Source organism: Sander vitreus, chromosome 5, assembly GCF_031162955.1.
Source record: "Sander vitreus isolate 19-12246 chromosome 5, sanVit1, whole genome shotgun sequence".
NCBI lineage: Eukaryota > Metazoa > Chordata > Actinopteri > Perciformes > Percidae > Sander > Sander vitreus.
The window spans coordinates 27,629,966-27,918,323 of record NC_135859.1 but is presented as its reverse complement, the minus strand read 5'-3'; the positions used below and the strand labels follow the sequence as shown (position 1 = coordinate 27,918,323).

The 288,358-nt window shown below is 40.1% G+C and overlaps 7 protein-coding genes across 11 annotated transcripts; 4 read left to right on the top strand and 3 right to left on the bottom strand.

Moving 5' to 3' along the window:
• Window positions 1–50,349: 50,349 nt before the first annotated feature.
• On the bottom strand, window positions 50,350–60,568 carry suds3 (SDS3 homolog, SIN3A corepressor complex component). Of its 4 annotated transcripts, none has more exons than XM_078251345.1 (12): window positions 60,360–60,568; window positions 58,674–58,743; window positions 58,505–58,560; window positions 56,565–56,636; window positions 54,577–54,596; window positions 54,294–54,450; window positions 53,915–54,010; window positions 53,611–53,672; window positions 53,489–53,510; window positions 53,065–53,170; window positions 52,080–52,164; window positions 50,350–51,316 (listed from the first exon to the last, which is right to left on the bottom strand). In XM_078251345.1, exons 1-12 carry the CDS (start codon window positions 60,469–60,471, stop codon window positions 51,218–51,220), a joined length of 957 nt encoding a protein of 318 aa, XP_078107471.1. In that variant the 5' UTR covers window positions 60,472–60,568; the 3' UTR covers window positions 50,350–51,217. The 4 variants fall into 4 exon arrangements, with proteins under 4 accessions (XP_078107471.1, XP_078107475.1, XP_078107472.1 ...); XM_078251349.1 differs by lacking the exon at window positions 60,360–60,568 and adding an exon at window positions 59,551–59,661; XM_078251346.1 differs by lacking the exon at window positions 60,360–60,568 and adding an exon at window positions 59,334–59,511.
• A 4,198-nt stretch (window positions 60,569–64,766) lies between these two features.
• On the top strand, window positions 64,767–138,594 carry taok3a (TAO kinase 3a). Its single transcript, XM_078251340.1, has 21 exons — window positions 64,767–64,925; window positions 95,226–95,347; window positions 104,441–104,680; window positions 108,923–108,994; window positions 109,706–109,807; window positions 110,125–110,170; window positions 111,381–111,477; window positions 111,999–112,112; window positions 113,042–113,133; window positions 113,300–113,393; window positions 115,932–116,013; window positions 119,638–119,805; window positions 121,368–121,565; window positions 123,576–123,713; window positions 128,707–128,943; window positions 129,943–130,071; window positions 131,325–131,528; window positions 132,188–132,427; window positions 133,187–133,399; window positions 133,938–134,120; window positions 137,506–138,594. The coding sequence occupies exons 3-21, from the start codon at window positions 104,549–104,551 to the stop codon at window positions 137,665–137,667; spliced, it is 2,703 nt and encodes a 900-aa protein (XP_078107466.1). The 5' UTR covers window positions 64,767–64,925; window positions 95,226–95,347; window positions 104,441–104,548; the 3' UTR covers window positions 137,668–138,594.
• An 84-nt stretch (window positions 138,595–138,678) lies between these two features.
• Window positions 138,679–144,476, bottom strand: pebp1 (phosphatidylethanolamine binding protein 1). The gene is made up of 6 exons (XM_078251344.1): window positions 144,371–144,476; window positions 143,441–143,515; window positions 141,593–141,777; window positions 140,976–141,085; window positions 140,467–140,567; window positions 138,679–139,969 (listed from the first exon to the last, which is right to left on the bottom strand). Exons 3-6 carry the CDS (start codon window positions 141,725–141,727, stop codon window positions 139,752–139,754), a joined length of 564 nt encoding a protein of 187 aa, XP_078107470.1. The 5' UTR covers window positions 141,728–141,777; window positions 143,441–143,515; window positions 144,371–144,476; the 3' UTR covers window positions 138,679–139,751.
• On the top strand, window positions 143,986–158,937 carry vsig10 (V-set and immunoglobulin domain containing 10). Its single transcript, XM_078251341.1, has 9 exons — window positions 143,986–144,283; window positions 144,406–144,717; window positions 147,034–147,339; window positions 152,596–152,886; window positions 154,681–154,965; window positions 155,263–155,376; window positions 155,578–155,590; window positions 157,344–157,483; window positions 157,579–158,937. The coding sequence occupies exons 1-9, from the start codon at window positions 144,232–144,234 to the stop codon at window positions 157,671–157,673; spliced, it is 1,608 nt and encodes a 535-aa protein (XP_078107467.1). The 5' UTR covers window positions 143,986–144,231; the 3' UTR covers window positions 157,674–158,937.
• A 284-nt stretch (window positions 158,938–159,221) lies between these two features.
• wsb2 (WD repeat and SOCS box containing 2) lies at window positions 159,222–167,895 on the top strand. The gene is made up of 9 exons (XM_078251342.1): window positions 159,222–159,439; window positions 159,628–159,796; window positions 160,628–160,830; window positions 160,933–161,064; window positions 163,387–163,487; window positions 165,316–165,512; window positions 165,974–166,063; window positions 166,171–166,308; window positions 167,243–167,895. Exons 1-9 carry the CDS (start codon window positions 159,400–159,402, stop codon window positions 167,454–167,456), a joined length of 1,284 nt encoding a protein of 427 aa, XP_078107468.1. The 5' UTR covers window positions 159,222–159,399; the 3' UTR covers window positions 167,457–167,895.
• Window positions 167,896–168,418: 523 nt separating this feature from the next.
• rfc5 (replication factor C (activator 1) 5) lies at window positions 168,419–175,929 on the bottom strand. Its single transcript, XM_078251343.1, has 11 exons — window positions 175,767–175,929; window positions 175,002–175,066; window positions 174,503–174,639; window positions 174,299–174,378; window positions 174,094–174,167; window positions 173,377–173,536; window positions 172,799–172,880; window positions 170,578–170,707; window positions 169,625–169,702; window positions 169,062–169,116; window positions 168,419–168,931 (listed from the first exon to the last, which is right to left on the bottom strand). Exons 1-11 carry the CDS (start codon window positions 175,811–175,813, stop codon window positions 168,832–168,834), a joined length of 1,008 nt encoding a protein of 335 aa, XP_078107469.1. The 5' UTR covers window positions 175,814–175,929; the 3' UTR covers window positions 168,419–168,831.
• A 1,769-nt stretch (window positions 175,930–177,698) lies between these two features.
• Window positions 177,699–284,599, top strand: ksr2 (kinase suppressor of ras 2). Of its 2 annotated transcripts, XM_078251338.1 has the most exons (21): window positions 177,699–177,983; window positions 192,198–192,338; window positions 193,502–193,652; window positions 209,018–209,058; window positions 209,971–210,461; window positions 235,903–236,075; window positions 251,623–251,692; window positions 253,765–253,848; window positions 254,124–254,209; window positions 255,107–255,127; window positions 255,413–255,522; window positions 257,141–257,309; window positions 258,330–258,371; window positions 260,350–260,419; window positions 265,809–265,857; window positions 267,431–267,789; window positions 270,437–270,533; window positions 270,621–270,754; window positions 271,499–271,633; window positions 279,775–279,904; window positions 281,611–284,599. In XM_078251338.1, exons 1-21 carry the CDS (start codon window positions 177,810–177,812, stop codon window positions 281,755–281,757), a joined length of 2,874 nt encoding a protein of 957 aa, XP_078107464.1. In that variant the 5' UTR covers window positions 177,699–177,809; the 3' UTR covers window positions 281,758–284,599. The 2 variants fall into 2 exon arrangements, with proteins under 2 accessions (XP_078107464.1, XP_078107465.1); XM_078251339.1 differs by lacking the exons at window positions 209,018–209,058; window positions 255,107–255,127 and having other exon boundaries at window positions 193,502–193,658; window positions 209,960–210,461; window positions 255,416–255,522.
• The last annotated feature ends 3,759 nt before the right edge of the window (window positions 284,600–288,358 follow it).

The following is a 288,358-nucleotide window of genomic DNA, read 5'->3' as shown; positions in this document are numbered from 1 at the left end:
TGCTGTAGAAAGCAATAATGTTTTACAGGATAAAGTTGGCATTGGATGTATTTTGCAGAACCGTCTAATATTGGTGTCATTGTCTGGCGATACAGTGGGTAAACAAGACGTCAAGCTGCTGTTCAGGGAGTAAAACACACTTGGCCAGCCACAAACATTTTGCTATTTGGCCTTTTGATTGATCTTTGTAATAAAAGAGCTAAGAGTCCTGCTCACTGTTCACCCAATATTGATGTGAACACCCTCAACACATTACTGTAAAACTGTAAAGTCAGCACTTTAACCTGCAGTTATTACTTCATTTTAAATCCAATGTGCTGGTGTGAGGAGTCAAATCAATATGTAAAGCTGAGTGCTTCGTCTTAACCAGTGGTCTAGCATGGCTGATGGCTACTATACTTTAATTTAGAAACCGTCCGTTGCTCACACAGTGAATCGCTTTAGAGGCTTTTAGATTATTATCATGGTAAAAGCTCATATACTTCACTGTTTGACCAGCCATGGCAGGCATTGTGTGTATACTGTTTGGTGTTAAGACATATTGGTATGAGAAAAATTGCAAAGCACAGAGCTCAGCCTTCAGTGTTCCACAGCAACTGAAGATGTAATGAATAAAAACAGGCTATGGCTAGGTGCTGCTATAAAAGAAGATGTCACAGGGAAAGCATCAGACTGGCAATGTTGAGAGCAAACATTCAGATCTCTTTTACTTCACCATGTAATTTGTGGTGTAATGTAGATTTGTTAAATAGTACATTTGGCAATTCATTCACACAGTTAAAGGTTTAAGTTCACGTTGAATTTCTCTGCTGTTCAGGCCTTTTATCCTGCTGTACACCGCCTCGACTAGGAAACAATTTTAAGATATTTTTTATCAGTTGAAATATCAGGGAGGCTGCAGTACTATGATATACATACTTTTCAGCTCTAGTAATGCAGCTTGCATTTTTAAATCCTGCGGCCATTTAGACCCATCCTACAAACTTGCTTCGTGTAGCTTTAATAGGCAGAATGGTAGTGATTAGTAACAGTAATACATTTCATGGATGGCTCTATTAAAAGAATTGCTTGGAAAGAACAAGGAGACTATTTCCCCAAAGTGGACACCTGTAAATTCCTATTGACAGATTATGGCTTAATAAGGACAATACCAGTCGTATGTCATGTGTTGGTAAGGAGTATCAAACTGAACGAAAACCTGTAGAATTGTTACTACGATAATTTAATCATTGCTGCTCTCAGCAAATATCTTAATTACAATTTTGCTTTGATTTAAGAGATACTAATTTGTACATTTTTGTGTGTTTTTGTGTGTGGTTCTGCCAAGAAATTAAAAACACACATATATAAATTATTGGTTTAAAGTGAGACAGATGAAGAAAGTGACAAACACTCCATTAAAGCGCCCATATTATGCTAATTTTCAGGTTCATAATTGTATTTTAAGGTTGTACCAGAATAGGTTTACATGATTTAAGTTTCAAAAAACACCATATTTTTGTTGTACTGCACAGCATCCTCTTTTCACCTGGTCTTCTTCTTCTGTATGTGTGAGTTCTATCTTTGATTGCACTCACACATGCGCAGTAGCTCAGATGTAGATCATGTCAGCTAGCTAGCTCCACAGACAGTAAAAGAAAGGCTGTTTCTCCAACTTCGGTCAGTTACAAGGCAGGATTAGCTGGGAGACTTTTTAAATGAGGGCGCACATGTAAGTAGTTCTTTTGTAGATTATGGTGAACTTGTGTGTGTTGTAGCAGTACTTTGCTATTGAGAACGAGGTAGCATGCTAGCGTTAGCATTAGCGTTAGCATGCTAACGCTACGAGCTAACGGTTGCGGTCGTGCTGATTTTGAACAGCTTGCCCGGAGACTGAAGGCAGGACACATTCAGAAACCGTATCTCACTCAAAACAGCATGGATGGATTTTTTTCAAAGTTTGTATGCGTGTGGAAGCACCAGAGACAGAAAAGAACTCCTCAAATCCCAGAAAAAGTGATTTTTTCATAATATGGGCACTTTAAACTAAATGTCAGACCCATCTGTCATGAATCAATTCATAAAAAAATGAAGTCAATAGATTCCATCCAAGCCATAAAACTCCTTAACGTGGTCTCCATCAAGGACGAGAGGATGGTTACAGTACGATCTCTCTGCCCCTTCACGTCCTCCTCCACCACCTCGTCTCCTTGCAGAAGATCATTAATTTGAGCGTGTGCGCTTTTGACTGAGCTGCAAATAGGCCCTAACTGCCTCCCTGCAGTTCCTGCCACAGATGATTATCATTGCGACAATTAAAGCACTGAGTAATGCATCCCTCAGGGGACGCTACTGCCCGTCTCCTCCATCACTGCCACTGACCCTTTTACTAGCCCAATCCTGCCCAGTAGACAGAGCAAAAAGAAGTGCTGCCGGTGCTCTCCTTGCCAAGAGGTGGTTGTGACTTGTGTGAAGTAAGTGAGTGTATTAAAAAGCTTTGTGGATTTGTTTCATCTTTGTCAGAGTCCAGTTTCACTTAATGTTTTTGATTTTTTTATTTGATTTGATTTATTTATTTTATTCATTTATCTGGTGTAATCCTGCTTGATTTGAATTTTTTTTTCTCTCCATATCTTAAGCCTCAGGATCCCATTTCTTGCTTTCTCACCCGCTGACTAACTTCTCAAACCGTCTAATTAACAGGATACTTGAGATTTTTTTTTATCATTACTCAGCAGCACGCTTAATAATTTTTTCTTCCCAATCTGTGAGTGTGTTTTTTGGAGTGTGAAATCGCTCAAATGAATTGACTCTCATTTTTTATTTCTGCAACGTAATCGCCGGATAATGGGCTCAGAGCTGAAGGCGTGGATGCTAATTTCACATCAATTAATGCTATTCAGGGAGAACCCAATAATTGATTGCTGCTACACTAACACAGCCAACCATATTGCTTTCATTTTCAGTGTAATTAAGGGTTTGTGATTGTAGTTGTCATCATGAATCTTAATCATGAATCCTTGCATTTATAAATGGAAAATGAACTCCTGGTTGTATATATAAACTGCTTCCAAACTACGTCTTGGAAATAGGGAATGACAGCGGAGTGGAGCTCAATAGGAAAAATGGATGGAACTGCACTCTGTCGAACTTCATGTTAAAGTCTTTTATGATGAAGAATTGAGGAAAACAAATGTGACACCCATATGACTGTATGGTTTAAAATACTATATATCAGACCTTCATGAATACATTTTTGTGACCATGCTTTTGTTAAATTATTAATTCTTTGGAGAATGGACAAGCATGGGAACATTAAATGTGCCACAACTCACCCAGTGTTGCTAACTGCGAATTGCTCGCTCAATTTGGTGACTTTTTGTATTTAAATATATGACTAGTGACCTTCAGCGACTTCTCCCCCTTAGTTACTGTTGCTACCCTAAGCTTGCCATCCCAGGATTTTACATAACAGTGGCAGATTTACTCACCCAAAATTCGTAGTAGTTTTTAAAGGGGTCCTCGATTTTAAACAGAGGTAGACAAAAGCAATTATGATGCATTACTTTAGATATAGATTCTACTGCTTGTTTTAAAGCCGTCCATGGTTTGGCTCCTTCCTACTTATGTGATCTGCTAATTCCCTATGAGCCTGATCGCTGCTTGAGATCCTCTGGCAGGGCCCTACTAATACTTCCAAGATCTCGACTTGTGAACAAAGGTGACCATGCTTTTGTTGTCCGGGTCCCTCAGCTGCGGAACTCCCGGCAAACTCAGTATCTTCCTTTAAATCTCTTCCAGAGACTCACTTATAGCTTATGGCTTTTTCTTAACTGATGGTATTTGTATTTATTTCTATTATTGTATATTGTTATATTCTAAGTTCTGGATCCTATCTACCTCTATCTTTTATTGTAAAGCACTTTGTAAGTTTGTTTTTGAAAGTGCATGCTATATAAATAAAGGTATTATTATTAGTATAGGTTGAGATAAGACTTTATTGAGCTCTGCAGCATCCAGCACTATCAGTACAAAAAATAATAAAAATGTGCCCAACCTTTACCAGCTGGAACATGAAAGTGATTTACACATCAATCATCATATATCAGTATATAATATGCAATTATTATCAGAAAAAATTGGTTACATTTTCCAGACCAAATGTCTCGGACGCACTGCCGAATGAAAGCGTGTTGAGCTTGGAAGAGTCAGGTTGAATTGAACATGTGGACGAGATGACGGTTTCATTCATCACCAAATGTCTAAGTTTGAAATACTTCAAAGAACCTTGGCTTTTTCTCTGCATTCATGAGTCAATTTGTTAAAAGGCAAAACTATTGAGTGTCCTGCCAATGCTCTCCACTATGTCTGTTTAATATTCCCTAAGCTGAGAGAAAAATCTGACAATATAATTTCTTTGTTGTCCAAAGTTTGATGGATGGAGAAATAGAATTTATGACGAATAGTCTACCTGTAATGATTCCTGCCTGGACGGCCTGCACCTGCATCATTTGTCGTATTCACCCCTCACTGACGGCACACTTTTCTCACCGCGATGTGAGTTTCCTTTTCAGTTTGTTTCATTGATGACATACTTTTGTAATTTAATGCAGCTCTCTCACATGTTTCCCATATGACAGGGAGTAACTAAGTGAAGCGTCAATGTAAGAAGCTTTAGCCTTGCCTTTTTTCTCAATCCCTTTGTTGATTTACAACAGCAATAAGCTCAATCTACCACCATGTCTCAGATCGATACCCAGCATTGACCCTGAATGCAGTGTTTGGTCAACACAAATTGGCATCATAATAAATGCACACACTCGAAAAGTGCTGGCTGGTTGCAAATCCTGTAAACTAAAAAGGGAAAACATCTGTAATACTTAGTTATAAAAGAAAATTAACACTGTCTATTATTCCTGCTTGTTGCAAGCTTTTTATCAGGACTGATCAATTGTGACGCCAGAACTGTGTTGGATATAATAAAGGCACACACACGGTGGCGGGTAGATTTGTTGAGGAAACCTTGTTCAGCAGACTGTTTCAAAGTCATGGGCAGAGACCCTGAAGGACAGATTAAACACCTAGGAAGAAGAATGGGCATCTCTGGCGCATTCACTAACTGGGTGATGAATGAATTACAGCTCCTAAATTTAGCCGGGCAGTCTACCTTGAAATCAGGCTAGACTTCCATCTTAGAAGCGCAGACAGGCTGCATATTACGTCACAAGCCGCGACCTCTATTTCTGCATTAAGGAAGAAGAAAGATTGATGTCAGACCAAACATTTTATGGTTGCCAGAATAATGTGTTGGGGGATGGGCTGTTGCTGGCACATTTTTCTGACTGGTCAGGGTGTCCTGGCTGCATCATTTTGTCTGAGAGGAGATCAAGCATCAGATGCCAATATTGTGTGCAAATAGAGTTTTAGGCACACAAACATTTCTCACAGGCTGTGCTGCTCTGGTAATAATTGTGTAACTGGATCGATGGAAGGCTAACACGCCCGATGTCCGCTGTTTTTAAACCTACTTCGCTACCGGAAACAATAGCCTTCGAGCTAGCAAGCTGAAAATGCAAGTTTTGAAGAAAATTTAGCAACAAGGCAGGCCTGCTTAGTTCTTTCGGGGAATGATTGTAAAGATTTACAAGGAATATGTTTACTGCATTTACTCTCTACCTGGGATGTTTTGGGAGCGATTGGAGAGGATTGCTGTGGACGAAGTACACACGTCGATACTCTGGTAAAAATGACATTTAACCATGTATCCAGCTCATTTTAATAGCTCTCGTTACTGTACTGTGTGGACTGTTAACTTTATTTAATATCGTATGTGGCGTTTTCTTTTGTGGGATGCAAATATTTCACCAAAGCAAGTTCCCTCCCGAGACCATTTTGCTGACCCACTGTCATTGCATCCAGAACCTAGGCGATTGTGATTGGTCTAAAGAAATGCAAGCAACCCAAAGCGGGTTTTTTTTCTCCTATCCTGAAATGTAACTGTGGTGTAGCTAGACACAGCTCTGTGGAGTAACGTCTAGCCATGCAAGACTATCACGTTTGTAACTAGCTAGAGACTTGTATGGATGGTTTGAAGACAGCAAGTCCTCTTACCTGAACAACAAAAAGTTCTTGTTTTTTTGTCCCAGACTTTTTGCTGCACCAGTAACGTGTTGCAGTTTGTATTGCAGTTATATTAACTTTATAATTGATTTTCAGTATTCATTTAGTCCCAGGTCCACCATTGCTTGAAATGTTTGTCATGCAGACTAACCATAAGCATGTTTATTATTATTTCTGTTGAATACTTGGTTTGGTGTGGCATTCGTAGAGATAATGATTCATGTCTGTGCTTGCAACATTTTATTTTAATCAACGCTACAGTGACTTTCCAGTGCTTACTTTTTCAGTTTACACATGTAAACAACCTGATGTTCATTTTTACTGCCTCAACCAGCATAATTTACCGGAGAACCTTCCCTCATTGATACCTACTTACCTATTTACTTTCTCAAATCTGTCCCATTCGACTGAAAATCCCCTGTGAAAAACAATTTGGATGATTGACAGTAGGGAAGCAGCGCTGATGGGTCATCTTTTGAAGTATAAGGGAGAATTTGATTATTCTGCAAAAACTACAGTAGCGAGAGAACCTGAGGATGATCCATTGCTCATACTTAGAGGGGGCTTGGAACAAAATGTAATTTTCAATGCTCATTGGCACTTCACAGAGAGGGGTGTGTGGCAAGCTGTGTGCAATTAAGGACAAGCACATACACACAAAAAGGAAAATTTATTTCACATGGATTGACTGCCACACCCAACATGCTAGAGAGGAGACTTTACCCAAAAACTTTTATTCGCTGCTAGCTTTTCAAAAAAGGTCCCTTAATTCATGAATGGCCTTCCTGCTAATTTAAATTCAAACATGAAAAGTAACTGTTGCATGTGTAATACGGTTTCGTCTTATCTCAATGTGGGATCTGCTTTGCATTACGCTTTAGTTTTTTTTTTCTTCTCACTTAACATGCTGTGCATACTCAGAATAATCAGCAAACACTGAATAATACAGACATGATACGACAGTGTTATCATGTTTCCACTTTTTTTTACATTTATAAACCCCCCCCCACCCCACCCCCCCCGACTGTCTGGCATCTGTTTTACTGAGCTGGAGCTCTACATTCAAATGCAAATAAATTGTAATTTCCATCCTCAACACAAGATGATGTGATGATGTGAAGAGACAAAAACAAGGGGGGCAGAGCTCCCCTCCAAGAGAAATGTTTCCCTTAAAGATGTGCACTGAGGAAATAAGATGTAACACTTTAATTTCATACACATCTACACATGATTTTAAGGTGATTATATTTATGATTGTTGGGAAAAGGCTACAGATGCAACAGAAGTGATATGGAAACAACCGTGGAGACTGCAAATTAGAAAACTTAATGCTCTGAATTTCTGCTTATCTTTCCCTTTCTTAAAGCTAAAATACAATTGGTGCAGCCATTGAATGAGACTAATGTGAGTGGCCACTTCAATCATATTTTACGGCTGGAGGGGATTAAGCTAAACATTTAGAGCAGATTAATGACAGAGTTCTTCATCTGGATCCATTTTCTCACATGTCAATAATTACAGACTTTAAAGTCTGGGCCATGGTGACAGCATGTCATATGGGATGTTTATAAATTGGTCAAATCATAAAATTGAAGAGGAAATCTCTTCTGTTAATTTCTTTTTTCTTCACAGAGAGAGCTAAAACTGATTTACTGTGTTGACACCAGTTGGGACAGTTGTGTTCAGACTGTCATGACAGTTTAATCTTCAATCGGAAGTCAGCAGTCAATTCAGTTTTTATCTGTTGTCCTTTATCTGTGCGTCATCTGTTGTCCTTTCCTGTGACATCGGAGCACTGCTGGAGTAATCCTTTAAAAGTGTAAATTGTAAATCAGTTTAGGTTTTGATCCCTAAAAAACAAGTGGATTACAGACGTACATTTAAATCGATTGTCAAGATAGATGGAAGGAAAGAGTGATGATTTAAGCTAACTTCCCAACGTATCCTCATACAAGAGTTCGTATGATATTTTATGAAAAGTTATTCACAAAATTATTATTTATGAAAATTCAGCGACATGATGGATCAGTACACCTCTGCAAGCCCCTGCAGTGCAGAACCTGTTTAGGCAACAAAACTACTTGGTTAGGTTTAGCAAAAGTTCATGATTTGGGTTAAATAATGTTACATTAACTTATGTTAGTTAAGTTAAAAGTTACATAACAAAAGTAAGTTAAAAAAGTCTACTTAAACTTTTGCTTTCACACAGGACACTAACAGCTGACTACTGGGTGAAAGTTCTGTGTTTTATCCCTACAAGGACTTTCTCGCTCTTTATACTAAATCATCTTATGTCCTCCTTGAGGCAGCCCTGCATGTCCTGGCTCACTATAACATGGGTTATACACAAATTAAATTAAATTCAATTCAATTCAATTTTATTTATAGTATCAAATCATAACAAGAGTTATCTCAAGACACTTTACAGATAGAGTAGGTCTAGACCACACTCTATAATTTACAAAGACCCAACAATTCCAGTAATTCCCCCAAGAGCAAGCATTAGCAGTGGCTAATGCAACAGTGGCGAGGAAAAACTCCCTTTTAGGAGGAAACCTCGGACAGACCCAGGCTCTTGGTAGGCGGTGTCTGACGGTGCTGGTTGGGGATGTGCTGAACAGTGGCAATAGTCACAAAGATAATGGAACAGTGACTACAAATGGTAGTCATAGTAGTTAATGTCATAACAGGGCACTGAAGGGCATTACAGGATGTAGCGTGGCACAGCACAGCATGGGTTGACGTAGCAAGACGTAGACACTTGGCAGGACGCAGCCGGACGCAGCCGGACACTGCTGAGCATCGCCGGACACTGCAGGGCATTGCAGAGCGTTGGACCACAGGGACAGCTCCAACCAAGATCGTGGTGCCACCCTAATACAAGGGAATATTCTGGGCGGGAAAAGAAACATAAGGACTCCGGGGAGTAAACTCCCCAGAGCTAGGTCAGTAACAAGCATTTCTCGGGCAAGAATGCACACAAATGTAAACAAATGGAAAGAGAAAGGAGAGAGCAGCTCAGTGTGTCACAGGAAGGAAGGAACTTCCCCCATAGTCTAGAACTATAATAGCATAATTAAGAGAGGCAGGTTAAGGAGAGGAGCCTGGTCGGGCAAGAACTCTCCACAACCGGATCGGGCTGTACTGGCCTGCCTCCCTGTACTCTACTCTTTTAGCTCCCTAACTATAAGCTTTATCAAAGAGGAGTGTTTTCAGTTTATTCTTAAATATGGTGATGGTGTCTGCCCCCCGAAACCCAGACTGGGAGCTGGTTCCACAGGAGAGGAGCTTGATAGCTGAAGGCTCTGGCTCCCATCCTACTTTTAGAGACTCTAGGAACCACGAGAAGCTCTGAATTCTGAAGGCGTAGTGCTCTAGTGGGACAATAAGGTACTAAGAGTTCTTCAAGATATGTAGGTGCTTGACCTTTTAGAGCTTTGTAGGTCAGGTGAAGGATTTTAAATTCAATCCAGGATTTTACAGGAAGCCAATGCAGAGAAGCTAATACAGGAGAAATATGATCTCTTTTCTTAGTTATTGTCAGAACACGTGCTGCAGCATTCTGGATCAGCTGGAGAGTCCTAAGGGACTTATTTGAGCATCCTGATAGTAAGGAATTTTCTGATGCTAAAAAACTAAAAATCCCTATCCTTACCAGAGTCAATATAGTGTTTAGTAACTCCTAAATAATTTTGATTACTCACTGACGTCCAGTGATCACCGGTTAATGAGACAGCGTTTGCAGCACCTTGCAGCAGCTCCAGTGTGGCTGCTTTCTCCGTGTCATACAGGCTGTGTGTGGGGCTGCTGTCCCCCTCGACGGCAATGAGACGGGTCAGAACATGCCAACCGTAGTACGTCTTTAAGACCCGAGTCATCTACGATGCTGACAGGTCTGCAGTTAGTTGCCACCTGTTTCGCAAGAGCTGTAGTAATTTTTTGGGATTTGGTTTTATCCACAGGTCGGCAAGTAGCACTCTCCAAAATACTGCTTTGCCTGAGTGGGTAGCATGCTAGCGGGTAGCATCACATTAATTGAACTATACGCTTAGCTCCGTAGGTGGTAGCTCAAGCTTGACGTGCTTGGGTGATATTTTAATTCGGCTTTACACAATGTGCATATGGCTTTCGACTTCTCTACGAGCCGTCCGGGAGTTTTGGAAAATAAAAAGCTCCATTCAGAGTTATTGCTGCTGTGTTTCTCCATTATACCTGAAGCCTGCAGCAGCAGGATGTGTTACGAGGAAGTGGCAGCTTGATGATAAGTAACGGTGCTGCAAAGGGTCAAAATAGCAGCCTGTTAGGAACGACGCAAAGCCGAGTGAAGTGTAAAATAAATTAATAAATGCCGGCATGCGATTAATGCGATTAAAAAAAATTTACGCATTATGCTCGGCCCTTAATCGCATCGTGATTAATGCGTTAATGCTGACAGCCCTAACATAAATAGTGCATTACCTTTCGTAGATATAAGTACGAGCAGTGAATGACAACAACCTGAATGTTAACCATGTTTACCATCTTAGTTTAGCATGTTAACATGCAAACCTTTGCTAATTAGCACTGAACACCGAGTACAACAGAAGCTGATGGCAATGTCATCAGTTTAGCATAAACCAAAGTATTGGACAAATTGAAATTGTAACCCAATGATGCGCCAGAGGGGAACATGAATGTGTGAAATTTCATGGCAATCCATCCAATTGTTGTTAAAATATTTCACTCAAAACCATAAATCAATCTCATGATGGTGTAGAGGAAAAGTCAGGGGATCACCAGTATCATTAGGATTCATCCTCTGGGGACCATGAATGTCTGCAGAAATGTCATGCCAATCCATCCAATAGTTGTTCAGATATACTATATAAGTCAGACTGACTGCTAGCATGTCTAAAAAGTGAGAAATTATCAACACATTTTCCAGCGGAGTTGTAATCAGGTCTGGTAATCAGAGTAAAAAGCTCTTTTCAGAGTTTTGGTTGTTTACCACTGCATTCCAAATGTTGCATAGTTTCTTTATGTCACTATTAGTAATAGACAGAGGCTCAACTTTAACTCCAGCACTCCAACTCCAACTCCAGGTTTGACCTGACCAGCACCTAAAACCTTCTTTCTTCTACTCCTTGTCATAAAATGGTAAAAAAAAACAACCTGAAGATAAAAAAAAACGTGGCTGTTTATGAATCAGCAATGTGTCAGTATGTGAGTGGACAAGACAGCCTCTTTATGCTTGGTTAGCTTTTCACCCTCATAGTCTGTAGGGCAGAAGGTTATGCCCACAGGTTTAAAATCACATTAGAACGGTCTTTCTTCCCCCACCAGGTATTGTCTCTCAGTCTTTTATCCTTGAAAAAGAAAATATTAAATGATATGTATCAGTCAAATTAAACAAAAATGACAAAAAGAAGTGCAGCTGAGGGCTGTTAATCTTGGTTGTGGGCACATCAGCGGCGCCAGACAAATGTATAATGATGAAAAGATGAGCTGGTACTCCTTGTTCCTTTTGGTGCTTTGGGAAGTGCCATACTCGATTAGGCCCTACATGTCTGCCTGGGTATTACGGCTGACATTAAGAAAGATGTTCACCGTCTATATCACCGCTTCCACGCGGCTGTGACTCACTAGCACCCCCACAATGCATTGTGGCCGAGCCCTGAAAACTCCCCCAAGAAAATCCCTCCACTGGCCCGGAGCGACAGCAAGTACAGAGACAGGATTTATCCAGTGTGTGCCCTCAATGCTCCACTCACAGTGTTTAGAGGATGTGCACTGTCAGTCGCAACTGAGGCCGAGAGGATGGTTCCTCTTGTGTTTGGCAGTTGTTCTGAGAGGAGAATGTGCTTTGCTATGATACATTTACGCTTGATTAGGTTACTGTGTTCTCCACAGATGTGTGTCCTTACTCCTGATTTAGTGTTGAAGCCTCTCTCTGCCTTTCTTAAGCTCTTTATATGTTGGCAAAAAGATGTTAAGACACTGAAGTGTAAAACATCCTTTGGCAGATGAAACCCTTCCTATTGCTAAACAAGAGCTCAGAATGAATAAATACACATGGTAGAAGTGTTTAGTACTTTTCATTAAGTGATAGGATTATCTCCTCAGAGGACCTGTTTGAAATTCAATGTGCAAAACACTGAATCTGAAATTGTAAATCACAGTAGTGATGCAGTGATTTACGATGAGCACAGAGATGTTTACTAGAAGCGAAACCATCGTTTAACGCTCACAGAAGAGGCTTAAAGGAGGATTCCTGAATAAATATGTATAGAGACATAACAAATGCAGATGCTTCCATACAGATTTTAAGGAGTGAATGGTGCGGTTGATAATGTGAATCATATGCTATGGCCTTCACAGTCACCAGTCCAGGTCTCAACCCGACTGACCACCTTTATGATCTTGGACCGTTGTGTTCTCGCTATAGGTTTCACAGGTCCACTCACTACACTGTAAACCTCTGATGTAAATGTACAGCTAACATCTCACAGCATCTTACTGTTTTAATGATATACAGGATTATACTGTAAATGGCAATGCATTCTGGGAGAAATTAATAATATTACAGCACTATCTGCGAATGTTACAGATTGCAGGTATTTACTGTTAATACCAATGCATCTTGGGAAAATAAAGGAAAAGGTGGGAATTACACTGCAGCCAGTACATTACTGTAAATTCAAATAATACAGTAAGAAACTGTATGTCTATTTACAGTATAATACCTTAAACTTTAAAAACAGATGCATACTGTAAATAAACAGTAGTTTACTGGTGAAGCTGCTGGCAGTATATTACTGTAAATTTACAGTGAAAAGGTTCACACTAGAGCTTGATCATGTTGTGCATCATTAACACATTAAGTAATCATTAACCAAAGCAAACCTCAACATGAACCGAACATGCAATTATCTCTAAATCAATTACCAACTAAACCTGTTAATATGAGACCTGACGCAAAACACGATTAAATAGGCTAAGAGCTGCTGTTGGGGAGTAAAGACAAAAGCTCAGGGCACAGGATACTGTCTGTGCACACAATGGCAAGAATATATAAATTAATAAACCCACAAATAGTTTAGATTCTGGAGGCAGAAAAAAAAACAGTGGATCATGTTTACTTGTGTTTCCTTCTGCTCAGAACCAAGTCGTTGGCAGAGACGCACACACAAACTTTACTTTATGCACTGCGTTGAGATACCATCAGTTATTATTAAAATCTTCCAACCTAACAAGTGATTTAACATTACTGGCCTTTCTAAGCTTTTTCTACTTTTAATAAATAACATAAATACTGTCTGGAGTTTTCTCTACAAGTGCTATAGGTGTCAAAAGCACCTCCTGTTTACATGCATGCGGTGTCTGATGGTCTTGGTTGACATCAGAATAGTCTCCCATTGCCAGACTTTCCTCCACAGCACTGCGGAGGAGGTTCTGGCGAGTCCACACAGCATTCCGGGATGGGAGAAAAACGTGTTCTGGTTTATTGGCATTTCTTTAAACCGGTTAAGTGCCGCACGGATCAAAATCGCATCTGTAAAATAGCCTCGGGAAGGAACTCAGATTGCACAGATATTCTAGCTAGCTGTTTCGATTTACCCTGCAGAGATGAATCGACCGGAGTTTAAAATGCCAACACAAAGAAAGTGGAAGGTAACGGACATCCGGCCGAAAAGAAAGACATCCGCTGGAATTTCCGGCGGCACCTGAACAATCCCCGAAGTGGAATGTCGTGGAGAGAATGACGTGAACATTGGAATGAGTCAAACCAAAGAACACACCTTCATGGATGAAAGTCTTGTTTGAGCCAACCATCCAACCCGATCCCCTACCCTACGCACATACATACATACTTATGCACACACATGCATACATACTAAGCATGCACATATATACATACACGCACATACACACATACTCAAACAAACATATACAAACTCATATACCCCTACTCATACGCATTCTCATTTTATGCATGCATGCATGTGTATTTATGTACATTTACATGCATGCACATGTATGTATGTATGTATTTAAATGCATGAGAGTATGCATGTATGTGCAAGTGCTTAGTATCGGTATATACTGCATGTATGCGCAAGTCAAGGATTCAATTTTGCCCTAGGCAGCTTCTCATATTTCATGGTTTCACATCCTTTCAAATCGCCATTATCAACTTTTCAAACTTGCAGTCATTATTTCCAGCAGCCCCTCTTTGCAGCAGATGTCCAGAAAAACATGACAGGAAAAGTACACAGAAGTTTATTCATCCAGAAACCCTCTACCCAGCTAGTCAAACATGCTGACAGCATTTCGCTGTCCTTATTTATGTATAAAAGATGCCTGGTGACGTTCTGAAACAACTTGAATAATAACAACACAAAATGTATTTCTCCTGCTAAATTGTACATGTATTGCTTATTTCTGTGATGATTATTTTACAAGCAGGTCCTATCTTGTACCCATTTCAGTCTCTTTATTAACCTGCATTCAAACAAAAGATATAAGATATAACCAAACATTTTAAACAGAGATAAGCAGAAAATCTGAGAATATGCGGTATTAGGGCATTTTTTATGGATATAAACCACAGACTGATATCCATAACTTAGAAAACCCAATGAATTGTTCACAGTAGAATGAGCAGAAGCAAATAGTGTTTTTAATAATTTAGTGTATTGTCCATCTGCTTTGAAACTGCCTCCCGCTGGTGATGCTGAGCATTTGGCATCAGAACACTGACTTCATTATTTACTCTGGTTTCCCTCTGGATTTATGACTCAAACTGGTGTTCATGCCGTTTCATCAAATCAGCTACATTTGGTTGAAACTTCAGAAACTTAACTTCACATGATCCTTTTTGAGATGTCTTTGTTTGCTGACAATTACTGTAGCTTATTGTAGCTTAGCGAATTGAAGTATGACGTACCAGGTTCAGGCGTAACAGTATGTAGTATATCTAATATGTTTAGTAATGGGACTTGGCCTTCAGATACACATCTGAAATAAAAGTGATGGGTTGTTGAAGAGTTTGTAGGGCCAAAATATACTCATTACAATTCTTATAGAAGCTGAAAATGTTTATTTATATTAGGGCTGTCAAAATTAACGCAATAATGTGTTATTGCAATTTCCTTTTAACGCCACAAAAACATGTTGTTGTGTGATGAATGTATGCGCATTCTGTGATTTGGGCCTTGGGCTCTGTAGTTTGTAGCAATAATAATAGGCAAAACGATGATATGGCACTGACGCGAATTGTGGCTCAACATTCCAGTCGGGTCTCTGGAGTGGTGTGCCACTGAGCCCGATTCGAAAGAAAGCAGGCTATGAATCCCCAGAGGCAGACATTGAGACCGAGCCAGACGATAGGTGTTGAGAGAGCTGAAGAGAAACCAGATGAGGACCTGTTAGTTGGAGAGAGTGAGGGCAGGAAACAACAAATACCAATCATAGTATTTTTTTTATTTTTTTTGTGCACTACTACTTTATATACTGAACTCAAATTTCTGAATTCTTGAACACTCTTTGTCTCTTTTGTCCTGGGTCTAATATGCCCCTATGACAAAACAACTGCCCCCCCCACTATATGAGAGGAAAACTGTCAATCAAAAAGAGGTCATGGCCAAGTGTGCTCTCCGCTCTCCTCTATGTATACTGCATTTAGCAGAGAGAGAGCCTAGCCTTCACTCAGCCTCTGTGCGTAGGTTGGCAGGCTTCATTGTGATAAAACATTTCAGGGACCGATTTCAACAAGCTTTTCTTCAGAATATGAATATGTTTAAATGCTACAACCGAGGTCATGTGGTAGCTTTCTATACAAAACACACACATAAAGGGTCTCTCAACGTGGACAGTTCCATAGGGTAAGGTTTTCACTTGAGATGAACATTTTGACCTTTAGCTAGTATCTGTCGGAACACCACGCACCTTTATCTTTTCCTCAAAGAGAGACGACACACTTAATCGTGCATGGCAGAAAATTATTGTCACACTGACCTGTGTGACACAATCAAGCCTCAAGATCATGTTAAACTAAAGGCCGTTAAAACTAAAACACAGAAACCAAATCTTGACTTTATTTAATATGTATTTCATTGTGGTTGTTTACACTCCAGCCACACCCAGGTACTGGTCTCAAACCCTCACACAGATTTCATGTCCTGCTGAATGCTGAAAGGTGGTGATAATTGATTGGTTACCTCATGTACTGATGAGCTACTTTAGTTTAAAATTAGAATATTGTTGCCCTGTCTGACTTTGTTGTGACAATGTTTTTGTGTTCCCAGATCTCAGCAATTACTACGGTGAGTACAAAGTTCATTATAATGATGATAAATTAATTAAAATAATATACTACATTATAATATAGTATATTATTATATATATATATATATATATATATATATATATATATATATATATATATATATATATATATATATATATATATATTATAGTACTATAATATAATACAAATAATATACACACATATATATATATATATATATATATATATATATATATATATATATTCCTTTAAAGAGGTATCTTTAAATTAAAGAATGTGTTAAGAGCTGTATGTGAGAATGCAAATGTCCAAATAAGTTGGACCAGACATTAAACAGACTTTAACTTTGACACTGCCAGCTCCTTCGTACAAAGTCTGTGTCATTTTCAAATGACCCCATATGTGAATAGAGCTGGTCAACGAGCGAGTGGGCGTGTTGATTACATTTCTATCATGCGGTTCACGCAAAACCGGAGGAAAACAAACATCTGTGGGTAAAGAAGGGTAATTTACATGAAGATAGCAATGAAAATGTCTAACTGGAAGGACAACGAGATTCGGGAACTTCTATCGGTAAGGGCCGACACCAAAATCCTTAGACATATTCAAGTAAGAGCAAGAGACTCGGTTCAAGAGATCCTTGTCATGTCCTGCACGCTCTACCCAGTGCCTCCCCTCGCCTAAATTAAACAGAGTATGTCCGATATGTGAGAATGCGTCCGACACAGACAATCTCCTGTTGTGTGCTTCATGTGTGTAAAGGCAACTTCGGACGATGTCTGCACCTGATTCGTCGGACATTGTCCGGAGTTCACATGAGGAAACGGCTATACACACTACCATGCAAGGTGCTGGCCTGACCATCAGGAGCAATTTGGGATTTAGCGTCTTGACACTTCGACATTTGGAATCAAACCTGCAACCCTGGGATTAGTGGATGACCCCACGCTACTTACTGAGCCAAACAACAGTTTTCTGTATCCAATGTTTGTTCACTATAATGTTACCTTATTTCTTCCTCCCACCATAATTACTTTGCCCATTGGAGGATTTGTTGGTAGAGCAGGCGCCCATATGTAGAGTTTTTACTCCTCGACGCAGTGGGCCCGGGTTCGACTCCGACCTGTGGCCCTTTGCTGCATATCATTCCCCCTCTCTCTCCCCTTTCATATCTTCAGCTGTCAAAATAAAGGCTGAAAATGGCCAAAAAATAATAATAAAAAAAAAAAAAAAAAAGAAAAGGTCATTTTGGGGGCACTTGCTAAAATAACGTCTTGTGAGGACAGTCTCTCTTTACCCAATTTAATTTCAAATAATTTAGAAATTAAATATAATTACAAAATCTTTACAAAAATTTTTGCGAAATTGAGTGTGAAAGTTAATTCTTGACCTTAGTAGTTTGACTAGTCTGAACAATCTCCATCCCCTGAAGAAGACCATAAGATGAAGCTGAAAGCTCCAGGAAATAGGGATGCAGTGATCTGACTTTTACTCTCCTAATACAGAATCCAGAAAGTTAAACAAATACAGATTTTGGAGCTTTCTCTGCAAGTTTACAATGCAGTTTGCACTGTCCACGGCCTCGTCTGAACAGCTTCTACCAGGTGCTTAGCACAAAATTCTAGACCCTGTACAATAGCATTTTCTATTGACCCCTCCCCGCATCCACAGCTATTCATTCTAGCATCTTTTTGGGCCCTCCTCACATGATGGCCCTGTAAATTCAGTCCCTTTACTTCCCCCCCTCCGTCTGATGCCCCTGGCTTCTACTACCTGTCCTGTTTCAAACTAAATGCGTTGCAGAAGAAGAAGCAGGATTCTCGAAAAATCCTACTACTTCAGTGACAAATACAAGCACCCAGAAGATCTAATGCCAACCATCCTGAACCCAAGCAGAAGTAGGTCTCATAGTCCTCCAAAGTAAAATATATTTCTTAGTGTTTCGTGGAAACCTTTTTTTTCTTTCTATCTCTGTTGGTCACACAGTTTGAGCTGAAAGGAGGAATTAGGTGAGCGTCTATCACAGGTTCACAGCCGGGCCGGTAATGTCTTCATTCTCACAAGGTTCATGGCAGGGTGCAGGCTCAGGTCTGGAGGGAAAAGGTTTGTTTGTGAAAGGATGTTCGGGAATCCTTTTCGCGCTCCACTTTCAAACCTCTGCTTTGCCTCTGAGACTCAAAGTGTGACCAAAGAAATACGTTTACGCCTCAGTCAGTGTACTGTGGTTTGGACGATAGAAGAACACATCTAATTTACACTCAAAACATTTAACTTGTAGAGTTTATTAACATGTAATCAGGCAAAAAAAAGGACAGTTTACTGCAGAGCATTCACAAGAAGACATTCCTCCTGGTTGAAAGCAGAAATGATATGACAAAATAAAAAGCAAATTACTGCATGCCAGGAGGCTTGCAAATAATTATGAATAATTTATGCAAATGACATGTTTCTCCAGACTTCTTCAGGTTCACTTTATAATCAGGCACCTTTTGGGACACTAAATAAGAGGATGTATGCATGGATCTTTTACTCAAATTGGACTTTCTGCATCGTCTTCACTGGCACCAATGCAGTCATTTTCCTTGTGGGGAGTCTTGTTTCATGTGCATGCATGTTCACATATGTAGAGCACATTCGACCAAAATAGGGACCCACTCATTCATTCCACTAGAGGTGGAAACATTCCAAAGGCTACCTTTAATAATCTGAATATACTGAATATCTTCCTTTTCTGTTCTTTACTCAACATAAATCAGAGATGGAATTCATTGCTTTCCATTTGCGTCGCTGCACCTTGTCATTTTCTTGTTATAGCTAGTTTGATTGGCTTGTTGCACCTATTCCTGCTCGATGACTCAAGTAGCTACAAGCATAATGTGACCTTATTGTATTCGACACACATCTGAAATCATCTTCTTCCCCCACTTAGAATTTCATGGTGTGTTTCTTTTTCCCTTCTTTGTCCTTTGCGATTGTCTTCATAAAGAACATGCTGCACACTGCTGCCCGCTGATTATGATTATAATCTAATCTGTGCAGACTTTCTCTTTTCTTACGCATTTCAAAAATAGAAAGTGTTAGAGTAAAAGCAACTCTTTTATTGCCTATAACAAACAAGGATTTATTGACATGATACAAGACGGCAAGGTATTTTCCAACAACCACAAACAATTGTTTTTCTGCAGGAGGGAGAAGGGTATTTTCTTTAACTCAATCAATAATCTGTTTTTATAGTCCCGCTTGTGATCAATGCTGAAAGTACCATCTGTCTGGTACAATATATTAAGAGATGTCATCTTAACTCACCTTCAGAGGCCTCACAGTGACACAGTGGCTCCGAAAATACACAGAAAACCCCTTCCACTGAAGCCATTTTAACCATTCCCAAAGCTTTCTTTTCATCTATGAAAATTTAGGTTAGAGTTAGAGTGTTTTCATATGCAAAGTGTGTATAAAAAGAGAACATTTTCCTGTTTCTTAAGGGTGAACTTGAGGGCAAGGGTTCAATGTGCTCAATTAACAACTGCCTACAAAAAATGTACCAGGGGGTCTTTAAATGAACTGCTTAGCTGTATTTAATGATTTCTTTCCTTAAGATATGTATTATTATAAAAATCTTAAAAGTGAATATGATTGCTTATGGCTTTCATAAGAAGACACTTTGGTGAGAAGCCTCAAAAGGATTGTGTCTTTTGTGTGAGCAAAAAGAGACAAAGTGTCTTAAAGAGAACATGATGAAAAAAATGGGGGGGTCAAACTGCTCTGAGTGATTGGCAGGAAACTGTGCTCCATAGAAAATATAACAAATAAATAATGTTTTCTTGTTCTCGCCGTGTTTTTTATTTTTTGGACAGCGTGAGTTTTTATTTTGAAGTGAAGATGACATTTGGATTCCTATCGTTTGATTGAATGTCTAGCACCCGCGGGATGGCTGCCGTACTCTTTAATGACAAACCAAACAAAGTACGGCGGTTTCAGTGATCAATTTTGCAGCTGACAGATTTTATTAAACCACGTCAGTTGCTCGTGAGTGTTTCAGGATGTGTGCTGAATTACAAATCCAGTTTGATAGAATGGGCTAGAGCTTAGATTAATTGTCACCAGATTGATCTTTCCGTCGTTTAAATATCTTAAAGCAAGAAAATGAACTCCTCCAGTTCATTTCTTTTTACTTTTTATAATGTTTAGAGTTTGGTTGGTGTTATTGAGGTTCATTCAATGACAGCTAAAGACATGTTTGCATTAAATACATAAATAAAAAAGTTATATATTGATTTCATAGAAAATAAGGTAACCTTACACACACAAAGGAAAAAAAAAAACATACAGTAAAAGCACATACTTTATAGAATTTAGTCTCGGTGTGTGTTGGTTGACAGATATCCTTATGTAAATTGTGTAAGTGTATGTTTTTAATTACATTCGACAAACGAGAAGGGGCAAAGAAAATATAAATGTGTGGCTCTTAAGTTCATTACAGTTAAAATTGTTTTTGATTCACTTTTTTAATGCCCCAATGGTGATCCTTTAAAGTTATTGCATTGAATTTGATTGAAATAAGTATCCATGCATTATTCCAGGTAATTCATTTATAAATAATCTTAATTTTTTGAACTGATCCTTTCTGCTTCTGAATGTTTTACTCTAAAAAGCTCGTTTTCATCTTTTTGGAAAACAGGTCAACAATAATTAAATTAGTAACATTAGCATTGCAAAGTTGATACACGGTTCCCAAGCAACAATGTGTTAGTCCATCTGCTGTCTGTGGCACAAATCTGACACAGTTAATGTGTCATAAAATGAGCTATTTTGCAGAGAGATTTTGGTGGTTGGGCTTTAAAGCGTAACTCTCGCCAAAATGCAACCTAGGGTCTTTTTGTGAATGTACCCGAGTCAAACGTTCGTTTAAAAGCATATTTAGGACAGAATAGCCACTTTTAAGATTTACAGTATTTTCGTTTTTCGGTCAAATGGCCTTTTGAATGGGAGTCCTAGGGGCACTTTTATGCTAACCTCAAAATAGCTATTTTTAAAACACTAAGAAGGCTCGAAAGCTGCAGTAGTTTGCCTACTTGGCAAACTTCTAGAACAACATTTTCTGTGCCACTTTCCAGGCTGTAGAATTCAGATATTCAGAAATAATACAAAAACAACCCGACACACACTGAATCAGCACTCACATAGATACATACAAATTTACAATGCTTCGCACATCAGCGCAGACAATCTCAAATGACCCACAAGCTTTAAATTAATAATAATAGTAAAGTGACAAAATGAAAAAACAGTGCACAGCTTCAGAAGGGAAACAGGTCTCCTGTTCATAATCACCGGCAATAGCTTTTTGCAACTAACTCACTTTACCACATTAGAGCACCATTTACACCCGCTGCTGCTCTTTACCTGCTTCCAGCTTTCCCAAACCACTGTAACACGATGCAGCCATTTCAATCAGGAGAGACTTTGTTGCAAATTTGTTACATATGCACAAGGTTGAACTGTATTAAGTCTTTGGCAATTAGACTCCATTCACATGTAAATAAATGTATAAGGGAGTAGAGAAGCCACACATTTTGTATTGTATATGTATTCCTTTAGTTGATAATGTTCATTTTTTACGAAAACCATTATAATGATTTGTGGGTACTTCAATTTAGCTTATTATATGTCATCACTTGCTACCATTTAGCAGCTACATGGCCTTTGCAAGTGGCACATGATTTGTCTAGATTATAAATAGACTACATGAAAGAGTAGATTATGAATAGAATACACTCAGATTCTGATCAATTTGACTGAATATGACTGAAGAGAAATCAACATTAAAGTGATGACAATTGGTGTTGAGGCCCTTTGCTTTTTGGTTATGCATTTGAGGCAGTAGATTAAACCCTCTTTAATTCACAAACAAAACAACAAGACTTCCATCATATGTTACAATAAGAAAACAAATCACAGCCAACTGATACCTTATCAAGCATTTCTTTTCTTATCTTTGTCGGAAGTTTTGTCGGGAAGCATGCAAACATGCACTGGGCTGCCATTGCTGATAAAGTTTTTGGAGTGAACTACAAAATGGCAATCACAAACTTGAGATCGATGTGTTTTTCCCTGAAGGTAAAGAATTCAGTGATTATATCTGTGCAAGGATGTTGTTTCCTGTAGTGTAGCTTTACATAACACAGGACCACATGCAGTTGCAATAAAACAAAGTGCACCACATTTTTCTCCCTCTCTGCATTTGATGGCGGGAACATTATGTAAAGGACACACACAGTGAGAGAGAGAGAAAATAGATCTGTATGCCGTCTGAATCTTTCCACCTGCTTCGGGAGCTCAAAACTTTACTCAAAACCATACCTGTCAGCAGTTGTAACATATATGCTCTGTGGCTTCACAGTGTTCACAATTTTCAGACTTTATTAGAGGACACTTTTAGGTCTCTGCAAGGCCAGCAACCTTTTAATCCCTGCCAGCTGAAAGCTACTCTGAGTGGTTCCCTTAGAGGTTTGAAGTAGAGTGGAAATATGTCTTAAGATATTTTGCCCAACACACATTTGTTTGGAAGTGATCTTGAAGACATGGTCTAGCATCAATCAAAAAGAGCCAATACAGTAGATAAAATAAACACAGTACAAACTCCATTGAATATAACTGAAAACTGATTTCACAAAACAATGCAAAAAGCAATGGTCAACTTACATCTTGGCGTGTTACTCACAAATAGGGATACATATTTTCTAGTGATTTTGAAATGATTACTTCCCAGAGAATATGTCATTCTTCCACTCAAGAAAAGTAGATTTTGGATAGAATTCCCCAAAATACTGGGATTTAAATTCCCATTCTATGAAATAATTAATCTCACAATATACTCATGTTCAGAGTTGTACTGCAAAAGATGCATCACCACCACAGGCCATAACAAAGGATAAGGCTGGTGTAATTCTATATTTTTCTAATTGTCAACAACACCATGAAATGACCAAAACAAATGGTGCTTTAGTCCATCTCTCAAAAAAGCAGCTCACAAAAATCTGAGTAGTTTAATTAAAGTAGTTAAAAAAAGGCTTAATAACTTCCCAAAGCAGCATTTTTAGAAACATTAGTCATACAGAGGAAATAGTGCTTTTGTTGGGGACTATTTTCAGTTGCGAACTAATACACATTTGGTGCTCGAGTGAGTATTTACAGCAGTAGGAGGGGATTTGTTGTATATGAGACTGGCTCAAAAATAAACTACATCATAATCAAAAGTCACCCAGAGCACACAATAATAACATATATAAGGTTTTTGGATACACAGACAATAACTGTTTACTTGGATCATGGTTGGTTTTGGTCTTTTCATGTGTTGTGTTGACAATAACAAAAACATAAAATATCACAAGCCTTGTCCTTTAACTGTCCCTGGACAAGATGAAAGGGCGACTGCTTCATCCGTTGAGGACCACATCCTTCTTCGCCTTGACTCTGCATTGTAAAATAGCTGAGGAGAGGCAGAGCGATGTTTTCAGGAGGATGTGAGAAAAGAAATGCAGTGCAGTGCAAGCAGTATGCCACAGGATAAATGATGAGCCCTGCTGATCCCAGTCAGTGATCAGAAGCTTCCGGTCAGTGCCAGCCTGCTGCATGAGCAAATCAATGATCCTTTCAGATGCCAGCTCAAGTAATGAAGCTTCAGCTGGGTACTTCAATGACTAAATCCTATCTAACATCATTACTTTAAGAAAAGAATCCTCTGTAAGCCGTCTGTGTTATAATTGACAGCATCAAAAGCAGCGATAGCATTGCTGAGCTGAAATTTAGGAAATTATTTTATCATTATCTTTACTGTATATCATCCCTCTTCCTCACTTTGGTCTACTGCGAGTGAAGTCCAAGCCTCTGATGGAACCTATAAATCACTGTGTATAAAACATTTTTATTGATTTTGGGGTGGCAGTAGCTCAGTCAGTAGGGAGTTGGGTTGGGAACTGGAGGGTTGTTGGTTAAGTCCCCATACGGACCAAAGTATGGTGGTGGAGTGGTGCCAGTTCACCTCCTGGGCACTGCCAAGGTGCTCTTGAGCAAGGTACCAAAAGCCCCAACTGCTCGGGGTGCCTTTCCATGGGCAGCTCCCTCACTCTGACATCTCTCCATTAATGCATGTATAGGTACTGAGCATGTGTAATTCAGGCCTGTGTGTAATAACAACAGAGTGAAAACATTGTAATTTCCCCTTGCGGGATTAATAAAGTATACATCATTATGTATATTTTATGAAACATTTTTGTTTTGTTTTTAACATTCAACCAAAGTGCATGTTGTGTATCTTTAAGGTCTAATGAACATGGATGCATTTAATACCTCATAAAACATTTGCAAAGCTTTTTTTATTATTATTTTGAAACCTGTATGTTATACTACATGATATGGCATATTACTGCCACCAACAGCATTTATGTGGAACTGTGTGAAACAAAGTGAGATCATACAGCTGTTATCACCTGTTTATATGATAGCCACTGAAATGCAGACCTTCAAAGTGATGGTGTATTTTTCTTTGTTTAGCTTATTCTTCATTCAATGTAAGCGCTTAACGCAGCATTGTGCGCGTTTCCATATCCGCTTTCAATGCAACAACAACCTGAAGAGGTTTGTCTGAGGACATGCCATAACGGAGACATATTGTTCTAAGGAAAGTGGTTATTTATAGTGTTATTCAATAAAACAATTAACTAAACTTCATTTTTATTTTGAATTTAGTGAGACAATATGTGAGACAATAATATACAATCCAGGAAGTCCAGTTTGAGAACACCAAAACACAGCACAGCTGTTTATAATATTAAAGAGAAGGATTTTTGCTCTAAGTTATCGTGGCAGCAACATTTTATCTTACAATGCGATGATCGCAAGATAAAAAAAAGATATTTTTTTTGTCAGTATGACAAAAATGCCCTGCATTCCCTATACTGTCATTTGGTCAGTGGTGGGAAGTAACTACTTACTAAAGTAATGTACTATTTACTCAAGTACAATTTCAATAATAGTTCTGTGGGATTTTGAATGCAGGACTTTGACTGTAATGGAGTATTTTCACATTAATGTGTTGGTATGTTGAATAAAGGATCTGAATACTTCTTCCACCACTGGATTTGGATAACAAGAATGTATATGCACTTCATGAGGGTTGGCTCTTCTCATTAAGTCTACCATGCAATAATAACTACGTGTTAATTTACTCCAAACTCATTATGAATACAAATTGTCTGTGGATAACCTGAGGATAATAATGATAACGGCAGAGGAATTAGCCCAAAGCAACGGCTGATGATAGAACTATTATGAAGGAAAATATCTGCAGTGTACAGTGGAGCACTGTATCATCATTACTGCAATATGTTTAACAGATTTGTATTACAAGAAGGTTCAAATGTATGCAAACTGCGTGTGAGGAAGGATGGTGGATGGTTTATTAAAAAGCCAACTGTTGCATTTATGTAAAAGTCAAACCCGTAAATACAACAGAAAAGGAAGCCTTAACCTCTAAATCATTAAATGTAGATGCTGACAAACGGCTTTATCTTTAAGCACTGCTCTCTCTCTCTCTCTCTCTCTCTCTCTCTATATATATATATATATATATATATATATATATATATATATATATATATAAACATTCTAAGGTAAATGAAGAGAAGAGAGAGAGTCACTGAAGGTAGAAGAAGCCTTTTATGCACAGTGATCTTTTTAAAGAAAAGGTGATGCATTGCTATTGATTTGCACTGATTTGCACCTCAAAAATGTTTTAAGGCTTTGGAACAAAATCTGGTGCTGTGAAGTGGATCTGCTGTTCTGTAGAGATGTTGGAGAAATGCAAGCAGCCAGGCACTTATGAAAGCAGGGTGAAAAGACAAAGCAGAAATGCATTACACAAGAGTCTCCTGAGAGAAAACCCTTGTCACTGTCTAAGGTGCTGCAATTACTTTGAGAGCTTCAGCTTGAGAGGGGAGAAGCTCTCCACTCTCTTCCAGTTGAAAATGCTTAGAGAAATGTACAACACGTACTTAAAAAAAATCACATGTACTCGTGGTACAATCTTTATTGGCCAGAGGTGGAAAGTGATATACTTTAAAAGAATTATATAAGTAGTTGAATATTGCCATTTTGGACAACTTTTGCTATACATAACATTGAACATTCTACTATGTAGTTACTGACTGAAATATGGCTTTTTTACAGATAAAAAAAAAAAAGTATCTTTAAAAAATTGTCAAAATAAATAGTCAAGTGATTTTTTTTATTATTATTTTTTACAAATGTAGTACAAATTTAAACCAAAATTTCAAGAAAATCAGTAAAGGAAAATGCTAATTGATGTGTGTTTCCATCTACTACTGTTACTGAATATTAAGTGTTGGACATATCAAGATAAACAGCGAGGCACTAATTCTCCAGTCGGGTGCCATTAAACCATTGCAGAAGAAGAGGGTATAACTAGATGATTAAAAAGAACCTCAAACCTCAAGTTATGGAAAATCAATTGAATGTTTGTTTCATGTATTCATTTGAGGAGGTTACCGTCTCCTCTGCCACCATTTTTCATCTCTTCAGTGGTGCGAAAGCTTGAGGGGCGTTTAAGCTTCATGTTTATTATGGTTCATTTAGTCTGTTTTCATTGCACTTTGACACATTTTGCTATCATCTCTATACCAACTGTTCCTCCTCAGCATAAAAAGTTTTCTTTGACATATTTACATGCATATTATGACATTTTCTTTGCAAAAAGCTATGATGCACTGGTTACGTAGGTTGAGTCATTGTTCAGCAGTAATATTGGACAGTGAGTAACAGATTTGTACTTTGTATGAAAATGTCACAAATTATAACTTTAAGAAACTAAGAGGTTTAACTATGAAAGGACAAATGAAATATGTTAATAGCCAAACGTGACCCAAATGCAACCTGACCCAATATTATATTTTTGTCGGTCAGGACAGGGACAATCACAGGTGAGAAGGGTTAGAATGTGACAATAAGAGTGGGAAAGAGCAGTTTCTTAATAATTTACATTTGAAAATGACCAAACCTGAACCTGATAGGCTGAAGCTATATTCAGAAAAAGAGTACGGCTACAGTCACCGATCACTACTGAATTCAACAATTGAAAAGGAGAAGAAACAAAAAGCATTGCACAGTTTATAAGAGGCATGAGAAAAGATTGGGCATGTTTCTTCCAGAAAAATTCAAGCTGTAGATTTCCATAAAGATCAGTTTCAGCACTCCCAGAGAAAAGACTAATCTGATTAAGCACATGTATTCCTTTAGTATTCATTCCCTTTTGGCTACATAGGTAGGCTCCAGAGTGCTAATTGTCCTTACCAAACATGGACAGTTGCTTGCGCTAATCATGTAACTCCTAATGGCATAATTTCACTAGAATTACCAAATGTTAGGTTTGGCTTGTAGATACTTCTGTTTGTGTCCTTAAATGCACATTTTGAATGTGGATAATTTATGCAGACTACTAGAGTTCGTTTTAAATAATATGTTTTGAATATCTGTTAGATGAACCCAGGTATCTCTTAATCAACACTACCGTGATGTTACAAATGTGTTCATTTTAATTGGATGTTTTCACTACTTTTTAAAACCTTTATTCATAACGTTTAGCAATCTACATATTTCAACTGTTTATCCATTACTTTAAGCTAACTATTATATGAACCCTTTATCCATCCGTTTATAACAGTTTAACTGCTACCACTTTCTTTTAGCTGGCTCACAATTTCAATGGTCTATTTCAACAATCTACCCATAACTTTTAGCTAGCTGTCCACCACTCTCAGCTATTTATTTTAACCATTTATAAATTTGTTTAAGCTAGCAATTTCAACTAAGTATTATAACAATATATTCCTTACTTTTAGCTATTTCAACGATCTCTTTTACCATTTATCCATCACTTTTTACATTTCAACCATTTCATATATTTTCACTGTTTATAAGGTATACCAATTAGTAGGGCTGTAATCTTGGACATTAATAACATTTTATAATTTTGCACATTTATTTGAAATACTTGTGGATTTGGGCATTTGATTTATTTATTTTTGTATTTGTTCTGAGTGAGCCTACCTTGTTATTGTTATGCACTTTATTTTGTTTCGGTTTAAAATTTGGCTAAATAACATGTTGTACTTTAATGGTTCCCTTTTATTATTGTGCACATTTATTTCTAGTATTATTTATTGGATTTGGGCATTTGTTTTGGAGCCTAATGCGCAATTGCGCTGTGCCCACTGTTTGTATTTGTTTTGACAATTTCAGTTATGCACTTTATTTCGTTTCTGCTCTCGTCTTGATCTGGTTTGTTTAATAAATATTCTTTTTTTTATTAAAGTGGACGTGCCTTTTGTGTTTAAGAGTAAAAGATTTAAGTTAATAGTCTATTTGTGTCTCAGCCGCGAAGCTGAGCTCCTATGTTCGGCCTCGCTCTGTGCAAGGACATGCACAGAGCTGCTGAAATGATAGTGTCTGTCAGTTATTATAACATATAACAAAAACAATTGTCTTATTGTATATTATATATATTACTATATATATATTATGCTATAGTAATATATATTACTATATTATTATAGTATTATGTTGCATATTCCTCAACAGTTCTTGTTCTTGTGCTGATATCACTAGTTGACATATAGACGTACTATTTTCGGAAATCATAGGCTATGATATTGCGCAGGTGCACGTGATGCAACAATGTCAGAGCTGACAGACAGACAGACTCGAGTGTGTCATTTCAGTGCAAAATAATTAGGTTAAAAAACGATTTAATATACTGCAAATAGCCTACTAGTTTTTTATGTTTATTTATAATTCATTTAGGCGGACAAGGCTACGCGTTTTTTTTTTCTTTGGTTGATTACAGCCCTACCAATTAGCTTAGCTAAGCTACTTGTTTCAAACGAATATTTTAGCCATTTATCTATAGCTTAGCTAGATTTATACGTTTGAAACCATTTTAGCAGTTTACCCCTTACTTTTAGCTATTCATTAAATTATGTATCACTTAATTTGGGCTATTTATTTCAACTGTTTATCCCTAGCTTTTAGCTAACTGTTTATTGACTTCTCTGCTAGCTTTTCAAATTTCTTTTGTATTTAGTGTTTTGTGTTTTTTTGTGCTTCATGTTATAATGTTGGATTTTCATGTTTAACGTGGCCAAATAATGAGGTAAACGTATTTTAGACAAATCCCTGTGAGCTAAAACGTTTTCAACTATTCTGAATGCTCCGGTTTTAACAGTTTTTTTTACTCTCAGCTAAGTCGTATGCAACTCTAAGCTGGTCTTCTATGATTGGTCATTTGCTCCAAGTAGGCAGGACTGTAGTGTTTTTTTAAGCCACTGCAGTGTTAACATTGTCGCATGTAACTACATGCTAACGGCAGTAAAATATGTCATCTTGAATGCCAGTTATGTTAAATTCTCTTGGGTCACATTACATGAACAATTTCTGTTCATGTAGTATCTGGTTTAAAAGCCTTTATTTGTGATTTTGACTGTAGAAATTGCTGCTATATCCTATCATTATCCACTGCTAACTATAGTAGCTACATGGCTAATGGCAATAAACAATGTCATCTAGGCTACCAATGTTGTTAAATTCTCCCCAATTCTGGGTTGCATTACTGCTTAAACATGTCTGATTGGGTAGTGTTTGGTTCAAAAGCCTTTATCTGCGATTTTTGACGGTAGAAAGTGCTGCTTCGTTCCACTACAATCTAACGTTAGTGTAGATCTGTATGGACCCGATGAGACACCGTACTTGAGGAAGTGCACATGTGCAGTAGGTTTCTGGTTCAGGTGCAAACCTTCCGCCAAGTTGTAATGTGTAGCTTGTTACTCCTGACTGTATAAGTTCAATATAGTTTCTGGAAGTTTATGAAATAAACATAACCGGCTTGGATTCAAAGTAAGGACTCCTCACCTACTTCAACAGTTAGCATACTGCTAACTAATAAGTAGCTTCATGCTAACGCGACATAGCTGTAATCTTGGCCAATGCTGGTCATTTCTCGTCAAATTCTGGTCAGTTTACTACTGGGACATGTCCGGTTGTGAAATATTTGGTTTAGAAGCCTTTATTGGTGATTTTTCCCGGTACAAAGTCCTTCTATATACTCCATTGCAGTACCTACAGCTTTAACCATAGACAGTAAAAGAAATGGACAAAGTGATGCCGTTGTTTTCAATGGAGACGAGTGTAGTGATGGGACAACAGACTCTTTTACGCGAGTCGGTTCAACCGGAAGGTCGTTGGTTGGCCAACGAGTTAATAGATTCGGTCACCGGTTCGTGTGTACACAATTATAAAATGCACGAGATATAAAGGCTTCTGGGATCGGTTGATAACTCAAACTTGCCGAGAACCTAGACACACGTGTGATTACATAGACTCATGCATTAGGCACGGTTACGGTCTTGTTCAGTAGCCTGTTCAGTAGCCTGGTGATACATGACGTGTATTTGTATGTGATATCCATCGATAATGAATGTCTATGAATGAATGTCTATGTACACAATAATCTAAAATGCACGAGAAATAAAGGCTTCTGGGATTGGTTGATAACTCAAACTTGCCGAGAACCTAGACACCCGTTTGAATATAGACTCATGCAGTACCCTCCTCGGTTACGGTCCTTACGGTCTCATTCAGTAGCCTGGTGCGCGGTCTCCTTGTGACAGCCTACCTACCATGTAGCAACATTCACTTCTCTAACATTTAACTTAACATAACTACCAAGCTAATCATAGTCATAACATGACATGTATTTGTATGTGATGTACTTCCCCATCGATAATGTGTAAATTGCCATGAACACAATCATCTAAGATGCACCAGAAACAAGGCTTGGTTAATAACTCAAACTTGCAGAGAACCAAGACACCACTTGATAGACTCGACCTCTTCGGTCAGTTCGTCAACACTAGACCAGTGAAGTATATTAGAAGCACTTTTCCAGTGAGGGCTGAGCGTTACTGCGTAGCCTTAAACTGAGCCCAACTACGTAGATGTGACGTGAGCAACCTGTCTGAAAGTTGTAAGTCTTCTGGTAGCTGTGCCAAGAGAAATCTCAATCATTCCGAATCTTGCAGAGACGGGGACCGTAGGTATATGTAAGGAGATAACATAGGCACAGGCTAATTATTGCTAACTAAAATGCTAGTTAACATTAGTAATTCAACTTAAACAGACAATGTAAGTCGAAACTGCCTGCAAGCTTCTCCTGTACTGTACGGTAATTCCACTACTATGCGACATTAAGTCGCGTGGTTATGACACAATCGTTAGCCTAGTTTTTACAAAAACGTCTACTACGGAGCCATAACGTGAGAGACAAGGTAATGGAGCCTTTTAGACATTGTTGTGTTTTTTTTTTAAATTAACAATGGACAAATAAAGTCTTTAAACGCTTCAGATGTAAAGTTATTTGCTGTCAAAGTGACGTCAAAATGAATGGCAGTTAATGGAATGCTAACGGCGGGTAGGTAGCATCAAAATGGCGCCATAGAGGTACGCATTGGCTTTAACCATAGACAGTATATAAGAATGGACCAACAGATCCCGTTGCTCTGGACGGAGACCAATGAAGGCCATTAGAAGCACTTTTCCGGTGAGCGCTGAGCGTTACTGCGCAGCCTCCAACTGAGAGAGACGACGTAAATGTGATGTGAGCAACCTGTCTGAAAGTTGTAAGTCTTCTGGTAGCTGTGCCAAGAGAAATCTCAATCATTGCCAATCTTGCAGAGATGGAGAGCGTAGGTTTATGTCAGGAGATAACATAGGCACAGGCTAATTATTGTTAACTAAAATGCTAGTTAACATTAGTAATTAAACTTAAACAGCCAATGTAAGTCAAAACTGCCTGCAAGCTTTTCCTGTACTGTACGGTAATTCCTCTGCTATGCGACAGTAAGTCGCGTGGTTATGACACAATCGTTAGCCTATTTTTACAAAAAAGTCTACTACGGAGCCATAACGTGAGGTACAAGGTAATGGATCCTTTTATACATTGTCGTGTTTCTTTAGAAATAAACAATGGACAAATAAAGTCTTTAAACGCTTCAAATCTAAAGTTATTCGCTGTCAAAGTGACGTCAAAATGAATGGCAGTCAATGGAATGCTAACGTCGGGTGATAGCTTTGTAGCATCAAAATGGCACCATAGAAGGTTCGAGCTCTGAAGCGAAGCTTACCCCCTTGGCTTTAACTAGTGACCTGGAGGCTCCGGAGTTTCCAGGAAGCACGCTGGCCAATCAGAGCAGACTGTGCTTTTTCAGGAGGGGGTCTTAAAGAGACAGGCGCTCCTACAGAGCGTCTCATACCGAGGGTGAATACAGGTGCAGCAGCCATGGGCACTATGAGTATGAGAAAAATAAAGTGTTTTTTACATTAAAGCATCTTAACATGTTTTAGTACAATCACAAAATGCAAGTATAATCCTGAAAATGCTATATAATAGTTGCCCTTTAAATTGCAACACATAGTGCTCCGGTGTTACAGATGACTCAATATGTATATTTTCTGGATGTAGACGACCTAAACGCAAATTTTAGCATGTTCTTACCAAAACAAACATCGATGGCAACTAGGAGCTTGCACTGATTATATGCACAGCAATTTGCGCTGAAAAGGCTAGAAAAGGAGGAAGAAAGCATAGAGTTTGGGTGAGATTCTGGATGGAGAGGCGTGAGCTACACAGACTGTTTAGCTTACAGAGGTCATGCCCAAATCCTATTCATAGTCAGCTCCACAGTCGTAATTTGTGTCACTGAGCATAAAATACCAGAGGAAAAGTTGGGTTTATTTGGAGTGTGTGGATTCATGCCCATCCACCTGGCTCCAAAAGCCAGAGCTGTTAATTAAGAAGGTACCAGCAAACTAATGCTGCTTATTGTGAATGCACAGGAAAGTCACAATTAACTTTTTTTTCTCCCCACACAAAAAAGACAATAGTAATTCAGTATGGTTATTCTGCATTACAGCAGAATTTAGTCCTTTTGAAGAACAAAAAAAAATCTTCAGTCTTGGAGCCATCTTAATCTGTAAGCCTCGGAAAAAGGAAGAAAAAAGGGTTATGGTGCTGACAAAGGATTTTATTTTCACAGATAGGCAACTAATGTTCCAATAATGCAGCAGCTGTGATTAGCAAGACCTTTATAGTGTCTCTGAGATGCTATCAGTTGTGCTAAAGCCGAGACAAAGATCCAATACTGTACTCACAGGGGATGCACAACAAATGCTGTGAGGTTTTATAAAGTTGTGTGTGTGTGTGTGTGTGTGTGTGTGTGTGTGTGTGTGTGTGTGTGTGTGTGTGTGTGTGTGTGTGTGTGTGTGTGTGTGTGTGTGTGTGTGTGGTTAGCTTTTTAAAAGGTGTCTGAGGTGGTGTGACCTGCAGTATGTAAGGATACACATGGCATTCAAAGTCTGCCTTTTAGTGAGTTTACACATGCAGGTGACAGGGGGTTTAAATGCAATACAAACTGTGATCTGGCATGTCAAAACATTACTGTGATTGGCCCAATGGATGCAGCATAATGACATGTCAATATCTGGTCAGGTCAATACCTTTAAAGGCCTTCACTGCCACACCACCGGTCCAATTGGAGAGATAATGTGTGTTGTTAACTGGCCTGAACAACTGCTTGTATCATTCATAGGGGGATGGCATGTTTACTGTTGCATCGTTTTCATCATCTTAATGGCCTGTGATGAGTTTACAGTCTAGTCTATGAACCTAATTACGAGGCTGAATTTCACTGCCTTATGGGGAAAGGGGCTCTCTTCTAGACATTTTTACACATCTATCTGTCTGCCAATCATGCAGTTTTCATAAGGATGCTGGCAAAATTTAAATATCTTGGTGTCATATTGAAAAATAAGCCCCGTTTCTTTACAATATGATAATTTCAGACAAGCTGCAGTTGATGCATCACAACTGGATTTGGTCTTGATTTGCAGTTTTTCTTCCATCACTAATGAAATTCCTACTATCAGGTAGCATTTCTACCTTTGAATAAATACACCCTCTGCAATGCCTCTTCTCAGCAGGTTCAGATGGTGCAGTCTGCCAATTGGCCTCACTATAATTATAATTCTGCCAGTGAGAACTGGAAAAAAAGGAAATTAGTAAATAAACAGCATTTACTGTCCGGACAACATACAGTAAGACAAGAGGTTTAGGGATCACCACATTTATTACAATTAACCCTGAGGGGAACATGACTGTGTGTTTCAAATTTCATGGTAAAAAAGTTGCAAATGCCAATTATTTATCTTTACCTTTGATATGGACATCTGGAGTCAGTCAGCCCATGTTTTTGCAAGAACTTTTACATTACTCCTTCAGGTATGAGCAGGCGGCAGCTGTCTTGGCATCATTACGGTCTAATTTCTCCTGGTTCGCTGTTCATAATCAGCTCTCTGTCAACTCACTACATGTCAGGTTACTTTGAAAAAGCAAGTGTTCAGCCTCTTTTGAAAAAAAGCAGGCCTTGATCTGTCTCTCCCCACATAATAAACCCTTTTTCAATGAAACCTTTTATTTCTACAATTATTGAACAATGATTTCAAAGCAGTTTCTTTCTTATAAGGAATCCAACATGAGGAGTGCTGTATTCAGTTATTCCTTGATTAAACTGCAGCCTGTGATACAACTGACAGTATCCTTTACAGATTTATTTCTATTAGGGCCGTCAAAATAATAAATAATAAACACGTTATTTTTTCTCAGATTTATTAATCGAAATTAACGGGTTCAAAAACATAACGCAGAATAATCCATTCCATATTGATGTTTGACCCGGAGCCGTTCTAGCCACCATTGGACTGTAAAATGAAGGAGGGAGACGAGAATGTTCTGCCTGGATCATTGATTGGACCATTTACTTATACAAATCTTCTTCCTGAATAGGGTTGGGTGCTTCATTCTGGTGCCACTGATATGCCTGCGCTTCTCTCTGATGCTCTGAAACACACGTTACAGGCAACACAAACACCGCTGCACGTGACGCTAGTTAACACTATATTCGACAGCAACCAATGTTAGCCTACTGCTAGCTAGTAGCTGCATTAAACACGGTTACAATGCTGACAGCTAACGCTAAACGGTGTAAAGTTTGTCTGTATTTCACTGTAGAGGATTCAACACCAGGGTGCAACAATCCAATATGGTCCAGCTGCAGCTGCCGACGTCGGATAAACACAGACGGTGCGTTCAATGAAACTGGTAATTTACAGCCTCGTGGTGCATGCAAAGTTATTGTTAAATGTCCTTTTCCCATCTGGTGGTTGTTTTTGTCGTTCAACAGCAATTTATTAGTGAAATAAGTTATTGTTATAGTTATTACATTATTATTAAATCATTTAATTTTGACCATATGGCCTTAACAATAAACAAGTTCTTTAATGTCGCCAACTGTTGTTTAGTACCTTTATTTTTTTTTTATTTTTTTTTTAACTTTATTAAAAAGTATCGGTTCAGGCATGTACAGTTCATTATGTATGCGATTAATTTAGATTAATTAATCACAGAGTATGTAATTAATTCGATTACATTTTTTAATCGATTGACAGCCCTAATTTCTATAGCTATAGATTTGCTGTCAGTATTCTGTTGACATCGCTGCAGTGGAAATCAGCTTTCCCCTTACCTGAAAATGAATGTTCTGTATATCCCAATCCAGTCTCACGGCAGTTTGTGAAATGTTCACGTAATTTAATCTATTGATTCGTGTACACGGACACGTTTAGCATGTTTTTTAAACTAAGTTTTAAAGAAGATTACTGGGACGTTTTGAAACCGATTGGCGGGGATTAGCTATGGACAAACTATACACAGCAATAAACTGCTACTGTAAGAGCAAATTACGTTTAACCATGTATCCAGTTAATTTAAATAGCTCACGTTACTGTATTCTGTGAACAGTTACATTTATTTAATATTGTATGTGGCGTTTTCTTTTGCGGCGTGCAAATGTTTCACCAAAACAAGTTCTTTCCTAAAACTATTTTGCAGATCCACCGTCTTTGCAAAATGAGCTTAGCGCCGCCCAAGACGATTGTGATTGGTTTAAAGAAATTCAAACAACCCATTCAGGAACATATGTGATGAGGGGCCAGACCTTACTTTGCAGTGCTGTTGAGATAGGTCTGGCAATGCGAGACTACTACAGGACTGCCTTTGAATTGGACTTTAGCATGGTTATATTGAACATTTTAAGATATTTAAGCTGTTTCCAGTGTTTTTATATTTTAGCTGGTGTGAGCATACATATTCTGTTTTTGTTTTTTAAAGTAGCCTTTCTAGCCTTGTAATAAACTCGCTAACTCCCTGGATGGCTTTAATTTACGTCAGGTTTGCTACAACCATGAGCCTTATCTGACAACAAATAATGACACACAAAATAATTAAAAATAGGACTTTTTTTCAGTTATGCCAGCTAGTATACACATTGTTTGGAAGGAAGTATGCTGCTGTAGCTGAGCAGTCAAGGATATTTTTACTCAGTTATTTAGCTCTTGAAAGACTCTAATTTCGGCTTTATGTGTTGACTTTTTAAATGTAAATACATTGTAGTTGTACTGGACATATCTTGATGGTATACATTTCCTTTCCAGTAGCTGCATCAACATATTTTACAACTGTATTGTAACTTTAAATACTTTCCACAAATGCATATTTGTTATTATGTCCCTCTGTGTTGAAGCAAACAAAATGTTGAGGAGAGAAACATCCCGGATATGTTATGCCATAAACACAAGGTAAGTTCTGCTGCATATAAATAGCATCATTCCAACCATCATTACACACCAGCATCATTAAACATTGCCTCAGTCAATCAGACGTCCGCAGAGAGCCTCTGGACAGGGTTCGTAATGCCACAGCGGTTATACTCTGAAGCCTGCAGCTGTCTGGGGTCTGGTGTTGGATATTTTTGTCCTTGCATGGTCGTAATGTTTTATAGATAATAAAAAGACAACTGGACAATGTTTATTTTGTCCTACAAAGATCAACATCAACATGTTCACAGGTTATAGCAACAGTTATATGATGAAAAGAATCCAGCTCATAAATGTATTCATTCTAAAATGAAATCCACCTTTGCAAACACTCACATCTCTATCAGAATATGAAAATTAGGAGGTAATTTTTCAACACTTATTTTAAACATTTTGGAAGGAAACATTTAGACCGTTTGCAAAGCCATGACACCCTTAGTTCCTTCCACTGTTACAATTTAAAATGATAAATGGGCAGGTTTACCACTCGAAATTCATAGTAATTTTTGAAACAATAGGTCATTTATTTCAGACAGGTAGACATAAGCAGGCTCCTCATTAGTATCCCACAACTGTTAATTTTGCCAGGTAACAGTAGTAGTAGTGTAAGGTTCTCAGTGAGTACCGTTATACTGAATACTACTCAAACTATGCAAACGTTTTAACTGTTTTAAAAAGAGAATCCTGTGAGATCTTAAATATGCACATCATGGCAACATATATGATGTCGGCCTATAAAAGTAAATCAAAAGCTGCTTTGAGGTAGTAGACATGGAAATAAATAAGCATTATTCTTGTATAAGTATCTGACTGCACACCACATTGGAGAAATCCCAAGCTTGACAGACTTGCTGTGCCCAGTTATGGTTGCTAAACTATGACTCCACAATCGTGAATTGTCAACTGGATTAATATAAAAATATGCCACTTTGTTCTTTTCATAACACAATGTTGCTTGTTTGTTGAGTGTTTATAGAGCCCTAAGCCCCTAAATACACAATGACATGTTTAAAACCTATTAAGATGACTGTAAACTCCTCAAACAGAGAACGTGAGGCTGTATTGCAATCCTTAGAGAAATCTTAGATTAAGCACTGCAGCTTGATGTGCTTTCACTGTGAGAGGTTACGTGATTGTATTTCACTCTCCAATGAATTGAACATTTTCTTTTGCCATTACGCAAACTGTGGCAGATGGGAAGTGAAGTCATCAGCATGCGACGTCTATAACGCCTGAACTCAGTTGATGTATTCTGAGACGGGGTGTTGCTATAATCGGACCGAATGGAAACAGATGTTGTGTTCCATGAGACATCTCTAGCACAGCATGCTGGCTGTCAGGCACTTGGTGCATGAGACATCTTGCTGCTTTACATCCCCACACTCACTTCACATCAGAAATATTCTTTCAGGAACAATGTCGTAAATAACATCCCTACACACTAACTGAGGCGAAGTGCGAAACAAGAAAGGATCCTCAAATACAGTCAGGTCCATAAATATTGGGACATTGACACAATTCTAATCTTTTTGGCTCTATACACCACCACAATGGAGTTGAAATGAAACGAACAAGATGTGCTTTAACTGCAGACTTTCAGCTTTAATTTGAGGGTATTTACATCCAAATCAGGTGAACGGTGTAGGAATTACAACAGTTTGTATATGTGCCTCCCACTTTTTAAGGGACCAAAAGTAATGGGACAGATTAACAATCATAAATCAAACTTTCACTTTTTAATACTTCTATTAGTATATTTTATACTTCTAATCCTTTGCATTCAATTACAGCCTGAAATCTGGAACGCATAGACATCACCAGATGCTGGGTTTCATCCCTGGTGATGCTCTGCCAGGCCTCTACTGCAACTGTCTTCAGTTCCTGCTTGTTCTTGGGGCATTTTCCCTTCAGTTTTGTCTTCAGCAAGTGAAATGCATGCTCAATCGGATTCAGGTCAGGTGATTGACTTGGCCATTGCATAACATTCCACTTCTTTCCCTTAAAAAACTCTTTGGTTGCTTTCGCAGTATGCTCGGGTCATTGTCCATCTGCAAAGTGAAGCGCCGTCAATGAGTTCTGAAGCATTTGGCTGAATATGAGCAGATAATATTGCCCGAAACACTTCAGAATTCATCCTGCTGCTTTTGTCAGCAGTCACATCATCAATAAATACAAGAGAACCAGTTCCATTGGCAGCCATACATGCCCACGCCATGACACTACCACCACCATACTTCACTGATGAGGTGGTATGCTTTGGATCATGAGCAGTTCCTTTCCTTCTCCATACTCTTCTCTTCCCATCACTCTGGTACAAGTTGATCTTTGTCTCATCTGTCCATAGGATGTTGTTCCAGAAATGTGAAGGCTTTTTTAGATGTTGTTTGGCAAACTCTAATCTGGCCTTCCTGTTTTTGAGGCTCACCAATGGTTCACATCTTGTAGTGAACCCTCTGTATTCACTCTGGTGAAGTCTTCTCTTGATTGTTGACTTTGACACACATACACCTACCTCCTGGAGAGTGTTCTTGATCTGGCCAACTGTTGTGAAGGGTGTTTTCTTCACCAGGGAAAGTATTCTTCGGTCATCCACCACAGTTGTTTTCCGTGGTCTTCCGGGTCTTTTGGTGTTGCTGAGCTCACCGGTGCGTTCTTTCTTTTTAAGAATGTTCCAAACAGTTGATTTGGCCACACCTAATGTTTTTGCTATCTCTCTGATGGGTTTGTTTAGATTTTTCAGCCTAATGATGGCTTGCTTCACTGATAGTGACAGCTCTTTGGATCTCATATTGAGAGTTGACAGCAACAGATTCCAAATGCAAATAGCACACTTGAAATGAACTCTGGACCTTTTATCTGCTCCTTGTAAATGGGATAATGAGGGAATAATACACACCTGGCCATGGAACAGCTGAGCAGCCAATTGTCCCATTACTTTTGGTCCCTTAGAAAGTGGGAGGCACATATACAAACTGTTGTAATTCCTACACCGTTCACCTGATTTGGATGTAAATACCCTGAAATTAAAGCTGAAAGTCTGCAGTTAAAGCACATCTTGTTCGTTTCATTTCAACTCCATTGTGGTGGTGTATAGAGCCAAAAAGATTAGAATTGTGTCAATGTCCCAATATTTATGGACCTGACTGTACATCACATCTACACAGACAAATCCATGAGGAGATTTCATGTGCGTTTCTTTGCTGTGCACATGCAAGAACACAGAAAGAAAGAAACAAATTGCCTTCTCAATAGCCCAGACATAGCTGCACACAAAATTACCTCTGCAAGGCCAGGGGAGAGGCAAAACAATTTCCTGACAAGTGCAAAAACAGTGGGTGCGAATGCGGGGGCTGAGAGACAATGAATATTATTATGCATAGCCAGTATGTTGTCTAGGAAACTCTAATTGGAAGTAATTTTGCACTCAGTTCTAATAAAGCTAATGGAAGCAGAGATATCATATCATGGTCTTGCACATTTCTCTTTATATTAGCTTGAATCTCTAGAAGCAGGGTGTATCTTTGGATGGAAGAGTCACAACTGACCGATGACAGTGCTAACAAACTGATGACATCCCAACTCTGTCACAAACCATAAAGAAGGCACAATTGGTGAGATGGAATCCATTATCCCCTCCTCTCCACTCCAAATGAGGCATCGGCAAGCACTTAGCTCTCCTCAATGCCTTGCGAAGACATCTCACAATCAATGGGCTATAATCACGTCCACTTTCCCTCTTTTTTTCCCCCTCAATAAAGAGGAGAAAATGTTTCAAGCTCAATCGATGCTAATAACATTTAAAGGGAGCAAGATGTTCATGTGGGTGGGCAGGCAGCATTTGGGGAACAGTGAAAAAAGTGAAGGTTCATAAGTTCATCATACTGCAATTATCTGCCATGTTGCCATTAGAACAGGGTCTGTGAGCCCTGCACATACTGTAGGTTTAAGCTAGAAACATTATGGCAGAAGAGCTCCACAAATATCTAACACCCATAGCCCTGATATATCTTTGCCTTATAATGTTGTTACTGCTAACATGTTAGCCACAATTGCTGAAATGCTTCCAGTAGACATAAGCAACATTAGCATTCATTTGGAGTCCTGTTCCTGCCAACCAACCACTCTGGTTGTAGCTCAGTTTTGGTCTCCACCAACTTTGAGAAAATTCATCAGGGTCTTTGGCTGAGACTGTCCTTACTATGGCCACCCTCTATTGGCTATAGTAATTATGAAGGGGGGAAAGCAGTAAGTCATGTAACATGGTATTAGGACAGAGAAATTCTGTTAAAGCGTAACTCTCGCCAAAATGCAACCTAGGGTCTTTTTGTGAATGTACCCGAGTCAAACTTTTGTTTAAAAGCATATTTAGGACGGAAGCGCCACTTTTAAGATTTACCGTATTCTTGTTTTTCAGTCAAATGGCCTTTTGAATGGGAGAGCTAGGGGCACTTCTATGATAGCCTCAAAATCACTAGTTTTAAAACACTAAGAAGACTCGACACAACATGAGACTTTGCTCGAAGTATCACCAGGGGCTCTACACATGAACTCGAACATTGAGAACATTGTTTGTATACACAGAGTTTACTAAAAAGAAAGATTTTGAGAAACTCACGTTAGCAGTTGTTGTTTACGCTATCCGCCATTTTCTCAGTCAAAAATAGGCGATCTCCGAATGCGAATGAACGGACTCCATAGGAGGAAATGTCATTCTTATACGAGGCTCCTTTTTCTTAACGACTAACGACAAAACAACAAATTATCCGTGCATTTATATGGAACTAAGCTTTAGGAGCCTTCCATCTTTACTCTCCTCCCTCGACTATTTTTGACTGGCTCGATGGACTGTGACCGGAAAAACAACAGCTACAGTGAGTTGTTAAAACCTTTCTTTTTAGTAAACTCTGTGTACACAAACAATGTTCTCAATGCTGGAGGAGATGTGTAGAGTCCCTGGTGATACTTGGAGAAAAGTTTAATGTTGTGTCGAGCCTTCTTAGTGTTTTAAATATAGTGATTTTGATGCGATCATAGAAGTGCCCCTAGCACTCCCATTCAAAAGGCCATTTGACCGAAAAACGAAGATACGGTAAATCTTAAAAGTGGCGCTTCCGTCCTAAATATCCTTTTAAACGAAAGTTTGACTCGGGTACATTTTCAAAAAGACCCTAGGTTGCATTTTGGCGAGAGTTACGCTTTAAGGCTGGAAGGGTCAAACAAACACAGTGCTTTCATCCACACTAGTGTTAATGCCCCGTTTGACAAAAAAAGTAAACGGCGAGTCGGCGAAATGCAATGCAAAAAAAGAAAACAAGTAAGCATATTTCCCAAAAAAAAAAGGGTTGTGACCAAGTTATGTACTGAGTGGAAAATACAGTTGAAAAATAAACTTGCTCTTTGGTTAACACTATTTCAATGGCAACACTTTCTAAATTACTTCAAACTATTCTTTGGCATTTCTGTACTGCAATGTCTTCTCACTTATCTGCCAACATATGCCTATCGGCAGATGTGTGCCATACAACCAAAACATCAAGCTAAAAGAGGCTAAAAAGCTCCCTAGAGCTGAAGAGTTTTTTAATAAAAAGATATTGATTAGTGGAGAGACAGTTTGACATGTTTTTAAGTCAGGTATGAAATTCACTGTGTTCATTTCAATACCACAGCTTCTAACTGTCCATTGAGTGGCTATTTATTGATCGGAGGTCATGAATATGTAATGCAGTGTGGAATTCATCTTGGACTTCTGAGGCCACTACTGTGAGAGAACATTGATCTGTCCCAATGATACCTCTCTTCACCGTGATGAACAACAACGAGGGAGACAGAAGAAAAGAGAGATCAATAACAACAACCCTCTGCCTTAAAAAAATATCAGTCTGATGCAATCACTTTAATTTTTAAATGACATGCAGTTATTCATTCAATTGCATTCACCTCATTCATTTTTAATATGCTTTCCTCAGTTGTTGGGGCTGCAGTTGATTAGTATTCACTTGTGAATTAAAAAAATAAAAGGTCAGAATCAGAACGATCTTTGTTATCATTATAGGTACAATTAAATTTCACAGGTTTGTCTGCCACAGGAAAAAAACTAAACTTTCTTGAGTTTAGAAGGACAGATATTACCATCTGATAACCAGCACATCTTCATATGATGAAATTGGTGAAAAAAATGTATCAAGGGCAGAAAGTCAGACTGTAGTCTTGACTGATGCGCTATGTCATCTACATAATTTTGTGTGTCTGTGCTCATCAAAGTCAAATTTTGTCTTTGAGATATCGGACCTGATGGATTTACACACATCCACATTGGGATTCACATGGAGGACAAATTCCACATTTCATAATATAATTATGCAGCCTTTGTTACCTTTGGGCATGACAAGCTCTTTCTCCCTGTTTCCAGTCTTTGAGCTAAACTAATCTAAGATAACCAGCTGCTGGTGGTAGCTTGATATTTAATGTAGAGACATGAGAGTGGCATCGATTCACTCATCTAACTCTCAACAAAAAACAAAACAATGTTTTTTCCAAAAATGTCAAACATTTCCTTTAACATGTAGGTGTAAACACATCTTTATATCCACATCTCATGAAGCTGATGATTTCAGTCCCTTTAAGGTTGCTGCACCAAAAATAGGCAGCATCTTCCATATGCCTGCCTGCCTGCCTGCCTCCCACAAGACAAGGCACCACCTGTCTTTTCAAGGTAGAGGCCTCTCCTGTGGTGATGGAGCACCTCACAGACCCCCATGAATGCAGAAATTGCATGACAAACTTATTCTGAACAGCTATTTTCAGATGGCTGCGTGGTCCATCTTTCAATCCATGTAAGCCCCCTCCTAGCGTTCCCAAAGTTTCTCTTTATCTCCGAACACTTCTGAATAGAATATGCAGAAAGCTGAGACGCCTCTGGAGAGGTTACAGAGGAAGCAAAGTTTGGATTCCTTTGGGGACCTTGTGTGGGGAAACTGAGATGGCTCACTAGATATCTTTCTCTTATCAGAGCAAATCTTATCAGGGGTAGAGGGATCTCACGTCTCCAACTGGACGCCAAAGTCAGTGTGAAGGTTGTGGCTGAGAGCTGAGAGGATACCAGTAGACGTGCTCTTTGTTCAAAAGGCAAAATCACAACGGAAATCATTCACAGTTTTCATTGTTGCCCGATAAAAAAAATACAATTGTTGTCAGGGGTTTTAAAAAATGAATTCAGATCTTTACAATAGCTCCAATGAGTGAAAAAATAATAATAATGAAACAAATTCCCAAACTGCAAATGCACTGACCTTAAAGCAACAAAAGCCAAGATAATCTTAAGGCTCTGACACACCAATCCGACGGCCGCCTGTCGGCAGAAAAAGCAGTTGGACTGATCAGTCAGCTCCCGTCTCTCAAAAAAGTGCCTTGGAACACACCGAAGCGACGCCGACTTGAGCGTACGTTCTGCATGTGCACGAGAGTAATATGTCTCCATAACAGCAGGTGGCGCTAATCTGTATTGTCGCCCAAAAAATGACGGAAATGACAGAACATCTCTCTAGACCTAGTAAACACAGAGCACGCTGTCGTCAGTCATTGTTTTCATCAGAGGGTGTTGATAGTAGTCAAGAAGGATCGTTGTCGTCATTACTTGAACGGAAGAAAATACGATGGCTGGTAATAAGAAGATACTGGCGTTGTCAGATCTCGGGCTTCTTCTTGTGGAAGAAGCACTGATCAGATTGGTCATTGAGTCCGACTGCCCAATGGCCGATTCAACAAGTAAAATCAGCCAAAATGGATGCTGACAGCTCCTCCGACTGACGACGGCACGGAACACACCGAACAGGCTCGAGTCACCGACCTCGCCAGACTGTTATCGGGTTGGTGTGTCAGAGCCTTTAGACTGCCTGGTCATAAAAGCTTGTTGTTAGTGGGTCTCATTCTGAATAGCAATTTAAATGGCATGACACAAAATGCCACACAAGCATACGAGCTGGTATTCATGCAAACAGAATACATATATTATATCACATTAACTTTTTCAAGTCATGGTGGTTTCTTGATGCTTTTTTCTTTTTGATTTCTTAACTCTCTGTTACCATCTCATCTGTAAAATCATTCATGTCAAGACGATGGTGTGACTCTGTGTCACTTACTATCTCGTCCTCTATGGCTTCTTTGGGAAGCTGATTGGTCAAAGACATGCCGATAAGTGCCATAAACTGCAAAAACTGGAATTGGGTTGCAATGCTGAATCTAGTTATTGTATATCCAGTGAGCTATACCTTTCTATCTTTCTTGCTCTCTCACCTTTCATGCTGTACATGGCTTAGTCCCTGAAGTATAAAAGAGTTATACCCAAGAGGGTGTTCTTCAAAGTGATCATGGCCACTTGTCTACACCTTGTAGCTGGCAGTTCCACCACTAGTGCCAGTAATGACAGCGAAAAGCTCCCTGTTGGGGATTTTTTCTTTGAAATAGCCTGCCATTAGTTTGCCATTCCTTTTACAAATCATCTATTCTGTATGTCAAGGACATAGTCATACTGACCCTGGCTACTGTCATGTCCTGTGCTCATCTAAGGCAAGATTACTATGTATGCGATATGACAGGGGAACAGGACATGACTGCCTGTAGTCATCCATAGGTAGATGACTATACAGATGTGGACAGTGGATGCCAGAATATTAGAGCTACAACGTTATGACCTTTTAAGGCACTTGATGATGTTTTAAGGCAGAACAGATCACGAGGGTTAGTTACATGTTGAGTTTTTTTACAAGGTGAATGAAAGACACATGGTTTTTCTTATGGTGAGCAAATAATGGTGGAATATATAATCCTATCCTTTACACATGTAAAAGGATTTATCACAATAGCTTAATTCATTTAAAGCATATTAGTATTAGATTAGATTTGCTTTAATGTCAGATTTTTCTGTGATGCAAGAAAACTTTCAGAAGAAAATCTAATCAAAAGCAAAATAACTCATTATGCAGAAAAATTGCCCCACACACTGATGGGTTGTTTTAAACTACAACAATGCATCACATTGTATAAAAATGATCATGTTTTGTATGTAAAATATTAATATTCAAAGTAACTAGTAACTAAAGCTGTTAAGTAAAGTGATGTAAAAGGTAGAGAATGAAGTAGAAGTATAAAGTAGCATACAATGAAAATATTCATGTAAAGTATCTTACATACTGCTTACGTACAATACTTGAGAAAACATTGTGTGAGCAAAAGTAGCAATACCTCAATGTAAAAATAGTCCATTACAAGTAAAAGTCCTGTTTCCAAAGTTAAAGTACATATGTATTGTCAGCAAACTTTGGTATAAAGGGGACTCATTTTGCAGAATAGCCCCTTACGTTAACATGTAAGCAGGTTTTTAATATTGTAGCTGGTTTTGGTGGAGATTATTTTACAAACTTTAGGGTGGGGCTGCATTACAAATAGGGGAGGAATGGGGGGTTAATAGGGTCCCAGTGGCTCATTTTCGCCCAAGGGCCATTGGGTTCATTGGTGAAATGAACAAAAGTCAGGGAATCACATGTTTTATTTGACAATGTGGGGATCTTGTGATCTTTCATGCTTCAAATGAGCTGTGATAACACTGCATCCCTTAAAACTGTGGGAAAGGCTGTGAGACACGTTTCAAGTGCTTAGAGTGCTAAACATAGACGTTGATGAGACCGTCATTAGGCAATTCTCTTTGAATTAGCAGAATGGTTGAGAGTAACACACACACACACACACACACACACACACACACAGAAGTTTAATTGTACAAGCTGAACTTTTCCTGGCTCTAATAAGTGGGGGAAACATATTACTTCCAACCTGTAGTTTTAATTGGGGATTCATGGACCAGATTCATGCTTAAACAACATAAATAAATGTGCTCTATATCTATCATGATATGATATGATGATGATTTGAAGTGGGACCTTTAAAAGCAGAGCAGCATTTCAGGCACAGATAAAAGAATTTTTGAATAAACAAACTTATCATTTGAAATACAGTACCCACTTCAGAAGCCCACTGGCCTCTGAGACGGATGATTTATTTAACTTTGTTCTGCTTTATGTTATGCTGTCTTAACATCTGAGCAGCTAAACAGAATAGGACTGAGCATATGAATAACTGATACTATGACCTGATTTTGTAATGAGCAGTAGCTGCTTAACAACATGAATGTTTAAAATGATCAATATTGCCAAATGGTCCAGTGAGGCTGCAGCTCAATTCCATAACCCTGAGTCAAATATCAAGAGTCAAATGAAGAGCTTGTACTGTAAAATGAATTCCTCTTCCAGTGCAGACCTGCTGGAGAGTGATAAACTACAGGCACACACACACACAGACACACACACACACACACATCCACAAAGATATACACACACACACACACACACACACACACACACAGGCCTAGCATGGTTGTCAAGGAGCTACGGTCCTCTCTTCAGACCCAGAGGCAAATCCGAGTGTGCCTGGATCCCACTCGGTTCCCACCAGATAGCACCGAGCGAGCTGCAGCTCTCCGCCCTGTAGCCATGCATCGCAGTGCTAACATGCAGTGAAGCGAATGCTCAATTTAGGGGAAAGAGGATGAAAGAGGGAATTTGGTGCTGGAACTGGGGCGAGGGGGATTTTTATTGATGCCCTGGGTGAGTTTTTATGCACATAAGCAATAACCACCAAAGAGTAAAACAGCTCAAGTGAGACTTACCAACAAACCCAAACCACATCCAGAGCGTGGTAATGACTTGTGGTCATGGAAGGCTGGAAAGCTTCTTTTTGTTTTGCGCATGGTGAGTTTCAGCAGGTGTTTTACACACACTGAGTAAATAGACATGGTGCATGGGGGAAAAAATGTATTCATCACCAGAGAACTGTCTACATGCTCAAGTGCTCCCACTCATTCCCTTGCTTACTCAGCATATTGATTTAAGACAGTATAAACATAGACTGTATTAAATAGAGTACAAACGCCCAGCAGCTTAAGACCCCAATCCCAACGAGCGAGAAATGGATCATTTGAAAGGCGTGGATGTGGAGAAGGGAGCTGCTGCTTGGTTAAATGTGAAGATTATAAGGCAGTGAAATGGGTGATCGACACACCACATAAGTGTTCATGATGAGCTTTTGATATCATTCGCTGTTGACTTCCAAGCCCTGGTTCTTGGCAATAATAAACTGTACATTATTAACACTATTCAGTGTAATAAATGAATGCCAAATAAACATATTCTAATATGAATTGACATTAATATACAGTATATTAGCTATAGCTATAGATAATAGCTTATATTTGTAACTCCTAATACAGTAGCATGGCAGACATGGATCATGACAAAATGAGCCCCTGGACACTGACATGTAGAAGGACCCCCACGCCTACATGAGCGCAAGACACCTACAATATGGCCAAAAAACAATGCAGCTTCATCTCTTTGTGGTATTTTTTCACGTTTGTGGTAATGTTTCATCTGTTTGTGGTCATCTTGTGTCTCTTTGTAGTTGTTAAGCATCTTCTTGTGGTCATGTTGCCTCTCTTTGCGGCCATTTAACGTATTCTTTTGTAGTCATTTGATTGGCTTTCCAACAAGAAATGCTAAGTCACTTCATACATTGGTTCTGGTCCAGAGGCCCCTGTAGGCCGGTTTAGTAATCCATCCTTGATACTGATGTCTATCACCTTCTGACTCTAGGAGGGGCAATCAGAGGGTTCCGTGCCACCCCTCTGTCCCTGCCCGATTCCAGCAATGAAAATGCCCCTCGGTGATGGAACACAGTGGTTAGATATGAAACTGATGCCAAAAGACTCAATAAAATCCATACCTTGTAGACACCACATTAAAAGCCTCAGTGTTATTCCGACCTTAACCAAAAGCCAGACATGGGATGCAATAAAGGGTGCAGACGTTCATCACATTCACTAAGAGCTCATTTTATGCCGCTGCAAGAGACTTTGCAATTACACCTGACAAATTCTGGACAACAAGCATTTTAAAATGAGCATTGCTTTTTGTGCAGCATGGCAAAACAGTAATTGCCCTCCTTGTCAGGCTGTGTCATTAAGTCAGGCGAAGTGAAACATGCCATCCAGTTATAGCAATAGGACACAAGACGGAAATGGCCGGCTGCTCGGTTGGAGGAGACCTGTGCTGAAACCCAAATAATTCAGCTGTTTACAAAGTGGAGGGACGGTTGAGAGCAGCTATGAGCGGAGTGCAACTGTGAGGTGACTTGGTCAGGTTGACAATGTGGAGAAGCTGGTAAATCAATGCGATGGGTAAACATTTCCCCTTAGAGATATGAACACAAAGCACTGAGACAGAAAAATACACAGCAATTCAAATGCTTCGACTGCCGCTACTATTAAAATTAATGATCAATTTATTATTAAAAACAATTTACAATGAGCATGTTCTATAGATATTGTAGGACTGTTCTCTAAAACAGTTTCTCAACCAGGGGTCCACAGACCACTGGGGGTCCGTGTCTGTTTCAAGGGGTAAGTGGAAGAGTTTTAAATATGCATTTACATACTTATGTTTTTCTCATATTTAAGCAGCTGTGATCAATGCTTTCATATTAACAATGTCTTACAGAACTAATTGTATGTGAATGGGCTCACTGGTAATAACCATCAGAGTCTTGCTGCTTCCTGTAGCTCTGCATGGCTTACTGAGAGAGCTTATTAGTTGCTCTAGCTGTCTGTATGGTGTCTCGTTGACTTCTGTCTGTATAGTTTAACCTGTACTAATGTCTTGGTGTTTTCTGTTGCTCTGGTCTAAAATCACCTAGCCAAAGGACTACAGTTGAAAATTAGCCACCTGGCTAACACTGGCACATTTCCAGAAATGTTCATTAATGTGTTTTACTTTATAAAATAAAGAATAGAAATAAGAATAAGAGAATTACCACAGGACTTTTGGCACAAAACGTTACTGTTCTGGCTCAGTCTTGCCGCTCCTGTTTCCAGGGAGCTGTTTCCAGCGAGAAAGCTCTAGAAACCCACTGACAAAGACTATCTGGTGAACATTGATTAAGATAACTAGTATAATGCCAGCAAACTTGTGTATTTCAGAAACATTAAAGCGTTGAACCTTTTCATCAAATCAATAAAATGCAGAAAACATTTTTAATAAAATGGAACAGTACAAATCAACAGTAAACTTAGTGCTCCACATGCAAATACAACTGAATTAATCCAGATCGCATATGGAGAGGATCACATAAAATGGCAAAGAAATAACATAAAACCTCAAAATAATTTTTTTTTTTTTCAATAAGAAATTCAGGGTTTAATATATATATATAGGACTTTTGAACATGTTATTAGGGCAAATCTTCAGCACAGCAAGCAGCCATTACTTGATGACAGTGACTGAAGGCGTGTTCTTTTGAAAATGGCATGACTCCTAGTATAAGGAAACAGTAACTTCTTCAGTCATGGGATTCATGATAATCAGCCAAACCTAAAGCAATTCCTCATCTGTTTTTCAGTGCATGCTTCGTTACATGTCGCCAGTGAGACAGTTACAAAGGCTTGAAGACAGTTTCTGTGGGGCAACATGATGCTGTTGAAGAAAAATAACTTAATGATAAATGTAAATAAGACTGCATGGTGTAGAAAGGATTTGTGTTCACAGCATGAGACAAAAATCAAAGCAGGCTCCTTTATGATCACAAACTACCTTCTCACACACACACACACACACACGTGCCACATAGTGACAAATAATGCTGGAAAACAGTCAGTTGCGTATATGACCACTTTTACTGTACCAGATCAAACCTGATGAGTTATTTTTGGCCACGGAAGACTGTGTGTGTATGCTTCTATAATTGGGTGGGGGGGGGGGAAGAGTGTATATGATGAAGAACTGAACTGAGATGCACCAAATAGAGAAATAGAAGATGAACGAGCCGGTGGATGAATGGATAAATGAACAGATGGGGGTGGGGTGGGGAGGGGATGGGTGGGGTAATGTTTCACGCAGCCGACCGTCGACGGATGACAAACGCTCCCCTCTGCAGCTGTCCTAGGTAGATCCTCATCTTTGTACTGTCGCTCGTCTTCCTCACCCAAATCTGGAGAACAAAGACGAGATAATTCCTCAATGCAGTCATTACGAAATAAATGTATTCCAAAAGTAGCGGTTATTATCTAGAAATCCAAGATACTCCAGAAATAAATTCATGTTACATTTTTCATCAGAATGCTCCCAGGAAAGATGAGCTTTCCTTTTCCAGTGATCATTCCTTCTTAGTGATAGTCTTGTGTTGATTAGAGCGGGGAATTAGCACCTGTTACTAATCAAACACTGATAAAATATGTAAAATACATCTGTGGCTGGTATTTCTTCCCCTTCTACCACTCAGGTGTCTGGCCCTCCACTGCACAATCAACATTGAAAAGTGATAAGACAGGTGTCGTTTGGTAATTTTATTATTGTCAACAAATCTAATCGAAAACGGGAGTAAATGGTGCATTTGTTGGAGACTAGTTTCAGCTGTGGATAAATGCACATTTGGTGCGCTGGTGAGTATTTACAGCAGCAGGACGGTGTGTGTGGGATTAAGTCCAAATAAACTACAGTGCTCATGGTAATGAGGGAACATGTCGTCTAGTTCGACAGTGTGGCTCATTAATGTGTTTTAGTGGTTTTAGACAACAATGGAACTCTATGACAGAGGAATACAATATATCAATCTTTAGCTACACGGACAGTAGTTAGTAGGAATCATGGGATTGGTTGACAATAAGGAAACTATAGAACATCTCCAGTCTCATATTTTAAGCAGTAAACCCAATTCTATGTGCAACAGGAGCTGGATGAGAACTGACGTTTACCTCATTGGTCCCGACTGAGCTGATGACACAGCTAATCTTTGTGTTGTCCTTTGACTCCAGATAGATGGCCTGGCTCTTGTGGTACCTGGTCGCATAAAAGCACACAAACATTAATTTGCATTACATTTTTTTTTTTTTTTTTTGGCATTTAAGGTGAGGAATAAGGATAGGCATAAGTGAAGACAGGAGAGGTTCATTATACATAATTTTACCCAGCTGAATAAACCACAGTTCTCCTGAGATGGCACTAAATAGATAATTTAATTTAATAAAATTGAAAGTCAAAAAAAAAAAAGTGTTCTGTTTTTTAATGGCTCCAAACTGTCAGAGGACAGAACCAACCCAGGGGAAGAGTCTGACAACCAAAATGTTTGATCATTAAGGGCCCACTGAAGAATAATGACACCCTGCGGCTCTTTGTGAAGGCTTTCCGGTGGTGGTCTCTTCTTTAGCAAAGAATAAATGAGACTTTGCCTCGAAAGAAAAGTGCACATACCTCACAGCTCGCTCCGCTCAACTTCCTCTATATCAGCAACTAATAAGAGTTCTATTATCGTTACCCTTCTTCACATGGCCTTATGTTCTGACACATCTGATGAGGAGCTCTGCTCTCAAAACAGAAGGGCACCAGAGCTGTGTCTGGTCAAGGATTTTCATTTTCTTTATCTCTGCATCACGGCAGAATGCAGCACTGATTCTAATGCAGCCACCTTCTCTGAATATGTATTTTTATGTTGGCTTCAAGCACGGACGCTTAATCAGTGGCTCCTAAGAAATATATGTCTTTCTGTAGCCCAGAAGAGAAGAGGCAGCCATCAAAGTGGTTGTAACATGTCTTTAGAAGACCAAACCAATCACCCAAGTCATCAAACCCATGGCAATGTGGCCATCTAGTGGTGACACAAGCTGTAGACAAGCTATGTGAGAAATGGCACAATGTTAGGGAAGCACTGGGATGCCCGTTTAAAGGAAGGTTTAAATTCACCATCTTTTGTCGTAGTAAAGTTTCCCCTCCTCGATGCGGGCCTCATAACGCTGGGAGGGGTTCTCCATGGGAGCGGAGGGGACGTGCTCTGGAGACGAGGGCGACACTAAAGAGGGAGAAACACCTGATAAGTATCACCATACAAAACGTATGTACAAATCTTTTCATGTTTTAAAGGAATAGATTTGGGACGCATTGGGAAATATGCTTATCCACTTTCTTGCTAGGACGAGAAGGGGGGATGAGACGATCGGTACCACTCTCCTCTCTGTGCGTTAATATTAAATTCCAACTAGCAGCCTGTTAGCTTAGCTTAGCACAAAGACTGGAAACGGGTAACAAAATGCAGCTAATGTACCAGCTCACTAATTAACATGGTATTGTACAAAAACCGAAGTGTTAAAAAAAGTGAGCATTGACATACCCGGCCGTTTTGGTGACTTGAGCTGTAAAAGAGAAGGTGTGAGAATTTTAAAAGACATAATTATGAAAAAAACAAGATTCAGCAGGGCCATGCGTAAAATCAAGACGATCAGACACGCTTACCTTATTAAGTGTTCTTAGATCTTCCATTATCTGTTCATCTGTTAACAAATAATTTAGCTGAGGTGTGATGAGTTAAGGAAGGCATTTTAAACACAGCATAGCTGAGAAACGCAGCCAGTTCCACAGAGGAAGCTGATCCTGACCTCCCATTGAAACAAAAAGCTCCCCTGGGAATCAAAACGTATCTTGAGAAAGTGAAAATACTACCAGTACAAATAACACTCAATACTTTGCCCCTGACAGATTGATCTGGTGATCAGCTAACGGTAGCTAATCAGAGACTGCAAGTTTATGCAAAGGATATCTGGTGCAGGTTTTCTCCGTTTATCTGGTATTGGGACTGGATCATTGGGCCGTCTCCTCAGCTTCCGAGTCATGATAGGTTTTACCTCCATTGAATCTATGGATGAAAGAAATAATGACAAACTAAGATCTAACATTAAGATCCAAATAGTGTAAAAGTTCCTCAAAAAGCAAAACAAAACATACCTTACAGACAACTCAAAAGGACAGCAACATCTTAATTGACTGATTATCTGAAAGTCCTACTTTTAAATTGGACAACTTGGTATTTAAGTGTGTAGAGAGAAAAACTCTCCCTTCCACCCACATGCCTTTTACTCCATTTATCTCTCTTCTCCTAAGCAAGTCACTTATTAATAATCCTATTCTGTCGCCCTTACCGCCTGTCAGCTCCATTGTTAATTTTTCATTCTCGATCATCTTCTTCTTCTCCTCCAACTCTGCAATTAGGTTTTCCTTCAGTTCAACCTTTTTATCGTCAAACTCCTTCACCGCTGCCTTCTTCTCCTTGATGTAGTTCCTCTCCACCTGCTCTGTCTGCAGAAGGTTGAGAGAAAGAAATGATGGAAAACGAAGGGATGTTTTCCATGTACTACCAGAAAAGTAAAAAGGTCAGTTCTGTATAAACTGCTTCAGTCAGTCAGCAAGCAGAATTATACTCACCTCAAGCTGGAGAAACAGATCTGTAAAGACAAAAGGAAAAACATCTGTTTAATGTAATTATACTGGCACATTATCACACCATCTGACTTTCAACTATCGACTTTGGTTATTCTCAAGTAGAGCTAAACAGATATATCGGCTGGCCGATATTATCAGGCAAAGTTGGCCCATCACAGGCGTATCGGCGTTTATTTTTATTTATTTATTGAAATGGTCAGCAATTGACTGATACAGAAATTATGTTTATTTAGCCATTTAGTTTTAACTAACCATATACCACTAGCCACCATATTGGTAATCGGTGAATCATTCCCCTCTAAAATCAGTATCGGTCTTAAAAAGCCCATATCAGTCAGGCTCTACTCTCAAGACTAGAAAAGAGAAAGTATAAGAAGAGAGCGCAGTGCAGGGTCACAAAGAAATAGGAGTGTATAGTCAAAACATCCTAACATATTTAACAAATATCTATGAACCTACATGCATGTGTTGCAGTGCATTCTGGGCAAAACAAAGAGACATATTGATCAGCAAAAAACTGAGAACACAAAATTCTGGGAAACAGCTGATCGGAGTCTGACCGGACCACTGAGTCTACAAAAATAAAGTAACCAATATAACAAATGGTGGAAGATGGACGGGTTGGGAGCAGAGAGAGGAAGATGGCTCTGCCCTTTTAAAAAAAAAAAAAAAAAATGTAATCTGCTCTTGTACATTTACAAAATTATGTCTGGGTAGACACTGTCCTTTTCCATTCATCTTGTATGTTGTGATAAGTCACACTACCTGTTTTATTTACCCTTTTCTGCACATCATCGTCATGACATCGGTGCTCACACTGAACGTAAACATTCAGTGTTTGTCAATTGACAATTCCAATACATGTAGCTTCATCTTCAAAATGTTAACAAAAAAAGAGAAAGGCGTTACTTTGTGCAATTCTAATTTGAACAGAACGCAGGAGAAAAGACTAGAAGTCAAAACTATAGTCATCCACAACATGTACAATACTACTGCAATAATATTAAAACAAGTTCATTTATAACATCTTTTGGCACCAGCCATGTGGGAAATCGAACCTCTTTGTATATAATGCTTTCATGGCCAACACTTCTCTTGGGATATTCATAAGCTCTTGCAAAAGTTTCCTTTTTCTATTTCACACCTCCAAGCAGTTGTTTTGCAGCACTGTTTATTGTCAATGTTCTCCTCTGGCCAAACAAAGCATATTAAAGCGCCCATATTATGCTCATTTTCAGGTTCATAATTGTATTTTAAGGTTGTACCAGAATAGGTTTACATGGTTTAATTTTCAAAAAACACCATATTTTTGTTGTACTGCACAGCTCTCTCTCACTGCTGCAGATCCTCTTTTCAGCTGGTCTCTGTTTTAGCTACAGAGTGAGACCTCTTTTCTTCTTCTGTACTATCTTTGATTGCACTCGCACATGCGCAGTAGCTCAGATGTAGATCATGTCAGCTAGCTAGCTCCATAGACAGTAAAAGAGAGGCTGTTTCTCCAACTTCAGGCAGTTACCTTGGCAGGATTAGCTGGGAGACTTCTAAATGAGGGCGCACATGTAAGTAGTTCTTTTGTAGATTATGGTGAACTTGTGTGTGTTGTAGCCAGTGCTTTTCTATTGAGAACGAGGTAGCATGCTAGCGTTAGCATTAGCATGCTAACGCTACAAGCTAACGGTTGCGGTTAGCCGGCTCGCCGTGCCGATTTTGAACAGCCCACCTGGAGACTGAAGGCAGGACACAGTTTGTATGTGTGCGGAAGCACCAGAGACACAAAAGAACACCCCAAATCCCAGAAAAAGTGATTTTTTTTCATAATATGGGCACTTTAAAAGGAGGAAGCGCCCCAAAATTTAGAGGAATATACATATAGTAATATAAAGAATAATCTGCTCCAAACATTTGGTGGTTGGTGTGAATGCATCAGGAGCAAAGCAGTGTGTTCGGTCTCTAAATATCGCTCAACTTGCCTGCATTTCGGAGTCTCTCTTTGTACTGCTGGTCCAGCTTCTTCATCCTCTTCTGATACTCCTGCAGTGTACCTGCAAAGAAAAAGTGTCGGACAAGTTTACTAAATGTGAACATTATGGATGTGCTCTACCGATATTTTTTTTATTGAATGTCTACTGCAATCACATGTGAAAAGTAACTACATTTACAAACTGAATCTTTTTAAATCGAGAATTGTTTTTGAATCGACTCTTGAGCCTATAAATCGATATTGAATCGAATCGTGACATTTTCTGAATCGTGCACCCCTACTGAACATCTATTGAATCACAACTTTTGCTTTAAAAGTTTTACGGTGTTGTGAACTTTTGTACATCCCCCAATTAATATGTTTGCACACCCTGCAGAAAACCACACAGCCTTCTTTCCCTTTCTATAACCGTTCAATTGCACGTGTTACGTCTTACACCCATTATTTATGGCAATATTTGTATTCTATATTTATGTTCTTGACGGTTGCAGTACTTTGCTCTATTGTTTATTCCATTTCCATGTTTTCTTTGTGTGCACCAATCACACCGAGGCAAATTCCATGCAAGTGAAAACTTACTTTGGCAATAAATCTCATTCTGACCGTGTCCCAACCGGCAGCAGCAGATGGCTGCCCACCGAGAGCCTGGTTCTGTCTGAGGTTTTTGCCCATGATGACGAGACTGCACCAATGTCCAAAAACGCTGACTAAGACTAAATTAACATGCATTATTGTTGACGAAAAAAGACGAGACTAAAATGTTTTGCATAAAATAAAAACTAAGATAAAATCTCTCTTCACTTTTCGTCTACAATCGTCTCTACTTCTTCATCGTGAGATATAATATTCTGTTACGCCTTCAAAATATTCCGAATGAGTTTGTGCTGTTGCTGCAACACGAACACTACATGGAGCAAGAACACAACACCCATAGACAGTAGCGAACACCAGAGATTGGTTACCTAGAAATAATCTCAGAAATAATTTGTTATTTAAAAAAAAAAAAAAAGACTAAAATGTTTTGACTAAAACTAGACTAAAATGCCGAGACTTTTAGTCAACTAAATCTTGACTAACAAAAAAAAAGATATGTGAATGACTAAATAGGACTAAAACTAACAAGGACATTTGGCACAAGACTAAGACTAAATTAAAAATAGGTGACAAAATTAACACTAGCACTGTCACACTAAATGCTTGCTCTTGGGGGGGGGGGGAATTGTTGGGTCTGTGTAAATTATAGTGTGGTCTAGGTCCTACTCTATCTCTAAAGTGTCCTGAGATAAATTCTGTCATGATATGACACTATAAATGAAATTGAATTGACTGTTATTCTGATTTAGATGTTTTTGTGCCATGAGAACCAGTAACTTCTGTAGTTATTACAACTCCAATATGAGCTGTTTCATTCAAATAAATCACCAATATTTCTAGAAAACTCACCTGCAAATGTTGGCATCCTATACCTGTTACTCTCATCAGCCACCAACCATCTAGACTACTCCTGCATTTGGATTTACAATAAGCTCACAACTTGTCACTTCACAATTTCTACGCTGTTCAGAAATAGTTTGAATTGGTAAACACCAGACAGACTTTTGAAGATGAGTGAAAATGAGCTGCTCATGAGGACAGTTTGTCATCAGTTATCATCCGTTTCTCAGCTGGTTTCTCTTTTTAGCCTGAGACAGTGGCTGCACTTTTAAGATGACTCGGAAACAGCCTTTGTGGCCCGATGATTTAATCCCTAACCACCACCATGACTAATCAGTTGGATCTGGTTGTGTCCTTCAAAAATGAATCCCCATGTTCACACAAATATCACTCCACAAGATAAAGAGCAGCAGTCATTCACATTTGGAAAATTTCTCACACACTTCAGTCATTTGAGAGGAAAAAAAAAATAAAAAAATATGAAAAAGTGATTACCTTCTTGTAATTGCTGCAACTGTCTTTTCAGAGAGGCCAGTTTGTCTTGGTACATTCTGCAATGAAATAAACCAGAGTTAATATCACCGGGCAAGAATGTAAAACTTTCAACTTCAAATATTTATTATTAAGGTTAAAACAGCTGATCCATGGTTGGTAAAATCCTTACTGCTCTTTGATTTCAACATAGTCATCCTCGTCGTGCTTGGCAAGATCTGTTTCACTGGCATCTTCCGTGTCTGGAAAAGGCCATGATAGGAGAAGAATCGACTTAATTGTCCAAACTATTTATTAACTACAATTCAGATTCTCTGTTAAAAAATAATAATGTGCATGCGCTCATTTCGGCATACTGTACCACAAGATAATGATGTCGTGTTTTAGCTTTTCCGCAAACAGACAGCAGAGATCTGTACAGATCAAAGGACGTGCGTGGCACCGGGTAAGGTAATGGTGAACACCCTACTTGGGAATGCCCTCTAGTTTGTTGAAATAGGACACCAGGGGAAATCCAAATTTGCCATGAAATATTATAAACTAGGCTATATGTTCTCGGATCGACAGCAGAAAAAAGTTTAGCCAGACAAAGCTAACGCTTGTAATTTTAAATCAAATTACATCAATAATAGCGACATAAATATAGCTGTTAATTTGCCGCATGGTGGGATTAATCACAAACTGTCCCCGGCTAATTTAGTCGTGCTGTCAGTCAAACGGCAACTCTCTCAAAGCAAAGCTAATATGTTTAGGCTAGTGCGATGTGGCAAACTTGGGAGGCAAGTTTCTCAACACCGGCTAACCTAGCTAAGTCATTCGGCGTTAATGTTACCTTCAAAACCCGACACAAGAGAAGGATAAGGCCCAGTCGTATTAAGCTGACACAGCAGCTTTCATTTTCGGTTAGCATTAATGTGCTAGCTTAAATTAGCACAGTCTGCTGTTTAAACAGTAACAAGTTAGGCATAACAGAACCGTCAACGTATCCGGAGGAGGAAAACACAAGTCCAGCTGTTCGCTTGGAAGTCAATGTCAGGAAACTAGCTAACCTTGTAGTGTTGTCATCGCCTTGCTTTCCTCTTGTCTTTCTTTCTCTTTCACTGCTATCCGTCCTGCCTCACTGAATGGTGTGAAAAGGGCAGTGCAGTGGACACAGCACGCAGGGTTTCGCTTGCCTGCCGACCTGTCAATGCTCGGAACTAACGTTACGTAGCTAGTTGGCTAATTAACGCTATGAACCCCATTTGGAATAGCATTTATTTAAACTGTGTATTAATCCTGGTGGGTTATAAAATGCCTGAATTTCGTAATTTACAGTTACATGTTATACAATAACGTAGAGCCAATTTGCCTAATAATGTGGTAAAAACTGATTGATGCCACACGCGTAACGTTAGTATTGAAACGCTAACGTTAGTTAGCATGTAAACAATTGCGAGTGTGTATTATTATCGTTGAACGTGGGCTCAATTTTATATCAGCACTGAAGACGTTAAGACAATGTAACGTTAAACGGTTTAGCTAGTTTACATCACCTGCTTCTGAAAATGTTCTGTCCTGGGCAGACACTTGATTGGCGGTAGTCGGGTAACGTTAGCTGACTTGTTATGTTACGTTAGCTAGTAAGCTAACTGCGTGTGGCTCGTATTGGGCTAGCTTTCCAGCGTTGGGAACGGGCAGGTAAAATTTGATTTAGGAAGTGCTAAGAAAAACTGTTTCGAGTCGAGCTTAATCTGTAGATCACTTTAAAATGCTGCACTAAAAATAACTAAATGTATGCAATAATCGCGGGCTTCCGTTACTTTTCCAACAAGTAGACAGAGCCCGACTGTCAAGAGCTTTTGGTCAATTCGTTTACCTTCCTCTGAGTCTCTTCCCCTGAAACTCCGGTCATCGTCGTCTTCCACGCTATCAAGTTCTTCTTCATCGTTGTAATAATCCACCATAGGTGATAGCAAAGTCGAAGCCATTTGTTCGCTTGAAAAATGTAAACAAACACAAAATAAACAATCGATTTGTGTTTTGCAGCTTGCTTGGAACAGCGCCTACAACTGGCAGGACCTCCGAGTTCCAAGCTGTCTGACCTTATGCCTGTATACAATGTATGTAATATTAATGTGTAACAAATCTTTAATTTGATTTTTCAACAATTCAAATGAAGTATTCCTGATAAAAGATACCAGTCAATAATTGGCGTATTTTCTGTATGCGCATTGAAATCTACGGTAAAACATTTAAACAAGCATATTTCCGAACAGGCTATGAGGTCTCTTTGTTTTGGCTCCCGGCTCGATCGCTCGCTATCCATTGTTTTTCTACACTCAGATGATCTGTGAAGAGTTAATGAGTGGTCAATAGTGAAATCCAGTGTTTTACAATTAAACCAGCCACCACAGTTGAAGATGTATTCGTGTCTCCTGTCTGTTTCCCCATGCTTAAACATGCTTATCCAGTGGTATACCCTATCACTAAGACATGTTTGACCTGTAGGGACCAAATAAGCTGTAATTTTAGTTACAATGGCAAGAAAAAGTATGTGAACCTTTTGGAATTTCATGGTTTTTCTGAATAAATTTGTCATAAAATGTGATCTGATCTTCTTCTAAGTCAAGGGTATTGACAAATATAATGTGTCTAAAATAATAACATTTTTTTGATCTTTCATGTCTTTATTGAGAACGACCAAAAAAAATCTCATAGTGCTTGTGGAAAAAGTATGTGAACCCTTGAGTTAATTACCTCAACAAAGTTAATTGGAGTCAGGTTTTAGCACACCTGGAGTCTCGTTAAGATAATGAGTTTGGAGGTGTGGACTACAGCTACTTTGACTGATAAAAAAGCTCTGCACAAGATGAACACGCTTCTGTGAGCCATGGCTTGCCAAAAAGAGCAAGCCATGGCTCACAAAGCTGGCAAGCGTTACAAAGTTATTTCAAAGACTTTAGAAATTCACCAGTCTACAACTAGGCAAACAATCTACAAATGGAGACACTTTGGGACGGTTGCTACTCTACCAAGAAGTGGGCACCCAGTCAAAATGACACCAAGAGCACAACGAAGACTCATCAATGAGGTCAAGACGCAATCCTGAATGACAGCCAAGATTTGAAGGCATCATTGGAACTGGCTAACATCTCTGTTCATGAGTCTACAATACGTAAAACATTGAACAAGCAGGGTATCTACGGCAGGACACCACGAAGGAAGCCACTGCTTACAGTGCCAGTTTGGAATCATTGAGGGGAAGATGAATTCCCAAGTATATCAGACAATTCTTCAGGGTAATGTGAGAACGTCTATGTCAGCTGAAACTGTGTAGAAGGTGGGTGATGCAACAGGACAACGACCCAAAACACCTGAGCAAGTCCACAACAGACTGGCTTCAGAAAAACAAAATCCACATTTTGTAGTGGCCAAGTCGGAGCCCAGACCTCAACCCAATAGAGATGCTATGGACTGACTTGAAGAGGGCCATACACACGAGACGTCCAAAGAATATGACAGAGCCAGAGCAGGTCTGCCAGGAAGAATGGGCTAAAATTTCTCAACGATGTGCAGGTCTGATCCACAGCTACAGGAAGTGCCTGGTTGAGATTATTGCTCCAATGTGGGCCAAATGGTCAACCAGTGAGGGTTCACTTACTTTTTCCACTACTATTTTTGAATGTTGAATGAGTGTGTTCAATAAAGACACGAAAGATCAGAATTTGTTTGTGTTACTATTTGAGACACATTATATATATTTGTCAATACCCTTGACTTATGAAGATCAGATCACATTTTATGACATTTATTCAGAAAACTTTGAAATTGCAAAAGGTTCACATACTTTTTCTTGCCATTGTATTTCCCCAAAATGTATTTATTCATAATACTGATGAACTATTATGTCATCTCCTGTCACCACACTGCCAGGATTGGAACATAATAAGAAACCCATCTATTTGGTTTGACTTAAAATATATGATCATTTATTTAGGCAATTTATTATTTTAATTAGGGTCCAAAAACAGTCAGTTGGGTAAAAAGAATGAGCCCTATATTATCTACATCATCAGCCACATACTGAACATGAAGACACAGTGGCCTAATGGGTAAGGCTCTTAAGTGAGGGATTGTGGGTTCAACCAATGGGTAGAAACTTTGCCATAGGATGGGCTACAGGAGTAAGAAAAACCAATAGTAATTATCGGAATAACTGTCATTTGCAACCCTAACTCTGACCACTGCTGTCAATTCCAGCCACGTTTGTTAGTCAATATGTGGTCTTTCAGAATCTGGCCTGTCAGAAGACACGCAGCTCTGTTGTTACTGTTATGCTGAGCAGACATGTAAGAAACTGAGGGAGCATCATGAACAGACACAGATTGAAAGGCAGTGTGCAGGCACACCAAAATTGAAGATGAAAAATTCCAACTTAAACATCCGTGGTGCCAAGAGAGGTTTGATTGAGAAAAAAAAAGTAAAAGTAAAATATGTAAATGCTGTAAATTCAGTGGTAGCCTACCTACATTTCAACATGTATTCACTAGTGATTTTTGTATTTCAGTTGCTTTTAAGATTAAAATTATTATAGCCTATTATTTGCCTGACATAATGCCATAAAGTAAATACACAATAAAGGTGCTTACCCAACCTCATAACGCTCCTCACGTGTTTTATTATGTACGAAGGACTCACTTTCTGCAATTATTTCAGGTTATATATATATATATATATATAATATCCTGATATAGAGCTGGGCGATATGGAAAAAATCTAATATCACGATATTGTTGACCAAATACCTCAATATCGATATTGCGGCGGTATTGTAGGGTTGACAATTGGTGCTTTCACAAAATATTTACACAATGAGATTTTTGATAAATGATCATCATTAATGTGGATATAACTATATATATATATATATATATATATATATATATATATATATATATATATATATCACAGACTTTGTGAGATGATGACAAATACAAGGTGGTCCTTGGGGTAGGTTGTAGCACATACTGGGGTAAGTTGTAACAGGTAGACAAAATGAACAAAAACTAAGGGTACTCAAGTGATATGCCACAACAACAGTTTTATTTTAAATGAATGGCTGCAACAATAAAATATGTGTGAATATGGGGAATGTATGTGCATGCACACATGTGCGTTTGTGTGTGGATGTCTGTACGTGCATATTTATATGGGTGTTTGTGTGTGTCAGTGTGTGTATGTGTGCGTGTGTGAGTGAGAGCAAATTAACATAAACATATTTACCCCCATTCCACAGAACAAACAAATGAAATGCATTCTTTATCAGTTACAATGGCGACAAGAACAAACAAATGAAATGCATTCTTAAGTCACAATGGTGACAAGAAAAAACTAATTAAATGCATTGTTAATCAGAGTCAAAATGGTGACAAATGAAATTGGTCAGGCCTGGAGTGCATGCCTGGTGGACCCAAAAGCTACATAAACACTTGACCCACACTTGATGGATGTAACACTTTCATAACACGTGTTACATCCTACCCCGCCACTGTCACCCATTGTTTAGCTAGCTGTATTAGCATGGTGCTTTGAAATTAGCAGGAGGTTGATACACCATTCTTTACTAGAGAAACTACAATTTCACCTGATATAACTCATACAACATTATCTTCAACGGTAGAAGTACTAAACAAAATATTATCTTGTTATTTATTTATTTTTTTTTACTTTCTTACCTCAGAATTAGATTTTCTGCTGTAGCTTCAGGAGAGATAGCAACACAGACTAGAAAACCTCCATGTGGGATCATAAAGGAAGCCTGAGGAAACTGAAACTGTCACATGACTCCTATCTTATCCCTGATTCATGGAATTGGTAGTGTTACAACTCACCCCGTGTTACAACTGTACCCGGTCTCCCCTACATTGCTTTAAAAGTTTTACAGTTGAACTTCTCAAGTGCAACAGCAGGTGGAAGCATTGCACTAAGTACATTCAGGAGACGACCTGAATTGCCATCAATGAAGTTGCAACAGTATGACTCAGTCTATGCATCTTTAATGATTTGCAAAAGGAATCAAGGTGTAGTATTGTTACTTTACTTTTACTTAAGCACTTGCTTTTTAAAGCAACATTGCGAAATATATTCAATGCTGTATGTTTGCACAAGATGCAAAACATTACATTTGGTATTTATTCTGTACAAAACACGAAGTGCACATCCTTCAGTGCACCCTTCACTAGCTACATGAGACAACTTTATTTCCGCCTGTCTGTCAAAGTAGCTGTCAAACACGGGCGAGGGGTTGTGCTCATGCTGCTCCGTCATTCAGGAAGTCCACACCAACTGACAGCACTTCGTAAAGTCACACCGACATCTTCAGAGTGGGACTAAATGTTCTTGAATTGAGTACGTTTTTTAACAACGACGAGTTTTACAAAAGGTAAGTGTCTTTTTTCTCTGTTGTTGTTTTGCTGTCACTGTTTGTTCCCCCCATTAACGGTTAACAGCTCGTGCTAGCCTCGCGCTCTCAAACTGAAATGACACTTCCTCTTGTCTCAACGGCTAAGCTATTGAAGCTAAATGTCAAAGCAGTTAACACTGAGTCGATATACATGAGGGTTGCACCTGAAGTTGAAAATGACCACAGTCGCCTGGTTTCGACGTTGTTCGGCTTGTTCTTTCAACGCCACTCCACTCAGAGGTGGTGAGTAACGTTACAAAGACCAGCATCATCTCACTGGGGTAATAAGTGCGTAGGTTTGCTTTTTAAAGGTCTTAAGCGAAGCGCATGTTTGTTAATTGACGTGTTTCTGCACCTGCTTAAAAATCTACGCTGCAATTTGGATACTTAGCTACGCTGTGAACTGACTGGGGAAGACGCTTCGCTGTTTGGTTTGTTCCTCAGGGGGTGAGTATGGAGAGCGAACGGATGACAGGTTGTAATGAAGTGTACAGTTGGGGGGTTTTGAAGCCGACAAGACGGTTTGACGCTGTGTAAACTTGTCTTATGTGTTATTTTAGCATTGTCATGCAATGTGGGCCAGTCCTGCGTGAGTCTGTCACATCCAAAATGACTGTGGTACCTTCCATTGCATCCTACATTGTTGTGAGTGAGATTTTACTACAACGCACTGTCACAATGGCTTTTGGTTGAGACGGTGTAACGTCCACTGCACATGACCCGAACCACATTTAACTATATTTTAATACGTCTTTCTGCACTCGTTAATCAGTCGAGCATTGGCTGCATCATTGACACTTTTGTTTTTCACGATTACGATTATAATATTTCCTTGCATTAATTTCATACAAAGACATTAATCGCACGTCATTCATCTTTATTTTTATTTTGTAAGTCCTTCCAGGTGTGAATGCTGTAAACGGTCATCACAGGCATGCAGCAGAATAGTGCTTGGTTAAATAACCAGTGTTCAAAGTAAATGTAGGCTAACATGACGTGCTCGAAATGGCAGATGTAGATGGCAAGCTGAGCACTAAAACCCAAGCTGACCCAACATGATGTCATCTCTTGTTGGTAGAGCGCATGAGTGAGAGGCAGCGGACCTGTGTTTCACTGCTAAACTGTGTCATTTGTAAAGATTTATTTTAAGAAGCCTGCCCTCGCGATTTCAAGCAGGGATCACCAGCATTTAATCCCATATTATGACATTGCACCTGCATGTCATTCAAATCAATTTATACATTTTACAACTTAGAGGTGCAAAGAAGGGGATGAAAAGCTAATTTCACACACACATGTTTTGCACAATAGTTTAGGTTACTTGTCTTAATGCCAAGTAACAAAGAAAAAGAATAAGTTTTTTGAGAGAAACGACTGAGTTTTTTTAAACAGCTGTCTAGTAGGCTCATTTGCAACGTATTGACCAAGCAATTGAGAGAGGGAGCAGAACGTGCCATACTTCCTTATTAGTGATGGTGTTTAGGGCAGTTCAGTATGTGTGATTTTACTTTCACTGGACCCTTTTCAGGTAAATGTTTCACTCATCTAGGCTGTTAGACTGATACAGAATGCGTGTTGGTGCCAGACACTGTAGGCTGATAATACACAGGTTATGACTATAGACTAGAGCTGGGCAATATATCGATGATATATTGATATCGTGATATGAGACTAGATATCGTCTTAGATTTTGGATATCGTAATATCGTAATATGGCATAAGTGTTGTCTTTTCCTGGTTTTAAAGGCTGCATTACGGTAAAGTGATGTAATTTTCTGAACTTACCAGACTGTTGTAACTGTTCTATTATTTGCCTTTACCCACTTAGTTATTATATCCACATTACTGATGATTATTTATCAAAAATCTCATTGTGTAAATATTTTGTGAAAGCACCAATAGTCAACACTACAATATCGCTGCGGTATCGATATCGAGGTATTTGGTGAAAAATATCGTGATATTTGATTTTCTCCATATCGCCCAGCCCTACTATAGACTGTAAATATTAATGGACAAATCATCCGGTTCAGCGAAGTGCTGCAAATGCCAAAGTGTCTTAAACCTGCATTCTATCTGAATTCCAGCAGGGGGCGACACGTGCGGTTGCAAAAGGAGGTCGGTTTATGTAGAAGTCTATGAGAAAGTGACCCACTTCTCACTTGATTTATTACCTCAGTAAACATTTTCATATGAGTTTATGGTCTCAATCGCTAGTTTTAAGTGTTCTGCAATATGGAATGATAATTTTTTGAATTATGGTCTCATTGATTTTAAAATCGACGATAAAGCAGGGGGTATTTTAGGGCGTGGCTATGATGTGATTGACAATCCGCGGCCTGTCTTATATGTAATTTAACTATTGGACAAAGATATATTTAAAACCTAGCGAAGCTAAATCTTACATCGAATTATGTAGGCTAACTTTCAGCAGCAGTTGCATCCAGATTGGCAGTGAAAGTGTGTAATGTAACGTAGAGTGTAAGCAGCTTTGCCAACTCTCAGCTAACGTCACAGTCAGATACCGCCCAACAGTCTACGGCTCCTCCCTCACGTCTAAAATCGTCACATCCGCAACCAAGATGGCTGCGCCCGTAATGGCCAAGGGGGTAAGCTTATCCTCGGAATGCGTAGCTCCTATGGCGCCATTTTGATGCTAACAAGCCATCACCTCCCGTTTGCATTCCATTGACTGCCATTCATTTTGGCGCCACTTTGACAGTGAATAACTTTACATCTGAAGCGTTTAAAGACTCTATTTGTCCATTGTTTATTTCTAAAGAAACACGACAGTGTATAAAAGGCTCCATTACCTTGTATCTCACATTATGGCTCCGTAGCAGACGTTTTTGTAAAAATAGGCTAACGATTGTGTCATAACCACGCGACTTACTGTCGCACAGTAGAGAAATTACCGTACAGTACAGGAGAAGCTCGCAGGTAGTTTCGACTCACATTAGCTGTTTAAGTTTAATTTCTTAATGTTTTCTAATGTTAACTAGCATTTTAGTTAGCAATAATTAGCCTGTGCCTATGTTATCACCTTACATATACCTACGCTCTCCGTCTCTGCAAGATTCGGAATGACTGAGATTTCTCTTGGCACAGCTACCAGAAGACTTACAACTTTCAGACAGGTTGCTCACGTCACATCTACGTCTTCGAGCTCAGTTGGAGGCTGCGCAGTAACGCTCACCCATCACCGGAAAAGTGCTTCTAATATCCTTCACTGGTCTCCATCCAGAGCAAGGGGATCTGTTGGTCCAGGTACCAGTATCGGTATCGGCTCCGATACTGCCTAAAATGCTGGTATCGGTATCGGGAAGTACTGGAGTTTATGCACCGATCCGATACCACGTAATAAAGCCCTAAAGAAAATCTACGTTAAAGTAGTTTATGTTATTTTTCCGTTATAACTGGCTGTCAAACTGGATAAAAAAAAGAAAGTTCTGTGGCATTCATTGTTTGTGTTTGTTCATGTTTCACAAAGAGTTTAATCTGAGCCAGACCGACAACAAAGATAGAAGTCATATCACATCCATACAGGGATAGTAGTATACAGTTGTTAAAACATAATAAAATATATGACACACTGGTATCGGATCGGTACTCGGTATCGGCCGATACGCAAGTTCAGGTATCGGAATCGGTATCGGGAAGCAAAAAATGGTATCGGACCATCTCTACTCATAGCAGATCTCAACAAACCAATGGGTGACATCACACATGTTCTGTCCATTAATATTTACAGTCAATGGTTATCACGTGCTAAATGCTTGTTTCTTGTACAGTGGCACCCAAGAGAGGTTAGCCACATCTGATCAGGTAAAAACTTTTTAGTGCATGTTGTAAAACGTGAGACTTTCAACACCAAAAGTCAAACGGCTAAGAAATTGACGAGACTTTTTTTTTTTTTAATAGTCACATAATCAATAGACTATTGTTGTAGTGTTTTGGACGAATTATCATGTGCTCCTCTGCTTTAATTTGGCCTTTGTTAAAGACTGGATGATACAGGTCTCTATGTGTAATGTGACAACAAGCTTCCTTTAGACAGGCATAGGCATTTGCTAACAGTCATGTCTTTTTATAGAACTGTGTGAGAGATTATTGAGACGTTAGCCAGGGGTCTTCTCATGAATTTGCACAAAACCCTTTGAGTACTAGTGCTGTGTGTGTGGGTGTGTGTATGCTGATGGGTGCACTGGGAAAGGACTCATCAGCTGCTGTTGACAATTGGCTGATGTGGCTGTCAGGGACAGGGGGGTGTGAGCCAGACATGCTCACACTGAGGCCATGTTCACACTAAAGGCAGGCATGCAGAACATGTGACAGGTTTAAATCAAGTTCATTAGGCTTAAGGCAAATTGTCAGAATCCACATTTTTTTCAGGCCAACAACGTGCTATGGGAAGAATTTGTTGTATCAAAAATTCTAGTATTTACAAGGCTTTGCCGATTATGTCATTCTAGCTAATGAAATGTCTCAGCATTTGAAACCTCATTTTTCATCGGACTTTGTCATTTTCTTATCCGAAAACTGTTAAGTTTTTCTGTGAGATTTATAGTATGAGATTTCATCATGAGCATAATCAACTCCACTTAAATTACCATTTAAGAATACCTGGTTTGCTACCAAAGAGTAAAAAGCAGACTTTCACACTGTGGAGCTTTTAGTCCTACCTTCAAAAGTAGCAGACAAAAACATAACACATTTAACATTGTCAATATTCGTATTAGAGAAAAAAACAATTAGAATATTAATAATACTACAGCTGCCAATGACATGTCATCTGTGCAGCGCTTTCCTGTGACAGGGAATGGTTTCTCTCTGTATGAGTGGTATATGCCTGAGGCCCAATGTATTACATTTTCTGGTGATGACTGAGATAGTAGAGCTGGGCGATATGGAGAAAATCAAATATCACGATATTTTTGACCAAATACCTCGATATCGACACTGCAACAATATTGTACTGTTGACTATTGGTGCTTTCACAAAATATTTAAACAATGAAACTTTTGATAAATAATCATCAATAATGTGGATATAATGACTAAGTGGGAAAAGGCAAATACTAGAACAGTTACAACAGTCTGGTAAGCTCAGAAAATGACACAACTTTACTGTAATGCAGCCTTTAAAACCAGGAAAAGACAATACTTAAGCTATATTACGATATCTAAAATCTAAGACGATATCTAGTCTCATATCACAATGTCGATGTAATATCGATATATTGCCCAGCTCTAGTATAAAGTACTTGGAACACCAATAATTCATGCTTAGCTGTACTAATACCATTGGCCAGATTACTATGTTGAGCTTGTAAAGTTGACCTAAACCTGACACAGGTTAATAAAACCAAATTAATGATGAAACCTGTATTGTGTAATCACTCTATTTTGGCATTTAAAGGGGTGATAGAATGATTATATAGGGTAGGTCACACTGTTCCTTAACGTCTCCTAATAGGGTATGTAACATTGGTTGGGCTGAAAATGGCCCGAGTGCTATTCTATGGGCCCTAAACTACCCTGTGAATATGGCTCTATTTTGAACAAGAGCTTTTTTCCAAATATGGTATGCTCATGAATATTTAGATGAGCTGCACGCTGATTGGTTGAGCGAACCACATACACATACATTGGAGACGAGACAGCAGGTCTCATTTTTCAGACACTGCAATGTTATTCATTGATTGCCTGCTATTTCGTTACTAAATTCATTTCTGAGACTTTTTTTATGCGAGAAATCAACTATATAAAGCTCAAATATGGGCCATTCACACAGTCTGACAAGAAAGCGGCAGCTCGCTGTGCTACATTCCCAGGGCAAAGTCACCGTTTCTGGGTTACTGGACTACCGAGGCTACCGGGGCTATGTGTCCCATTCAATCCTATGGGAAAAGATCGCCGCTACACTTTCAGCATAACTATAGTATATTTACACTTTGAATTTCATCATGGCATGTATATCACAGCTACCCTAAGGTCTTACAAAGCTTAGCTAACACTTAACTAACACTGTCCGATTTCAATTTAATGCTTTTTTGTGAATTTCAGAGGTCTCGTTAGGAGGAGGCTAGCTAGCTTTCATTGATAGAGCTCCATCCAGCTCACTCGCGGACAAGAGGCGTTTATTTCCCCGATCGTTTGTTTAAATAACTCAACACACATATCCATTATGAGATTAACTGGAACCTGTGGTAAGAGATTGCGGGCATAACAAGCTTGCTGACCGTGCTCTCACTCACACACACCAGCCATTTAGCAGGAAGAGGGGAGGGAGAGCAGCGAGCTGCAGGCCCTGGAGCTCTTTCAGGGCAGCGGCGTTTGGTAGTCCAGTAACCCAGAAATGGGGACTTTGCGCAGGTATGGAGCACCGCGGGCTGCCAGCCGTGACGGAGCTCCATCTAGCTTACATCGGGCCGGGGTCTGTGAAGGAGGACAGGCCGGGCGGCGAGGCAGCAACCCAGGCAGCACCGGCCGCTGAACTCCGACACACAGTGGGACAAAATTTGCAATTAGCCATACATTTTTGTAAAACGGCCCATATTTGACCTCTACATAGTTGATTTCTTGCATAGAAAAAGTCTCAGAAGTGAATTTATTGATAAAATAGCAGACGATGTATATGACCCAATGTATAACATTTGTGAGATCTGCGCGACCTATTCAGAAGACTACCTGATCTCTGATCAGTGGTGTAGCCAACATGTAAATGTTTGGGCGTGACAAAGGTAGAGACTAGAGCCAAATGAGGAGGAGCCACCGAGTTGACGTCAACTTGGTGGTTCGTTGAGATTTGCCAGTTTTCAGAGGCAGTTTCAAATTGTGAGATTTGCAGAGGAAGGAGGTGTCAATGGGATTTTGAGGTTCTATGTATGTCCTGTTTATCCACCAAACTGTCGTTATTCAACTATGACAAGGTACAATCGGTTGTTGCATTCTATCACCCCTTTAAAATGAGCAATCACGGAGAGCCAGAGGTGAGGTTGCCGTCTTATCATTACTGCTACACAGCACCTGGCTGTCTGGGCAAGCATCATTTTGGATGAAACTTGTCCAAAACAATTATTTTTATTTTTTTTTATTTTTTCAGATTTAGCCACTCTGGAGAGCATGATCAAGATGCACCATTTTTGGGTGGGACAAATGCTTGCTTAGTATGGATAGGAGGCCAAAATGAAGAAGAATAAAATGTGTTTTCAAATTTAGCCAGCTTAGTGTGGGCATGGCCTGACACAACCAGCAGACCTGACATTGGCGGGGGGGGAGGTTTAAACCCCTGGCAGCAGGCATAATACACGCCTTGCTCTGTAAAGGGGTTTGGATTATCTGGGTGTGGGTAAAGTTTAAAATCTAAAGCTGAACAGGAGGCGGGTGTCTCTCCTTTCCAACTATTCAGTTCATTTAGTTACATGACATTCACACCAGTATTTATGACAGCAACATTTAGTACCAAATCCAGTTAATCTGAACAATGATCAGTGGATTTACAAGCCAGCATGGTATAAAACAGTTCGAAGGACATCCCAAATTTAGTGACCAGATTAAAACCCACATGGTTGCAAGTAGGCTATCCAATATGCTGCACAGAGTTTGAGAAAGACATGAGTCTCGGGGTGCTCCGTCCATAAGGCTTCGGAGCATCAGAGAGCAGTGCAGGCATTTCAGAGGCACCGAAATGAGGCACCGAAATCTGCGTTGCTATTCGGTCCGGTAGATACCGGTTGTTTAGGCACCGGTGCCGTATTAGCACCGGGCCTCGGTACCCAACCCTACTTGTGATGAGTGAATTTTGTCCTTATGGAGCTGTAAATTATTACATTAACTTCACAACTCCGCTCCTTAATCCCAAACATTTCTTGTTTCTGCAGAGTGCCTGTCCACATGTCATTATTAAAGGCTACAGCGGTTTATCTTTACAACACATAGTCCCTGCTTTCCTGTAGAACAGGCGATAGTAGTGACAGTTGTTGGTGTGACCTCTATGTGCCTTTTTAGCTTCTGCTTCACAGCTCTTCTAATGGGCTGCAGTGCCTAATGCAATCTCTTGTCAGTCTCAGTTGAATCCTGACTTGTCTAATTTAAGAACAACCAGAAGGAATACAGACAGGCTTTTGGCCCTACATAACTTGAGCCTATTTTAATTGGCACTGAAAACAGTGCTTCAGACAACCTCCTCTGTCCCTGCTATGACTTAGTAATACCCCTTTCCCACTGGCCAAAAAACCCACTTACACCCTCTGACATGTAACTTTTGTCTGCAGTGGGAAAGGTTACAATCGCATTCTCTCCCGGGACAAATTACTCTGCAGTGTGCACGGGTATTTATTGGCTCCAGCTCCGACCGGCAATGATGGAAACAGGGCACCCGGGCGGAAATTCTAATTTTTGACCCTTCTCTGGCACGGTGCTATGACGTGCGTTGCCTCCATCGGTAACTTCTGTCATCTCGGCTACAAATTCTGACCATGAAGCGCTCTAACATCAACACAGAGCAACACAGCACAGAGTTTGAAAAAGAGAGACTGAATACGTAACAGATATAAAAAGAAAGTATCAACGTACCATTTTTAATGGCCTCCATGCTGCTTTCTACTTTTTACTAACCCTATGTTGTAAGAGTAGTATTTAGTGTGTGTGGCGGTGTCTGGGGAGTGTGTGGTGGAGTGAGTGAGTTACTGTGAATGCAGAGCAAGTGGTTGGAGCCGAGGAGAGTTTAAGTTTATTAGGAAAGATATCAAGTGAATGTACAGCGGAGTTTGCAGTTTTGTGCTTTTGTATCAGAAAGCTGTAGCAGGAAAAGTTAAGACCTGTTCTCCGGCGCGTTTGTAACGTTGAATGTGACCCACCAGAAAAAAAACAGACAGGCATACTCGTCTACTGGCAATGGGAAAGGAGTCTATTGGCTATTTTTAGCTGGTTTACCCGTGTTTAAAAAACAAACAAAGTGAAGAGCAACAGGTAACTGCTAGTGGCTAGCCAACTAGCGTGCAATGCTGGGAAGCGGGGCGATCCCTGCCGTGAAAAAAGCCTATATGGGCACTGTGTATCTTTCCTTCACCAGACAGCAGCAGTAGCGTCTCTCCTTCTTTTCGCCATGTTTACATTTGTGTGCCAGAGAGGCAGAGAGCACTCTTTTTTCCTATTGGTTAATGTCAAGGAACACGTCGTAGAACCTGTCACACTAGGCGAAAAAAGACAAGACGTTTGATTATGTCACACTACAAGAGGTAAAGACACACGTTTGTCGGTCCCGACGCTCATTATCGGGCACGACTTTAAACATTTGTCTGCGATGTGTCTGTCGGGCTGAATTTCGTATAGTCTGATTCTGGCATTACCAGATTCTGCGACACTTCTCTTCTCCCCCTCCTCTTCTCGGGGGGTCATGTGGATGTCAAAGTTAACAAGTTTACCTGCTCTGCTGTTGAAGAACCATGACAGGCCCACTGGCGTCTTTTGGCTTTCCACCAACCCTGTAATGAGTTTACTGGCTGTGTGCTAGGTCAGCTCTGCATATCTGTGAGACCATCATTATGATATTTTCCAAAAGTTGAAACCCTTGATGCCAGTGGAGAAAGTCTTGGCAGGTTTTGTTTTGCATCTAGGGCAACCTGTTGAAAGCACCAGTGAAAAACATACATTTCTCCTCCCTGCTGACTAATCCATCTCAGCATCCCTCACAACTCTGCTGAAAGCAAAGAACTTTTCTCCACTTCCATGTGATGTGTGGAAGCCTGAATTTTGAAAAATATATCAGCGAATTGTCAGTTTAGCCTGTGCTACAGCAGTTTGGTGGTTTATGCCACGGTAGCAGAGTGCATCAAATATTAAAGCGCTGCTGTCAGGCTTAATGTTCTGCAGTGATCTGGTTTAGCATGTCTAATATAGGAATGCTGTCTCAGATGACAAGGAGAATTATGCCCTCCCTACCCCCACCTCTCCTCTACTAGCAGATGTGTTAATGCGTACTGCTATTTAATGATGATTTCAAAAGACAGCAAAACTCTGCACGATCATGGTCTTGTGAAGCCAGCAAGAGAGAGAATCAGTACAGATATTTGGTAACAGGAATAATCTACGGTAGCAGTAGTTAAATTAATTACCCAATCATGAGGACTGTATGCCCATGTTTACAGGGGGTGCATCCCTCCTTCTGGTGGGCATCAAGGCAGTATTTATACCCAAGACAGACTTAACCATCTATCTTCACAATTTAATGAAATGTGTGAAAATCTTCAGTTCCCTAAGCAAAATGTCTTTTTTATAATCCATCTGGTGGTCATGTCCACTAAGGCCCAAAAAGTCATAATCAGAAACTCTTTCATCTACAGTTGCTTCTGAATTTGATGGAAACTGTGTATTTGCACCACTGACCATGATAGGAGTCATAGGGAAAAATGTGAAATGTATCTAGTCATGGACCAGCAGCTGGCGCAGACCTGAGTCATGGCCTTGGTCTACTGAAAACTGTCTCGGAGGGGAGGAAATCACTGCCCAACAGATGTCTCATCAACAAATGCCTCCCTAGTGAGTGTGCCACTTCTGCTGTTCACTCGCCACCTCGCACTGCTGAAGATTTTCTTCGTCTGACCAACCAGTTTTGATCTTTGTTAGGCGGTAGGATCCAGCTGTCATCTATTGAAGGTTTCACAACAAAAACATTGAGTACATTAAAAATAAATATATTGTGGCATTTTAAATGTAGTCTTGTGTTTCGATGCACATGCCAGCCTTTATTTACCCGGCAGGTCTAAATCTAATTTTTTTTTCTCATGCCTTTACTGGCTCTCTGCTAGCGTGACATCTGGCTTAATTTATTTACCGCATGCAATACAGATATGTTATACAGTATATGCCAAAATGGAGAACAGATTGGTTGTTTAAAAACACCATTCTATCTTGTGCATTACATGTACTGTTCTTCCTTTCATTGTTTTCTTCCTCAAGCATACTAAACCCTCTGTCATAAGAGAGGCATTTTGGCAAGTCAGCCTCAATGGGTGTGGGAGGTTAGCATGAGCGACTTGATTACAACCCTTCATTAAAAGCGCGCCTCCAATCCTCTGGCGAGGTTGCAGCTGTGACCATGAGCTTGCCCCCATCCCAACCCCCCCCCCCCTTTTTCAACCCCCATTATGTCTGGCTACATCTGTCTCCAGCTCTCCTGTGAAATCTGCAAGCCTCGCTCTGCTCTTCCATGACCAGGCCAAGTTGAAGTGCTGGGGAATTAACAGCAGCCACCATCATCACCCAAAGAGACATCACCATTGCTGATGGCTGACTTGCCCTAGGGCTTAATTTAGCACAACAGAATAAAGGAAATGGCTTAGGCAGGAGTATTTTTAGAACTACATGATTCATTTTGATAGGGGTCTTTAAAAAAAAATGTAAAGTGTCATGTCATAGGCATACAATTTGCGTCCATTCTGCTGACTCTCTCCTACATGCAACCAGCTGTGAAAACTCCAGTATGTGCTGCTAGCTTAGCACAGTCGGGTATATCAGCAAGGCTTTAGCATGCATGATGGTGATGGACATATTTTCTTATGTGAGTGGGGGTGAGGTAATACACTTCACCACACTAGTCTATTTTGGGTACTTCCTTTGCCTACCCTAAGTGCTTTTGTGTCTCAGAGTTACATACATTTAGATTTTTACTCTGCGCCTTTCGAACATGTTTCTGAACCTGCCTTTCATTTCTTTTTAAGTGTCATTGCAGGGCACCTTTAACTGGTGTGTTGGTTGAGCACTTTCATGGCAGTGTGGTAGTGGGCACTGTTGCCAATGTTGGTATTATTTAATGACTGTTGACAAGCTTTCAGTCCATAGCATTACCAAACGATGCAGGGCTTTTAAGGGTGATGTCGCCTGGCAAGATAGCACCGAACCTTTTTGGTCTGGCTGCTACAGAACCTGACATAAATGCTTGATAACTTCTCATATGTTGGGCTACCAGAGTACCGTATGTGCCAAACCCACCCCATCCCCCCAGTCCCAAGAGAAACTAGGCCTCTGCCCAGGCTCGATGCAGCTCTAATGCTGTGACTGGACAGCCTCCATTGGGTCAAGTGGAGATTTGCCTCTGATGAATCTGGGGGAGATTGTGTTGCGCTCTCGTCAGCCAGCAGTGAATCCGGCTAAATGTGACTTAATTTTTGTAATTTTTTAGTTAAGTCTGTGGCTCAACCTGGATGAATACGTTTATGGCAGAATTCCCTACCAATAATTCATAGTTCAAGACAACATCAAGGCAAAAATATTATGGAGGTTACACTATTATTATATATTATTCCAGCTATTTTTTTGTATTTCAGCATCCTCCCATAGTTGCTGCCATTAAAGAGCCAAAGCAACTACTTCTGCCACCCTTTTCTTGCTCAATAGTCCATACTAGGGCAGCTTTGTATGCCTTTGTGAACCCAGAGAGCCTGAGGTTGAACTAAACAATTGTCCAATTAAACTTGACTAGGAGGAAACTCTGCCAGTCAACACTCCGCCCCACTACTTCCCTCACTCATTCTTGTTCTCGTTTCCTCTCTCACTCGCAAACACAAGCTCTTATCATACACAAACACAAATGAACCAGATGTGCAGCACTGCAAAGCTAGGAGGCCACGAACCCTAGGATAATTGCAGGGATGATATCGTCCCAGATGGCAAATGAGGAAATGGTTAAATTATCGGGCCGTGAGAATATCAAAGAAGCCGATGCAAGCACATGCCCTTCCTGGCTTTACATAGACAGCAACCTTTATGACCTGTGTCCAGCTATTGTTTCCTGGTGTGATATGGGGGCCATGTCAGATAGGAAATGTCTGCACCTCAGGAGACCCATCTGTTAAACTCCTGAAATTTTAAGACGACACAACAGTCATCTGCCTAATCCGGGACGCTGATGAGTCTGCATAGACTAGAGGTCCTCTGGTGTGGTCAGAACAACCTGGAGCTGAATGCTCTCACAACTGTGTAGATAACAGTGGACTTCAGGGTGGAGCCCCCATCATTATTCTGATCAACACTGTGTCTGCTGTGGAATCGTCCAGATTTCTGAGATCCACAATCTCTCAGGGCCTGAAGTGGATGTCCAACATAGACACCATCAGGAAAAAGGCCCAGCAGAGGATGTACTTCCTGCACCAGCTCAGGAAGTTCCACTGCCTCAGGAGCTGATGATCCAGTTCCACAGAGCAATTATCAGGTCTGTTCTCTGCAAGTCCACCACTGCTTGGATTGGATCAGCCACCAAACGGAACAGGAACAGACTGCAAAAGGACTGCAGAGAAAATCATTGGTGCCAACCTGCGCTCCATCCAGAGTCAGTAAACAGGCAGGAAGCATCACTGCAGACCCATCACACCCTGGACACAATCTGTTTCAGCTTTTTCCCTCTGGTAGGCGCTACAGAACACTGTTCACCAAAACAACCAGACACATGAATAGTTTCTTCCCACAGGCCGTCACTTATGAATGTATCAAGATCAATCCCTGTGCAATAACCCTGTACCACCAAGCATCCACCTTTCAGTAAATGATATGTTATAATGTTAAATTACACATTTTATAGTGTTAAACACATCACTTAAACATGTATATTTGTCAAACATATACTTTATATACTATCACATCCACCTACCTAAGATATAAGCAGCCTGTTATATTTTTAATTCTTTATTCCAGCACCATTTGCACTTTTGCATTGCACTATTGTATTACTGTTCTTAATCGTCTGTTCTTAGCTGAGCTGTTTGTTTACGTGTGTATGTAAGTGCATGTGTATATGTAAATATACATTTTATCTATACACATAATAGTCAAATGTTTTCTGTTTATCTTGTTCAGCTTTGTTCTCCTTGTTTTTAGCCGTATGTCTATTTCTGTGTATATGGTGAGAGCAACAAAAAGCCGGAGTCAAATTCCTTGTACATGTTTACACATACTTACCCATTAAAACCGATTCTGATTCTAAAAAGCCTATTGTTTATTCTTAACCAATTGACATTGAAGGAGCAGGAACAGGCCAACGTTACTATTGTATTAGATGTCAAGGTTCAAGTTACTGTTCTCACCAATAATCACAGGCTGGATTTTATTGCTGAAACAGTTTGTGATCACTGTAACACACAGCATACTTGTTTTTAGCTCTAGATTTCCGAAAATCCACTGCATTCTAGGAAAATTAAAGAAGCTGGGTCTGAATACTGATGCTTCCCACACATGACTGTCAAGATAATAAACATGATTGAGAGCCATAGTAGACAGCAAGTAGGATGAATACATCGGACGCTCTCTGACATCCATCTAGCCTAAGAGCTTTTGTCTATATATCTACGCTCTCTCATTCTTCCTCAAACACACATGCTCTCTCTTACTTTGATTTATTGTGCTATGTGTCATAAATAACATTATTATATTTGCAATATAATGATTTACCTGATTGTTATTGCTCTGCAACACACACAAGACTAAAGGGTTTGTTGGACTGATCTGTGTGTAGCCTACTAGTAAGTATCAGTCTGCACACATAAAGTGGAGAAAGTAGTGATACTGCAGTGTTTCCCATACATAGGTTCTACTGGGGCGCCCCTGCCCAGGTAGATTGAGACCCGTCCAGGTAGATAATCCAAATTACATTTATTTTCCCAACCAACGGTGTATTTCTTTTTTACAGCGCACACAGACCAGCGGCCTCCAGCCCCTCCTCCTCGTGAAGTCTTGTGCCACGTGCATGACAGCGTCAGTGCTGCACTTCAGGCTCAATGAACTGTTCTAATAAAACCATAGAAACACAGCGGCAGAGCTCCCCCGAACATCATTTATCAGAGTCTGGTTGTTACCCCGGTCCGCGGCAGTCTCCTCCGATCCATATCTTTATAGCGGAGCTAACCGGAGCTGACTGCAACTAACCGCTAATCGGAGCTCAGCCCCAATACAACCCGTAATTTTATTACATTTGCTGTCAAATTTTTAAACTACAACTCAGAATTGTTTGAATGACACAAATCTGCCCAGATGAGATCTTAATGAGTGCAACAGGACATGTAACGTTAGCTATAGTAGAAAACGGCATGTAGGATCCTCAAAACACGGATTAAAACCGTTCAAAAAACGAAAGAAAACAAAATGAACAAGAATTTACTTTAGATAGCCCTAGTCTTAAATGATTCAACAGGAGTTAGGAGGAGACAGTGTTGAGAGTTATAATAATGTAACTTTCTGTATGGATCATAGTATATGCTAGTATTACAGTTAGCTGTTAATAGGCTACATAAAACATTTGGGCTCTGGGTAATCAGGTATTTTATCTGCTGAATGTTAACATTAGCAAAAAGAACTGATTTAATTGACAAATCACGTCATGGCTACACTTTCCTTTCATTTGTTTTAAATTCAACAAGCAATTGGTTGTATTTTAGCACAATACTGAAAGCAGTGGAAATGCAGAACTGAGTACATTTTAATATCTGTTTATTTATCGCAAGTAATATTATCGCGATATTCAACAACTTTATGGCATATTGCATATTTTCCTCATATCGTGCAGCCCTAATAACCACCCTGAAATTGTGTCAGATGCAGCATAGTGTCACAATATTTTCATCTCTATCATCTTTTAGTCGAATTTGTTTAATATGAAAATAATGACTTCTTTTTAAATGATCTGTTAATGTTATGTAGTCATTGGTTTCAAAAAATAATTCATAAACCTTCGTTTGACTAGTTTATTACTGAATCCAGCCATCACGCGCTGCGCCGTCACATCCTGGGCCACCCACCACCACAAGTAAATTCTCAACCTGTGGGAAACACTGTACTGAAAATGTATAGGAATAAACTAATGACTGCTCTCCAATCCCCTTTCCCAAAGAGACATGGTGTGAGAGGTTGCAGAAGTTAATAGATCCCACCAGGAACAGCAAGCCTGTTGAAATGAAGGGGAAACATCAGAATAAATAAAGAACATGGCAGCAGGGTGATCTAGTTGTTGCACTGTCCTTAAAATATAATATCTGGCTAGTCCCTAAAGCATTTTTTTTGTGCATGGGTCTCATTTCAGCCATACAAGCAATTTGAAGACGCCACTGCTGGCTCACAGAACTTGTGACCTATATTTTTCAGGATATTAAAATAATTGACAGACCAACTGATAATGAAATTAATTGTTGGTTGCAGATTCCCTTGTCTTTTCTGAATGAGGGGTTGGTTGAAGAAGACCAAAGTGATGCCTGTGTTTTTTATTGGGTAGTTTCACAAACAGTTCTTAAAGTCATTAGGCTAATACTTCAGTGCCTGGGGTTTTAAAGACCCAATGGTTTAGCTACAGTTTGCAAATTGATGCATATTGATTCTTTTTATGTAATTGGCCTGACCATCTTCAGCTGTATGTCTTGCATACACACACATACCCACTAAGCGTGGAATTAGCAAACATGTTTAGTTTAGTGGCATATCCACATTACTATAATGGTGGTGTTACCATTTCTGTGGGAAAAATCTATCCTCCACAGGGCAAATATTTAGTGTGTGCGCGTGTGTGAAAGAGGCTGGGCTGAATCAGTTCAGATCTAAAAGAGGAAGGGGGAGGCAAAGTTCTAAGCCTGAATTAATTCCCAAACTAATTGCGGCCAGACTTTACAGGGGATAAAAAGCTGAAATTCGAAGTCCTAAAACCCATGGGCCCTCTCCCACTCTGTGTAAACCTCAGTTATGATGTACATAATTTATACTGCCAGTGTATATTTGAAAAAGAAGAAAAGGAAGAGGCAAAACACAAGGGAAATGACTTAGTGGCCTAGATGCATGTTTCCTTCTTGGGGTTTCCTCTGCTAAATTTCCTCTTTCTCTTTCATTTTCACTGATCATCAGTCTTTTCTTCTTAAAAGGCAGAAGAGACAAAAGGGTTGTATGTTAGCATGCTTTGGCTTCTCTTGCTGCATCGCATCCATTAAGGTGTGATAGCTAGATCAGTCAAATTACCCACCACCGTACTTCTCAAGTGCTATGATTATCGAGCCATTTCCGAGTCAACGTTGACACACCAAATCCATATCAAACTGTCAAATGAGAACAACGGAGGAGCTGTGTCATGTTGGCATTCAATGAGCAAGGCGAAGTTTGTGGTATTTGAATGACTACATGACATCATCGTTTTCCCTCCAAGAAAACAGCCTTAAAGAAAGTCAGAGTGGACATCTCATCCACTCAGCATAGGCGTCTTACATGGAATCCATTCACTGAGCTGAGAGATTTAGAGTAGACTCATGTTCATCGATTTGGCTTTGTCTGGAGGGCAGTCAGTATTGCTCTGACTTCTGGTTCGGCAAACCTTGCTTGGCAGATTAAGGGAAGAAGGCTGTTGAAAAGATTTAGATACTTCCTCAGGCAAGGGTTCTAAATCTTTGTTCTCAGTCTCTTTGCACCAGTTCACAGTATGAGGGTGTGCTCAACCTATCTGGCAAAGGTGGACAAATGCAAGGACAGTAGTAGCTTGACTCTGCAATTCATGGCACTGGAGCGCCACTCACACTCCAGCTAATAGCAGCTCAGCCTGTGCTAATTTGAGTCTCTTTAATATTTAATTATTTTTAAAAAGTCAGCAAGTGGGAGCTGCATGTCCTAATAATTTCTCTTTTGCACAGCTTTCAAGCTTTCACTACAGAACATGCTATAGGCCTCTATTAATCTTTCTGCTGCTCTTGATTGGAAAATCCTGTTGGGCTTTAGAGTAGCACTTCACTCAATGCTCAGCCCTCCCTATATATATACTGTATACACACACACACACACACACACACACACACACACACACACACACACACACACTAAACAAGATCAGCTGGTGTGTACTTCCACAAGTAGAAGCCCCTCTGTCTGTGTGTGTCCATGCACACTGCTGATTAAATGACTACAGCACGTGTAATGATTACATGCATTCTCTGTGTATGTGTGTGGCTGTGTACATGTGCAAGGCCTATGTGTGCTTGCTTTTCTCATACACTCTAACTCTCTAGTACCAATGTATTTTTGCATGGCCTTGTGGGAAAGCAGAATGGGGTTACAGCAGCAGGATGACTCACTAACCGGTGTAGGCATTTGACCACAAGCACTTGTTACTGTGGTCTCAGGGACACAGCAAGGACTCTCTCTCAGCAAGAGTCTCCTCCTAAGACTCTCAAGCAAAATGTTCTTGAGTCAGAATAGTTGATGTGGGGGTTAAAACTTCAGCCATGACATAGAGGGAGCAAATCATAGTTAATCTATATTGGTTGTCATATGGCCTTGATGTCAAAACAGCCCCAGACTGATCGCTCTCACTGCTATACTGTCTGATCTTCCATCATTTATGAGCTCATGCAGGTGCCTGAATATTTGTTTATAATTGCACAAAACATCAATCATTGTGTGCCTGAGTGCACTTGCACATTGTTTTTTTTTTCTTTGTTTGTTTGTTTTTTATCATTCTCTGTGAGTGCACGTGTGATTCCACAACTATCATGTGTTTGGGTGTGCAACTGAAGAGTATTTTTGCAGCCACAATGAAAATCAATACAGCTGGGAATTGATAGTGTAATAAACAGGCCCAGGGTTATTGACTGGTCGATGGTCCATCTCGTCACCAAAGTCCCAGCAGAGCCTGGCTTGATGTGGCCAGCAGTGAGTGTTACACGCATTAATGAAAACACCAGCACTTATCAAATGGCCTGTCTTTTACATTCAAACCAGTTTAGCACCAGCAGCCGCCCTAAGTGTTACCCATGGTCAGTAGAAACCCAAAGGTCAAGACCTCAGTGACCAAACCTAAATGACATTACCCTTAATTGTTGTCCTCTTCTCTTCCCCGTTTTGTGATGTAATTCAATTTTGCCTGTGGGTAAGCTGCTTATTAAAATGCACAGTCCACAGCAACATAGGCCTACACTTCCTAAATAAATCCCCCATATTTTGCCTGTGTTCACTTCATTGTTAGATTTCCAATATTCTTACCTAACCAATTTCCTCATGCACATTAAAGTAAAACTAAAGGTTAAGTCTACATATGAATATTCCCTTTTTATTGTGGGAATCATGAACTGTCAACAGAGAAATGTTTGTTCGTCTTGTTTTGTAAGGGTTGCTTAAGGTGTTAATAGATAAAAATGAGGTTATCACTGCCTTTATTTTTTCAGACCACCAGAATGCTATCTATTCATCAGCTTCTGCATCCACGCCTTTTTATATTAGTCATATCCTTCTTTTTAATGAGAAATCCCAACATACATGTCCCATGATCTTCCTTTTGCTCACCCATATTGCTAGACAGACTACCGATGTGGAATAAATCATGGCACCAGATTTGTCACATTTTCTGTAAAGTTAACTGTCACAAATTAAATCCTTGTTTAAACACTTTTTATTTAGGCTCAATTTCCCTTAAATGATGCTCCAGCTGAGAGAATAACGCTTTGTTCATGCCACTGTACTATTTTTGATTATGCTGTTATGGTGTAAGCATGCAAGAGCAGGGGAAACGTCCCAGTGGGAATAGAGTCTAAAAGTTGAATAATTGTGTTGTTTTATTTTTAGATAGTTTTTTTTCTTTAATTTCCCTGTAGTATTACCTTAGCATAAAAACTGCAAAGCCTGAAGTTTTAATTTTGCCTATTGCTGTCTATGCACATTATGCATTTACCTGGTGAGCCAAATGTTTACATTCTAAGCTAGGCTACTTCTTGAGTTTTGGAGAGGATGGCAGAGCATGAGCAACCACAGATGGATACAATCCAACAGGCACGCCCTGGCTTAAAAGTTAGCGTATGAAAGCATTTTGGCTTCTACTTTTTAAGAAGTTGAAGGGAAAATGGACCTGAACAAGAGTCACACTGTACGCAAGTTGTCGGGCACGCTTTTGTTTCTTTTCTTGTTTGCAATATCTTGGCAGATGTAACCTTCCAGTTGACACACATCTCTTCCATTTGTAACTACTATTGTGTTAATACAAGATAATGTAAGTAAATTCATCTGTTTATTTTGACTATGGATCATTACAAATACACTATGTTTTAAAAGTAGCAAGTCTCACAGTGTGAAAAAAATCATGTAGGCCTATAGAAATCCAAAAATGTTGATGCATCGAGATCCATAAATCGTTTTATAATCTCATCATAGCCCTCTGAATCGGAATTAAATCGTGAGTTGCCTAGAGTCTTCAGCTTCTGTTTAGTATTCAAAATATGTGGTTGTGAATTAAATAGCTGAGCCAGTGTGTACAAGCTAGTGCAAGCTCAACCACACCTTCCTCTACTTTTGAAATCTGAATCAACTTTTAATTTTTTTGGGCATTTTAGGCCTTTGATTCCACAGGACAGCTGAAGACATGAAAGGGGAGAGAGATGGGGAATGACGTGCAGCAAAGGGCCGCAGGTTGGAGTCAAACCCGCGGCCGCTGCGTCGAGGAGTAAACCTCTATGTGCGCCTGCTCTACCAACTGAGCTAACCCGGCCACTGAATCAACTAATTTTCTAAGCAAAGTAATTATAAAATTGGTGCAAAGACATTGACATCATTAACATTATGACAAATACTGTACTGTATGGAGTATTGAGTTTATTTTTCCATTGAAAGTGAGTGCCATAAAACTGAGCTGATAGAGACAGATTCTCTGTTGAACCCAGTGACCCTGGGTCAGCGTTATGGATTAAATGTGGCTTGTGTGTGGGTCCATGCTTTACAGATTACACCCTGTTAACCCTCTGATTGACTGGTCTCCAGTCACCCAGCCCTGTCATTAACTGCTGATATGGGCTCATTAGCCAGCAGGGCCTCCACCACCTGAGCAAATGTTGACAGTGGAACAAAATGTTTTGAAGACAAAAGGCTTGTGTTTGATGGGAATGTGTCTCCACTCAGATTTTTGATCTTTTTGATTTTATGAGTTGTAGTAGGCTAGGTGATGTTGGATGTTCTGTTTCCAATAAGTAAGCTAAGGATCAAGAAGCCATGAATAAGTGCCCTGCTTGGTTACACAAGCCACACAAACTAGTTTTTCCTCTCCTTAAATTGAATGTAGAATCCCCTTTTCCTAGGGCTTAAGTGTCCACACTTTTTTGCTAGAATTTAATTTTGATAAATGGGACAAAGCTACGTCTCACTTAGCAGGAATTGAACATAGTCTGCTATGAGGAGAGTAAATTTGGATGAAATTCTTGTTTGCTTCAGGTTTTAAACTGTCAATTGCTACAGAGGCAAAGAATATACTTCACTTCAACACCTTTCACTCTGGCCTTGTTGAACACTTCCTTATGATGGCAATATCAGTTAAAATGATAATGCACTAATGATGATCTTGTTGTTATGTTGCAGACATTTTGACATGTCATAGTGGGAAAAGTACAGGTGTAACAAAATAACCTTAATGAGGGCTCTCAATTAAGTGTTCCTGTAAGCCATGTCGGTGAGCCAGCATGCATAATACCAGCGACTTAGAGTTGGCACACCTAAATGCAGTGCAGTCGTTATTAGGGGTGGCAATCGTTTGGCACCTCACGATTCGATTTGATTCCGATTCAGAGGCCAACGATTTGATTGTAAACCGATTATTGATGCATCTCGATGAATCTCGATGCAACAATATTTTTATGTACATTTCTATGCGTGATTTTTAAAAATATACATATAAATCTGAGTTTGCTACTCAGAGTTTGCTAATCACTTCCTAGACAAAGCAGCTAGACAAAGCTTAGATTTTGACATATATTTGTCACACAAGTTTTAATGAAATGTTTGGTCTACTGAGGTTTTTGTTTGGTAGTCAGTCCATGCTTAAGCCTTAAACATGCTTGTGAAAGTCACCTTCTCTCTCAGTAATCTTCCATGTCAGAGGCTCAGTCATGTTCTATTGGCTTCATAGAACATGAAACATGAGGTGGTCAGATGTAATGTGATAAAGTAGATGAACAGCCTATATGTGTTTTGCCTAATTATTTTATGTATATAGGGCTGCAACTAACGATTATCTTCATAGTCGATTAATCTGTCGATTATTTTCTCAATTAATCGATTAGTTGTTTGATATATAAAAATGTCAAAACATGGTGAAAAATGTGGATCAGTGTTTCCCAAAGCCTAAGATGACGTCCTCAAATGTCTTGTTTTGTCCAAAACTCAAAGATATTCAGTTTACTGTCACAAAGGAGAGAAGAAACTAGAAAATATTCACATTTAACAAGCTGGAATCAGAGAAATCTTATTTTTTTTTAATAAAAAAAAAAATGACTCAAACGATTAATCGATTATCAAAATAGTTGGCGATTAATTTAATAGTTGACAACTAATCGATTAATCGTTGCACCTCTATATGTATGTCTTATTAGATCATGTGTATATATACAGAAACATTTTTTTTTTTTCCTTTTGGCCATTTTTGTGTTGTTTTTTCTGCACTCTTGCCTAAACTCTAAGTTGTTGTCCATTATCCCATCCTCTTTCAGTCACTCTGTTTTCTGATTTGTACTTGTCTGGAGACAGTAACTTTTAAATAAAAATCAACACTTTTTTTTTTAAAACATTTTTTAAATCGATTATTAACTTATCAGGATCAATAATCGAATCGTTCTAGAGAGAATCGCGATGCATCTAAGAATCGATTATTTTTTCCCACCCCCAGTCATTATTAATGATATTAATTACACCTGTGCTTTTCCTGCTATGGCATGTCAAAGAATTAATTGGAGGTAACACTTTTACAAATGACAGTAATTAACTCCGAACAGTCTTTTTACAGACACAGCGGTCTGGTTACTCGGGCTGACCCAATGGTTCCCAAACTGGGGTGAGGACCCTTCCTAAAGATCACACAATAAATCTGAGGGGTCGTAAAGTGATTAATTGGATAGAAAAGAAGAGGAAATGCTGGATAAATACAGCATGTCTGTGTAAACGATTAAGGACAAAAATCAGTTTATCATCCATTTAGTTGAAGATGGCTCCTAAACACGCAGGGTCGCAAGTGGACATGACTTTGTTTTAAGGTGTCACAGGTCAAAAAGTTGGGGAACCACTGGGATGAAACCTTGCTGTCAACAGTTTTCATTGAAACTATTTCCTTGGTAGAAAATTATTCTGATGGAATGTATTTCTTCCTGTACTGTAAATTTTTTGCTTGACTGCCTGTGTGAATCTGTGATTATGATGGACTCAATCGCTACCTTTTTAATCTCTTTTTTCTTCTCTTTTTCATCCTGTCCTCATGCCACTTAGTCTTTTTCTCTTATTTTAATCCCAAAATGCATTATTAGTAGAGGTGGCCCGATACCATTTTTTGCTTACCGATTACTGATCCGATACCAGTGTGTCGTATATTTTATTATGTTTTAACAACTGTATACTACCATCCCTGTATGGATGTGATATGATTTCTATCTTTGTTGTCGTCCTGGCTCAGGTTAAACTCTTGGTGCATTAACTCCAGTACTTACCGATACCAGCGTTTTAGGCAGTTTTAGAACATCTCCAATTATTAGCACATAACACTCACACACACAGTCATACTTATCTTACAAGCTCTGCCTATACACTCTTGGGAAAGTGTCCTTCAACATACTCATACATGTACTCTTACTGACCCACAGCCAGAAGCCAAATGTATGAGAGATTTTGTCCGAGTTGGAAAGAGAAGATCTAGATTACAGCTTTTCTACACAGAGGCGTTTCAGCCACATTTTTCAGTCCTCCCTCTAATTTAATCCATCCGACTGTCTACAGAGGCCTATTTTTACACATTGTTTTGTATTTTACATGCAAAACCACAGTCCTAGTGTGTTGGGCTTTGTGCGCTTTCAAAATGCCGGTCACATACACTGAATATTGTGCCTGAAAGCATCCTATGTGGACACAGACAGGGGACTGAAGCTGCTGCTGCTCTGCTAACGTGCTGCTCACGCTACGCATCCTGTGTAGACATGGTGTTAGTGTGAGCCCTGGGGTGATTCAAGTGTAATTTTTTTAGGTTTTTATTTCAAATTCTCCTGGGGACAATGCCTAAGTAAGTGTTGCTTAGGTGCACATGCACAGTCTCTGCAAATCTCTTCTGATTAATTGAGTGGTTTTCTGACATCATTTGCATGAAATCCAACACAAGTGGTGTTTGTACAGTGAGTCAGCTTAGAGTAGGTGGCACTGGTGGAGTCGTGCTTTAAAAATAATAAACTGGTACTGTACAAGGGTTTTCAAAAAAATAGAGTTCGACCAAAATGATTGCCCGAGAGCAAATAAATTACATAAACATCAAACTCCCACATTTTGACATGTGTTTTACTCAAGCAGCAACCTCCGGTGCTAAAAAATAAAGCCAATGCGGAAGTGCCAAAAACTGCAGTTCATGGAGTGGCCACTTGAGACTGACTCCAAAAGGGAGTCAAGTGCCATCAAATGAAGTTATATTAAATAAAGTTAAATTGCAGCTTTTATAGCGACGTGCTGCTCTCCAGCTCTCCAGCTCTCTAGCTCTCTATCCTGTTCTGTGTGTGTATACAGTGTAACCTGTTGATCCTTATAACCCTCAATCCCTGATTGTGGTAACCATGAGTAACCCCCCTGCTCCTCCTCCCTCACTTTCTCTGATGTGCAAAATTGTCTGTGAGGGACTGTTGAATAATTTAACAGCCTGGTGACGGAGCTCTGTGACACTGCACTTAGTGTGTTTGTTTGTTTGATTCACTGTGTGTGAATGGAAAAAGCAAGACAGTAGACCACACACACTGTTGAGCAGGTTGAAAAAAAAAAAGCTCAGCTGAAAAGGCACTAGCACTGATAATTGCAAGAGAGGATGAATGGCTTTAATAGAGAAAACTCCAGGCTTCGCTCCGGAGGGACGGACACACACACACACACACACACACACCCCGAACCCTCTGGATCCATGGGATTGCTCTAAAAAAAGCTTTCACACTGAGTGAGGGATGGTCGTTGTGTCGCAGAATGTGTGTGACCAAAGCTGTGTGTATGTGTGTGAGCTTGCCTAACATATGCCTTATGTTAGTTTTTCATTATTCAGGAATAATATTTCTCTGTTTTTTCACCGTTAGTGAACCTTAGAGTTTTTTTATTTTTTATTTTTCATTGAAATCCATTTGAAAGAATATTTTTTTTATTTAGAGTGAGGCAACTTTATTCTGTGTGTAAGCCACATAACTGCACCCTCCCCCCAAAAAAAATGGTTAGGCATTATTCATTTAAACTTTTTTTTTTTTTTTTTGCTTGAGTAAATTGCAAAGAATAATCCACTACTTAGTTGACAGACAAACTTGCATGGCATTAGATAAATAAGGGCTGCAACTGCTAAATATTTTCATTATCCATTAATCTTGGAATTATTTTCTTAATTGACTAATCGTTTGGTCTTTAAAATGTCGCCAAATGCCCATAACAAGTTCAAAGAGCCCTGGGGTAAGTCTTTAAATCTCTTGTTTTGTCCAACCCACAGTCCTTAACCCAAAAATATTATGTTTAATATCATAGAAGATCAAGACAACCAGAGATTAATGACATATATAGAAGCAAAAAAAGAAGCAATAATTGACAAATTGCTTCAGCTCTACTGTAAAGCTAACCTGACGCGCCAGGTGCTTTGTTAACACAGGGCCATCTGAGAAGCCGTCATTGGAAACACCCCACAAATGCCCTAGGTTTGCTTAATATTGCATAGCTGCCACTTTACACATAAATCCTATACATGGACATGTCTGAGGAAAAAACACTGAAAATATTTCTCAAGTGTGAAGGTTATCATGTGTTGTGGTTGTGCGTCTGCTGCTCTATGGTAATTTCCAGTAAATCTGCATCGCTGCAAGTATGGAGATCAAGATGGATATTGACCTAACGCTTTAGGGCAAAAGAGTAGCTGCACTCATCTGCTTAGTCCAGTTGTGTGAATGATTTGGCTTGGCACTATCGAGAGCTCCTCTACTACAAATAATTGATACGTAGAGGGGAGGATTGCTGCACCTTGCATGTTTAACATTGTTGGAAGTGTGGCTTATAGTAGCATTAAACTCCTCAACTTGTTTTAATAGCCAGACACAACTGAACACATCTTTTTGCCTGCATCTCGTAACTACACAATGAAAATGTTTCTGCTTTGAAATTTGAAAATCTGGGTAGGCATATATAGGCATACAGACTGTGTAGTAGATTGTCCTACTGTCCTACTAAGATCATTTGCTCAAAAGTCTTCCCCAAAGACACTGATTGTTTTGTCTCTACCGTAGTTAAAATCTGTCATCTCTGGTGACCACTTCATCCCCAGAGTGCTTGAGCAACATGGAAATGTAGAGATCCGTAAAAGGTTGTTGGTGCCAAGTTCAACTTTTAAACATCCACAACACAAGTAGAGTAGTCATTGTGTGGTTTCAGGCTGTTTTTGCTTTAAGGCAACAAGAGGAAATCGTTTCAAATAAACTGCAGATTTAAAGTTGGCCCTGGGTTTTAAGTCGGTGAATAGGCCACTTATCTGTCTCGTATTTGTCCCTCAATCCACCAACACCCACATTTATGTTGGCATTAGCCCTAAAGCTAATCTGAGAAGGTAACAGTATTGTGTGTGTGTGTGTGTGTGTGTGTGTGTGTGTGTGTGTCTCAATAATGTCACTAAGCTCCTGTGACGAGAGCTGCCCCAAACTTTCCAAATCCTCAAATCCTGCTTCATTGTGTGTGTGTGTGTGTGTGTGTGTGTGTGTTCTTCACTTCACTTGAAAATGAGTCACTGCTATAAAAATCCACAACATGCCACCCTGGCAGGATAATCAGGACATAATGTTTAGTTTCTTTCTATCTCAATGGATTACTTTATTTTTATCTGGGGAGAATTTTGCATATTGTGGAAATCGCCTCATATTTGGTTGTCTCTGTTTTATTTAAAGCAGCATTTCTCTAAGGAACATTTGATTTAAAAGCACACCTACCTCCAGCATGACTCATCAAAAGCCGACCTCAGTCGTCCTCAGGCCCTCTGGGAATCATTTTGTGTTGAATTTGTCTTATTGATTACATTCAGGCAAATCAGGGCTCAAAGTTATAGACTAATAAAGACAGACAAGGTATTATAACCAGTTGTATATTTGTTTGTAGTGCTTTAAGTGTGCACATTAGTTCAGATTCACAAAATATATTCACATCTAAGAGCTAGTCAGGTAGACATTTTGAATCTACTGATGGATAACGAGCAATTTTTCTGAAAGAATTGCTCGTTCAACAGTACTAACTGCTGCTGGCGAAGGGGAATCATTCCCTTTACTAAAAATACCCCAGGTAGTAGTCACCCAGGAAGTGATGTCATCATGCATACCTGCAGCAGTCAGTTTGTTGATCAGTATTTCATGAACTCTATAATTCTTAATGATTTAGCCAACCACAAAGTTTAACAATAATTATCCTAGATGTGTCCTTTAGCAACATAATTGTTTAGCTACTGTAAATCCTTCAGCTTAGCTGAAGAAAAGCAGTGTGTCCGTTATAGCCTATATTTTGCCGCTGCTTCAGAATTTTATTTTATTAAGTCACAATTACAATAGTGATATAGGGCACTGAATTTGATGAATTAACTGTTTATCAGACCACAAATGAGATAAGAATTAGCTAGCTAGCGCACCTCATGGTTCCTCTGCCTCACGCCCCGCCTCTAGTAACCTACTTCACAGGGACGAGAGCGGGCGGCAGCTCCCCAGACAGATCTTCAGTTATAGTAACTCAAATTCAGCAAGGGGGTCACAGGGGGCTGGGGCCCTGCAGCTGGGTCTAACCTGTGTTACTGCAGCAACAGAAAGTTTCCTAATCAGACGGGGAGTTCAGGCGGTCCAGGATCAGAAAACCTTTGGTTAACCCTAACCCGAACCATTTCCACCTGCTGCTGAAAACATTCCTAGAGGAAACACTGAAACACAATAAGTTTTCCTTATCACTGTATAATATGTGTTACCATTAGTGTACAACATTATTGGCCTGCACAAGGGGTGTATACACCTGTATAAAGTGAAGAAGATTTAGTACAATCAATTTTTAACTTGATTAGTAAATCGACATGAAAAAACTTTGATAATCAATTCATAGAATGTATACCTATTTACCTAATTATATACCTAACTAACTATATACCTAACCATTCTGTGGTTCCAGCTACTTTTTTCTCTATGGTATCAAGAGATCATCAAGTGGATCTCTTTGGGTTTGGACTGTTGGTCTGACAAAACAAGACATTTGAAGATATCATGTTGGGCTCTGGTGACACCTTTCTCACTATTTTCTGACAATTTATGAAGTTATCAAGGAAATAATTTGCAGATTAGACCTAAGTGAGAATGAAAATAAGTTAGTTGCTGCCCTGAAAGTGGCATATGTTCAGATTGTATCTTTGAAAAATGTACATTTAAAGGCCTTTTTAAGATGGACTTGAGTAAAAGACACTCTAGTACAGTCTCACCCTTTACACTTACTTTTTCTCTCTCTCTATCTATCTATCTATCTATCTATATTGCTTTATTGTTGGTCACAAATGCCAAGCAGGGTGGAGTGAGCGAGGAGGAAGAGGAGGAGAAGTGCAGCTACAACTTCCCCAGAGGCTCATGCAAGCGTCAGTTTGTGTTATAAATCATTCAGGGACACTCAGAAGGGGCACAATACATTGTTATCCTCCTTTTCTCATCCCTCCATCCTCTCTCCTTTTATTATTGAATGCGGTTCCTCTGAGCACCCAATCTGCCACTCGGCATGATCAAAAAGAGGTTGGTGGGGGGTAGGGTTAGAGAAAAAATTTATAAAATGGGAGAGGTAGAGGAGAAGAAAAAACCCAGCTGTTCCAGTTTGATTTCAAACAAGAATGAAGTATCTCAAAACAAAGGCCACATGGTAATTTATGGACTGAATAATGGATCTACTGTACTTCCTAATTGGCAGGCTGCTTGTGGACAACAGTTGGTTTTATTGTGTGCTGGTCTTTTAAATGATGATGTGTATAGTTCAGGGCCAGGTTGTGTGCACTAGTAAAGTTGTCGTTGCTGCTCCACTTGCTTGTCAAAAACGACACACAGTCCAGTAGCTGACAGCACTCTGCTGTCAGAACAACTCGCTCCGATTTTCTGACGTGTATTTGTGGTAATACTGCGTGTGTGTGTATGTGTGAAAGAAAGCATAATATTGAATTTGTGCTTGCCTGTGGATGTGTGCTTGTGAAAGCTTTTGTTTGTTCATAGCACTGTGTGTGGTGTCCTTGAACTCATGGATTTGAAAGAGGATGTGTTTGGCTGTAAACAGGAGCCACTTCCGTTGTATAAAATGCCAAGACATGTGGTTTGAGGTACCAATGCATTATGGGGCAGACATTGGACTCCTGTGACCCTGAATACGGACAAGCAGGTGTGGGAAATCAATTAACTTGAAGATGGCACCTGGATTTTACTATACTAAATACATTGAGAATTGCAGCATTATAAGACATTAGTGCCATGTACAATGTATCATCGCCATCTGACTGAGATAACTAACAGGCTTTATACTATACTGGCGATACTGTTAGGGTCATTAGAGATTTTCATTGGCTGTTGAGTCATTCCACCATCTGCTATTGTGAGGACATTTGAAAGCTTTTCCTCTGTTTGTACTGCAAAGCAGCAACCCTCTGTGCTGTAAAGCAATCATGCAAATATCTTGGCACATGATATAAAATGTATAAATTGCAGTGCAGATGACTGTAGAGACTGCTAGTCTTGTCAGTAATGGTCTTGTTTTTGTTTATATTTCAGTAAAAATGCAAATGGAGACACAAAGACAAAAAAACACTTTATTTTGGCATTTAGCCTAGGTGTTTGCAGAAGTTTCACTTAGCTACAGAGTGCATCAGATCCTAATCAATGCACAAGTGCAAGACTCATATTTAAAAATAGGGGGTGACATAATGGCCACATTTAGGACTGCAACTAATGATTGATGATGATGATTTGTTTGTCAGACAATAGTAAATAATGCCGAACACTCCCCCCCAATGTTGAAATTGCTTGTTTTGTCCAAAGCCCACAGATATTTACTATCAGAGTCAGAGAAGACTAAGGCAACCAGCATCTCCACATTTTTGCTTTAAATTGTTACTGATTTAATGTTGATTAACTTTTTATCAATTAGTACACTTATGATTACAGTTCTTGTCACATTATCACAGACACAGTTTTCTAATGTATTTAACTTAAATGCACTCTTAATCTAACTATCTAACCCCTCTTCTGTTTCCTTCTCTCTCTCACATCAGGTGCAGTGTTATTCCAGTCATGAGGAAAGTCGGCAAGAAGTCAACTCTGGGCTAAATCTAAAGAGAGAGAAAGAGAGGGAGACAGAGGCTGGTCTGACACCCACTTTACACATTTCCTACAGGTAGGTAATACACATCTTTGACACTATCTGGTCTATTATGTTTCTTTATCATCTGTTCCTTGTTTTTCTTTATCGTTGTTGTTATTTATAAACCAATGTCTTTTCTCTTTGTGAAACTTTCAGCATGCAAATAAGTTAACTAAGCCAAATGTCTGATAGGCTATACAGATGATTTATTTGGTAAGCAGATTGTGTGTGTGTGTGTGTGTGTGTGTGTGTGTGTGTGTGTGTGTGTGTGTGAATTCCTGTGTATGGGGATTGAATACTTTAGAAGCCTGCCAGCCCAGCCCAGTTTCACAGGTTTGATGTCTGACTTTAAAGTTGCATTTTGCAGCTACACAACACTCTTAATTTATTGTAGCCATGTAACTGCCCTAGTCATTGTGTTGTGTTAAATGACTAGAAATTAAATATTGCAGTTGAATCTGGTGGACAATGGTAGCCTTGAAATGCAGACTTTTGTTTGATAATTTATTTTGAAAATCACGGTTTTCTGGTTTTTGCTTTGAGTTTCGAAATGTTTTGCTTAGATTTTTCATAGAAAATTGCCTTGCTCTGTAATCTTTAAGCTATAGTGAGTATAGGAAGCTGGAGGTTTGACTGTGGCTCGGAGTTTTGTGAATTGGGTAATAATGTAAATCCTTATGTCAACTTGTCATCATCGCACAAACCAACAGGTTGTTCTTTAAAGGTCCTATGACATGCTGCTTTTTGGATGCTTTTATATAGGCCTTACCCCCAATTTCCACCGGTTGCGGAACGTCTGTGCATCCGCTCCGGAACGTCGGCGGTGTCATTAGGTTTCCATTAAAGTCAATGTGTGTATTTCCACTGACTGCGGAACGGCTGCGGCAGAACTCAGGCGATCCGCAGCCCTCCGGAGCAGATATGCAGAGCTTCTATTTTTGCCAGACGCCGGAGAGCTCTGCAGCAATTCAGCACACGGCAGATAGTGCGGGACAAGAAGTCGAGCACAGAAACAAAATAAAACGTCCGGTTAATTTTCAAAATAAAATACACCGTGCTCACGGCGGATTATATTTCCCTGCACTACACTTGAAAACACAGCACAGAGTAGTATCCCCTCTACTCCTATGGATGGAAATAAACTGTTGTTGGTTTTGTGGTTCTATTCTACCTGAATTCCCGAGATCTAGTGAGTCCTCATGACTTCAGCTGTCAGTCATGGCCGCAGCCATACCACAACAAATCCGGACCTTGTGGGTATTGACGGACGGCGGAGCACGCAGCTGATACGCAGCGGAGCCGGTCTGCAGCCGCTGGTCTGCAGCCGCCGGTCCACAGCCGCCGGTCCGCAGCCGTTCCGCATTCGGTGGAAATCCATGGTTAGAGGTCCCCTAATGCTGTATCTGAAGTCTCTTTCCCGAAATTCAGCCTTGGTGCAGAATTACAGCCACTACGAGCCAGTCCCACAATGAGCTTTCCTTAGGACGTGCCATTTCTGTGTCTGTAGCTTTAAATGCTATTGAGGAGGCAAGGCAAGGTGGAGGGTGGGGGTGTGGCCTTGACCAGCTTGCGGTCATGGTTGTAGCTCTATTTCCTCATGGGCGGGCCAAATTCTCTGGGCAGCTGTGGGTGGCGGGCAAAGCAGAGAAAGCGAGGTAACCTTTCGCCTTATGACGACATAAGGGGAAGATTCCAGATCGGCCCATCTGAGCTTTCATTTTCTCAAAGGCGGAGCAGGATACCCAGGGCTTGGTTTACACCTATCGCCATTTCTAGCCACTGGGGGACCATAGGCAGGCTAGGTGAACTCATATTAATGTTAAAACACCTGTTATTGATATTAAAAAAGCTCCATAAAGTGATATTTTCATGCCATGGGACCTTTACTCACAAGGTTAGTGGTTCGATCCCGGCTCTTCCTGTCCAAGCATCAAACATTGAACCTAAATGTTGCTCCTGATGGGCATTCCAGTGCCTTGCATGTATGAATGTGTTTGTGAATGGGTAAATGAGAGGCAAACTGTAAAGCGCTTTGTCCGGTAAGGTAGAAAGGCACTATATAAACGCAGTGCCTTACTTGCAGGCTGGTGAACGTGAGGGCAGAGTACATGTGATTTTCAGACTGACCAGGGCTGTCCAATTCCACAGTCCACAATAAAGCCTCATGGTAGCTTAAAAGGACATTCTGGACTTGAAAAGTCACAAGAAGACAAGGTTTAAAGTTGAAACTTGGCTGGGTTAGCTCAGTTGGTAGAGCTGGCGCACATATCTAGAGGTTGATCCCTCGACGAAGAAGGTCAAGGGTACGAGTCCGACCTGTGACGGTTTCCTGCAGGTCTTCCCCTGTTGAAAATAAATTATAGGTCCGCGGTTCAAGGACAGATTTATAGGCGCGGACCTTATCGCCAGCTGCACTTCATCAAGTTCTCTTCAAAGTATGAAAAAGTCCCAAAACAAGTTCTCAGAAATCCACACAGAGTCAGTGTCAGATGTGAAAAAGAGAGTTTAATGTGCTTCAAAAGGAATTCTACACACAATAAACCCGAGCAAGTACCGGAAAGCTTGCTAAAGATTTCTTTGTTCTACTGCGTCTTATATTTGCCAAAGACAGACTCTCCCCCAGAAAAACCCTCCAATGACCACCTTCAGAACATGCTCTGTAACAATTCAATTGGCTACCTTGGAGTCTAAGACCCTCCTTTTGGGGAATTTCCACTTGTTAGAGGCATATTGCTGATTCAGCTTATTTTTAGCTGAAGTTGCGTTTTCTAAAGTTTATCTGTGGGGCATGGGCTCCTCGCCAGTCTTTATGTCTGCGACTGTGTAGCGCGACTGAGTGCTTGCACGAAGGGGGGAGAGTATGTGTAGCAGTGAGGAAGACAGCCGAGGGAAGCACTAGGAGAGAGAGTCTGTGACTCCCACCAGGCAGATACATTGACGTCTCCTATCTATATGACATTGATACTCGTTGTATTTCCTCATAATTCAATTAAAAACCAGATTTATCAAATTTTGACACAACACCCCCCTCTCTCTCGCTCCCCTTTCATATCTCAGCTTTCCTGTCAATTAAAGAAATGCCTAAATGAAAAAAAAGTTGAAACTGACTGAACTTTGAGTGCAGTGGCGAGATGTTAAATCCGAGTGGCCTGCAACGCCCAAAGGACCACTGTTGCGAGGTTTGGTGACTCCGCTCTCTCATCAAGAAAATTCTGCTGTATTAAAATGCAGAGGGCCTTAGGATCTTTATCTTAGGGTTTAATTTTGAGAATAATAATACCAGTGTAATATTCAGCTGTTTAAAGTAATGCGAAATTGTACTCGGTATATTGAATATTTTACTGTATAAATATGCCTTCACAGTCACACATCCTGCAAAAAGTGTGAGTGTGGATACTGTTCATACAAATATTTAAACTTGACATAAAGACGGTGAACGCTTCAGACACTTCTAGTACATATGACTGAAGTCCACGAGGGTCAGTCTGGAGAATCAACATTTGAATTAAGCTATTTTGTTATTAAGGTTTTGTATGTTTGTGTAGGCATACATGGATACCTATACCCTACAGTATCCATGCATCCATACAGTGTGTATTGAGTCACAGGAGGAACAGCCACTTCAGTTTTTCCATTGATTGATGTTACATTTGGCCCTTTTAAATTGGCTTATCATCACCATACAACCTGGCATTGTGTATTTAAATAGGCTTCTATATTATTCATAACGAGGCTGACCCATTTAATGTCATGCAGGAGGCACACACACGCATGCAGTACTCTCCAGGGACCTTGCATTCTGGTGAGATGTAAGTCTCTATCTTCTGGCAGTCTTTAAGTTTTTTATTAGACAGGATTATTGAAGTGCAGTGATTTAAATTTTTTTCTATGGGTGTGTGATTCAGGCTTCCTTGCGCACTCATACCTCATACATGTGCAACCTCACACCTTCACACACACAACTCCAAAGCTCTAAGCCTGCTCTCTATAATGTCATGATAGAACTGAATCATTACGTAATTCTTATTATCTTTCTCTCTTATACACATACTACCTTCACACTATGTGTCAATGCACAATTTAGCAGATTTACCAGTTATTTTTTTCAGTTTCTGATTAGAGCTGGTGATTTTAATCCCAGTAAGAATTCCCACAGTCTGCCTAATTCCTGTTCCTGCCTAAAGCCGGTAGGGGGGCCAGTAAGCCGTTAAACCCCCTGGCTGTACACACGCACGCACGCACGCACGCACGCACGCACACACACACACACATATATGGGCACTTGTGTGCTCTCTGGCGTAATGGCACAGATATATATATATATATATAAAGGGCTGTCAATCAATTACATTTTTTTATCTAATTAATTACATACTCTGTGATTAAGAAAGTAAGAAAAGGGTACTAAACAGCAGTTGGTGGCATTAAAGAACGGCTTGTTTATTGCAAGGCTATATGGTCAAAATTAAATGATTTAATAATAATGTATAACAATAACAATAACTAATTTCAGTAGTAAATTGCTGTTGAACCATCAGATGGGAAAAGGACATTTACAATAACTTCAAATGCACCACGAGGCTGTGGTTTACCAGTTTCATTGAACGCACCGTCTGTGTTGTTTTTCTGACGGCAGCTGCAGATTGTTACATCCCGGTGTTGAATCCTCTACAGTAAAACACAGTCACACTTTACACCGTTTAGCATTAGCTGTCAGCATTTTAACCGTGTTTAATCGAGCTACTAGCTAGCGGTAGGCTAACGTTAGCTGCTGTCGAGTATTGTGTTAACTAGCTAGCGGTAGGCTAACGTTAGCTGCTGTCGAGTATTGTGTTAACTAGCTAGCGGTAGGCTAATGTTAGCTGCTGTCGAGTATAGTGTTAACTAGCTAGCGGTAGGCTAACGTTAGCTGCTGTCGAGTATAGTGTTAACTAGCGTCATGTGCAGCGGTGTTTGTGTTTCAGACCATCAGAGAGAAGCGCAGACATATCAGTGGCACCAGATTTCGGTAGCCAGGGTTGGCAGGAAGAAGATTTTTACAAGTAAATGTTCCAATTAATAATCCAGGCAGCACATTCTCGTCTCCCTCCTTCATTTTACAGTCCAATGATGGCTAGAATGGCTCCGGGTCAAACGTCAACATGGAATAATCTGGTTATTTTTTTTAACGCGTTATTTGTTCTAAGATTAATTAATCGAAATTAACGCGTTATTTTGACAGCCCTAATATATATATATATATATATATATATATATATATATATATATATATATATATACAATTTTTTTTTTTAGAGCTGCATAAAATAATCGGTTATTTGTCAACTATTAAATTAATCGCCAACTATTTTGATAATCAATCGGTTTGAGTAATTGTTTTATGAAAAAGCTTCTTAAATGTCAATATTTTCTAGTTTCTTCAGTCCTCTATCACAGTAAATGGAATATCTTTGAGTTGTGGACAAAACAAGACAATTGAGTATGTCATCTTGGGCTTTGGAAAACACTGATCAACATTTTACACCATTTTCTGACATTTTAAAGACCAAACAACTAATCGATTTAATCGAGAAAACAATCGACAGATTAATCAACAATAAAAACTAATCATTAGTTGCAGCCCTACTCTTTTTCTGAAGTTTTTGTATCACTTTTATGTCGTGGTTGACCTGGATTCAGTTCAAAATGTTGTGAACAGTTTCATTTTTATCTATTATTCACTATCAGAATGTGGCTCTGTCTGAAGCCATGTCCTTCTAAATAAATATGAAACAAAATCAATACTGGCGATTGACTTACATTTCTGGAAAAACATTGTATCATGTATATTATTCTTGCATATAATTGGCTAAGAGTAGACAATGGCATGTCCCATTTAAAAAATGTCTGTTGCAGCACATGGTATAGAGCCATATCCAACAGCCTGATGGGCTTGGTCCTGCAACAACATGTTGGTACATCAATTAGTCATAACAGCACCAACAGGGGCCCTGGGGCTGGGAGAGTATTTGTTTGTTTGTGTCTTTCTGCTTGTGTGTTTCTTGTGTAAGCATGTTGAACTTTGGCCCACAGCATGTGTTCATGTACAGATACAACCATCGGAGAAGTCCCAGAATAAGTTCTTTAGATCTTGTGTCTATAAGATTGCATTTACCGAGTTGAAAATGAATTGTACTGGCCTATGTGAAATATTAGATATCAAAGATGATAAAAAAGAGTCTGCAGTCCGCACACTAGACCCCGCAGTAACTCACACGCACGGCGTCTCACTTACTCACTCACACACCAGTTTGTCTATGCAAGGCACACTAACGCACACCTCCACATAAGTACAGTGTCATGCAGTTGTGTGTAGTAGTGCACATGTAGTAAAGAATACACACACACACACACACACACACACACACACACACACACACACACACAGTGAACTGTCAAAACACTGGGCTTTGCTGGGTTAGTGACAGCTTTACCAAGCCCCCCATGTTACAACCTGTTGTTGCCACGTTGCATCACTTCACACATCTTAGAGGAGGAAGAGTGAAAAAGAGGGTGTGAGGGAAGGTGTGCAGAGTCTCCAGAGTGATCACATGACATCAATGGTCGTTTGCGACATTTTTAGCTGTCTTTTACTCATCTGCCGACTAAAACTGCTTTCAAAGCTCCTTCACATAGAGTAAAACTGACTATCAGTAGTTCTGTCTCTCTCTCTCTGTGTGTGTGTGTGTGTGTGTGTGTGTGTGTGTGTGTCTAAAGTAGAGCTCAAGCAGGAGAGATGAGACAGACAGTGCTGATGCAACCAGGAGACACACAAATTCACTAAACACACATGTTCACACACAAGTTCATATTGTAGGTAAACAGAAAACACACACACACACACTGACTATACAAGCACAGAGATGAATACTTAATAGCAGTGTAACCAAGTGTTTTTCATTGAATTGCTAGTAACCATGACTAGGATATAAGAAATATCTGTAACTTAGAGGTTGTATGCATACAGTTACATTGCTATGCTGTACTCTACAGTTCATTCGTCACACCTCGATCACAGGCGTGAAGGTCTCAGCTGAAGGCTTCATGCTTTTCAAAAATGCCTCACTGACATAGAGATGTCCTAAGGCAATAAACATGTAAGCCTGTATATGTGATCTTTCACATTATGTAAGCTGGTAAACTGAAACCATGTCTGTTGTTTATGTTGCAACCCGTGGTGGTTTCCAAGCATGTTCTGGGGCATTCTTAGAGCGAAACCAAAGCCATGAAATTCACTTTAGTCAGGCTACAGTACAGCAGGCCGCCATTCCCAATGCTGAGATGTTATGTTAAAGCAGCTTTACAGATGGTAGCAGGATGGCATGATGTCTCAGGGGACTTTTCCATATAAGACGACGTATGTGTTCTTGTTGACGTTTACTTGGCCAACACACTGCTCTCACCTGCTGTAGCGATAGCTAATATAAAAAGAAATACATTATATTATTATTATATAGTCCCCTCCTTTATATAACCAACCTTGATGCTCATGTCCCCCTCACTGCCATGAGCTTCAGCATCTGGACTCAATATGTTTACAAAGTTATAAGGTAAATGATCACCCATGTCTTACCCTCCACTCTACAGGGTAACAAATAACAAGCATGTCATAATGTAGGCCTTCAACACCTGAACACTGGCAGAATTGCTTTGAGCTGCCTTCAGCCAGTGTAAGTGTTGAGAGTATGATGATGCTGAACCTTAAAGGCCGTTTTATGCTTCTGCGTCGAATCGACGGCGTACCCCCGCAGACCCCTCTGCGTCTACGCCGGACCCTACGCCGTAGCCTGACGTGCACCTCTCGAAAAATGTAACTACACGTCGCAGCGACGCACGTCGCAGCAACGCACGTCGCAGCGACGCACATCGCAGCGACGCACATCGCTCGGCCGTGGCTTGGTAGTGTTGCATTTCCCCCGACTCATTTCCTGGTTCTCCTTCTCCATAAACAGTGTGAAATCAAGGAGAGGGTTAACTTTTCCTGCTAAATATTTCCCACCGTGGTCAGAAAGCACAGGGGAGACTTTGTGTCGGTACTCGCTCCGAAGCTAATCGCCGTCACTCCCTCACTTCTCCCTCGCTCTATCACCCACTCCCAATAAATAACATTTATTCAGAAGTTGTAAAATACAAGAGATGCACAACACGCAAACATAATGCAATGTGCAGATATTTAAAGCAAAATATAACCATCGCATTGGAGAAAGTTTTTGAATCGGGTCATCGTTCAAGTTTCTCAATGAAATAGTCTAGCCTTAGTATCCCATACCAAAAGTAATCCCTCCCAAAGTTTTGAGGCTGCCATCTTTATATACCTGGTGCAATGGAACAGAGGGCACAGGACTTTTGCCTTTAAAACTGATATTTTTGGGTGGGTGTGATGGCTTAGATCCTTTTTAAGAGCAGGGGATTAGGATGATGCTGATGCTTAGTGTCTTGGCCTGTGTGCCTTGCTGCCTCTGCCTGTATGTCAGCTTGCTCTGTGTGGGGCTGGCCTTTGGAGCCAGATTTGCTTGCTGCATCTGGCTGATGGGGGAAGAGAGAGAGAGAGAGAGAGAGATGTGCAGCGAAGCTAACTGGAGCAGTGTCCAGGATGCGTACACGCTTGACGGCCTGGCTGCAGCCTTGTGATACAAAACATTTAGCATTAGTGTGTGTGTCTGTATGCACACTGGCATGTAGGGATATGATGCATTAGTGTGTGCGTGCACTCTTTACGTGTCCAAGTGTGACTTGGATGAGCAGCAGGACTAGACAGCTAGCCGTCATCATGTGGATGTCTTTTTTTTTCTTTGTTATCAACTGTCCATGAGATGCACAAATGCAAGTACATGATAGAAAGGCAGGCACACAATATGATGCACACACACACACACACACACACACACACACACGTTGGTCATTGATACCTTGGAACATCCAGACCAAGATTTATAAAAGTTTAATATTTGCTTACTTGGTCAGGTAAAAATTATCTTGCATACAGGAAGTGATGTGTTAAGTTTTGTGGCAAGTGTTAAATTGAAGAGGATCTGCACAGCCTGAAGAAAAAACAAATGTCACAATCGTGTCCATTCTTTTTCCCAGGTCTAGCTGGCCAATGCCGGGGCCGTCGTGGACATCTGGTGGCGGCAGCAGCAGCAGTAGTGTGTATGTGAGCGTCGTCCCCGGCGCCTAGCTGATGTCCAGCCCATAATGCCGTCATCCACACGGAAAGGAGTTCCGAAGGACCCCGAGCTGGCTGACCTCTTCTTCAAAGATGACCCTGAGGATGTCTTCTGTGACCTGCACGAGATTGGACATGGCAGCTTCGGGGCCGTCTACTTTGTAAGTGCCAATTAACAATTCTTTTGTAATTTAAAAGCTCCATACATGTCCTCTGTTGAACTAATTTTAACAGAGGACATTGTATATACAATGAAAAAAAATGGCCTTCAAGCTCTTGTCATGGCCATATTATCAGGACATTTCAGATGACAATCTTGGAATAAAGTTTTGTCAGGCATTTACTTCTGAATTGACCATATCTTTTTGTATTAAGTCTCACTCAATCTTTTTCAACCGCATTTGCCAGTAAGTCAATTCAAACAAAGATTCAGAGTTTATTAATTGAATATGGCTGGACCTTAAAGGCATTGAAATGTTTTGAAAGTGTATAGCTTTTGGGACTAAAACAACAAAGATGTAGTGGTGATGCAGTTGGTTGTAGAATTTATTGGCTGTCCATTTAGTGGAGTTTCATAGTTCAGAAGGAAAACAGCATGTGAATGAGGGGCTGGACCATTTACTTAATACTACCATTAGGCAAGGCACACTCATAGCCCTTTACTACATGGCAATTATTATTACACAATTATCACTTTGATTACTCTACATATGCATTTATCGATTAATTGATTGAATGTTGTAAATGTTGCCTGCTACATTATGACTGTCTGAATGCAATTAAGTGGAGACAGATTGCCTCTCAGCACTTTCTTTGTAGTCTTTCTTATTAATCTCATCATCACTAATTACTCGTCAAGCCTTTGATTCTAAAGCTGCGTGGATAGGGGGTTGACAGCATATCACATCTCTCTGCTCTCTCTTCATTACTCCTCTCCTCTCCTCCAGATGCAGGGCTGGGAGCGATAAGCCTCCTCCCTCCCTCCTACAGCTTCTTTCTTGCTATAGAAAAACAGAAGCTGTCGATAGTGGGGCAGGATTTTCTTGGCTAGCAGGGCTTTACCATCCTCTTCTATCCCATGTCATTACACACACACACACACACACACACACACACACACACACACACACACACAGCCCCAATACATCAGTAGTAACCCTGGTGCCCATGTCCGTCTAGCTCCAGTGTGTGTCTAAATCCTGCCCTGATGCCAGCACTATGTTCACTGACACACTTATGCTTTCCGCATTACAACTGGTACACTGCTAGCTTTAGCTGTTAGCCAGAGCAGCTTTTGTGAAAGTACTCTAAAATATATACATTTTCTTCAAAGTTTAAATACTGAAATGACTAATAACTGCTAGTGTATATATAGGAAGATATATATATATATATATATATATAGCAAATACCACATTATGATGACATTGGTTATCATTCTGGTATAACAAAACAATAACAACAATAAGATGTGCTTTTACAATACTTAGATGTAGTTGTGTTGTCTAACATTTAAGAGGTAAATGTCTGCAACACTGGTACTGTAAAAGATAGCTGCAGGTTAAGTGCACAACAGAAGGGAAAGGTACAGTGGCACAGTTTTTCCTATTGTAAATGTGTCCATAATCTTTAGGTTATTACTGTATTGTATATGCATGCATAGTCAAAAAATGTATGCAACTGTATGTGCATCAATAGTTTATGCATGTTCAGATAGGGAGGAACTCCATTACAGAAAAGAACCAGGGGGATTCCTCCTGCTGGGTATAAAGGCCCATTACCCACACACCACTATAGTGTATGCTGAATGAATTGGCCTTTTGTAATTAGGGCCCGAGCACTGACAGCGTCAGCCGGCGAAGCCCTATTGAAACTGCTCCGTTTATTATTATTATTATTCTCCCCAATTAATCACTTCAATAAGAAAAGCTATTAAAAGCTTGAGCTTTCGTCCAACGGTGTGGGCGTGGCGGCCATTTTGAGCATTTACCGATGAACGAAGAAGTTTTTGTAACTTGAGTGTACATTGTCATATCTGCCAGAAATTTCTCACGATTGACAAGGGTTCATGCCTGAGCACATCTATAAGCAAAAATTGACTTTTGGTTATAGCGCCCCCTGCTGGCAACAGGAAATCCGCCTTATATGACAAACATCATCCGATTTACATACTTAACTTATAATGTGTAGTCTACATGTGATACTGAGCCGCCCCCTATACTTTAACCACGCCCGTGTAGTCAGACCATGCCCCCTTTTATGGCTTTTGAACCGTTTAAGGTATAGTATTGTGTGAGGTATCATTGAACTCAGTAGAGACAGTGTTTCCTCTATGTTGATTTGACCGTGGCGGCCCCCCACGGCAACATTTCTGCCCCCCACGGTATCAGAAATAGGGCTGCATTGTTAGAGTGCATGTCGGAGAATAGCGCGGACACACAGCAGAAAAAGGGAGAAAGGAAAAAGAGAGGATAAGCCAGTTGGGATTGTGTGTGTGTACGTCCTTGAGAACTGTAAGTCGTATAACTTATGTTGTCAGTTCATTTAAGCCTGGTCTTGCAAGTTTAAATTAACTGGTGATTTTCGTTGTTTGTATTCTTCACCTGCGAGCTAAATTGCACGTGGCTGTTGATTCAATAGCGATTGCTGAACGCTCTCGCCCACGTTTGTATTTTAGGTGCATTATTTACATGCTGAAGTAGTTACACTGCATTAAGATAATGTAATTAATAGTGGGTTTATTGTTATTGTTGCTACAGAATGCTTAGCCTATATGTCAAGATCAAAGTTGGCCTATATAGTAACTCAAAAAAATACAGTTCAATCACAACAGAAAATATGCCTCATTGTGTGTATGAATAGAGGTGAATAAATATATTTGTTTGTGTTGCAGCAAAGTGTCAGTTCCGTTTCATGGGGGTTGCGGACCTGCCTCCACTGCTAAAAAAAAAATCCTAAAGGAAACACTGAGAGAGTTCCCTTTTCATTGGCGACGGTTAGCACCGTCCCCTATACTTGGTACAACATTTAAAATACACCATTTCCAACGGCGCACACTCCACTGTGTGCGCTGTGTCCAACCGTTGCACAAATGCAGGGTCACGTGGAGCGGCGTCCGCCAGTAACCCCGACGCGCACTGAAGAGCGAGGGCCCGTCCAACGCTGCTTGCAGCTTTAATTATTTATGCACCCCCTTCTTCTGCAATGACAATAAGCCTGAGTGTATTTTAATATTTCAGTGTCACATAATTTCTTTTTCTCTTCTCTATAGCTAACTATCTATACATTACACCAGAGGGAATGGCTATTATGCATGAACTGACAGGCAATCATAGGGATCAAATGAATCTGAGAAAAAAATCAAATGGGAATACTCTGTTGCCTGCTGTTACGGTAATTCCATTTGAATCTCAACATGAATTTCCCATTCATTTGAAAGTCGAATGAAGCCGATATAAGGGCTTTGGCTGAGCTGCAGCGTAGCTGTTCCTGAGGCCAAATGCCTTTTGAGGTTAACACCACGGGTTTAGCATGGGCATGTGGATGTGCACAGACAACACAAACCTAACCCTAGCTGCAGAACACCCACATATCAATTACCTGCAGGCTTCCCCTAATCACGTTGTTGAGTGCTTTGATCATGCGGAAATTTGTTTAAATTCAAATGAGAGAATCTGTTACTGCCGTATCACTCAGCTGTAGAGGTATTGCTTTGTGCAGGCATTTCGCATGCACTGACTATATCCGGCTCACATCTGAATCACCCTTAAGAAATGGCATGAAGGAGACACTTGACTTTAACCCCCTATTTAGCATAAGTATATAACATTTTATAAAAGGTTCATAACACACTATAATGTAGTTGTAAACAGATGTTAGTGTTTATTAATGTATTTGTCAACAACGTATACCCCTTCTGTGGGAACCCATAAGTGGAGATAATCGATGGAAATATTATTAGGCCTAAATGTTTATATAGTGCTTATATGCTAAACAGGGTAGTTAAAGTAACGCATAACGGAGTTACTGTCCACTGAAAACTCATTCCTTTTCAATTCAGAGAATCCTTCCCCCGTTGTATTACTCTGTTTATATAGTACAATATTGCATGTGATGCTTTTGTAAAAATGTGTGAAACTTAATGTAAAGATTTAACATTTTACCCTACTTAATCAGGAATATGTAACGTTCCAATGTCATGTCACATACAACAATTTAACAACTTTTATAACCAGTGTGTTCTATCAATGTGTTCTATCAATGTTACCATATTCTTTTTATAGAGTGTTATAACCAGGAGACCAAAAAAGTCCTGTGATCATGTCTTGTGAGGGGATTACTGTTTGTGTGTTTGTGAGAGTTGTCTGCAAGTAAGAGTCTGATCCCTCTGTTTTCTTCTCCAGGCACGTAACTCCTACTCCAACGAGGTGGTGGCCATCAAAAAGATGTCCTATAATGGCAAGCAGACTACCGAAGTAAGAAAGACTTTCACACACCGGAGCAAATAGACATGCCAAACTTTGGCTTCAGAACCAAGAAGCCACTGTAAAGGCATCACGACAATTTAGTACTTGTGTCTCTGAACCATATCTCAAGATCAAGTGGACATTTGGTCAGCCCACAGTCAGTGTATTAATGTTTATTTCTCTTGCTTTGGCACAAATCTGTTAATACTGTGAGCAAGAGCTCAAATGCAAAAAGTTGTTCTCTAATGATATTCACCCAAAGCTTGACGCTAGCTTGTGAGATGTCTCATGTGTGATGGTTAGTTACCCTAAAAGAACAAAAATGTGAAAATAATGAAAAAAGAATTACTCACCACCAGATGCAAGGATTGAAACAAACATGTGCCTCCCTCAAGCAAACCTCTGAAAACGTTTAGGCACAAGCAGATTTTAGAAGGCGTCCTATGTGATCACAGCTTACGCTTCAGCTGAACTGGAGGCCACATCTCTGTGTTTTAGGAAACTTCATTCTTTTTATAAACCTTTTGAGGTGTGTTTTTTTGCGAGGGCTCTTGCATGACACAATTGTAACAGATGTATAAAGTCCATAATAACCTGTGGTTACTACAGTGAGGCCAGCTGCACCATTTTAGTCAAAGTCACAGCAATGCCCACTTAAGTGTTTCTGTGATTGTACCTGTAGTGTGTCACCATCTGTGTGTCTAAATTTGTTTTTGGCAGAAGTGGCAGGACATCATTAAGGAGGTCAAGTTTTTGGGACAGCTGCGACACCCAAACACAATTGAGTACAAAGGCTGCTACTTGAAAGAAAACACTGCCTGGGTGAGTGGATCCCTCTCCACATCTGCCTTTGTCCCAGTTCCCCTCTTTGTTTCAGTCTTGCAACATTGTTCGTTTTATCTTTTTCTTCCCGTCCTCTTTGTCTGATTCTTTTTCTCTTTTCAGACTGCCTACTACTGTTTCTCTGCATATGTTGTAATCAGTACCACCTTCATTGCAGATATCATAATGTGATTAGTTTGCAGTAGAGAACAACTTCACAAGTTTTCACAAACTTGACCCGAAGCTTTGAATTTGTGATATTTTATGATGCACACCTGGTAAATGAGTTATTCAGCTGTAACTGTATTCTGTTTCAGCTGGTGATGGAGTACTGCCTGGGCTCTGCATCAGATTTACTAGAGGGTAAGTGTATTTACTAATGTGCACACACATATTTAAACTAAACTGTTTTTATTGTCAGTATCAAGGTGTTTATGTTAGCATTTTTTGAAGAAGTCACTGCACCCGGCCAAGAAATAGTCTCTAAACCCCCCATAAAAACCTGATTGTTTTTACATTTGGGTTATTGTATGGATTAAACAAATGAGATATACTGTCTTAGTTAGTAAGCTTTAGCTTACCGCAGTAGGATTGTCTTGACTAGACTGTATTCTACATGTACCTATTATACCTAATTTTCATTTCAGCAGCTGAATATGCACATCATTCCAGGTTACTGTATGACCGTAGTTCATGAGGTTTTGCTATATACTTACTAGACATGAGGACCTGCCTGTTATAAGATGGCTGCATTTATCTCTTAAAACCCATACAACTTCATGTTCTGTGGTTTTGTGAACCTTACTAAATAACAAAACAGAACAAAGTAGTCCATACATGGTTTTTGAGCAAGACGATACACTGTAAATGTAGAATCTATTCGCTCGTAACTGAATTTAGCAACGTTATGTGGTCTGACTTGTGATGTTACATTGAGCACTTTGATTAATACGATTTAGACAGATGGAAGACCATATCTGTGTTACTTAGATTTAGTTTCTAGCTTAACTACTTTTTCTAAAGACCAAAAAACATTTTACAGTTTTCAAAGCTTGAACCATGTTCATGTTGAACTGTCCACCCTCTAAGCATTCCTGACCTGGACATAATGTGTTATTTTAAGCACCTATGTGTGTACTCGTCACTGGCATAGATACACAATCATGACAGTGGGCCCTGGCCTGTTTTTGGGACTTTGAAATTTCTCAGTCATAGTTCTGCTGTGACCTGTTGCCTTGGCACGTAGTCTCTCTGTTACTAACAGTCCACAGGGAGCCAGCTAAGGAGCCTATATCACAACTGTTTACATCCATATGGTAGATGCCAAATGGGAGTCCTTTCTTACTGCCATATCAGCAGGACAGATTGGTATAAAAAAAAAAATGTATTACTGAAACTGTGATGTTTTGGTTGCCATGACTTCGATCAAGCCTGAAGTCTGCACTTCATAACTATATGCAGAAGCTTTATTTATTATGGAGGCCTTTGTGTAGAGCTGTTATAGTTCATTATTATATAATTGAAGTCTTCAGAGGGTTCCTACTAATTTCCACTGTACTAATTTCTCCCCAAGTTCATAAGAAACCACTGCAAGAGATGGAAATTGCTGCCATTACCCATGGTGCCTTGCTAGGACTGGCTTACCTACATTCCCATAATATGATTCACAGGTGAGTCAGTTCATTTCCTAGCTCTAAACATTTCTCAACAGGAACATACAGTGACTTTAGAAAAGACATGATAAGACTTTAAGATGAGATGAGAGCTACTCATGTTCTCCCTTTATTGCGTTTACTAATAAAGCTGTAAAACCTCATCTCTGTACTAACCTTTCCTCCTCCTTGAACTTTGCTGTTGTTGACACCAGTGAGACCGGAAGTAACAACCCTCCTGTCTCACTGGTGTCAACATTATTATATTTGATGGTAGACACATATGATAAGCATCCAACAATGGCACTGTATGAATCATATTCACTGTTCTTTTTCATCGCAAGTCTCATTGCAGAAATTTAAAAACGCATAAAAACCCATTAAAATGAACATATCAAATCCATAAATACATCACATCAGTGACCATTTTTTCAAGGAGGGAAAAGCATAATGCATAATAGATCCTTGGAACTGATGTGGTTTCGCTGCTATGCCTATATATATATGCTCACTTTCTATATCCCCCTCTCCCCATCCAGAGATGTGAAAGCTGGTAACATCCTGCTGACTGAGCTGGGTCAGGTCAAACTGGCCGACTTTGGCTCTGCCTCCATTGCCTCACCTGCCAACTCCTTTGTGGGAACACCTTACTGGTCAGTATACACAAGACAAGATAGACATGGTGGGGCACAACACAGAAGATCACACGGGACTACATGTGCTGAGAAGACCGTGTACTGAAATAGTTTTGTTGGTGTTATTCTTTAGGGGGTCTGCTTTTATTTTGCATAGAAATTACTATTTTGCACAAGTTAGCTGCTTTTTGTGGCTTTTTTTGTTTGTTTTTGCAGTGTTAATTCATCATGTTGTTGCCAGCATGCTGTAAGTGATTTTTGACAACCTCATAAATTATAGGATCTTTTTTTTGGTCATATCTGAATAATCACATGGGTCACTTTTACATAAAATGTAAACCTAGTAATACTAATAAATGATGGAATTTATGAGAAAATGAATTACGGTGTTAACTGTGATGATGTAGCCTGTGAGAGAACTGACACTTTTTCTCATTCATATCATTAGTTTTCAACCCACCACTGTTCTCCAGCAGTGCCAATGCTCCCTCTTGCACACCAGTCTGAAAAGGACCTGAGACATAAACTTATCCATGCAGTGTCCTCTGTTGTTTGCCACTCATATAGAAATCACCAGCTTTGTCTTACCCACCATAGTACTGATTTACCAAGTTCATGCAGCTTTGCTGGTGAATAAAAGACATTGCATAAACAGCCGGACCAGTGATGGACTCTCATGATCTCAAAAGCCAGCAGCACATAACTTCGTCCCACTCGTCATGTTAAATTCAAACACACGCACACAGAAACACACACACAAGTTGTCACACACCACGTTTCCAGAAACGCACACACATTTTCCTAAAACTGAGCTGCTATCACGGCATACCAGAGTCTTTAAAGGCTCTGAGAGGCTTAGCAGATTATAACATTTTCATGGATTTTTCCCCCATACTTAATAAACTACGCATATGTGTGCATTTGCATGTGCATCTCTCTGTCCTCAGGATGGCCCCAGAAGTGATCCTAGCCATGGATGAGGGTCAGTACGAGGGGAAAGTGGACATCTGGTCCCTGGGGATCACCTGTATTGAACTGGGTGAGCATACATCCATCCTAATGGTCAAATAATACATTTATAGGCTCATAAAGACTCTTATGAGACTCTTATGCCTCATTCAAGGAGAAAATGATTGGTGATTGTGAAAACTTAAGCGTCACTCTTCTCCATCTTTCTCTGACTCTGCCATCTTTTCTTATTTTAGCCGAGCGCAAACCACCCTTGTTCAACATGAATGCCATGAGTGCCTTATATCACATCGCACAGAACGACTCTCCCACGCTACAGTCCAATGAGTGGTGAGTCAAAAACACACCTCCCAAATATTACGATTCAGTTTGTTTTGTTTTCTTTCTTTTTTAATCCTTTCAACTAAACAAGCATAGTGTTTGCAGAATGCTGTCAATATGTGACCAGTCAAACTTAAACACTACAAAATGTAAAAACATGGTAATTTAATTGAACAAAAACAACTGTCCACAAACCAAGAAAATCCAGTGAAACTGCTGATACAACACTTCTACTCGACTGTGAATATTAAAGCCCAATCCGATCTGAGCTCAGTCAGGGTGAGACATCCCTGTGTTAATCTGCACGACCTATGATCCCTGCAACAGGCCTTGTGCAAGGTCACACTCTAAGTCTCTTATATAATTACCTGGGAAACCTTTACCAAACTAATACTTTGTAAATAGTCACATCGTTCCTGCTGGGCTGTAAGGTACATGTTAACAGTGTGATTATTCTACTAGTTAAAAACTCACATTTTCTTGTGTTTGTCATACTAAACAGGATGTTTTTTTTGTACACAGACACAGAGTGTTGTAAACGTATTATGGGCAAACGGCCAATACTTTATGCTGCTCTCAGCCTCACAGCTTATGATTGTAGACTCTAATAGATTCTCTAGAGACTGTCCTTCCAGACATCAAAACACTTTAAGCAATTTAATTTAGGCCGGTAGGATTTAAACAGCTCTTTGCTGTGTCTTTGCAACAGCATATCACCCACAGTGTTGAAGTGCACTTTTTTAAGTTAGGACTAGTTGTGTTATTGGATGTCATCGTGAAAGGTGAGATTTTTATGTTTAGTTCACCTCATAAATCAAGAAACTGTATGTGAAATTGTGGATTTCTTTTGATACAGATCGTCTTCGTGTCTTTCTATATGCTCTTTATGTTAAGAAATAAAATGGATTTGTTCTATGTTTAAATTGTTTTGCCAAAAACTTTCACAATGGGTGTTCATTGTTGCTTGGAGGACTCCATTTAAGGAATATTCATTATTTTATAAACAAGTTATTTAGGCAAACTAGAACATAATTGTTAACACTTACTGTATTCTCTACGCTAGCCAACATAGTATACCCTAGCTATTTCATGTTATATATTCTCAGCTAAGCAGTAAATATTCCATCCTCATAATTATTTTACATGCACATGTACTCAGCATGAGCTTGTGCAAACCTGGAGATAAAAGTGGAAGGAATGGAAGGATTTAGTTTGAAATAAAGTTAACTTGTTTCACACAGCAGAACACACAGCAGAAAATAGGTTAAATATGTAGTAGTATAAATGTATAGAGAAGTTAGTGATTTAAAATGGAAAAAAAATTGGTAAAAGATTACTAGCAGGAAATCGGAAAAAAGCATCAAATATTCTACCATTCCTCTTCAGTTGCTGTAGCCACCACTCACACTTTGCATGTGAGGTGCGATTCTCATGGGGGAAACAGCACTCATCAAATATTAACCCTTTGTTTGATGTTCTCCCTGTAATTTTACCATTGCGTTCTTCTTATATGCTATCACTTCCATGGTATGAAAGCTATGCGTGTTTGGTCCTAAGCATGCAGAGTCGTGTCTGTGTTTGCTCCTTGTCATATGTTGCAAGAATCAGAATCTTCTGCACAGCCACGGCGAGAGGCTAAATGTTGTTCTCTACCTGCCTCAGAGCAGCCTGAAGGCATCAGTGGCCTTCCAGAATCTTCCACCCAAGCTCTCAATTAACCTTAAACGAAAGCATATATCATGGGCTCTGTCATGAGAAACATGAGGCACGAGTCTTTTGAGTTGTAATTTGCTGCCTATGCACGGAGAACGTCAGTTGTAAAATTAGCATTGGTTTCTAGCGTCGTGCTGAGGCAAGTGATTGTGTGGGGCAGCACAGGGTTGTGGTATTTTTGGAGGAGCTCCAGCACCCCGAGGCGTTAGCAACATCCCGCCAGATGAGACTAGTAGAGACATCAGCTACATGGTGTAACTTCAGTACACAAGGCCACACTGTGCACACATTGGCATGACATACAAGTGCACTCATGGACCTTGGCTAACCACAGAGGATGTTAGATGTAGAGTTTGAGGAGGATATGTGCACTTACTGACCCTACAATGACCCTGAATGTGCGTATTGTCTATCACAATCTTAACTAGCATCACAGGCTACTTTATCTTAGTGATATAGTCATAGCAACAACCCAAAAATACAGTGTTACATATACTTTGTTATCATGAGCGTATTTTTAGATCAAAGTCAGTGGCATGGTGTTCCACAGCTCCAGTGGCCTATATTTTTTTATTGCTCCACATATTTACATAATCCATATATGGTTCATCTGTGGAGCTGCACATAGAGATTACGTAGGATTGTTCTGTTTAATTCGTTGACATGATAAACACAGCACACGAAGGAAGAGATTACTCATCACATTAAACATTCAGGTGTAGCTGAAGGCAGCCTATCATTAGATTGTCTCTGCTATTCCTGCTTAAATTATTCAGATTTAAATATGATTGACAGAGATGGGAATCATTGACCTGCATCTCACTGTTTACCCAGGTCTGAGCCCTTCCGGAGCTTTGTCGACTACTGCCTACTGAAAATTCCTCAGGACAGACCCTCGTCAGGGGAGCTGCTACGAGTGAGTGGGCTTCCTCTGTAATCCCTCCAGCTGTGACCTCACTTCCTGTCTAAGTCAGTCCCTGAGCCATACGGATGAGTCACTCCCAACCACCCACGTTTCCCTAATACTCAAGTATATACACAGTGTCTTCTTCAAGCACAGGAATCAAGTACCCCGCTGAGAATTGCTTTTTTTCTTTCTTTGTTGTAACTCTGCTTCCTGTGCCGTGCCTCATAGCCATGGCCCTTAAGGGCTCCTCAGAGCTGCGTGTATATGCTGCTTTCACATCAGTTTTTGGTATTTTATTCCTTTATTGATAGTTAGACAGTAAAGAGATGACAGGAATTGAGGGGGGAGAGAGATTGGGAAGGACATGCAACACAAGTCACTGTTGTGGTTCATGTTTGGTGCCTTAAACCCTAGGCCACCATGGTGCCTCATTCTTTTGTTTTTATATAACTTTTAGATCCTTTTTACAAAAGAAAATCTTATTACAAGGTCGACTTAGTTGGACCTTTCTGAAGTTTTGGGGGGAAAAAGTACTTAAAAGTGAACCTTGTCATAAAAACTTTTTGTCAAGGTTGAAAATGAACTCTAATACTCCAAATTTAGATGATGTTCTTACATTTCACCCTCCCTCCATCTCTTCCTTTCAAAGAAAAAGGCAAAATGATCCCATAAAATACAGATTTAAAAATTGAAATGCAGCTGCAAGTCAGCCTTTATAATGACATTTGTTTAGCCATCCTGCCCAATAACACCACTAAAACACAATGAATTTACAAAGTCTTAATCCGTGTATGTTCATTGTGTACAGGGATTGATTTTTTTGTTTGTGTTACCAACAGGTAATCCTATTGGCCCACTAAGAATTTAATGTTCTTGGTGATCACGCTCAACAGTGGGAGCTCGAGCAGAATTTTTTTACACCTGCCCCACCTGAGTGAGTGTGTGAGGTTAGGTAGCGGTTAAATAAGGGGCTCTGGACTGTCGTCTGGATGGGATTGACGTTTAGACTGGAATTCACTCCTCCCAACACCCCTGACCCAAATCCTGGCCAAAAAAACATTAAAGAGGGATAAGCACCAAACAGACTTGGGATCAGTGTCGAAGGGGCTGCTTTATAGTGAAGCCTTGGGGGGTGTGATGTTAGCTTATGATTAATACCCACTTTCTCTTCACAGACGCACACAAAATCACTCTTTCTGTTTGTGCACAGTTTGGGTTCACTGTGTGTGCACAGAAAGTTTCCCCAAACAGCTTATTGTAGCCAAGAGGATGTGTGCAAAATAAAAAAATGTTGTCCGACCAACAAAGATAGCAAAGATAATTCAAATTACAATATAAAGCAGCAAATCTCACATTTGTAAAGCTGGAATCAGTGAATGGCAGTTTCCTTAATACATGATTTAAATGATAAATCCATTATCAAAATTGTTGGCGATACATTTTCTGTTGATTCACTGAGTGTCAGATGAGAAGATTGACGCTATCTGTACAGTAAATATATATTTACTGTACAGATAGCGTTATATATATTCCTTTAATACATCAAGCATGTCAGGCTTGTTCCCTGTCACTACTACTACTATAATTGCAGTAGAAGTAAACGAGATGGACTAAGAGAAAAAAGTTAATAATAATAACTGCTTTTAACATCACAATAACTAACAGAGTAAATCTTTAAGGATGGATGGGTACATTGGGTAGAAGAAGCTGGTGATGCCACAGTATACATTTAGGAAAGGCACTGAAGACGCTGTTGCTTCTTCTTAACACTAACCTTATAATGAGGAAGAATCCCGGAGATAACTTCTGGCTGGTCGATGGGACGGGGGTGGCCAACCACCCACACTCTGGCGTAGTTCCGTCAGAAAACGGGACAAATCAGTCCCATCTCTATTTTCAGAGCGTGATGTCATTCCCCTGTGTCCTGACTAACCCATTACACCAGCATCTGTCACATGGAGTGGAAGGTGTGCAGAGACCGAGAGCTGGATATATATATATATATATATATATATATAAATATATATATATATATATATATATATATATATATATATATATATATATATATATATATATATATATATATATATATATATATATTAGGCCTGTCCTCTGAGATTGCATACATTTCAGCCATTTAAGCACACAATATTTTATGAATGAGAGTGACTAAGGGGACGTGTGAAAATGTGTGTGTGGTAGAGTGGGTGGAAGCGTAGGGTAGAGAAGATGTTTTTGTTGTATTTTTATTTTCATCTTGATGTCGGTACAATTAATTAAAAACGCATGCATCTTCACTACCTCATTCTTACCCACCAGCCCCACACATCCACTCTGACCTGCTGGTTATGTAACACAAAATAAATAATTACATAAATGCATAATGCCCTGACATCCACCAAATTACACCTCCATCAAATTACAGAAATGTATGTTCCTTACAGTGGAGCTCGTGACAGCTTGGAAATGTGATCTAAATGAGTTTGACCAATCAGTTTAGCGTAAAACTGTGTTAGGAAATATCATTAAATAATAATGTTTTCATAAAGAAAATCTGACCTTTTTGTGTAATTTGAATGTTACATGGATTTAACGTTCATGCTGTAGGAATTTGACTTTCTTTTGGTGAGAAATGTTAGGTTGCTAATACCCAGTGTAGATACAATGGGGTCCAGTATACTTTTTGTCCCACAGATTATTTTATTCAATTCCAACTCTTCCCTTAAATACATTTTTCTTTCCAGAGTGGTTTGTAGGCGTTCCCAAAAAGATTAAAAGACTGAAATCTCTCAATTAATTATCAGCATATTACTCAACAGTACTTTATTTGAAGCTGTCATTTATTTGGTGCCAAGGCAAATACAGTTAAGACATTATTTATTGGAGTGAAAATAATTAAGAGTATTTATGAAAATCGATTTTATGGACAGTCTTACACAGATCCCATGTGTTCAGTGCACTAGAGGAGAAGAGTGCTTGGACTCCCAGGATGGGCAGAGCAACCTGCAGGCGCCCTCTAGTGATAGTCACTGTTGTGGTGCTCATTGTGTCAAGTGTAAAATTAGATTTCCTTTAAACACAATTTATAAGATCTTTAAGAACAGACCTTGTAAAAACTTAAGGTCCTGCAGCTATTATATGCTCTCAAACCATAGTTTTCATATTTACTGAGAAGTAACTCCTCTTATAGCATTTAAAGTTCCTACATCTTTCCAGTGTTTTTGATGTTATTTCCCAAAGAAATATTTATTGTTGTCGGGGAATATTTTAATTAATAGGTTTAGTTGATTTTTGAAATGTACAAAGACCTGCCAGTATGTTACAAATGTCTTCAGGTGAAAACTTTGGAAACAGAAATACAATTGTACTATAACACACAGACAAATAAAAGAGTATATTTCCAAATTGCTATTCCGCTAAATTGGAGAGAGAAAAAACGATTAGCATCCATAAATTGTAAGGTATAAAGAGCTGAATTTGAAACATGACTAATTAAATTAGAATATTGCATGAAAAAGGACTATTTTCTAAATTTCTAAACTGATTGTTTTCATCCTTCTATCCATCTTTAAATAACTTCTGACCCAACCAACTAACTTACTAACTTTCTCCCTCTTCTTCCCTGTCCAGCATGATTTTGTGCGTCGGGAACGTTCGCCGCGCATTCTCATCGACCTCATCCAGAGGACCAAGGATGCAGTGCGTGAGCTGGACAACCTGCAGTACCGCAAGATGAAGAAGATCCTCTACCAGGAGAAACACAACGGACCAATGGGAGAGAGCCAGGAGGAGGAGGAGGTGGGAGGAGGGGGGGGAAGGGTTAATGTAAAAGATCAGTGGAAAGAAACAATGGGCATTTCAGAGTTTGTCAGGAGTCAAAATCGAAAGGAGACGAGTGAAGAACTAGTGTCAAAAACATGAAATCAGTTGAGCTCCATTTAAATTCTGTTTTCTGTCACTGTTTTTATTTGTTCATGGAGTTTGTGTAAAACCATATTCAATTCAGCTTTACTATCACAGAAAGAAACATTTGCATAAAACAAACAGTGTAGGCCTATATACACAGGGCAGAAACAATAATAAAGCCAACAGAGGCAATAGTAGATCAAATAGACATGAAAGGCTACATTTAGCAGTGTAAAGCTGCAACTAATGATTTAGTTTTATTATCGATTAATTTGACAGTTCTCTTTTTACATTCATCGACTAGTTGTTTGGTCTATAAAATATCCAAACATATTGACAAATGAAATCAGAATTTCGTAGAGCGCAAGATGACGTCTTCAAATTTCTTTCCCCGCTCAACAGTCCCAACCACTAACATATTCAGTTTGTAATGATGTTAAACACATAAAATCAACAAATCTTTACGTTTTGAGATCTAGAACTACACAAACGACACTTTTGCTTGATAAATTACCAAAAGAATAAATCGATTATTTAAAATGTTTGGTGTTTAGATCTGTTTCAGCTCTACTGCAGTGTATCCATTTCTTATAGTAATTTAGCACTTGTGTTGCACTGCAGTGAGGGAGTTTTTCCACTTTATTAGATCAACATGCAGGATTCTTGGAGCTCAGATTCACAGCACAACAGGTGAGAACAGGATAGTTTATCTGAAGTGATGTAACCCCAAGAGGGAGGTGCCAGATACTGTACTTCTACCTGCAGCCACAGTAGCCAAACATCAAGATGACATGTCCCTTAGTTGACTTGGCCTGAGGCAGCAGGAGCAGGCCTGGGCAGCCAGCAGCCACAGTAGTGTCATCCTACACCACATGGTCAGCAGCCACCAGACCCCACTGCAACAAGACGCTGCTGAAGGCTTTAGTGAGAAAACCTGCAGTCCTAAACCTTGGTTTCTGGTTTCAGGGGAAGATGCACTGCAAGTGGAAAGACTGATTATAACACCCTAATTTAGTCTGTTACTGCGGACTTAACTGAATTGTCTGCTGCACCTAAAAGCTGCGCAGCTTGATTTCCTTTATCTAGAATGTACACACACTCAAGTGGCCTTCTAATCTTTAGACAGCTCAGGCACACAGATGTGCATTAACATACAAATTGACACAGGTGAATGATTGAAACACACACATACATGTGTGAGCAATTTTAGGTTAATAGGCAATTTAGCATGACTTTGACTCTAATGCAATCTAGAGGTCATTAGTTATTTTCCTTGTATTGAGGTGACTGCATTTAATTATATGATTTGAAGAGGCCTGTGTACAGTAGTGTATTGGGGGTGAAGGACATGGTAGTCAATGTGTTAATATTTGCATCTGTGTATAATTTCAAAACTCTTGAGTGTTCATTTGTGAAAGCATGTGTTTATGAATATGCGTGTGTGGATGTTGCAGGACAGCGAGGCAGCCAGTTGCAAGATGAACAGCCTGGGAAGCAACCACTCCATCCCCAGCACATCGGTCAGCACGGGCAGCCAGAGCAGCAGCGTGAACAGCATGCAGGAGGTGCTGGACGACAGCTGCTCCGACATGACCATGATGCATCCCCAGGACTACAGCAGCACCCTGGAATCCTCCCCACACACCAAGAAGGTAAAGGTCAGGGGTGAAGGGTTGGATGGTGGGAGGGAGGTGGTGGTGAGTATTTAGGCCTGGATGACAGATTAAAAGTCACACCATACCAAACCAGAGCTGGAAACTAGGAAGCAGTGTGAGCAGTTGCCAGTGCTACCAAAAATATTTTGTCTGATGAAAGTACCCCTTCATCGACGCCACATAATGTTCTTCTGAATGTATTTTAAACTTGTAATAGGACAGAGTCACCTCTCATGCCACACCTATTGGCTTTGAACTGCATTTGAAATTGAGCATTTAGTTCTTGCTGGAGAGGCTGTGCAAACTGCTCTGCGGTCAGCACAGACAAAAACTGCAAAAAATATTATAGGAAACCAGCAGAAAAGCTAGCATTGTTTTGCTAATTAAAAAACAAAATCTGGATGATGTGGACTAAGAGAGGTAAGGTCCTGATGGGGTAATGCAACAGAAAAAAATATGGGAGTCGTAAGTCCTATGCAAACACTACCTTGTTTTTAAAATATATCCATTTATTACAAGGTCTAGTTGTTTATGGACATGTTTTATACTAGTTGCAATGGCCTCGGTTTGATAGTTATTGTGTGCTTCTTAGAGCCAATTACTGTTGGTTAAATGCCAGCAGTTTTCATGGTGATGGTAAATGATGCACTTTTATGTAATTGTATGAACCCACTAAATGGTCAAAACCTAAAGGGGACTTGCCAGGACACCAAGATAGTTTATTTTTGGATTGGACACAAGTTTAGCTCACAGTTAAAACTGCTATGCCCTTTGCTTCTGATATGGTGTTCACTCCACAATATGTGTACAGGTGCTAAAAAAAAGAAGAAAAGTATCTAATGGCTTAAAAAAAAAAAAAAACTTAAATCCGGATCACCACAAAAGTCTAATCAGTTGTTCATTCACACAAGGCCTACAGTATTTGTCCACCAAATTCTATTGATTTTCAGTAAGGTTTTTGAGATGTCCTTCTGATATAGAAACAAACAAATACACTACAGCAAAAGTAAATTCTCCTTGATGGACCTAAAGCCTGATTACAGACGAGGACAACATTTTACCTTCCCAATAATGTATTTGGTCAAGTAGTGCTTCTTGCAGTAGTAAACACTTTTTCTAAATTTGCCATGTACTTGTTTCTAAGAATCCTAGTCAATGGTGAGTACATAAAAACACAGCAGGCATAATCAACACATGCAATGTTACTAGCACAATCACTTCCTGCAAGCAGTTTGGTAGATCACTTCAAGTTCATCACAAACACCGTTCACACCCCAAGAACAAAGGCTGTGTACACATGTCGACAAGCAACACATACTCCCCACCATTACACACACACACACACACACACAGACACACACACACACACACACACACACACACACACACACACACACACACACACAGTACACAGTATACATAGGTCAACACAATGCCTGACATTCTCATATAACTTAAACGTGTGAAGAGAGGGCTGTCACTGCTCTTTCATTCTCTTTCTTCATCTGCACTTTGTATTTTGACAGTGCATGAATAAGGATGTCACTTTATGAACAGACAGCCAATGTGTTGTTTCAAGTTCAGGGGCTGAGTGTAGAACAAATGACACATATTCAGATGCTGATGAAGTTCCATCCTCACATTAACCAACTCTTTGGTCCACTGGTTCCTGAGAATAGAATGGGGGATTGAGTGTTGACATCTCATCATGTTTTGCAAGGTTACAGTTGACACAGTTTTAGCATATGCTTGAAGTTTAGATGTACAATAAAAATTAATGGGGAATTTTGTTCTTTAAAAAGGCACATAATGACGGTGAAGAGTAATAACACTGGCATGGTTTTAAGTGAGTTGAAATCTGTGAAGTATCCTGTAGCACCTTCATTTTTAGACACTGTTCACTTTAGTGCCATTTGCTCTTATATTTTAAAAGAAGACAACCCTGTGACTTGATGGATGAATTGTGCTCAGTTTTCATTTCTCAGTGTATTTGTGTGTTTCACACAGGACCATCAGTACAACTGGGATGATGGGACCCACAGGGACCACCGGCAAGGGCTGAGGCCATCCTCCTCCGACAAGAGCAGCCAGGCCCAAAACTATAAGAACCAGGGCCGCTTTGCCACCATAAAATCAGCCTCATTGGTAAGTTTAACAAAGCTCTTTCCTCTTTTCTTCTCTTTTGAGTTCCTGAAACATGCTTTTTATGTGCCTTAAGGGTTTCAGGATCATTCATTTGTGCAACAGTCACCTTGAAAGTTGGGTTGCTTTAAATGCCAAAGCATTCTTTTGTTTCTGTCTGTGAATGTGGCGGTTGAATGTTGAGTTTAGCCTGGGTGTGATGTAATGTCTCCACGCTGAGTAAATGTGATGTGGATCCATGTTGGAACAAACTGATGTTTTAAGACACCTGTAAAATCAGACCTGTCTCTCCTTTGTGGACCCACCTATTGATATTTATTCAGTTGTTTTTCTTCCTGTCCATCCATCTTTTAGTTTTTACCTCCTTTCCTGGTTATTTGTCTCTGCTCTCCAGTTTTGGCCCTGTCTCTGCAACAGATCTCTATTTCTCTGCTGTCTTTCCTCTCATTCACCTCACTCCTTTTGTTTTCTCCTCTTGTACTACGCTTTTACCAGTCCCCTCCCTCCGCCCTCTCCTTTATTTCTTCCTCTCCTACACTTGATAATATATCATTCTCTGATCTGACTTTATATTCTGAGTTGAAGGGGGTGGACTTCTCGCTCGCTCTCTCTCTCTCTCTCTCTCTCGCTCTCTCTCTCTCTCTCTCTCTCTCTCTCTCTCTCTCTCTCTCTCTCTCCCTTTCTCTCTCTCTCTCTCTCTCTCTCTCTCTCTCTTTCTCTCTCTCGCTCGCTCGCTCTCTCTCTCTCCCCCTCCCACCCTCCCTGTCTGTTGTCATGGAAACCAGCTCTAGTAACTATTAAGTAGTTGTGGTTGGTGTGTGTGTGTGTGTGTGTGTGTGTGTGTGTGTGTGTGTGTGTGTGTGTGTGTGTTTACCCATCCATGACCCAGTGGTTTTAATTGTGTGTCCCTTCTGCTGTCAGGTCTTAAACCAGACATGATGAGAGAACATGAGCAAAGAAGATGCGTGTGTGTGTGTGTGTGCGCGTCTTTGTCCTGATACTGTCCTTGATAAGAGCGTCAACCATTGATAGTCCAGTGCTGCCTGGGTTTTTATGTATTTACCAATTTCCCATTTCTTAGTTTTTTTTGTTAATCTTATAGTCGTCATCATCCATAAGAGTTGTAAGATTTAGTCCGGCTGCAATTCCAGTGTGCATCTTTTAAACTTTGAAGGTTGGAAATACAAACGTGCCACAGTGAAGTACTGTAGGTCCCCAAAAAGCAAAAGCTCTAAATTCCTTACTCATAGATTCTTGTTTTAAAACAATTTTTAAGTTGCTGTTGTTTAAAGTAAAAAAAATACCTGTGTGTGTGTGTGTGTGTGTGTATATATATATAAGCAGCTGAGGTGTTACACAATGTGTCGGCAGCTCTGTGTAACTAAGGCTGCCTGTCTTGCATAGAGGTGGCATCGTGTAAACCACAGTATCTGTGTTGTGTGATAGCGCCGGTCCTGCCCACCGGCGCTGAAAGAGAGATGACATCATCTTTTTCTGCCGAGCACAGATGTCCTCAGATTGGCCTCGGCTCTCTGAGACTTGAATAAGCAGGTAGACAAAGAAAGAAGGAGAGAGAAGAATGGGAGGTCCAGATGGGGCAGGGTGAAGAATCGCCAGAAAAAGGAGAGAAAGGAAGACGGAGAATAGGAAAAGAACGAGAACATGAAAAATTAAACAAACATATAGCCAGTAAGTTGCATCCTCAAACACAAGCATGCAAATTTCTAGGTGAGATATTTATGTTAAAGCAATTTGCTCATACTTCCAAAAGACACAGAAGGAATTCATAGTGATGGAGGGAGATATCAAGAGATTAAAGAGTGAATGAAATGAAAGAGCATGGAGGACGAGGAGGACACAGACGTCAGATAGCAGGGGGATGAGAAGGACAGATAAACAGAGGTGAGACTGGCAGATTGAAATCTGGACTGTTAAAGAAGTACAATGGCGAGAGAGACAGAGGTGACCTGAAGCGTAGAGTCCAATCTTATGTAGAGGTGGGAAAACATGGAGAGAAGAAGAAGAAGAAGAAGATAAAAGAGGGTGTGGAGAGGGCAAGAAAAGAGGAAAATAAAGAGAAGGAGAGATGGATGAAAACATCATCGAGGGAGATGAAAGACGGGGGAAAAAAGGATGAGGAGGGAGAGAAACGGCAGAAAGAGATGGATGTAAAGCGAGAAGGTGAATGAATGTGAAAAATAACTAGCGTTATGTGAGTGAGAGGGAGGGCAGGGGTTATTATAGGTCAGATGAAGTAACATCGTTGTAAGATATTTCATGTGCTGCTTGTCTCGTCTTCAGCTCTCGGTTGCAGATTGTAACCTGACAGCTGTAAACCTCAGCACGTCAACAACAAAGCAGCAGATTACAGTCAAGTTTAAGACGCGTCAAAACGTACAACATCCACATCAGGCGACAGTTAAAGCAGAAAAGAAATAGAATAAATGTACATAAATGTCAGAGGTTGTGTTTACACCAGATGCACCCCTTTTGTATTTGCATCCCTTTTGAGGCCCAAACTGACTATAAGAGAATATATAGAAGAGAGACTATATATGAGACTATGAGAGAATACAGAGCACCCCACATTTGTGCGTTGACAGGAAAACAGGACACAAAAGAAGGGTCTGTCGAGGCTTTTTGCTTTCCCTCTTTAGCCAAATGACTTCACCATATGTGTCTATACATCTGTAGCAACATTCAAAGACTCTTCTTGTTTTATCTCGTACCTGACAAAGAGCCATTTCAGGCTTTAAACATTCTACTTTTCTGAATTTAATAAGGAAGAAAATGACAGTGCTGTTAGTCTTCTTAATCTACTCTCCAATAACATATTAGTTGTATACATAAAAGAGTTGCTCACATGTATCATTTAAAAAGCATTTCTTCAACACAACAAATCATGTCCTTTCATTACAACATTAACACCACCTTCAACTGCAAAATAACTAAATTCAGCTGCGTAATTCCCACTGATCTAACTGGAACATTCACCTTTAGCCTGCATGCACCCTCCTCCTCTCCCTGAATATGAGCTCTTTTCCCTCCCTGAACCTGAGTGAAAGAGGCTGTCACATGACGTGACTTGGCCCTTTGTGGCAGCACGCAGGGCGGCAGCGAAGCAAGTGACTAGGATTGGGAGCTGCTGTTAAAGTGGGGTATTGATTCAACACAGATTTAGTAGGGAGGGGGCGGAGTTCAACCTCCACCTATTTCCACGCCAACCCTCCCACCCCATTTTCTCCTCTAGATGCTCTCTTATTTTACCTCTCATTATTTCTTCTTCCAACTCTCTCCCAGTCACTTTCCATCTGCTGTTTTTCCTTAGCAATCACCCCCCTCCCGCAACCCCTCTCCCTCAACTCTAGGCCTGCTCGTCTCTAACCCTACCTCCCCCTCTCCAACTTCTCTCACTCTTTCTCAATGAGGTATTCATGTGACCCACCTGCTGTCCGCCGCTTAGCGTTAGCCCAACTAAAGAGCTGCTCTGTGCTCTTGCTGGCCCGCGTCGTCGGCCTGCCTCATTCACAGTTCACACGCCTGCCTTGGCCACTGTGTGCCCAGGGCACGAACCAAGGAGAAGGGGGGGGGGGTCGTCGTCCAGTAAGGGTGGGTCTCAGGGTGGCATCGGAGCTCAGGCAGGGTTCTGTCGGGCATAGGATGCTGCACAAGGTTCCTGGATGCTGGTGCACTTGGCTAAAGTTGCCATCATGTTTGGCCTGAGGAGTTCAGGTGGAAGTTATGAGAAGATGCGGAGCGAGTACTACCTAGATGTGGAGAACCCTTTCTGTCCTCAGGTTGGTGTGTCCGGCATTGTCAGGTTTTGCAAAAAAAACGATGGGTGAAATTGCTGTTAAGCCATACCAGTATGGTCCTGGTCTTAGATAAAATGTAATTTATGTAGATGTTAACTTTTGTCTTGCTCTTTCTGACTTAAACACATTCTGGATTGGATTTGAATTTTTGAATTCTTTGTGGTTGCCCGATCTATGCAGTGACTGTGTATGGGCGATGGTCAGATGAAAGAGCTTTTGTTAGACTCTTGTGGTAACTTCAAAGGGATTTCACAGTATTTCTTTATTTAGGGTCGTAAATACCCATCATTGGATGAAACTTCTTCCTTGCCTCTGTAAAACTGACAAGTGTTTGATTAGCAGTTGAACTGTGATGGTTTAAAGCACATGTGTCAAACTCAAGGCCCGTGGGCCAAATGCGGCCCCTCGCAAATTTTGATCTGGCCCACGTATCAATTTTAGGTTCACAATACATTCAGTCCCTGGCTAGTTGTGCACCAAACCAAAAAGAGGGAAAAACTCCAAATGACGCGACTTTCTGGCAGATTTACCGACTTTGAGACTGAGAAACTCCCACAGAACCAGAGTATTTTAATATTCAGGCGATGAAATCATCAATCATTGTTTTGCATGATTTGCTAATCTCTATGATGGCTAAGGAACTCTTTGCTGACTTTCTAGGGGTTTGTGTCGAACGAAGTGCGACAAAAGTCGAAAAGAGCGACAAAAAAAGCAACAAAACGATGCAAAAACCGACAATAAAAAAGAGTGTTTAAAACGTCTGAGAAAGCCACAAAAAAGTCGGAAAAAGCAACAAAAATGACCAAAAAAGCGACATTCAGTAATAGAATCAAAGATATTTTACTTTTTTTGATGTATGCATGTCAATTTACCTCTACATGTCTGCTCCTTGATGTGATTCTCTTTTCCAGTGTGGCCCTAAATGAAAATGAGTTTGAAAACCCCTGGTTTAAAGTATTGAATGAATTCTGTTTTCAATTCTTCTTAAAATAGCTAACCCAGATAAATGGATACTGCATATTAACAAAGGACAGGTGACATGTCAAGCATTGGTGTTTGTACACACCCTATATTTTAATATCCTTTAATCTGTTGAGTATTTGTTAAACTATTTGGTTTTCGGTGTGATCAAAAATGATTTATTGCAGCGCTCATATCTCCTTACTTCTCTTTCTCAACAGGTGACCAAGCAAATCCACGAACATGAGCAGGAGAGCGAGCTGCGGGAGCAGATGTCGGGCTACAAGCGCATGCGGCGGCAGCACCAGAAGCAGCTGATCGCCCTGGAAAACAAGCTGAAGGCCGAGATGGACGAGCACCGGCTCAAGCTGCAGAAGGAGGTGGAGACGCAGGCCAACAACGCCTACATCGAGCTGGAGAAGCTGGCAAAGCGCCACACCGTGCATTCTGAGAAGGAGGTGGGATTTGTGAAGGGTATATGGGTTCTAGAACATGAGTACTGTACAGTGACCTCTAAGTTACTTCACAGAAGATCACACCGACCTACATGTACCATGCAACAGTTAGCTAGGGGATGAGGTCTGCTTTGGAAAGATGGAGAGGACATGACGTTGAAGTTATAATGCTTCTATAGCTGCTGGAAGAAAGTTTGTTGAAAAGTTCTTTGTTCTGTTCAAAAATGTTATCGGTTTGAACCACAAAGCTGCAAACTTAGTCTTGCATTGAATGCTACGGAAAGTTTCGCTAAGACTTTATGCACTGCTGCCACTTAATGATACATAGGATGAAACACAAGGGCAGAAGTGGGTCACAGAATGTCACGCTCTGAAAAACAAGCTGCATATCTCTGTGATTAGCACGCAGCGTGCGGGACCAGACAGGGAGATAGTATATCTGTTCAACTAGACCAGCATGCACCCTTACTTAAACAGCAACATAAACACACAATGTCACATGCCACATGGGAGGGACATGTAACTCAGCTAAACGACTAAGTCAGTAGATATTGGCTTAAAGTGGTAAACATCAACAGGATGTCCTCTTGTCTGAAAATGGGTTTAGCAAAAAATGCTAAATTTTTTTGGATACTTCTATCTATCTATAGCACTGATGTTTTTGTAAGCCTGGCATTAGTGAAACTCCTGTATTATGGCTGGACAATAAACCGACTTCATCAAACTACTGACATTATGAATTTCCTACTGACCTAAATTTGCTCAAATTGCAATTTTCTTTAAATGTCTATATACTGACATTAACCACAACAGCCAATAACTAGAGGGTTCAACCAACCAACGGACCAGTCCAGTGTATTTAACTGGTCATACTATAATACAATATACATGCCATTTAGGGCTGCAACTAACAATTATTTTGATTAATAGTCTATATTCAGCACCATGCTAAGCTAACAGTCCCTCATCTGTGTTTTCCTCCTGTTTCATGTGTTCCCCCAGACGAAGACGGCGTTGGCGGATGAGAAGAAGTTCCAGCAGCAGATCGTGGCCCAGCAGAAGAAGGAGCTGACCACCTTTCTGGACAATCAAAAGAAGCAGTACAAACTCTGCAAGGAGAAGATTAAGGAGGTGTGCCGCGTTTGTTGGTTTCCTTTTTTCCTCCTCAGGCGAGCTCCTTTTGTACGCCTCTTGTGTATGACACATGGTCCTGTATGCTGTTTACTGTTGAATCAGACCTCCTCCACACAAACATGCACATTCAGTACTTCCATAAGTGGTCTTTTGGAAGTTGCGTTGAGTCACACAGCCTACTCACTATGTACCTACACATGTATATTCACTCAAACAAGGAAACCCACAAATCCATACGCACAGTGTAGCATTTGTGTGCCTCCACAATCTTCAAACTGAGTCCAGAGAATACTCCTGTGGGCTGGGAGTGTGAAACACTGTGTTTTCAGTTACAAGATAAGTGACCAAAATTAGGTCAGCACAGTTAAAAGAAAGCATTGCTGGCGGGTAGAGATATTTCCCACCAACTGAGGGCTATAACGGAATTAGACACCACAGAGAACGGGGATCAGGCTCATGTGTTAAGTGCATTAGCTCGAATTGTAGATTACCTTAAAGCCCATGAAAGAGAAAGACAACCCATACTGAGGAGGGATAGATTTATTTTTGTTCAACCCTCCTCTGGCTATAAAAGTCATCTGTAGTTTAAGACACAAGGTCAATTGGAGTTTGCTGTATTCCCTCACTACAAACACTTGATATCGTGAACACTATTCGTTATTTAGGCAGTATTTATACAGGCTTTGTTTATTTTCACATTCAAAACCTGCATATGTAATACATAGGTTTTTTTGTTTTTTTTTAAAGATTATTGTTGGGCTTTTCCGCCTTTTGATTGATAGGACAGCTAGGTGAGAAAGGGGAGAGAGAGGGGGAAGACATGCAGGAAATCGTCACAGGTTGGATTCGAACCTCGGACTCTGCGTCGAGGCATAAACCTCAAAGTATATGTGTGCCTGTTCTACCCACTGATCCAACCCGGCCACATGTAATACATAGTTTGATCATTTTCTGCTTGCGTAGACTATATTTGCTTTTCACATATCCACTGGTTTTAATATCTCAAAGTAAATTATTCCTCACCCGAGTCCCAAACTTACCAGCCATTGTCTATTTTACCAATTAAACTGATATCCGCATTGACAAAAATAACAGATAGAATATCCAGCCAAAATGTCAGATGAACCTACCAATCACAGCTCAAATTAACCAATAATTGGCTACGGCCTAGTATCAAGTCTGACTGTACTTGTCAAAACAATCTCATAATTCCTCAATTCCTCTGCTTTGAAACTCTCACCCCTTCTCAGGAGATGAACGAGGACCATAGCACACCCAAAAAGGAGAAGCAGGAGCGTCTGTCCAAGCACAAGGAGAACATGCAGCATTCCCAGGCCGAGGAGGAGGCCCATCTCCTGTCCCAGCAGAGAGTTTTCTACGACAGGAACTGCCGCGCCTTCAAGCGCAAAGTCATGATTAAGAAGCACGACTTGGAGCAGGAACAGATCCGAGAGGTGCGGAGGACATACATCCTTAAAATGACTACATGCATAAATTATAAATGGACTTGGTTGTTCATTTAATTGTTAAATGTACAACGTAAGTTCACCAAACCATTGAAGTAAACCCCCTGTTTATTTGTTGTTGCGTGATGTTGGTGTCAACAGGCCCAATGTGACACCAACATATTATTCTCAGTGGTGTCGTTACATAATATAATAATAATTACACCCATTGTTCTTTAGATCTGTAATGTGCTTCCTATTAACTATAAGAAGATTATTACAGAGTAAAGCAAGTCAACAATGTCAATCTGAAAAGCTGTTGTGTAAATCTGGAGGAAGTCTAAGAAGGTCCAAACGCGTTCTGTGGGAAAATACACAAAAATCTGAGTCACATTTTAGAGGATAGTTTTTTATGCTTTGGTTAATAGAAAAAGGAAGTGTTTACATCAATGGGAATGATTTAATGGGTTGATATTAATTGATTTTTCAACTGTTGTTAATGGCAGTCAATGTTCTAACCCTAAAACAAAAAAAAGAAAACTGTGAATGACACGTTAAAAACAAGTTGAACAAACGATATTAAATCAATAGCACCTACTGCAAGTCATCCATACCTCTCTCCCCCTCCTTTCTCTCTCTTCCTCCATCTTTCCTCCCGGTCCTCTTAGGAGCTGAACAAGAAGAAGACCCAGAAAGAGATGGAGCACGCCATGCTGATCCGCCACGACGAGTCCATGCAGGAACTGGAGTACAGGCAGCTGAAGACCCTGCAGAAGCTGCGGATGGACCTGATCCGCCTCCAGCACCAGACAGAACTGGAGAACCAGATCGAGTACAACAACCGGCGTGAGCGTGAACTCCACCGCAAGCATGTGCTGGAGCTCCGGCAGCAGCCCAAGAACCTCAAAGTGAGTCAACACAGAGACAATCATGTTTTCAGTCGAGGATTTTGTAGATGTGGAGGTTATTGTCATAAGGTGCTTGCAATGCAGGACTGATGTTAAACTACAAAAACCTGTTTTAAATGCTTAGGTTCATTTTTAGAATTTTTCTTGTGTCTTTGAAAACACAAATCTGATCCTCCACTCAGATGGCGCAAGCCATAAGCAATGTCTTTTATTTCTAAGTATGATTTTGATAAAAGTGATGCAACGTGGATGTAACAAATTAACTTGGAAAATGAAAGAACATACAAATGTATCATCTCTAAATCATTCATCATCATCAGTCATTTCAGTTTGATTTGCTTTTAAGGATAACAGAAACCAGAACTCTGCTTTTTTTTTTTAAACCTGTAACCTTAAGCAGCAGAATTCTTAAAGCATGACTAAAGACGTTAAGTTAACAACAACAAAACTCTTTTTTTTTTTTTTTTTTATTATTATTTTTTGGGCATTTTAGGCCTTTATTTTGACAGGACAGCTGAAGACATGAAAGGGAAGAGAGAGGGGTAATGACATGCAGCAAAGGGCCGCAGGTCGGAGTCGATCCTGGGCCCGCTGCATCGAGGAGTAAACCTCTACATATGGGCGCCTGTTCTACCAACTGAGCTATCTGGGCGGCCACAGCAACAAAACTTTAAAAGAAATGTAATGCTCTTTAAATGTTACTGTCTACATCCTCTTCTCATGGTTTGTCTGTCTGTCTGTCTCTGTCCCCTCCACCAGGCTTTGGAGCTGCAGATCAAGAAGCAGTTCCAGGACACATGTAAGGTGCAGACCAAGCAGTACAAGGCCCTGCGCCACCACCAGATGGAAGTTACGCCCAAGGCCGAGCACAAGACGGTGCTCAAGGCCCTGAAGGATGAGCAGACACGCAAGCTGGCCATCCTGGCGGAGCAATATGAGCAGAGCATCAACGAGATGATGGCCTCGCAGGCGGTGAGTGGAGAGGCGTTCACGTCATCGTTTATTTCTGGACACTGATTTGGGCATATTTCAAGATGAGACATGTACAGTAGGCCTTTTGAAGGAGATTAGGAGGCCTTTCTCTCCACCTGTTGCTCATGATTTTACATTTTTCTCCTCCTGGTTTGTCCTCATCTCATATCTGTCTTATCTCTTTCTCTTCTTCCTTCCCCTTTCTATCTCACCTTCATTTGTAATCTCTCTTCATGTCTTTTTGACATTTCCTAACCCTTCCTCCTCCCCTCCCTTTCCACTGTCTTTTCATGTTGTGTCTGTCCCTGTTGCCCTTACATTCTTCTTCCATCCCTTCGTCTCCGCCTCCCCTCCCCTTATTTCTGTCTCTATTCCCTCTTTCTCCTCTCTCTCCCATTCTGTGTGTCTTATGAATGTACCCCCACCCTCCCCCTCAATCTACCCACTTCTCTCTCTCTCTCTCTCTCTCTCTCTCTCTCTCTCTCTCCCTCTCCCTCCCTCCCTCTCCCCTGTTGCGGTCCATGGTTGGCTGTGTCAGCTGCGTCTGGACGAGGCCCAGGAAGCCGAGTGCCAGGCCCTGAGGCAGCAGCTGCAGCAGGAGATGGAGCTGCTCAATGCCTACCAGAGCAAGATCAAGATGCAGACCGAGGCGCAGCACGAGCGCGAGCAGCAGAAGCTGGAGCAGAAGGTGTCACTGCGCCGGGCTCACCTGGAACAAAAGGTGTGGTGAATGAAACACTCGTCATTTTAAAGGAGCCATACCATTTTTTGTATTTGTTTTACTGCTCTGTAGGACATTCTCACGGTCCACTAAATATTTCATGGCACACTCCTTAAAAATACAAAAAACTAAAACGCCTTTATTGACATGGCTACATCATTTAATAAAATTGGAGAGAATGAATATATATTATTCCCTCTCAGGTGTAAAAACTATTTATGTTCTTCAGACCCCCACCAGTTGAGTTTCAAGACGCATCCAATCCTTCCACCCACCTAGCTGAATTTTTGTTACTTTTAATTTTAAACTCAACACAGTTCATCCAAAGTGTTTTTTCAACACAGAGAAAAAAACTGAACAAAAGAAAGGAAGAAAGAAAATGAGTGAAAATAAAAATCATAAATTCAAGACAATTTAGAAGACGACAACTGCTACAAGAGAGAGACAGGAAGCGACCGAAGACTTCAAAAGAAAAGAAATACAGATATTAGGTTAGACACAATTTAAGACCAATGACTAATAGGGTGTTTTTAAGATGTAGATTTAAATAATATTAAATATTACATTTTAAAAATGCATGATATTGTTGAGTCAATTACAGGGCCACGGTAATTCAAAAGTTGGTGCATTTTCTTACTGGTCTGCACGCAAATAAAGTCTTCAAACAAAGTGCTTGTCAAATTGTCCAACACCAACGACAGAATGTTACTTTCTGAAACCAAAAATCTGCCAAGCACACCAACTTCACCCAGCGATTGGCCAGGCGTGCAGAGAGAAAGTAAGCTCTCAAGTATTTGTGTGTACAACCAAATGCAGCACCATGAATGCCTTTGAGCAGAGACGGTCAGAAAGCGTGTGCCGTCATCCCTAATTGTGCGATTCATCATGTCTCCTCCCTCTCTATGACAGCAGGATTTTTGCCACACTTTGAGTGTGGTCATTTAAAAAAAAAGAAAAAAAAAGAAATATTTATGCCGTTCATGTGTCATGACAGTGTCATGTGTTCATGACCGTGTCATGTCACGCTTATGTAGATACCTTCAAGTAAAGTGTTAGCGAATAATCCTTATTCGTATTCTGTCCTGGAACATCCTGCTCCAACAGGATTTACAGTACACCACATACAGGAAGTAAAGAAACCTTTTAAAGATCTGGAACATGCAAGTGTGTGGACAAAACCCAAACGGGCGGTAATAGGTTGAAATATAAACAGTCCAACCTCCGCCTCCATGCTTCCGTGGACAGGTCCAAAATACACATTTGCATCCACCTCAGCAGGCAGTGCGGGCATGAAAGACGACCCAGACAGACATTCATGAGTTCACACAGACACTCTCTCAGATTTCCCCTCACCACAGGTGGTGATGACAGTGGCATGCCTTCCTACAGGGAGCCGACAACCATTTCTCTCCCACACACTCCTAATGGTGGTTAATCTCTACACGACAGTATGGTGCTCTTATTATGACATTTTTTGTCATCCTCTGTTTGTAATAAGACACAATTAATACAGTTAAACGTATTTGTTCTTAATAGCTTGTTGTATGTGTCCAGTCTAAATTTCTTATGCACATGCACTTTTAAATATACCATCACTTGTGACATTTCCATGCTTTTATTTTGTAGCAACCAGTTATGAAGTAATGTAAATTATGGCATTTGAAGCTGTGTTACAAGCTGGCAACTAGCTTTCATACTTGTTAGAATTTTACATTTCTTCACATAAATTTGAGACAGTTTTATCAATCTGTCCCCCAATTTGGTTGCATGATACGTATACCAACCATGGATACCAACGACATGTGATGAGATTAGAACGGCCGAGAACACCACCTTCCAAAGTGAGCGACGTCATCGCCACAGTCTAGTAGACAGCACTCCGACAACAAAGGAAGAGACCCATTTGAAATGCCGCCCTGATCCAGTTCTGCTGGGTCCAGTGGACCACTGTGGTGGTCTGTCGCCACCTCCTGTCTGCGTTCAGATCTGCACTCTGGGACTGGGATGATGTCATGGTTTTTCAAAGCACTATTGTCCTGCGGTTCAGTTCATGGTCAGAGTCTGGAGTTTTCTGTGCATGCTCAGTAGTTGGCCAGATTGCCGTATTGCGCCATGCAGTGCTTTGTTTGCACCTGTGGATGTGTAGGAGTGCTGAGTTAATGTCGGCGTTCCACTGAAAGATCAAGCAGACACAACATGACTGAACCTGAGTAATACAACTTAACACACTAACACCTTCCCAGTATAAAACAATGTACATGGGAGTCTGCATCCAGTGACACATAACATAGGATGCCACATCAAAAGAATTAAAAATAGCTACAGGGGGTGGACAAAGAAACATTGTGAACAACTCTGCAGTATTAAGAAAGCCAACACACCTGCAATAAATACAGCATTTGTGAAGGTTACAGTGTGACTGTGTCAAAAGTGTTGCTTTAACTATTGTACGTTTTAGGCTGCAGTTTGTACTGTGGTGCATTGAATTACATCACACTGTATGGCTTTTCTCTTACTTGTGTCTGCCTCTTTTTAAAATTCTGCTCGATTAGACCTCTACATCAGCACTGTGTAGGCGTGTACAGACTAAGCTTGATTGGCATCTCCCTCACTTTATTGCTGTACCTGTTGGGGCACGACAACTTAAACTTTCAACATTTTTATTAGTAGAAGTATTTGGTCGGAGAAACAAAAATTAGCTCCCACATTTATTCTTTTTTTTGTCTGTCTGCCAAGCGATCTTTATCAGACATCCCAAATAACAAATGCCAACTGATCAGCCAGAACACCTGCAAACACCTGTGTGAGAGTGCAGGGCTTTGACCAGCTCTATTTCTTAAAATTGTAACATGGTAAAAATGATTCTGTTATATTCTTGATCTTGGATTAAGTTGTAACATTTCTCCAATCATCTATCGACTGGGTTGTGCATTCATAAAGTTGACATTTCTTGGTTTTATATTGTAGTTTATTTGATCTTTCACCCGTTTCTTCTCTCGTCCCGTTTGTCACCCACATTTGTCTTGGAAGAATTTTAACATTATAACCTTTTTATAAAGCAATTTAGTATTTATTCCATACTTTTGCATTTGGATTGTATATTTTACAGACGTTGTGCCTACATCTTTTATGACAAGGTTATAAATGAGTTTACATTACATACATAACTGTTTGTGCAGGGTAAAAAGAGAATGAATATTGGACAAAGGATGCCCCAAATCTGCTTCACTTTTTTATCCGAGTACAACTCATCTCAACCCGCATTAATATAAACCTTACAACTGAAAACTTTGTATAAATTAAAACCAAAACCATCATGGTAATTCCAACTAAACTACTACTATAGACTGTACTAACCCTGAATATCCTCTCTGTTTTCCTGCAGATTGAAGAGGAGCTGGTTTCCATTCAGAAGGAGCGAACCGACCGTATCAAGCACCTGCTGGAGCGCCAGGAGCGGGAGACCGACAGCTTCGACATGGAGAGCATGCGACTGGGCTTCGGCAACCTGGGCACCCTGGACCTTCCTAAGGACGACTACAGATGAGGGGCTGCTGCCACTGTCTCTCGTAGTCCCCGGGCGTCCGTCTGCCTCAGTACACCCCTCCTCTCCTTTTACCTGACAGTGCAGGTGTTGCACCGCTGCTGACGTCCTCACACAAACACAAAAAAAACCGGCTCCAGAATCCGCTCCAGTGTGTTTTCTGGGCCGGTCAGACAGAGTTGATGGCAGGTTTTAGTGCCCCCCCTCCCCCTCTAAACCCACCTAAACTTCCTCCCCCTCCTTGCCTCTCATGGTGTCACAAGATGACAAAAAAATATGCTGGAAAACTTCCTGTAGTTCCATGTTTTTTGGTAAGAATAACGATAACGTAGTCACGGTGTTTCTTGTTTCTTGTGCAATGAGCAATGATGACACTTTTGTTGTGACTAAAAGTGGGAGACGAGAGAAGGAGGGAGAGAAAAATGAGGGCAGTTGGATGAGCGAAAACGCTCCACAACCATGCATTTTTAGGTGATTCATTTTTTGGGTTTTTTTTGGTCTCAAGCAGTGCAAAAACATTCTCACAAGGGGATAAATCAAAACAGCCGATCCTTCCGCAGCCGTTAGTCTGCGCTGCATCTTTCAACACTTTTAGTATTTATTCATCAGGACATTTTTATGACAAATTTGAATAATTTGATACTTTGAGACACAATTATCATGTACATACAGGTACGATTAGAATACATGCGACGGATGAATTTGATTCCTGAGGGGAGGGTGAATCATGGTACTCAACATGTGTATCGTACTGATTTCTCTGCACTGGCAGCCAATGTGAATAATACATGTGACACATGAACTCCAACTCCCAGCTAGCACAAAGGGCTTCATAGGGGGACGGGGGACTTCTACTTTGTGTATAGAAGGATTTATGGAGAGCTTTTACTTATTTTCGTATTGTATTTTAACTGTCAAATCAAAAAAGAATTTTTAAAGGCGCTTTTTTTCCCTCCCCCCTCCTCAGATAGTATTTGAGGTTCAGTCAAGTATCAATGTGATTTTCATCTGATCTGCTTTACACAACTCCCAAGCTGTGTATTTTCTTATAAACCAGACTAGTATGATGCTTTATTATTGCATGCACTTTAATTTTTTTTCCAGGTTAAAAGAAAGCATGAATCTGTCAGAGCTTTTAATTATATTTGTAAATAAAGTGCTCATCACACAAACTAAGGGCGTGTTGTTACATATGTCCGATTAACAAACCAGGACTTCATTAAAGTAGTTTAAGCCTTGATGTCAATGTCTTCACAACATTCTGACAGCACACATGGCTGCTGAAGGGCTCCAATGTCTGACCTTTGAGCTGAAAACTCTTCTTAACTATTGGTCAACTATTGGGGAATACTTGGTCAAGTATTCAACATTTCATATTTACTGTGCAGAAGTGGCCAACTGGTTTTTAAGTACCAGTTATAATATGACAATATATAGTAGTATAATTAACAAATATATAATCAAACAATTGTAAATGAAGCACAGTTTCATGTCTCTCACCTCAGCTAAATTTAAAGCTTAGTTCCTCCAGTCCAAACGTTACTGTACCTGACACCTTTTACAGTAAATATACTTTCTGCAAACGGCTCCTGCAACTGAGGTGCCAAATGTTACCAGCCTCCAAAAATCCAATGGTTCTAATTCTTTAGATATCCATGGAACAAATTTCTCAAATCATTCCTCACATTTATGATTATTTATTATCATGATACGTAATACTAATGCTTAATACTAAGATGTTACGGAGCATCCAAGTTGGCCAAATGGGTGTCCAAACATTAAACAGCCACTGCAGGATCTGAAAACATTTCAATAGATAATGCTATATACTATTTCAGTGTTTACTAGATTTATTGCAGATGAGTGCAGGTGACATTGAGAAAAGCAGTTATTTTTGTCACAGGTAGGCAACAGGGGGGGAAATAATATTCAGTTTCAATACAAAGAAATAATTCAGTGGCACACTCACAAAAAAATGCTTTGTTTCTTTTGGGGTTTTTGCTTCTTTTACGAATGGGAATTTCCTATAGACCACCAGCCTCTGTGGGAATTCCTAGTGCAGAACACTCGAGTCAAGTCTTATTCATTTATTTTCCGGCCAACTGCTCGTACAGTTTGGGGACGTAGTCATCCCACTCGGCCTGGTAGCAGGTTCCCGCCACCGGGGCTCCCAGGTTGTATTTCTGCCTGAAACTCTTGATCTTGAATGTGCCGCGGCCGTCTCCAGACCGGTTAGTTAGGACGGTCTCGGTGCAGGACAGGCTGCCTGGCTGCTCATACACCAGCCACACGTACCTGTGGAGACCTGAGGGGGACAAAGACAGAGGTTTTTAAAGGTTTGTGTTAGAGTGCTGCTGGAAAACAACCTCTTAAAACCGTAAATTATTTATGCCAGGCTACAGATACGGTTTAAGATTAACTTTGGCAAAGGCTGCAGACGTGCCAAACTGCAAACTGGTAGTTAGCATAGACTACATATCTTACATAAATACACAAATGCCCATTATTTCATCTTGACATAAGCAACGTGTATTCTCACAGCAGACCAGTATCATCAAAATAATTAAAAGTATTTCTGACAACCTGCAGACTCCAGGATTACATGCACTATTACTCATTGTGTGTAGAGGAACATTATGCGTCTTACTTCAACCCAAATAAGAGACCTTTTGCAAAAACATGGGACACAAATCCATCCAATCGTTGGTCAAAAAAAATGTCAAAAAAAAGGTTTAACTGGTCAAACTGAAAACCCTCTCTATCCTTTTAATGGTGCTTTTCCTATGCTTCATTCTCTCGTACCTGTGCCCTTGGGAGGACCAGAGCCCACGTAGTCCGATAAGACGCAGCCAGAGGACACATCATTCCCTTTCATATTGACAACCAGAAAGTGGTGCCACTCCCTTGCGTGAGAAAGAAAAAAAAATTATTTATAATGAAATCCAAGACTTGTGGATGCTTACATGGTGAATATTACTTAAGAAATATCTTAAGACACAAAGGAAACAGGGCCCAGGTAGTACTCTAGCACTTTGGTTTGGAGCTCCAGGCAAAATATAACTAAGCATCTATGTATCGTCTACTGTGTGCTCGGCAAGTTACAGCAACAGTGTACATGCACGACGCACAGAAAGTGGGTGGGATGTGGGGTAAATAGGGGCAAACATGAGATGCCCCAGAGCCACTTGACAATTTTATCCTGCCATGGGTCCACTAGGGGCCAGTATTTAAACCATTTTATGAATTCTAAGCGCACAACACATTAATTACGGTATTCGGACTGCAATGTTGCAACCATCCTGCCTTCTCACCTGAATTTCGGGTTTTTCCTGCTGGGAGCGTCAGGGTCGGTCAGGGCCAAAGTGTACAACTTACTGGAGTCACATCCTTCCCACTCCACGCAGGTGGGTCGATTCTGCACCTGCAGGTGAATACGGGTGAGGGTGACGAGAAGTGGTGCGTCAGCGTCAATTTAAGCTTTGGATGCCTGAGCTTTAGCAGCTCTGACGCCCATTGGGGGCGCTATTCGCGATCTGTTACAGCTGCCGACACGCTGGAGGCATTATGTAACAATAATTCATTATTTGCAAAAAGACTGATACCAGATAATGGTATACGTGCAGTTTAATGTCCCAAATTATTTTCCAAAAACTGACTGTCCCAAATGATGAGGGTCTTATTTGAGACAGGTTGCCCTAACCCTTAACCTAAACACATGTTAAACAGGTGTTTAGGTTTAGGCTAAGGTTCATAATTAAGGACATTGTATGGGGAATTTGGGACACTAAACTGCACGTATACCCCAAATAATCAATTACAAAGCAGCGCTTGTTAAAAGAAATAGCTTTTAAGCTAACACAGAAACTACGCTAAGTTAGCTGAGTTGTTAGCTTGGCTAGTCAACATTATTATTAGCTGACTAGCTAACCTGTGTTGGCGTGAGCACTTTGCCAAGCTCGTCGATTTCCACAGAGTCGTATTTAACGGTCAGAGGCTGTGTAGGCTTCTCCTCGACCTCCGGCAGGGCAAGAGGCCCGGTCCACTGGCTCAAATCTACGGGCATTTTTAGACTTGTAGTCCGGTTGCAGACGTTGTTGTTGGCTGTACCGTTAGCTACATGCAGAAACAAAAAAAAAGTGTTGCGTTTAAGTAACACTAGGATAGATAGAACCGGGTAAATAATTTGCGTGTTTAGCTAACAAGTTGAACCATTTGAATCCAAAATATCTTTATTTGTCAATTTGAAAATCAGCCTTAAACGAACTATAGCAGATGTTATTATTTTCTGTAAGTTAATCCTCTACTGTAGCGTTAATAACACCTGCTAGTTTTGATGTAAATTCCCATTCACTACCAAGAGATCATTAGCAAGTTTGTTGCCCGTTTTCACCGTAGTAGTGATATATGCTTACTTTCCTTCGTCAAGTAGAGTGGGATGTAAGCTAAATTAATGATATTTGTCTTGTGTTTAGTAGTACTGTGTGGTGAACTATATTTTCCCGAGCAATCTGATTACAATTGAACGGCGCAAACTGCACTAGCTCCAGGGACCGCCAGAGGGCGCTGACCACGTCTCTTCCACATGGATTTTGGTTTGCTAAACTTTCTGTCAATCAGATCACGTCCTGAGCTCGACCCTCCTGCAGCTCACATGCTCCACACAGTTTCAATCTCCAGACATCCCATTTTTTTAGGAGCTGGGTTTTGACTATGAGAGAGAGATTTTTTTTTCATTTATTGCGTAAATTGATTAATATGTTACCTTAATGCATGAGGATGTGTACTCCTCCTTTTTAAGATGTAATATCATTAATCAATGGTGTCTGTGGTCATCAGTAGGCTGTAGTAGTTTGACGCAGCAAGTTGTATTACATGAATGGTGCCTATTATTATGGCTTTTTGGTTTAAATGTATGCCACAGTACAGACCTCAAAACACACTCATATAAACACAGATTTGATAAGATTTTGTCACATTGATTCCCTGTATGTGCATATGTTTGGTAATGTTGACTTTGAGAATTTAGTGGCCTTAGCCTAATCAAATGAATACAGCAAATTAAATTACACTTAGGCTACATTAAATTCGTTTCTGGCATTATTATGGATCTGAATAGCATTTAAACACTCACAGTCCCTATACTCTCTCATTGCAAATACTCAGATTAGTAAACTACTTATTTACTACATTGTGTCATGAAACTGCTCATTTAGAGTTCCCAGCATGCTTTGCATTTGACTTGATGAGCCAGATTCCAGAATGTTATACATGTATTTTTTAACTGTATGTTAAACCACAGTACACAGCGTATGATATTATCATCCCTTGTGCCATAATCCACGCAATTTTTCAATTAGGGGCCAAAATGGGCAAAAGTCAGATGATATGATATAATATGCTTCATCAAATCACCACAAACCTGTTTTAGTCTATTTACTACAGATTATGTATAGGCTATAATCACAGTTGTACAATTTGTGTGTTTTAGATTGTAATTAATACATCTTTTTAATCTATTTATGACAATTTGGAAAGGTTGCCTTGCTTGATAATGTAGCGTTGCCTATACAACTTAAGCACGTTTCAAAAGTCTGCCAGTTGATTTGCATACCACACAGAAAGGTCAGCATAATTGTAGCCCATAGTAGCCTAGTATAGCTAGGCTACATGGTTTGTAGGTAAAACGCTAAAGCTTGCTAAATCTATTGCTACTGTCCTGTAATAAAAACATATCACACAATCTCATCAGCAACAAAGAAAGAGAAATTGAACATACATGAGTACAATGTTTCCTCAACTGCTGTTTCCAAGGTCAAGAATGAACAGTTGAGCCGGATAAACCTTTACAGATCTGTAAAACAAAGGTTGTTAATGTCTGAGGAAAATGTATTAACACTGCTCAATGATTAATATCATTGCAGTAAACATTTATCTGTCCTATAATGCAGTTTTGTAAAGGTGTTATATTAGCTTGATAATATAGGTTTGGCCTTTATTATTATTATTATTATTATTATTATTATTATTATTATTATTATTATTGTATACAAACATGAGAATGTATTTTCCAGACAACTTCAAAATTAGAGCAATAAATTATGATAGGAAAAAGTTAAGGGAAATGCAGTGCATCAGCTAAAATTAGCTGATGTTGAGTAGCCTATACTATAATAGGCTATAGGTTACTATTAATAATAATCGTGCTATAATAATTAATAAGATGAATATAATAGAATCATTTAAAAAAAATGATGTTGCTGTCCCTTTAACAAGGTGAGGTCAGGGTGTGGTTTATTCGTGCCAAAGTTTCCGGATCAGCATGCTAGTAAACAATGCAGATCCGTCAAATCTGCAGCAGAGGGACAGCAGTCACATCATGTCAGACTGGTCACCTCTGTAGTGTGTTTGCTGTGGTTTATATAGGCCTTTGCTCGGACTGGTGTCCACTGTGTCGCTGTGTGTTACAGACAGGCTCACACAGGTGGACTAGTCAGACAGGTTGGACTGGAAGCCCTTTTGTTCACTAGGCTACTCTTTGAAGGCGATGTAGCTTTTTGTGGAGTTATCATGGAGATAGTCGCAACTGTAGCGCTTCTACACCTGTGTTTGTGTGCGACAGGTGAGTTTTTTTTATTTATTTATTTAGCCTATTGTGACCACACAGCCACCGCCAGGTAACACAGGTGAGTCTGTAAATCCTGCTTACATTGTTTTCTTGTTCTTGTCCTCTTCTTGTCAAAGCGGCAGTTTCGGGTAGTGACTCCACCGAAACGGCCCTGACAGCCGCACCGGGCGACATCGTTCTACTTCCGTGTTACGACGTCGATAATGAAACACCGACCTTAACGACATGGATGAAAAATAGACAAGAAATCATTACAAGTGGCGGTTCTTCCCCGAACCGTTCACCCGCCGGACAGCGCCTCGAAGTGCTGCGTGATGGGAGTCTGAGCATAACAGGGGTGATACCTGGAGATGAGGGCACCTACATGTGCAGCTCCACGCTGCCAGGCAACAACACCTTTCACGCACGTGTTCTGCTGCAAGTCACCCGTAAGTGAATGCTCATAATGTTTAGTAAAGAGACCTGTATGAGGATCCGGGCGGTTTCTGTGTTCACAAAAGTTCCTCTTAAGCAGCAACACAAACTGGTTCTTCCACATTACCAGTCACACACGGAAACAGGTGGCCATATAGTGCGATGAATATAGTGTGTCAAGCCACAAACGATGATAGGCTTCTTAAAGCTGCAACTGACAATAATTTTTCATTATCAATTATTATTTCAAATATTGATAAATCAAGTGACAGAAAATTAAAATTATATATATATATATATATATATATATATATATATATATATATATAATGATTCATTTTGATTTTAAGTAGGGGAGAGTGGGGGCAGTTGCAACACTTTTTACATTTCCTTCAGTTTCTCAGCAACCGTTTGTATTAGAAAGACAAAAAAAATATATTTTCAACCCATATATGTCACCTACCTGCCCATACTGCTGCAACATGTGTACATATGATAATATGGAAGTAATTTGAACTTAAATGGACCCTGAAATTATGTTGCAACTGTCCCCATATATGGGGACAATTGTAACAGTACCGAGGGGCAGTTGCATAATTATTCAATATTTTTTTAGTTTATTTGAGACCAGAGTTATTAAACCACTGAATTGCCTTTTATGCCAAATTTATCTAATTGTCATTATTGTTGTCATGAGGGACAGTTGCAACACCATGTGTGGACAGTTGCATAGGGGGACAGTTGCAACGCATCATTGCAACTGTCCCCCCCCCTCCAAAAGCCATCTTAAAACTTATGATGCTAGCCTAACACATTAGCTTTAACACATGGTACTGAAGTCTGTTAAGAGCTAAGAAACTGCACATTCAAACTATATAATGATAAAGATATATACTTAAACAGTTTAGACAGTATGACAAAAAATCTGGTCGTACTTTTTCACCTTGAATTTCAGTTCTCCCATAAGGAACGATGACATGTGGCTGTTAACTTCCAGGCGGATGGAGGGGCCCACTGAGCATGTGCATTAGGAGTTTCATGACTCTAGCTCATTCCTGATTTGAAGAAATCGGCAATGTTGCAACTGCCACACGTTGCAACCTTCCCCACTCTCCCCTAAACATGCCAAACATTACCCAGTGGCGGGATGTAGCTATATATGTACTCAAGTACAATTTTGAGTTACCTGTAGGCTACTTCCATTTTATGTTACTTTATACTTCTACTCCACTGGAGACAAATATTGCACTTTTCATTCCACTTCATTTATTTTAACATATTTAGGCCAAGTTACTAGCCACAAAATAAAAAATAAAAAAATATGAAAAAAAATTTATGAAAAAATATATTATGATATATTAATATAGTTTAAGCTACCCAGCAGTATACACAGTAATTAAAATTAGCCCTACCTTTACCAGCTGCAACATTAAAGTGATAAACACATTAATAATTATCTAATACATCAATAATTATCATCCAGTCATATTATTCTGAAGTGGGTGATTCTGCAAAATGAGTACTTTTACTTTTAGTACTTTAAGCCTATTTAATGCTAATGCTTGACATTCAAAACATTAATATTGCAGCAATTTTTATTTTGGCTATTTAAAGATATAGTGGATTAATGGCATATGGCCGTGAAAAACGTGGATATTTTACGTATTTGGGAATGGTCTGTGAGAGCAGTGTGGAAGCAATCCCAGCCTAGTTTTTCTCAGTATTTCTAGTACAGCCCCTTTAAGTAAAATATCTTCCTCCACCACTGATTTTACGTAGTTCCATCTTTGTGAGGATTTGCTGCTTTTCTTTGTCTTTAGTTAGTAAAGTGAATGTCTTTGGGTTTTGTGCTGTTGGTTGGACAAAACAAGCTGTTTGAAGAAGTCAGTACATTTACACCACCTTTACCAAACTATAAAATGCCAGAGAAAATAATGCGCGGATGAATCTAGAATGGAATAATTGTTAGATGAAATCCTAATTTAGTCTTTAAAATGTAAGAAAAGAGAGAAAAATGTAACAACTTTAACAAAGTAATATCATCATATGGCCTGTTTTCATCCAACCATCAGATCAAAACCTAAAGATATTCAGTTAAAAACAATGATATAGAACAGAGAAAAACCAATACAATTTGCTTTATGAATGATTTAACAATTAATCACATTTGTTGTAGTGAAAAAGGCACATTAGTTGCAGTTGGTAAATTATTGTGCTTTTAATGTAATGCTTTTTTTTAAAGTAATATTAGGACAGTTAATTAAATGATTTACCCTTTACCCATTACAAACATACTCCTGAGAACAATACACTGTTTGTACTCTTTTCAGGTGGTCCAGTAAATATATCTGCATCCATCAGTCCAGCCACTGCCCTGTCCAACGGGACGCTCATCGTCTATCGGGGTTCGACCGTCTTCTTTAACTGCTCCGGCATCTCGTACCCCTCTCAGCAGCTGACCTGGGCCTTCAGAGGAGCTTCATCCAGCAACGAGTCGCTGGTTTCAAACTCTGAATCCTGGCTGGACTTCAGGATAGAAGACATTCAGCCCAGGGCTCAGGGAGTTTACAGCTGCAGGGCTAACAACACCGTCTCTCATCAGGCAGCCAATAAGAGCACACAGCTGTTAGTATACTGTAAGTAACATGGGGAGAATACCCAGAATACCCTTCCCTACGGTGGCCCTGAAGTGCAAATCACAACAGCAAATAGAAAAACGCAATAGCAAATCATAAAACACAACGGCAAATAGGAAAACAGAACGGCAAATAGGAAAACACGACAGCAAACATGAAAACACGACAGCAAACATGAAAACGCGACAGCAAATAGGAAAACGCAACAGAAAATAGGAAAACACGACAGCAAATAGGAAAACACGACAGAAAATAGGAAAACACGACAGCAAATAGAAAACACGACAGCAAATAGGAAAACACGACAGCAAACATGAAAACACGACAGCAAATAGGAAAACACTTCAATAAATCATAAAACACGACAGCAAATAGGAAAACACGACAGCAAATAGGAAAACACGACAGCAAATAGAAAAACACGACAGCAAATAGGAAAACATGACAGCAAATAGAAAAACACGACAGCAAATAGGAAAACAAAACGGCATTAACTTCTACTGGAAAAGGTAGGGCCTATCTAGCAGAGGACAGAGCCTCCTGATTGGACAGACGGACTGTCTCTGTTAAAAGTAGGCGCTTTTCCGTGTTTTTCACCTCTCCTTCCTGTTAAAAGACACGGAAAAGCGCCTACTTTTAACAGAGACAGTCCGTCTGTCCAATCAGGAGGGTCCATCGTCTGCTAGATAGGCCCTACCTTTTCCGGTAGAAGTTAATGCTGTCGTGTTTTCCTATTTGCTGTCGTGTTTTCCTATTTGCTGTCGTGTTTTCCTATTTGCCGTTGTGTTTTATGATTTGTTGTCGTGTTTTCCTATTTGCCGTTGTGTTTTATGATTTGTTGTCGTGTTTTCCTATTTGCCGTTGTGTTTTATGATTTGTTGAAGTGTTTTCATATTTGCTGTCGTGTTTTCCTATTTGCCGTTGTGTTTTATGATTTGCTGTTGCGTTTTTCTATTTGCTGTTGTGATTTGCACTTCAGGGCCACCGTACTTCTCTGATAGTCCAGCATTGCCAGACCTATCTCCACAGTGTATTCTCTGACTAAAGGACTAAATGTCGAAAAGTATTATTTTTGTGGTTATTTTTATTCATTGGGTTGCACTTCCTGAATTCTCAACACATTTCCTGTATTTTTGCTGACTTCCTACAATTACTCACTGATGCATGACTTTTCTACAGTAAGGCAAGCTCCAACCATATTCAAAGCTTTGATAAAAAGGTCATCAAGTATGACAATATGAAAGTGATATTCACATTCCAATAGAAATAGATTGTTATTAATAAATAATCATGTTCACAATAAAATAGCCCCCCCTGGGCGGGCTGGCTCATACCGAGGCATTTACTATAGTACGTAGGTAATGTAAGCATACACTAGCAGCTAGCATTTCTTTTGCTTAACTAAAGACTTAGTTCAGATTCACCAAAGTCAGACTATAACAAAAAAAACCTAACCAATCGAGACAGCGTTAGACCAGCAACCAACCGATCGAGGCAGCGGTAGAACAGCAACTCCTGTGTTCTGCAAGCTAAAATTACTTTTTTAGTCAGTGGGGTCTGGTGTCTTTGATAGATAGCTGCTTTAGTTCTCTGTAGGAAAGGGCTGTCTGGCAGCAAAGTAAAGTGGTGAAAATATTCTTAAAGGACAATTCTGGCGCAAAATGAACCTAGGGGTTAATAACGGATGTGTACCCACTCTGTCGTTCTCTGGGACATGTTTTCATGCTAATTGATTGTGTTTGTAGCTTGAAAGAAGCTAGCGCGGACCGCTGATTAGCTTACAACACTAGTATTCGGGGCACAGGGAAAGTAAAAAAATAAAAAAATAAATAAATAAAGGCTCAAAATATCACCAAACTTCAACGGTAGCATAATGAGGGTCCCTACATGTTAACCGAAGCATTGAGAACTTTGTAAGTGTACAGACAGTTTATTGAACGAAGAGCTGCGGGGACTCCATAAAAGGGCTACGAGAGAGAGAGAGCTATGCCGCAACAGAGCCTCATACTTTGGGAAACCAGTCATGACTTGCCACTGGCGATGCCAACTAAAATCAAAAGCAATTTGCTCAATATATCTGAAATAATCGCACCGATGTAAACCATAACTTGTCTAGTTTACTTACTCAGTGGATAACTGTCCATCTGGTCCCTCCGGTCTGGGTTGCCGTCTCCAATTTATTTTCGGGTCAAGTACAGCCCTGTTTATCAGAGAGGGGAAATCTTCAGACTGTACAAAACACTGCATCTCTTGGGTGTTGCGACACAACAGGTCCCACTCCGTGCAACACAGACACTCCTGTTCGGTGGCCATAGCTTCACAATGTCCGCAGGTACACCACCAGTTTCCCGAAGTATGAGGCTCTGTTGCGGCATAGCTCTCTCTCTCGTAGCCCTTTCACGGAGTTCCCGCAGCTCTTCATTCAATAAACTGTCTGTACTTACAAAGTTCTCAATGCTTCGGTTAACATGTAGGGACCCTCACTATGCTACCGTTGAAGTTTGGTGATATTTTGAGCCTTTTTAGTGGTACAAAATGGCAATTAGTGGCAATTTTTTTTACTTTCCCTAGCGTTGTAAGCTAATCAGCGGTCCACGCTAGCTTCTTTCAAGCTACAAACCAAAGCCCGTCTACGGAAAGCCGTTCCACTCCCTATTCAGCCCCATTGTACCGAATTTGGTTGCAGTTCCACCAGAGTTCCACTGGGGGTGATCGCGGTCCAGTGCTAAATGAATGGGACTCTATGGAGCTAGACGGCTAAATTTGTCTCTTTCGCCTGATTGTCGTTGAGAAATCTCAGATTTGATTGTAGTTTTTGCAAGTTCAACGTGGATTATAGGTCAAAAGTTGAATGAACGAGTACACTACGAGTGTCCTTTCGATTTCTTACAGGTTGAGTCGTTGTTGCCCATAACACGCTAGCATTCTGCTAATAAATGCTGATTGGTCAGTGAAGGACTGATTATGATCGGAGATCCCGCTTGACGGCATCCAAAGCAGAACCAGAATGTCAGAGTGAATATTTCGGCGTGGTCTTTAAAACATTAGCAAACCTCTTTCTAGCACGTGTATTAACAGGGAGAGGCTAACCTGTCAGCTGTGTTGTCGATGCTTCGAGAGAACAAAGGAAGCGACTCAGAGCTTGCCGTAAAGCAGTATCTCTGGCCGAATATGTGTATGACGTCATTGACTTTTTGAAAGGCTTTTTAGAACAAAAAAGCCACTTTAAAAAAATCGAACACCCAGCAGTGTGTATTTTCTTAGCCTCCCCTTTCGAATGCAACATTCAAATTACTAGACAAAAAATGATATCCTGAGAAAAGTGGATTTTGAGGGGTATAGCTCCATAGAGTCCCATTCATTCTGCACTGGCCTGTGAGCGCCCCCTATATAGAACTCTGGTGGAACTGCAACCAGTTCAGAAGCCGGAAGTAACGAGAGAGTGGAACTTCTTCCCTTATTAGAAATTCTTTGTACAAACACAATCAATTAGCATGAAAACATGTCCCAGAGAACAACCGAGTGGGTACACATCCGTTATTAACCCCTAGATTTGTCTTGCGCCGGAGTTGTCCTTTAATAAAGCGTGCACTTAATGGGTGTCGTTCGATGGTGTTTTATGCCCACAGCGTCTCCTTCCAGGCAGCACTGCGACCGCTGACTTCAAGGCACCTAACCTTAACCCTAACACTAACCATAACCATTGCCTAATCCTAGTGCCTTCCAGGCAGTGCTGCCTGGAAGGAGACGTTGGGGGCTTAAAACACCGATAAACCTCTGGCTCATGACAGTGTGTGTGCAAATGAACAGCTTCCTTCTGTGGCACCATCTATCAGTCTAATGTGTTTTTTTTGGTATTCCGTGGTATGTGGTTATTATACCGTGGCTATGAACCAATCAGATTGCTTGATTTGAGCTACCTGTTTTATAATTGTAGATGATGGTTACACATTTAATTGATTAGGTACCATTTTTATTTTGAAGATGTAGGAATAGTTTCTTGTAATTTCCTAGAAAATGAATGTTGTGTAATTTAAGATTTATTATATATTTAAGTCTTTCAGTCAGTGCTTTTCAGCAATTCAGCTGAACATGCAAACATTTGTCTACAGGCAAGAAAACACTGTATTTGAGGAATAACTTTCCAATAATAACTGCTTAATAAACAAATATTTACTTGGCTTTAAATTGAGCAGACCTTTCGAGGATATTCCTCTGGAAAACAATAACTTCTCTACTCAAGACAACTAATTAAACTCAAACAGTTCTCTGAATTTCCCTTTTAACTACTATCAAATTACGTAGTTCCTTCCAGGTAATGTATTCGGACACTATGAACCTTCAAAATAAAGTATTGTCGATTATTTATAGGCTCTTCAGCGTTGACCTGGATATGTGTAATGAGGTATAATTAATATATATATATATATATATATATATATATATATATATCTCAACTTTCTTTGTGTGAAGTAAACCCTCCAACTATGTACCTTTTTTTAAAGGACAATTCCAGCGCAAAATTAACCTAGGGGTTAATAACACAGAGGTACCGAGTCGGCCATGCTTGAGCTACGTTACTGGTTACACGGCGTTCGTCATTCGACTGGTCATGACTGTTTTCCCAAGATGCCACCTGCCTGTATACCGAACGGTACTGTCTTTATAAACTATCTTTGTAATAAACTGTCTGTACACTTACAAAGTTCTCAATGCTTCGGTTTACATGTAGGGACCCTCATTATGCTACCGTGGAAGTGTGGTGCTATTTTGAGCCTTGTTAGTGGTGTAGAAATAGCGATTTCTTTTTACTTTCGCGTGCCCCGACAACTAATAAACTTTATACGTTAATTAGCGGTTTGCGCTAAAACTGGTCACATTCGATTAGCATGAAAACAAATCCCAGAGAACGGTCGACTCGGTACCCATGTGTTATTAACCCCTAGGTTCATTTTGCTCCGGAATTGTCCTTTTAATAAGCACTGTTAACTACTGTACCTATGCTCCATGAAGAAGATAATGATACCCTGAGACTTTTAAAAGACAAGGGTGAATAACACTGAATGTAATAGAATTGTTGTAGTCAGGAAACAATTTTCCTTATTTATCCTTTATATTCTAAATACCAGTGTAATGAATGCACATACAGAGATGATGGCCTAATTTTGCTTGATATTTAAGTGATAGCAATCACAGTACATAGTTGCTTTCTGTAGTTTTTGTCAATTTACTTACTGATGTTTTTGTCCTGACTAGATGTCCCAGACAGACACCCTGAGTGTATGTGGGCACCAGCAAATGACGCCTCCCACGTCCAATTTATCTGCACCTGGTTTGGAGCGTATCCTCCCCCGACGCTACGCTGGGGGGAAGACCAGGGTGACCACGGAGCTCGCTGGAAAGAAAATGTTTATGCATCAGAGGTGACGGACAGCCTGTCAGTAACGCTGAACCGCTCAATGCTGTCAGACGGGCAGGTGATGAGGTGCATGGCCCAGCACCAAGCGCTCGCTCAGGGAAAAGAGAAGTCGTGTTCGTTTACCCTCAGTAAGCATGTTGTGGTGAAATGAGCCTCTTAACAATCCTGAGATGTACAACTGCTGAATCTTTTATGTTCTTTCCACTTCGGAGCCACACTGACACTCTTCAGTGAGATTGTTGACAATGTTTACTTGCCGTCAATATCCTTAGTATTGACCTTACTTCAATTTAAAGGGTCGGTTCATCCAAATAAAAAATCAAACACATTGTCTCAATTACCACCAGTTGAATATAGCCATACAGAAACTTTCATGTATTCAGGTTTTGAGATCGTTTCAGCCACCCCCACAAGTACAATTTAGGCGGACAGAATTTAGTTTTTGGTTCTCGTATTATTGAAAAATCATAATTTTTCTTTTTAGCAGCAGTATCTCTCTCAAGAAACAAAAAGATTATCTGTGTAAAAACTGTCTGCAGTGAGCTTTGTGAATTATCCAGAGTAACAGGGGCACTTTAGTATGGTGCCTAGGAATGTAGGAAGTTTAGGGTCAACTTGGGTTTATTTGCTGAGGCTTTCAGATATTCGTCTCTGAAATTTGTGCCTCCATTGAAATGGAGGTCAATAGGATTTTCACAGCATTGAGAAACATCTCTCTCCACTGAAGTGTCCCTGTTACTCTGGATAATTAACAACTGGACAGTTTTCATAGGGACTATTTATTTGGTGGAAAGTAGTTCCAATGAAAACTGTTCACAGCTCAGATCTGTGGACTATCCAGAGTACCTATCACTGTTTATGGAAAGAAATATTATTGCTTTATTTTAAAGTAGTAGAAGTAGTTTTTCAATGCTGCAAACACCAAAACAAATATTTTAATCCTTAGCTCCACTCAGCTAAGTCAGAAGGTCAGAAAATCAAATATCAACAATTATCTCAGAGCTTCAAAGTAGATAAATCCATGCAAATCCCAATGTTATAAACTGTATGCATGGGTAGATATCATACACAAATTCTACCAAAGAAATAGTCCCTGTAAAACTGTTGATGGCATGTCCTGTGGACAAATAAAACCCAAGACTAGATACCACCACAAGAAGCACGTGAGAAAAGATGTTTTGTTGAAGCAGGAGAACATTGTGAATAATGCATACTTTAGTTACTGATCAAATGTACCTCCCCCAGTGCAGGAGATGAGCCCTACCTAACAAATTCCAGTCACAATGTATATTATCTAGCTAAACTAAGCTTAACACTGTTTGACTGTCGCAACCCAGGAAAACTGATGTACTGACTATCTGAGGCTCAGATGTTCCTATGTTAAAACAACAGTGCACTGTAATCTGGCTAAAATTGCCATTCTCTCCACATCTTAATCACAGCATACTGTATAAACTTCATTGTAACACCATTAAGATTAAGGGAGTTTGATTTCATAATTAATATTCTCATAACTAGTTTACCTTAGATTTTAAGTAGTTAGGGATACAAACAGCCAGACAGACACAGTTGAAAGTGTGTCCATGAGGACACAGTGTTGCATGCAGGTCATGTAGCGAGTTAAGTGAGTCACCAAGTAAGTGTAAGGGTTATCATCACACAACAGGTTTGCGCAAACCATGATATGATGCAAAAGTGTTTGACGGTTTATAAGCTTGCATTAGCTTATCTGCATTCTTTGATGTTTTCTAAAGCTTTGAAGACAAGGTGCGTCTCTGTCAAATAAGATTAAGGGTTTGATTCCCACTGGGGGCAACTAGAATAATAATGTAAACCTTTATTAGTACTGACTCTTTGGACAAGTCATGTTTTTACTGTGTGTTTACATTGAAAACCGTTCAATGTTTTCCCCTCTCTCCCAGAACCTCCGTACCCCGAAGGCGAGCCGCTGGTCACAACTCTAGAGGCGACCAGCCTAACTCTGACCTGCACTGAGGCCATGTCCATCCCCCCTGCAAACACCACGTGGAGAAAAGGGCTCAAGCAGGAGGTAATTGTTCCCGGATCCAAGTACGTCCTGTCTGTGGAAGGCCCCGTCTTCAAGCTGACCATACTCAACATCAGCAAGGACGACGAAGGCGTCTACTTCTGCCGCAGCGAGAACCCACTCGCCGTCCGCGAGCTGGAAGTCTACCTCACTGTGACGAGTGAGTTTGGGCTTTGGGCTGCAAGATGATCAATCATTTGTTTAAAATGTGCATGCTATTTATTTTTTGTAAATGGGATACAATTTAAGAAAATAATGTAAACGAAAGTGTTAATGTCAGAGAAAGTAACAATGAGTTGAACATACAGTTCACACTACAAATAAAGGGACCAGAGATTTAAACAGTAAGCCAGTCCCTGCAGGCGTCGACTCAACCTCTAGAATGCTGATAAACCTGCTGCTCCACCCTTTTTTCTGCATCATAATCCTCTCCTGTCGTCTTGTTTTGTCTCGACAGCCTCCTCTGCACACACAGGAGCGATCATCGGTGTCTTTATAGCTGCATTGATTGTGGGATCAGCCACAGTCATAGCAAAACTCGCTTACTCCAGCCGACACCGGATTTGCCTGGGTAACTTTTGTCTTATCTTTGCAACATATGCACAGAAGTCAAAAGCGAAAGCTCCACTTTACCTGTGTCTTGATCATTCTTTGCACAGATTAAAATCTCATATACGGTATCTGTAAAGTTGTATATGAGAACTGACAAAAATTATTAATCATAAAAGTCCACTAATACTAATTTCACAATTTCTGTATATTTTTGTTTCAGGAGATGGCTTTGGGTGAGTATCTCACATTTAATTATCTAATTAGCACTGCATGTTTATTTAAGTCACCCAAACCATTAAATGAAAGGGATTCAAAATATCTCATGACCTGCAATCTGGGTTTCATTTTATTTATCTTGCTTAGTAGTTCCTGCAAACGCCTGGCCAACTGTCGTGCAGACATTCTCATGTCTTTACATTACATTTAGTTGACATTTGCTTTTATCCAAAGCGACTTCCAATAAGTGCATTTAACCATGAAGGTACAAACTCAGAACAGCAAGAATCACGTAGAAGTACATACGCTTCAAATCCATAAGCCAAACTACAAAGAGCCATATGTTAGTGCAACATGTAAGTTTCGAGTTTTTTTGCTTTTACTATAACCATCATCTTCTAGCCTGTGACTGAAGATGTGTAGACTTTCAGCTGTCCTGATGTCAATGGGGAGCTCGTTCCACCATTTAGTCATGTTACAATACTATCTTTAAAGCTAAAATTGAAATAAATTTCATTTGTTGCAACCGTAAACATCATATCTCTGAATTAAGCAGCCCAAGCTTCTCTCTTGTCTCACTATTTGACACTAGTGTTCAGTAATCATAAATCCATCCGAAAAGAAGCACAGATGCCAATTTCTGCATTTATTGTGCCCTTAATAGACCATACTGCTATGCAGCTGCAAGGCATATTCTATTAAAGAAGTTTAATAGATCAGACACAGTCAAATGATTGCTAATCATACTTTAATCTCTCTTTCAATATTATTCTGTTGTCACTGTTGCACTGAGAAATACTGATTTTCCATCCTCAGAATTCAAAAAAGTCCCTTTTGTACATTCCTGTTTGTTCCCATTTGCACAACATATAAAAAGTGGTAAAGACGAGACAAATGAGACTAATAATAGTCTAAAAAGCTATTTTTTAGGTGTTTTTGTACACGATGATGCAACAAAACAAGTCACCATGTTGTTCTTAATAATTTCCAACTGCATCAGAATCAGCTTTATTGGCCGTGTATTGTGTACCATAGAAGGATAGATTAGTTAAACATTTTGGGGAATATGCTTATTTGCTTTTCTTTTGCGTTATCTGAGAAGACTGATACCACTCTTATGTCTATACACTCCTACATTTCCATTGTGCTCTGCAGTTTGGGACAAATGTGTCAACATCAAGCAGTTATTTTTGCATAGTGGCATCTTTGAGTAAACTTAAAAGGTACCTAGTGAAGTTTTTTTCTTGTCAAACGACATTATATTGTTTACATTCAGTGTTTTTAACCAAAACACATTGTGTATATGTTGTGTATATGTTTGAATGCAATAAAACACGCGGAGCAGATTTGTTTGCTTGTTTGCTTGGAATTTGGACATAGATGTTGACACAAAAAAAAAAAATAGATGGATGGATGGATGGATGGATGGATTTTATTAATCCCACATTGGGAAATTACTCAGTTACAAGTAGCAAGTTACCAAGGACATACACACATACTCACTCACACACAAACCGAAAAATATAACTATACTAGAAATAATAAATAAGATTAAAAAAATAAGATGAAATAAAATATATATTTTTTACCAGTAAAGTTTAGATGATATAGCTGTGTAAAAGTAGCCTGAGAGCCAGACTAATCTGCAAGCTCATGTTTCATTTGCACATTTGTCTTGCGATGCCAGGCTAGTGTAAAATTGTCTCAGGTATTTATTATATATTTCCTGCAGGCGCACTCTAATGTCCCAATAATGTTTCTGCTGTCTAGGCAAATAGAGGACAGTGGAGAAGTGCTAAGTCTGGTGGATTCCGACGACGAGCAGATCTTTCAAGATGCCGTTCCCCGGCTGCCTCCGTTAACCAACGGACACCACACAACGCTCGTCCAGATACATCGGATCCCATCAAGTATGACCTCATCATGGCAGTTTTACATTGATTTAATGGTTTGTAATGACGGCGTAAAAATGTTTGGTAATGTAAAAATGTACCTCTTTGTTTAGGCGAACATGAGGATACAGAAACAGCTGACACAAGCCCACAGCAGCAGGAAGATACTATACAGAGAGAAGAGCCAGTGGATCTTGTATCATTTTAGGTATTGGGTGTTTTAGAGATAAGTGTTTTATTTTAGGTTAATACTATTCACTCCCAATGACAATGTGAACAGAATCGGTGGAGGACACGTGTAAAAAAAGATTTTTTTTTTAAACATGGTTTTGAATTTTTGTAAGCATATTTTTATGATTGATTTGTCTGTACAGCATTTTGAATATGTAGCTCTGATGTTGAGATATGTGCAGTAAATGAAGCTGCTTAAACTAAATGTGATGTGACAATGGCTTTGGTCATTCATAACTTATTGATTTACGTACATTCCCACTCTGCACATAGCATTTACGATAGTCATAGTTAATCTCTGACTATCGCAGTCTAGAATGCAACTCTAGACTGAAACCATTTTAAAAATGTGGTGGAGTTTTGTCAGTAAGTCTCATGTGTGTACGATGTAATGAAGGTTAAAAACAACTGAAACGTGTTTTTGTTTTCTCATCTTCTTGAAATCAAGTTTACATGAGATTTGGGCAATGGCGAGAGTGAGGGATATCACTAGATTTTTGACTTGGTATGTCAATATCGGTAATATAACAATATTTTGGGTATGACTGTTCTTAGTAAATATTTAAACTAATCTGGAAGTGAAATCACTGGCAATCGGCATCCAAAAATGGTAGCAGTAGCCTGTAAGAGAAGAAATACGAAAATGGTCTTACTATAACGCAGTGTCGGACAAAGTAGTTAGAGCTGAATTTATTAAATAAATAATCAATTACTTGATCTACAGAAAATGATTCAGCAATTATCATGAAAACAATAGTTAGTTGCAGCACTAAAATTGATTGTGTGAAGTGAATGACAACACTGTATTCAAAGTGATCATTCTTTTCCAAGTAAAATGTCTAAAGCCAGTATGCCATTTTAATGGCTGCACCATCACATCAAATGGAAATGTCTATGTTTAAATAATAAATAATCCATGCAGCACTTTTCAGAATCTCTCTAAAACAGAGATATATGTATTAAAAATACAAGGCAATGTAATTAGTTGTTTAGCACATTTCACACACATAGGCAAGTGCTTTCATAATAAATTACAACATGAATTGATAATGATTGAAAGGACATACTTGGACATCCATCTTAATTTTTTTTAAATATAGTTTATATTTTCTAAATCATAGTAGGCTATGCAGCATTTGTTATTGGTTTGACGTCTATGATTGCTTTTTTGTACTTGGTTTTGGTTTAAGTAGTTGAAGTTAAAATAAAATAAAGTAACACACTTCTGTAGTTCAGTCTGACATTTGGACACTTACTCTTTTTTTCAATATTGTGATCTTGGCAAGAAAAGAAAATGTATATTCCTAATTTCAACTAGCTGACCATCATTTTTATTAATTACATCACTGGATGACGTCATACGTGTTTATAAACAGTGGAAACCAAAGGGTTTGTTAACATGCATTTATCATTTAATGAATAGAAGGGGTGCGGCATGGCATTGAGGTTACGTAATAAAAGAAAAACGTGACTACGTTGGACAGCGGTGTAGCCAATGGTACAAAGTGACTTAGACAGCCGGAAGTCAGCTGAACATTGTGTTACCTACTCGCACATTTTTCACATAGCAAACGCTATCACAGGTACAGGTAGGCTACAGCTCTCTCTCCGGACAAAACTTGCCTTCGTTGAAATGGACGACTGGAGTCAAACAGGGAGGACAAATTCAGGAAGTTAAAGCGAATAATGTGAAGAAAGAAACGATGTGCTCCACGGGAACCAAAGCGGAGCTGCAACAGACATGTAAGTCACATATGAGTAATATCTGAGCTAGGTCATGCTGTTATTGCAACGTTCCGTAACTAGGCAGCGGTAGCTAAACCTCCCGAGGAAAACGCACAACCGAGCCCTGAATGTGGTTTGATAATAATGTGGCGGAGCTGGGGAAGAATAATGTTACTTCAAGTTGCCTTTATTCCGTCCTCTTCCAGTGTCCGAGCCAGATCTTGTCTTGGAGCTGAAGACCAGGCGTCCTCCGTCCTTGGAGGGCCGGGCGGGATGTGAGACCTGGAGCGTGGACTTCTCCCCGGACGGAGCCTGGTTCGCCTGGTCGATGGGACACGGGATCGTCTGGGTGGTCGCCTGGCCTCTTGACTCCGAGTAGGTTGACCTGTACATTTAATCCACACGCGATGCATTCGGGTGTCCCTCGTACGTTCGGGCTTGAGTGAAAAGGGTAGGAGTAACATGGTGGCTGTTAATCCGTGTAACAAATCAAGCCACATAGACATGGAACAAACATACATTTTTGCTTGACTTAATTATTCAAAGACCTATTATGACTAAAAAGTAAAGAATGATATACCCTAAATATGACCATAGAATAATACCTTTTGCTTTGCAGAATTTGTCAAAAATATAATATGCTAAAATGACTGTCACCATCAGTTTCTGGGCTGGTTTTTATATCACGGAGACCTAAAGTGTTACAGATAAACAAAGCTGTGTGCAATAAATTGTCAAATGAGTAAATAAAGTTTTCTGCTCATTTAGACTGAAGCAAAGATCAAAAACTGGCATCATGAAATGAAATGGCCAGCATATAGAAAGACATTTAGAAATGTGCAATAGAAAGACATTTTGAAAAAAAAAAACTGCTGGAATTGGGGGAAAAAATGTGCGGTTATAAACTCTGCTATTGTGAAAACAAGCAGGTTGGAAATAACATTTCATTACAATGAGCAGATTAAAATATTTTTGGGATTATTTCACAGTTCCATGGCTGTATAACATATTGTGTTTGTATTGAATCGCTAAACAATCACTGTTGGGTATGTTCATCTTTTGTAATTCTGATTATGACATTTCCAACAGCACTTAGATGCAGCATAATTTAATCACCTGCTCCAGCTTCACACCTGTCTGCATTTGAGTTTTTTTTTTTTTTTTTTTAAATGGTGTCTGCATACTTGATGCTCTTCTCACCCACAGAGACAGTCAGAATGGAGAGACTGACCGAGGAGACAAGAGCTTCAGCTGTGGTCATCCAGTGTGGGGCCTCGCCTTCGGACCCAGACCTCCAAAATCAGCTGCAGCGCCACGCCCAGCTAAAACATCATCAAAGTGGAACAAAAGCCTGCTTCTGGCCACAGGTTTGGAGAACGGGGTGATCAAAATCTGGAACGTGTTAACAGGTGAGATCTTTATTTCTGCTGCTGAGGATGTTAACGGAGCTGTTTTTTAGATGTGACGAGTCTCTTGAGGCTGATTTTGACATGCTTTTTATGTATTTTCAGGTGATGCTGTATTTGATCTCCATGGACACGAAGGTGTTGTTAGGGACCTGGTCTTTCCTCAGAACGGAACGCTCACACTCGTATCATCTTCTCGGGACAAGACATTGAGAATTTGGGACCTGGCTCAGAAAGGTTTGTGTAGTTTTGTTGTGTATTTTATTTTTAAGGATGTAAAGTCCAGACTCGCCACTTCTTCAACAACTAAATCCTTACGGCAATTAGTAAAGAATTATTCAAGGTTTTAGAAGAGTCACCCCCGCCTTGTGCTAACATAATGTTGTGGTGTTCACAAACAATATTTGCTGATATGACTCTGTGTTTACTTATCAAAATGCAGGTAAGTGTAGGTAGATAGCTGTTTACATTTAGGGTGGATATATCTAAAGAACCATTACATTATGAGATATCATCTGTACATTTGCATGTTTAGCCCATTAACTACCAGTTGTGTACATTACATTACTGTAAACCTTTACCCAAAGCATACCATATGTTTTTATATTGATTTCCAATCTTTCAGGCCGCCAGTGGTTTTATTAAATGCCAATTAGGAATGAGAATTGGTAATTCATTTAATTGGTAATCAATTCCTGAACACATTTTTTACAGTTTTTGTCTTGTCAAAGGAACATAATCATCAAGCTGTTATGAAAAAAAAAAAAAAAAAAACGTGTTCTTCTTGGTGTGTTCAAACGCCGAGGGAAAAATCGGACATTCAAGCATTCTTATAATTTGACAAATTAGGATAAGGTCCACCTTGCCTCTTTCGAAGCTGTCAACTGAATCTAGCACAAATAGGGCTGCAGCTATCGATTATTTTAGTAATCGAGTATTCTACCGATTATTCCATCGATTAATCGAGTAATCGGATAAGAAATACTTAGTAAGAAATACTTAGTAAACGGCAATAGTACATATTTATTATTTCTGTGTACTAAACAAAAAGGAAATCTGTCTTTTGTATATATACAAAAGACAGGAAAAGACTTTTTGAAAAAGCAACATTTTTTTTTATTGCCAAATTCCAAGTACATTTTTGGTGGCCCAAATGTTAATATTTTTCACCCCCTTCCCCTTCTTGCCTCTGGCTCTTTGCACTGGATATGCAAAAGAGCTGTTCACTAAGCCCAGGTAAATGTGACCGTACAAAGCTTACAGCAGGGCTATTCAACTACACTGTTCTGGGGGACACATTTTAAGAAGGCTAATACCGAGTGAGGAGAGAATAAAGAATGCAGACGTCACCGGCATGATGTCATTCACGTGCATATTAAGTGGCCATGCTGGGGGGAGGAGCCGGTTTGTCTCCGGCAGCAGCTAAGTTTCCAAAGATTAGTAGCAAACTAATAAACAGTTAGACTACAAACCGACAGCTCTCGTTTTAGCTTGTTGGTAAAACATCGCTATTAGCAGAGTAGCATGCTGTAGGCTAGTTGTGTAAAACAGCGCGGTGGACGAGAGCCGCAGACGTTAGTTAGCTACCTTGTGTCGGGTTCGCTCCGCAGAATGGATGAGTAGACTGGATGTTTTCTACAGAGATGATGTAGTAGCATGTTTGCAGCTTAAAATGATCCCAAACTTTCCGTTGTTTTCTCTCGCCTGTCTCTTCTCTTAGACCCTCGCTATTTTCGTCTTCGTTCATTTGTAATCTGGGCCGTCAGTCTCGTGCATAGACAGTATATAAACGGTCTTGTGTCCACAGAAGCGTCAACCTGTTGTGTGCGCTAGTAATTATCCTCCGTGCGGAAACACAGTGAGCCGTACAACCTTAATTACATTGATTTAACGAAGCTTCGAGGCAAAGAATTTCGCTTCTTGGTAATCGAATTATTCGAGGAATCGTTTCAGCCCTAAACACAAATGATATTTCCAGCTCAAATCTTTAGTATGCATGAAGCTACCAATGTCACATGTATGGTGTACATGTTTCCATAATACTTGTGCTCAGTTTTTGGTTCGCAGACTACATTGCTCACGAACACGTGAATTTTTGGCAGCTGACTGAATTGTACAATGTCGGAGCATGCTTTAACGCATCTACATTGAACTGTCCCTTGTCAAACATTAAAGCCATTGATTGCTCTCTGGGAGGTGTTACCAAACAGGTTTCAAGCAAGGAAACCAGTGGCTGCCTGGAATGTTGGATATCAGTCTGGTATGCATTCATAAACCGTGGGAAAAACACATTCAGAGTGTGGAATTTCAGTTTTTAAATCATCAGTTACACATAATTTTGTTCATCACTTCACCTCTGTGTTTTGTCCCCGTGCAGTCCAACTGAACTAAACCTCCTGTTTGAATGTAAGAGGTTAAAGCAAACAAATGTTCATGTTTAACGAGTTACGTTCTCCACCACTTCAGAAGCTGATTGTGTGAATGTTGTTTTGTATCCAGTGATGATTTTGTTGTGGGCCTCATTCAGTTCAGTTAGACTTTGTATTCTGTCTGCTGAAGGTAAAAAGGTGCAGGTGCTCTCTGGCCATAAAGACTGGATCAGCGGTTGCTGTGTATCATCAGACTGCAGCATGATTGCGTCCGTCGGTAGATTTGACAGAGTGAGTAATATCATTTTAAAGTATGCTGTTTCACATTCAACGCAAAGCCAGACATTGCAACACAGAAACATAAACATTTGCGTGACTGAATGATCCCAAAGTACTTTATTCTTCATATATAAATATATATTTTTGTGCATGTGTTGTTTTTATGTATTGGTATAGATTTTTTTATTTATTTTTTTAATTTTTTTTATAATCTATGTGTAGACAAAACTACAATACGTCTAAATGTCTAAGCTGTCCGAAATCTTTCTGACAGAACAAAGCTCTCTTTTATCCGTCTTTGTCCTCCTCTGTTTTCCACCAGTAACCATAATTGTGCAAAAGGGACAAATATTTAGCATTACAGTTGAATGAAATGGGAAGTAGAATGGGGAAACTCTTTTCTGATTGAGGATGACAAGAAGTGACATTCTTTGACATAATCCTGGATCAAGTTAATTTGTAAAGGACACTGGAATGAGTAATATGTTCTCTTCCTCCTTAATGTTTTCCTTGCTGATTTATTTATTTATTTTTTTTTTTTTTGTACCTATGCAAATAATTATTTTGCAAAGAATTTCAGCTTTTACAAGCTTTTGGTCCCAAGTCTTTCTATCATTAGAGCAGCATTTCCTGAAACTGAAGGTCCAGATGGGAAGTTACATCTAGCTTTAACATTTCTTTCCAGTGCAGTTTGCTTGTAAGTGCGTTTGGCTAAGTCTGTTGCTCCAGAGCATGCAGTGATCTGGTTCTCTTCATCTGCTCTTGTGTTTAGTTGTTGTAAGACTGACACACAGTTTAGTAGTTGGATTCTTTGTTCTTTTCATTCTGAGGCATTTGGGGCACTGGGAAGCTCTTCCCACTCGTGTAAAACTGCTAGTTTCACACCTTCTCATTTGGGTTTTTGCCCATTGCTTGCGTAATTGTTACGGAATGTGGCTCATTGTGTCAAAACTCTTCACACAAGCCAAATAAGACACAGCACTTGGAGATAAATATCTCACTACTATGTCAAGATGAAACTGCAATCAAAAGGTAACAATCCTTTTTCAAAATGCAAACACTGATGTACTTTATACAAAACACTGCTCTCTTTACTACGCTGTATACCTATTTTCTCATACAGGCTTCTGTGAAAGATTGTTTCAGGACAGAACATCTACTTACGTTTCAATGAGCGCAAAAATAGAAAGGCTTCAGAAAAAAAATAAATATATATACAGTTTATTTTTTCTCATTGCAGGTTTCTAAACAAAAAAAAGAATTACAGTACAGCAATAAATACAATATGTTACTGTAAACAAACAATACAAATAATTGCAGTAAAATTATACAATGCAATGGTAAACAAAGTTTTGCCAAGGATGGGGTGGATAGTTTATGGATCCCGCCTTTTGCTAGGGTGTGGCCTCCTACTCCTCCATCTCTTTGTCTTCCTCTCGCTCTCACTGCCTCCATGTTCGCAAAGTTCTCACAAAAGAGGTGAGCTCACTAAGGTATATTCGCAGTGCGGAGGCTCAGACTGATTGGTGTTCAATTACTGTCTAGTGTTGCCAATTTTGGCAAAAACTGTAATACCAGACTTTAAGATCACAATCGCACTTTAAACTGTTTTGCTGCGTGCTCCGGCCTGTCCTGTTGATATTCACTGAGTCAGTACATCACTGAAAATGGAATCACCAGATTATCTGGCATTGCAAAGTCCGCAGTAAATACCCCACGCCAGAATGACTTTGAGCCTGGCCCTTCACTGAACATACACTAATTATTCCAAATTAAAAACGCCAATCCTTACAGCAGTGTATGAAGACTCGTTAACCCGTTGTGATTTGACTTTCATCAGATGGTGTGTCTCTGGAGTCTGCGGTCATATACGTTCATCAGGAACCTGTCAGGAGGGACCCACAAGACCTTGTACCTCCTGTCTTCCTGCGACTTTTCTCCTGACGGGGCGGTGCTCGCCACCGCAGCCTTCAGTGGCTCCAGCTGGTGGATCGACCTCTGGGACCCGTACACTGCAGAGAAACTGGCCACTCTGCTGTAAGTTTACACCCAGCTTTCGGTCTCAAAATGCATGTGTATTCCTAAAACTCATATCCCGGACCTTCACATGGGTGGCAAATGCATCTTGGCGTGCACTTTTTTTGACACCCATGACAACAATAAATGGCATCTCCAGTAACTTTCGGTAAAAAAGTTTTAAATACAAAACTTGATTTTGCTCAAAGAAATGGGATCTGGGGTTTCATTTTTGATAGTTTTCACCAGGACTGTGCAAATTAGTTTCAAAAGTTTGAAACTGGAAACCAAATGCATCCTACACTTCACTGAAATGCATGTGTCCATGGTGTCCTATGTCTCGTGCAACCTGTTTTCTTGTTTATTGTTTGTATATAATATGAAACTTAACATCCAAGTCTTTAGCATTAAGGATTCCTGACTATGGTTACCTAGTACAGGGCAATATCACTCTTAAAAACTCCTGTGTCTTTTATTCACAGTGATTATGCTGAAGACTACAGGCAAAAACAAATCACAGCAATACAGTTCTCTCCCAACGGTTTGTACTTGGCGATGGTGACTGACGACAGGTGAGTAGTTTATCAGCGCCAGCTCATACATCTTTTTATATGATGTCATCATGTAAATGTTTCTTACACTGGACAGAATGTTTTAAAGTTTTTTTGTTTTTTTTTAGACTGATGTGTTGTGTTCACAGGGCTCTCCGGATCTGGGAGCCGGGACAGAAAGGCATGGTGATGGAGACGAAAGTGGACAGAGACTCTAATGGACTCTGCTGCAACTACCATCCACGAGGGGGAGTGGTCGCCACAGGGTAAAAAAAAAAAAAAAAACCTTTGAAACATCCCTCACAATTTTAATATTTATATTTTATTTATTTAATATTAATATAGACTTTAAAGATGGATTTAGAAATAACCAACATCTCACATCACCAAACAATTGTGACATAATTTTAACCCACTTACATTACATTTTCAGCGTAAGCAAGCTATATCCCTTCCTAGTTGGTGTGTGTTTTCTTACCTTGCAGTGCATTAAGCCCTCTTGGCCGACGTATAACTATAACATTAACCATCCCCTCTTGCACTGGTAGAAGTATTCAGATCCTTTACTTAAGCAAAAGTACAACATAATAATACCACTGTAAAAATACTCTGTTTACAAGTAAAAGTCCTGCATTGAAAACGTTACTTAAAGGTGGCCGGGTTGGTTCAGTGGGTAGAACAGGCGCACATACTTGCTGACGTAGACCTGAGCAGAGGTCCAGGGTTCGAATCTGACCTGTGACGATTTCCTGCATGTCGTCCCCCTCTCTCTCCCCTTTCTTACCTAGCTGTCCTGTCAATTAAAGGCGGAAAAGCCCAAAATAAACTCTTTAAAAAAAGAAAATGTTACTTAAAGTACTAAATGCAGAAAGAGCCTCACATTTTAGAAACTGGAAATTATCAAAACAGATCTGTGTTTAATTGCCTAATCATGTCATATTGTTGGGTAGTTTAATTTCTTAAAAAAACAACAGTATTTTATGAACTACATGTGTTTTGTGTGCAAAAATCTTAATTTGTAAAGAAGGTAGTAACTTAATTTGTCAGATGAATGTAGTGGAGTAAAAAATACAATATTTCCCTCTGAAATGTAGCGGAGTAGAAGTAGAAAGTGGCATGAAAAGAAGTAAAGTTCAAGTTACTCAAATTTTTACTTAAGTAAATGTTTGGTTACATTCCACCATTGCCCTCTTGCGACAGAACCAGAGACGGCCACGTGAGGTTCTGGAGAGCGCCCAGGACCGTGCCCAGCCTGTGCCACCTGTGTCGATCCATCCTGCGCCACTCGGTCTCCACACACCAGATGGAGCCGCTGCCCCTCCCTAAGAGGATTCTCGAGTACCTCACTTACAGAAACATCCCCGACCGCCTAGAGACCTGCTGCTCCTCAGATGAAGAGGAGTGGCTTAAATAGGAACCTTACCCACAATAACTGACATTTACAGCTAGTGATTGTCACGCACCGCCTCATATTAATATTAATAATAATAATAATAATAATAATAATAAATGCCTTTTGTGTGCCGTTTTAAGAGATGTTTTCAAAGCTGGATTTAGCACAGGAAGCATCTCTTTATTGTAATCTATTTTTGGATGCAACATTCCTACATTTAGGATTTCATTTATTGCACTATTACTGTATGATGATACACAAACTCAATGTTCACATGCTAATGTGACTTGAATATCACAATTTTATACTATTTATTGTGTAAATATCAAATGTATGTATTTCTAATTTCTGCTAATCATAAAACGGCACATGCACTTATACTACAGTACTGTACCTGCACATGTTAATATAAGAAAACTGGACCTATAGGAAATCATTTTATTAAACTGATTCAAACATGTACATGTCCAAGATGTATTCTTACAGTTGTATATGGTGTTGTATTCGTAACATTATGGAATGTTTGACACATTTCTTTAAAGTGCTCATATTATGCTAATTTTCAGGTTCATAATTTTATTTAGAGGTTGTAGAAGAATAGGTTTGTGGTTTAATTTTCAGAATTTTTTTTTGTTGTACTGCATATTGCCGCAGCTCTTCTCACCCTGTGTGTTGAGCTCTCTGTTTTAGCTACAGAGTGAGGCATCGCACTTCTGTTCCATCTTTGTTGGGAGTTGCACATGCGCAGTAGCTAGGTAAGGACTGCTAGCTAGTCAGTTTATGAGGGCGTGCCACTCTAGCAGCTAGGCGAGCATTATAACGTGTCGTCACGGAAGTAAAGGCTGGACTACAGTAGAGCTGTTTGGAGCAGTTTGTGAACAGTGTTTTCTGTTGGAGATGGTAAGTCCCTTTGGGGTGGACGTTGGGCTTTTTCACTTTGTAAACCTATAACGTACACAAAGATAACACAAAGGAAAGGCAAAAAGCATAATATGAGCACTTTAATATATTTTCAATGGATGAATTGGTGACAGATAATTGATCCTACGCTAGTAACTAGATTTACAGTTTTCCAAGTCCATATTAAGTGCCTAAAGGATACATCTTTTTTTTGTTACTAGAGTTGCAAACGACTGCCTTCCATTTTGCTCTGTTGGTATGCAGATGTGAGTGACTCAGATAGCTGCCAGCATTTGTTTCTTTGCTGTACATCAACTCAGTGGAGCAGTGGTGGTGCATTTGTTTTCTTTCTAAATAAGCAAACTCAAGTTATTCCAACGATGTGTACTGATCAGTGACGGAAGTCACCAAGTAAATGGTGAAAGTTTCTCTCCACCAGTGGTTTGCGTTCAAGAGACAGAATTTCATTTGAGGGGGGGGAGAGCGGTTACTGTATCTAGGAGGCCTCGCTGACCACAAGGTCTCTCACTGCCTGGAAAGCTGCAACCATGGAGCTGAGCTGGATCTTCTCATCGGTTCCCGAGGCGAGTCGGTGTCTGAGGAGATGACGCACGATATGTCCAAAAACAACATTTCCCAACATCTGGATGCCTTCATTCTGTTTTAATTACTTGTATGTCATGTAATAATGAATTTAGGAGAGGAAGCATGAGTGATCTCACTTACTCAATGTCAGCCAACTTGATGAGCAGACCTATCCGAATGGCTGGAGGAAAGTCCACTGGCAAAAAGGGGAAAAGAATAATTCAGATACTTCATCTTAGACAACACTACTGAAAGATTTTGAAGTTGCAAAAAAAAAAGACCATAAACACATACTAACCCTAAAATAAAACAAACTCGGGGGGGGGGGGGGGGGAGAAATGGTCATTATTTTAAAACTTTGCTAATAGTGAACACAAACAGCCAACTATACTGCTGTGCGAGCAGTATATAATAAATCATATCCAACAGTCAAAATGAAGATCTGGTGGTTCTACAGTTAGACATTGTCAATACATAAGCCACCTACACATCTTACAGTGGTTAGTAAAATCCAAAAGAGCTAAAAGGCATCTTAATAGAGAAATATTACACACCAAAATCCTCCTCAGAGAGCAGTGGGATTTAACCTACATTAATTGCCTTTATATGGAAAACTCTTATTTAAAAACACACCAACATAGTACCTGGTTTTACAAAATATAGACACAGTATATCTCCCTGGGAGAAATATGCAGTGGCCGTACCTCTGTGTATGAGCAGATGAACCTCGGTGAGGATATCATGCAGGGCCAAACCTTTCAAAGTCTTCAACTCAAGGATTTCTGTGAGTCAGGAGTTAAGGAGATGCAAAAGCAAACTGACTGGTGTTAGTCGGTGTCCTTGCTTTACATTTACCTTTAATATAATACCTCATTAAATCATGCACAACATGTAGAGCACGTGATGCTGCAATAGTCAGCTATTTGAGTGTCCTGTTTAGAATTGGGTTGTTCAGAGGTTCTGCAGGTTTCACCGAATCAAATTTAAGACTTTTTAAATCCATTATGAATGAAATTTAAGACCTTTATCACAACATCAACCAAGCCCTAAATTCAGTTTTTTTTTCTCCAGTATTGCTAAACTTTCACTTCCCCACAGCTAAAGAATAAAATCTGTTTTATATCTGTGGTACAATCCCAAAGAGACCCAAGCCAAAAACATGAAAACCGATTGGCTGCAATGTAAGTTGCATGTTGGTCTCATTTGCGGTCGTAATACAGCAAAATGCTATTAGGACTAGCGAAAGAAAGAACTACAACACCACGGAAAAAATAAAAAGAGCATTAGAGGTAGCGTTGCATGGACATAGGAAAATTAACACCGGTTTAAAATTATTTAAGACCTAGAACACAATACTTACATTTTGATTTTGAATTTTTTAGACTTTTTAAGACCCAGCAGAAACCCTGTTATTAACTGGCAGATTGAATAATCATTTAGTTACAGCTAGCTTCTATCAAGCATTATCAGTTGCAAAGAAAATACAGCAACTTCAAGATGTTTAGCTTTTTCTGAATTGTACAGAATAATACTAAACACACTGGTTCACGTTTCACAAGATGGGAAAAAAAAAAGAAGCTTGTAGGTTATAGGAAACATAAATGTAGACCAATTATACAACATTAAAGCTTCCTAAATGAATAATCCTGAAGGATACGCTTGTACGCTGTGGTGAAGTCTTTGTTGAGGGACCAGTCGAGGATGTTGGCTATATCTGAGCGGAGGGGGTGCCCTGTGCAGGTGTACACTGTGTCCTCGGTGACCTTCCCGTATGCCATATTGGTGCTCTAAAAAAAATAAAAAATAAAAAATAAATATTCACACAGGTGGAATACCGTTAGTTAGGGATGTAATGATACACGACACAATTTTCACATTTTTAACAGAAAGAGCTGCAGACAAATGACTGAAAATTATTCCTTTATTTACTCCTTTACTTATAGGGTTGGGTACCGAAACCCAGTTCCACTATGGAACCGGTTCCTCATTTCGGTTCCACTTAATGTGTCGACTGAAATATTTTCCCTCCGTCGCTCCGAAAACGGATGTAAAAATATCACACTTTCTCTGTAGTCTACCGTTAGCTAGCTACCGTAAATGTAGGCTACTGTTAAAATGCCATATTTTCCCTCTGGGCTCACCAAAACGGACGTAAAAGCATATAAACCATTCACTGCACGTGATCGCTAGTAAACATATTACACTTACAAGAATCGGTTTAGGAATTGGAATGGTTTTAAAAGTACCGGTTCGGGATCGGAATCGTAAAAATCCAAACGATACCCAACCCTATTTACCTATCAAAAGTGAAACTGAAATTGTATTTTATCATCCAAAATCAGAATAACTAAAATGAATGGGGGGGAATCGCTTCAAATAAATACTGAAGAGGGAAACTAAGTTTCCATCCACTTCGTCAATCGAATTATCTGAAGTTCGGTTAAAAAAACAAAACAAAAAAAAACAAAACTCATGCGAATAAAGCCGGTGAAAGTGTGTTTCCATCCAACGGCTTTAAAGCGATTAAAAACCTGTGCGTAATGACGTCACATGCTGTTTTGCAGTTAAATTGGTATATCGAATTGATTTGAGACATTTGATGGTGTTTCCATTCATTTTCACACCTAATCGCACCACATTCAAGCAAACATTTGCGAACAAAGTTTTGCTAGACAAAATGGATTGCGCCGTCTACCTACATATGAAAAATAATTGCAGAAGTTGTAATAGTGCTTATGTGCCAGCTGATAGCGACATATCAAGCTATAATAAGAAAACGACGAAGGTATCAAGAAATTGTTATGATGACGCAGATGCACGTTAATGCCCGACGACAACCGAGGCGGCCTGTGGTGTGGGTACGACCCTTTGGTTTAAGCATTTTCGGATTCGACCTGTTGTGTAATTGTATTGGCCCGTCCCTTGACCCAGATAAGCCATGGCCCTCCGGTTCCAACCGAGAAGCGTATCACCATTGCGCTCTACAAACTGGCTACATGCGCAGAGTACAGAGTGGTAGGCGAAACGTTTGGGTCAGCAAGACCACCGTGTGTTTACGCCGTGTGCAATGCCATACGAACGAGGACGATGCGAAGGTATATACCTACCTGGAGTGGATAATGCGCATGACATCTCGCTGCGTAACTATAGAGCGCACCTTGTGCCACAGGTGTATGGCGCATTACACGGGACTCATGTCCCGATTAGACCCCCTGCTGAAGGCTGCAGGTTTTGTCAATAGAAAGGGCTGGCCATCAATCGTATTACTACAGGCTGTAGTAATACGATCCTTGCATGATAAGGGACATTTGCGTCGGCACTCGCCGGCAGTGCGCATTGGGCGCGCGGTCTTCACCACTTCTGACCCGTACAGGTGCGTCTGTTTAACCATAAAATGACTTCAAACTTAGATCGCAATTCATTATTTATTCAGCAAATAACGTTTCCATCAGCGTTTATCGCATAAGCCGTATATCGATCAAGAGAAAATCCGATGAGACCGAACGTATAAACTTTGAGTCGATATCCATGAGATTCAATTGAGTTTCCATAAGGCATTTTTTATTCGATATCACTTAATTTGCATAAAAACGTGTGGATGGAAACATAGCTATAGTCACATCTGAAGTCAAACAAGTGAAATCAAAAGTAGATAACGCTCTAAGACGTTATCTCAACCCGTTGTTATCGTTACACAATTTATATTGATTTATAACCCATTCACGATGCATCGTTACATCCCCTACAGTGAGTACCTTTTACTCTTCTACATCATCATAATGTAATAACAAGTGTAATCTATTTCTTTTTCGGCTGTTTTAAAACCACAATATGAACAGTGACAAGGCACAATGATCAAGAGGAGCTTTAGGTCATACCTGCAGTATGTTGAGCGATCTTCTCATATCACCTGATGATAAGGTCACAATGGCCTTCATTCCACCGGGATTTATGTCAATACTGCCACAAAAACATTCACTCTTTCAATCAAAAGTCAGATCAACGTGAAGCTAAAGTTTGTGACATGCATCATATTTAAACAAAAATGCATTATTGTCAAACTGCGATGCCTTTGTATAAATACCACACACGGGAAACAACATTGATTTTACAGTACTGGTATATAACTAACCCAAATAGAGGCTTATTTCCCCATTAACCACATTGATTGCTGTTACAAAGAGGATATGATTTGTCTTTCTTTCCTTCTTAATTAGTCAACTACTCACTTTTTTAAGTCACAGTCAGTCACAGAAAGAAAACTAGTGGAAAACATGGTGAGATTTGTCCAAAAAAGTAACCGCTCCTTTTTGTTTTGTGCCGTGAAGCAATTTCGCTTTATGCTGCAAAATGACAACATGTTTCATAAAAAACAAAACGCGCTGCACCTTGAAATCCCTTCTACCTCAGATTGTTTCAACAGTAGATGGAGAAGAAACATTCCCAACACACTCACCTCTCCTGCTGGACTACATACTCCAAACGAGGGATCATCTGGTCCGGGGAAAGCGGGCCAAAGCGAAATCTTGTGCATCTCGACTGCAGAGCTGGGATGATTTTGGACAGGTAGTTGCAGATCAGGCAGAATCGAGTGTTTTCTGTAAACTTCTCAATCACTGAGACAGAAAGAGACGGAGAGTGGGAGAGAGAGAGAAAGAGAGAGCAGGAGAAACACAAGTTAGAAATCAATGCAACTAAGAAATGTGAAAAATACAATGACGCATCTAAGAAGCCAAAATTAAAATGCTATCAGCTCTGACATGTCTCGGGTCTTCTCAAAGTCCTCTTATACAACTTATTTTTAAAAACCTAGGGACAGTCAAGTCTTTAAAATGATTTTTTTAATTCTTGCTGACAACGTCTACACTTCCCACGCCTTCCTGCATGTCACGGTTGTGTTACTTCACCAAGAAACAACATGTTTGTAGGTGATGTTTGATAGATCACTCAAGCTTATGCCATAAAAACATCTATGGTTAGATGAATTTTATAAGACAAAGTGTTCCAGTAAATCAATAGTTAAAACCAAATCTTCCAATAGGTATTGCTTTTTAGAATAATTATCAGGGTGTACAAGCAGATATGCTGTTATTCACCAGCAGCCAAATTGTCTGGCTGCTCAGTGAGCCGTATGGCTCACAGTGGGCAATGCCCGGCCGAACAGATGGCTTACCTCGCCGCAATGCATTCTGGGCATCCTGGGTCATGGCATCGGCCTCGTCCAGTATCACCAACTTGAAACCCTTCCTGGAGGACAAGATGGATGGACAAAATGGCAGCAGTTTAAACAATTCTCCTTGCAGTTATAGATTGCAGATAACATGCATTTCTGAATATAATTGATGTGACAAGTGTTGTAGATGGATTTTTAGTCTTACTTGAAGATGGTCCTGGTGCTGGCAAAACTCAGAACGGGACCTCGTACAACATCAATACCTCTGTCATCTGATGCGTTTAGCTGCAAAACAAAATTAGTAATCAAATCAAAGAACCACATGGTCTTGTCGCTATACTACAGAAGATGTAAAGTGAAAAGAGAAGCCCAATAAACCAAACGTTTGTAATGAGGAGTTGTCGTGCACCTCCAACACCATGGAGTTGAACTCTTTTTCCTTGTACAGCTGTTTGGCACAGGCGAGGATGGTGGAGGTTTTGCCCGTTCCAGGGGGGCCATAGAACAAGAGATGGGGAAGCTTGTCCTCACTAATAAACTTCTGGACTGAAGAGATGAAAACCAGTTGTAAAAACAAGGAAACTAAATGAACAGTCTGAATATGACCTGGTCCTTTTAAATGGTATTATTCATTTGAAACATGAGGACAATTGTTGCTTCCATACTGTTAATTATTAATGTTACTTACAGTACGACTATAGTAAACAACAAAGACAAGAGTCAGCAACACCAACAGACAGCAGAGAAAGTGATCCCAACAAAAGGTTTATGAATTTAGAAAAATGATTATCTTTCTTACAACTGGGTAATTCACATGTATGTACTATTAAGTGTTACTGATGAACCCTGTTGTGCGGGACCTTTAGGAATGAGGATTATATATTTATTCTGGCAGTCCACATACTTACTGGTGCTTAGAATATCTTTGTGTGAGATCAGATCATCAAGTTTCTGTGGTCTGTATTTTTCAACCCTGGAATATGGAGCAGAAAGACATTGTCCATTAAAATTGTTATCATCAATAATAAATGCTTATAATTGCTATATTACTAATGCTTGCAACACCGTAAATACAGCACAAGTTAACTTACATAAGTAACTCAAAATAACATTAGCAACTTTTTAACTCCGAAAGAAATAATTCTCTGCATAACGTTACTGGTGTGACGTTAAACTACAGAACAAACTTTATTAAGAGTTTGTCTATTTTAAACCATTTTAGTCATAGGGTTGGGTACATATACAATTATTTATGACCTGTTAGATACTTCAAATTGTTGGGGTACCGCTTTTCAATTCGGCAACTATATTTTGCACCATGCACCAATATATCAAACAAAATGTCAACTTTATAACATTTCCGGTGAGCCAGTTGGTTCAGGTAGCAACAAGGCAATGCTAGATGCATTGACTAGTTATTATTATGTAAGACGAATTAAAGAGAAGCTCACGTGGCTCAATATGCAATATTCGTTTTAAAATTATCTAAAATTAACTATCTAAATCCATTTATAACTACCAGAAAAGCTAACGTTAGTAGCTACATATAACGTTACAAGCAGCGGCCAGCTGAATCTTCAATCCATAATGTTTGTAACATTAGCTAGGTAACGTTACGTTAGTAAGCTAGCTAGCACTACTTCAATCTGTGTGATACACGTCTTTCAACTCACCATGGTAAGTTTCTAGCCTGTAACGACACTTTACTTGTAGAAGTCATGTTTCCCGTGAACTGTGAGTTTAGCTCCAAGCTGGGTTAAATTATTACTTTTAGAGTTTTAAGCACTTTCGCTCTGGTGGCTGTTTGGCGCGCTCCCACAACAAAAACGTGCGTCAAACGTCACGGCGTACAACAAATCGGATCACTAAGCCAGTTCATATGGGCGTGGCCTCGGTGACAAGCATGCCCACTGTAAAAAGTGTGTGAGGTATGAAAATGTATAAAATGTCACACATTTCTAGTTTGTAAACGCGTAGCCTAAACAATGCATGCAAGTATTTTGTTCCACTTCGTAAATACATTTCTGGAACAAATGTATTATTGAAAACATTTGATATAATGCTGTTAAAATTAAAATCATTAAATCAAGAATCAGCTTAATATTCTGTTCTATCTTTAAAGACTTTCTCGCTCTACCAGCCCGTGTTTTCAGCTGGGCCCAAGCTGTCTGGAGTCCTTGCAGGAGATGCATAAAAAAAGTCCTAAATATGTCCCACCAGTGTCCCCCCTGCCTCATGGGAGATGACATTGCTGTTTCCCCCCCAAGAGAGCAAAGTCACAATTTAGTTAGGCCCATAAGAGATTTATTTCCTTTTAGCAAATTGATGAAATTATAAAGACAATGTTGCACACACCTTTCTCCACTAACTTTAAATGTATTTTCAGTTATGTAGACAATAGTTTGCAATGCAACAATAGTGTGATTGCCATCAAATATTCTTATTTTTTATAGGCTACATACATGTGTCAAAAATTACAAGCTGCATATTTTTTTCAGTAGGCCTATGCCTTATAGAAGTAGTCTCCAACCTTTTTGGCTTGTGACGCCTTAAAATAAAGCAGTACTGTCTTGAAATCCACCTAAATACAGATTAGTGATAGCCCAGAGGTGTGAGGAGGAACCACAGAGGGGTGTTTTCTCCTCAGATTCTTTAATTTAAAGGTTTTCTTTTAGGCCTGAAGTGGTGAAAGCATCCAGTACAGAAAAAAAGAAAAAAACATTTAGATTAAAGTCAGAAGAAACTCGAGAGTAGCCTACAGGGGAAGAAAAAACAACATAATAAGTCACATAATAAAACACAGCCAGTCACACAGACACACCAGAAAGCAATCAGACATATCTAAAAAAAGGTTAGAAAATAAAAGTTAAAATTCATCAACATTGTATGAGAATTTCAAGCTTTAAATATGTTGTCAATACATTTCAAAAGATGAAAATACTGAACAAACACATAGGCTCGAAATGGTGTGCTGCAGGAGTGTAGGCGTCCTGTATGGGGGTGTACACATAGGCTAAGTGTGTGTAAACATTATGATAATCGTACAGAGCCCCCCACCTTTCCTCCAAACGTAAAAAGTGTTAGTTTTGCTCCTCACATAGGCCTGGAGAAATTGGTTAAAGCAGTGAGCCCACCGCACTTGACGCTAATCTCGCGAGAGCAGCCCCTCACGCGGCGGTGCCTGGGCGATGCGATGCTGTTGCTGTGGGTTTGATTGACAGGAAACATGTCGGTGTGGTGGGAGCGAACCGGGATGCAGCTGCTGCCAAGGGAGACAGGGAGTACCTGCATCCAATCCACACATCAGCACCTTTAAAACCACAAGGCTTCCCCCTCAATACGTCTTCTTCTAAACAGCTTCTCTTTTTTTGAAACATCCATTTCAAACGAAGGGCCACCCAATGGATGCTGTGGCAAACCGTGTCGTCCCGCTCGGTATCTTCATATTGTGTTTGATTTAGCCTACAACCAGAGACACCTTGATGAAACAGCAGGAACTACGAGGACTGTTGTTGCAATGGAGTCGACTCTCTCCCGGCTCAAACCCCGTCTGTAAACCTACGAAATCTCGTTTCATGGCGTTTTGCAGGTTGCTCTGTTCGGTGGGCTTCTCCACATTTCTTTTCTGAATTATTTGTTGTTGTTTTTATTTTATTTTTTATTTATTTATTTTTTCAAAGTGCAAAGGGAAAATAACGACCACTGCTCGCAAAACTATGAACGAGGAGATGACAAAAAGCGAGGAGCAGCATCTTAGTTTGCAGAAAGCCTTGCAGCAGTGCGAGTTGGTGCAAAATATGATTGACATAAGCATTTCTAGTTTGGAGGGTTTACGGACCAAATGTGCCACATCCAACGACTTGACACAAAAAGAGATACGAACGCTGGAGGTAAGCACCATTTGAGCGAACTGACTGAATTTCTGCTGACATTTATACGGGGGGCTGTCACCGTCTGTTATATTTCTAGGCCACTACTATGCATATTTTTCGGTGCCTTTTCAACGATAAACTGGTTTTCTGCTGTCGGTGTTGTCATTGCATACATGTGCACATATTTCTGGTAAAGCCCACTGCTATCTGTTTTGTGCAGTGCAATAAACCAAGAGGCTACGGGGCTGCAGTGGGCTGTTATAGACTTGCGCATTCTGCAGGTGGCGGGGAGAGAAGGTGGCTCTTCTACATCAGAATAATATCTGAGGCAGCCGAGGCCTATAGGCAGCCCGTGTTTACAATCCATTACCAATATGCCAGTTTGCGCATCTGTCCTCGCAGCGCATCCAGGCCCTGCTGTTATGCAAGGCGAGCAGATTACTGAAAGTGTTGCAAAATATCGTTATCCGTTTAATTGGCCTGTGGGATATTCCGTAAATTGCGTTACGTAATGGCCATACTATCCCGGTGTAGTGGTTGATATATCAGACTGTCTGTTTTTAGACCACTTAAACCAGTCCAAAGCCCCCCACCTCCTCCCCTTTATCAGTGAGAGACTCTTACGGGACATAAAAATGCCATAAAGTGCGATAAGGTCACTGAAAACTCACTGTTGAGCACCACACACAGCACAGCGCTAAGGGCCTGTAAGAATGTTATGGCGATGCCTCGGGGATTAAAACAAATACCATTAAGTGCGATAACGCCATACGCCATAAACTCAGCACTGAGTATCTGTGTACCGTCAACACAAAGTTAAGTCGCAGAGGGAATATAATGGAGAGATATTACATAAAAATAAAGTTGCCTAGTCAGTTGTGAGTGCCACACACTAACCCCAACCTCACATGAATATGAGACTATAGGCTATGTTATAAAATATATAGCATGCTGTGTCTGAGCTATTAAGTGAAGTTTGCAAGTGTTGCACAGGCGGAGGACAGAAGGTAATCCTAGAGGAGAGAGAACTAATATTAAGTAGGCTACAAATGTGCTAACAGAAATGAGCAGGAGTGTGAAGATACATGTTCACTATGTTCCCTGAATGCCTTGCAAAGCATTGTGGTTACTGGCTTATTTGTGGATGACAGAAGCATTCTTTTTTATGTTACAATATGTCATTAGTAGCCTGGCAGAACTTTGTGAATGGAATTTTTAAAACTAAGATTTGATTGATGGAAGTCATGATTTGAACTTTTTGTGGAAACTGAGATAACAAAGAGATGATGAATCCTTAGCTCTTTTTCAAAGTGAAAGTTAAGACATACCTGGACAGAGGCGATTCTAGGATCAGACCTTTAGGGGGGCTCAGTCCCTAATGAGAACGTGACACGGATACAGTGCCTTGCACTTGCACTATGATGGAACTACACCTGACACTTTATAAGTCACAGTAATAACAACCAGTTTGACACAATGTTCTAACATTCAGCAATTTTAGTTGCTTACGTTTCAATTTGGGTTCTAATGTGCGCCATGAAATTACCAACTTCTTCTCTGGGGACTACCAACGTTAAACTTTACAACCGTCTCCTGCTCTCCCTCTGACAGATTAGATAGAGACTCAACCAAAACTACGTTTCTGTTAACCCTTTCCTTGACGGGGTTACAGGTGCATAGCATCGGCTGCAGCGACACAGGATATTAAACCTGTTTCAAGCCCTTTGAACCTGTAATTATTTGTCCTCTGTCACTAACAGACAAGTTCGTAAACTCTAACTTAAAGCACTAAAATTGATTTTAAACATTTTAAATTTTTAAGGGGGGCTGAGATGAGGCTTGAGCCCAGCTAAAAAGGGTCTAAAGTTGTCCATGTACCCAGATATTATTATCAGTTTTTTTTTTAAATTATTATTTTTTAAATACACACTGGCAATCTTAAAGCGTAAATGATCAGCATGTGCAGACAGGGGCGTAGCACCATATTCTGGACCCTGTAGGCATACGGGCCCTGTATACTCAGGCCCCCTTTCCCCCCCAGTGTGACATCCCTGTGTGCAGAAATATCTGTACCTACTGTGCTATTCAGTGTTGAAAGGAGTCATAAAATAGAGAGGGTGTTGTAACTTTACTTTTTGCCGATGGTAGAGTAGTCAGACTTTTTGGGAAAGCGGAGGAGGGTCTTTTAATTTTTTTCTCAACCTACATTTATATTTCATTTCAGCCTTCCTTTGCAATGTTGTGAAAAGTTACACAAAGATCACAAGACAAGGGTTTTATTAATTTATAGTGTACATTATAAGTTCCATTAAAATAAGTGATGGATGGCAATATACATACATTTGCAGTGACACCCATGTGGTTAAGGAGACCTTGAAGAGTTTTTGACAACTGTTGGTGCTGTAGATTGTTTTAATTGTTTTATGAGGCAGTATTTTTTGTATCACTTGCTGACATCCCACAAGCATGAGGGGTGATGTGAAACATATTTCTGGTGCCTGCAGAGGGCAGTAATGCAAGGCAGCAAAGACAAGAAAACAATTGCAAACTTGTGTAGACAATACAGGTTCCAAAACATTCACCACGATCTGCGAATCCAGGGTGGTGAGGAAAGGACAAGCATTTTGCGGTGACGGGCTACATCCCCTATTCCAGGCGTATGAAGTGCTGCCATCAGGCAGAAGATATAGGGTGCCGTCCTTACAAACCAACCGGGCTCGCAAATCATTTATTCCTACCAGCATTACACTACTGAATAAGTTAGGGGAAATAACTTGATCCTTTCTGTGTGATAATACTGCACTTTGGTATAATATTAAAATGTCACTGATGATGTTGCACCTTACTATTGATAGCCCACTGGTGCTAATGATACTGCACTTTACTATTTTATAATGTAGAGATACTCTGTGTTGTGTATTGTTGTTGTGTGTGTGTGTGGGGGGGGGGGGTTTAGTGGTCCTGTTGTCTATCTGTCTATCTGATGAGCTGTATGGTGCATGATGAATTTCCGAAAGGATCAATAAATGTCTATCTATAAGTTATTCATCTGTTAATACCTGATCTATTGAATTGAATTTCGGGAATATAATGCATTGGGGGTATTTTAATACACCACAATAGTAAAACATCTGGCTTCACTTTGTACGCATGTACAGTAGTTCTTCAAAGTGACACTGTGATTCTGAACATGGTCATTTCACTTCCATGGCTTCTGAAGAGTAAGCAACGTCAGAATTCTCTTCCATTTCATGAACATTTTTGAACAAAGTCTTGTCACTTTACATTCAAAAAACATCATGTCCCATAACTTTGATAGTTAACAATGTTATGGTTGTTTTTTTGGACAAAGTTAATACTAATTGTGTTTCCATTGATTGTACTCAGTCGATTATCTAAAAAGAAAAAAATTACAATCCGAAATTGGGGCCAACATTTATGACAGGTATGGATCCTGCAACAAAGCACATCCAGATTAATACAATTATTATTTAAAGTTGCATTAACAGATTTTCTTAGCCACTTGAAGGCAGAATGTCTGAAAAAAGCTATCACCTTACAAAGTTGTTAGTTGTTATAAGCTAAAATTATAGCAAAAAGTTGCCAAACTACACATCCCGCAGACATTAGCATTAATTTGAAATCATGTTTTTGGCCTCTTGATGAATATGAAGTCCAATATTCACTTTACCTTACCTCTGGGGTCTCCATCAACTCCTGAGAAAAAAATATCTGTCCCTTTAGCTCCGTTACATTCACCAGCTAGTTTCTGTATTGTCTCTCTGTTGTTTATTGCTGGGCAGGTAGCATGCAGTAGGCTTATCTCAATGCTGTTTGGCTAAAAAACAGGTTCTGCAGCTGGAAACAGAGTTAATTAGTTTAGAGCTTGTGGGCCTTTCAATGTAAGAATATTGAATACAGTGATTTACAAATTGTGTGTCAAACATCTTAGTACCTATGGTTCAGTATCACCACTCACTGCTTCCAAGTAGTAATTCCCCAGTACAATTAATTGTCCAACTCCCCCTTTATAACGGCATAGAAATCCATAATCCAGAGATGACTTAGATTTGTTGCATACACCCTGAAGCTATAAATGAAGCAGTTACAGCAAGTGATACAGCAACACTTCACTTGTTCAACTGCAACCACAAGGTATATCTCTGTCGAAGTTTTGGTTTAATACTGATACACTCTTCACAATAAACAAATTGTTTATGCTACTAGGACATTCACATTGCTTGAAAAATATAGAGTTTGGCAAAATTTTTATTGAGTGCATGCCCAACCAGACAAAATAATAGAAACACCACCATGAATTGAGGTCAGAGTGAAATATTTTGGTAGTCACATACTGTTATGGGCTGCAATTATTCTGTTGTAAAATGTAGGCTACAATCCTCTTGTAAAAAAAAACCAATACCTGGGAACAAATACAGATATGGCTTGGGCTACTGCATAAATTTGCTCTGGATGGTACTGCATATCAGCTTTTTGTATTATTTACTTTTGTTAGATTTTTCTCAGCAGAAATTAAATGAAAACTAATATTTGAAATAAATGCTCAACAGAAAGAAAAAAGTATTAGAAATGCATGAGAACAAAGGAAAACAAACTTAACAGTTAATTCACAAGAGAGAGCACAGTCTAATCTTCCTCAAATCCTCTGAGTTGGAAAGTTGAGTTGCAGTCCTCTTATTGTCCTAAACGACAAATGAGTTGTCCACCAGGGGTTTTCTTGAGGATCACAATGACGTCAGCCATACGTAAAGTCTTCCTCGTTAACCTGATCTTTATTGAGTGTGGTGTGTGTGGGAGATTCCTGTACAACATCTCTGTTTTACATCTCTATTATTAACCTAAAGGACCCAGATTGGGCCTCAGACACAATCTGTTAGAGGCGTTGAGCACTGACCTTGCTTTAGACAGAAGCTTTACCAAGAATAGCCGCCTATATCATTACCTGGAAGGGATGATACTGGTTTCCATTAATATAATTATGCATTGTTGGCGGTATCCCTTGGATACACTGGAATGATCCACGCGCATGATGAATGATGTTTTTTTTTTTTAGGCTTTTATAGATATACAGACACATGATGGAGTATGACATGTGATCCAATAATGTAATTCATTTAACAGAAAAGAAGGCATGTCAAAACAAGCGTTATGTGTTATTAATTCTAATTGACAGAATTTATGTTTATTTAAACAAGAAGTGTAGCATCAGCTTTTGTTTTTTACTTCCAAGGTATTTCTTACTGAAGCTTGGAAGGTTAAAGAGTTCATGTTCATGCTTAAAGCAAACTAGGACTAGTCTAAAGGCACAAGTGTTTCTACCTGTTCCAAGTGGCCACACTCGAAGGGTGTATGAAAAGCCTCCTGGTAAAGCCTCCTCTTGTCTGAAACGAACTGCATGCCATCCTGATCTTGTACAAAATGGGAATACGGGTGCAAACGTTCGGACAGTCTAAGTTCAAACCCTACCTTACTTTCACCTGTGACCAATTGCTGTTTAGAGTGGGCATGATTGTCACATTGTCTGTCTTATTCTTCTTTTAAGTTGATATGGTGAACTTGTGAGCAAACAGTAAAGTTTACACTACGCTGGCATATACGTCCAATATTCACTTTACTTTTATCTCTGTTTTTAGTCTCCTGAGGGAAGTATGTGGCTATTCAGCTACTTAATGCTCCACTTTGTTCACCAGCCAGTTGCAAACTGTGTCTGTCTGCTGTTTAGTGCTGAGCAGGAAATGTACAGTGTGTTTTTAAAGCATTTTTTCACGGAAAACAGTTGCCTGCTGCGGCTGAAGTGCACTACTAAATCATTGGAGTACAATTTCCACATGATTCTGCTTCAATACGGTTTATTGGTCTGACTCTTGTTGATCTGTGGACAATCACCTATGTCTAAAACCATTGTGTTCCCTTGCCATTAAACTTTGCTTTTATGTTAAAATATCACAGTAGCAATGAGATCATGATTTTATTTTGGTGTTTGGGCCTCTTCAGGTTTATGAATATGTTTTCAATTAATAATAATATGAATAATTATTATAATAATAAATGTTTTTAAGATCTAGCACCTATGTATCAGTGCACTGAGAATGCCTTTACACATATGATGTATTTAAATTTTAACATATACATACCAGTTTGGTTGCTTAATTACTAATTGTACTAATTATTCATTATTAACCCTCTGAGGTCTAACGGCATTTTTAGATATCTTCTTGAATTCTCCTTTAAAGGGTATTTGCATATGACCTGATCCCCATGTGTTTCATATCAAAATGTTCAGAACAAACTCCGCTTTCTGTATATTGACGCCCAAAATTGTTCCAGAGCAATGTATAAAGAGATAATTTGGCCCTAAAATAGAAATATTTCTCAAATCTCTTGTGAAAACATACCTACACTCAATTGTTTGGTGCTTGAAATGAGTTTACAAAAGTCTTGGGTTTACAAAAGTAGCGTAATATATGAATAAGATAGTAAATAAAGTAGGAGTTTTGTCAAACATCGCTTGGACTCGCTGGTGCATCTTTTGTCCTCAGAGGGTTAATTACTACAGAATACTGCAGCTCAGTATTGCTAAATTTGGGTACTACCGGTTAAGGAATTGCAATTTTAAAGTACTATATACACATAAATGTGTACATTTTAAATTACATGACTTTTAGTTGTGCTCCCACCCCCTTTGGCTTTTTCAGTTTTTATTGTTTGAGAACATTAAAGGGGATGTAAGGTCTTTTTGATACATTTCGTCAACTTGACTTTTTCCTCCTTTAATATATTTTGGGCTATTTTCATTTATTTTTGCCCAACCAATGTCCACGCAGTTTAAGACACAGGGTGGGCTTGTCTTCTTGTTCAGGAAGTATTGATTGATGTTGCGCTTTTGTAACACGATGGTGAAAAAATACAAGCAGCGTTATCACAGGGATTCTGCATGTCTCGCAGTTCATGCAAGGGCAGAGACAGAAGGTAAAAATAAAGTGTTAAAAACATGGATCATTTTCAGCTTGTGGGCTGCTATTGTTAGCCTGCTAGCCCTAGCAGCTTATGCTTGTGCAATATGCACCTGCCCACAGTACAGGATGTTCAGTCCCTTTTAGTTTTCTCAACAGCAAGGGAGGAAAGTTTGCCTTGCCAAATCTGCTCTGACGGAGTTTTAGGATGGCGATGCTGCTTGGTGGTCGGTTTTTCACGTTATATCAGGGGAATTAAACTCACATTACCCAGGGGCCACTGGCCACATTGTTCTCACCAAGCAGGGCTTCTTGAGTGCTCAGTGTAAACAAAACTTCTGTTTTTTAACTCTTTAAACTCTAAAGTTGAGTATCTTTTCTCTGTCCTCTCCCTTACCTATGATAATACTGTTTTACATGTTTAGTCAAGTAAGGCCTAATAACACTTGAGATTGTAGTCCTTAAGAACGGCAGCTTCTTTGTGTCTTGCAGACATTGCAGAGATATTTCAGTCTGGACCAAAGTGGTAGATCGACTGACCCACAGCTCAACAGTGTTACCGTTGCGAGAGCCATGCTGCTTCAATGGCTAAAAAGAAATTTAGGATTAGTTCACATTTACTAAAATATCTATGGGGGTGACTTTTTGAGAAAGATAGACCTTGATAATAGAAGTATTGATTGATACTCTTTCTATTTCTCTCTCACTCATCCTCCTATCATTTGCACTGAATAATACCCAGTTAGACTACTTTATGTCATGCTTTATTGTTGCATTGTCATAAACAAATAACAATGGCAAGATATATTTTAAGTGGATGTAGACTGAGACCAGTGGTGGAAGAAGTATTCAGATCCTTTACTTAGGTAAAAGTACTAATACCACACTGTAAAAATACAAGTAACAGTCCTGGATTGAAAATGTTACTTTAAGTAAAAGTATGTAAGTATCATCAGGAAAATGTACTTAAAGTCTTAAAAGTAAAAGTACTTGATGCAGCTAAATCCTCACATTTTGGAAACTGGAAACAATCAAAACAGTTCTGTGTTGAATCGGCTAATAATGTCAGCTGGACATGTAGGCTGTTATATTTTTGGGTAGTTTAATTTATAATAAAACATCGTATTTTATAAACAATGTGATTTGTGTGAAAAAAACTTAATTTGTAAAGTAACTAGTAACTAAAGCTGTCAGATCAATGGAGTGGAGTACAAAGTACAGTACTTGAGTAAATGTACTTAGTTACATTCCACCACTGCATGAGACTTATAGATATTGTAAGACTATGATCAGTAAGAAGTCAACACATTTAGCCAGGTTAAATGTCTGCAGCCGTGGGCAGCTGCTGTAGGGGTTTCTGCATTCAGAGGTGACTTGCGAGTCCCTCCTCCACTGGTTTCTACTTTGGTATGCACTGATTTAGGCCAGCACTGTCTACTTTCTAGCAGTCATTTTGTAGGTGTATGTTTGGAATAGGGCCATTAAAATGTATCATCCTTAAGTCTTCAAGCATCACGTCACCCACTGTGGGCCTGGGTATTATTCTAACATCGTTTTAAGCAGACCAATTTTTTTCAGCTTCACTATGCTTGCTGTAAATCTTGCCTGCCATGTCATAGGAAGTATACAGTCAAAACAAAACAAAATATCTTTTCTTCAACATATTAATTATTTTCTCTGCAATGTCACAAAAAAGATGAATCAAACTTGTAAAAATATACTCTATCTGATATAGTTTTGCAGATATCTCATACTTTAATCATTTGCTCCTGGATGTCGTTGGCTGCTTGTCTACGTGCAGCACACTGTGCTCGAAATAAAACGTATAAGTTGCCAGGTCATAAAGTAAAATGTATACACGTTAACAGTGTGGGCTTCAGTATGGCAGAAAGGGACATGTTTTAATGAGCAAAATATAAGCAGTGGTTTAAATAGTATTCAGATCATTTTCTTAAGTAAAAGTAAAAGCAGCAATACACAGTGTAAATTGTACCGTAAGTAAAAGTATTGCATTCAAAATACTTCTTCAAAAGTACCTGCTAAATGAACTACATTATCAAATGTTAAAGTACTCGTAATGCAGAAAAATGGCTGCTGTGGTTGTCTTACATTTATATTATTATTACTGATGCATTGATGTGTAGGTAACATTTATGTTGCAGAGGGCCATGGTTGAGCTAAATACAGTTTGTTAGTTTAATCCATAACGAAAAACTGATTTTATGTTTTGTGTAAAATCTGTAAAGTAACGAGTAACTCTGGCTGTCAAAACTGTTTATTGCAGAGAAAATTGGTTTCCCATCAGATGTAGAATTCAGTAAATACTGCAAAGTACAACTACCTAAAATTGTACTTAAGCACAACAGTTGAGTATGTACTAAAACAGGATGCCTTTTGGGGTTGTCCTGAATTCTGAGCTGCCTTGTTTTATTGCATAAAATGTATGTATTTGATATACTTATAATATAAGCAGGGTTGAAAATTAACTTTTTACCAGCCACTCAATAGATTACCATTGTTTTTTTTGGCTGGTTAGTTTGAACAAATCTACCAGCCGCTTGCATATTTTACCAGCATTTGGCTGGTAGATGGTGCTAATGTTGAAGCCTGAAGTACCAGTATATAGTACAGTATAGCGTTGTCCCTTTGCATAAAGGGGAAGTCCTTTAGCCATTTAGTAATTTATTCAAGCCATAAACTAAAGGTGTTTAAAACTTAATAAGGGGTCAGTCAGCATAAGAAATGGAATTTAGACTGGCTGTGGAGGAGCAGAGAGCAGAGAAGAGTGTAGATTGATTATCAAATCTAATGTTATGCCTATTCCTGTCTGTGACGACTGACAAGCAGAGTTTTTACCAAATAGATTCACAGTAAAATATATACAACATAAACACATGATGACATTATTTATTATGATGTATGTATATGACTTATACAATTACTTATGGATTAATTCCATAAATTACTATTATAATTTCATTGTATATTAATATATTTAATTCTTTATGCATTTATTGAAGATCTATTTAGATTATTGTGACCCCATGACACTAGAGTGAACCCAGCTCTGTCCCACGAAGCACCCTGTCATTATCTCTTTACTTCTCTAGCACAGGTTCACTGCCAGGTCATTGCACTGTCCTCCTACCTACCAAGAAATAGCTCTTCAATTAGCAATACATTTTTAAAATAGGATGTATTAAATAGAGCAGTGTCATAAATAGGATACTACTGTTTGCCATATAATCGAAGGCCAAGAGAAGAACGTGCTATTAACTGCAAAACGCTTCAGTATACCTCACATACTTTCAACCTAAAATAAGAATAATATGACATATGAGAAAATTGTGGGATATGGTAATGACAACCTCCCAAAAATGTATTATTAATAAAACTGTGAAAACCTAAATTAATATAAATAATACAAATAAGTGAATGGGCTTTACACATTAAGTTGACAGCTACACTGGCATACTTGAATAATCACCTATTACTTTTAATAACAGGGCTATAGTGATAGATTGATAAGGGCATTTTACATGATTCAAACAATAACCACTGTTTTCATGGATTTATTTGACAGTTGGGTTCATTTGTTCAACACAAGCCTCTTGCTGTCATGTTTTTAATTCATGTTTTTGGTTCAGCATGAAATATGTTTTGTAGTCCCCACCTTCCCACCGCTGCTCATCATGTTGTTATCTATTCAATTCAATTCAATTCAATTTTATTTATAGTATCAAATCATAACAAGAGTTATCTCAGGACACTTTACAGATAGAATAGGTCTAGACCACACTCTATAATTTACAAAGACCCAACAATTCCAGTAATTCCCCCAAGAGCAAGCATTTATATATATTTTTTTTTATTATTTTTTTGGGGCATTTTTAGGCCTTTATTTTATTAGGACAGCTGAAGACATGAAAGGGGAGAGAGAAGGGGAATGACATGCAGCAAAGGGCTGCAGGTCGGAATCGAACCCCGACCTGCTGCATCGAGGCGTAAACCTCTATATATGGGCACCCGCTCTACCAACTGAGCGATCCAGGTGCCCAGCATTTATATATTTTGAATTATTTGTTCTTATATTATATCCTATTATTATTTCATGTATATTGTATCCTATCCTGTATGTGTGCTGTGTGTCTGAATAATTTGCTGCTCCAACACTGGAATTTCCCATTTTTCTATTTAGTGCGACAGTGGGGAGGAGAAACCTCGGGAGGTGAGGAGAACTTCCTTTTAAGGAGAAACCTCTGACACACCCAGGCTCTTAGTAGGCGGTGTCTGACGGTGCCGGTTTGGGGTGTGATGAACAGTGGCAATAATAGTCACAATAAAGATAATGGAACTATGACTAGAAAAGGTAGTTGTAGTAGTTCATGGCGTAGCAGGGCACTGCAGGGCGTTACATAATTGTATCTCTAATTGTTATAATTTTATCATTAAAGAAGCTCATGAAGTCGTCACTACTCAGAGCTATAGGAATAGATCTCAATAGAGCTGTGACTCTCTGTCAGCCTGGCTACAGTGCTGAAAAGAAACCTTAGGTTGTTCTTATTTTCTTCTATTAGTGATGAGTAATAGTCTGACCTGGCATTTCTGAGGGCCTTCCTATATGTTTTCAGACTGTCTTGCCGAGATTCTTCCAGATTGGTGGAACGCCATTTACGTTTTGGCGAGGTTTGTTTTAATTTGCGAGTTTGGAAGTTATACCAACGGGATGGTTTCCTTTGCTTCATCATCTTCTTTTTGAGAGGAGCAACAGAGTCTAAAGTCTACGAATTAAATGTTAACATGGCAGCATCATTTAAAGGTTGAGTAACTCAAAGGTGTTAATAGGGTTATAGTTACACTGACTATGCCCTCACAGGATGTAATGCTGTGATAATCAGGTTAATTATTAATGTGTATTGAAGTGTCACCAAGGACTAATAAAACCTGTGGGGAATACAGTTTTAAAATGACAAAATGTAGCAATCAGAAAGTGTGAATCATTTCCTTAAATCTATTTAAGTGTAGTTCATCAGAGACATGGTGTTTCCCCTCTGAAGACTTCATTAAGGAAGGCAAGGCAAGGCAGCTTTATTTGTATAGCACATTTCAGCAAAATGGCAATTCAAAGTGCTTTGCATGAAACATTAAAGTACAGTTAAAAACATATAATATAACTAAGGGTGTGAATCTTCACTGGTCTCACGATTCAATTATGATAATCCTGTCATTGATTCGATCCGATTTGATATCCCGATGCACCATGATGCGTCACCTCCTCAATATTATTATTTATTGACATGGTTTTCATCAACAAATTCAAGCAGTCAGATATGTATGAACGCCCCTTTTTATTGTATCTGCTCTTAAAAAAGACACTTTGTTCATGTAACAGAATCTGAACACAACAGACAACAGACAAAAGGCAAAAACAAAAAAAGCAGCTACAAGAAAATCAACAAGTGACATCAGTAGGCAATAATCGATTATGGTCCGCATCGCGATGCATCGATGCAATGATTAATTTCAACACCCCTAATAAAAACAGCTAAAATAGAAAAGACAGGTATGAAAAGTTACAGTGCAATGCAGCATCAAAAAGAAAAGTCTTCAGCCTTGAATTAGAAGAACTGAGAGTTGCAGCGGACCTGCAGTTTTCTGGGACTTTGTTCCAGATATGTGATACTTAAAAAAACTGAACGCTGCTTCTCCATGTTTAGTTCTGACTCTGGGGACAGATAGCAGGCTTGTCCCAGACGACCTGAGAGGTCCGGATGCTTCATAATGTAGCAGCCGATCAGACATGTATTTTGACCCTAAACCATTTAGTGCTTTATAAACCAAAAGTAATATTTTAATAGCAAGTCTTTGAGAGACAGGAAGCCAGTGTAAAGACCTCAAAACTGGAGTGATGTGATCCACTTTCATGATCTTAGTGAGGACTTGAGCAGCAGCGTTCTGAATCAGCTGCAGTTTTTTTTTTTTAGGGAGACTTGTAAAGACACCGCTACAGTAGTCAAGTCTACTGAAGATAAAAGCATGGACAAGTTTTTCCAAATCCTGCAAGAGACATAATTCCTTTAACCCTTGATATATTCTTAAGATGATAATAGTCTGACTTTGTAATTGTCTTAATGTGGCTTTTTATATTCAGGTCTGAGTCCATGACTACACCAAGATTTCTGTCTTTGTCTGTTGTTTTTAACATTGCCGATTGAAGCTAAGCGGCGACTTTTCAATTGTTCCTCTGGCTCGATTGAAAAGTCAGTTCCTCTGGCTCCAAAAACAACCACCTCAGTTTTGTCTTTGTTTAGAAGATTTGTTCAATGCACTTACTCAGTGTTTGTATTGGACCATAATTCCCTGGTGATATGGTTATGTAAATGTGTGTGATGTCCGCATACCGTAATTATGGTAACTTATTTTGTTGGAAGGAGGCATATTTTAGATTTATTATGATTGCATAAATAACAAATAGGTCAAAGGTCAGTGTGAGCCACAGAAAATTGTTGCCAAGTCTGGTGGGATTGAGTGTCTTTATCTCAAACTCTTTGGTAGAATGTATACTTATTCCACAGGGGCCTAAAACGTTTGTCTATGGTTCCTCAATTTATAACCTGCCTCCACTGTCCAAATAACAATTATTTAACCAATGAAGTCCCAAACTTCTGGGCTGAACCACGCCATGATAGCAGCATAAAAAGTTGCAGACAAAACAATGCAAAATCAGGCAAGCAGATGAAACAATATGAAAGAACAAAACAAAGAAGGTTGAAATGAGGCTAACAATTCCTTATTTTTTTTAAAAAAATTTTTTTAAAGAAAGAGGTTTTGAAAAACCCACTGCAAAGACCTGTAAATAAGGTGTATACAATGTTGTTTGTGGTGCTCTTAAAATGGTGTTTGAACAACTTAACGTCTCTTTCCAGAAGTAAAGTCATGGTCACATATGACTTCTGTGGGAACTATTTTCTTCCAAAATTGAAATTAGACACAACATTGAATTCATATATAATCTGTATGTTGTTGTGGTTTCATTGTATCCTGCAGATATAATATTTTTTATAAAGATAAGCAAGCTTTTCAAACGCTACAAAAACAGTCAAAACTTCAGTATTTGTTTTGTGTTTAAGTATCATCAGTGTTACATCAGTATACAGTTGAACCCCGAAAAGACCATAAATGCAGGGCTATGTCTAGTTGTTGGTTTACTGCCTACACATAGTGATGAGGTCACTGTATATGTCCCTTTTGTTCTCAGGGGAAGTTGGTAAAGTACTTCAGCCGCCAGCTGTCCTGTAAGTGCAAAGTGGCCTTAGAGGAGCGCAGTGTCGAACTGGAGGACTTCCCTCGCCTCGGCCACTGGTTCCGCATCGTCAACTTGAGGAAGGAGGTCACAGAGGTAAATATGTCCAGCCAGACGCTCATCTTATCTACCATAATAACAATGTGAGAATGTTAGATATTATTGCTCAAATATAAAATCTGGTATCTGATAATGAATAGATCGGTGAAAGAGAGTGCTATCTAACAAAATCTCCCCTAGGTGTTAAATTGTTTTGATATCTGATGACTGTGAAGGCCATATAATATGATTTACATCATTTTCATAATCATTAAACCATCTAGTGACTGCTTGTGTCTTTTATGGAAACATCTGCATTTGTTGCACGTTTCTTCCATAGTTTTTTTCAGGTATTTCCTTTATTTTGTCTCCTGTCTGAAGTCACCTGTGTTCACTGTTCACATTCTTTGCTAGAAAATGATCACTAAATGGCTTAAGTTGGTTAACTTGAGTGTGCAATGTGTGTGAATTGTTTTTAGTTTAGTGTTTGTTTTTTCTTTTTTTAATTGATGAACTAAACCATATTATTTTATTAATATTGATACCATGTTAGTGAGCCAGGGCATTTGCATGTCACCTTTTTTCGCTTTATTATTTAGTCTTTTCTCTCTCAAGCCACAGCAACCCCCTTTGCTGAATGTTCCAGCCACTGCAGCAGTGTTTTAAGCTGCAGTTCCTCTAAAGGCCACTAGATGCTGGCTTCAAGAAAACACGAAATAGAAATGTCAATCAAGTTTTTCCACAGAATTTTACACTCTCAATAGTTAATATCACATCTTTTAATGTGTGTTTTGGTTTGAGAAATAATTGTTCCATTAATGAGCCATTGAAGCTTAAATTTGATTTCCAGGCCTTTTTACTTGATTAGCAGGTGTCTCAGCCCATTACAGTCAGCCAAGGGGATTGCAGCTTTTTTGGTCTTAAAATGTAGGTGTATTTCATTTGTGGCAAGAGATAAACCCAAATCCATGCATTAAAAGCTCAACAGACAAGCCAGCGTTTTTACAGTCCATCACCTCTTTCCATTCTTAACTGACAAACTGACTTAACTGATAAACATAATCACTGAAAACTATTTTCTCCACGTCTTTTTATTTTCTCCAACGTCTTTTCATTGTCATTGGAGGCTGCCAAAGTGTTTCTTTAACTGTAAACCATGTGATCCACGTATTAATATAAGATCTTAACCATGTGTGTATCTGTGTCATGTGTTTGTGCAGGAGATGAGCCCAGGTGAGGTAACCCTGGAGGGCCTGCTGGAAATGAGCGAGGAGCAGGTGTGTGAGCTGCTGCAGAAGTTTGGTGCCAACGAAGAGGAGTGCGCCCGACTCAACGCCTCCCTCTCCTGCCTCAGAAAGGCCCACCAGCTCGGTAAGGGTCCACCCAAAACACACAGAGATGCGCTCACACAGAAACACCTGCATTCAAACCTATAGTGCATAGTTTGTGTCGCCCGTATGAGGAATTCTAAGTAATGACAACAACAGTGTCGGTGCATCCTCACGATGCAAGCTTTTGGTGATCTTGTAATTTTTATGACCTCTTCGTCTCCGAAGCTAAACGCTGCTTTTGTCACCGGACGGCACCATTTTGTAAACATAGCCATACCGAGAAATACAGAGAGAGTTGTGTAGAGCTGAAAGTCTTAATTAGCTTTGTAGCAACTCATTTGGCAATGGCTTGAATGTAACGGACGTTCATTAATATAAAATAGTTGCGCACTAAAGCTTTAAATGTCCTTTAGAGTTATCACCATTTACCAATACTGTGTGTAAAATTACATTCTCATTTGAAATGTTTTTTTAATAAACTTCTTCCTAGCTTGAAATGATCCGCTGTGCACGCTACCAAAGACACTCTTTATAAGAAGACTTTTTTTTTAGGTGATTGACAGTAAGTGGAGTGTACTGAATGTAATCACACATTAGAAAGAAACAAAGTAATAATCTCACTCTTTTGGAATGTATAGAATGTATGTGTTGTACAGTGCAAAAATGAATGCCAGCAGTAATGTCATCTATCAAAAGGACAAACCAGCTGCACTTCTGGTTGTTTCACCCTAAAATAAAAATTGTATATGCAGTACTTAACTTTGACATTCATCAAAAACATGCCATACATTTTATTAGATTATTTCCTCTATTGATGCTGCCATTGAGTGCCATCAATTTATCTTTTCAGGATGTTAAAATCATGTGTCTTGCTTGAGGTAGACAGTACACTATAGAGAACACTTAATCACCCTTATTTATCATCTTTTCTAATATATATGTATAAGAATAATAATAATATAATCACTAATCACTTGTTGCAGTGTAATACAGTGCAGGGACCATTGTGGAAAATTCTCTCTGGTACACACTGCCATTTCAGACTTGAGAGCCAACTACTGAAGAGCAACTTATTTTTGTTAAAAGTATTTTTTGGGGCATTTTATGCTTTTGTTATACAGTAAACAGCAGAGAGCTGACTGGAAATAAGAGAACAGAGATAGGCTGACATGCAACAAAGGTCTCCAGCTGGACTCAAACTAGTCTCTTAAACCTATAGGCAACTGGTATGCAACTAATAGTAACTTATTTAATTTAATTTTGTAATTAAATTCTTACAGTTGTTTTCACAACAGGTGTGTTAACATGTTACTTGTCCTCTGGGCATGATTTCCCAACAACATGGCTTATGAATTCTTTACTTTTGGCAGTCAACTTGCAAATCTTAGACGTTGGAGGATCCTTAAACTTGACAATATTTCTTTGAGAAACAAATAATGTGACTTTAAATATGATGTATTACTTATGTCAAATATCTGCAACTAGATTTTTATATAAATAGGTAATTAATCAGAAAAATCTATAGAATGGCTCCGAAACTGGTTTGCAGTGATTTAAATATTTGCAATTTGTAGTTAATGAGCCAAAACATAGGGTGTAGTGATGCACAGTGAAATAGCAGGAGAAGGATGCTTTTTTACATCCTATACTATATTCAGCAGGAACCAACAATTAACTTATTATCCCGCTCTATGAGATGTGTATACGTAAGATGTGTGACATGCATTTTTGCCATTTTGTTTTTCATGAATTCAGAAAAGGAGAATTGTTTTTTAGATAGAGACGATGAGATGAGATACACAGTAGCTGCCTTTTATCGTGTGTATCTGTTACTTATCAAGAGTGTAGTCTGTAGTACAGTATATGCCACAGTGTATAATAAGACTAACCCTAAAAACAAAACAACAAATGAAACGCTACTATAAAGAATATAAGGTGTATAAAAAATATAAAATCAATGATATCTATATTTTGATAACATATGCATGATAGGTGCAATAGGAGCATGAGGTGACACATATGACACTAATCATGAATTATGTGATTATGTCATATCATAAATATAGTATCATCACAATATATATAGTAATATAGTATTCAGTGTTCAGATTATTGTGTTTGTGTAAATGATGCAGATATTAAAAAAGAAAGCTTTGTAATACATAAAAGTTGCAACAAAAAAGGTTTATTATTTTATGGCACAAAAACAAAGTTTATTAGTGATCTGTGACGTTATCTTTGAATTCTTCATGCCCTCACCAAAACCGTTGTGTGTATTTATTATGCCTTTATCAATGAACTATAAAAACGAGACTAGAATGTACAGCAGTCTTCATCTGTAGAATGTAACAAAAATGCGACCTCATTTCTGATTTCAGTCAGAAAACGTTACCTTAATTAACTCAGCATTCATTAAGTTAAAATACATACATATATATGCTAGTTAGTTTTGCTGTGGTGTAAATTCACTGCCAGTCCAAGAGATAACTTATTAAATACACCGAATGCCCAGTATGTTTGTGTTTCTGTAGGTGGCACTGTTTTCTTCATATGTTTAGCCCAGAATCTACTGAAACTACTTGTGAGGCAGACAATTTATGTTTTTCAGAAATAAGACACCTGTTTAGAGCAACAGCTTTCATGATGTCTAAAATCACTACTATGGTATAATGAATCATTATTGCAACAGTCATTGATAGCAATTTAAAATATGTGTGGGGTGTTACTTCAAATGCCTGTGTCATGCATTCACGTGATCATGTAAAAGAATCTGCGAAGACTAATGTGAAGCAGAAAGCCATGTGTTTGCCTAAAAAAGTCAGCAAACCTCCTGTCTTGAATGGGCAAAATGTCAAATATGAAGCAAAAAATACCATGTATGATGGTCTTTTTGCTCTTTTGACATCATTTGAAAACTGCACCGCTTCTCCTTTATAGTAGTTGTTTAATTGTACTGTATCATAATGTATTAATTATTAGATTATTTCTTTTACCAGTTAGAATTGACAACTTACTCTTTACATTTTTATTAGTACAAGGACTTAATATATAAATCACATTTATCAACTCACATTAAACCTGAGCAGAGCTCTAATCAGCCTGAGGACACGCAGGGCCTTTTAAGAACCCTTAAATGTACGTATATATATATTCTATTATCCTGCAGTGATGCATGTTTTTTCATCCACCGACGAGAAGACCAAGTTACTTTTGTAGGGGTTAAAACCTCTAGACAGTTAAGTTATTGTTTTTTTCCTGCTTTAAATAGAGTTTATTTTCTAGTGAAAATGTAATTTCCCATCCAGCTTTTCAGGCTCGCCAATCCTTTCTTTGAATTACAAGTTTCTGAGCAGTGCGTTGTCAATATGTAGTCAAATCAATTTGCAGATCAATTGTTATTTAGTTTTTCTGTAAAAGACAAATGAATTCAACTCCATGTTGTGCCACTTTATCTGCTCTAATGGCTGGTACTGTATATGAAGCCTTTGTCCAACCGCTCCTCTACAACAAAGTAAATACAGTAGGAATACCTTCTTACCTCTTACGGCTAAGAAACTTAAAATATAAAACTCAGTGACCTGAAGTCTTAATGGTCTGTGGTCTTAATGTAACATTATAACACAAGTAAAAGCTTCCACTTACCACAACAAAAAGCAGCTCTCTAAATATTTGCCTTTGTTGATGTACTCTATGCAGTGTTGCCACAGTTACTTTGAAAAAGTAACTTAGTTTACAGATTACTTGATTTTAAAAGTAACGAAGTTAAATTACTTTATTAGTTACAACAACCGGTTTACTGTGAGGCAGCTCGGCATTGCCAGTAGTAGGGATCTTGTTTATTATGGCACGAAAGAGAGCGAGTCAACCGTGTTAAGGGAAGCATTTCCGCTACAACATACTGCCCGATCAACTTCTTCAACTCTCCCCCACTTACTGGTTTTGCACCGAGGTCCAGCTTTTGTTGTTTCTGTAAGTTTGACTGCAGTGCTGCGACTCCAAATGTTTCTTCAAATTTGACGTAGTGTTTTTGTAGCTAGATAGCACTTTGTCGCCACCAGCACAGAGTACAACGAACCTTAACATTGCCGTCTTTAGCTGACACAAACTCAAAATAGTGACTGTATTTCCAGCTAGAAAACGCGCATCTCTCTCTCCTCCCTCCATTGTTGTTTACGTTTGTGTCGCTGCGTGGTACAAGTGAACTGTCCACATGCTGAAAACGTGACTTGTCGCATACGTTACTTCACTCCCCGAAACGCAAGAAGAAAGCAAAAATATATATTTTTTACTAAGGAAAATGACAAAAATAGTAACGCACAGTGACTTGGATAAGTAACTTTAATCTGATTACTGGTTTGGAAATAGTAACGCGTTAGATTACTCGTTACTGAAAAAAGTGGTCAGATTAGAGTAACGCGTTACTATGTTCATGTGCACATGTTGAGCTACAGTGAACAACATTTTATTTTATTGAGCATTTATGAAGCTGCAGAGGTTTATATAATTGCAAATGTCCACAAAGTAAATAAATGGTAAATGACTGCATTTATATAGTGCTTTTATCCAAAGCACTTTACAATTTGCCTCTCATTCACCCATTCACACACACACACACACACACACACACACACACACACACACACACACACACACACACACACACACACACACACACACACCGCTGGCAGCGAGCTACCATGCAAGGCGCTGGCCTGACCATCGGGAGAAATTTGGGGTTCAGTGTCTTGCTCAAGGACACATCGACATGTGGGGTGGAGGAGCTTAGGATCGAACTGCTAACCCCCATTTTACCTCCTGAATAAAATATGTGCAATATGTGTTACTTCAAAGATGGTCAAAATTTGTTTTTGTGGCTTTTACAAACAGTGAGGGCTTGCTAATGCATCTACTGTGATCCTACAAGTGCATTTCTTTGTTTCATCGTTGCACACCAGGTGGCGTTGCAGACCGTACTTTGTTTTCAGTATGTTAGGTCAAATCTTTTGCAGTGATACAAATGAACCAGAAGGTGGCAGTAGATGATCAGAAAAAATGTTAACCTGTTTGATAACATATTCGTTTCTCCTTCACTCCCAATTAAACACACACACACACACACACACACACACACACACACACACACACACACACACACACACACACACACATGCGCACACACACACACACACACACACGCACACACACACACACACACACACACGCACACACTCATACACACGCACAGACACTCTGTTCTGTAACAGATGTCCTTTTAGATGTAAGGCTCTGCTGAATAATTAACCAAATTAACTTGATGAGTAGTTTTTCTTCAATGTGCCCTTAACAAAACTGTGCTATATTAAAAGAGGGTTTTATAAGAGGAGGTTTAACTTGGCTTTTCTCCAAAGATTTTTTTTAATGTAATGAATAAGGATTCAGGCATATAGACAAACAGGTCTTTTACAAATCCAGGCTCTTTGTGATTCTGCAACTACTCAGCTATCCTCTTGAAATATTCACACCTCTTTGTTGCTTGTTTGTCAGACTACTGGAGTTGCTCGCCACCTGTGTGCTTCTCTAACCTTCTTTTCTGTATCATCGGCATGATTGGGAATGGAGGCGGATGTTGTCCAGAAAGACAGCGAGACAGACAGGCAGGCGTCCCCTGGTCAGGGGGTCCCAGCCGCCCCTGCCTCAGTCCAGTTGGGTTCAGACCAGTCATACTTTTTACTTTTTTTTTTTGGAGACCAGCTCTCTTTTGCCGTCACTGTCTAGGACTTTGGCACACTGCATCTACATTTTTGACATTCCCCCCCCCCATGCACCTGGTGTTGATATTCTTTTTCTAATCAGAAGTGGACATGGTAATAACTAAATATTATATAACTTATCTGATATATATTGATGTATACTCTTGATCTTTGTATTCTAATGCTCCATTGCAAGAGTCCCAGACCTTCCCTCACATCCAGGGGCATAACGTGGCTATGACCAGCCTTCCTGCTAAAACTAAAGCACAGGCTTCTTAACATGATAAGCTGGGATGGAAGAGATTTGTCCGGATGGTAACTGTCTTCTGCCCAAAGCCCCCAACCCATTGCCCTCTCACTACTGGCCTGAAATAGAGAAACACTGTAAGAATGATTTGGTTAACGATAGCTCTTTCCTGTAGCAGGTGTTGAATTTGCTGGGAAATGATTGATGATTATCTACTTTTTAGCCGTCTAATGGTGCGTTCACTCCGAGGCGTGAGTTGAAATATTTGCAGTACTATAGACAGTACTGTCAGTTCCTACAGCAATGCATTATGCACTTTAACATGTTTCTTAGAATCAAACTGTCATTTCTGTCAGTTAAATTAAAGCTGAGCATGAAGCTTCATTCTTCATTTAAGAGTAAAAGTGGCGTGACAAAAAAAAATCAAAATATTTCACTCAAGGTCAGCTAGTTTTTTTCTGGAGCTTTCAACTGCATCTCACTTTCTTCACTGGATGGAGCTATCTCAGTTGTTCTCAAATGAATGGAACATGGCAACCCCTGTCTCTGTTAAAAAATGGTCAGATGTGAATGGCCTTCCTGATCTTTCTCCGGCCTTCCACTGAACTCCTGCTCGATCACCGTTGACCCATTCAGTTGCTGTCCATGGTCTTTGACCTCTATAGTGTTATTAAATGTCACATAGTTTCCCCCACAAGGGAGTTGCTACACTTTCATTTTATGGATATGTATGTACTATGTTATGTAATCAGCATTGGTGGATTGGGATGGTAGTACTGTACTTTTCATATATTTATGGATAAATACATTGAATGGATAGTTTAATCAGAGGGCAACAGGACATGCAATGGGTGCATATAAAGGAAATCCCCTTCCTCTTTGTGGCGTACAAAGCACGGCCTGCTGAACATACACACTGCAAACTTTGAATTCAAACAGATTGTTACAGATTATATATTACATTTCCTCCCAAATTATAACTGTTGTAGGAATTTCAAATGTAAAAGTCACAGCATTGACCAGCATAGATTGGGAATGGGTTAAAGATCATGAAGGCAATTTACATCTTACCCCAAAAACCATCTTTGAACAGAGATATGGGTTATGATCTCTCCACATATACGACCACCTGTAATCACATGTACAAAGTGTTATAGGGGCCACACTTAGCCAACTCCATCCACTAGAACAGAGGATGTGGTTGAAAGCTCTGTAAAAAAGCTAGTATGTTAGGTAGGCACTAGTACTATCAAGTGTTACATCTCGTTTGGACAAGAAACTGCCAGCAGCTACTTTCAGAATTTACTGTAAAGGTTTGGGCTGTTTGTGTCTTTCTCTGTGTTTGTTTCATTTCTTCACTGTCTACCTTTTTTCCTGTCATCCTGCTTGTTGTTTATCAATCTATTCTCTGTCTCTTCTCTTTGCCCATTGCCTCAACCATACTCCCCTCCCTCATTCCCCCACCCCCTTTCCCTCTCTGGCTCTCCAAAGGCAGGGTCTGGCGACATAGAGCCACTTATTGGCTCTCTAAACGGGGGGCTGGCTGAGATGTGTGAATGCACCACAGCAACACCACCACCACACAGAGCGCAGAGAGGCACTTTCAGCCTAGAGAAATACATGCTGTGCGGCAGCTTTCTTCATATTCTTAACCAGATGGAGCTTGGAGAGGGAGATATGTCATAGCTTCGAAACATCGCTACGTTTGCACATCTGTCTATGGGATTGTGCAAGTACCTGTGTGTCAGCATGTACACATGCAAAAGTAGAAGACGTGCATGTGTTTTTAAGGGTTACACAGCCTCATGAGAGTATTTAGTACTTATATACTGCTAAGCAAGAAGCAGAGGATGTTCTTACATCTTGAGTCTTTTTAGAATTATATTTTTAAAGGATTTACAGATTAATGCTACATATGTTGTTCCAGTTTATGAGTCATCAGGAATTATGTTAAATTTGGCAGACATGGACATTCATACATTTTACAATCTTGGCAGTTTATACATCACATAACATCACGGAGCAATAGAGAACATAAGTGAATGTATGTTGCTCTGTAATGGTGGAGGAAGGAAACTAATGCAAGTTAATAGAATTTTTCACTACAGGCTCTTGGGACTGCAGTCCACGAGTTGCGATGTGGATGAGTCATACAATTCGGAGGCAGCCGGTCGGTCCTGTGTGCCGCAATATACACACATTATCCAGCCCGTCCCTCTAGACGAGTCCTCACACACACACACACACTCATGCAATCATTTTCACATGGACAATTTCTTGAATATGAGTTCTTCTGTTGATCAGGATAATAGTGTTGATCTTGCTCAGCACGACAGGTCTCCTTGGTGCCTTTCCTCTGTAATCTTTGATAGCTTAAAGGAATGTCCCCATGCCCGGCCTTGAGACAGCTTCACATGCGTGCAAACACCTAATTGGCTTCAAATGTCATCAGCAAAAAAAAAGAGATGAAGAAGGGGAGAGGAGAGGGAGGCACAGGATATGCAAGAGTGATGATTGGAGGAGAGGAAAAGAAAGTGAAGGACGCATGTGGGGAAAGACGGAACGTGGAATAACATGAGAGAAAAAATTAGGGTGAGAAAGAGGCAATGACGACAGGAGGTGACGAAGAAACATCATGTCGAGAAAAAAAGAGCAGATGCAACAGGGAAGGAAAACGACCCCCAACACCCATCTTCCTGAACACCCCTGGGTGGTCCATATTAGCTGTTAACTAATTAGCAGAGTCTAACTTTGAGCCCCACTGATTACACTGCAAGAACGTCCACAAACCCTCAATTTAAAAGTGTCAAGATTAAAAAAGGGACACTGCATCTATTGAACGCAGCCATTGCCCTTTTTGCCAAATCCTGTTTACAGTGGCAGTAAGATAAACCAGTTTTTGTCCTGATGGCATTTCACTGCCATTTAGCCCAAAGAAGCAACACACCTTGAGGTAATTAGTCCAATTACGAGTCTGTTATCTGCCTTTCTCAAAGCCTCACCGCATGTTAAGATTTCCCCATTAATGGTGTTGGGGTGTGCCATTTGCATTAATCACAGCAGAGGAGAAGCTAAAGGCTTCAGGTTCATTGTTTGGTTTGGCAGTTGATGTGGAGATGCAGGGTTATTCAGGTAAGAGGAGAGAATGGAAGATTGATGATGATGTGGCTCCAAAAATTATATCTGAAGTCAACAGCATTTGCCAATACATGGGAGTGAAGATTGGTCTATTAGGAAATTCTTGCTGGAGAATGTGACATTGATTGCTTGCTCAAAGCATCATCATTTCTTGTACAGTTTAAAATGAAAATTGTGTATTTTTTCTGATCATTTTGTACTATGATACAGTTTAAATATAAATGCATCTCAAAGAAAAGTAGCAATAAAGTTAAAAAAAAGCGACATTGTAATGTGAATTCAGCAGCAGGAGGAATGCTTTCACTCATAGCGTCAAGCCTTGATATCAGCAGGCTACGGCTCTGTTGAAATGGGTTCTACAAGTTGTAATAAACTACAAGACTTTTATCAAAGCTCTTCATGAAAGTAACTTCTAAAACTTACTCTCTAACAAGCGCAAGCAACACAAATTAACTGAAATCGCAGTTCTCAAAGGGGTTATGCTCAGTCTGTGTTCATCTCATTTAGGGAGTTTTTTTTAATTTAATTTGCCTGAGGCTTTTGCTTAGGTGAGATCATGTGAAACAAGAAATTCATCAAGTCAAGTCTTGTTACTATTTTGCTGAAGCAGTTGCTAAGATACTAGTGCGCTTGATGAACGATTTCATAAGTGTGATTCAAGTTCATTGCTTCTGCAGAGAAATTTCACTTGGGTATCAGCTTGATAAGCACTGTCAAAAGCATTTTTAAAGTAAGGCTGCGTCGTGCAAGAATATAATTACCGAAAGGAAGCTTATTTAAATCAAAGGTGATTGGTCGACATTTGCAATAACATCTTCTTGTTAGATTTCGCAAAGTGCTAATTTTTAAATGGACAGTACAAATTGGCACCTCATATGTCAGGTATTAAGCACCTCTTAGTCTCACTGAGGTATGGCTACACCACACACACTCTAGGATAGGAGAAAAAAACACTTTGGCTTATTTGCATTTCTTTAAACCAATCACAACCGTCTTGGGCAGCATTAAGCTCCGAATGCAGCGATGGTGCCTCTGCAAAATGGTCATGGGAAGGAACTTGTTTTGGTGGAACATTTGCACGTACAGTAGGAAGGCAAGCTCTGGATGACTAATTCCATGCAAAAGAAACTGCCACATAAAATATTAATTGAAGTTAATTGTTTACACAATACAGTAAGGTGAGCTATTTACATTTGATTTATACAGACTGATCTCACTGTGCCGTATGTATGACACGCCAATTTGTATGCCATTTTTGCGTGTTATGAAGACGCATAATCGTTTTTTTGTGTGTTTATCAACGCCGTTTGGCCTCCATTGACCTACATTACATGTGAATTATCGCCGTAGAAAGTAGTATGAAAGGACTGAGGTCCATGGAGGTTGGTTGGGGTGGTGGGGTAAAACACAGGACTTTCACCCAGGAGAACTGTTTTTTAATAAAGCCTTCCCCAATGTTCTTTGCCTAAACCCAACCGTTTATTGTTTTCCTAAGCGTGTGACGTTGTTCTCGCAATAGCATGGCACGTTCTCACGATAACACGGGCGATGCCACGTGTTTGTTTACATCCGCTGTATACAGCGTAGACATACACATGGATAGCTCAAAATGCGTACAGATAACACGCCATTTGGCTTTAGGAAAGTGGCGTGTATGTTTATGCAAAGTCATGATGCCATGTTGGATTTATACATCGTTAAACATCCCCAAACGTTGGCATTTGCAGGATGGCTCTCGATCTAGCATTGCCAACAAATGTTTTTGGTGATTCGTATACAATGGAGAACTGGCCAGCAATCATTTTTCCATCAGTGTCTTTATCTTGCCCTGCAGCTACCCCCCTTAATTGCAGGGTTCTCACCTGTTCCTCCATTATTCTGAGGGGGACACAACCAAAACCATGGCATTTACATGCCATGTCTCTGTGTTTAATGTTATTCGCGAACTAACTGTAGACAATAGGCCATGCTTGGAAAATAAAACTTTTCTCCATAATCAGTGTTCAAACATGCCAGCACGTCACTGTTAGATAGTAAATCTCGTAAACATATTCTTTGTAAAACATTCACCGAAAGAACCAAGCAGGAGGTCCTTATTGCACGGTCCAAATTTTTGTCAAAACTTGCCATTTTCAGCATTCAGCTTGATAGCTCGGAGGTTGTTGTTTTTGTTTCCCGTAGGAACGAGGCAATTTGGAGAACGGTAACACACAGATAGTAGAAGGGGAGGGGCAAAGTCGGATGTCAGGCTTTATCCTGGCAAAGTACTTTTGTCGCCCCAGACTAAGCACCTCTAGACCTGTCCAAGCTTCAGCCTCAGCTTTCTGTTGCCTGTCTGTCTTCTCATTTTCCGTGGTGTGAACTCTTCAGTGGCTGTTGATTAGTTTCAGTCATTCATGTGTCAAGCTCAAGTTTTACATTTGTGAGTGGCCTGTTGCTGCTAATAAAGTATGCTTGATTGAGCATCCCCCTCACTTTTGTAGATGAGCGGTCTTTTGGGCCCACTCGTCCTTTCTACATGTTGATGTCTTTCTGAAGGGGTTTTTAGGATTGAGATGCGGGCCTCTTATTAATGTGGGTTCAGGCACAAGTGTAAGTGTGGTCCTCAGACAGCCACACTGAGGGCAGAACAGCAGCGACAGCTCCACTCAAGAGACCCTTCTGACGTGAATTACAGTCAACAGGATGTATATTCTTGAGGCTAATCAATCCTTGCAAATGTGATCTGTATTTCTGGAACATCAGCCAATGTAAAATATTAATTTAAGTACATATCTTCAAATGTAAGCTCTCAAGTTTTCCCAGCAGTGAGACCCAGCAAGTTTCCATGACAAACAAAATCAACACCAGGTTCATTCATTAGAAAAACTTCAGCCAGAGAGTAGGAACTAAGCAGTGACATAATTAGGTTTACTGTAATGTTTTGTGTGCATTACTGTTTTCGCAGCTTTTGACATATGTTTTCTTCATGTTTGGTGAATGTGTCATAGGTAAAACTATAGAGCCACAAAGTAGGAGTAGCCGCTGATTCTTGTGTTTTTACCACTGTTCACATGGGACAGACCACTGTCTCCTGTGTTGTTTAAGAAAAGTATAGTATAGTTTATTAATCCTGCAAGGGGAAATTCATATATATATATATATATATATATATATATATATATATATATATATATATATATATATATATATATATATATATATATTCACATACACACAGGCCCAAATATACACATGCGCACAATCAGGATCTATACACATGCGTATCCATAATATATGGAGATATGTCAGAGTGAGGGGGCTATCTCACAGGGCACTCTGAGCAGGTGGCCAAGGGCTCCAGTAGGCGAACTGGCACCTCTCCAGCTACCAGTCCACACTCTGTACTTGTGCAGTGTGGGGACTTGAACCTGCGACTCTCTGGGTCCCAAACAAGTCAAGCCAAGTGATCAAAATCAATTTTTTAAAAAGAATATACAGTAGTTTTTCCCAAGACATGTAAACACACTTTGATGTGTAAGATCGGTGGTGGATACTATAGGTTTATATGTAATTGTTTCTGATGCTAATTCATCTCTATGAGTAAACCCTTTCCATTCCATGTAGCTATATACAGTGGGGCAAAAAAGTATTTAGTCAGCCACCGATTGTGCAAGTTCTCCCACTTAAAAAGATGAGAGAGGCCTGTAATTTTCATCATAGGTACACTTCAACTATGAGAGACAAAATGAGAAAAAAAATCCAGAAAATCACATTGTAGGATTTTTAATGAATTTATTTGCAAATTATGGTGGAAAATAAGTATTTGGTCAATAACAAAAGTTAATCTCAATACTTTGTTATATACCCTTTTTTGGCAATGACAGAGGTCAAATGTTTTCTGTAAGTCTTCACAAGGTTTTCACACACTGTTGCTGGTATTTTGGCCCATTCCTTCATGCAAATCTCCTCTAGAGCAGTGATGTTTTGGGGCTGTCACTGGGCAACACAGACTTTCAACTCCCTCTGAAGATTTTCTATGGGGTTGAGATCTGGAGACTGGCTAGGCCACTCCAGGACCTTGAAATGCTTCTTACGAAGCCACTCCTTCGTTGCCCGGGCGGTGTGTTTGGGATCATTGTCATGCTGAAAGACCAAGCCACGTTTCATCTTCAATGCCCTTGCTGATGGAAGGAGGTTTTCACTCAAAATCTCACAATACATGGCCTCATTCATTCTTTCCTTTACACGGATCAGTCGTCCTGGTCCCTTTGCAGAAAAACAGCCCCAAATCACGATGTTTCCACCCCCATGCTTCACAGTAGGTATGGTGTGCTTTGGATGCAACTCAGCATTCTTTCCCCTCCAAACACGACGAGTTGAGTTTTTACCAAAAAGTTCTATTTTGGTTTCATCTGACCATATGACATTCTCCCAATCCTCTTCTGGATCATTCAAATGCTCTCTAGCAAACTCCAGACGGGCCTGGACATGTACTGGCTTAAGCAGGGGGACACGTCTGACACTGTAGGATTAGAGTCCCTGGCAGCGTAGTGTGTTACTGATGGTAGCCTTTGTTACTTTGGTCCCAGCTCTCTGCAGGTCATTCAGTAGGTCCCCCCGTGTGGTTCTGGGATTTTTGCTCACCGTTCTTGTGATCATTTTGACCCCACGGGGTGAGATCTTGCGTGGAGCCCCGGATCGAGGAACATTATTAGTGGTCTTGTATGTCTTCCATTTTCTTATAATTTTTCCCACAGTTGATTTCTTCACACCAAGCTGCTTACCTATTGCAGATTCAGTCTTCCCAGCCTGGTGCAGGTGTACAATTTTGTTTCTGGTGTCCTTTGACAGCTCTTTGGTCTTGGCCATAGTGGAGGTTGGAGTGTGACTGTTTGAGGTTGTGGACAGGTGTCTTTTATACTGATAACAAGTTCAAACAGGTGCCATTAATACAGGTAATGAGTGGAGGACAGAGGAGCCTCTTAAAGAAGAAGTTACAGGTCTGTGAGAGTCAGAAATCTTTCTTGTTTGTAGGTGACCAAATACTTATTTTCCCGAGGAATTTGCTAATACATTCATTAAAAATCCTACAATGTGATTTTCTGGATTTCTTTTTCTCATTTTGTCTCTCATAGTTGAAGTGTACCTATGATGAAAATTACAGGCCTCTCTAATCTTTTTAAGTGGGAGAACTTGCACAATTGGTGGCTGACTAAATACTTTTTTGCCCCACTGTATGTATATATATATATATATATACACATATATATTTTTTTCTTATGATTCAACCAGGAGATTTCAATGCCTAAGTGCAAAACTGGACGTTAACCTCAGGAACTGAGGATGCCAAAGTCCTCCCACTTTGCCACTCTATTCAAGGAGTAAACTCAATGAAAGTATGACATGTTTAAACAAAATAGTGTACCACAGCCATTTGACATAAATGTTAACCTTTGCTTTTAAGGTTCTCTGAATATGACTGAAATAACTACATTAATTTGCTGACGTATTAACAATTAAAAACAAACCATCCCAGCCGCAGGACATTAACTGCACCACTGTTTCTGTTAAAACAAAATGTTATGCTATGTTTCTGTAGCGATAAACATAACCTTGGTGAATGAAAACTTAACTTAAAAAGTCTTTTTTGGGGGTTTTTAATAACCAATGTAAGAACCCCCCATCAAGATGACTAAAGAATATTTAAAAAAAGAAAATGAGACCCTTGAAAGTCCCTGCATATTACGTCCCTTGTGTCTGTGCACCCGTCGTTTCCCACAACTCAGCGTTCTTTGCGGCCTCTTCTTCATAACATTACCGAATAGGAAAGGCTGCAGGCTTTTTTTTCCATCAAGTTTTGCAATCCACCGGGACCTTTTATGGGAGTTGTTTTTCGTGGTTCATTTGATGTTGCTGGTGTTAATATTGTGTTTGAAGTTTGTGTTTTTGATGCTTATAGTTCCTTAGAGACAATGTCGCAGCGAAGAAAAATAATGACACAAAACTAAAAACAAACCAAAAAGTGCAGTGTTGTTGACAGACATTTGCATCAAATTTAGCTTGGCGGTCAATAGCAGTTTTTGAAGGCTGAGGTAAATTTTGCCCAGAGTCATGTATGAGATACTGCATCTGCTGAGATGTACCCAGGATCAATTCTACCAACATTGTTTTGTTTTGCTGAAGAGCCTTTTGGCTATGCAGATGGAAGACAAGTAGGATGTTACAGACTATTTCAGCTCTGTCTCTGCAAGATCAATATCCATATTCTTTTTTCTTTTCTTTCTGAAGAACAACTTGAGGAGGATAAATTGCACAGTAATGGAGGTAAAGTATTGTCATCTGAGCTCAAAAACACTCATTTTGGCAGCTCACCTTCAATTATTTTGCCTCTGTTGCTCTCTCTTTCTCATCCAACAGAAAGTTTAGTTTTGGTAGAAGTCAGCTTGTGTCATGACTCATGCAGCTTTGTCTTTGACCTGTTCTGTTTGGTGCACTCTTCCATTTTTCTCACTTTCTTGCTCCATCCATTCATGCTTAATCTGCTCCACATCATCATATTTGAACACCACTGCACTACTAATACGTTCACATCAGATAACAGCGGAGTTAATTCTTAATTTCGAAATTGAGCACATTTGATGGTCGTAAATGTCTGCCTGCTGCCAGGATTACTCTTACTGCTGCAATCGAGAAGTAGAGCTAATGAATGTTTTAGTATTAGGTGCATGGCAATAACCACTTGAGTTTATCTTGATACACCATATTACACAAAAGAATTTCACCCAAATTATTAAAAAACACTAACATTTTCTCACTCACCACAAGAGGTATCTAAACATGGGTTTTATTTGCCCAGGTTTTAATACGTCACCCCCTGACATTTCCACAATGGAGATACTTTAATTGCTTAAAATCTGTTAAATTCAATAGCAACATCTTTTTACATAAGAACACATTTTCATTTTTATCAATAGATTGATCAACATTGTATTTACTGTACCAGTACCTCCATTGTATAGGTTTTGAGGCAGAAAGCTTACAGACAGATATTTCAAAACGTGGTCAAATTAAACCAAAACTATTTGCATGGCTAGATACTACACTACAGATAAGCAAGAAAATACTGTATGTTCTTTTGTAATTAGTGTGAACATGCATTGTATACAGTTTGTCACAACGAGTTGTTATGGTGGCGTTAAATGAGTCACTATCTCTTTCCTCTTCTAACAGGGAGCCAGGAGAAGCAGGACTGGTCCATCCAGTGGCCCACCTCTGAATCGGGCAAAGAAAACACTCCGGTGTGCCAGCCAGAGGTCAGTCAGTGGATCCGGTTTCAGCTCTCCCAAAGCCCGAAAGTCCAGTCCAAGTACAACCAGCACATGTGCCACAGCCCCCAGGCCCTGGCCCCCCCTTTATATGCCGATCGACTGACCGTTGACAGCCCAGCCACAGGATTCTTCCCTCCCTTGGACTATGGTCATCGCTCCCTGCCCCCGTCACCCCGCCAGAGGCATTTTGGCCACACACCTCCTCGGACTCCCTTAGTGGTCAACACCATGACGCCACCTGGCACTCCCCCAATGCGGCGTAGAAACAAAGTGAAGGCCCCGGGCACGCCACCTCCACCTAGCCGCAAGCTCATCCATCTGCTGCCAGGCTTCACCGCACTGCACCGCAGCAAATCCCACGAGTTCCAGCTGGGGAACCGCTTGGATGACACACAGACACCAAAGTAAGTGTTATACCCTTCTAGATTTTTAATGGCAAAAAGTTGGTGCTCTGTGTTTACTGAATTGCCCAAACCATGATACAAATGCGAACACAAAGGTCAAATCACCAACAAAATTCTAAGCAGAGGATCTGAAGCTGCTTTCACTCTCAAATTGATTGACAGGTCTGAAGTTATTAATGTATTCTGATGCTGTCAAAGGTTTGTTTACATCTGTAATGGTAATTATAATCAGTTTGAAAACACAAAAGTAAGTATTAGTTTTGATCCTTACAAACTCTTCAGTTATGTTGGTTAATTTAGCACTGATATACATATATTATGTTTGATATAGAAGCTCCACACCCTTGTCAAATATATATGTCAGTTTCTTCTGAAGAATCACATCATGGTTTCATTGATCAGTAGGGCTGGGCGATTTTTCAAATCTTATTTTCAATTTTGGCTTCCAACAATTATGAAAACAAGATAATCAAGATAAAACGATTATTGTGCCGCATTCCGTTTCACAACGATGCTTTTGTTTTGTCTTTTGTTATAAATCCAGCGCACCCCCCTTAGGTATAATAATAATTATAGCAATATAATCAGGGGAGGAAGTATTCCGATCCTTTGCTTGTATAAAATTAGCAATGCTGTGTTATAAAAATACTCCATTACAAATAAAAGTCCTGCATTAAAGTGTGTGCGGAAGAATGGGGCTGCCGAGATCCGCCGGATGGCGTGAAATGCGCCATGGAGGTCCGCTAAGATCCACAGACCTCGGTTGCTCCGAGCCCCATGCACTGGTGCCACGGAGGGAAGCCACACACAACGTTCATCTAAACACAATGTTTTAGGTAAAATTACGTAAATATTATTAGCAAGCATATTATAAGTAAAAGAACTCTGAAAATGTACAGTATAGGCTTAGAAGAAAGATGAAATGGAAACAAAATCATGCCATTTATTGTAAGTTAGGACTGAGGCTATGTGGTTCTTATTGCACACATTTGTTTGACTGTCAATTATCTTGTTTATAAAGTTTCTTAGAGACAATATTCAAAGTTGTTACTGGTCAGTTAATTATAGGAGATTGCATGCCTGAAGCGAATATTCAGAGATTCAGTCCTCGCTCTCCCTGATCTGTACAAGGTCTCACAACATTATTCCATCTGATCCAAGTAGCACAGAAAGGAAGTTAGGTCCCCACCTTTCCTTTCAGCCTTTCAGATTTACTAGAACATAATCACCCACCAGAGCCCGATCAGATTAATTCCTGGGAGGACAACATTGCCCTTAAAGAACCAACGGCCTGTCGGTAGAGATAAGGGGCCTCTGGGCTGAGTTCCTGACCGACCATGCCTGTGTCTGGTGCTATGCTGATCAGATTTGGCCATGAACAGGGTCCACCACTGCTAGGTAATCAGGAACCAGAGTCCGCCTCAGGAGAGCTGCTCTCATTTTGATAATGCCATTAGATGACAGTGCCCTATCACTGCTACACTTGGTAAGTTAATATTTGGGAGTTGTCCTCTGCTTTTACGGTGGCCATCTGGGTTATATTTGATGTGTGCTTGGTTGCCGACAGGACTACATCCACACATGTCTGTGCACGTGGGTGTATGCATCTGTATCTGAACAATGGACTGGATCATAGCTGCAGTGAATAGGCTCAAATGGCATTAGGGAATTGATTACCGGTCCCTGAGCGCTGATAGACCGAAGGCTGTGAGCCCCTCTAATCAATGGCTGTGTGTGCCTGGAAATGTTGCAACTCATTGAGACAGGGTAGATCTGCTGGCTTCTCTGATAGCCAAGTACCTCTCCTAATACATCATAATTGGTTGGAGGATGGTGCTGGCAAGCATTAAGTTGGTGGTTCAGTTCTGGCATGAGGCACTCCTCTTTGTGTGTTTTGTATCTGTATGCACAAGGTTATTGGATTCATTGCAAAGTTGGCGTCTGTTTTTTTTTGCTTGATGAAAGATTAAATACCTGAAGTTAATACTATACTATATCATTTTTAAATCCTGCATTGTGATCTAGATTCCTCGCCTTTCTCGGATGAAAAACAACATGCAAACATTTCACCACAGCAAACCCCGAACCCTGAAAAAAACAAATCTAAAATATCACACATAAGGCTATTTCATACTTTAATGGATGCCTTTCTGTGAAACCTGGTTCCTTCCATACAACCCATATTTCCCCCTATTACAAGCCTCATGATTTTAATTAGCTCACAGTGCTCCTTAGGTCCTCACTTTCTCTTGCTTAATTGCCTGGCACTGTGGCTAGGACACACTAACTAGGGATTACCCTCTGACCCCAAGAGACATTTTTCTCCCTGAGATATGTCCTAATATCTCATTATCACTGCATAATATGGCACAAAGTCTATTTAGCTAAATGTGCAAGAATGCCCGGCATACCATGTTGAATGGAAATTGAGGTTTGGTTTTGGCACTGATAAATAACTGACATTTTAAGTATTTCCATTAATTTCAGAGATAAAAGATTACTTAATTTCTGTACTACACATGGCAAGGCAAGGCAAGGCAAATTTATTTGTATAGCACATTTCAGCAGCGGTGCAATTCAATGTGCTTTACATAAAACATTAAAACACAGTTAGAAATTAATACAAGTTAATACAAAATTAATAATAGTTAATATAAAATTAAAAGCAAATCATACAAAATCAAAAGCAAATCATACAAAATTAAAACAGTTAATTAAAAACAGATTAAATACAGGAATAAAAGAAGGAAATTCCCAATACAGTGCAGTGCAAAGAATTAAACAAAGGCATTATCTAAAAGAAAGGTCTTCAGCCTTGATTTAAAAAAGCTGAGCGTAGGTGCCGATCTACAGTTTACCGGAAGTTTGTTCCAGATATGTGGTGCATAGAAACTGAACGCTGCTTCCCCCTTTTTTGTTCTGATTCTGGGGATGGCAAGCAAACCTGTCCCTGATGATCTTAGAGGCCTCTGCGGTTCATAATTAACAAGTAAAGGTAATTTGGCCCTAAACCATTTAGCGACTTGTAAACCAGCAGAATCATTTTGAAATCTATTCTTTGGGGTATAGGAAGCCAGTGTAGAGACTTCAGAATTGGAGTGATGTGATCCGCTTTCCTTGTGTTTGTGAGGACTTGAGCAGCTGCGTTCTGAATCTATTAGTTAGGCCTAATTGTATTCTGCTTTGCTAGCGCATTTTCTGTTCTTGGTATGTTATAGTCACTACAGTGTAAAAACTGAAGAAAATACATTGGTAACTGATAATCAAAGCAAGTTGGATTTTAAAATAGGGTTAATATTCATGTTTTGGGCCTAATGCACCCTGCAAAAACATTTATTAAGGTTGGCCACATTGTGCTTTGTCTCTAAAGTTGTCATTAAGAGCTTTCAGGGCATCCTAAAGGCCTTTTTAAAGCACAATATCCTCCATTTCAATGTTTATTCGTCTTCCACTACACAAGATGTGTATCTGTACCGGGGATTTTTTGCAATTATGGTCTGAAAATTGTTTCCAGTCGCTTTTATTGTAAAAACTAAGCAAATACTCTGATCTGCCTCTGCAGACCCTCATCTTCTTTTTGATAGCTTTGTGATTCTTGGTTTAATGCGTTTGCCTGTGAGATAATGTGTTTTCCGTTCAGCTTCCAGTGAACCACAGGCTGATTTCTATCCCTCCAAAGAATTAATGAGCAAATTGCCTCCTTACCAATGTGTTCAGTAATATCTATAATTCCAAGAAAGTGTCACCCTGAGATGAAACAGTGTCCAATTTTGCAGAAGAAATTGTTAAGAAAGCAAACTTTCACCTGTGTGGGGACATTTCTCACCAACTGTCAAGTGCAAGTCCAAATATAGTTGTGTTTCAGCTAGGGCTGCACAATATATCATTTTTTTTTCATCATCGCGATACTAACTGGCGCAATAAACACATCGCGGAAGGCTGCGATATACTTCGAAAGACACTCAGTATATCAGTAGAAAACTGCACTTTGAAATGTAACCGTCATCCTTTTTGTAGTGCTGCCTTTTATATTTAATTCAATGTTCAATTTGTTCAACAAAATGTTGGAAATTATTTCCTTTCATTTGTTTTAAATTCAACAGTTTCAGTGCAGTTTGTTTTATTTTAGCCGAATACTGAAAGCAGCAGAACTGAGGACACTTTAATATCTGTTTATTGTTGTTATCGTGATATTCAACAACGTTATCGAATAGCGCATATTTTCCTCATATTGTATAGCCCTAGTTTCAGCCCTGGTTTGGTCCTCCATCTATTGTCAAAGATATTTGGGTCTGTTTGGCTCGCTACAGTAGATGCTCAACCCTGTTCACTTTTAGCAATTTTGGCAGATATGGTCATTTTTGTCTGACTGGTGAAGTGACTGGTGGGCAGAAGGCAGTACAGAGCTGTAGAATGAGGTGTTGATTCTCCAACCAGTACTGGCTCCACATTTGTCTTCAAAAATATTGCTTAATGGAGCTTTAAACTTAACCCAGGAATAATTTAGGAAGAGGAAGACATGTTTAATTTATATATAATGTCCATCACTGTTTTCACTCTGTGTCTCTGTGAACATTTTAAATATATGTATATTTTGCTTAATAAGCTTTGCAGATTCTTCTTGTCCCGATGGTAATGACTCAGGCTCTTGGTTGATGGATGTAATTTAATTTTACTCGCTTCAACCTTACATTAGCATCTAAGATCACAGTTGTTTTTACTTTGCTGTGTGACACAGTAAAAAAAAAAATCTGTATCAAAAAATCAAAAAAAGATAATTGTATGTTATTGAATTACTTTTTTCAGCTCCAAAAGATTTTTGATAACGTTCAAAACCTGAAGCAAGTATTAGTTTTACAGTCTCCCCTCCTGTTTACATCTGTACCATCTGTATCAATTTTTGATGACTAAGTAGCAAAACACATTCCCCATCCTATTATTAATGAGTTGTTTCCCAGCATGAAAAAAAGATGCTGAGTCCAGGGATGTTGCCAAGTTTAAGGGAATATAGGGAAGTAATTAGTTTTAAATTAGTCTGAGTCATAAAGTGTACACTCACAGTAAATATGCATATACAGTAGGGGACTATAGTTTACATGTAATTACTGATTTACTTTGAGTGGTTTAAAAACAATTAAGTATATTTTGTACCTTCTGTTTTTCTCTATTACAAATCTCAGGCAGAAAATGCTTATAATAAAAGATTTTGCTTGAACAGTGCAGACCACTAATCAATGGCAAGCAAAGGAAACCAAAATGAAAACCATAGATATATAAATGTTTAAAGTCTTATGGTAACTTAACTATGTTTCTATGTCTAAAATGTGAACTGACCTTATATAGATACAAGAAAGAAGATGGTGACATTTGATAGCCAGATATTCCTCATCCTTGAAAAGGATAACATGATGAAATGAACACGGACCAATCAGTGATTTCTCAGAAAAACAAGAGTGAAATATTCACAACAACAGGGCTCATAATAGACTCTCACACAACCATTACACAACAGAAATATTCTATTTCAATTTCATCCAGAGAATGAAGAAATAAGGTGTGCTCTTGGATCTTAAAACACAAGACATTACTTTGAAACTAACTAACCTAAACAGGAAGGATCATTTAATTGGGTACTAAGTTAGTCTCCAGGCTAAACACGAAATCTTCTGGTCATCAGTCAAAGAAAACATGTACTTTCTCTCAACACATCCGTCTTGGCAACCCATTTCCCAGAGCGATCTGCTACAGAAAGGGTTGAACAGCACACCTGTAAAGAGTCAATACAGTGCAAATATTACTGTTTGTTTTGGTGTGATGACTGACGTGTCTGCTGGCGCCCTGTGAAAATGTCATCAGAGCTTTGTTAACCCAACATGACATGATTGATTACATCCAGTATGAAATACATTTTGAAATCCTAAGAAATACACTAAGGTTTGACTCACCAGATGTTGCTGATTTTTGTTTTTCAAAAGCCTTCCTTGTTGTGTTCATGTTTCCAAGGGAGACAGAACATTTTCTGTGTTAATATATTTTCATCAACATCTTGTCAGTTAGGGGCTAATGGCTTAAGGACGCCATCCTTTCCCCATATTTACTAATTTGACGTTAAATTGTGAAAAACAATTTCTGCAATCAATCAATTTCTACCTATCCAACTTAGCACCAGCAAACACTCAATCACCCACACATCGTACAGTATATGCTTACACACTTGCACAATCAGTAAATCAATCAAACCAATAGTGCCCATGACAATAATCTCTCTTTCAAGATTATTCTGTTGTCACTGTTGCACTGAGAAATACTGATTTTCCATCCTCAGAATTCAAAAAAGTCCCTTTTGTACATTCCTGTTTGTTCCTGTTCGCACAACATATAAAAAGTGGTAAAGATGAGACAAATGAGACTAATAACAGTCTAAAAAGCTATTTTTTAGGTGTATTTGTACACGATGATGCAACAAAACAAGTCACCATGTTGTTCTTAATAATTTACAACTGCATCAGAATCAGCTTTATTGGCCGTGTATTGTGTACCATAGAAGGAATTTTACTAAAGTGAATTTAAATTGGTTTTAAGTTACTCTCAATTCACTTGCAAACAGTTCAAGAACAGTTTCCAGGAAACAAGAATGGGTGTTATGTTTGAATGGATTTTTAAAAACAGACTTACAGAGGTAGAAAGGGTTATCTATTCTGCTTCCGTTACAAATTTGCGGGAACCAATCACAAACTGGCTTATCCACCTGCCATGCTATTGGCGGGTTTAACACAATGGCGATAGAGAAGCGACCAAGCAGCTTTTTGTTTACATTCAACAAACCGGCCACTGAAGCGCAGCACTCCATGGCAGCAACCCGTTGATGCCGCTGTCACTGCTACGTCACCCGGATCGTTGGTCTGATTGGTTGAAGGACTATCCAATACAGAGTCATTTGAACTATGCCCGTTGATCACGCCTCTGAAAATACAAAGCAGACTCCCCAGACTAATGTTCAATCTTAAAAGATTGAGCTTGGTCTGGTGATAGCCAGACTAAGTCAGAGTACTTTTAGACTTTTAATTGAAACGAAAGCCCTAAAAACAAATCACAAAAACGTATAACAAGGCACAGAAAACAATATCAGCTTCTTAGATTTTCATGTGTAGGTTGAATTTCACTCCAGAAACTTACCAGAAAAGTGCACAAAATATATACAAAGTGTCCTGGGCTCCTGACTCTGGAGAGCATGAAATGCAACAGTATAATGACTATTTGTTTTGTCTGATGGACGGTGCATCTTTTATCAAATGGAAACCAGTAGGTGGAAATTGACAATGCCAGTTGAGAGAAAATACATTAAAAGATACTTTGTTACAAAATACCTTCTGAAACGCATTGTTCACCACAAATTGATTATATCGAACAATGTAGAAGTGTCAGCGAGTGGAATATTTCTTTGAGGCCTACGATAGCTGTTGTTAATAGTTTTAGTTACTAAACACAAGTGCGCCAGATACCCAGCACCACTTAAACTTTAATTTCTAGCCAGGAGTGTGGCAGTAATTTCGTTTAGCTTATGTTGCAGCCTTTCTATCCCTCTCTCTCTCTCTCCTGTCTGTATTTCTCAACATCTCTCTCCATCTATCTGTCTCTCGCTCTGTGCCCTTTTCAAAGCAGAGAGGCTCTTTGGGCTGGAGTGCCAATTAATAAATCTCGTTGTCTATGTTAATGAGTAGTAACATGCGTGCATGGAAAAGGCCAAGTGAGTTTTCAGTCTGTTACAGTCCCACTTGGCCCGTCACACCAAGATCGTTCTGGAAGGTGGGCGTGTTTGTTTTTCCACGGCCTCTTGTCTTGCCTTCCCCACTGCCAGTGGAAACGGTAATATCATATAGTTAATGCCACCTTATGAGACTTTCACAGCGTTTTGAATGTTAAGCACTTTCTTATTGAATTGGATGTTTGCTAATAAATCACATGGCGCCGGGGGTTGGCATGATTCACCCTCTGCTTCTCTCAGGGTAATTCTACCATACAACGCTCAGGGGAAGCAAATTTGCATCCATTCCATGACTAATTTAGCTGTTTGCTTTCACTGAGCTGGTGTACACATCATATATTTCTCTACCCCCTTTTCCTTTCCCCTTTCTCTCTCTCTGTTTCCTTTTTCCTTTCTGTCCTCACCCCTCTCATTATGTATCTCTTTTGAGAACCTGTCAATGTGTTATTTCACCGTCATCAGTAACATCTCCCAATTTAGACAGAAAATAATGTTTTTATTGGATTTAGTTTTCTCGGTGGTGCGCAGGAAACTGTGATAAAGTTGTGGCTGTGTTGACTGAGATCAAGTGTTGAATATCACTGCGAGAGAATGGGCAGCTATGAGGTGGTACATACTGAAAGATACAACCTGTGATCTAAATATAAACAAAGTTAACCCCTGCACTGACTTGACCGGAACTGCTATTACTCTCAAATTAATTTGTTAGGTGTTTTAATACAAGGACAAATAACAGTAGACCCACAACTAAATACAGGTATTAATGTTTTCTTGTCTGATGCTGTTAAAGGTTTGATTACATCAGCGTTGTTCGAAAACACAGCATTAAATTTGATCTAATTTCAATTATGATGTAATCTGAACTTCACAAAAGCTGACCTTTTTCATTAATTAAGTCAAACTCTATAATTATATGTGCATATGCCGGTATATAATAGTAGTTAAAAAAAAAAAAAACATTAATTTGTTTGTATAGATGGAAATGAAGAAAGTAAGCAACGTGTCCTAATGAGATCAATGTAAAACAAGGCAAAGAGCACCACAAGTGGAAGCAAGCCCATTATTTTCTAGATCAGGATACCTCAGAGTGACATATTGTGATTATTTCATGGCAATGACTACAGGAAAAAAGAGAGGCTGTCTTAAAATAGTTTGAGCTATATACTAACATGGAATGGAGTACAAAAAAACATATACAATGCAGTAATGGCAGGTTAATGAATGAAAATTACCACTCCATCCACTGTTCAAGCCCTGTGACATGGTTCCAAGCACTGGGAAAAGCTAGTAAGTGGGCTTTGAGTTGAGATTCCAAGGTCAAGAATGAACTTTGATGCTAAAGTTTTATGCCAACATGGACAAGAAATCCTAAAAGTTCTGTAAAGTTGCAAATTGAGAGGAGCAATTTTAGGTGCCCCTCGTTCAGGTTCAGTTAAAGTCCCATTCCTTTTCTCCAGGTGGCTCATAGTTGGAGCACTTTGGCTTGGACAGGCATGAATCTCTCCCAGGTAAATTATCAGTACAAATCCTGTGTAGGTCTATGTAGTTAACAACTTCTCACCTAATGTCTGCCAATAATGGCAGGCAGCACACAAACGTGCAAAAGATAAAAAATAAAAATATTACAATGTGAAATAGTATTATGATATGATCTGGTCGCGTGCTTTCACTTCACGCACAAGCAGATCAATTTCTTCTCCTAAAAATCTCTCCTTCCTGCTTAGCAAATCCTCCATCATAATAGCATTGCACCAAGGTACAAACGCGCCTGGCTTTTAAAGGGAATGGGAGATGACACTCTGATTGGTTTATTGCATGTTACGCCCAAAACACACCTATGATTAATTAAGACACTAAGTACAACCCTTTTGAACCATGCGCCTGGTGCACCGATCCTTTTTTCCGCTGTTAAACTACCAAAAGTGGATTTGTACATGCCCTAAACGCCAGGCGCTTGGATCGTTAAAATAGGGCCCTAAATCTTGTAGCTAGGTAGCTTGCTAGCTGTTTAGAAAGATGACATCTACATTATTAATCCCCTGCCTCCCCTATGATTTAAGACAAATTTAGGTTGCTGAACACATCTGGGATGTAGGCGATGGTTCAGAGGTCTGGAAACAGGCTAATCTGGTATCATCGATTTAATTAAAAATACCATTGTTATGGTTACCTGCAGTTTGATACACTTGTGCATAGGGTTGCAAAGGGGTGGACATTTTCTGGTAAATTTCCGGAAACTTTCCATGGAAAGTTTAGCTGGGGAATTTTGGAAACATTCCAATTTGGAAACTTTCATGGGAATTAATGGAAATTATGGGAATTTGGATGGGATGTAGTCCTTGGGCTCAAATGCTGTCTTCAATCAGCTTCAATCTGCTGTAGAATGTTGGATTCTAGAAATGATCTGTGCAGTGGGTGTGGCCTCAATAGCCCTGCAGTAGGCTAAGTAGTAGCCCAAACCATTGACCTCTAGCTTAACATATGAAGGTAGCTAGCATGCTACCTTTGATTTACTATTGTTATGGTTATGGTTATATGCGTGCTAAGCTAACCATCAGCGCTGTCTATTGTTTCCAGCCTATCAAGAACAAGTGGGCTATACAATTAACACATATAGCTTAATAGCAATGGGTTATTGCCCCCCCCCCAAAAAAACAAAAACAAAAAAAACAAACAACTCCCGTATTTTAAAAACTAAATGAACTAAATGTTGGCAAGTATGTAGTAGCCTATGCTGATTACTGTGTGCGTGCATGTCATTGACGAATATAGGGAGGACATTCAACTGAAGTTGCATTAAATCAGGTTGTTTTAACCAAGATTATGCTGCAAGATGGATTTTTTTCAAGTACATTTAAGTTCCCTGTTATAAACTAACAGTATTATAACAAGCAATATTAAAAATATTCAGTTTATTCCCATTAATTCCCGTTTATTCACGTTAATTCTCATTAATTCCCATGGAAAGTTTCCAACTTTGAAAATTCTCGGAATTTTGCAACCCTACTTGTGCACTGATTTAGAACGGGGATTAAACTGTTGGCTGGAGCTATGCTTGAGCCGGCCAATATGGGATCTGACAACCAATCAGAGACAACTATTTTCTGCGGCTGTGTTATAGTTACATTTAAAAGACTGTATTATGGTTTGTTTTTCTTATGGTTGTCCATATAAAACATCAAAAGGGTCCACAGCTCCAGAACACAAAGTAAATCACAAAGTAAAATAAATCTCACAATTAAATGCAGGAACTCCATGACTTAAAGGGATACTTCACCGATTTAGCATTAAGCTTTGTATCAGTAGAAACACGGTAGTATTTTTGAATGACCGTGCTTCCCTCCCTCATGTCCCCCTGAGAGGGGAGATCTCTGTATTGTGGGTCTGGAAAAATTTATACCGATGACGCAAAAATCGTCATTTTACGTCATCGGTATAAATTTTTCCAGAGGCAAAGGACTACAGCCAGTACTTCCGCATAGCCCATAGGGGGTTGGACGTCGTTTTTTTACGGAAATTGCCGAGGTAAAAACGAGTGTCAGCCATCTTGAATCATCGCTTAGCTTGTCAGCAGAAACAGATTTATTCATCCCGAAGGAATTTTTAGAACAACAATTATGTGCATACAAACTACCGCACACATGTACCACTGGGATACATTGCTAGCCGGTAAGGGGACATCCTCAGCGGTGTGCGAAAAGCGGGACGAGGGTAGTAGTTGGAGCTAGGTGGAAGCTAACGATATCCAGCCACCTGTGCCAGGCTTCGCCTGCTACGGAAACCAGAACTTCAGCCTGCGGTGCCGCTAGCCGGAATACTTGACAGCCTTTGCCTGTTATGGAGACCAGCACATCAGCCTGCGGTGTTGCTTGATGCCGCTAGCCGGTAGGGGAACATCCTCAGCGGTGTGCAGAAAGCGGGACGAGGGTAGGAGTTGGAGCTAGGTGGAAGCTAACGATAGCCAGCCACCTGTGCCAGGCTTCGCCTGCTACGGAGACCAGCACAGCCTCAGTAGCGGCCCTGTCACCGGGTAAGACTAGCTAGCTAGTGGAGGTGGGCTTTTTTAACACGGACTGTTGCAGAAATGGGGTGCTTGTATCCAACTAACTGCTAGCTGCTGGTGGAGTTTGTGACTGTTAGATGCCGACCATTCTACATTCCACACAAATTTACGGCTCTGTTTACAGCCTACCAAGCGCTAATGCTAGTATGTGTTAGCGGAACTTTACGGAGCAAATAGCTAATGTGTGTGCACTAAATGTATCCTGTTTCGTATGTCGTTTTTATATATTTTAATTGTGTAACCACTTGAGCCACGGTGAAACGTTGTTTCGTGTATATGGTTGAAATGACAATAAAACACAGTTGAGTAGTTGATCGTCTCACTGTCTGTCTGTCTGTAAACGGTAGGCGTGGCTTGGGAGTGGACTCAGAGCAGCGAAGCAAGTGCATTCTGGGATTTGGTGTCTTTCATCCACATTAGCCAAAAACACATTTCATGGCTTTTCTCGGCCTAGAAGGCACCAATTTAAAAAAAAAAAATCACATTTATACTACATAAGTGACCCAATTTAAAGATATATTCAGCTTTCCAGCGGTGAAATATCCCTTTAACTAAGTCAACTAAAATTACTCTTTATTGGTGCAGAGCTTTGTTTCACGTAGCGATCTGTAATCTGAAGACACGTTTATTGCCTTTTATTGTGAAGAAAAAAACTCATGAGTGTTCTCTGAAAATTCAGCCGGCGTCAAATCGATGTAGCCGCTCCCCAGACGATCCGCTGAGATACAGCTCCGCCTCTACCCGGGACACACACGTCGTCACATTAGCAGGCGACCTCTGACCCCGCAGGATTATTGGTCCCACATGGTCTGCTGCGTGGGACATTCACTATGTAGTTAAGTGTACTGCACAAAACCATGCATGTCAGAGCAGTGAGATAATGTATGTGTGTGTGAGAGAGGAAGCAGCGGCTTCAGTGGTGCCTCAAGGGGGAATGTGAGTGTCTATCTTCTTTTCTCTGCAGACAAAAGCTCATCCATGTTAATCAGGGCTTTGTCCCCTTTGCCATTAATGACAAGTTAGGTTAGAGGGGATGTCAACGCCAGGCCCTTAATAGCCACATGCTGCCAACCTTCCCCTCTATCCATCCAACCATCTATTGGCCTTAATGAGTGCTCATCACGGCCTCCACCGGCGGCCCAGAAATTGGAGCATGATTATGAATTTATATGAGTGTTTAGGAGTGTCGGTTAGCCCAAATGCCACTGTTGCTGGTGGAGAATGGATTTATTAGGCTGATGGTTTTTCTGTGGTAATTTGTGAACAAGTGGGAGTCGGGTGTGGCGGATAACATGATTTGAGTATGATCAGAAGTTATCCCTAAAAGTTGTGATTCTTATCTAAGAAGATGAAAAAAAAAAAGATTTCTGAGAAAGAGACAGGAAAGATTTATAGCATTTACACTGTGCCCAAGGCATTTACGTTAGTTTGATGGAATTCTTGTTTTGCTTTATTCAATTATATGAATCCTAAAGTTTCATTTCAATCTGTTTTACGGGGAGATCAAACACTAAATTTGAAGTGTGAGAATAATGTCAAACATTGCTCTGACAGAGGCCAAGCAAATTAACACACTGACAGCTACTCTCTGATGTATTAAACAGTCGAGTATGAATGTTTTACTGTCCAACAACCATATATTAAGTTATTACCATCGTTCATCATTCAGGCCATCAAGCAGAGACTTTCATCTCAGTGTTTCTCTCTGACGTTAAAGTCGAGACGGATAATATCTGCTCCAGGTTCCATATTGTCCCTGACCCGCTCTTTCTTTTTAGGCTCGCTGTCATTTACTGCTCTGCCTATGCTTCAAAACTACCATTTAACCCGCAAGGCTGTGGGCCAGATAGCTGTTCTCGCTTCCAATCTGATCGCTTTAATACTTGGATTAGAGAGTTTAAGGTTTGAGTTATGGTTTCATTTTGACTGAATTGAGAAAATAAATTCTTATTCAATTCGATGCTGGGGTAAGTACACAGACAGACCTGCTGGTGCACACGTGACAGATAAGAGAAGGAGACAGGGGACATGATAAGACTAAACCTTTTAAACAACTGATTGCTCACATAAAAAGATGACTATATTGTGTTTTCATTTGTACAAAAATATTTAATTCAATTTTATAAAAACTGACTTGTCTAACTCTCGTGTACATGTCCAGAATTTACATGTATGTACATGCAGTTCAGTTAGGCCTACATTGGTCGCTCCAAAATATACAGGTATACAAATAACAAAACATTGACACATTTAGAATTAGAAACATCTAAATCACAGCGGTAAAAGAAAATTACGACAATGGAGCAATGAGATATATCAACACTATAGTCATAATAGAGAAAAAAGGGAAGACAGACGTTTTCGTAAGTGCACTCCAGTGGGAGAATCGGTATCACCCCTATTCAGGGTAGTCATCTGACAAATTATGACAAAATGATGCATGTAATGCCCATTTATGGCTGTCTTTTCTTTTGTCAACAACAGCCATTTAATGTATTGTAATTGCCTATACTGCCTTTCTAATAATTTATATTCAGTTAGCCACTGGTCTTTCCTGCATTGGAGTCAGACTGCGTGCTGACTGAGGCCCAATCCCATGTCCCCCCCCCCCTAAACCCTAAGCCCTAAACCCTGAATTGACATCACCTGCGTAAGTGCTTTAGCGAGACGCTGCAAGGGCTCGACATGGTATAAATAGGAATGGGACAACACTTTGCGACATATCATGTTATCTTGATGATGCCAAAACATTGCTACGTACAATTGTGGGTTTGGGACTTTTTATTTTATGTTTTTTACTTTCTTCACGGCTAAGACACTTAAGGAACCGACTTCCTGAATTGAATGTCTTCCAGGCTCTTGCCTCACAGATTGGACGAGCAGTAATCATCAAATAATCAATTTACAAATTTTTGTCAACACATCATCATTAAGTAATTGCTCCTTCCATGTCTGTTTACCCAGTGTTTTTTTTTTGTTTTTTTTTTACCGCTCGGGCTTCCCCTGGTAAACCCGTATTTCAATCAGGAGAGACTTCTTTGCAAATATGAAAATATTTATTGTACAGGACAAAATATGAAATGTGCAAAGTCTCTGGAGATTAGACTCCATCGAATCCATATGTTATAAAGGGGTAGTGAAACCCAAACATATCCCCCGATGGAATCCAGACACTGGTGGTGGCGATGAAGGTGCACAGGAAGTAATCGAGAGTGCCAATTAGCTGACGATACCCGGATTACGTGGGTGAGAAGACCGGTGGTTGAAGGGGAGGAGGCGGGACGCACTCTATTCCTGAAACGACAACTGACAACCACAGAGGAGAGAGCAGATTTAAAACAAGATGTCATGCTGTGATTAGCTTGTGATACATGGCTGAATCTGATTGGTTTAACTAACAATGAAACAGCTGAATCTGATTGACTACTGCCAAGTGAATGCCATGGAACAGCTGATCAATTAGGAGAGATGAAAAAAGGAATTTGAAGTCTTCCTGAAAGAACTTACGCTGAGCTCCATTTAATGTCACAATGCTATGAGTTGTCTGTAGAAATGCGGACTTACAGAAAATGTGCATAAAGGGCTCATAATGTCTGCGAGACAGCCCTCACACACTTCACAATTGGACAGTGGGACAGCTCTAAGCCCTCATGAACTTTGTGGGAATGCGCCTCAAAGTTGGTGAGTGTGGATGTTGGGATTGGGCCTGACTGACGTTTAGATTAACAGGAAATGATCCATCCATGCACAGGATGTGATGCTGAAGACATACAGTATATACACTATATATATATATATATATATATATATATATATATATATATATATATATATGCAACATATCAAACAAGCAGTGACTCAAGAAGAAACTGACTTGAATATACTTTATTTGACAGCATAACAAACAAAAGTTTCATGCAGATGGCTGGGTACTGCCTCAGGTCCTGCTGTTACAAACAGTTGCTAATACAATTTTAACTTCAATTAAATGCCGGCCATAACTCACTAGACAACTCATTGTGTGTCTGAATGTGATCAAGTAACAAAGGATCTTGGAACACCTGTTTTTTTATTTTAAAGCCTCAGAGATGAATGGATTCACAATGAGAAGGTTTAAAACTGACAATGCAAAAACATTAGTCTAACACTGACCAAATCCCATTTGACTGACAAACGAAGATGCTTTCTTCCATCTACATGACAACACCTCTCTTCCACTTCTGGATATTACCCTGAGCTATTGTCAGTAAAATAAAGTACAGGTGCTGGTCATATAATTAGAATATCATGAAAAAGTTGATTTATGTCAGTAATTCCATTCAAAAAGTGAAATTTGTATATTATATTCATTCATTACACACATGAATATTACATTCATTCATTTCTTTTAATTTTGATGATTATAACTGACAACTAATGAAAATCCCAAATTCAGTATCTCCGAAAATTAGAATATTACTTAAAACCAATACAAAAAAGGATTTTTAGAAATGTTGGCCAACTTAAAAGTATGAACATGAAAAGTATGAGCATGTACAGCACTCAATACTTAGTTGGGGCTCCTTTTGCCTGAATTACTGCAGCAATGCGGCGTGGCATGGAGTCGATCAGTCTGTGGTCAGGCGAGTTTGCTGGCCAACTAAGAACAGGGATACCATGGTCCTTAAACCAGGTACTGGTAGCCTGTTGGAAAATGAAATCTGCATCTCCATGAAGTTGGTCAGCAGCAGGAAGCATGAAGTGCTCTAAAACTTCCTGGTAGACGGCTGCGTTGACCTTGGACCTCAGAAAGCACAGTGGACCAACACCAGCAGATGACATGGCACCCCAAACCATCACTGACTGTGGAAACTTTACACTAGACTTCAAGCAACGTGGATTCTGTGCCTCTCCTCTCTTCCTCCAGACTCTGGGACCTTGATTTCCAAAGGAAATGCAAAATTTACTTTCATCAGAGAACATAACTTTGGACCACTCAGCAGCAGTCCAGTCCTTTTTGTCTTTAGCCCAGGCGAGACGCTTCTGACGCTGTGTCTTGTTCAAGAGTGGCTTGACACAAGGAATGCGACAGCTGAAACCCATGTCTTGCATACGTCTGTGCGTGGTGGTTCTTGAAGCACTGACTCCAGCTGCAGTCCACTCTTTGTGAATCTCCCCCACATTTCTGAATAGCTTTTGTTTCACAATCCTCTCCAGGGTGCGGTTATCCCTATTGCTTGTACACTTTTTTCTACCACATCTTTTCCTTCCCTTCGCCTCTCTATTAATGTGTTTGGACACAGAGCTCTGTGAACAGCCAGCCTCTTTAGCAATGACCTTTTGTGTCTTGCCCTCCTTGTGCAAGGTGTCAATGGTCATCTTTTGGACAGCTGTCAAGTCAGCAGTCTTCCCCGTGATTGTGTAGCCTACAGAACTAGACTGAGGGACCATTTAAAGGCCTTTGCAGGTGTTTTGAGTTAATTAGCTGATTAGAGTGTGGCACCAGGTGTCTTCAATATTGAACCTTGTCACAATATTCTAATTTTCTGAAATACTGAATTTGGGGTTTTCATTAGTTGTCAGTTCTAATCATCAACATTAAAAGAAATAAACACTTGAAATATATCAGTCTGTGTGGAATGAATGTATACATTATACAAGTTTCACTTTTTGAATGGAATTACTGAAATAAATCAACTTTTTCATGATATTCTAATTATATGACCAGCACCTGTATATTCCTCACCTTAAAATACTGAGTAAAGTTTAGAAAGAATGAAGAACAGACATTTCGCAGAGTAGCTTCCCTGTTCCTTGTTCCTTGTTCTTTGTTCTGTGAGGGCAGGAATTCCGAACGGAGATGTCCGCGTTCCACACAGATGACAAGATGCCATTATAGCCTTGTATATCCCTGAGCTATTAAAAAGTATATTCCTGTTCTGAAATTCCATATTACATTTCGCAGAACAGCTTCTTTGTTCCTTGTTTTGTGAATTAAAATGTGGACATTCTGAATGGAGATTTCCGCGTTGCACACACACCCACACACACAGCAAACAGAGAGGACACACAACAGAGGCGAATGACTTGAACGCAAACATTTTACTATTGCACAATCGACAGTTAACCTGCACTCAATAATCAGGCAACGATTATACCATACTGCATGCTTGGGTAACCAAACTAGCAAACTGAGTGCATGGCTGCGGTCGAAAAGTAAAGAAAAAAACAACCTGCTATGTCCTTTACTAACCACTTTTCCTTAACCCCGATGGTAAATGTCATGAGGTCAAGGAAAGATGTGAAGAAGAATTCAAAAATAATTAGAAAAATACCTGTGAACTTGTTTCAGATGCTGCTCTGGGCTAAAAATAAACCAATATTCACTGCGCTGTATAACTTTGGATTCAGCGATCCATTCATTCACAGTTCTGTAAACGCATGCTCACTGTTTTTACGTGTCGGGGACAAGAGTAAAGTTCTCGCATTAACCGGTTTATTCAACCAATCAAAAGTGCCACAAAATAGGCTACATTATTATTATTAGATGGGTTGCAATGTCTCACAGAAAATAAAATGTAGACAAGGTGCGTACAGGATTACAGCTGCCGGCACCTTAATATTCTAAATATGAACTGCGAAATGGTGATGCGACGCTTTAAATTTTGCTGACGCAAGGACTTGTGGGACGGCATTATGTCCTTTCCTTTCGTAAAGGATGGTCCAGTCAAGGGGGTAAGCCTCTCCCCGGGAACACGTAGCTCCTATGGTGCCATTTTGATGCTACCAAGCCATCACCTCCCGTTAGCATTCCATTGACTGCCATTCATTTTGGCGCCACTTTGACAGCGAATAACTTTACATCTGAAGCGTTAAAAGACTCTATTTGTCCATTGTTTATTTCTAAAGACACACAACAATGTATAAAAGGCTCCATTACCTTGTATCTCACGTTATGGCTCCGTAGTAGACGTTTTTGTAAAAATTTGTGTCCCTATGCAACGATTGTGTCATAACCACGCAACTTAATGTCGCATAGTAGAGGAATTACCGTACAGTACAGGAGAAGCTCGCAGGCAGTTTCGACTTACATTCGCTGTTTAAGTTTAATTACTAATGTTAACTAGCATTTTAGTTAGCAATAATTAGCCTGTGCCCATGTTATCTCCTTACATATATACCTACGCTCTCCATCTCTGCACGATTCGGAATGACTGAGATTTCTCTTGGCACAGCTACCAGAAGATTTACAACTTTCAGACAGGTTGCTCACGTCACATCTACGTCTTTGAGCTCAGTTTGAGGCTGCGCAGTAACGCTCAGCCATCACTGGAAAAGTGCTTCTAATATCCTTCACTGGTCTCCATCCAGAGCAATGGGATCTGTTGGTCCAGTTTATATACTGTCTATGGGTCCAGTTTATTCTATGCTAAAGGAGGTAACAAAGGAAGCATTGAAGCACCTTTCCTTATCACTTAGACAATTCGAACGGCTCTTATCATGGCAGCCACTTAACTACTTCCGGGTCAATTCACTCTGTTAGGAACCTTCCTATGGAAAATTGACTATTCGACCGCAGCCCATGTTTCTTTTGACAGGGCCAGCCTCCAATCAACACCAACTGCGACTTCCACAAGACACCTCTTTAACAGGCATAAACATGAAGAAAAGCTTTGTCTGTCCCTCATCTGCGCTACTATGCAAATTGTTACAAACAACAAACAAAAAGCTGTCTGTATGTACTCTTATTTCTTAGTTTGCAACGAATCTTGAAATTTGGCAACTTATTGTAAACGTAGCTGCTTGCTGCAGTGCCAGTGTGCCCCGACTAGGGCTGGGCATCGTTTGAATTTTAACGATTCTGATTCCAATTGTGATTCTTCCTTTCGATTCCGGTTCTTATTGATTCTCGATTCCGATTCTTTGAGGTGTGGAGCTGAAACGGGTCACATGCTTATTTCACAAATAAGAGGAAAGTTTTAATTTGATTCAATAGTGGGTTGCAGTTTTACCGGGCTTTTTCAACGTAAAATAAAGCCACACTAGAGCGCTGCTTACTGTGCTCCATGGCTGCAACACAACAAGCACCTGGCCGCTATGGAAACCCAAAACTTGCACATGTTAAATTTGGAACCCATGATCAGATTTGAAACCAAATCCTCCAAACGATTCCAAACTATTCCAATAAAGAAAGGATTCCACTGGAATTGTAATTTTTGAAACAATTCCAAGTAGGAATCGGTTCTCGATGCCCAACCCTAGCCCGACACATATCCTCTAGAAGCTACTGAATAGACCACTGGTCTCGCTTCTCATCTGGTCAACGCCTCCCCCACATCCATTTTCTCCTTCTCATTTTCTGTCTCTCAAAGAGGCTCACTCCGTTTTTCAATTTTTTGTTTCACTTTTCTTTCTGTCTTGGGTGTCTTGATGTCTCCTCTGCATCATGCTTATCTTTCAATCCACAACACACACACACACACATGATTCCCATTCCCACTGAGAGTACTGTGCCTCCCCTGGCAGATGACAGCACACTGTCACCCACCCATATCCCAGTGGGAGACACTGACAAGTTAAAAAGGAGATAACAAGATAAGGAAGGAGAGAAAGTGAGTTATTTTTACTTGTGTGCTGTTATCATCCGACCATCTCAAAAGGTGATCAGCAGATGTCGTCATGATGAAACATCAAACGATGACCTGAACAAAACCTATGGGCAAGCACGCACACCTACACACATGGGTTGACAGACACGCCCCTCTCTGTATATGAAACGTGTGTTAACAAACATGCTGTTATATTAGAAGTGACGTCTGCAATGGCAGCGCAGCAGTGTCTTGTGGTTTCTTGGATGATCGGTTGGTACAGTGGTCGAGGTCTCTTCAAAGTCTGTATGTAGCTCTTTTGACAGGCAAACAACTTTTGGATAAGGCAATACGTCAGTTTGAGCAGTTACATGATACTGTATGTTATTGCCTTCTTTTGTACACAACAAAGTGGAAGGCGAATCATATGAAACTAAATATTCAAGTATACAGTTTAAAGTTTAGAAAATGCAAAGTTTTGTACTTAACAAAGGAGAATCCTTGGATTGTTGCACTTGCTGTGCAATGGCAATACATTCCTTTTAGATTAGGTTGGCATTGGCTTTACTACACTGCCTCAGGAAAGAAAAAGAAAAAAAGTCTACCCAAGGTAGCAGACTGCCAGCTTTAATTCAACTCAGGCTTGGCACCGCAGACTTCTGAAAGCAAGACAACCTGCTTTGGATGAAACTGCTCAAAGGGCTCACAGTAAGTCTCTGTTGTAATCATTATTCTAGGCACCTTTATTTCATTTTCCACCAACTTTATTAAAGCAGCGAAGAGAAGTGGCTGCCAGAGATATTATTCCACAGTTCCATTTTGCATAAAACGCAACAGGGTGCTTTTCTGCATATTTCCGAGGTATGCAGATGGAATCGCGCAAGTAATTTACTCTCCTAGATGGACACAAGTGTTAATTAGACAGAGCTTGAATGCTTTTCACTATCACAGCATCACTGTTGACAAATGCCATGTGAATAGTGAACAACTAAAAGCTAGTTAGCTAGGCAGAAAAGCCGTGCAATATGCATGACACTGCCTTTTTGAAATCCTCTTGATATGTCAGAATGTAAAGGAAATATGTCATTTGAAGGATCACTGCTCTCCTGTGCTCTCCTCAGTTATTTATCAAATGGAACTTTTACTTGAAGGTGTCACTGTAATTAGCGTCTCTGCAAGTGTGGGGGAAGTGGATGTGGAGGGAGTGGGTGGATGAATGTCAGTTTTTTTTTATTGCTTGCATATTGAGAATTGAAAATCTCATCTCAAAAAAAACCCCCAAACTAAACCATCTAGGAAAGTAAAAAAAAAGAAAAGCGTTGATCCCACCTTATGGGTTTCGTAAAACCTCTCTGCCCACATAGCATTTAGCAGTATTCCCTTGATTCCCTTTGACAGCGCTGATGACAAAGTCAAACCTTCACAGATCATTTGCGAGAAAAAACAAGCTATCGTCTACAAACATCATGACCCTGGATTAATGCAAATTTTAGATTGCACTTTCACTCACCACAGAATAGAAAAAAAACCTTTAATGATTCCAGAGAAAACTGAATGCCAAATCCCCATACATTATCAACATGTAATAAGCATGACACAAATGACAATTTAATCACTACAATATGTTGAGAGGAAATGCCTAAATCATACTATGAAAAAAAAACTTTGTGGTTCCTGTTTACTCAGTAAGGAAGACCCGGGGGATTAAAGACTCAAATGCCACCTAAAATGCGACACAAATATGCAGTGATTTCCATCTGTGAGAAATGCATCGTGATGTACAATCCTAGACTAGATCAAAAGACAACTCTTACTATTCATATCTTTGCTGATTTCTCTTAACACTTGACAAGTCAACCACCTCCCTCTTCTTCTGTCTTTCTGTAATGTGTATTCTTTGAGTTTATTTTTCCTTTAACTTTTCATATACAGAGGAGAAAAAGATATCTGAATAGCTGCTTTAACAACTGCGGAGTTGACAGTCCCCACCTTCGCTCGCACGCCTTCACGACAGCCGTGTTCAAAACCAAAATTGGGAATCCTCTCCCTTCTCTCTACATTCATTTTCTCTTTTCCCTCACTGAACATGTACAAATCATTCGGGGATATGATAAAGGCATGCATACAGGGAGATGAATGGTTTAATTTAGATTCAAATTGCATAAAGTGGGCTAATCTGAATAGCTGACAAAAGCTCTATGACGGAGAAGTGATAACCTGCAGGCTGCTTCCTTATTGCAGGAGATGGGAGTGAAGTGCTCGGGCTGGTTTACAGGTCTAATTGCATGACTCAGTGTGGGGTGTGAGAGACTGACATGGGCGGAAAAATACTGTGTGATTTAACGCTTAATGAGTGTTACTTTGCATAAAAACTCAAGACAAGTCGTTTTTTTTACTTTTAAAAGTCTGTTTTAAATCGATAAACTCCTTTTTATACTTTTTCTTCACCTGTGTCTTTCAGGTTTGTCTTTGTCTGCAGCAATTTCTTTTCTTCTGTTTGCATATTAGCCTGCTTTTGTCTGCATTCACTGGTTTGGTTTTTGTGTATGTATATGTGTTACATATACTAGTTATTTCTGGTTGTTCTCTACAGCTTTTCCCTTAGTAGTCACTGTTTCCTGTCTTTCTGGTTCACTCTCTATGCATCTCTTTGACCTGTCCACTTTTTATTTTTGTGTCTCGTCGGATGGGATTAACATGGGGAGGGTGCTTGAGGTGAATTTGAGTCAAAAACCGTACTCCTTCTCTGAGTCATAACTCGGTCAAGTCTTAACACAGACATGAAACACATATTAATATCATTCAGTGTGATTTACACTTCCCGGGCATAGCATTATCTCCTATGTCCATTGCAAATAAACATCCATAAATCTGCAAAAACATCATCCCATCTTCAGTCAACAGAGCCAATTCATTCCATCACTTCAGTCAGAAAATAACCCTCAAACTTCAACTTTCAAAATCACAACGAAGGTCTCTATGCTTCTCAGATGGTTGAACAGGTTTCATGTCTTTAGGCTGCATGAATATTCTTTGAAAACCGGTAATACTTACAAAAATGATGGTGAGTTGCCGATTACTGTACAATGAATTATCGTTACTTATACTAACACCACAGCTATAATTCCATCAACTGTAATAATGGTGCTGTTTATTACATTTCTTAAAAGCTAGTTTTGGCAATGTCTCACTGTCTGTTGGTCTCAACAACTAGTAGATGGACTGCCATGACATTTTGTACAGACATTTGTGGTGTTCAGAGGATGAATCCAATGACTTTGGTGGTCTCCTGACCTTTTCTCTAACATGTTGGCATTTATGGATTTGAGTGAAATATCTCACCAAACTAATGACATTCCCATCTGCCTCTGCTATACATTACTTTGAGCTAATTAGTAAATGTTAGCATACTAACATGCTAAACTAAGATGGTGAACATTATACAGTATCTGCTTAACATTCGCATGTTTCACTTTGTGAGTATGTTAGCATGCTGACGTTAGCATTTAGTTCAAAGCACCCAAAGAACCACTGTGCCTGCAAACAGCCTTACAGAGCTGCCAGCATGGCTGTCTAACAATAAGTAAAACTGACAGTAATGTATCAGCAACAACACTGAATTAAAACCATTAAATCCATCATTAAGTTTACTGATACATAACAATGTATTATATGATACATTACTTTTCATTTGAAATTAACTGCCTTTTCTTTTTCTTTGAGTTTTGGTATGTAATCTTCTGTCACTCTATGATCCTTCTCATCCTGTCAGCAGTCAGTTTGTTCTATTTCTGGCCTGATGCCTGTGGCTTTGTAGTCATCTTATGAGCATGATACCCAGCATTACACACTGTATCGTGATCACTTAATCCCATAATTGTATTGCTACAGTACACTACACTTACTGCAGTTTAGGGTGCTGTCACACCTGCTAGAGCTTGTGCATATGGATTTACGAATAGTATGTGCACAGTTTGGCTTAAATTAGAGATTTATGCAGTGAGGGTATCCATCCATCGTCATCCGCTTATCCGGGGTCAGGGTCCAGGGGCAGCACCTCCAGCAGGCGACCCCAAACTCCCAGGCCAGGGTGGAGATATAATCCCTCCACCTAGTCCTGGGTCTTCCCCGAAGCCAGCTGGACGTGCCTGGATAACCTCCCTACTGCAGTTAGTCAAAACAAATTTAACTCCAAGATTCTCATACAAAAAGAACTCCACCATGGGATAATGGAAAAATGTGTGTTCAGTGAGTTCCAGGGGTTATTTTGCAATGATGTGATACTGTATTTTACTTTTCTTGGTGCACATTTCTCGCTCTCTCTCCGTCTGCTTTGTCCACCATAGTGACTTTCATACCCCTCCAAGAGCTAGTGTGAACTTGTTGTATTCAGCTGTGGGGTGTACAGTATGTGTAGGAGGAGAGAATAATTGCGGTTGCATTGTATTATGGTCTGTGTACAGTATATGGACTATTGTAGGTGGAGAAATTGCTATCTGTCCTGTATGAAGCCTTTGCACCTTGATTCTGACGGAAACTAAAGAAAAGCCAGATGTTTTGAATGATGAAAAGATCGTTGAAGAAATACTTTACATTGTTTTGGTGTCAATTCCAGAGATTCAACAAAGCGGATGAGGACTCAAAAAATGCCCCAGAAATTCTAAATTTTTTCAAGCATCTAGTAATACATGCTGTAAACAAAGAGTCTACAGCCGTGATAGATGTTCTGTGAGCTTTGAGCTAAATGCTAATTCATCTTCTGGGCACCATGAACGTCTGCACCAAATGTCCTGACAATTCATCTCACTATTTCAGTCTGGACCAAAATGCTGAACTGACTGACCTACCAACCAACATTGCCGCTAGCATGGCTAAAGAAATAGCTGAATCTCACTTTTTAGTTGTATTCCGTAGATTCAGAGAATTTAGATTTATTTAGTACATTTTCACATTTGTCCGACATTTTTTACTACATTTTTACCTGTCCAAAAACTCAGTTGTGCACATTGCACACTCCTTATCTGTCAATCTTATTGTTTCCCTCAGAGCCAAGAAGAAGACCAAGCCCTTGAACCTTAAGATCCACAGCAGCGTGGGCAGCTGTGAGAATCTGCCCACGCAGCGCTCACCCCTCCACACCGAACGATCTCTGCGATCCTTCTTCTTCCCCTCCTTCATCCCTTCCACACCTCCTGTCCATGCTGAAACACCCTCTGCAAGTAAGTGAACTCTTCTTTTTTTAATCAGCTCGCACTTTAGCTTTTATGAAGTGATTTTTTTTTTTTAATGCTTTTCATATATTTCTTTCATATTCTAATCCAGTTTGACATCTGCTTATTTAGTTCTCAGGCAGTGTCTCATTAAGTCGAAAACTCTAGTGCACTTGAAAACTGCAATAAGGTTCATTTTTAACCCAAAATGAGTCTTTATTATCTTTATATCTTAAAAAACACATTTTTCTTACCTTTGCGACACTTTACCAAATCGACCTCTCCACATAAAAGAAGAAGAGCACTCACACCCACAATAATTTCACCACCATAAATCTTTGGGTTAAGAATATACTTAAAGCTCTGTTGGAAAATGCAACAAATGAACAATCAGGTTGTGCCATAATGTCTGAAGGTGGTGTGTTGCTGCACATTGGCAGCGTTATTGACTATGCATTAGTGGCAGACTGCGGAAGCCATTGAACAGAGTAGGAAATGGGGAGTAATGGAGGTTGGGTCAAGGAAGGGTTAGTGTGAATAGTTGTAGACCTTAACAGGTATATTGTTACGGTACGGCACTGGACCCAAAAGCAGACATGACACAGGAAATACGTTGATAAGTGATTTAATAAAGATAAATATATACAGTGAATAGTGCAAGGGGCAAGGGGGTGTTGTGTCCAGGGAATCCAGTGGTGAGTCGTGGTTGCAGTGCGCTCTCCAGAGAGTGCCCAGTGAATCAGTGTTTCTTGTTTGTGGCATTGACCATGTGGAAATGGCGTCCTCCAGAATCCAACAAACAATTCCAACACGTGGCAAACTTCCTTGAATCCAGAGAGAAGCAGGAAGGCAAGCAAGCAGGCAGACAGGCAGGGGTAACTCAAAATGAAGTCAAAGACAAAACAGAAATCACAGGAACCAGGAACACCAAGACAAACCGGGTAGACTAGACACACAGATGCTCCAAACAGAAACAATAACCTGATAACAGACAAAGAAAAACACAGAGACTAAATACAAGAGGTAACGAGGAAACAAGAGACGGGTGACACAAGGGCAGGGGGAACAGGTGAAAGACATCAGGGCGGAACAGACAATCACAAAAGGAGGGAAAACACAAGGCAGGAAGTAAAACAAGACCAGACAAGACAGAAAAACAGACTACCAAAATAAACAGGAAACAGAACAAATACACAATCCTAACATATATGGGGCACAGCAGTGCATATTTGTTTATAGGGGCATGACATGGAATAACCCCACACTATATGCATGAGAGGACAGACAAATAAAGATGTACTTCAATTATAAAATACAGCTGTTGAGATGACAAATACCACCTTTTTGGTATAGTCTCACTTGCTAATGTGTGCATGTGTGTTGAGAATAGCAGTACAATTATTTAATTTGGATTATATTCTTACTCAATAAACTACACTGCACTTGCTTGGAAAAGGAAACCCAGGCCTACATTTTCTGCTACAAGTATATAACAAGTTAGTTGTGTGTGACAAAGTTCAAATGTCAGTGTTCTCACCTGTTCAGACAAACCAAACGCATGCTGCCACCATTGTTGTTGAGACAGACGGTGCCTTGTCACGTTTCACTTGACAATTTATGTATCGCATGCTTTGTCTTTAACCAAAGGCTATTAAATGTCAACGCATTTTGTCATCACTGTAACAAAGCACAGTGGAGAAGTATTTAAACATTCAAGCCTCTTTGTTTATTGTTGTATGTGAGGTTCTGTAAAGCCTGCCAGTTCTTATTATAGAAATGATGTTGTAGCAGTAGTTAACCTTGATCCATGTCTCAAACTATGCCAAGGGGGTCCTTGAATTTAAGGGTATTGGGCCTAGAAAGTCCTTGAATTTATTGTTTAAGATGGAACCCTGGCATTATTCTAAGAAGAGAATGTAGTTCATAAGCTACTGGTAGTTAGCCTGATGGTAGGTAAGCTCAGTTCACAGCTTTAGCAACATGACGCATGGACAAACATCAATGTAACCAACTAAACTAAAAAAGTCTTCAATTTCACAGTACTTGGTTATGGTTAGGTCTTAGGTTTATGCAGAAAAAGTCTGCACTGACTTGAAAGTACAACACGGGACATGATTACTTTATTAACATTTAACCAATTCCACGGCAGTGTGGTACATTAATGTAAGTAAGTAAAAGTAAGTAAAGTTTATTTATATAACCCTTTTACAGATAAAAATTGTTAATAAAAAGTGCTTTACAATAAATTGGAATACGATAAATAGAAGACATAAGAATACAAAGAAAACATGTAGGTACATAAATTCAGACAGCCATAAAAGCGCTTGTCTAACTAAAAGCCTGCTTGAATAGCCAAGTCTTCAACTGCTTTTTAAAAGAATCAACAGCATTTGAACAACATAAAGAGAGCGGCAGTGCATTCCACAGCCTGGGTGCCACTGCCTGAAAAGATCGATCCCCTCCAGTTTTAATATGAGTGCGAGGGACCGCTAACAACATCTGACCTGATGACCTCAGACACTTCGAAGAAGTGTGACGTTGTATCAGTTCAGACATATAAGGAGGAGCTTGTCCGTGCAAGGCTCTAAAAGTAGGGGCCAGAATTTAAAAATGAATTCTAAAATGAACTAGCAACCAGTGAAGTGATGCCAAAACAGGTGTAATGTGCACTCTTTTGCTTGTATGAGTTAAAAGCCTCGCAGCGGAGTTGTGAACTATCTGCAGGCGGAAAAGCTTGTTTAAACATGTAAAAAGACTGTTATAATAATCTAAACGAGACGAGATAAAAGCATTGATGATCACTTCCAATTCAACCTTTGTTCCAACCAAAGTTCGGAGTTTTGATATGTTCCTCAGTTGAAAGTAGCGGTTTCTAATTAACTGTTTGGAGTGATGTGCCAAGGACATCGCAGAATCAAAAACAACACCTAAATTCCTTAGGCTCGGTTGGACAGACGAGCCTAAAGCAGCAATACGCTGCTTAATCAGCGGGATGCTACTTTCAGGGGCAATAATTAGTGTTTCCGTCTTATCTGGGTTCAGCAGCACATAGTTGTCACTTAACCACTGCTTGATGCTAGTCAAGCAGTTTATCAAGGATGACAGTTTATAGAGCTCAGTAACCTTAGGAGGAGCACTACAGCTGGATATCATCAGCATAAAAATGGTAAGATATGTCACTGAACTGGCTTATTATCTCTCCTAGAGGGAATATATACAAAAGGAACAGAATCCGTCCCAAAACAGAACCCTGAAGTACTCCACATGACAACCCTGTAGTGTCCGACATGATCTGGTTTACAAAAACACTGAAAGTTCTGCCAGAAAGGTAAGAAGTAAACCATTTTAAAACTGATCCAGACAATCCAACCAGATCGTGAAGTCTGTTGATCATAATAGTATGCTCAACGGAGTCAAAGGCAGATGCAAGGTCTAATAGGACCAAAACGGTGTGTTCCCCAGAGTCAGCTGACATCATAATGTCACTAGAGACTTTAAGTAGCACTTTCCTCATGTGAAAAAACATTGTCTGTAAACAGAATTCTGGCATAATCCTGCTAATTGGGAAAACAATGTATGTATATGTTGTAGTGCAATTACAGATCAAGAAAATGCAGGATTTCATTCATTCGAGTGTCAACTTGACCCCTAAAGTATTACTATTAAATATCAGGTTATAGATAGAAACAGAGAGGAAAGTCAAGTATCTGAACTATAAATAAAAAAAGTAAAAAATAATGATCACAGGTCTGCAGTCATTCACAATGAAGCCATCTCTCATGTCTCCACCTGTACGTGTGTGGGAGTGCATGCTGACAACCCACTGAGTTGGAGCGTCCAAGTTACCAGTGTCTGCTCCAGGCTACAGCAGAGAGAGTACTTCTTACGTAGACACAGTTTTTAGGAGTTGGAGGAAGTACACATTGCTTTATTTATCCTGCTGTACAAGAAAGCATTATTAGACACGGTGGGCATCACAGCTTGGTTTGGAAACCTGCCTATATTCCTAAAATCCAAGATAAGCCTTCCGCTGTGGATGGCTCTGAAGGTTGAAGGAGTCCTGCCACTTCATGTGCTCCTTCAGGCTTTCTGGGAGGAGTCGCTGAGCACACTCGCTCAGAAATTTAACCTGTGGCTTCTCCCCTTAAAGTGCCCATATTATGAAAAAAACTCTTTTTCTGGGATTTGGGGTGTTCTTTTGTGTCTCTGGTGCTTCCAAACACATACAAACTTTGAAAAAAATCCATTCATACTGTTTCAAGTGAGATACAGTTTCTGAATGTGTCCTGCCTTCAGTCTCCGGGTGAGCTGTTCAAAATCGGCACGGCTTGTGACGTCACAAGCTGAAACGAGCTCGCTAACCGCAACCATTAGATCGTAGCGTTAGCGTTAGCATGCTACCTCGTTCTCAATAGCACTGCTACAACACACACAAGTTCACCATAATCAACAAAAGAACTACTTACATGTGCACCCTCATTTAGAAGTCTCCCAGCTAATCCTGCCTTGTAACTGACCGAAGTTGTAGAACAGACACAAACTGTCCATGGAGCTAGCTAGCTGACATGATCTACATCTGAGTTACTGCGCATGTGCGAGTGCAATCAAAGATAGTACAGAAGAAGAAGAAGAAAAGAGGTCTCACTCTGTAGCTAAAACAGAGACCAGCTGAAAAGAGGATCTGCAGCAGTGAGAGAGAGTGGTGCAGTACAACAAAAATATGGTGTTTTTTGAAAATTAAACCATGTAAACCTATTCTGGTACAACCTTAAAATACAATTATGAACCTGAAAATGAGCATAATATGGGTGCTTTAATGTGAGCTACTACCCCCAGGCATACTTTTCAGTTTTCAACCTAACCTGTAGTTTTCAAATACAGGTTAGGTTGAACTAAAAATGTTCATGTGCTGCTGTCGATTACAGTTGTAAATGCCGAGGGCGACATGCAAGATTTCTGTTTGAGAATCGGCTTTTCTGCATTTTCCTGTGTGTTCCTGCACTGTAACTGATCATCTCAGAAAAGTGCTCTATAAATAAATTTCAAAAATCTGGTCTTTAAATCTTAAATTTAAAGACACAGAGACCATTTTACATGCCTTCATCTCATCATGCCTAGATTATTGCAACAGTCTCTTTGCTTGAACTAAAAATCTATGAATTGACTTCAGACTGTACAGAACTCAGCTACCAGGCTTTTAACCAGAACCAAGAGATGCAATCACATTACTCCTGTTCTGGCCTCTTTATACTGGCTCCCAGTATGTTTTAGAATAGATTTTAACAGCAACACTGAGATTAAGAGACATTTACCCTCGGCGCCTGGGTAGCTCATTTGGTGCGCACAAATATAGAGGTTTACTCCTCGACGCATCGGCTGCAGGTTCGACTCCGACCTGCGGCCCTTTGCTGAATGTCATTCCCCCTCTCTCCCATTTCATGTCTTCAGCTGTCTTATAAAAATAAAGGCCTAAAATCCCCCCCTCCCAAAAAAAAAAGAAAAAGAAAAAAGAAGAGACATTTACCCTGAGGGTAAAAAGATTTATCTTTGTCAGTTTTCTCTTTAATTTACCGCACCCTTTGTTTTAATGGCGGTGTAATTACAGTCTTTATTGTCATAGCTTAAGTATTAAACTTCAAATGTATAACTTGAAATCCTTTGATCCCTTAAAGCTGGAATTTTTTTTGTAGATATATATACTGTACCCCTTTCCACTCATTCACAAAAAATATTTTTATGTTTTAATTAAACTAAAAAAATGAAATGTTGTTATCCAGATGTTAGCATTGTATTGTTTTTGTAAAATGAAAATGAAAATAGAATGATTTCTAGTGTATTAAGGTGTATTTAGGTGTTAATCACAGAGTAAATAAGAAATTAAATGTTTTCTTTTTCTCAGTTGGCCCCGGGGTTCTTAAGTTCTTATTTTAGGAATGGTGTGTGTGTGTGTGTGTGTGTGTGTGTGTGTGTGTGTGTGTTGGTCGAGTCCCAGTGCTGCGTGAGCTCAAACAGCCTGAGGTGCCAGAGGTGAGCTGTCCATGGGAAATGTCCTTCTGTGGCCAACATAACTTTTCAGAAACAATGACTTAACAAAACACCTGGAGCAAAAGCAAAAACACTGAAAATGGAATATTTATTATTCAAGTTGACCATTAGGGTAAACAACCAAAAAACAATAGGACGCGCCTTGCTTCCAATAAGTGAAATGATTTTTTAAAACGTCTATTGCACATACATAAACATGAGCAGACTCAGCGCAAGAAGATGAGCATGAGAGTGGATATACCAGCAGTAGCCCATCACTCTAATGTTCATTGCCTGCAGACTTTTGTTCATGAATTTACATCAGAAGTTTTTGCAGACAAGTTGATTGTATTTTTATGTTATTTCTCCAGGTTAGAAGCCCTTCTTTCCCACTGTATTTTTGAGCATAATTAAAGTAAATGCAGTGTACTAAACCAGAGGTTTCTAATCTTTTCAAGACGCAAACAGCCAGACAGCACTGGGATATTTAACTTACAACACCCAGATGCAAACACATTGATTGCTCATAAACTTTCTGAACCACCCTTGTCACTATCAAAATCTGTAAATACATTTGTAGCACTCCAAAGACGGATGGAAAGCACACGAAAGTGAAGGGACAGTCAACGGGAGTGAGAGAGAGAGAGAGAGAGAGAGAGAGCTGCAAACCAGCGTAAACAGCTGCTGATTTTGAGTGATTTCTGGAATGCTCTAAATGGAAACCATTGTAATAAACAAAGAGACAAACTGACATCAAAGGCCCTTAACACCTTCTAGTGAGGTCAAAAGACATAAACTCTTGGCATGACATAGCAGAAAAGAACAGGTGTAATTAAAAACAGAAAAGGCATGTGCATTCCTTAAAAGACAAAGATAAACCTTTTCCTGTCACTGTAAATTTCGGATAAGCCGTTTCTCAAACAGTTACATTGTGTGTGTGTGTGTGTGTGTGTGTGTGTGTGTGTGTGTGTGTGTGTGTGTGTGTGTGTGTGTTAACGCTTGTGTGAGCATGCAGACATGCGTGTGTGCCCACTAAGCCAGGCTAAACATCCGTCCCAGGTCTATGTTTGGGATTATGATATCACTGCCATCTCATATGTCAGGGCTTTCCAGCCAACAGCATTATCACTCATCTCTCTAGTCGTCTGAATCAAAAAACGACGGAGGACCCACAAGACTGGCTGAAGTGACCAAATGCTCGAAGATGAAACTTCCTATAAGTTTGTTTGGCTATCCACCTAGAGATAGTTGATTAGACTCATCTCAGTACAGTGAGGGCATATATAGCATCATCTTGTTTTAAGGCATACCTTAATGTGAGCTACTCCCCAGGCATGAATTTCAGTTTTCCCAAAAGAAGGGTTAGACTGAAACTAAAAATGTGCATGTGCTGGGGTTGAAATGCTGAGTGCGACATGCAATATTTTTGAAGTTTGAGAAAGGGCTTATCCGAAATTTACCCTGACGGGAAAATAAGGTTTATCTTTGTCTTTTAAGGAATGCACATGCCTTTTCTGTTTTTAATTACACCTGTTCTTTCCTGCTATGGCATGCCAGGAGTTTATGTCCTTTGACCTCACTAGAAGGTTTTAAGGGCCTTTGTCTCTTTGTTTATTACAGTGGTTTCCATTTAGAGCATTCCAGAAATCACTCAAAATCAGCATGTGGAGGCACGTAGAAACAGCTGTTTATGCTGGTTTGCATCTCTCTTTCTCTCTCTCTCTCTCTCTCTCTCTCTCTCTCTCTCTCTCTCTCTCTCTCACTCTCGTTGACTGTCGCTTCACTTTCCTGTGTTTTCCTTCTATCTTTGGAGTGCTACAAATGTATTTACAGATTTTGATAGTGACAAGGGAGGTGCAGAACGTTTATGAGCAATCAATGTGTTTGCATCTGGGTGTTGTAAATTAAATATCCCAGTGCTGTCTGGCTGTTTGCGTCTTGTAAAGATTAGAAACCTCTGGTTTAGTACCATAGAGTTTTTGTTCTAGGTGTTTTGTTAAGTCATTGTTTCTGAAAAGTTATGTTGGCCACAGAAGGACATTTCCCACGGACAGCTCACCTCTGGCACCTCAGGCTGTTTGAGCTCATGCAGCACTAGGACTCGACCAACACACACACACACACACACACACACACACACACACACACACACACACACACACACACACACACACACACACACACACACACGCACACCTGCTGCAAAACTGATGTGTGAGTGTGTATGAGTGTGTGTGTGTGCCTGAGATGCAGAGAGAGAGAGAGAGAGAGAGAAAGAGTGTAGGAGTTTGTGAGTGTGTGCTTGTGGATATAAATGGCTTAAATGTTCTTCAAACGCTTTTCGCACAACTCACTCTGTTTATATCTACATGTGTTCTAATGACGTCACCCACTCACCCTAACCTCGAATAAATGCTTTGCAGTTGCGTCACAGATCTCCTAGCAACCGAGTGTGGCACCACAATGGAAGTCCCTTTGAGAGTTGGCTAATAAATAATGGCTGCAAATAACAGCTAAAATTAAAACAGGGTGAGGAAAAAGAGCTACCTGAGAAGAATAGTTGAGGTTGGCGTCGATTCAGTATTTCAGCCCAGACGTACAGTTTTGTCATTCAGCCATTGTTTCATTGTTGTATATGTGTGTTAGGAGATGGATGTTGACATGTTGACTCATGCTTGGAGAGCCAGGCATATTCACCTTTTTTGTATTTTAGGCAGAATAGAAAAGATCTCACCTTGGTTTGCGTTTGTTTTGAACTAAGTTCACTGGCTACAAAACTCAGAAAGCTCTCCACGCCACATATTTATAATATCCTGTTTACTTGTATTTAACCCTTGTGTTTTCCTTGGGTCAAATTTGACCAGTTTTCAATGTTTTTTTATATCAGAAATATGGGTTTCTTACTACCAAATTGCCCCAAAATAACTCGGATGCATCTATGTTGTATGGAACCCATGCAATGTTCTACGCAGGTAAAATTAATGATTACTTCCATTGCATGTTGGGTGTTTTATTCAATTTCAAAGCATTTGAAGAAATTTTTTTTAAGTGGTTTTAAAACAGTATCCTGACTAATCTTTGACTTAAACCAGTCTGTGATTCCTCTGATCTTAACTGTTAGTCAAAATAATTCATAATTTCTGCTTTTTTTTAAACTCAAACATTCAACATCAGGTCGCAACTACAGAAAACCTATTTTCCAAGTAGTAAATGTTTTGCAGGACTCTCTTTCTGGTGCAGAGGTCTGACTCTCCTCTCACTCCAACTAATGAAACCATGCCGAGGAGGTCATAAACTCCAATCAATAAAGAGGTGGATTGGTCAATAGTTACTATGTTGGTTCCTAGAAAAGAACAGGTGTTACAAACAGTGTCACGAGTCAGGAGTCTTTGTAAACACTGCTGCTACTGCATCTACTGTACATTGCTTTTGTGCAAAAGATCCTACTGAGCATTTAGTTGAGATCCTACTGAACATTTAGTCTCTGAAGAACACCAAGTTGTCACATGACACCTCAGCTCATCTAAACAAACTGCTTTAATAGCCAAGTAGCCATCAGGGTAGTGGAACAACATATGTTAGCAACATTCAACTTGCCACCAAAGCTTTCTGTTACAAGCTACAGAGTACAAATCAGATATGTTCATTCTCATATTTCAACAGGCTGTTTGCTGTCGGAGATGGCACTGTTTGGTCATGATGCATTGAATGCTGCATGCCTTTTTGAGCATCCCATCTGTCGGCACCACTGAAGCATCCTTCCAGTTCACTTATGGGATCTTTATCTAGCCGCTCTTTTATTTGATATGAGATGGAACAACACATGGAGGGTATTAGAAGTTGAGAAGGAGCCCCGTTATAATGAAACAGAATTTTTTTATGTTTACTAAAACAATTAGCTGTTCGTCATCAGTGTTGTCAAAGAGCTATGGACCTCTGATATGGCTGCCAGAGGGTGCGTTACGTCACCTGAAAGCCCTCCGTAGCGTCAGATTGGCCTCACCACCAAAACCTGCTGTCTGTTGGTACTCGTCGTCTGCGTGCCTCAAGCCATTAGAGTTCTTCAACTGAGGAAGTCACTACCGAGCCATAAGGCCTCCAGGCATCATCTGTTCTCCCATCCCTCCTCCCTCTGTCTCACTGGCACACTTTAACTGCCAGTCTTTAAAGACTCCCGCTATCTGTAAGGCTGTGCGGTGATACTTATTTCCAGCACTGTGATTGCTATTGTTAGTTTATTGTGTTTGTATGTGGGTTATTTGTAAATGTGTATGTGTTTGTATGTTCGTCAAAGATGACCGCACAATATTCTGCAAAAAGGCTGATTAGTGTGTAGCTGTTGCCATAGCAACTGAGCAACCTTTTCTCACATTGAGATATAAAAAATATTTTCAGCCTTCTCTTAGTTCGTTTCTTGCTGCCACTCCAAACAAAAACTTGATTAGTTGTGTACTTTCATCTCGTGGAAACGCATTTAAAACGCATGGATGAGAAACGTTGAGAATATGGTGAGCAACAGCCTGTAACACATCGCTCATGTAACACTCATGTGTTATAATGCAGCACATTGTGCAGCAAACGCCCACACATTTTTACAGTCCTGTTCACTTCTTCTGCTGCTCTGCACAGTCCACTGTACATACCATGTCTTATCTAGTTGTTTTATGTGTTTTGAGCTGAATTTGTTGTTTGTAGCTTTTGATTATCTCCTGATGAGACCGTGCCAGTTATGCCGTTGATTGCATTCAACCATTTGATTGAAGCTTTTATCCAAACTGCCGAAGTGCTACATTCTGCCCATTGAGCTGTAGGACCTTGATGATTCTGATAATGACAAGAGTAGGTGTGGGTGAGATGACTTGGTTACAGCACAGACAATGAGAAGAATTAGAATGTGTGTGTTTTTTTCCCTGTGTTGTAAGTATCTTGTGTTGTTTTAATTGTCACACGCTCCACTCTTTTCTTTTTTCCCCGCAGTAGAAATTTTACCTCCATGGGGAGAAGTGTTTAGCTCTCAGTCAATCACTTGGAGAGGCATCTCAGTCTAACGTCAAATAAACTATATTTGACTCTAAATAGGCTCCTAGACTCAAGTAGTCTCTTTATCTCTGCACCCATACACACACACACACACACACACACACACACACACACACACACACACACACACACACACACACACACACACACACACACACACACACACACACACACACACGCCCCCTCTGTTTAACCCACACACAAACAGAAACATATATTTCTTCATCTTTCAGTTTATTTACATTTCTCTATTTACCCACACAACAAAAAACACACACACACACACACACACACACACACACACACACACACACACACACACACACACACACACACATCTTTGTTTCATGTGACCTGCTAGTGGAGGAGGGGGAAGGAAGGCCTCAGCTTAATTAGGCTGAGGCCAATCAGAGAAGATGGAGGAGGACACTGTTGTCTGGCGCCTTGGGGCTTCTCAGCTCCTGGAGGCTCATTTGTCACATGCACACACACACACACACACACACACACACACACACACACACTATACATATATATATATATATATATATATATATATATATATATATATATATATATATATATATATATATAGTGGGTCCTATAGTGTTTTGATCAGTTCTGTGAAGGTCACACCTGCAAAATAATATTGTGCTAAGATTCAAAGATTCAAAAGCCTTTATTAATCCCACAATGGGGAAATTCACACTGTTGCAGCAGAAAGGGATAGGAGGAAAAGTAGAAGACATAGATAAACAAACAAATTAATATAAGTAAAGAGAATAAATATTAAAATAATAAAATGTATTTGCAGTATTGCACAGAAACTACACACCCTTGTTTTTGGTAAATTGTTTTTGCATGTCGTAAAGTTTCCATTGTGTGTCCTGTTTGTCCTGTTTGTGTGACTTGACGTTGGTACCTGTGCGTGGGCATGTGCACTGTATGAACCATAATTCACATTTTTGGTTTTGTTTCACCTCCCTGAACTTTCTGTTGGCACCCTATTAATGGCTCACATGAATGCACTGTTTTTCTGTTAAGCGATCAGAATCCAGCACGGAAGAGTCTAAAGGTTTCTGTCATTTCTCATGCTCATGCTTCTATAAATGTGTTCGAATATGACAAAAATCTACACTCCCCCATGGTAGGATCATCAAAGGCTGTTGCAGAAGACAGACAGCGATGTCAACAACACACACACATGATGATAAACAGACTTGACCATGCCGCTGACAAGTCCAATCATCTGCCAGTCGCCAACAAGCTGACAAGAAGCAGATGATGTCAGTTTCCCCTCTGTATTGAGTTATCAGGTTGATTGAGTGTAATTGAGCGATGCATCGGAGTGCGGAGAGAAGGCACCAGGCCTCTAGAGAGGCTGGAGAGGAAGAGGAAGGGTGTTTCAGGAACCAGGAAATGCTATACAGCACCGGGGCCATGAAATTAGCACTGTCAATGACTAGGAGCCTTGTAATCAGTTCATAGGATTGAGCCCCTCACCAGATCAAAGATTTGAGTAATACAAAGTTTGTTTTTCTCTTGTTTTATTTAATGAGACAAGTTAAAGCTGCAGTAGGTAGTTTATTTTTGACATCATTGGGCAAAAAATTAACCTTTCAGCATATTGTTATTCAAATGTTCTGAGAGAAAACTAGACTTCTGCACCTCCTCTGGGCTCTGTTTTCAGGCTTTAGAAAATCTAGCTGTCACGGGAGACTTCTGCCAATCACAGGTCATTTTAGAGAGAGAGAGAGAGAGAGAGAGAGAGAGAGAGAGAGAGAGAGAGAGCGCGTTCCTATTGGCCAATGTGATGTGCGTGTGTTTACTGTAGCCAAAGGCTCAGGGCTTCAGCTAATTCAAGGCTAAGCTATTAGATAAGAGACTTTATTGTCATCCATCTATATACAGTACATATAGGAACGGAATTGTGTAAAAATGTAGTCCAGTTTATTGTCCAAGGAGCGGACATTTGCAGTGAAAACAGTCGGGAGAGCTGGTCTGCTGGGGTTAGCCTTTAGCCTAGCACAAACACCAGCTCGTCTGTCATGTTTGCATTTCCTGTCACATGCCCTGGGGCTTCTCAGCTCCTGGAGGCTCATCTGTTACACACACACACCAGCATACATCTGCATAGAAAATACACACCCTTGTTTTTGGTAAATAGTTTTTGCATGTCGTAAAGTTTCCATTGTGTGTCCTGTTTGTCCTGTTTGTGTGACTTGACGTTGGTACCTGTGCGTGGGCATGTGCACTTTATTAACCATAATTCACACTTTTGTTTTAGTTTCACCTTCCTGGACTTTTTGTTGGCACCATATTAATGGCTCACATGAATGCATTGTTTTTCTGTTAGGCGTTCAGAATCCAGCACGGAAATGGTGGACTCCACCACTGCTAACAAACTTTAAGGACAGACATAAAACGTATAACATAAAATGAAACAATAGAACCTTAAAACCGAACAATCAATATCAGAGCAAACCAAACCAAGGAATAAATATCCACATCAACACACCTAAATACAAGAATAACAAATGAAAAGCTCAATTGCTACAATTTTATACATTATCTTACTTATAAATCAGTCCCTCCAGGATTTCTTTTTTTGAGATTGTTGCGGCCCAAAATGCCTGATATTGCGATAAAAGTTGCAATGTCTTTTGTATTTTTGTTGCAATGAAGTTGCGAGAGACAGTGAAAATTTTTTTGGGGTATAATTCTTTCGAAATAAAAAGGAAATTTATTTTGGGGAGAATAAAACTACTTTGACCTGAGTTTTCCTAGGAACCTTACCAAAAAGGCTCAGGATGCTGCAAATGTTGGTATAATATGAAAATGGTTGGTGGATTTAGTTGGATTTGGTGAAGTTATTGAATGAATCAAATTTGAACATATCTGTCAGTGGCTTGTTGAGCTTTACATTGTTAGTTAATTTCCTATCCAGGCCTGGGCTGGGACACACATTCATACAGTTTGATAAAGTAACGTTACTTGTTGAACTTTATAACTTATCATTGCACTTACAATAACGAGCATAGCTGTCCTCAATTTAGGTCATCCTGTATGTCTCATCTCTGGTTTTTCCTGCTTCCACTGTGTGTGTTTGTGTGTGTGCATGCGTCAGTCGCAGGGGGAACTGAGCAGCAGCCCCGCCCGCTGCAGAGAGCTGACAGGAAACGACAGCAGATTTCAGCGACTTTAGAGTGAAAAAATCATTACAGCGGACTTTGATGTTAAAATGTATACAGGTTGGAAGGACGGTCTGAAATGTTTTACACTGTCTTTCGCTGTACGTTTTGTTGGTAAATGTGAGATGTTCGAGTCACACACATCTCATCTTCATATCAGAAACAAGGAAATGAATTTGGCGACGTGCGTGTGTTACGTCAACCCATTTTCACTCCTGCTTGGTGAGAAAATGTGTATAAATTAATTTGTGGCTCAGAAGGGAGCTGCGCAAAGTCTGATAAATTGCCTAATAAATTGTTGTTATAACAATTGTAATTGATACATTGTTGAGACTGAAGACTACACATTTAAAAATGTATAAAATCTGGGGATATGGAGTTGGGTCTACATTATCCGCTACTTGCATTTCACACGCCTTGCATGCATTGTGGGTAATGTAGATGCAGATTTTGACAAGAAAGAAGAAGGCATGCATCTCTTTTGATCCTTTTTTAATTGCATTGTGAGTGCAACAATGGTTTTTGGAATGCAATGCCAAATCAGTGGAGTACTTTTTAAACATTTTAAAAGGTGTTGGATGTTGTGGTGAAAATGTGCTGAATGTAATTTATATACCTCTACTTGTTCCATGTTTTTAAATTGACTGTTTTTATTCACTTCTAAATTGTCAAAAGTGTAACAGAATATAACCTAAATAGGCATGTAATATGTGGGGTTTATGTAGAAGTTGAAATAAACCACTAAGAAGAAAAATTATCATGATTATCTCAATGCATATCCACCACATCCAGCCGCCTTCAGAGCCAATGCTGTGTAGGCTGCCGTTCTCACCTGGTATTAAGAGGTGGAGCATAAATGTATCGGGCTGCCCAGTCATTGCCAGCACTAATGGACCAAGCGAAAGGTTTTTGTTGTAGAAACCTTTTGAAGCGAGAGTTCCTCACAATGGAATTCAAACTCTTTATAATGCACTTTCATTCCTTTAATTATCTATCTATCTATCTATCTATCTATCTATCTATCTATCTATCTATCTATCTAGACGATTAGGGCTAGACATCAATTACAGTGATGTCTGACTGTGTGCATGATATCCAAACAGCTTATTAAGTCTGACACCAAAATGTCAGTTTGTTGCTACTGAATCAGTCCTTTCCCTGAAAGGCCATATGTGCTATATGAATGTGTAAGTCAAGACATTTAGTCAGTTCTTAAAGATATTCTGTCAGTATTACCATAAGACCAAAAAAGAGAGAAAACACATAACACCCTTCCATTTCTCCTGTCTCTTCCTCTCCAGACACTCTCTCAGTGCCTCGCTGGTCCCCACAGATTCCCCGAAGAGATTTGGGAAACTCAATAAAACACAGGTAGGCCTAAAGGAAAAGGAAAGTGTGTGGGTGAGTGTGTGCAAGTTTGCCTATATGTGCATACACTCATACATCTGTGATATAATGTCAGTCTAATTTAAAAAAAAAAAAAAAAAGAGCCTCTTACATAACTCATCTCAATTCTCTTTCTCTCTTTGTCTGTCCCTCTCGTTCTCTCTCATCGTGCTTGACTACAAACGCTAGTGATCTAAAAAGTAAAACAATACCGTATTAGTGGGATCTCAGCAACCTCCAGAACGTGGGTGTTTTGCCTGCTGAAAGTCGGCAAGGTGGAAAGCAAATCTCTAAATATCATCATATGAAGCCATACTGAGTGCAAATGTAATTTATAGAGCCTTTATTTGAAGATTAAGGCTGATTTTTAGAGAAATGCCATTATTTCATCCAACAATCTCCTTGACGTCTCAATTTGCATATTCCTAACATGTGCCCTGTTACAATAAGTGCATTTGTGTCGCCGGTACACAATGCACCACTTTGGCCGTAGGGAACATTTCTTGATGCACAATCTGCCCTTAATGTCACATCATCCTTCATATTTGACAGCAGAGTCCACTAAAAAATTCGTTAAGGGTTGGATTGAGTTGTGCCTCTCAATTGAGGTGAAGGAGGGCCTAATAAAGAGATTTGGATTCTGTCAAACTACATTAGTCACCTGCCATTAGCCAGCCAGCGGCACTGCTGGCATCCAGGCATTGCATCAGTAAATACAGCCCATAGTCACATACGTGCTCAAACTGCTTGGCCAGTCTGTGCAGCGAATTGATTGCTACTGCTTAGCACATTGTGGATTTGTTTGTTTGAGAAGTGACGGTGTTGGAACTTTAACGAGTGGTGCAGGCCTCTGAGCTGCCATCACTCGACTGATTGTTGTATTGATGTAAACTCCATTGCCTCTGTCCTCAACCCATTCTCAATTACGTTTCGAGAGAAACATGTTTTCCAGGCTGTTGGGAGTTAGCATTATGAACTTTCTGCCAGAAAGCCCTTTCTGATGACTGACTGTTGTGAAACGTTTGTTGTTTTTTACGGGGTTTAGTAAAATATGATGGTTTGGGTTAAAATAAGTATGTTTCTTACGTAATACGTAATTTAGTAATTTAAATTAGGTACGTTAATTTAATGTTAAGGTAATGCTAAGTTAAGTTAAAGACACACCTATAAGCGGGTAGCACTGTTGTAATGAAGATTAAAATTCCTGCTGTGCTGGGCTGACCATTACATTTTTTCTGAGCTCATGAAAGGTTGACTTTTTAGAGATTGGTTAAAACTGGATAATCACTTGTGGTTTTTTTCCATTGCCACTTTTGGCTGCACCGAGTCAAACCATGCCGTGCTGTACAATTTCTTGTACTTTCCCTAAGGTATTTTCACTTTATGCTACTTTATAATTATACTCCACTACATCTCAGAGACAAATATTTTACTTTTAACTTCAATACATTTATCTGAAAGCTTTAGTTACTTTTTAGATGACAAGCTTTGATTACCTTCCTGTCCAGTAAAAACCATGTACCTCCAAATTTGGTGATTTTGAATGTTTGTATTAAACTGAAGGATGAAGTGTTCCTTTATGTGTGGACAAAATGCTCCTACTTCTTAAGCTAAATAAACTGTTAAAAAGCCTTTTGGATCAGCTAGAAAATGCATCATCACAAAGCTGAAAACAGGGATGTTTTTCTGACACCATGAAAAGTTGACATTTTAGAGATACATGGTTCTCACAGGACAGCGATGCTACAAACATATGATTTGACATTGACATTTGACATTCAAACTTTAATTGGATCTGGTTATTGATCACAAACAGCAGCCAATCAGAAAACCACTTTGAAGATGCATCAGCTTGGATTCTGTCATTAAGGTTACGCAAGAAAAGTGGCGCCTTCTTTGGCAAAAGCCCTCATGTTATGAAAGGCAAAAGGTCAGAAGCAATATTTCGCCCCACGGTAATCCACAGCTCTTATATGTCATATAGATGTGCAACTAGCTGAAAGTGATGGCATGACTTTTTAAAATGTCCTTAACTCACTCTCTTCTATTGCCTGCAGGTTTTCCACAAAGTATTGGATGTCCCAGACATGCATAGTATGTGGAAAGGGAATGTTGTTTGGACTGAAATGTAAAAACTGCAAGTAAGTATCAAGACTGATTTTTTGTCTTTGTGTCTGGTTACACATCATCATATCTCTGTCATTATTTTATTAAATGAGTTTGTCATTTTGCTTGTTTTTTTGTTTGTATTTCTTTTTCTGTTTTGATTGTTTTTTCTAGGTTGTTTGTATCTCACTCTGCATGTCTTGTCTGTGTTGCTACATGTTAATGCTCCCACTCTGCATAGGTTTCATTGCTGTGTAAATAAACTAAGACAAATACTAATCAAATGTCCTGTCCTTTTGTGTGCACAAAGGCTGAAGTGCCACAACAAATGCACCAAAGAAGCCCCACCTTGCCATTTATTGATCATACAGCGAGGTGGACGAGAATCCCTCAAAGGTATTTTTTATGTAACATTTCAACAAGTCAGCTGAACACATATTTTTCTCCGCTAATTTGAAGTTTATACTGTAAACCAAGTCCTTCCTTGAGTAATCCTGAGCCAGGTGTCATAGGAAACACGTATTATGTGTAAATTAAGTTATCTGCTTGTCTTGTTTTGATGAAAGATATAATGATAGATATTTCCATTTTATGGTCATTTCCATTTTAATATTTACAATTTGAAAGTCATTAATTACATTGAAGTTAGTATACCACACTCATACTTAAACATGTTAGGAGTTTATAAGGAAGATTTATAAAGTCCCAAGATATGCACACATTTTTCATCCAAGTTGAAACATGTTGCATCTTGACCTTAGTTTGGCTGCTTGTTTATCCATAATGTCATATCTTTAAATTCCTGCATGTGTTAAATTCAGAATATGTTAATAGGCTTTGGAGCACCTTTGACAGAGCTGGGTTGATTAATGAAATTATTGTAATCTCTAATTTGTAAAACTATCCAAAACTGAAGGTCAATACCCCACTAAGCCAGCCTGTAATGTACATTACCAAAGATGCAATAGCTTAAAAATGTGTAGGAGCAGAACTAGAATGTAATGCTGTATTCTGCCCTCAAGATTATTCATATACAGTATTTGAATGCGTGCTTAAAGCTACTGAAGTGACTTTTTTTCAGTTAAGTCCCCATTTAAAAAAGTGAAGTATATGCTGGTTTAGGCAGATAGAAGGTTAACTGCTGATTAATTAAGCCACTTAGGTTTGCAAATGTGACTGCATCATGTTTTTACTGACACAGACAGCACTGAAAAATTCCCATTATCTGCTATCATAATTGAGATTCTTTTGTCCCTTCTCTGCATTCCCCCCTCCCTTTCTCCCCCAAATAAGATCACCAAGGAACAACTCAAGGTAAAGAACAGTAATTAAACGTCTTCTACCCTGCTTTAGTAAGAGTAAGTGACAGTTTCTTAATGACGTAGTTTGCTTAAGGAAACTTTTTTTTTCTTAACAAAGTGTCTGCATGCTATAACAAATGGATGGTGTTCAAGAAAAGGCAGTTTGTTCATTTTTTTCCCATTAGAAGCAGGGTCTGATAAAGAGTTTTTACTAATTTTCCTGAAGCTATTAGACAAGTATTGTTTCATTTCAGTCTCCCATGGAGCTTCATTGTTCCTCTGTGCTTTTGTTCTGCAGTAGCTCGTCTGGTACGGACCGAATCGGTGCCATGTGACATCAACAACCCGCTCAGGTACACAGACCTGCACATCAGTCAGACTCTCCCCAAAACCAACAAAATCAACAAGGTAAGTGCAAAAATAAACCGTGTATTACAATCTGTGGGTAACCTGTCCTACATATCACATTCCTTCCATTTTTGGGGGCTGGAAAATGGTTATGAGTCATTGTGTTTTTCTCAGGGGATCATGAAACCGTACGGAAATATCTTCAGCTGTATTGATGTTTACACAGATGTATTTGTTTTTGTACTATGAATATTTGGCAGTCAGCATATCTAACTATTTCTCAGTTCCAGAGGAAAAAAGTTTATCACAAGATTCCTATGATGATAGCACTATGATGGAAATCTTGTAAAGCAAATGTGAGTGTGAAGAAAGAACATGTGAATATAAATCTGTGTGACTGTTCCATTTAACAGGTACATTTAAACATGTAATAAACGTTGTGAAACGGAACTAGTTAAGTTTAGGCAACACAAACACTTAGGGTTAGTAAAACATCAGGAATTGGCTTAAAAGAGTCACGTAAAACTACTAAAATGAAGACCTAGTGTGACGTCCCGGACTAAGGTCCGTAAAACTCTGTTAATTTCAAAATGACAGTTGACTTTTCGTTTCACATGGGACACGAACCTCCATGAACCAATGAACATCCATTTGTTTCTCTAACGTTCTGCTGTAATTTCTCAAATGATTCATCACTTGTAGTTTTAGCTCATTCATTACAAATTGCACGATTTACATCATTTCAGACCATTTGTTCAAAGCATACCCTAAATCTTCAGATTGATTTCCAAGGCAGCCATTGATTTTCCTCCATGTCAGTGGGCTATGGAAATCAATTTGCAGAGACTTGAAACTTGAGGAAGATAATCCATCAAATCGAATTCATCTTTATTTGTTGTCAGTCATGTTATTGGATTCAATGTTCAGATTATGTAATTAATAAAGTGCTTTTTTGAGTAGTCAGGAGGGACCTATTGAAAAGGAGGGATTTTTGAGTGATTATTTAATGTATCCATTATTTGAATTTAAATTGGAGTCTAGACAGTGGTCATAATCCATCCATCCATCCATCTTCATCCGCTTATCCGGGGTCGGGTCGCGGGGGTAGCAGCTCCAGCAGGGGACCCCAAACTTCCCTTTCCTTGGTCATTGGTCATAATGTAGATCTGAAAGTTGAGTTTGGGTGAAGATGGCAAAAGCAGCTCAAAGAAGAACTGTTTTACATTCTCACAGCAAAGATAATTAATTAACGGAGGAAGAGTTAGCATCTAAAGTAGTTTTCCTGATTCAGTTTTAGCCAACCTTATTTTTTTGTATGGGATGTTGGAATCACCACTTAGGTTACGTTTTCAATATGCTTCCTGCTCACAATTGCAGCCCCACAAAATGATAACATAACTTTGTCAAAAAAGTAAAGCCAGCATATTGTTAATTGTGATGGATTACCTCTGTCGGGCAAGTTTTACGTCTCTGCAAGTTGAGTTCATATTGTACAAAAATTAATGAAAACCAACAACCGCCTGGAAGGTAGAAAATCCATCTAGATACAGTATGTGGTATGATTCAGAAAGAAGCCACCAATAAAGTAGGGCGAGCACTTTGTGATTAATAGACTAAAACTTGCAAAGTCACCAGTATTGAAATCGAACTAAAGCACCTCTTTTATATCTCTTCTCAGGATCACATCCCAGTCCCGTACCAACCAGACTCCAGCAGTAATCCCTCATCCACCACCTCTTCCACCCCATCCTCCCCTGCTCCTCCTCTGCCCAGCAGTGCCACTCCCCCATCGCCCCTACATCCCTCCCCACAGTCGGCGCGGCAACAGAAACAGTTCAACTTGACAGGTATTAAAATGTGCAATACACTCAAATTTAAATATTTGACCGGGTTCACACAGAGACAGCAATTAACCCTTTAGCCTTGACATGCTCACAATGCTATGCTAACATGCTGATTTTAAACATGTATGTTTACCATGTTTACCCTCTTAGTTACGCGTGTTAGCTTGTTAGTATTTACTAATTAGTACCAAACAGAAATTTCAGTTGAGGCTGATAGGAATGTGATTAGGTTTGCAGGTTTTTGGTTATAAACTAAAGTCTTTGAAAAATAGAAATTTTGACCTAATGATGGCGAGATGAAAAGTCAAGAGGATCACCAAATGTCACTTTGGTGACATACAAGTTATCCTGAAGGGAACGGGAATGTGTGTAACAATAGTTGGGGCGTTTCACTCAAAACCAAAAATGTCAATCACATGGTGGTGCTAAAGGAAAGGTCAGGAGGGTCACCTACGTCAATAAGATTAACATTGTCTGGGGACCATGAACGTGTGTGCAAAATGTAATGACATCTATCCAAAAGTTGTTGAAATATTTCAGTCTGACTGTACCACGTACTGACATTGCCATCACCAGAGCCGTGTGGCTAGCCTGGCTAAAAACTTGAACAGTTTAATATTTCATAAAACCATGTTTTTCATAAACACTGTACATGTACAACTCACATTCAGCTCTAATGCAAATTAATGGTATTTTTGAGTAGCTCAATTTATTCTTAAAATAACAAAACAGTATTTGCATGGGGCATGACAGGCTAATTCATGTCGCGACTATGATGAAAGCCTGTAAATAAAGGGAGAGAAAACAGAGTGAAAAGTCTAGAGTGTAATGGTAAATCAACATGAATATTTGAGAAATACCTTTGTGTGAACTTAAATTTGTGCTGTGAAGCAAAACTGTGTTGCTCAAAATCCGTATACGAACCAATTTGAGTGTAAATACTGAATTAACAAACAACCATGTAAAATGGGCAAATCACGACTTGAGATCAAACTCCAGCTCTCCTTTTGTTTCTTTCCACAGCATCCAGTTATTTCAAATACAAACAACAGTTCATCTTTCCTGGTAAGTACCTCATAATTGATCATTACTCATACCCATAATGCACTATAAGCAGCCCAGGAAGAGTATGGAGGAGTAGGGCTCTTTTGATGTTGGTGGTGATTTTCATCTCCTCACCTTGGTCTGCTTTAAGACTCTGAGCCCCTACGCCCACCCGTTGCTTGTCTCATGTGTGCCTTCTAATGATTTGTCAATGCCCAGACTCTTTGCTTTTGCCCACACTGGTACCACAGAGTCTTTGCTCATTTGGCAGCTTATTATAGCCAAGACAACCTGGAGTGGTGTGAAGAAAAGAATGAGGTGTAATTGAGATCTGGAGAGACAGGTTTTTGGAAATGCATAAATATACAGCGCACAGCGGCACCCAGGTTTTGATTATTGTAGCCACACATACTGTTAAGCTAAATTATATCAGCTTCCATTATGAGCTGCATAAAAAACATGGCCAAACACGACCACTTACTGTAAGTCCCATCAATCTAAAACCAGTATGCTGTAAGTGGAGCTAATGCCACATTCACGTCATAATACATTTACTGTAAATGCTGGCTTTTGTTTAGAAAAGAAAAGAAAAGAAAAACACATTCATGTAAGCCTCCCAGGGGCAATAACAGTATGATTTAAAATGTATTCATCTATTGTGTTTACACGAGTGCTCATTTTCAGTGTCACAAGGGGCTCAAGCTTATCCCAGTGTACATTTTTTTGGTAGAAACTAGGAATACCCTGCAAAAGTTAGTCAGTCTGTCACAACGATCACAGACAGAGCGACTGGCACAGATTCACACCACTGGCCAATTTAGAGCCTCCAATCCTCCTGGCGTGCTGGTCTTTGGAGTAAATCCATGCAAACATCCATGCAGGCACCACACAGAAAACAAAACCACGTCCTTCTAGCTGTGAGGCGACAGTGCCAGCTACTAATGCACCGTGCCACAAAGGGAATGTCTTTTTGTAGCTCCTACTTTGTGTCACAAATTGTCACAGTGTGCCAACACGGGCAGCAAGCGTGACAGCGAATCCTCTGATGTCTTTCAGAGGTGGATACCACACAACGGCTGACCTTACTCATCTTACAGTACATGTTGAACAGGAGTGCTTCCAAAAAATAGAAAAGAGAATTCAACCTGCTCTTTCTTGCAGTATATGCTATACGTCCTCTTAGGGTGATCAAATTAAATATGCTCTTTCTACATGCTTTGAAGACGCATACTGTGAAGGTGCAGCAAAATGAAATCACATTGCTGTATATCAACACTTGTATTGGATCTTCTTATACCACAGAGCATGCCACTATTCCCACTATAAGGACATTTTCTAAATTGTTATATTTCCATACAAATCATGTCAAGTAAGAAATACAGGAATTCAATACGGATAGGATAATATAAGGGGTTACCATTGGGCAACTAACATTTGTGTTGCTGCATTTAAACAATGTGCTCACCAGGTGCATAGAAACGAAACTACGAATTCCAGCACACTGTCAGCACTATGTGTTTTGAAAATCTAACGTTTTAGTCATGAACCTTTGCCAGGTATTAAGTGCACATTATATTAACACTATGTCATTATATGGCAAATTTGATGCTGAAATGTTGCAGAAATGTTGCATTTTGAAAACACTTAGTGTGAAAATGCAATACTTCAATACATGGTATTGATATCATCATATCAACAAGGTATTTTTGATATCAAGTGAGTCAGAAGGATTTACACTAGCATCCAAAACCTTGCAACGCAAGGACAAAAAAAATTACCAATGTGTTCATTTAAAGAAAAATCTGAAAGTGGGAAGAAAGTGAGTTGCCCTTAAAGATGTTTTCTGGGAGTGAAATATATTCTGTGTAAAAGTTTGAAATGTATCAACTTATAATCAGACCAGCCTTAACCCCTTGATGCACAACTATAAATCCAGTTTAAGGTGACACAACTTTGTTCTAATTTGTTGGGTTTGATATTTTGTAATTAATATCTTCAGATGTTGCTCCAGAGGCTCCTCCAAGCAGAGCACCGCAGGTCATCCTGCACCCTGTCCTGTCTGAACCAGGGTAAGTAGATTATATTACAGAAGTAATTCAATAAAACCATATGTCTACCTTTACAGAAATTAAGAAAGTACTTCTGATCTTCATCAGGCACTCTCAGTTATCGTCCTCTCATCTACATGCTCCCTCATCTCCTCCTCCTTCATCTCCTCCCTCTTCTCCTTCTCTCTGTGGCTGCTGGTCAGAGGCCAAGTCAAACTTATTGGAGCACAGATATTTGGGTGACAATTTCAATGCGAGAGCTGACATGACGAATACACAGAGACTAATGTCAGCATGGCCTTTAGTTCACGCTACACTTGGGATGCCAACTGGATTTTCACTGGCTCTTTGAGGAAGCCAGTGGTCACGGGAAAACAACCGGAAGAGGAGGAGTGATGAGATGTTTTTCGACCCAGATGTAAATTAGATCAGAATCTCAATCTATCACAAGAAACAGGACAAGAGAAACTCCATCTATAGAAGGATGGTCAATTGGGATGAAATATGGACCGTACCTATGGATTGTAATGGATTAATCAATATCAAATAATGTTATTAACTTTGTTTTCTATATATCAACATGGTCTTAAAAGATCCTAGATAGATGAAGGTTGATGGCATGCGTTTTTAAATCATGGTATAGGGCATGGGGCTGTACATGTAATTGGTGAATTTGGATAATAATAATTTAAAAAAAAGCTACATTCCTGAAGCAGCTGCCAGTTTTGAGAAAAAAAAGGAAAACAATGTCTGGAAATAATGACATTTAGAAGAAAATATAGGACACTTAATAATGTTATGCATACATCACAGTAGGCTCGATACATGTTCAAATAGACGGGGATTATGATGTGACAAAGATTATTTTCTGTATGTTCAGATTATATTCGAATGCACAAGGTGTGACAAATGCATGTAGGAATTCTATTTCTAATGATTGTCACAGGTCACATGTTGTAGTCAGTACAACAGTAGACTAGATACCCATTTAGCTAGATACTGTTTAAGCGTCTCAAAAATGTCAAAAAGGCTAGTTAAACAGGTCAATGGTAAGAGTTAAATCAAGTATCTATTATATTATATATCTATAGTGATAATTTGTCAATACATAATGCATTTTTTGAAGAGCTGCATCAGAAAGGAACAAAATGTCCCAAACAGTTTGAATGAAGTCTCTCACAAATATTGAATGAATCAGGTAACTGTGCCAGATTATTGAAGCCAAATTGATCAATGGACACTCTAAAAACATTTATATCAGTTTAAGTGTATGCTATTTTTAGAATATTTTCACCGCTTTACCTTGCCATCAGACAGCCCTTTCTGACGGAGAACTGAAGCCGTTATGTACATCTATGCTCTCTTCAAAGTGTCCCGATTCCTTCAACACAAACTGTAATTTCACATCGCAGAACACAGGAGCAGCTGGTCCACCGCTGTCTCGATCGGTTAGTTAGTTAGTGTTATTATGTGACTTTGAGGTATGCGAACTAACCCTTTAACACCAAGATTTTTAGGTGGCTGAAATATGTTTTGCTGCAGCCCCAACAGCAGTACATTGCTTACTGCCGGTACTCCTGCCTGCTTCTCCAAACTGAGGACATGCTTAATTCCATCTACTATAGGTAATGCACTGACAATGGATAAGTACTTCCCTTAATAGCAGCTACGTGCAGTTAAACTTTTATAAATTAGATAATGAAGAAATCTCTTACAAAAAGGGGGGCAACATACGTGAAAAGCAAAGTTCTTTGTGTCTTTAAGTCTCTGCTGATTACTTCATCTCAAGATGGACAATTGCACCATTTCTTACTCTCACAGTCTCTCCTTCTCTGCCTTTTGACAATATGAATACATTAGCGCGGTTATGAAACCCATAATCCTCAAAGTTAAAGCTATTGTCCCTCCTTTTCAACATCTTTCTACGCTCTTGCAGTGGCTGCTGGCAGGTTTCATTTGGCCTTAATGGCCTCTCCCCAGGGTTAATGAGGGCCTGTCTAAGACCCCAACACCCGGCAGGTACCCCTCATTAGAGCAGAGATCGAACCGCTAGTAGAGCCCTTGGCGCCAAAGGAATCACATTATTTTATACACTGCCTCACTTGTGGTCTTTGCCCAGAGTCCAGTATTGCTTTGCAAGCCAGTGTTAATATACCACAGAAAGGTTGTGAGAGGTTACAAGCTTGTTATGTGGACGGAGGAGGATGGGTTGAGGAGGGTAAAATGGGTTCATTTGTTTTTTGTCCTTGGCACCCGTGGTGTAGGTGACACTGTACATGCCGGGGTCAGAAATTAATAGGGGCTCGAGGCACAAATGCACTTAAAAGGTCATACCGTAAAACGACTGTGAAATTAAAAGTTTGTGTCAGAAAATGCAGCCAGTCATTAGGAGTGGCCTTTCTTCCAATTAATCCTGGTCACATTTTATTCACTTATCTGTCCAATAGTCTTGATGATGTGTTCTTGCCCCCTCGGGACCACTACAGGTGATCTACAGCATAAAAGCTTGCAGTCCAGTAACTCTTTCCAGGTTAATCTGGGCATAATTATTAGGAACAAAATACCCAGCCTGATTGATCAAAGACATGGTGGGATTGAGCACCCTGTGTGAGCGGTACGAGTTCACTGCGTTCCACAAGCTCTCCTAGCTCTATGTATTTAAAGTGCGGTAGTGAAGTAAAGTAAAATAATCCGCAGTGGCCCATGGCAGCGGCTCGTTCCTTGGCTCAGTGCCTTCAGCAGTCATGCGCCCAGCGTCTCAGAGCAGATAATTCTGCTTATTTTGTTCACAATAAACCTAACTTTATAAACTTCACAAACTCAGAACACATTTATTTTTGCTTTACCTCGAAATTTCCCTCCTTTCCACCTCACATGATCCATCCACACACCTGTTCCCACTTCACTAATCAGCTCTGCCCGTCAGCCACTGTCCACATATAGACCAATTCTACGTTTACACGTGGCCGGCTATTTTCATAAATGGACATTTGGACCTCTCCGTTTTCAAAAATAACATTGTGCACAGCTGTCAGTTTTCAGAAAAGTGTTCGTTTACACGTACCCGTGTATATATGCCGTCAATGCCGTCAAGAGCATGCCAAACCTGTAGGTGGCAGTGTAACGAGAAGCTCAAGCCCACGTTAGCCTCTCTCTTCTCTTCCTCACTTCCTCGGCTGCCTAAACCTCCGTTTGTCTCAGTTTACATGCAAACGTGCAAACGAAGTTTTCTCAAATTTCCACTCTGGCCGGAGTTTTTAGAAAGAATCCTTTTCAGAGGCAAATTCTCCGTTTGCGTGTAAGCGAAGGGCACAAACGAAGGGAAATGTTTTCAAAATAACCACGTACGTGTAAACGGGGTACAAATCACAATGTTTGTTTACAATAACGTCCGGGTAGAAAACGTTTGTGTCCCGTACATACAATTTAATGGCGCTGATCAAACGGGGACGAGGAACAACTGGGTACACTTTAATTTCATGAGTCTGAAATGCATCTTTTATGCTTTCATAATTCAACACTTTTACTAACATTCGGTTGGAGACCTAATTTACCTGCTGGGCCACAGACTAAAGACAATGACTGTGGTTGGTTGAAGTGCATAGTGGCTAGTCTCGCATTGCCAGACTTTCCTCCACAGCGCTGCAGAGGTCTGGCTAGTCCACACAGCATTCTGGAATGGGAGGAAAGCGTGCTCTGCTTTATTGGCATTCCTTTAAACCAATCACAATCGTCTTGGGCTGCACTAAGCGCCGGACGGAGCAACGGTGCCTCTGCAAAATAGCCTCGGGAAGGAACTTGTTTTGGTGGAACGTGCACTTTCAAAGGTTGTTTTAGTCATGCATCAGAAAACTCAGATTCAACAGATAGTCTAGCTAGCTGTCTGGATTTACCCTGCAGAGATCTAAGGAGCAGTTAACCATAGTTCTCATAAATCCACCGGAGTTTAAAATGCCAACACAAAGAAAGCGGAAGGTGACAGACATCCGGCCGGAAAGGAGGGACATCCTGCAGAATTTCGGGCGGCTACGGAACAATCCTGGAAATGAAACCTCATCAATATAGACTACATAGTGGCTTCTATAGGTGATAGGTTTTGACAAGCAAGACACATGCCTATCGCTGTCTCCCCCATTGGGGCTTAGCTCCGCCAGGACGGTTGGGATTAGGGGTGTAAGAAAAAATCGATACACTTGAGTATCGCAATATTTTATTTAGCAATACTGTATCGATTTTCAAAAACGCAATATTGATTTTTATTTTTTATTTTTTGTTTTAGTTTACGTGCAAAAATATTCATGTAAGACAGTGGTTCACGTTTATGTTGTGTTTAAACCCACTACCGCTAGATGGCTATGCTGAGACGCACCACTAGTGTCCTTGCCTAACAGTGCCTAGCAGTGCCTGACTTTTTGCTAGAAGCTAACAATGTAGCTATAGAACTTTCTAGAACTTTGGCCTACTTTAGCATATAAAAATATGCGAATTTGTGAACCACATTCCCAAACTGGCAGTTTGATTTTCTGTGTACTGAATTGTTTACCTAAAGTAAACTTCTTTGACTTTTATATACTTTTCAATATATCTCCTTACGCACAGTATCGAAATATATTGCAATATATTGAATCGTGACCCATGTATCATGATACGTATCGTATCACCAGATTCTTGCCAATACAAATCCCTAGTTGGGATTGGTTTGAAGAAATACAAACAAGCCTAGGCGTTTTTCCCCTATTCCAGAATAGATAGGAGGAGTAGTCAGACCATACATCAGTGCTGACACAGCGCTGTGAGGATAGGTCTGGCAATGCGAGACTGTGTATCCTAATACCTCATACTATAAGTGTGGAAAACATGCCTACACAAAGAAAATGTATTACAATCACAACACCACTTTACAGCCACTTTACAGCCAATAGAACAATAATAAATTCACAAATAACCATCGCACTTAATGACAATGTCATTTATAAAAATAGTTACACCAAACAAGCAAGATTTACACTCTACACAGAAGGTCTAATGTAAACTTTAGTTAGTCATGCAGGGGTAGTGTCATGTCATGTTTGGTTTGTCTCGCATTTAATTACTCTCTTTTCTCTCAATCTCCACTCTGCAACATGGTCAGGATACCAGGGACCATGTTGGAAAAAAGTGTTTCTCGCTTTTACATGTTATTCCTTGGATACCCCCCCCCTTGTTGTCTTTTTATATCCATAAATACACCAAACCAAAAATATCAAGAATGGATCATTCTTACTTTATTAGGGCAAAAAACAAAAAACAAAACATAATTTATGAACCTGATTAATGGAGCAAAATGTTACTACAATAACAACAAAATGTTGGCTCATCAGTGAAAAGTGACCTACTTTATTCATGGATTTATTTCTATATTTGCTTTTAGGAATGAGGGCAACCCTTTACTTCAAATCGAAGTTGAACCTACATCAGATGTGAGTCTTCTTTTGATCTCTTAAGTGTGACCTTTGTGATGCTTGAGTGAATGAACTGAATGTATGTGTATGTGAATGTATGTGAAGTTTTCTCATTCATTACGTTGTTTGACTTACATTTTTTAATAATATTGGTGTTAAATTACTTGTGAATCCAAACAAAGACAAAATACAGCCCTCACCATCACTTCTCGTAGTCATTTCCAGTGTGCTCTCATTTATTTTGGCTCAGCTCTCTGAGAAGCCTCCAGGTACATTTTGTGTCAAAAGCAGCAAGAAGGAAAAGATGCAGCTTCACTTATCGTCATCGCTGTTCTCTAACAATGATATATCTTGAGAAAATATGATGCAGATTGCCTTGAATAATATTGCAGCAGGCAATTTTGAATAGGTTATTTTCACTCCTGCGGTACATTATATTTAAAATCAAATTAGAATAAATCAGCCAGTTCTTCCCTCCGGCTGTTTTCTCCTTTCATAACTCTTTTTTTTTATATTGGTAATGGCTTAATTTATTTTATCACTTTATAACAGTATTAAATTATATATTTATAATGCACACAACTTGACAAAAATGATATGCAATTTTATATAGAGGCAACACATGTAGCCTACTGTATTTTTATTTTATTTATTTATTTTTTACATAAATGTTAGAGCATATTTAGGATTTAAACAGTACTGAGAATATTTATAGATGACCTCAAATATACAGTATAATGTATGGACAATATATCTATATATATATATAAGAGTATAAAGAGAATTTCTTTTTTTCTTCTTTTTTTACATGTGGCTTCACTGCCATGCAATGTCGAGGTCAGAAATTAACTAAACTTTAGAAATAAAGATAGAATCATTGCATATGTAGCAATACAGAAAAACAACATGCCACCACAAGGCATTTCATTCTGCAGATGAACAACTATGTATGTTTCTTATCTCTGAAACGCCTACTTAGTTTGGAGAAGATTTCAGAAGAATGTAATTATCCAGCTGCTGAATGGCACCAGTCAGTATAAAAGCATTTGACATCTAAGTAGAATATTTTAACACCACCTCTTTGTGTTGAATAAGGGCATTTTAATCACCATACTTGAAAATCTGTAAATCTGTGAAATGCAGGCCTACAGCCAGTGTTGTAGTACTTGAGACCGGTGTTGGTGTTTAGACCACTTTTTGAAGGTCTCAGTCTCGTCTCGGAATCAACTGCATTTTTACTCAGTCTTGTCTCAGTCTCAGCTATAGAGGACTCAGGATTATTTCAAGACCGGTCAAGACCAAAACTGCATGGATATAACTAAATTGCCTGTGCATTGTCTGATTTATGTGTCAACATCATTACTGTGATTGGATGTACAACTTCCTGCTTCAAATGCAACCAATAACTTCTAATTTGAAATGTGTTACTGTTAACCTGTTAGCCTGGTCTGTCTCGCACTGCCATGGTCTTGGTCTTGACTCGGTCTCAATACACTCTGGTCTTGGTGATGACTTGGTCTCGGTTTAGGTGGTCTTGACTACAACACTGCCTGCAGCTACCAAAGAACAGTTTAATTTTGCTTTTTCGCAGAACGAGGAGGGCAACGAGGATTCCGGTGACGAGTTCGAGGAGATGAACCTGTCGCTCCTGTCGGCTCGCAACTTCCCTCGCAAGGCCAGCCAGACCAGCATCTTCCTGCAGGAGTGGGACATCCCGATTGAGCAGCTGGAGATTGGGGAGATGATCGGCAAGGGGCGCTTTGGCAAAGTTTTCCACGGACGCTGGCACGGTGAGGTTGCCATCCGTTTGATCGACATTGAGCGTGACAACGAGGACCAGCTCAAGGCCTTCAAGCGCGAGGTGATGGCCTACCGCAACACTCGCCATGAGAATGTGGTGCTGTTTATGGGGGCCTGCATGAGCCCACCACACCTGGCAATCATCACCAGGTAAGGATAAAGCTGTGACAGGTTGTGTTGTACAGAAAGCTTGGAAATCAACTCAACAGGTGTTGTAGTTCAAACATGCTGTGTTGTCATATTTCATTTTACAAGTTGAATGTGTCACCTCCATTTCACTTGTAATTGCAATGGTCTCCAGCAACAACACACTCAAAATCAAGCGTATGCATACTGACTTTTTTGAGTCTAGTTCTTCAGTTTTCAAGTGTGAACACACTACATACTCAAAGCCTACTTATCATACTGTATGTAGTAATGAATTGGGACGCAGCTTTAGTTCTGAAGCATTTGCTGCACAGTACACAAAAAACATAAGAACATGAGATCAAATATCACATAAAGAAGGCAATACAAGCAAATATAACCATAAAAAACGAGAAGTTGAGTACCATTATGAAAGGCAGTGCATTGTGAATGTAAGTAAATGTATTACATTTCAGCACATATGCACAGTATAGAGAGAACACAGGAATATTGAAAAACGTCTCCAAAAGGAAAACATTATGTGGAATCTGTCCAGTGAAAGGGCGCATATAATATCAATATAGTTTTGGATAATTAGATTTACTTGGATTTACCTTGCATTTATATAAATACTGTAGAAGTGTGTGTATCGACAACAATGTAATCTCAAATAATATCAGCATGTTCGCAAAATAAATGATTGTAACTCAGTTAAAAATAACCACATTTGATGAAATTGGGTAAAACTAAGAAGAAAAAGCGAACTACAGCTCTATGATATGATGTGCAAATGTGCATTACATTTGGATGTGTGAAGTGTGGATAAAGCATAAAACTCTAAAGTGTTTTGGCCTTTGTGTCAGCACCATACAGAAAAGTATGCATTTACATATAATTAATGATATTTATGTATAATGTTGAATTAACACTTTTTCAATGTCAAAAATAAGCAAACATTTCGCCATAGGTAAAACATATGTAAACCATGTTTTTGTTTGCTTTTTCATGGATATATTGGTCCTCTCATGTTCATTTGTTTCTCACTTATTTCTTGCAGACATCTGAGTCTCCTGAGAGTTGACATCAGACTTTTGAAATTTGTGGTTGTTTCTGAATTCTGAATTAGGTAGCTGTTGGGACTCATTTTAGATCAGCTACAGATCTGTAGATAGCCGATCGACTAATTGATTGAGATGTGTGATTGCGATTGATGCCAGCAGATTGCAGTGCAGTGAGTGCAGGGGAGCTGACAGATGAGCTGGCTGCTTCTCAAAAATCCTCGCTGCTGATTGCTGAAAATAATAGCAAATGTCAGTGTAACAGGTGGCTTTGTTATCCAGCAATACTCTGCTTCTCCTATTACACTTTCAAAAAAAAAAGAGACTGCAACTTCAGTTTCTCATCCTCTTGCATCCTAACATGCAACATGATAAACCTGTAATGTGGTTTATTGGTTTATTAATGATACATAAATATTGATTGTTTCATTTTCCACAAGTGACTGTGGATCGATTTTGCCGAGTATACAGGCTGGGTTTTTATCTATGGATATGGCATAATTACTCACATAGGTGATCTTCAGCATGTTGAAGTGGCCTCATTAGCTTTTCATCAGCTGATGCCATGAAACACCTTCTTTGTGTCCTTAGTATGGCTTATACCGTACACATCCTGTTTGTCTGAGATATAGCGGTAATTGTTGTCACAAGACATAATGTGTACGTAAGGTGTCGACTGAAGTGACGCTGAAGCCATAAGCCACATTTCTGTTTTGTAAAGAGGCAGAGGAAAGAGACACACTAAAAATGCAGCTGCTGTCAGGTCAGCGTTGGAAATTGAATATGCATTCATCTTCAGGTCCTTTTGTTGGTCACCTGCGTGGCACAGTTGGGGTTAAGGGCTTCAGGTGTGAGGCAGGGGGTGGCTGTAGAGCTGTCTATTAATATGCCGTCGTGATGGCAGCCCTCCAGAAATATGACACCACCTCCATGCGTTGCAGTGTAACAGCCTCACTCTGGCACTGAGTGGGCCCATGTTTCAGTTCAGAATGATGGAATTTTATCCTCTAATGACATCTCAAACTCACACAGTCTCACACGTTTGAACTTCACCATTGCCAACAGTACAGTGTAAATAAAAAAGATTTTACCAACACTAATACAATTGTTTAAGCTATTTGAAAATGAGCTACATTGCCTACAGAGGGGTGTTTTATTTGGTTTAATATTTAAACAAATTGCTAAAAATGTAACTTAAAAAGAAAATTCTCATTTCAATACTAAGGATACGGTAACCGTCTTGGGATAAAGCGTGGACGTAGTAACAATGGGTATTTTTCTTATTCTGCTGACATGCCATAAATGCAGCATTAGCACGAAAAATGGTAGCGACAAAATACCTCACTGAATTTAATTTGTGTACCGCCTTTCAACAATAAGGCAATCAATGTATAACGATCGGACATAAAGATTTCCCACACATATAAATAGAAATTATAAAAGAGAATAAAATGGAAGATTAACAAGCTAAAATAGAACAAAACAGAATCAACAAAAGAACAAAACTGACGGTGTTGTGAATGTTTGTCAAATGTTTTGAAGTTAATAAAACGATTACATAGGTCAACAAAGTAACTTTGAAATCTTATTCTAGTCTTTGTCCCCTCTCTCAGCTTGTGTAAAGGCAGGACCCTTTATTCCGTGGTGCGGGATGCCAAGGTTGTCCTGGATGTTAACAAGACCAGACAGATCGCACAAGAGATGGTCAAGGTAAAAAGACTCAACAAAGATTTTCCAGAAACCTTCTTCAGTGCACATCATATTACAAAAAAGTCACATCGTTGTCTCTGTCCTCAGGGGATGGGCTACCTCCACGCTAAGGGGATTTTACACAAAGATATGAAGTCCAAGAATGTGTTTTATGACAATGGCAAAATCGTCATCACCGACTTTGGACTCTTCACCATATCTGGGGTTTTGCAGGCTGGCAGGTAATTATACTGTACTCAATACACATCCAAGACAGGAGCATTTCTTTCAGCAGGTGCAATATAGTAGTTTGCCTTAGAGACAGACTGACATTATTATAACTGTATTGGCACACATGGTGCAGGGACAACAAAACACTGAGTTGACGTAAATAGTGGAAGTAAATAGTCTACATATTCACAAAAAGACTCACTAGCACATTGATTTTTGTTTTAATCCAAGTTGTTTATCTGGCAACATCATTATGACAACAAAACTCCAGGAAGTCAGTGAAATAGTTACAACACATACAAGTCCAGGGTTTGAAATACGGGGGAGCTACAGGTCCCCTGAAAGCCTCATTTGAGAAATTTAGTGGAAGCTCTAAAATATCAAAGTTTTTTAGTGCCATTGTTTTTTTTAATCTGTAGACATTTATATTTTCATGTCTGTTAAGGTTCCTGAAATAAATAATAAGCTCTTGTCAACGTGCCTGTTTATTTGCACGTAACAATTTCCAATAATTTGTGTCAAATAAACACAATGCTGTCTTCCTGCTGTGGCCATTACGTGCTGGGGCGCACTCAACACACGTTACGCACTGTACGTTGTCTTTCGAGTGAACCAGGATAAATATTCATTGTATGAATTGAAAGTGTATTGAAAGTATATTTTTGCACGTGCGCAAGCATTAATGTATGCATGTGCATGTGCACAGTTCAATAAACCCTGACAAGTCCCCATCTCCACGTTTTATCGTTCTGCAGCCGGAGAGAAGACAAACTGAGGATCCCCAATGGTTGGCTGTGTCACCTGGCCCCAGAAATAATCCAGCAGCTCTCTCCGGACACAGAGGAGGACAAGCTTCCCTTCTCCAAACAGTCAGATGTTTTTGCTTTTGGGTAAGTGTCGTCTTCACTGATGTTGTCCTGTTTGTTTGCCCAGACAATGCCGGAGCCTGATGTTGGACAATCCCAGCCCACTGTTGACAGAGAGGGTTTATAAACCCCAAATATTTGTGTGAATTCAATAAATACTTACTTACTTATACAGAACGGCTGTGTCCTAAGACTCCACATCACATTACAAGAAGGCAACCCTCATTAACAGGTTTTCAGATCTCATTATAGATACACTGCTTACTGTACAACGACATAGACAATGTAATAATCTGTGGTTTTCCAAAGGACAATTTTGCTTCTGTTATTGTCAGTCTTTGTCCAATGTCTAACCATTTAATGAGAGCAGGATTAGACATTTTAAAACTTAATTGCTTAAAAAATATCTGATTACCTATTTACCTGACTATGGTGAATATCTCATATTCTCAGGAACAGTGGGGTCTTCACTGTTCCTGAGAATATGAGATCTTCACCATAATCAGGTAAATAGGTAAGTTAGGTGACTTATATCATATCCTTTATGAATGGACCCTTGGTTATGACGGTGCTGAGGGAAGGAACAAAGTGCACAAATAAGCATTGGCAGCTGGAAGACAGCAAGATAACAAAGAAGCTGATTGGAGTGAGCACACAGATTTGTTATTGGTTCCCTCATGTGGGTGCGAGAGAAGGTTTGGAAGCTTAGTTGATCTAAAACCAAGTGAGAGTTACCTTCTTGAGTTTTTAACTGATTGCATAATTGCAGGAAGAGGGAAAAATGTGTGAATGTTGAGGAGCCAAGAGACATCAACTATGTATCAAAAAGTAGAGTAGAAAGATTTACAAATGAAGCTGGGATTCTGATTTACAGTGTGCTACATTTCATCTCATGGAAGCTTTTGCATTTAGGCTTTCAAACATCTGGTGTGTAGTAGAGTGTTTATCAGATAAAAGTCTTATGTTTGGCAGGCAGCAACAGGAGTTTGTGGGAATTGAGTAGAAGAATGCAAGCTTCATCAACAGAGCATGTAAGAAAAAGAACATTACAATGTCCAGTATCAGTGGCAATATAAAATACAAAAATAGTACACATCGGCTGCCGAAAGCTAAGGAACTGTACATGTACGAAAATTAATGTGTGGCAGGGTTTAACTGTTTTTTATTTTTATTTTTACTGAAGAAGGGGGGTAGTCTAAATTTTTGGGGTAAGGGTGGGTAGATTCGATAATATCTTATAATGTGTCACTATCTTACAGCAGCTTCTACCTTTATCCTTCTCATAGGCCTTTCAGACCATACGTGGCAACGGCACGGCACAACTGCACGCTAAAACCCATTATTTCCAATGGCTTGCGCCACCTGCGAGGGAAACTCAATCCACGTTGTGTCTGAAAGGCCCATTATAGCACCAGAAAGCAGAATTACAGTAGTAAAAAAATTTAAATGTATCATAAAAAGTGACAGTGACAGCTTGTGGTTTCAAAATAGAGAATGGCTGGAATATCTGGTAAACAGGACGCATAATTTATTATATCATTGTTAAGTTTGCCAACATTTTGGAAAGTGCTTTATCCACTTGCTTTGCGCGATTTGGTGGCTTTATGTGGAAATTATTCCATTAACAGTAATAGTAGTATTAACACTTTTAGTTTTTAATGGCAAAAATGAATTGTACCAAACAGTAGTGTTATATTATTTTGAAATATTGTGGGGAGGATGTTTCAATGTTTCTCTTAGTCAAGAGTAGGGCCCAAATGCACTAGTAATATTCGACCAGATGATTGGTAACCTGATGCAAAAACTCAGATTATGTAGTTGCCATTTTACGTCAGGTATGCTTTTGAGCAAATGTATACTGATAGTTACGTTATTGTAACTCCAGATTATATGAGTATAGGCGTAGCCCTCTAAGCCACGCTATGGGTTTATCCCTTTGCGCATGCGCAGTCGTGAAGATTATCTTTCCCGCCCTATCTTTTCCAAACATAAGCTTTTTCTTCAGCTAATATAACTGGAGCGGGTGGCCCGGATCTTCAAGGGCTACGCCTATGCTCATAGAATCTGGAGTTACAATAACGTAACTATCGTTCTATTTCGTATAGGCTTCGCCCTCTAAGCCACGCTATGGGTTAGGGCGAAGCTGATGTAGTCAATGCCACCTGCGACCCAGAGCCCACAAGTGGAACATAGACTAAACTTTTTTCCCTCACTGTCTCTCTCTCTCTCATGCACTGACAGGAGACTGTATCAGATAAGCCGTTATCTAGGTAAAGGAGCCTGCCATGGTAATGATTTGGCCTAGCTGGCTGTAAGGCCAAAGCCGAGAGTGCAGGCATGCATGATTGGTGAGGGTAATACATGATTGATATTTATGGGACGCGCGAGTTCCTCCCAGCCACCCAGAGTGTGGGTGGGGGGGGGGAGAGAGGACCCCAGGCAGTACATATGCAGCGGCACATATCATGATTGTAGGCGTGCATGGTAGTGAGAGAGGATGTGTGATAGTGACAAAAATATATACATATGTACATAATATATATGTATACATAGGCTACACATATATGTGGGACGCCGCTCTCCTCCTGGCACCGGCAGCAGACAGAACACACATACGATGGGGCATCATTTGTCGTTGAGTGAGGATAGGACCGAGTGGGTCAGAGAGGGCTCGGACATATCCCGCAAATAGAAACGGATGAAAGGGCATGGGGATGCCCAAGAGGCCGCTGCGCAGATGTCGGCCTCTGAACAGAGCTGTAGATGTCGGTAGTGCCCTTGTAGAATGTGCCCGGATGCCCTGGGGGGGGCTCCGCCCCCTCCGTGTTATAGGCCTGGGTGATAGCCTCGCACAGCCAGTGAGACACACGCTGTTTTGACTGGGCCGCTCCTTGGGAGTGTTCCCTATAGTGAACAAACAGCTGCTGTGTCCGCCTTATGTCCGCCGTGCGTAAAACGTACTGTGATAACGCATGCACCGGGCACAATCGGTGGGAAACCTCCTCCACGTCGTTGTTATGAGGCGGGGGAAAAAACCCTCGACCGAAAGGAATTTGTTAAAATTTTCAGTGTGAAAGAAGGGTTAAGCTGTAGGGTGGCTGCGCTCCCGTCCCCTCTAATGGAGAGGCAGGACAGCGAAACTGACAGCGCGCATAAGTCGCTCACTCGCTAGGCTGACGTCAGGGCAAGGAGAAGCACCGTTTTTAGAGATAGCAACCACGATATAGGGTCTGTTTCCCTCTCCGTGCACCAGCGCTGGAAAGCGGACCAACGCCCCGCGTAACACGCTGTTGTAGAGGGGGCTCTCGCGCTCTGAATAGTGCGCACCACGGCAGGAGGCAAGCCTAACCTCTGCAAGCGTTCCCGTTCAGCAGCCAGCCCCACAGTCGCTGGGTTATCACTGGGGGGTGGGATATCGCACGTACCAGCTGTGACAGGGCGTCCTCGTGCCACGGCAATTGCCAGGGGGGGGCCCGCCAGCAGCTGGACCCGCGTCGGGAACCAGGATGCGCTCGTGCGCTCCGGTGCCACCAGGATGACCGACAGATTCTCCTCCTGGATGCGTTCCAGGAGACGAGGGATCAGAGGGGCCGGGGGGGTAAGCGTATAGGAGAGTTCTTGGCCGGGGATGGTGGGAGAAAGCCTCCACGCCGAGGAGTGGATTGTCCCGTGTGCTCAAGGAAAACCACAGAGCGCACTGTGTGTTTTCTCGTGAGGCGAACAGATCCACCTCCGCTTCCCCGAACCTGCTCCACAACTTCTGAACGATAGTGGGATTCAATTTCCACTCGTTGTGAGAAGGCCCTCCCCTCGACATGAGGTCTGCCGCCCGGTTTAGTATCCCGGGGATGTAAACAGCCTTGAGGGACAGCAGATGATTGTGTGTACACTGTCACATATGACGTCACGTTGCCCAGGGGAACCCCAGCTCACAAGGTCCGCGGGTTCCCCCAATATGACAGGTCTGACTGCAGAGAAGGAGGGAGAGTCAGCATTCGCCACTTGTGGCGTATGGGGTCGACACGCTGATGGGGGAACCACCTTTGGATTTTTCTCATGTGGAGAAGCCCCAGGGGTACTACCATGTAGTCCGCGGACATCATGCCCAGAAGGCGCATGACGGACAGCGCTGACACCTTTGCGCGTGGCGTGGTGCGCGACGGGAGAGAGATCAGCGCGTCTTGCCTTGGAGTTGACAGACTGGCCCTCATAACAATCGAGTTTAGCACTACGCCCAGATAAACTATCGATTGTGTGGGAACCAATGAGCTTTTCTGCCAGTTTATGGCGAAACCCAGTGTCTGCAGGTGCTGCAGAACTGCCACAGTGTGCAGCACCGCCGTTTCCCGAGAGGGAGCCAGTATGAGCAAATCGTCCAGACAAAACAGGACTCTGACGCCTTTTTTCTGCAACGGCTGAAGTGCCGTCTCCATGCACTTGGAAAACGTGCGGGGGGCCAGTGAGTAACCGAACGGTAGTCGGTTGTACTGGAAATGAGCCCCTTGGAAAAAGAAGCGCAGGAATTTCCTGTGCCTGGGAATGATTTGGATGTGAAAGTATGCGTCTTTCAGATCCACAGATGTAAACCATTCTTGGTGGCGCACGCATTCCAACACATGTCTGATAGTCAGCATGTGGAATGGACGCTCCATGACGCACCGGTTGAACTGAGACAGGTCGAGTATGGGGCGTAACCCGGGAAATTGCTCCTTTGACAGCAGTTCCTGTAGTTCTGACGTCATGGCGTCTGATTCTGCCTGGGATGACACAGTTGTCTCCAACACGCCCGCAAGCGAGGCGGGGGGGAGGCGAACTGGAGTGTATAGCCCCGCGATATCAGTTTTGACATCCACAAGTCCATGTGTGTCAGCCTGATCCATGACGTGCTGTGCTCTGAGAGCGGGCGCGCGCATGTCTGTGTGTTGTTCACAGACATGGCTAGCAAGAAGCGCAGAGCCCGTCCGCCGCTGGGCGAGACATGAGTAGATCGTGTCGCCCAGCCCATGGTAGGGCCCTGTCGAAAGGGTGGCGGGTCATCGTCATCCTCATCCCGCTGGCGTAGCCGGGGAGAGGAGGATAACTGAGTGGCGCTAATTGTAGCGGGTGGGCGTTTGCTCCCGCTGTCTGCATAGTGAGAGAACGGTGGAGCTCCGCAAGCAGCGGTGACCTGGTGTGTGCTTGTGTGAGGAACATCTGTCATGGCATCAGCGTAATGTTCAGTGGGAACAAGGGCTGCTCGGTTGAAGGGAAACTGCTCTTTAGAAAGACTGAAGTGGCCCTTAAAAGGGCCGTTGTGTTTCCAGTTTTCAACCGTGGAGGGACAGACGTTCCCCGCGCCGCTGTTTGTTGGGTGGCTCGGGGGGTTGGGTTAGACCAGGTGGAGGCCGCCTTCATGGTCCCCCGGCTCCGTGAAGCCTGCCGGTCATGTGGGGCCGGCAGTCGCTGCGGAGGGGGGCCGGGCGGTGGAGTGGAGCTCGAAGCCTGGGAAAACGCAGCCGCAGCAGAGGGTGTGGCGCGCGACTGTTGTCATGGCGACAGCGCTTCTGTGGAGGAGCCGCCTTCCAAGAGCCGAGCATTCGAAATCGTTCCGCTCAGTGCAAATGGGATGTGACTGTCTGTAGGCGGGGCCCAAATAGTCCATCAGGAGCTATGGGGCCGTACAGAAGCTCGCGTCTGATGTCAGTGGGTAGCTGTGTCATGTTTCGCTGGGCCAGTCTGCCACGTCATGACTCTGGACAACGCCACCGTGGTCAGGGTGAGGATCGCAGTCATAGCTTTGCCAATCTCCCTGGCTAGCTCTGGAGGAAGAGCTCCCGGAGTAAAGGCCATGGCGGGAGCATATAGCAAAGCTATATTGTTTTGTACCTGATCCTAGGGCGAAGGAGGCGTAGGCTTCCGTTGGCCGAAAGAAGTGGCCTTCGGAAGCAGGATGGACGCCAGGTTCTGCTCCGGGGGGGGGGGGGCCCGAAGGGAAGTCCGCTTCTGTGTTGCCTTGAACCCGAGTAAACGGGGCGTAGCGAAAGACGGGAGCCTTCAGTTTCCCGGGCTGGGAGAGCGCCTCTTCCACAAACCAGAGTGGAGCCCGTGAGGAGAGCGGCTCCTGAGCTAAACATCCCCGCTCAAGAGGCCACGAGCGGGGGCTGGAAGCTCAGCCACGAGCGCTATGCCTCTCTGGTCTGCCGCCTTTTTGATGATCTCCAGCAGATCCAAAAAGAGAGTCTTAGCGGTGGAGGGTGGAGCCGCCTGAGGCAGAGGGGAAGATCGCCGGAGCGGTGCCCTTGGCCATTCCGGAGATGGGGAGAGCCGCAATGGGAGGGCATCGATCCCCGTTTCGAGGCCCAGTTCTCCCAGGGGGGAGGAGGCGTTATCCGAGGGAATCGAGCCATCGGACTCGTGCTTGTCGACAAAGCCTTCCTCCGGCGGATCCAGGGTGTTGACGGATTGCCGTCTGTCTGCCCAGCTGCCATCCCCTTTCCCGCTAGCCTGACACTCCAGAAAAAAGCTTCCGCCCGCCGGTTAAGCTCTTTAGATGGCAGGCGGATGCAGAACTGGCAGGAGGCGTAAGTGGCGCCAAGGCAGGTCTCACAGCGGGGATGGAGGTCCGGCGGCAGGATGCAGCCGGTCCGGCAGGTGGGGCAGAAGCGACCACCGCTGGAAATCGAGCTTGCCTTCATACTGCTAGCTTGAAGAAAAAGTGGGAGTAGAGCAACGTGTCCGCTCTGTTTATATACAGTATTTGCGGACGTAGTTGAAGCCTACGCAAGCGGTACGCAAGGGCGGGAAAGAAAATCTTCACGACTGGGATAAACCCATAGCGTGGCTTAGAGGGCGAAGCCTATACGAAATAGAACTTAGATTCCATCTGAACTCCTCAGTGACCCCCATCTGGATTGGTTTTCAACTGTACTGGCGTACAGTATAAGGTACATGGATCAGTCAGGAAACTCAATTTCTGGCCACAGAAATATCAAATCTTTAATATCTTTAATTTCAAATGGATCATTGTTAATTCTGATGGCCATTACGTTTTTGTGATATGACATTTTACTTTCTCAGTATTGCAGCCCATTCACAGCAACCAGTGAGGCAAGGTTGAGCTTGCAGATACAGTACATACTGTACATAACAAGGATCAGTTGAAGTTATGAACCAGATCATTACAGGAATACAGGGAATATTCTCTTAAAATGTCAAACTATTCTTAACACATAACACACAACCAAAGGAGATGTAGAAATGCATTGTTCGGATTGGCACAACAAAACCTCCCTCTCTTGCATTTAGGCAGTTGTAATATTCTTGAGTTATCTTTTTGCAAAACTGCCCAAATTGTAACACTCCCCAGCTTACCTTGAATACATTTGACCCAGACATCTCACCGACTCCATTATTTATTACATACCGATTGCTGTGTCACTGTAGTTTCTCAAACCAAGATGTCCTCCCTCTCTTCCTCTAAAGTCCAAAGTCCTAAGTTGATTACAAATCCCCACGGCTCCGTTCTTCCTCCACTGCTATTACTGATTCATTTGTGGGGGTGGACCCTGCTTTCTTGTATCCTAGCACAATTGCATTTTCAGATGGTTCCCCATATGGAGGAGTTGTTGCTGTATCATTCTTAAGGGAAGACAAGTGCAGCGCTGGCACACAATGTCCAGCTGCTCAGTTAGCTCTTACACCTAGAGGTGACCCCCATGGCTGTTTTACATATTCATCGACAATCAGCCTTTTTTCCCCCCCTACTCCTAACAAAGAGCTATTTTCATCCTACTCAAACTTGACGTGCAGGAGCAGAATAAAAACAACAGCTTATTTGCACAGCGAGGGTGGTATGCTAATTTTGCATAATTAAAAATGTGCTGTTTCCTTAACTTCTTGATTGAAATTGTTCTTCAAGACTGAAATTCATCCACAAAATGCCAGTTTTTGCATAGATCACGATCCAATTGTGCAGATGCATCATCTACATCTGTGCATTAATCGGAAAGCTGACAAAAAATATTGAGTGTGATAGGTTATAGTTGTTGCGAGTGAAATCTTGCGTGGTAGTGTCAGCATTGGGCGGGATGTGAACCCTCTATTGTTGTGTTTTGAAGCTGTGTTGTTATTCTCTCAACCAGACAGTCCAAAGCATTGACAACCACTTGCTTCCTCTGTCCTCACAGGACCATCTGGTACGAGTTACATGCACGTGAGTGGCCTTACAAGAGTCAGCCAGCAGAGGTGATCATATGGCAGATTGGCAGCGGGATGAAGCCCAACCTTGCCCAAACTGGCATGGGGAAGGAGATATCAGTAAGGGCTTTTTTTTCTTTTTAATTTGTCACAATTTATGGGTCGCACTTTTTTTCAAACTTAAAGGGTTAACGTTGTTTTCAACCTGGACCCTATTTTCCTATGTTTTTGTGTCTAAGAAGTGACTGATGGATAACAACCTTTTTTCTTTAACCAGAAACAGCTCTGAAGTCGCTAGCGCTAAACCCACCAGAATCCATTTAAAAAAGCAATACTTTTAGCGTGTATAGAGCCAACATATTTTCACATGTAAATCGGTAAACTATGTGTTTATTTCAACCAAAACTAGAGTTGTGATGGTTGGAAAAGTGGAAAGACGACCCAAAACGGCTTTTCATGGTTTTATTTAGTTTCTTATTACTGTTTATTTAAATGAGGTCTGGTGGGTTTAGCGAACGCGATTTCACGGATGTTTTTATGTTTAAAAAAAGGATCTTACTCTTTAACAGAAAGGTCGACCTCCTTAGAAATCCTTTCCATAATGTTGTCAGACACTTAGAATATTAATCTGAGCCTGTCAAAGGCAAAATGGCACGTTTGTGAAGGTAAATACAAGCTAGACAATTGCCCATTTAACTTACATTGTATCTTGTTCTGCCACTGCTGACTGCAGCAATTTTGCTTAATACTGGACCAATTCCAAAGATTGTTGTTCCCATCAGTCACTTAGACATAAAAACATAGGAAAATAGTGTCCAGGTTGAAAAAAAAATAAGTTACCCTCTAAGTGCATTGCTGCATTTATTTATTTATTTTACGATGCTAAAATTACTGTTTATTTACATGGAGTCTGGTGGGTTTAGCGAACGCGATTTCATGGATGTTTTTATCTTAAAAAAAAGATCTTACTCTTTAACAGAAAGGAAAGGTATTTATTTATTATTGAATCCTAGACTAGAATCCTAGTGCTTCATGCATATGGCTCCAACACATTTTATAAATGTTGATTATTACTTTTATTATTAGCTTTGCATGATAAAGACAATAAGCAATCTGGGGCTAGATTCACAGAATTTTTTTTAGATGATACCCAGGGACAAAGAAAGCTTTTAGAGGAATGCTCAAAAGTGAAATATCAACTAAAACACGTTTTAAAGAGGTCAATTAGAAGCTTTAGAGTTGAGTTGCTACAAAGCTAATTAAGACTATCAGCTACACACAAGCTCCACACAACTCTGTATTTCTCAGTATGGCTTTGTTCAGAAGATTGTATCGTCTGGCAACTTTCACGCGCAGAAACTTCTTCTGAAGAGTCCATCATGTTTTTTTAATCCTCCGGGTCCTTCTTGGCTACTAGCAACTGCGTGGAGGAGGGGTGGGGGCTGTGCGCGATCACGGAAGGCTTGTAACTAAGACAGACGTTTTGCACAAAGCTGGGGAGTTTATTAAATGTGGGCAACTGCACCTGTCCCCTGGGGGTATTGGCCTTTTGTGGCTTTGCAATGCATAGTGCAACATGGCACAGTATGGGTCCTTGGTTGTCTTCACCTTGCTAAACGCCTCCTCCTTGAAACATCTCCAGTTTCTGTTTGAACAGATTTGGGGGTTCACCTGCTAATTCAGCATGTCTAGTCTCTAAATGGCTGCAAAGTTTTGCAGGTGACACTCATCATTTGCTAGCACGCCGTTACAAATCACACACTGACATTTATTCGTTCAGTAATTATGCAAAATCTAAAAGCCCCTTGTCCATGTATCTTTTCCAGGACATTCTGCTTCTGTGCTGGGCGTACAAGCAGGAAGAGCGGCCCAGCTTCTCCATGCTGGTAGATTTACTGGAAAAGTTGCCAAAACGGAATCGTCGCCTTTCCCACCCAGGGCACTTCTGGAAGTCAGCTGAGTATGTCAAATGAGTTAGGGACACAAAACAGCAAACAATCAGCAACTATTAAAAAAAACAACAGCCGCCATAACTCTACATAAATAACCCACCTCCTTAAAGAATGCACTGAATCCAAAAGCCAGCCCAGTGATGAAAACTGCCCGCGCTGTGTGTATTTTCATGGAATGTTGGCATGTGTGTGTACAGATAAGTTCAGCTTCTCAAAGCAGTCGGGACTCATATTTTCTTTGGTTTGATTTAAACCATACTGGATATTTTTCCTTTATCTTTTTTGTCTTTTACTATTGACTTTATCCCTTCATAATATTTGATTTATTTTCTGGATGTATCTTGCTTGTAACTTTTGACTGATCACATCATCCTGAACTTTAAAAAACAAAAAAAACAACAAAAAAAACACGTTTGAGAACAAATGTAGATTTTTCTTTCCCATGTCTTCTTTGTTTTTGTTTTGAATGAATGTAACTGTTGTACATTACACACTGTATATTTCCATATCATTGTCTTGCCATTCCTTATGGCTGTCAACTGTGTAGAGCATTCTGTCAGTGTTACCTCATGGTCTCTCATGTGTGAATGTCTGTACAGGTTTTTCTCAAAAGTTATTTTAACTTAAAAAATGTCCTCTTATTTACACCGTACCATTTGAATGTGAAGAAGCCAGCATCCCTGTTTGTGTGGGGATGTGTTTGCACGGTTCTTTGATCAGAGAGAACGTTCTCTGATCAGCCTGTGCTTTGAATATTGCCTGTGAACATAAGCGAGATGTTTGAACAATTACAGCCTTTGGGGAAAAAAAGCCGCTGGTCAGACCAGGACTCCCTCACTTGACGCTGTTCTGTTAAATCGCTGACACTTGAAATGTATCTCGTCAACTGTTGGAGAACTAATTACCCTTCAGAAATGCTATCACTGAGCCCCCCATCCCCCATTTCCCAGAAATAAATGTAAATGATCTTCAAACTTCAAATAGCTGATTGATAGATACAAAAGCTGTGTCTCATTCCGCATACTTCCGTCAGTACACTGCTAATGTGCACTGACCACTTACTGCCGTAGTGCCCACTTTCGATGGTTAGTATTGTCCCAAAAGGAACACTTACATTAAAACACTTACCGGAAATGACGAGCGGTCGGGTCGGGTCGCCGCTTCTCAAAAGACGAAAATCTTTTAAACTGACCTTTGACGATCAAAACAACAGACAAATTCAGCAACTGCATGGCCTATTTCTCGCTTAAAATGTTTTCAGAAACACGTTTCGGTGAACTATCTTCGTAAAATACGAGATCGTATTCTGAACGAGCCGCCATTATGCTCGGTTGTAAAATCCGGGAGAAGCCAGACCACGTGACACGTTCGTCCAATCAGCTGCCGGTCGACGTCCCTGGTCTCTCCCCTTTCCGCTTTGTAGTCAAGATGGCGCCCGTTTAGTGCGCGTAGTGTTCATCGTTCCACACTGAACTTTTTTGACCGTTTTTAGGGGGTCATCCGTGTACTTTCAGTGCACTGACTTTTTGCGTTATCTACACTATATACTTAAAACTAAGTGTTTGACGTGTGCAAGTAGGCGATTTGAGACACAGCCAGAATATGAAACTGTAGATACAGATACAAATCTAAAGCGCGCTACTGTATAGTCAGTGCAGTAACTTTAAGTTATTTTTTATTTTTTTTTCATTGGCATAGATTATTATTTGGGCATTTTTAGGCCTTTATTCGACAGGACAGCTAAAGACGTGAAAGAGGAGAGAGAGGGAGGAATGACATGCAGCAAAGGGCTGCAGGTCGGAGTTGAACCCGGGCCACTGCGTCGAGGAGTAAACCTCTATATATGGGCGCCAGCTCTACCAAATGAGCTATCCGGGCGCACAAGTTATTTTATTTTAATAGATACATGAACTGACGTTAGCTTTCTGAGCAGTATATGAAACTGTTTTATAAAATAGTTTGGAGACCGACAGTACATGGGTCAAAGACCTGTTGCTAATGGGCGTGGGTCTGAGGACCCCAATGATTTGGATCCGCACAAGTAAATTATATGATTGTTAGACACGTAAAGGGAGAGCACATGACCTTTAAAAAAGGCAACACAAAACCTCGAGGAGTTTGTGTTTCACTTGTTCAAATTCGTTCAGAGTTGCTTAAAAGCAGTGTTGTAGTCACTTTGAATTTACATTCATCCTGGATAAGGTTACTGACTACGATTTTTTAAAGAGGTAATTAGTAATTGTGTCTGAATACATTTTAACAAGTAACCCTCCCAGCCCTGAGCATACTCATAAACTCATAGACATCACATACAAGTAAAAGTACGCTAGAAAGATGAAAATGTTTGAAGATTAACTCTTCCAAATCAATCTCTTCCAAACATTAGGACATCACTTTAATAAATCATTGAGAAATCAGCTGTATAAAAGTGTGTTCAGACTGAATGCAAAGTAAATTTGAGAGGCAGCTTGAATTCATTGCCAATTGGAAGGATGGAAGTGGATGCAAACAGAGGCCGGATTCACTCAAGGTGCTGAACAGTGACTGCTGACGCTACAAGCGACAGTTATGGGATAATGCTGAAGGCAAAACTACTACCACTCTCACTTTAACATTTAGCTAAAATGCTAAGCTATTGTGAAAGTAGCGCATGAGGAGAAGTCAGCCAATTGGCTCAGTAATGTCAGTTACACAGCATTATTTAACTAAAGTTTGCTAAAATTAGCCACCATAAGCTAAATGAGACTGTAGCAATGGTGCATTGTATTGCTTATGAATTAAACTTTTAATTTGTAAGAGGAAGATCCTGGTATTTAGGTAGTTACATCTCAGTTCAAAAATCCTATGAAAAATCGAGGAAGGGATGAAGGAATCTCTGCCCGGAGGAGTCTGCCCTGCCTGGAGCCAGGCCCAGATGGAGGGCCTGGCCAGCGAGCGCCTGGTGGCCGGGTTTACACGGGAGTCCGGGCCGGCACAGCCCGGCCACGTGGCGGACATCTCTCCATCCCATGGGCCCACCACCTGTGGGAGGAACCGCTGGGGTCGGGTGCACTGCCACATGGGTGGCAGTGAAGGTCAGGGGCCTCGACGGACCAGACCCGGGCAGCAGAGGCTGGCCTGGGACGTGGAATGTCACCTCTCTGTGGGGGAAGGAGCCGAACTTGTGCGGGAGGTGGAGCGCCACCGGGTTAGATTCAGGGGCTAATTTCACGCACAGTCTTGGTTCTGGAACCATACTCCTGGACAGGGGTTGACTCTTTTCTCTTCTCCGGAGTTGCCCAGGTGTGAGGTGCCGGGCGGGTGGGGATACTACAAGCCCCCGCCGAGCTCGCTACTGCCCTGGAGTTTAACCCGGACGAGAGGGTCGCTTCTCCCTACGCTGGGCGTGGCTGTGGGGGAAAACTCTGACTGTTGCTTGTGCATATGCGCCCAAACAAGAGTTCGGAGACTCCGCCTTCTGAGACCTTGGAGTGAGTCCTGCATGGGCTCCAGTCGGGACCCATATTTGCTGGGGTACTTCAACGCGCACGTGGCAATGATGGCAGACACATGAGAGGGCGTGATTGGGAGGAACGGCCTCCTGATCTAAACCAGAGTGGTTATTTGCTGTTGGACTTCTGTGCTAGTCATGGATTGTCTATAACGAACACCATGTTCGAACATAGGGATGCTCATATGTACTTGGTACCAGAGCACCCTAGGCCAAAAGGTCAGCTGATCATTTATAATCGTTTCATCTGGATCTGAGGCCGTATGTTTTGGACACTGGTGAAGAGAGGGGTGGATGTCAACCGATCACCATCTGCGGTGAGTTGGGTCAGGGGGGTGGGGAAGACTTGGACAGACCTGTGCTCAAACGGGTAGTGCGGGTGCAAATTGGGAACGTTCTGAGGAGGCCCCTGTCCGACAGACTTTCAACTCACACCGGGCGGAGCTTCAGGCATCCCTGTGGGAGGCTGGGGCATTGAACCTGGAGGACAATGTTCAGTTTCCATTGCTGAAGGTGGGAGTGAGCCAGTCTTAGGGTCTTAGGTGCCTCAAGGGCGGTAACTCCAAGAACAGCGTGGTGGACACCGTGGTCAGGGAAGCCAGTCCGATTGAAGAAGGAGTCTTTCCGGATATGTTATCCCAGACCTAATTCCGGAGGCAGTTGCAAGGCACCGGCGTCCGAAGGGCTGCAGCCTCTGCCGTGAAAGAGGCAAAAGAAGGTGGGAGAAGTTCGAGAAGACATGGAGAAGGACTTTCGGTCGGGCACCAAGGTACTTCTTGGAAAACTGCTCGCCACCTCAGGAGGGGGAAGGGGAACCATCCGCTAAGCTGTGTACAGTAAGGATGGGACGCTGTTGACCTCAACTGAGGAGGCATAGGGCGGTGGAAGGAGCACTTTGAGGAAACCCAACTGACTAATACCCCTCTATGGTAGAGGCAGAGCTGGAGGATGAGGGGGATACATCACCTCCTGGTGGAGGTTGCTGAGGTAGTTAAACAACTCCACAGTGGCAAAAGCCCCAGGAATTGATGAGATCCTGGTCCAGAAATGCTGAAGCTCTGGGTGTGGAGGGGTTGTCTTATGATACGTCTCTTTCAACATTGCGTGGAAGTCTGGGACGGTGCCTAAGGAGTGGCAGGACTGGTGGTGGTTCCCCTTTAAAAAGGGGGACCAAAGGGTGTAAAATTACAGGGGTATCACACTTCAGTCTCCCGTAAAGTCTACCCAAGGTGCTGGAAAGGAGGGTTCTGGTCGATAGTCGAATCTCAGGCTAAAGAGGAACAATGCGGATTCCGTTTGGTCGTGGAACAACGGACTGTACCTTTACTCTCAAGTAGCGATCCTGGAGGGAGCCTGGGAGTATGCCCAACCAGTCTACATGTGCTTGTGGATCTTGAGAAGGCGTACGACCGGGTGCCCCGGGAGATACTGTGGGAGGTGCTGCGGGAGTACCGGGTGAGGGGGTCCTTCAGGGCCATCCAATCCCAGCCGACCAAAGCGAGCTGTGTCCGGTTCTCGCAGTAAGTCTGACTCGTTTCAGTTGAGAGTTGGCTCGCCAGGCCTGCGCTTTGTCACCAATCCTGTTTGTAGTATTTATGGACAGGATATCAAGGCGTAGTCAGGGGAGAGGGGCTGCAGTTCAGTGGGCTGGGGATCTCATCGCTGCTTTTGCAGATGATGTGGTCCTGATGGCATCATCGGCCTGTGACCTTCAGCACTCACTGATCGGTTCGCAAATGGTGTGAAGCGGTTGGGATGAGGATCAGCACTCTAAATCGGAGGCCATGGTTCTCAGCAGGAAACCGATGGAGTGCCTTCTCCAGGTAGGGAATGAGTCCTTACTCCCAAGTGAGTTCAAGTACCTTGGGGTCTTGTTTATGAAAGTGAGGGGACAATGGAGCGGAGATTGGTCGGAGAATCGGCACAGCAGGTGCGTATTACATTCAATTTATCGCACTGTTAGGACGTTAAAAGAGAGCTGAACCACAAGGCAAAGCTCAATTCACCGGCCGTTTTTGTTCCTACCCTCACCTATGGTCATGAAGGCTAACAAGGACCAAAGAACTAGATCCAGGGTACAAGCGGCCGAAATGGGTTTCTCAGGAGGGTAGCTGGCGTCTCCCTTAGAGATAGGGTGAGAAGCTCAGTTATCCGTGAGGGGCTCGGAGTAGAGCCGCTGCTCCTTTGCGTCGAAAGGAGCCAGTTGAGGTGGTTCGGGCATCTGGTAAGGATGCCCCCTGGGCGCCTCCTTAGGGAGGTGTTCCAGGCACGTCCAGCTGGGAGGAGGCCTCGGGGAAGACCCAGGACTAGGTGGAGGGATTATATCTCTAACCTGGCCTGGGAACGCCTCGGGATCCCCCAGTCGGAGCTGGTTAATGTGGCCCGGGAAAGGGAAGTTTGGGGTCCCCTGCTGGAGCTGCTACCCCCGCGACCCGACCCCGGATAAGCGGATGAAGATGGATGGATGGACATCTCAGTTAAGTCTTGCTTTAAGGTAAAGACGTGTCCACTCAAATGAATACGTTTTCAGTTAAATGTACAAGAGGAAAACGCCAGGGTCTGGATGAGAATAACAGTGTGAACACACACACACACACACACACACACACACACACTAGCTATAGGTGTATACAAATAAAGTGAGGTGAAAAATATGCTTTTTGTTTTATCTGAACACACCTTGAGAACAAAGACTGTTCAGCAGGGGATGACATTACATTACATGTCATTTAACTGATGCTTTTATCCAAAGTGACTTACAATTGCTATATATGTCAGAGATCGCACACCTCTGGAGCAACTAGGGGTTAAGTGTCTTGCTCAGGGACACATTGGTTGATGAATCGCAGTAGGAATCAAACCCAGGTCTCCCATACCAAAGGCATGTGTCATATCCACTGCGCCACCACCACCCGCCAATATGTGATTTCACGTCACATAAAGGCAACTTTTTTGCTATTCTTTATTCTATTGTTTATATCCACTATTCATGGTGCCGGATTCAAGTTGTGCTGAGTGAATCTCCTACGAAGCGCTGTATCTCTATATTTTTACACTTTAAACAGATAATGAATGTCTTTCATTAACCATTGCGATAAAAAAGCATTTTACTTATTAATTTAACAAAACAGA

Excerpts from the sequence above, each read along its gene's own strand:
- suds3 (XM_078251345.1), bottom strand. The coding sequence starts at position 60,471 with ATGGCTTCGACTTTGCTATCACCTATGGTGGATTATTACAACGATGAA. Across the intron at positions 56,637-58,504 it reads GTTGCAGCAATTACAAGAAG|GTACACTGCAGGAGTATCAG; the intron begins GTAATCACTTTT and ends TTTTCTTTGCAG. Across the intron at positions 54,597-56,564 it reads AGAGAGACTCCGAAATGCAG|ATCTGTTTCTCCAGCTTGAG; the intron begins GCAAGTTGAGCG and ends TTGTCTTTACAG.
- taok3a (XM_078251340.1), top strand. The coding sequence starts at position 104,549 with ATGCCGTCATCCACACGGAAAGGAGTTCCGAAGGACCCCGAGCTGGCT. Across the intron at positions 112,113-113,041 it reads TTTGTGGGAACACCTTACTG|GATGGCCCCAGAAGTGATCC; the intron begins GTCAGTATACAC and ends CTCTGTCCTCAG. Across the intron at positions 134,121-137,505 it reads GGGCTCACCTGGAACAAAAG|ATTGAAGAGGAGCTGGTTTC; the intron begins GTGTGGTGAATG and ends GTTTTCCTGCAG.
- pebp1 (XM_078251344.1), bottom strand. The coding sequence starts at position 141,727 with ATGCCCGTAGATTTGAGCCAGTGGACCGGGCCTCTTGCCCTGCCGGAG. Across the intron at positions 140,568-140,975 it reads AGGAAAAACCCGAAATTCAG|GGAGTGGCACCACTTTCTGG; the intron begins GTGAGAAGGCAG and ends TTCTCACGCAAG. Across the intron at positions 139,970-140,466 it reads TGGTCCTCCCAAGGGCACAG|GTCTCCACAGGTACGTGTGG; the intron begins GTACGAGAGAAT and ends TGTCCCCCTCAG.
- vsig10 (XM_078251341.1), top strand. The coding sequence starts at position 144,232 with ATGGAGATAGTCGCAACTGTAGCGCTTCTACACCTGTGTTTGTGTGCG. Across the intron at positions 144,284-144,405 it reads CCTGTGTTTGTGTGCGACAG|CGGCAGTTTCGGGTAGTGAC; the intron begins GTGAGTTTTTTT and ends TTCTTGTCAAAG. Across the intron at positions 152,887-154,680 it reads GTCGTGTTCGTTTACCCTCA|AACCTCCGTACCCCGAAGGC; the intron begins GTAAGCATGTTG and ends CCTCTCTCCCAG.
- wsb2 (XM_078251342.1), top strand. The coding sequence starts at position 159,400 with ATGTGCTCCACGGGAACCAAAGCGGAGCTGCAACAGACAT. Across the intron at positions 159,797-160,627 it reads GCCTGGCCTCTTGACTCCGA|AGACAGTCAGAATGGAGAGA; the intron begins GTAGGTTGACCT and ends TCTCACCCACAG. Across the intron at positions 165,513-165,973 it reads GAGAAACTGGCCACTCTGCT|TGATTATGCTGAAGACTACA; the intron begins GTAAGTTTACAC and ends TTTTATTCACAG.
- rfc5 (XM_078251343.1), bottom strand. The coding sequence starts at position 175,813 with ATGACTTCTACAAGTAAAGTGTCGTTACAGGCTAGAAACTTACCATG. Across the intron at positions 170,708-172,798 it reads GATCGCTCAACATACTGCAG|AGCACCAATATGGCATACGG; the intron begins GTATGACCTAAA and ends TATTTTTTTTAG. Across the intron at positions 169,117-169,624 it reads TCATCTGCTCATACACAGAG|TGGACTTTCCTCCAGCCATT; the intron begins GTACGGCCACTG and ends CCTTTTTGCCAG.
- ksr2 (XM_078251338.1), top strand. The coding sequence starts at position 177,810 with ATGAACGAGGAGATGACAAAAAGCGAGGAGCAGCATCTTAGTTTGCAG. Across the intron at positions 253,849-254,123 it reads CTGAAATGTAAAAACTGCAA|GCTGAAGTGCCACAACAAAT; the intron begins GTAAGTATCAAG and ends GTGTGCACAAAG. Across the intron at positions 260,420-265,808 it reads CCTGTCCTGTCTGAACCAGG|GAATGAGGGCAACCCTTTAC; the intron begins GTAAGTAGATTA and ends ATTTGCTTTTAG.